This window comes from Salmo salar, chromosome ssa23, assembly GCF_905237065.1.
Source record: "Salmo salar chromosome ssa23, Ssal_v3.1, whole genome shotgun sequence".
Lineage (NCBI taxonomy): Eukaryota > Metazoa > Chordata > Actinopteri > Salmoniformes > Salmonidae > Salmo > Salmo salar.
The window spans coordinates 12,754,406-13,038,758 of NC_059464.1; the positions used below are offsets into that span (position 1 = coordinate 12,754,406).

The 284,353-nt window shown below is 42.9% G+C and overlaps 5 protein-coding genes and 68 non-coding genes across 83 annotated transcripts in view; 71 read left to right on the plus strand and 2 right to left on the minus strand.

Annotated features, from left to right (window-relative positions):
* Positions 1–12,030: 12,030 nt before the first annotated feature.
* On the plus strand, positions 12,031–49,643 carry LOC106584074 (solute carrier family 22 member 23). Of its 2 annotated transcripts, none has more exons than XM_014168914.2 (10): positions 12,031–13,096; positions 15,337–15,440; positions 16,070–16,224; positions 28,920–29,106; positions 38,207–38,334; positions 40,625–40,727; positions 43,269–43,495; positions 45,668–45,700; positions 45,988–46,111; positions 46,935–49,643. In XM_014168914.2, exons 1-10 carry the CDS (start codon positions 12,659–12,661, stop codon positions 47,377–47,379), a joined length of 1,944 nt encoding a protein of 647 aa, XP_014024389.1. In that variant the 5' UTR covers positions 12,031–12,658; the 3' UTR covers positions 47,380–49,643. The 2 variants fall into 2 exon arrangements, with proteins under 2 accessions (XP_014024389.1, XP_014024390.1); XM_014168915.2 differs by having other exon boundaries at positions 43,308–43,495.
* A 140-nt stretch (positions 49,644–49,783) lies between these two features.
* Positions 49,784–53,560, minus strand: psmg4 (proteasome (prosome, macropain) assembly chaperone 4). Its single transcript, XM_045706433.1, has 3 exons — positions 53,261–53,560; positions 52,992–53,067; positions 49,784–49,972 (listed from the first exon to the last, which is right to left on the minus strand). The coding sequence occupies exons 1-3, from the start codon at positions 53,507–53,509 to the stop codon at positions 49,851–49,853; spliced, it is 447 nt and encodes a 148-aa protein (XP_045562389.1). The 5' UTR covers positions 53,510–53,560; the 3' UTR covers positions 49,784–49,850.
* Positions 53,561–82,128: 28,568 nt separating this feature from the next.
* LOC106584075 (dual specificity protein phosphatase 22-B) lies at positions 82,129–92,157 on the plus strand. The gene is made up of 7 exons (XM_014168916.2): positions 82,129–82,474; positions 82,693–82,726; positions 84,631–84,713; positions 90,447–90,496; positions 90,676–90,750; positions 90,839–91,010; positions 91,226–92,157. The coding sequence occupies exons 1-7, from the start codon at positions 82,454–82,456 to the stop codon at positions 91,376–91,378; spliced, it is 588 nt and encodes a 195-aa protein (XP_014024391.1). The 5' UTR covers positions 82,129–82,453; the 3' UTR covers positions 91,379–92,157.
* A 204-nt stretch (positions 92,158–92,361) lies between these two features.
* Positions 92,362–98,108, plus strand: irf4l (interferon regulatory factor 4 like). Of its 3 annotated transcripts, none has more exons than XM_014168713.2 (9): positions 92,362–92,685; positions 92,919–93,121; positions 94,003–94,189; positions 94,685–94,782; positions 95,129–95,273; positions 95,546–95,647; positions 95,844–96,224; positions 96,821–96,930; positions 97,209–98,108. In XM_014168713.2, the coding sequence occupies exons 2-9, from the start codon at positions 92,921–92,923 to the stop codon at positions 97,389–97,391; spliced, it is 1,407 nt and encodes a 468-aa protein (XP_014024188.1). In that variant the 5' UTR covers positions 92,362–92,685; positions 92,919–92,920; the 3' UTR covers positions 97,392–98,108.
* Positions 98,109–101,396: 3,288 nt separating this feature from the next.
* On the minus strand, positions 101,397–201,905 carry LOC100380722 (exocyst complex component 2). Of its 8 annotated transcripts, none has more exons than XM_045705928.1 (31): positions 201,828–201,905; positions 175,748–175,923; positions 167,285–167,461; positions 166,847–166,973; positions 159,495–159,608; positions 157,107–157,231; positions 156,638–156,667; positions 147,735–147,815; positions 146,467–146,612; positions 145,651–145,732; positions 145,446–145,548; positions 143,617–143,735; positions 135,905–135,937; positions 134,649–134,768; positions 134,288–134,412; positions 134,130–134,198; positions 133,797–133,954; positions 130,261–130,382; positions 129,576–129,637; positions 124,618–124,698; positions 123,999–124,052; positions 123,409–123,450; positions 123,137–123,198; positions 122,983–123,049; positions 115,164–115,280; positions 112,914–113,055; positions 103,922–103,977; positions 103,251–103,373; positions 102,572–102,633; positions 102,136–102,195; positions 101,397–101,943 (listed from the first exon to the last, which is right to left on the minus strand). In XM_045705928.1, exons 2-31 carry the CDS (start codon positions 175,863–175,865, stop codon positions 101,850–101,852), a joined length of 2,871 nt encoding a protein of 956 aa, XP_045561884.1. In that variant the 5' UTR covers positions 175,866–175,923; positions 201,828–201,905; the 3' UTR covers positions 101,397–101,849. The 8 variants fall into 8 exon arrangements, with proteins under 8 accessions (XP_045561884.1, XP_045561883.1, XP_045561885.1 ...); XM_045705927.1 differs by having other exon boundaries at positions 201,795–201,873; XM_045705929.1 differs by having other exon boundaries at positions 201,785–201,867.
* Positions 201,906–256,710: 54,805 nt separating this feature from the next.
* On the plus strand, positions 256,711–256,782 carry trnad-guc (transfer RNA aspartic acid (anticodon GUC)). Its single transcript has one exon. It is a non-coding gene; the product is annotated as a tRNA-Asp (tRNA).
* A 741-nt stretch (positions 256,783–257,523) lies between these two features.
* Positions 257,524–257,595, plus strand: trnad-guc (transfer RNA aspartic acid (anticodon GUC)). The gene has a single exon. It is a non-coding gene; the product is annotated as a tRNA-Asp (tRNA).
* A 117-nt stretch (positions 257,596–257,712) lies between these two features.
* Positions 257,713–257,783, plus strand: trnag-gcc (transfer RNA glycine (anticodon GCC)). Its single transcript has one exon. It is a non-coding gene; the product is annotated as a tRNA-Gly (tRNA).
* A 552-nt stretch (positions 257,784–258,335) lies between these two features.
* trnad-guc (transfer RNA aspartic acid (anticodon GUC)) lies at positions 258,336–258,407 on the plus strand. The gene has a single exon. It is a non-coding gene; the product is annotated as a tRNA-Asp (tRNA).
* A 118-nt stretch (positions 258,408–258,525) lies between these two features.
* Positions 258,526–258,596, plus strand: trnag-gcc (transfer RNA glycine (anticodon GCC)). Its single transcript has one exon. It is a non-coding gene; the product is annotated as a tRNA-Gly (tRNA).
* Positions 258,597–259,148: 552 nt separating this feature from the next.
* Positions 259,149–259,220, plus strand: trnad-guc (transfer RNA aspartic acid (anticodon GUC)). Its single transcript has one exon. It is a non-coding gene; the product is annotated as a tRNA-Asp (tRNA).
* Positions 259,221–259,338: 118 nt separating this feature from the next.
* On the plus strand, positions 259,339–259,409 carry trnag-gcc (transfer RNA glycine (anticodon GCC)). Its single transcript has one exon. It is a non-coding gene; the product is annotated as a tRNA-Gly (tRNA).
* Positions 259,410–259,961: 552 nt separating this feature from the next.
* On the plus strand, positions 259,962–260,033 carry trnad-guc (transfer RNA aspartic acid (anticodon GUC)). Its single transcript has one exon. It is a non-coding gene; the product is annotated as a tRNA-Asp (tRNA).
* A 118-nt stretch (positions 260,034–260,151) lies between these two features.
* On the plus strand, positions 260,152–260,222 carry trnag-gcc (transfer RNA glycine (anticodon GCC)). The gene has a single exon. It is a non-coding gene; the product is annotated as a tRNA-Gly (tRNA).
* A 552-nt stretch (positions 260,223–260,774) lies between these two features.
* On the plus strand, positions 260,775–260,846 carry trnad-guc (transfer RNA aspartic acid (anticodon GUC)). Its single transcript has one exon. It is a non-coding gene; the product is annotated as a tRNA-Asp (tRNA).
* A 117-nt stretch (positions 260,847–260,963) lies between these two features.
* On the plus strand, positions 260,964–261,034 carry trnag-gcc (transfer RNA glycine (anticodon GCC)). Its single transcript has one exon. It is a non-coding gene; the product is annotated as a tRNA-Gly (tRNA).
* A 552-nt stretch (positions 261,035–261,586) lies between these two features.
* Positions 261,587–261,658, plus strand: trnad-guc (transfer RNA aspartic acid (anticodon GUC)). The gene has a single exon. It is a non-coding gene; the product is annotated as a tRNA-Asp (tRNA).
* Positions 261,659–261,776: 118 nt separating this feature from the next.
* trnag-gcc (transfer RNA glycine (anticodon GCC)) lies at positions 261,777–261,847 on the plus strand. Its single transcript has one exon. It is a non-coding gene; the product is annotated as a tRNA-Gly (tRNA).
* Positions 261,848–262,400: 553 nt separating this feature from the next.
* trnad-guc (transfer RNA aspartic acid (anticodon GUC)) lies at positions 262,401–262,472 on the plus strand. Its single transcript has one exon. It is a non-coding gene; the product is annotated as a tRNA-Asp (tRNA).
* Positions 262,473–262,589: 117 nt separating this feature from the next.
* On the plus strand, positions 262,590–262,660 carry trnag-gcc (transfer RNA glycine (anticodon GCC)). Its single transcript has one exon. It is a non-coding gene; the product is annotated as a tRNA-Gly (tRNA).
* A 552-nt stretch (positions 262,661–263,212) lies between these two features.
* On the plus strand, positions 263,213–263,284 carry trnad-guc (transfer RNA aspartic acid (anticodon GUC)). Its single transcript has one exon. It is a non-coding gene; the product is annotated as a tRNA-Asp (tRNA).
* Positions 263,285–263,401: 117 nt separating this feature from the next.
* trnag-gcc (transfer RNA glycine (anticodon GCC)) lies at positions 263,402–263,472 on the plus strand. Its single transcript has one exon. It is a non-coding gene; the product is annotated as a tRNA-Gly (tRNA).
* Positions 263,473–264,024: 552 nt separating this feature from the next.
* Positions 264,025–264,096, plus strand: trnad-guc (transfer RNA aspartic acid (anticodon GUC)). The gene has a single exon. It is a non-coding gene; the product is annotated as a tRNA-Asp (tRNA).
* Positions 264,097–264,214: 118 nt separating this feature from the next.
* On the plus strand, positions 264,215–264,285 carry trnag-gcc (transfer RNA glycine (anticodon GCC)). Its single transcript has one exon. It is a non-coding gene; the product is annotated as a tRNA-Gly (tRNA).
* Positions 264,286–264,838: 553 nt separating this feature from the next.
* trnad-guc (transfer RNA aspartic acid (anticodon GUC)) lies at positions 264,839–264,910 on the plus strand. Its single transcript has one exon. It is a non-coding gene; the product is annotated as a tRNA-Asp (tRNA).
* Positions 264,911–265,028: 118 nt separating this feature from the next.
* On the plus strand, positions 265,029–265,099 carry trnag-gcc (transfer RNA glycine (anticodon GCC)). The gene has a single exon. It is a non-coding gene; the product is annotated as a tRNA-Gly (tRNA).
* A 552-nt stretch (positions 265,100–265,651) lies between these two features.
* trnad-guc (transfer RNA aspartic acid (anticodon GUC)) lies at positions 265,652–265,723 on the plus strand. Its single transcript has one exon. It is a non-coding gene; the product is annotated as a tRNA-Asp (tRNA).
* Positions 265,724–265,841: 118 nt separating this feature from the next.
* trnag-gcc (transfer RNA glycine (anticodon GCC)) lies at positions 265,842–265,912 on the plus strand. Its single transcript has one exon. It is a non-coding gene; the product is annotated as a tRNA-Gly (tRNA).
* Positions 265,913–266,463: 551 nt separating this feature from the next.
* On the plus strand, positions 266,464–266,535 carry trnad-guc (transfer RNA aspartic acid (anticodon GUC)). The gene has a single exon. It is a non-coding gene; the product is annotated as a tRNA-Asp (tRNA).
* A 117-nt stretch (positions 266,536–266,652) lies between these two features.
* trnag-gcc (transfer RNA glycine (anticodon GCC)) lies at positions 266,653–266,723 on the plus strand. The gene has a single exon. It is a non-coding gene; the product is annotated as a tRNA-Gly (tRNA).
* Positions 266,724–267,275: 552 nt separating this feature from the next.
* Positions 267,276–267,347, plus strand: trnad-guc (transfer RNA aspartic acid (anticodon GUC)). Its single transcript has one exon. It is a non-coding gene; the product is annotated as a tRNA-Asp (tRNA).
* A 117-nt stretch (positions 267,348–267,464) lies between these two features.
* On the plus strand, positions 267,465–267,535 carry trnag-gcc (transfer RNA glycine (anticodon GCC)). Its single transcript has one exon. It is a non-coding gene; the product is annotated as a tRNA-Gly (tRNA).
* A 552-nt stretch (positions 267,536–268,087) lies between these two features.
* On the plus strand, positions 268,088–268,159 carry trnad-guc (transfer RNA aspartic acid (anticodon GUC)). The gene has a single exon. It is a non-coding gene; the product is annotated as a tRNA-Asp (tRNA).
* Positions 268,160–268,277: 118 nt separating this feature from the next.
* Positions 268,278–268,348, plus strand: trnag-gcc (transfer RNA glycine (anticodon GCC)). The gene has a single exon. It is a non-coding gene; the product is annotated as a tRNA-Gly (tRNA).
* A 553-nt stretch (positions 268,349–268,901) lies between these two features.
* Positions 268,902–268,973, plus strand: trnad-guc (transfer RNA aspartic acid (anticodon GUC)). Its single transcript has one exon. It is a non-coding gene; the product is annotated as a tRNA-Asp (tRNA).
* Positions 268,974–269,092: 119 nt separating this feature from the next.
* Positions 269,093–269,163, plus strand: trnag-gcc (transfer RNA glycine (anticodon GCC)). The gene has a single exon. It is a non-coding gene; the product is annotated as a tRNA-Gly (tRNA).
* Positions 269,164–269,715: 552 nt separating this feature from the next.
* On the plus strand, positions 269,716–269,787 carry trnad-guc (transfer RNA aspartic acid (anticodon GUC)). The gene has a single exon. It is a non-coding gene; the product is annotated as a tRNA-Asp (tRNA).
* A 117-nt stretch (positions 269,788–269,904) lies between these two features.
* trnag-gcc (transfer RNA glycine (anticodon GCC)) lies at positions 269,905–269,975 on the plus strand. The gene has a single exon. It is a non-coding gene; the product is annotated as a tRNA-Gly (tRNA).
* Positions 269,976–270,527: 552 nt separating this feature from the next.
* trnad-guc (transfer RNA aspartic acid (anticodon GUC)) lies at positions 270,528–270,599 on the plus strand. The gene has a single exon. It is a non-coding gene; the product is annotated as a tRNA-Asp (tRNA).
* A 118-nt stretch (positions 270,600–270,717) lies between these two features.
* trnag-gcc (transfer RNA glycine (anticodon GCC)) lies at positions 270,718–270,788 on the plus strand. The gene has a single exon. It is a non-coding gene; the product is annotated as a tRNA-Gly (tRNA).
* Positions 270,789–271,340: 552 nt separating this feature from the next.
* Positions 271,341–271,412, plus strand: trnad-guc (transfer RNA aspartic acid (anticodon GUC)). Its single transcript has one exon. It is a non-coding gene; the product is annotated as a tRNA-Asp (tRNA).
* Positions 271,413–271,530: 118 nt separating this feature from the next.
* trnag-gcc (transfer RNA glycine (anticodon GCC)) lies at positions 271,531–271,601 on the plus strand. Its single transcript has one exon. It is a non-coding gene; the product is annotated as a tRNA-Gly (tRNA).
* A 552-nt stretch (positions 271,602–272,153) lies between these two features.
* On the plus strand, positions 272,154–272,225 carry trnad-guc (transfer RNA aspartic acid (anticodon GUC)). The gene has a single exon. It is a non-coding gene; the product is annotated as a tRNA-Asp (tRNA).
* Positions 272,226–272,342: 117 nt separating this feature from the next.
* trnag-gcc (transfer RNA glycine (anticodon GCC)) lies at positions 272,343–272,413 on the plus strand. Its single transcript has one exon. It is a non-coding gene; the product is annotated as a tRNA-Gly (tRNA).
* A 552-nt stretch (positions 272,414–272,965) lies between these two features.
* trnad-guc (transfer RNA aspartic acid (anticodon GUC)) lies at positions 272,966–273,037 on the plus strand. Its single transcript has one exon. It is a non-coding gene; the product is annotated as a tRNA-Asp (tRNA).
* Positions 273,038–273,154: 117 nt separating this feature from the next.
* On the plus strand, positions 273,155–273,225 carry trnag-gcc (transfer RNA glycine (anticodon GCC)). The gene has a single exon. It is a non-coding gene; the product is annotated as a tRNA-Gly (tRNA).
* Positions 273,226–273,778: 553 nt separating this feature from the next.
* trnad-guc (transfer RNA aspartic acid (anticodon GUC)) lies at positions 273,779–273,850 on the plus strand. Its single transcript has one exon. It is a non-coding gene; the product is annotated as a tRNA-Asp (tRNA).
* Positions 273,851–273,968: 118 nt separating this feature from the next.
* trnag-gcc (transfer RNA glycine (anticodon GCC)) lies at positions 273,969–274,039 on the plus strand. The gene has a single exon. It is a non-coding gene; the product is annotated as a tRNA-Gly (tRNA).
* A 552-nt stretch (positions 274,040–274,591) lies between these two features.
* trnad-guc (transfer RNA aspartic acid (anticodon GUC)) lies at positions 274,592–274,663 on the plus strand. The gene has a single exon. It is a non-coding gene; the product is annotated as a tRNA-Asp (tRNA).
* A 117-nt stretch (positions 274,664–274,780) lies between these two features.
* trnag-gcc (transfer RNA glycine (anticodon GCC)) lies at positions 274,781–274,851 on the plus strand. Its single transcript has one exon. It is a non-coding gene; the product is annotated as a tRNA-Gly (tRNA).
* Positions 274,852–275,403: 552 nt separating this feature from the next.
* Positions 275,404–275,475, plus strand: trnad-guc (transfer RNA aspartic acid (anticodon GUC)). The gene has a single exon. It is a non-coding gene; the product is annotated as a tRNA-Asp (tRNA).
* A 120-nt stretch (positions 275,476–275,595) lies between these two features.
* trnag-gcc (transfer RNA glycine (anticodon GCC)) lies at positions 275,596–275,666 on the plus strand. The gene has a single exon. It is a non-coding gene; the product is annotated as a tRNA-Gly (tRNA).
* Positions 275,667–276,218: 552 nt separating this feature from the next.
* trnad-guc (transfer RNA aspartic acid (anticodon GUC)) lies at positions 276,219–276,290 on the plus strand. The gene has a single exon. It is a non-coding gene; the product is annotated as a tRNA-Asp (tRNA).
* Positions 276,291–276,408: 118 nt separating this feature from the next.
* trnag-gcc (transfer RNA glycine (anticodon GCC)) lies at positions 276,409–276,479 on the plus strand. Its single transcript has one exon. It is a non-coding gene; the product is annotated as a tRNA-Gly (tRNA).
* Positions 276,480–277,032: 553 nt separating this feature from the next.
* Positions 277,033–277,104, plus strand: trnad-guc (transfer RNA aspartic acid (anticodon GUC)). Its single transcript has one exon. It is a non-coding gene; the product is annotated as a tRNA-Asp (tRNA).
* A 117-nt stretch (positions 277,105–277,221) lies between these two features.
* On the plus strand, positions 277,222–277,292 carry trnag-gcc (transfer RNA glycine (anticodon GCC)). Its single transcript has one exon. It is a non-coding gene; the product is annotated as a tRNA-Gly (tRNA).
* A 553-nt stretch (positions 277,293–277,845) lies between these two features.
* trnad-guc (transfer RNA aspartic acid (anticodon GUC)) lies at positions 277,846–277,917 on the plus strand. Its single transcript has one exon. It is a non-coding gene; the product is annotated as a tRNA-Asp (tRNA).
* Positions 277,918–278,034: 117 nt separating this feature from the next.
* trnag-gcc (transfer RNA glycine (anticodon GCC)) lies at positions 278,035–278,105 on the plus strand. The gene has a single exon. It is a non-coding gene; the product is annotated as a tRNA-Gly (tRNA).
* A 552-nt stretch (positions 278,106–278,657) lies between these two features.
* Positions 278,658–278,729, plus strand: trnad-guc (transfer RNA aspartic acid (anticodon GUC)). Its single transcript has one exon. It is a non-coding gene; the product is annotated as a tRNA-Asp (tRNA).
* A 119-nt stretch (positions 278,730–278,848) lies between these two features.
* Positions 278,849–278,919, plus strand: trnag-gcc (transfer RNA glycine (anticodon GCC)). The gene has a single exon. It is a non-coding gene; the product is annotated as a tRNA-Gly (tRNA).
* Positions 278,920–279,471: 552 nt separating this feature from the next.
* On the plus strand, positions 279,472–279,543 carry trnad-guc (transfer RNA aspartic acid (anticodon GUC)). Its single transcript has one exon. It is a non-coding gene; the product is annotated as a tRNA-Asp (tRNA).
* Positions 279,544–279,661: 118 nt separating this feature from the next.
* On the plus strand, positions 279,662–279,732 carry trnag-gcc (transfer RNA glycine (anticodon GCC)). Its single transcript has one exon. It is a non-coding gene; the product is annotated as a tRNA-Gly (tRNA).
* A 552-nt stretch (positions 279,733–280,284) lies between these two features.
* On the plus strand, positions 280,285–280,356 carry trnad-guc (transfer RNA aspartic acid (anticodon GUC)). Its single transcript has one exon. It is a non-coding gene; the product is annotated as a tRNA-Asp (tRNA).
* Positions 280,357–280,475: 119 nt separating this feature from the next.
* Positions 280,476–280,546, plus strand: trnag-gcc (transfer RNA glycine (anticodon GCC)). The gene has a single exon. It is a non-coding gene; the product is annotated as a tRNA-Gly (tRNA).
* A 552-nt stretch (positions 280,547–281,098) lies between these two features.
* On the plus strand, positions 281,099–281,170 carry trnad-guc (transfer RNA aspartic acid (anticodon GUC)). The gene has a single exon. It is a non-coding gene; the product is annotated as a tRNA-Asp (tRNA).
* A 119-nt stretch (positions 281,171–281,289) lies between these two features.
* On the plus strand, positions 281,290–281,360 carry trnag-gcc (transfer RNA glycine (anticodon GCC)). The gene has a single exon. It is a non-coding gene; the product is annotated as a tRNA-Gly (tRNA).
* Positions 281,361–281,912: 552 nt separating this feature from the next.
* trnad-guc (transfer RNA aspartic acid (anticodon GUC)) lies at positions 281,913–281,984 on the plus strand. Its single transcript has one exon. It is a non-coding gene; the product is annotated as a tRNA-Asp (tRNA).
* A 118-nt stretch (positions 281,985–282,102) lies between these two features.
* trnag-gcc (transfer RNA glycine (anticodon GCC)) lies at positions 282,103–282,173 on the plus strand. Its single transcript has one exon. It is a non-coding gene; the product is annotated as a tRNA-Gly (tRNA).
* A 552-nt stretch (positions 282,174–282,725) lies between these two features.
* On the plus strand, positions 282,726–282,797 carry trnad-guc (transfer RNA aspartic acid (anticodon GUC)). Its single transcript has one exon. It is a non-coding gene; the product is annotated as a tRNA-Asp (tRNA).
* A 118-nt stretch (positions 282,798–282,915) lies between these two features.
* On the plus strand, positions 282,916–282,986 carry trnag-gcc (transfer RNA glycine (anticodon GCC)). The gene has a single exon. It is a non-coding gene; the product is annotated as a tRNA-Gly (tRNA).
* Positions 282,987–283,538: 552 nt separating this feature from the next.
* trnad-guc (transfer RNA aspartic acid (anticodon GUC)) lies at positions 283,539–283,610 on the plus strand. Its single transcript has one exon. It is a non-coding gene; the product is annotated as a tRNA-Asp (tRNA).
* A 118-nt stretch (positions 283,611–283,728) lies between these two features.
* Positions 283,729–283,799, plus strand: trnag-gcc (transfer RNA glycine (anticodon GCC)). The gene has a single exon. It is a non-coding gene; the product is annotated as a tRNA-Gly (tRNA).
* A 552-nt stretch (positions 283,800–284,351) lies between these two features.
* Positions 284,352–284,353, plus strand: part of trnad-guc (transfer RNA aspartic acid (anticodon GUC)) — a 72-nt gene continuing 70 nt past the window's right edge. Inside the window, exon 1 of the tRNA in view lies at positions 284,352–284,353. This exon is cut by the window's right edge and continues 70 nt beyond it. This is a non-coding gene — a tRNA (tRNA-Asp).

Below are 284,353 nucleotides of genomic sequence, written 5' to 3' on the forward strand. Positions count from 1 at the left end.
TCTTGGCTATTAGAAACCCAGTAAGCAGAATCACATTGAAAATATGTATTTTCCAGACATTGACATCACTTGCATTTCATGTGCTGAATGAAAGGTTAGAAGACATTGAAAATACTTATTTTCCGGACTTTGAAAATACGTCTTATACGGACGTCAAAAAGACGTCTTAAATGTATGTTGAAAAGAGACGTCTTCAAGAACATAGACATTGAAAAGGTGTATTATACTTTTATAAACCATGGTGTTTCATATCCTATGCTTTATAACTCGCTCACCGTAATGATAACGTTTAAAATATTTTGTTTATGTGGTGCTTCTCTCTTCAGTTTTTAGTCGGCTCTCTCATTCAACAACTCAATGACTAGGAAGGCTAGAGCGAAAGCCACTGTAGAGTGAGAGTAGATGCGGGGTTAGATGCTGACTACACCGCTTGCATCGCGTGCACTTGCAAAATAAATGTAAACATACATGTTCTTCAATTATTGCACCCACATTGCTCGCTAAAATAGAAGTCAGTTCTATTTGTGACGCTGAACACGGTGCAAGTCCTATCTCTCCCATCTCCCCAAGTCCAACCTCTCCCATTACAGAAGCAGATACCCACGTGCCATTGCCTCATTGGTTATACCCACGTGGGTGATTAAAAGATGAACTTGTTCGGTCGGTCGTCGTAGTAACTATGAAAGTTAGATGCGAATCGCCATATAAAGTCCAAAGAAGAAAAAGCCTGGAAGGAGGAGAGATGACTAGAAACAATTTGGTTGACCATTTTATGTGTGGATTAATTGTTCGGAGTAGATGTCATTGTGCATTTCAGGTAAAATAACAACTCAACGTTTATATCCCACGACAAATAAGCTAGCAACAGCAAGCTAGCTAAATATGACAAATTAGCTAGCAACTGCAAGCTAGCTAGCTAAATTGCCATAAATCTTTAATGCTTTCGACCTGTCCCCAAATTAATATAATTGGTTCAGAGTTTGTTTTGATATTTCAACCTGTGTGTCGTGATCGCGTTTGGTGTGGGGGGGACAAAATCAATTTGCACATGATGGCGCACGCGCAGCCGGTTTGGGCATGGTGTTAGTTGAAAAGAATCTTTGAGAGTGCGTGATGCAACCACTAGAGCGAGCAGCTCCCTCTGCGGGCCAATATAAGCACAACACCCCATGACTATAAATACCGTAAATGATTACTAAATGCCAAAGATTAGGCTACATAATCTCACTTTCTCCCACATTTCAGGTTGGCAACACAGGGAAACCAAACATAAGGGAAAAAAACGGTACTATTAATAGAGAAAGTATTATCCTTTTTCATAGGAACTATTTCAATTTTTCTTTGATGTTACAGACAAACTAGGACCAACAATAGTATCCTGCCTCTGACTTGATCAAAAACTTGCCCATACTGATATATAAATTCATCAATATAATACCAACCAACCTCTTTAGACCTTGGGGAGTTTATTTATTTAATGCATTATACTGCCATTGTACTATGGTAAAGCGCAATTAATAAAGATGGTACCATATGATAGTTTTTGGTACCATTTATCATAATTGTGTGTTACCATGGTAGAATGTATAATGCCTTGGTACAGCATGGTACACTTCCATGATTCAGATCTATACCATGGTATAAATGATGCCATACCATGGTAATATTTAGGTACAATGGCAGTACCATGGTAGTACCATAATACTTCAAGGCTAAAACAATGGTACATTTCCATGATGAAGACTATACCATGGTACAAGTGAAAGTACCATGGTATCAATGAAAGTACCATAGTAGTACATTTTTGTAAGCATATGCCATACCTGTCAGGTGGATGGATTATCGTGGGAAAGGAGAAATGCCCACTAACAGGGTTGTGCTTTTGTGTGTATGGAACATTTCTGGGATGTTTTATTTCAGCTCATGAAACATAGGACAAACACTTTAGATGTTGTGTTTATATTTTTGTTCAGTGTAGTTTTAACTTGTTCTTGATATCCTGTCTTGTTTTCAGGTGTTTCGACGGATGTCATGTTTATGCTAATATGGCTAATATTTGCTAGCCAACAACTATAAATATGTATTTGAGAGAGAACAAATGCTCATTGTGCACATTTATTTATGTTTGCAATAAACATTGTAGACTAATTTAGGCCTACATGTTGTCAATAATCTAAGCCAACCCAGTATGTTTTGCACCATAGTTGTGCACGCATCGGTTTTGTTGCTAAACAACAAACAGTCTATGTTACACCTTAACATTTTTGCTGTTGTTGCAGAAACCTAGAATGTTGAATAGAAATGATGTGGTTGAAGTGTTTCCATTATCCTATTAGGCAAATTGTGCATTAATAAAGTGGCGACAGCCTGTATGCCATGCCCACCTATCTTTAATGTATTTTATTTATTTAACCTTTTATTTAACTAGGCAAGTCAGTTGAGAACAAATTCTTAATTACAATGACGGCCTACCAAAAGGCAAAAGGCCTCCTGTGGGGACGGGGGCTGATATTAAAAATAAAAATATAAATATAGGACAAAACACTGTCACGGTTGTCGTCTGGAATGGAGGACCAAAACGCAGCAGGAATGTGGATGCTCATCTTGATTTATTTATAAAATAAAGTGAACACCAAAATAATAAACAATGAAGAACTCACAAACAACAAACAGTCTTGTAAGGCTTACACAGGCAAAACAAAAAACAATCTCCCACAAACACTAAACCAAACACATACCCATATATAGGACTCTCAATCAGAGGCAACGAGAAAGCACCTGCCTCCAATAGAGAGTCCAACCCCCCATTAACCTAAACATAGAAATACATTAACAAGGAACAGTGCCCAAAAACCCCGGAATACATAAATCAAATACCCTTCTACAAAAACACCACCCCAAACCACATAAAACAAGTACCCTCTGCCACATCCTGACCAAACTACAATAACAAATAACCCTTATACTGGTCAGGATGTGACAAACACGCATCACGACAAGAGAGACAACACAACACTACATAAAGAGAGACCTAAGACAACAACATAGCAACACATGACAACCCAGCATGGTAGCAACACAACATGACAACAACATGGTAGAAACACAAAACATGGTACAAACATTATTGGGCACAGACAACAGCACAAAGGGCAAGAAGGTAGAGACAACAATACATCACGCAAAGCAGCCACAACTGTCAGTAAGAGTGTCCATGATTGAGTCTTTGAATGAAGAGATTGAGATAAAACTGTCCTGTTTGAGTATTTGTTGCAGCTCGTTCCAGTCGCTAGCTGCAGTGAACTGAAAGACGAGCGACCCAGTGAGTTGTGCTTTGGGGAGCTTTAACAGAATGTGACTGACAGAACGGTTGTTGTATGTGGAGGATGAGGGATGCAGTAGATATCTCAGATGGGGGCAATGAGGCCTAAGAGAGTTTTAAAAATAATCATCAACCAGTGGGTCTTGCGATGGGTATACAGAGATGACCAGTTACAGAGTATATAGTGCAGTGATGTGTCCTATAAGGAGCATTGGCGGCAAATCTGATGGCCAAATGGTTAAGAACATCTAGCCGCTCGAGAGCACCCTTACCTGCCGATCTATAAATTATGTCTCCATAACCTAGCATGGGTAGGATGGTCATCTGAATCAGGATTAGTTTGGCAGCTGGGGTGAAAGAGGAGCGATTACGATAGAGAAAACCAAGTCTAGGTTTAAATTTAGCCTGCAGCTTTGATATGTGCTGAGAGAAGGACAGTGTACCGTCTAGCAATACTCCCAAGTACTTATATGAGGTGACTACCTCAAGCTCTAAACCCTCAGAGGTAGTAATCACACCTGTGGGGAGAGGGGCATTCTTCTTACCAAACCACATGACCTTTGTTTTGGAGGTGTTCAGAACAAGGTTAAGGGTAGAGAAAGCTTGTTGGATACTAAGAAATCTTTGTTGTAGAGCATTTAACACAAAATCCGAGGAGGGGCCAGCTGAGTATAAAACTGTATCATCTGCATATAAATGGATGAGAGAGCTTCCTACTGCCTGAGCTATGTTGTTGATGTAAATTGAGAAGAGCGTGGGGCCTAGGATCGAGCCTTGGGGTACTCCCTTGGTGCTAGGCAGTGGCTGAGGCAGCAGATTTTCTGACGTTATACACCGCACTCTTTGAGAGAGGTAGTTAGCAAACCAGGCCAAAGACCCCTCCGAGACACCAATACTCCTTAGCCGGCCCACAAGAATGGAATGGTCTACCGTGTCAAAAGCTTTGGCCAAGTCAATAAAAAAAGCAGCACAACATTGCTTAGAATCAAGGGCAATGGTGACATTATTGAGGACATTTAAGGTTGCAGTGACACATCCATAACTTGAGTGGAAACCAGATTGCATACCAGAGAGAATACTATAGACATCAAGAAATCCAGTCAGTTGAGTATTGACAAGTTTTTCCAACACTTTTGATTAACAGGGCAAAATAGAAATAGGCCTATCAGTTAAAGAGCTCAGCCATGTGCCTCGTCAGTAACAACCACATCATTAACTTATTTCTCAAAACCAATGTATCAGGTATCCCGCAAAAGCCAATATGGATAGAATGCAAGAATTGCCAAATATTTGCCATATTCTAATAATTCTCATGTGCCTACTTATCGCAATGGTCCGTGCAATGGTGAAACTTGCACTTAAGCCGGCCTAGATGATCTGAAACAATTTGATGTTGAAACTTCAAATTTCAGTGTGAAGCAATTCAGATTCTTGAAAGTCAAGACAATCCGTGTTCTGCAAAGAAACATTTTTTTTTATTATTGAATAAATGGATTTTGCAGGAATTAGGCATTTAGAATAACATTTGGAGTGGAGCTTTATAGTTGATAACAGCATGTGTACCTTCAAAATGATTTCACAATTTCAAAAAACAGTTTCCATCATCATTTGTCGCAATAAAGAAAGTTAGACAAAACTGTCATATCTTCAATAGACAAACATAGGAGGACACAGGATGCAATCTTTACATATAATTTATTAGGAACTGATTTACACCACTATCTATCATGGAGAACAATACTCAACTAACTACAGTATCTCTATTGCTCACAGAACAGTTACCAACCTAGGACCGGTGATAGCGGTCTATTGGTTAGATGAGCCAGAATCATTTATCACTCTATAACACTCCTCCCCCCATAAATCTGAACTAACTCTTGGTTAGTTTAACATTTTCAGATTTAACACCCACTGTATGAGTATTCCACAAACAATAACATTAACCATTCTCATTGTAACTGGTAAGTAATCTCTTCACTTAGCATCAATAACATAAGGTTACAGTGTGTTTCTTATATCAACTGAATAACTGATTCAATGTTTGCATTGTCATTTCAATTTTGTTTATTGGAAGCAAGGGTAGACTACCTTACTTCCTAAAGGAGATAAAGGTGCATTCTAGTCAATGAGAAACAAATATCTCCTTTACTTTCCAAACTCTCCAAAATGAGCTAGAGGTTTCCTAACTATTTGAGAGCATCACTTTTCTCCTCTAGGTGAATCTTTGTTGTTTTTCTTAATAAGTGCATTGTCCGTTGGTGGCCGTGGAGTACCTGTGTCCTGTGGTAACTCCTCACTTGCTGGACTGAGCTCTGTGCTGCATGTCACTGGCTCTGCGTAGTCCTGTTCCTGTCTGCTGTCCTCATCTCTGTTGTCTGTCACTGGCTCTGCATAATCTGTTTCCTGTCTGCTGAACAGCAGATCAATGTTCCTACGTACTCCTCTACCATCCCCCACTAGCACAGTGTATGACACAGGCCCTGTGATTTCTTGAACCAGCCCAGGTATCTATTTAGGTCCATACCCAAGTTCTTGGTATAAGAGGTGTGGACTCGAGTCACATGACTTGGACTCGAGTCAGACTCGAGTCACAAATATTATGACTTGCAACTCGACTTTGACTTTAACACCAATGACTCGTGACTTAACTTGGACTTCAGCCTTTTGACTCGACCTGACTTGATACCCTCCCCAAGCCCAAATATAAAAATTATGCTATTTAAAAAAGTGTGCAGCGCATCAACTCTTCATTTAATGGATTACAGTTTGAATTGGACAGCAGCCAATCAAATTGGGCCAGCTGAGAAAAGTTGTGCGTGGCAGTGCAGAGGAACGTTGGCGGGTGAATTCAGATGGAGCGCTTGGAAAGATGATACCTCAAATTATTATTTTCGGATATAAAGACTACACTGTATCAACAAAAAACAGATTGCAACTTGCAAAACATGCAGGAAGAAAATGACAGAGGGAGGTGCAACATCTTCCAACTTTGTTCGACATTTGAAGCTGCACAAAGAACGGTAAGTCGTGGCTAATATAGCCGACAGCTATATCATTCATAACTTTGCTAGTGTAGCATGTTGGCTAACGTAACGTTAAATCAATGAGCCTCCACACAGTCAGTCAGTGTGGGAACGTGATCATTGCACCCAAGATTGAGCTACAACTGGCTAGGCAGTTGGTAGCCTAAATCCTGCCAGATGTTACTGCTGTTCCTAAAGCCATTGACATATGTTAGCCTACTGTAACCACACACACAGTGTGTGTGTGTGTGAAGGTTGGGAGATTGTGTACAAGCCTACATCGCCCGATTGCGAGGCATAGCGATAGTCAATCACTATTGGGGGGGGGGTTAGTCTGTCTTATGGCTCCCCATGTATTTCCATGGAAATATAAAGTTGGTTTTGGAAAGTAATACAAATATTTTTAAAAGCATTCATGATTTGCGTAAATGTAATATACTATTACTCTTGTTAAAGATATGAATTTGGTGAAGAGCACATTATGACTTGTTTAGGACTCGAAACTCAAAGTTTATGACTTGAGACTTGACTTAAGACTTGTTGGTCTTGACTTGAGACTTGACTCGGACTTGCCTGTCTTGACTTGGGACTTGAGTGCTAAAACTTGAGACTTACTTGTGACTTGTAAAAACAATGACTTGGTCCCACCTCTGCTTGGTATAAACTGAGTCACCGACTACAAAACTGCGAGCTTTTGCATGTTTGTCATGGGTAAGTTTTCTGTCCTGCTTGCTTAGCCTGCACCTTACTCTTTAGGTATGGATGTATCAAGTCTAACGTGCACCTCAACTTCCTCCCCATCATCATCTCAGCCGGTGAAAGGCCATCGTTGACTGTGGCGTGACACGATAGCTAAACAACGCTCTACTCAGTTTTGTCCCCCACGAGTTGCCTGCACTCTTTTTTATGATCTCTTTGATCGTCTGAACGGCTCTCTCTGCCAAACCATTCGGCGCAGGATGGTGTGGTGCCGAAGTGACGTGTGATTCAAATCTTTGCCATGAACTCCTTACTGTTCTCACACACAAAACACTGAGCGTTGTCTGAAACAATCATCTCTGGAATGCCATGAATACTGAAACTGTTCCTGAGGCACTCCACGGTAGCAGCAGATGTAGCTGAGCTCACTGGATATACATCCATCCATTTTGAGTGAGCATCTACAATAACCAAAAACATCTTCCCCATGAAAGGAACTGCATAGTCTATGTGTAGCCTTCTCCAGGGTTTACTGGGCCACTCCCATGGATGGAATGGTGCAGTAGCAGGTGCTTTCCTTTGCTCTTCACATGTGGTGCATGACTCTACCTTCCTTTCAATGTCAGAGTCCATATTAGCTCTCCACATATAGCTCCTGGCCAAACCTTTCATTCTGGTCATGCCGGGATGACTCTGATGTAGCTGCTCCATCATCGCTGTGTCCTCTCTCTGGAACAATGACATGGGCTCCCCACAGCACACAGCCGTCCTGGACACTGAGCTCGTGCTGTCTCTGTTTGTATGGTGCAAACTCGGGTCCCACATTGTCACCTGGCCACCTCAGTGTGTACTCACGGACCCTCGACAGGACTGGATCTTTCGCTGTCCAGCTCTGGATTTGCTGGGAGGTCATCAGTGAGATGTTCTCCTGGTCCAACATCAGCACTCGTTCCTCCGGTGGCGGACTGCTTGGACACTCTGGGAGAGGGATGCACCTGAGAGCATCTGCATTACCATTGTCCTTGCCTGCTCTGTAAGTAATAACATACTCATATGCTCGTAGTGTTACTGACCATCTCATTATTCTAGGAGAAGCCATCTGTGGCACTGCTTTCATTTCATTCAACAGACTGATAAGATGCTTATGGTCTGTACAGATTTCAATCGTTCTCCCATATAGATACTTATGAAACTTCTGCACCCCGAATATGATAGCTAACTCCTCCTTATCAAGTTGTGAATAGTTATTCTCTGCAGGTGAGAGAGTGTGTGATACAAACCCTATTGGCTTCTCCCCCCAATCTGGCATGCGATGAGACAAAACAGGCATCACAGGAAAGTATCAGTTATTTTCCTTCATCATAATGCACTAACACTCTGCTTGACTGCAACAGTTCTTTTGACAGTTTAAAGGCCTTTTGTTGTTCTGATCCCTAACACCATGGCTCGTCCTTCCTCAGCAGCTTGTGCATAGGAGCCAATAGTGTCAACAGATTCGGTAGGAAACTCTTATAGTAGTTTCATAGGCCCAGATACGATTTCAGTTCTGTGACTGTGGTAGGCATTGGTGCATCCTGCACCGCCTTTACTTTCTCTGGCACTGGATGCCGTCCAGTAGCGTCCACCCTGTGTCCTAGGAATGTCACTTCCTTCTCCATGAAGCTGCACTTACTCCGTTTCAAGCGTAGCCCAGCCTCCTCCAGTTGCTGTACCACTCTGTCCAGTGTTCGGATGTGGTCCTGATAATTTCTTCCTGTCAGGAGAATATCATCAAGATACACTGCACACCGTAGAATCTCCTCCATGGTGCGCTGGAAGATAGCGGGACTGGAGCTGACGCCGAAGGGAACCTGGCATAGGTGAACAGTCCCTATGTGACATATATTTCTTTGAATCTTCATCTAGCACAGTCTGCTGGTAAGCATGACTCATGTCTAGTTGGCTGAATTTTTGTCCTCCAGCTAAGGACATGAACATGTCCTCCATTTTAGGAATGGGGTACTGTTCGATTGATGACACTCTGTTTACCGTTACTTTATAATCACCACACACTCAGACTGGGTGCTGCCCAGTCTGAGAACTTCACTGGTTCCATGATTTTGTTGTCCTGGCAACGATCTAACTCAGCCTCTATCTTAGTTTTCATTGCAAACGCTGCTGACCTTGGTTTGAAGAAACAGGGTGTGGCATCACTTGATACATGTATCTTTGCTGTGAATCCTTTCAACGTGCCCAACTCATCCTTGAACACTTCCTCATTTTTCTTTAACACTTCCTGTAGAGCATCTTTGCTGTCATGCATCTTATTCATGGTATGCCAGTCCACATCCAACATGGTGATCCACCCTCGCCCCAGCATGTTTGGTCCTGACCCTGCTACAACTACAACTGGTAGCTCTTTGACTATTCCTTTGTATTCAACTTTCACATAAGCTGATCCTACCATGTCCACTTTCTGTCCGGTATATGTTTTCAGACTGATAAAACATGTACCTAGCTCTGGAACCTTTGCTTTTCTTCCCTAGCCTAGCATACTCTGACTGTGACATTATTGTTACGCTACAGACAGTATCTATCTCATATTTCACTTCGCATCCCTGTACAGTTAAATACTGTAAAAGCAGAGGTACCTTAGTAATGGTAGTGTCCATATTGTGAATAGTAAACACATCCTCACTACACTCTTCCTCTTCCTGTATGAAATGTGCCCTTTTCGAATGTCTCCCCCCCTCCCCTTGAGTCGTTTTATGAGCCTGCGTGCTCGTTTTGTCTGCGACTGCAATTCTGCAGGCTCTCTTTATGTGCCCCATCTTACCCCAGTTCTGACACTTTTCTCCCTTGAACCTGCACTAATTTGTCCAGTGGTTGCGTTCGCCACATCTGTAGCATTTTCCCTCCTGCTGCTTCTTCACGCGCTCGTCCATTTTGTAAACTGTCCCTGTCGCCGGTCGCCCCCCTTCGCTCAGGCAGTTCAAATCCTTCATGTTCTTGTCGGCGGCTTCAATGGCCTGCACTTTCCTTACAGCTCAGTAAACTGTCCCTGTCGCCCCCCCTTCGCCCTTCGCTCAGGCAGTTTAAATCCTTCATGTTCTTGTCGGCTGCTTCAATGGCCTGCACTTTCCTTAGCGCTGTGTCAAATGTCAAAATCTCCTCAGTTAAAAGGCTTTGCTGTATATTTAATAACACTTTCCTCTGGATTGACATTTGTATTCAGTAGACTCACCAAGTCCTCAAATGATTTCTCTCCTGGCTTTGCCGGGCTCAGTAAATTCCTCATCAAGGTATAGGTTTGTACGCTCACACAGCTCAGTAGAATGGCCCTTTTCTTTGCCGCGTTGGCGATCTCATTTGCAACAAAATAATGGTTGAGAACTTCGCAATATTCTTCTCACAACTGTGTCTTGTTGTCAAATGGTACCACCAATCCTACTGTGCCTGCCATCCTTTCTGTCGTCCAGTCACTGCTTCCAAAAAGAAGGCGAAGTATTTGCTAGCTTCCCCATGTCGATAGCTCTCACTCGCTTAGCCTTTTCTAGCTAACTAGCATGCTAATATTCAGTCACAGTAGTTTCACCGTTCATAACTCATAAAACTCTGTAGTCTCACCGAAAACTTCTTCCGATTTAGTCTCGTCGCCAAATGTAGTATATTGAATAGACTAACATATAATTGGAGTACACAGGATGTCATCTTTACTTGTCATTTATTAGGAACTGATTTACACCACTATCTATCATGGAGAACAATACTCAACTAACTCTATTGTTCACAGAACAGTTACCAACCTTGGACCGGTGATAGCGCCACCTATTGGTTAGATGAGACAGCATAATTTTTCACTCTATAACAAAAACAAAAATCCACCCTTGTTGAACTGATAAAAATGTAATTGATCTTTAGAAAATGTCTTCAACTATATCTGCAGATTTTTGTCAGTGCAGCGTTTAAGGTGATATGAGCTGTAGCTGTTGTGAAGGAAGTTGTCAAGTGAGACCTCCCGCCACCTCCTACCAGTCATGTCAATGTGGAGCTATACTGCGCAATATGGAGCCCTCCGCATTGTTACAAATTTGGGAGGCGCACAGCGATGTTGTACGGAGCTCAATTTGGCCTCTGCATGCCAACAGGAGCTCCGCCATTGCGTCACACCCTCCATAGGCGCCTGCGACCACATTTCCAATCAAGCAAAAATTGGCTTTAAACGTGGGTCAATGGAACCTGCCTACTGTCATACATTGGGTAATGCATTACACCAGAGAGGAAGAGGCGAAACGAGAGGTTTCACTCTTGCCAAAATATGTCAAACATAAGCCCAATTCGGTTTCTAGCGGCTTATTTTGGACCTAAACGTTTCGCCTACCTTCCCGTAGAAAAACGACTCCCATTGTTAGGGCGGAGACATGAGTATCTCGTTATTATGTACTGATCTCTGATTGCACTCGCCCTTAGTTTGTGATCATTTGGTGCCCTCTGGCGTCATACTATCCACACATCACCTTGCAGAGGCGACAATGTGATAATTGTACAATAGGCTACAACTGCAACCCATCTGTGTGACAGGCTATTGTCATCTCCAGAAATGCAAACGTTATTATCTATTTATGAGTCAGACATTCTGACATGGATATTATAATCAACTGAGATATATGGGGGGCTCGGTAGACTGTGATTGTGAGCCCCTCGCTCGCTTTAGTTGACACAAATCATTATAGCTTCCAACACAAAATCTTCAGCTAATCTACCCTCATCGACAATAAACACTAATTGTAGTATTTCGCATAAACTCGTCTTATTCTTTTGTGGGAAATGGGGCATGGGCTAAACAAAGGAGATCTTTGTTGCCGTTTGGTAGGCCTGGGTTACGGCACCGATGCCCAATTGCGCGTGGAGTAGTGCAATCGCCCCGTAAACACGGACCAATCACAACGCGGTGCACGACCAGGGCGGGCGGGGCTTGATTCTTTCTCAGACACTGGGTGTGTGATCGAATTGTTCAGGACTGGAGACCCAGGCGAATAGAGAAATAGGCTACCTGTTCATGGAAATCAAACGGTGATCTCTTATTGTTTGAGAGCCGGACAAGATGTAGGATAACGGTTGGTTTTGTCTGTTAACTGGAGCAATGACCACCACCACCACAATACCTGCGAGGGGTCAAGGATTGGACAGGTGTGTTACCTGTGGAGCGCGTGGAGGGGCTAGCAGATGTGCAGCCTCGAGTTTAGACTGATCGGTCACCCACACCTCTTTGCCTGTGTGTTAGCCCCACATGGATGCTATACCTGGTTGGAACACAAAGCACATGGTAAGCATGCCTTCCTCTCCGAGCCAACACCTTGTCTGTGTCCTCACCTCGGCTTCCCCCTGAGCCCCAGGCTCCACCTGAAACCGTTATTCTGTCGGCCCATTCTAACCGGAGCACCATGGTGAGATGACCAGCCGCTCGGGAATCTGCCAGAGGACCCCATTCTGTGCGTCTTTGTTGGACACACAAGATCTGTCTGCCTGCGCTCTGGGTTTCCTTTGTAACAAAGGGTTTACGCAGAGCGGAGTGGACAGGGCAGCAGAGCGCCCGGAGTTTGACTGTGGGGTTTGGCAGCTCTTTGTTGCATAGATGGCAGCGGGACCAGAGCGGCCGGTGGCAGAGGCGCAGCGGCAGGACCGGGAACAACCGCCACCGGAGAACGGCTTCATGCCGCTGGAGCAGACACAGGCACCTAGGCTCCTGCCGCACGTCGACGTCTCGGTACTACCGTCTCTCGGGGGATTTGGGAAACACCAAAAACAGCTCGTTGTTCTGACGTGGATACCGGCTTTATTTATCGGATTTAGCCAGTTTTCGGATTATTTCCTTTTGGCGCAACCAAAAGGCACGTGCGTGCAGCCTCTTGTTAACGGAAGTAATTGGACCGTTGGTTCTTTAAAGTTACCGGTGACCGCCACTAACGGAGACATTGGTAAGCCCGTGCCTTACAGCGGCGGCATGGAATGCGAGTGCAAGGAGTGGAAGCTCGAGCTGCAGACGGGACTCAGTCAGAACGTGGTTACCAAGGTAACGTGTGCTCCATATACCATACCTTCCTTCTGATGATTTCTGCGTCTGAAAATACATAATAGGCCTAATCATCAGAATCACCAACACTGCATCCTATGCAACTACAAGCTAATTCTCAAAGAAATGTAGCCTACCCAGCACCATGGACAGCGCATGCACTCTGTCCAGTGTTCCATTCTGTGCCATAGGCCTACTGTAAAACAGATCACAGTTTGCTCTCAGAGCACACAGTAGCTTATTTTCAAACCACTTTCATTTCTCTTTTGACCTGAATTGGCATGATCAAAAACACACTGCACTCTGGAGTATAATTATCCATGCAAGCTAATTTAGTTATTCAGTGTTTAATGTGATATATGTGGCAGTGTAGCCCCTGTGGTGCTGAGGAGAGCAGGGAATGTGATTATTCTACGATCCATCATAGAAGAAGAGTAGGTGTAGCTGTCTCTTGTTACCCCAACACATGAACCAGCATATGAGCAGGTTTGACAAACAATCTATTGAATCTTAAACTTCTATGAGATAAGGTTTCAGTGTGTGTGTTGGGTTAAAATAGCCATTAGATACACCTATTACAGACTGTCTTTCTTTATCTCACACTGCCCAGGCCACTGCAGACTTATCACTCATACCCAATGATCCTCTTCCTCTTTCCCTCTTATCCTCTTCCTCTCTTTCCCTCTCTCTCTCCTTCCCTCCCACTCTCTCCTCTCTTTTTCTCTCTCTTCCCTCTATCTCCATCTCTCTCTTTCTCTCTCAATCCCTCTATCGCTCTTTATCATCCCTATCTCTGCTCCCTCTCCCTCTGCCCATCCTGCTCTCTCACTCTCTCTTCCTTTTCTCCCTCCAACTCTCTATCACTCTCTTCTCTCTCTCCGTCCCTCCATCCCTCTATCTTTTCCTCCATTCCTCTCCCCCTCCTCTTCTCTCACGCCCTCTGCTCTGGAACAAAGCTGGGGGCTCAGCAGGGTGTGAGTCACTGTTAAACAGCCATACTCTTTCTGCTTGACATCACACACACACGAATGCACACATTGAATGTAAGCACAGACCCACACACACACACACACACACACACGCACACATGCATACACACACATACACACGCATACACACACACCTTCACAGGCCTCTGTTCCCAAAAGCTGTTTTAAATGAACTACACCATTGTGTGCATTCACACAAAACATAGATTTTCTTATTATCTGATACTCATGAACACAGACAGGCTATACACACTAAAGCTCTCTCACTCTCAATCTCACTGTCAATCTATCATTTTCTATTTCACTCTCACACACATGCACGCACACACACACACACACACACACACACACACACACACACACACACACACACACACACACACACACACACACACACACACACACACACACACACACACACACAGTATCTTTGGTTCCCTTGTGGTGTATGTTTGAATGGTACACATGAGATTACGACATGTTTGCACACTCAAACTCCATATCGACCTTCATGAATAATCAACACATTCAGAGCATAGCAGAGGGAGAGAAAGAAAGAGAGAGAGGGGTGAAGAGTGCGAGAGGGAGAGAGAGCAAGAGACAGAAAGAGATAGAGAAAGAGTGTGTGAGAGACAAAGGGAGAATTAGAGAGAGAGAGATAGAGCAACAGGAGAGTGAGTCAGAGGAAGAAAGAGACAGACAGACAGACAGACAGACAGACAGACAGACAGACAGACAGACAGACAGACAGACAGACAGACAGACAGACAGACAGACAGACAGACAGACAGACAGACAGACAGACAGACAGACAGACAGACAGACAGACAGACAGACAGACAGACAGACAGTGTTGATAAATCACATCACTCTGTGCTGTCAGTGCCTTCCATCTGCACACAGGTTCTCAGGGTAAAAAACTCCAACCAAATTGTGCATAGGGATCTTTTAGTTTTGTCTCTATTCTCTAACGAATGACTCATTACTCTTTCTGTTGTGGTGTTTGCTGTGGGATATAATGTTTTTGATAGATATATGGTGTATGTTTGTCCCTCTCTTTCTTTCACCACCAAATAAAAAAAATCATACCATGAAATTTCAATTTTGGTTGCATTAGGAACTAGTGTAATTATAAGAGGGGTGGGGGGAAAAGGTAATACAAAAGACTCACAACCAATAAGGATGTTTGAGGTATTATTTCCTATTGTTAACAATATATTTAATTTCCTCTCTCTCTCTCTCTCTCTGCAGTGGAACTTGGTGTGTGATTCAGCCTGGAAGGTTCACATCGCTAAGTTCTCTTTCCTAGTGGGATCTATCTTCGGCTACCTGGTGATGGGAGTCGTAGCCGACTGGTACACTACCCTGCACTGTCCACTTCTTCCATTTCACATCTGTGGCTGCATCCCAATTCTCCACATTTCACCCAATGTATGCACTTGCACACTCCCTGTCATGGATTCAAAAGCATCAGATTGGTGTAAGCATTAGTTGGAGGGAGTTTTCAAAATGTTTACTGTAGATCCATGACAGAGAGTTTGCAAGTGTACACTTCTGGAAAAGGATGGAGAATCTGAACACAGACTCTGTGTGTCAGTTTCAGACACATCTGTGTCTGTTTCCCACTCTGTGTCTGTATCCCCTTCTCCCATACATCTCAGAATAGAGCATCGTCTTGTGCTAAAACACCCTCTGCTCTCCGTGTTGAGGTTGTCTGTAGGATGAGCTGTAGCTATAGCAACAGAGGCTATAGAATAACTGGTTCACAACTCTCTGACCCAATGACCTGCTGACAACTGAACCAGGTTGTCAGGGGAAACAGACTGCAGAGGATCGGAATGTTCTCTTCCAGACCAAAAGACTAATTTCTTCCTCTCCACTTCCATTTCACGCCATTTCTCTCACTTTCGCTCTGTTTCTCTATGTCTGCCCCCCTCTCTCTCTATGTCTGCCCCCCTCTCTCTCTCCCCCCCCTCTCTCTCAGGTTTGGTCGTCAACCGGTTCTGATCGTCTCGGTGCTGTTCATGTTGGTGTTTGGTTTGAGCGTAGCGTTCTCCTTCAACGTGACTATGTTCAGCACACTGCGTTTCTTTGAGGGTTTCTGTCTAGCTGGCCTCACTCTCTCCCTCTACGTACTGAGTAAGTACTGTACCTCCACTTCCTGTTATCTATTTCCTACTCTATATGTTCTGCTTCCTGTTTCCTACCTGTATCAGATTGATAGATGTGCTTTGGTAAATTAGAGCTTGGTTGGTCCCTTGTTCAAGAAGGTCCTCATAGACTGGGGGGTGTTAATTCGTTTTAAACCTCAATGGTCTCTGAGAAGGCATCAACAATGTCTAATTCGATTAGATACACAGCATGAATAAGATGATTAGCATGAACTATCACTTAATGGTCTTTGATGGTCTTTGATGGGGGGACCTTGACAAAGTCTGGCATACTGACACCCTACCCCTGGATGGGGACATCCGTGTTGTCTCGCTTGTCCTTTATCTACAGCTATGCCTGGGATTCCATCCTACTACCCCCTACACCATATACCACCTAACCTCCAACCCCCCACTCATCTCCCTTGCCCCCTTTTATCACCAGAGAGATTAGTCAGTCAGTTTGAGGTTGGGGGTGGGGGGGGGGGGGTTCTATGAAAGTGGTCTTGGGAAGATGGTTTTGAGGCTAAAATGTGATGAATATAGGATTTCTAGTTTAAATAGTTTTGTGGTGTACTATGCATGTGTTTGTGAATGTGTAGCCTCACATTTGCAAAGTGGATGCTGTCTTTAGATTGGTGTTGTTTGGGTGTTTATCTCAGAAGGCATCAAACAAAGGACTGTCTACAACCTCTAAGTCGTGTTTTCTGTGTGTGTGTGTGTGTGTGTGTGTGTGTGTGTGTGTGTGTGTGTGTGTGTGTGTTTGTGTGAGGTCATTGTTACCAGGCCCTACTAGAAGGGACGCTGACAAAGCGTTTTTTTCCACATCATTGCTTCTGCTAAAAAGTCTGCCATTACATTTTTTCACCTGATCATGTTCTTTCTCTAATATCAGCATTTCTTAACCTGTTAAACTATTGTTTGGGCCCTGTACAGGGCCCTGCAAGAATATAGAAAGTTACATATAATTTGAAAGCTACAGCCCTTGTCTTTTTGGACAGATTATTCAAATCTTAGTGCTAGCAACTTCTCTCAACTTCTCAACATCATGTGATCTAGTGATATCTAGTGGAGAAACTGTGAATTGGACAGGGGATATATTTACATCAAGGAGAGAAAAAAATTAAGGCATGGCAAGTTGCAAAAAGGTAAAAGATCAAACTTTTTTTGGAACAGCAAAATGGGGTTAAAAAAAGAAGTACATTTCAGGTTTCTTTGGACTGGCTATATCTCAGACTCTATCATCAGTCCCACAGTTCTTACGCTTCTAACAGTACTAAGCATGTGTTTGTAGGACCTACTGGGGGAAAGTATTCAGACACATTGACTTTTTCCACATTTAGTTACGTTACAGCCTTATTCTAAAATGTATTTAAAAAATGTTCCCCTCATCAATGTACACACAATACCCCATAAGGACAAAGCAAAAATTGTTTTTAGAAATCTTTGCAAAAACAGAAATATCACATTTATATAAGTATTCAGACCCTCTACTCAGTACTTTGTTGAAGCACCTTTGGCAGCGATTACAGCAGAGTAAAAATAATAATAAAAATCATCAGTAATCTACACACAATACACCATAATGACATAGCAAAAACAGTTATATTGAAATTTTAGCAAATGTATTACAGAAAATGAACAGAAATACCTTAGTTAAAAAAGTATTCAGGCCCTTTGCGATGAGACTCAAAATTGAGCTTATGCGCATCCTGTTTCCATTGATCATCTTTTAGATGTTTCTGCAACTTGGAGTTCACCTGTGGTAAATTCATTTGATTGGACATGATTTGGAAAGGCACACACACAAATGTAATAGTCATTTTATTACTTGTTCGGCAGAGAAAACAGTCTATGACTTGGGTGACTGGAGTCTCTGACAATTTTATGGGCTTTCCTCTGACACCGCCTATTATATAGGTCCTGGATTGCGGGAAGCGTGGCCCCAGTGATGTACTGGGCCGTACACACTACCCTCTGTAGCGCCTTATGGTCAGATGCCAAGCAGTTGCCATACCAGGCAGTGATGGAACCAGTCAGGATGCTCTCGATGGTGCCGCTGTAGAACTTTTTGAGGATCTGGGGATCCATGCCAAATCTTTTCAGTCTCCTGAGGGGGAAAAGGTTTTGTCGTGCCCTTTTCATGAATGTCTTGGTGTGTTTGGACCATGATAGTTCGTTGGTGATGTGGACACCAAGGAACTTGAAAACTCTTGACCCGCTCCACTACAGCCCCATTGATGTTAATGGGGGCCTGTTCTGCCCGCCTTTTCCTGTAGTCCACGATCAGCTCTTTTGTCTTGCTCACATTGAGGGAGAGGTTGTTGTCCTGGCACCACACTGACAGTTCTCTGACTTCCTCACTATAGGCTGTCCCATCGTTGCCGGTGATCACTGTTGTGTCATCAGCAAACTTAATGATGGTGTTGGAGTCGTGTTTGGCCACACAGTCGTGGGTGAACAGGGAGTACAGGAAGGGACTAAGTAGACACCCCTGAGGGGCCCCAGTGTTGAGAATCAGCGTGGCAGACGTGTTGTTGCCTACCCTTACCACCTTGGGGTGGCCCGTCAGGATGTCCAGGATCCAGTTGCAGAGGGAGGTGTTTAGTCCCAGGGTCCTTAGCTTAGTGATGAGCTTCGTGGGCACTATGGTATTGTACGCTGAGCTGTAGTCAATGAACAGCATTCTCACATACGTGTTCCTTTTGTCCAGGTGAGAAAGGGCAGTGTGGAGTGCGATTGAGATTGCGTCATCTGTGGATCTGTTGGGGTGGTATGCAAATTGCAGTGGGTCTAGGGTATCTGGGAGGATGCTGTTGATGTGAGCCATGACCAGCCTTTCAAATCCCTTCATGGCTACCGACGTGAGTGCTACAGGAATGTAATCATTTAGACAGGTTACCTTCGCTTCATTGGGCACAGGGACTATGGTGGTCTGCTTGAAACATGTAGGTATTACAGACTCAGTCAGGGAGAGGTTGAAAATGTCAGTGAAGACACTTGCCAGTTGGTCCACGCATGCTTTGAGTACACATCCTGATTATCCATCTGGCCCCGCGGCTTTGTGAATGTTGACCTGTTTTAAGATCTAGCTCACATCTGCTAACGAGAGCGTTATCACACACTTATCCAGAACAGCTGGTGCTCTCATGCATACTTCAGTGTTGTTTGCCTCGAAGCGAGCATAAAAAGGCACTTAGATCGTCTGGTAGGCTCGAGTCACTGGGCAGCTTGCGTCTGGATTTCCCTTTGAAGTCTGTAATAGTTTTCAAGCCCTGCCATTCTAATTGCTAACCACTTGCTAGCCTGCCATTTCGTCCTAGCTAGCTATTTTTAGCTTGTTAGCTGTCCATCGGTTTTTATTACATGTAATGCACAGGCCTGAAATGGATTTTAATGTATTTGAAAATGTGTGAATGTGTTTCCTGTTGGAATTAATGTAAACCGATTATTTTCTACAAAGAGATGATTTTGAATTGAACAGTCATGATTGAGGCATACATTTTTTTCCATTTAGCATACGCTTTTTTTGTTTTTTTAGCATACACTCTTATCCAGAGCGAATTACAGGAGGAATTAGGGTTGCTCAACTGATTTTGGGATGTTGTCAGCTCTGGAATTCTAACCAGCAACCTTTTGGATACTGGTCCAGTGCGCTTAACTGCTTGTCTACCTTGAGAGAAATTGATAATAAATATATATTGGAAAAGAAACAGTGAAACAAAGCTCCTTATTTATCCTGTTTACCATTAAAATGTGAAAATGTACATGTGAAAGTGTAACGGAGATGAGTCGGACATGGTTGCTCATGGTGACGTGATAAGGTATATAGACTTGAAAAAAAAAATTCACACGTGATTTGTTCATATTTTTTGTAAGGGTAGCCACAATCACACAATTTTTCTCTTTTCTCTCTCTTGCTCTATCAATCAAATTCAAAGGGCTTTATTGGCATGGGAAACAGATTTTTACATTGCCAAAGCAAGTGGAATAGACAAACAAAAGGGAAATGAACAAGGGAAATAAACAATTAGAAATTAACAGTAAACATTACACTCACAAAAGGTTTTAAAGAATATAGACATTTCAAATGTTATATTATTGGCTATGTACAATAGAGTGTTGTAACAATGTGCAAATAGTTTAAGTATGAAAGGGAAAATAGATAAATAGATAAACAGATTGTATTTACAGTGTTGTTTGTGCTCGATTGGTTGCCCTATTCTCAAGGCAATGGGCCACAAATCTTGCTGCTGTGATTGCACACTGCGGTATTTCGCCCAACAGAAATGGGAGTTTATCAATGCTTAATTTGTTTTTAAATTCTTTGTGGGTCAGTTTGATCTATGGGAAATATGTATCTTTAATGTGGTCATACATTTGGCAGGAGCTTAGGAAGTGTTTCCACCTCATTTCATGGGCCGTGGGCACATAGCCTGTCTTCTCTCAATAGCAAGGCTATGCCCACTTAGTCTGTACATAGTCAAGGATGTTCTTAATTTGGGGTCAGTCACAGTGGTCAGGTATTCTGCCACTCTATACTCTGTTTAGGGCCAGATAGCATTCCAATTTGCCTTGTTATTTTGGTTGAATCTTTCCAGTGTGTCAAATAGTTATCTTTTTGCTTTCTCATAATTTGGTTGGGTCTAAATGTGTTTCTCTCCTGAGACTCTGTGGGGTCTGTTTGTGTTTGTAAACCAAGCACCAGAACCAGCTGGCTGAGGAGACTCTTCTCTAGGTTAATCTGCCTGTAGGTTAGGGATTTGTGGTGGAATGTGTTGGCATCACTTCCTTTTAGGTGGTTGTAGAATTTAACAACTCTTTTCTAGGTTTTGATAAACAGCAGGTATAGTCCTAATTCTGCTCTGCATGCATTGTTTGGGGTTTTGCGTTGTACACAAAATATATTTTACCAGAATTCGGCATGCAGAGTCTTATTTGGGTGTTTGTCCCATTTTGTGAATTCTTGGTTGGTGCGTGGACCCCAGACCTCACAACCATAGAGGCCAATGGGTTCGATAACTGATTGAAGTATTTTTAGCCAGATCCTAATTAGGATGTTGAGATTTATGTTCCTTTTGATAGCATAGAAGGCCCTTCTTGCCTTGTATCTTACATCATTCACAGCCTTGTGGAAGTTACCTGTGGTGTTGATATTTAGGCCCGAGATAGGTATAATTCTTTGTGCTGCTGTAGGCCCTCGGTTCAGGACAGAAGCACCACGTCATCTGCAAACAGTAGACATTTGATTTCTGAGTAAGGTGAGACCAGGTACTGCAGACTGTTCTAGTGCCCTCGCCAATTCATTAATATTTATGTTGAAGGTGGTGGGGCTCAAGCTGCATCCCTGTCTCATCCCACGCCCCTGAGGAAAGAAATATGTGTCTTTATTGCAAATTCTTCCTGCACACTTGTTGTTTGTGTACATTGATTTTATAATGTCATATGCTTTCCCCCCAATAACGCTTTCCATCAATTTGTATAGCAGACCCTCATGCCAAATTCAGTCAAAAGCTTTTTTGAAATCAACAAAGCATGAGAAGACTTTGCTTTTGTTTTCTTTGTTTGTTTGTTTGTTTGTCAATAAGGGTGTGCAGGGTGTATACGTGGTTTGTCGTACGGCATTTTGGGAAGAAGCCAATTTGACATTTGTTCAGGACATTGTTTTCACTGAGGAAATGTTGGAGTCGTCTGTTGATGATATTGTAGAGGATTTTTCTGAAATTGCTGCTGACGCATATTCCGCGGTAATTATTTGGGTCAAATTTCAAATCAAATCGTATTCGCCACATGCACTGAATACAACAGACCTTACCGTGAAATGCTTACTTACGAGCCCTTAACCAACAATGCAGTTGGCAGAAAATAAGAGTTAAGAAAATATTTATGAAATAAAAAAATACAATTTTAAAAGTAGCACAATAGAATAGGCTATATACCGGGGGTACCGGTACCGAGTCAATGTGCGGGGGCACAGGTTATTCGAGGTAATTGAGGTAATATGTACATGTAGGTAGGGGTAAAGTGACTATGCATAGATAATAAACAGTGAATATCAGCAGTGTAAAAAAGGGGGTGGGGGGGGGTTCAATGCAAATAGTCTGGATAGCCATTTGATTAATTGTTCAGCAGTCTTATGGCTTGGGGTAGAAGCTGTTAAGGAGCCTTTTGGTCCTAGACTTGGTGCTGTCACGTCTGCTCCCGCTCTTCCCTCCCCCTGGCACTTGAGGGCGCCAGATTACCCTGCATCACACGTTCCTGCCATCCATCACTCACACTTGCCCTCCCTCGTCACTCGCATCAGCGTTATTGGACTCACCTGGACTCACTTATCACATGTTCTTTTCCTCCCCTATATTTGTCTGTTCCCTTGCTCTGTTCCCCGCTGCTGCATTGATTGTTTTTGTCTTTAGTTTTAGTTCTTGACGCTGTTCCTGTCGTGTGTTATTTCAGTTATTTATTAAATGTTTACTCCCCGTACCTGCTTCGTCTCTGCAGCATCATTCCGCGTGACAGAATGCAGCAGCCAACATACGAAGCATCAGGGAGTACTGGCATTCCGGTTGGTATGGTGGCAGCGGCTCTGGGTCGCCACCGATGGAACCGGGGTGCCTAGCCAGCTCGTCGGGCTTCCACGCCCTAGCTGGCTCAAGAGGTTTCCTTGCCCCGGTTGGCTCGGATGGCGCCCATCCCACGTTGGGCCTCAGCCGGATCGTCAGTTCTTGTTCGCCGAGCTGGTCCAGGAGTTTTTTGTTTTGTTGGTGACGTCGGGGTGGATCCCACCGCCGATGGAACCGGGGGTGCCTAAGCCTGCCCGTCGGGCTTCCACGCCCTGGCTGGTTCGAGAGGTTTTCCTGGCTCGGCGGCTTTTCCATCCCACGTCACATGTCACTGGATCATCCGGCTCCCCTTCTTCAGCGCGATCGACAGGCGTCTTGCCTCAGCCGGATCGTCAGGCTCCCATGTCTGAGCTGGCTCACCAGACTCTCATGCTGCTGCCGGTTCATCGGGCTTTCATGCCCCAACCGGCTTGCCCTGCGCCCATATCTCGGCCGGTTCGCCTAGGTGGGACACCGGGTGGCGTCCCAAGAGGGAGGGGTACTGTCACGTCTGCTCCCGGTCTTCCCTCTCCCTGGCGCTTGATGGCGCCAGATTACCCTGCATCACACGTTCCTGCCATCCATCACTCACACCTGCCGTCCCTCATCACTCGCATCAGCGTTATTGGACTCACCTGGACTCACTTATCACATGTTCTTTTCCTCCCCTATATTTGTCTGTTCCCTTGCTCTGTTGCCCACTGCTGCATTGATTGTTTTTGTCTGTAGTTGTAGTTCTTGACGCTGTTCCTGTTTTGTGTAATTTCAGTTATTTATTAAATTTATTAAACCTGCTTCGTCTCTCCAGCGTCAATACATGTGACAGGTGCTCTGGTACCGTTTGCTGTGCGGTAGCAGAGAGAACAGTCTATGACTTGGGTGGCTGGAGTCTTTGACAATTTTTTCCCCCTTTGATGCTGCCTAGTATTGAAGTCCTGGATGGCAGGAAGCTTGGCCCCAGTGATGTACTGGACCGTACACACTACCCTCTGGTGCGCCTTATGGTCAGATGCTGAGCAGTTGCCGTACGAGGCGGTGATGCAACCAGTCAGGATGCTCTCGATGGTGCAGCTGTAGGATTTTTTGAGGATCTGGGGACCCATGCCAAATCTTTTCAGTCTCCTGAGGAGGAATAGGTGTTGTCATGCCCTCTTCACTATCTTGGTGTGTGATGTCCTGGCACCACACTGCCAGGTCTCTGACATCCTCCCTATAGTCTGTTTCATCATTGTCAGGCCTTCCACCGTGGTGTCATGGGCAAACGTAATGATTGTATTGGAGTCATGCTTGGCCACGCAGTCGTGGATGAACAGGAAGTACAGGAGGGGACTAAGCACGAACCTGAGGGGCCCCCGTGTTGAGGATCAGTGTGTCAGATTTGTTGTTGCCTACCCTTACCACCTGGGGGCAGCCTGTCAGGAAGTACAAGATCCAGTTGCAGAGGGAGGTGTTTAGTCCCAAGGTCTTTAGCTTAGTGATGAGCTATGATGTTGAAAACAGAGCTGTAGTTAATGAACAGCATTCTTACATAGGTGTTCTTTTTGTCCAGGTGGGAAAGGGCAGTGTGGGCCACAATTGAGATTGCATCATCTGTGGATCTGTTGGGGCGGTATGTGAATTGGAGTGGGTCTAGGGTTTCTGGGATGATGGTGTTGATGTGAGCCATGACCAGCCTTTTAAAGCATTTCATGGCTACAGATGTGAGTGCTACTGGTGGTAGTCATTTAGGCAGGTTACCTTGGTGTTCTTGGGTACAGGGACAATGGTGGTCTGCTTGAAGCATGTAGGTATTACAACCTCGGTTCAGGGAGAGGTTGAAAATGTCAGTGAAGACACTTATCAGCTGGTCAGCGCATGATCTGAGTACACGTCCTGGTAATCCGTCTGGCCCTGCGACCTTGTGAATGTTGACCTGTTTAAAGGTCTTACTCACATAGGCTACATGAGCACACAGTCGTCCGGAACAGCTGGTGCTCTCATGCATGCTTCAGTGTTGCTTACCTCGAAGCGAGCATAGAAGGCATTTAGCTCGTCTGGTAGGCTTGCGTCACAGGGCAGCTCATGGCTGTGTTTCCCTTTGTAATCCCTAATAGTTTGCAAGCCCTGCCACATCCGACGAGCGTCAGAGCCGGTGTAGTAGGACTCCTTGAAAGCGACAGCTCCAGCTTTTATCTCAATGCGAATGTTGACAGTAATCCATGGCTTTTGGTTAGGATATGTACGTACGGTCACTGTGGGGACGACGTCATCGATGCACTTATTGATGAAGCTGGTAACTGATGTGATATACTCCTCAATGCCATCGGATGAATCCTGGAACATATTCCAGTCTGTGCTAGCAAAACAGTCCTGTAGCTTAGCATCTGTGTCATCTGACCACTTCCGTATTGAGCGAGTCACTGGTAATTCCTGCTTTAGTTTTTGCTTGTAAGCAGGAATCAGGATATAATTATGGTCAGATTTGCCAAATGGAGGGCTAGGCAGAGCTTTGTATGCATTTCTGTGTGGAGTTAAGGTGGTCTAGAGTTTTCCTGCATTAAATTCCCTGGCCACAAGGAGTGGCGCTTCTGGATGAGCATTTTCTTCTTTGCTTATGGCCTTATACAGCTCGTTGAGTGCGGTCTTAGTGCCAGCATCGGTTTGTGGTGGTAAATAGACAGCTACGAAAAATATAGATGAAAACTTTCTTGGTAGATAGTGTGGTCTACAGCTTATCATGAAGTACTCTACCTCGGGTGAGCAAAACCTCAAGACTTCCTTAATATTAGAGATTGTGCACCAGCTGTTATTGACAAATAAACACACCACCATCCCTCGCCTTACCGGAGGTAGCTGTTCTGTCTTGTCGATGCACAGAAAACCCAGCGAACTGAATATTATCATGTCGTCATTCAACCACAACTAGGTGAAACATAAGATATTAGTTTTTAATGTCCCGTTGGTAGGATAGTCTCAAACGGCGCTCATCCAGTTTATTCTCCAGTGATTGCACGTTGGCCAATAGGACAGATGGTAGAGGCAAGTTACCCACTCGCCAACAAATTCTCAAAAGATACCCGGATCTGCTGGGATTTAGGCCTGGTCCGCGAGCAGCAGTAAATTCTTAGCGTCAGACTTAATGAAAAAATCTTTGTCCAGTTTGAGGTGAGTAATCGCTGTTCTGATATCCAGAAGCTCTTTTTGGTCATAAGAGACAGTAGCAGAAACATTATTTACTAAATAAGTCATTAATTTTAAAGTTTTTGCTTTAATTAAGATGTTTGGTGCAGTATTTTTCAATAAAACAAATGTGCATGAAAACAAGTTGTCTATCAACAAAGACTTTATTGAAGAATCCCTACTATTGACCTATTACCGCCGAAGGGGCGTACACTTCGGCTCTGAACTTCGGCTTGCCTCCAGAAACATTTTTGTGTACCTGAACAGCCCAATAAAACCTCACCAGAGTCTAAAACGAACAAAATGTCGTCATAATATATGCACTGTTTCGGCTGGGAAGCATGCAGATGCCTTTAGGGCCTAGGCGAAGGTGAACACTGCTGCTTTGTAGAGGCGGACCTGGTCATAAAGGCTGTGCAAGTCCAGGGTTGAGTGGTGGGCCAGGTAGACGTTGGGTTTTTGAGGCACAGTCATGGGAATGCTTGCATTTACCCGCTGTATGGTAGCAGGGTGGAAGTCTTTTCATAGGTCTATCTCTCTCTCTCTCTTCTCTCTGCAGGTGATCACTTTCAGGCTTAGTCAGAAGATTGCCTCTTTTAAGGAGAAGGAGGGGAACAAGGCCAGGGGGTGGGGGAAGAGGACAGGGCGGGGGTGGGAGCTTTTGAGGGTAGAGCCACTTCAGCTGAGGAGAGAGCAGTGGGGGAGGGAGGAGAGAGAGGGATCAGCCTTGGGAAGAGCAGAGGAGGGGAGGGAGAGCAGAGGAGATTAGGAGAGGAGGGGAGGAGAGGAAGGAGAGAAGGGGGTTCAGTGAGGTAATCAACACAAGAGGAGTCTTTCTCCCTTTAAGCTGGAACAAAAGTTCCCTGCCTGACTCAACGTACTGTGTTTTTGTTTGTGTGTGTGTGCCAAATCAAATTGTATTTGTCACATGCTTCGTGAAAAACAGTGAAATGCTTACTTGCGGGTCCTTTTCCAACAATAAACAGTTAAAGATAAAGATTAAAACAATACAAATTGAAATAATGAAACCTCCCTAAGGGGTTACATTTTTGGGGGAGGCAGCAGGGGTTACTGCTATATTTAGCAAGTAATTATATACCAGGCTCTTCTAGAGACATCTTTATTGTGAGCAGTACATGAAACTAGTGTCATACAGACTGCTACAGTATCTGTCTAATGAGGAGGTGGTTTGGACTTGGACTCGGGCTCTGGGTCTGATTCTTTTTGGTTTGAACAGAGGGGGCTGTGCTGAGTGGGCAGACTTTCATCACACACACACACAGAGAAAGAGAGAGCGCGAGAGAGAGCGAGAGCGCGCGCGAGAGAGAGAGAGAACTGTGTGTTTGGGCTCCAGGGGAGAGGAGCGGGTGTTCTCAATCTTCAGGTATCAGCTGACTCCTAGCTCTCCTCCCTAGTGTAGTTAGAGAGACGAAAGGACATGAGGGGGGAGGAGGAAGGGGAGATATTCCCCTGCTGCAATACACTTCTCCCCCTTTTTCAGTCTCTATTGCGTTTTCTCAATTAAACTCCTGGGTCTACTCTCGCCTCCTTTTGAAAAGGTCAAAGGTAATCGATGAGAGTTCGACGAGGAGAGTGAACATGGACAAAAATGCTCTTGTATGAAATGAGAAGCTCCTTCTCCACTTTACACCGGTGGATCCCAAAATAAATGTTTGAAGTGCTAAAAAAATAGGTAGCATTTCGTTTTTAAATGTGAGCATACATTTCTTCTCTGACAATACAACAGCTGGTTCAAAGAGGGTTTGGATCAAAACACTTCCACGGTAGGATACACTTGTGCTTCCTTGCCAAAAGGAGACTATCGAGGAGGGGAGAACCATCTTCCGTTTGCCTACTAACGAATTGACACATACCTCAACCACTTATCGGTTTCCGGGTCACGGAGGAGAGAGGACAGACTTTTGCCCAAATGGGAATAGGCCTAACCAATTTCTCTCTCTCTCTCTCTCTCGCTCTCTCTCAGGAAGGTTTATTATTATTCAACCAGTGATTGAGCTGATGAATGGAGGGAGTTCTCCTCTCCTCTTAGGAGAGGGACTTACTTGTGTTCTGCAACCTCTGCTTTCTTTCCTTTCTCCCTCCTCTCTGTCATCTCTGCTATGGGAAGTGACATTACATGAGCCCTGGTTAGAAACATACAGCATAGAGGCCCCCCCCAAACCCCCCTACTGGTCACATTTAAATAGACCTTGCCATCTGGAGTGGACCATCTGGTCTGTACCACAGGGTAGCCGGTAGGGGGGTGCGATGACAGCCCAATCAGGGAAGAAATGGGCGGTGACTGTGAAATGGCTCACTGACTGAACTGACTGAACCCTTGAGAATGGCCATAGTGTGGATTTCTGACAGTAAGGTGAGCTCATGGTTCACTGGTTGTTAACTGGTTGTTAACTGTTGGTTAACTGCAGGCTTCTGAGGGAATGTTGTGACACAGAGAGGTATTACATTATTAATTGAGGGAATGAGCTGTAGGTAACATAGTTTAGGCATTTGAACACCTAAGCTACATCAGAGAGCTACAGCACTATACCTCAGTAATGTATGCCATTATACCCTACCCTTTTCACACTATCGTGGCTACCTGAACCAAACTGTTATTTTTCCCCACATTGTCCTTTTCAGCACTGTTTCAGCAACAGTGGTGGATTTGTAACCAGGCCAGCTCAGTACAGTTTGAATTGGGCTCAGCTAGGTTCGTCTCAGTAGGATGAAAAGCCCTTAATAGCATAAACATACAAAAAGCTCTGACTGAACTTAATGAACCCGCCCAATTTCTCTGGCTGTAACTTCTGTCCCTCACCCTCTTTGGAGATTGAGCTGTGCCTGCCAAGCTGGCATTTCTCCATGGACATGGTGGCTATATATCTAACCTCTCTCCCCTCTCTCCCCACCCCCTCCCCCATAGGGATTGAGCTGTGCCTGCCAGGCTGGCGTTTTTCCATGACCATGGTGGCCAGTTTCCTCATGGTGGGCGGGCAGCTTGTGATGCCCGGGGTGGCGGCTCTGTGTCGTGATTGGCCGGTCCAGGATGACTGGCAGGTCCTGCAGATCATGATCATCTGCCCCTTCATCCTGATGCTGCCCTACGTCTGGTAAAGAGCCCAGCCCAAATGTCTTCCATGTTACCACCATTCTGTTGAGACAATCATCCTAGAGTTAGAGGTTGAAATTAGATGTACCATGGAGTCCTGCCCACTGAGGGGAAAGCCACACCCACTTAGGGAGTGGCCCCTCCCACTCATGAAGTAGCTCAGCACACTGAGGGTCTTTTATCAATTAGATTTGCTTACCTCCTGGGTCCTCTCTCCTCAGTCCCCTCTCGCCTCCTTTTGGAAAAAAAATCTAAGTTAACCGAGGAGAGTGAATGTGGATGGAAATGCGCTTGCTTGAAATGAGACTGTTCTACTCCACTCTCGCGTCATTAAGCAAATTACCTAAAATAAATGTGTAAAGTGCTTAAAATATTTTTTGTTAGTAGTGCAAGACAGTTTATAGATAAATCAATAAGTAGCATATTGTTTTTAAATGTGTGCATGTTTTTCTCCTTTGACAAAACAAAAGCTGATTCAGGGGTGTGGCAGATTTCAAAACTATTACGCGGTATGATACACATGAGTAGTCTATCCAAGATGAAAGGTGGCTATCGAGGAGGGGAGGACCCTCTTCCGTTTGCCTACTAATAAATTGACACTCTCCTCGACCACTCAGAAGAGAGAAGAGAGGACGGAGCAAAGAGGACGGAGGACAGACTTTTGCTCAAACGAGAAAATCCCAGGGATTCCACCATGCTGTGGGGTTAGAGGTTAATAGGCTAGTGGCCAGTCCTCAAAAAGGATAGCACTACCCGAGGTAGAACAAAACACAACCATGTTTTCACATCTCTTATGTCTCCATTTATGAAATGGATGGTTGTGTACATTTCTTTGACTGCAAAAGTGGTTAAATTGATAGATATTGTGACACACCCCTTAAACTCAAATGGCCACATAAACTCATGTAACCCAATATTGCAAGCTCTGATATTGCTCAAATGTGAAATTCAATACACTACACAGACAAAAAAACAGCATTAGGATATCTTAATGCGTCTTGGAAATATAGACCTGTAAACACAGAGATACAATAGGCGTAAATATTTATCTATGAATATTTATGATGAATACAAGCTTTACTTTTTGGTAGCAGATTAATAGGCAACATTCCAAGTCAAAGTTGCTCTCATTCACTGTTGTATGGTCCTGACAAAAATACATACATTTACGTTTATTTAATGTTGTGGCTATTGTGATCACATTTTTTAAATGTTTTATTTAACCTTTATTTAACTAGGCAAGTCAGTTAAGAACAAATTCTTATTTACAATGACAGCCTACCGAAAGGCAAAAGGCTTCCTGCGGGAGTTTGTGGTCACTTAGAAATGTCCTTGTTTTCCATGAAAACGTACATGAAATGAGTTGCAAAATATAATCAAGACATTGACAAGATTTTAAATAATGATTTTTAATTGAAATAATAATTGTGTCCTTCAAACTTTCCTTTCATCAAAGAATCCTCCATTTGCAGCAATTACAGCCTTGCAGACCTTTGGCATTCTAGTTGTCAATTTGTTGAGGTAATCTGAAGAGATTTACCACCATGCTTCCTGAAGCACCTCCCACAAGTTGGATTGGCTTGATGGGCACTTCTTACGTACCATACGGTCAAGCTGCTCCCACAACAGCTCAATAGGGTTGAGATCCGGTGACTGTGCTGGCCACTCCATTATAGACAGAATACCAGCTGACTGCTTCTTCCCTAAATAGTTCTTGCATAGTTTGGAGCTGTGCTTTGGGTCATTGTCCTGTTGTAGGAGGAAATTGGCTCCAATTAAGTGCCGTCCACAGGGTATGGCATGGCGTTGCAAAATGGAGTGATAGCCTTCCTTCTTCAACATCCCTTTTACTCTGTACAAATCTCCCACTCCCACTCCCACCAAAGCACCCCCAGACCATCCCATCAAGCACTCCTCTAGCATCTTTTCGTTTTTTCTGCGCCTCACAAATGTTCTTCTTTGTGATCTGAACACCTCAAACTTAGATTAGTCTGCCCATAACACTTTCTTCCAATCTTTCTCTGTCCAGTGTCTGTGTTCTTTTGCCCATCTTAATCTTTTCTTTTTATTGGCCAGTCTGAGATATGGCTTTTTCTTTGCAACTCTGCCTAGAAGGCCAGCATCCCGAAGTCGCCTCTTCACTGTTGATGTTGATACTGGTGTTTTGCTGGTACTATTTAATGAAGCTGCCAGTTGAGGACTTGTGAGGCGTCTGTTTCTCAAACTAGACACTCTAATGTACTTGTCCTCTTGCTCAGTTGTGCACCGGGGCCTCCCACTCCTTTTTCTATTCCGGCTAGAGCCAGTTTGCGGTGTTCTGTGAAGGGAGTAGTCAAATCAAATCAAATCGAATTTTATTTGTCACATACACATGGTTAGCAGATGTTAATGCGAGTGTAGCGAAATGCTTGTGCTTCTAGTTCCGACAATGCAGTAATATCTAACAAGTAATCTAACAATTTCACAACTACCTTATACACACAAGTGTAAAGGAATGAATAAGAATATGTACATAAAGATTAATGAATGAGCGATGACCGAACGGCATAGGCAAGATGCAGTAGATGGTATAGAGTACAGTAAATACATATGAGATGAGTAATGTAGGGTATGTAAACATTATATAAAGTGGCATTGTTTAAAGTGGCTAGTGATACATTTATTACATCAATTATTCATTATTAAAGTGGCTAGAGATGAGTCAGTATGTTGGCAGCAGCCACTCAAAGTTAGTGATGGCTGTTTAACAGTCTGATGGCCTTGAGATAGAAGCTGTTTTTCAGTCTCTCGGTCCCCGCTTTGATGCACCTGTACTGACCTCGCCTTCTGGATGATAGCGGGGTGAACAGGCAGTGGCTCGGGTGGTTGTTGTCCTTGATGATCTTTTTGGCCTTCCTGTGACATTGGGTGGTGTAGGTGTCATGGAGGGCAGGTCGTTTGCCCCAGGTGATGCGTTGTGCAGACCTCACTACCCTCTGGAGAGCCTTGTGGGTGGAGCAGTTGCCATACCAGGCGGTGATACAGCCCGATAGGATGCTCTCGATTGTGCATCTGTAAAAGTTTGTGAGAGTTTTTGGTGACAAGCCAAATTTCTTCAGCCTCCTGAGGTTGAAGAGGTGCTGCTGTGCCTTCTTCACCACGATGTCTGTGTGGGTGGACAATTTCAGTTTGTCTGTGATGTGTACGCCGAGGAACTTGAAGCTTTCCACCTTCTCTACTACTGTCCCGTCGCTATGGATAGGGGGCTGCTCCCTCTGCTGTTTCCTGAAATCCACGATCATCTTCTTTGTTTTGTTGACATTGAGTGTGAGGTTATTTTCCTGACACCACACTCCGAGGGCCCTCACCTCCTCCCTGTAGGCCGTCTCGTCGTTGTTGGTAATCAAGCCTACCACTGTAGTGTCATCTGCAAACTTGATGATTGAGTTGGCCACGCAGTCATGGGTGAACAGGGAGTACAGGAGAGGGCTGAGAACGCACCATTGTGGGGCCCCAGTGTTGAGGATCAGTGGGGTGGAGATGTTGTTTCCTACCCTCACCACCTGGGGGAGGCCTGTCAGGAAGTCCAGCCATTTTCCAAGCAAGGAGAGGCATCACAAAAACCAGAAATACAGCTAAAATTAATCACTAACCTTTGACGATCTTCATCAGATGACACTCCCATGACTCAATGTTACACAATACATGTATGTTTTGTTCGATAAAGTTCATATTTATATCCAAAAACCCCATTTTACATTGGCGCGTGATGTTCAGAAAATGTATTGCCTCCAAAACTTCCTGTGAATGAGCACATCAATTTACAAAAATACTCATCATAAACGTTGATAAACTTTACAACAGTTATTGAAAGAATTCTAGATACACTACTCCTTAATTCAACCGCTGTGTCAGATTTCAAAATAGCTTTACTGCGAAAGCACATTGTTCAATTTTCTGAGTACAGAGCTCAGCCATCAAAGCAAGCTATACAGTTACCCACCAAGTTCTGGAGTCAACAAAACTCAGAAATAGTATTATAAATCTTCACTTACTTTTGCTGATCTCCGTCGGAATGCACTCCCAGGACTTCCAATGTTTGTTTTGTTCAATAAACTCTATATTTATGTCCAAATACCTCCTTTTGTTCGCACGTTCAGATCACTATCCAAAGGCAAAATATGCGAGTGCAAAACCAGAGACGAAAAGTCAAAATGTTCCATTACCGTTCGTAGAAACATGTCAAACGATGTTTACAATCAATCCTTAGGGTCTTTTTATCATAAATATTTGATAATGTTCCAACCGGACAATAGCGTATTCATTACAGAGGAAAAAGAAGGAACGGTGTGCCTGCGTGCCCACGCAGTAAACAAGTCATTGTCCTCAGGCAGTCCACTGATTGAATGGTCTCTTATTCTCTCCCCAGTAACAGTAGAAGCATGAAACAAGGTTCTGAAGACTGTTGACATCTATTGGAAGCCTTAGGAAGTGCAAAATGACCCCACAGACACTGTAGTTTGGATAGGCAATCACTTAAAAACTACAACCCTCAGATTTCTCACTTCCTGGTTTGATTTTTGTCAGGTTTTTGCCTGCCATATGAGTTCTGTTATACTCACAGACATCATTTAAGCAGTTTTAGAAACTTCAGAGTGTTTTCTATCCAAATCTACTAATAATATGTAAATATTTTACTCTGGGCCCGAGTAGCAGGCAGTTTACTCTGGGCACACTTTTCATCCGAACGTGAAAATACTGCCCCCTATCCCTAACAGGTTTTAATAGATACTGTGGGTACAACATCACTGATGCACTTGCTAATAAACTCGCTCACAGAATCAGCGTATTCATCAATGTTATTGTCCGACGCTATGCGGAACATATCCCAGTCCACGTGATCGAAGCGATCTTGAAGCGTGGAATCCGATTGGTCGGACCAGCATTGAACAGACCTGAGCACGGGCGCTTCCTGGTTTAGTTTCTGTCTCTAGGCTGGGAGCAACAAAATGGAGTCATGGTCAGATTTTCCCGAAAGGATGGCGGGGAAGGGCTTTGTATGCGTCGCGGAAGTTAGAATAACAATGATCCAGGGTTTTGCCAGCCCGGGTCGTGCATTCGATATGCTGATCAAATTTAGGGAGACTTGTTTTCAGATCAGCCTTGTTAAAATCCCCATCTACAATAAATGCAGCCTCAGGATATGTGGTTTCCAGTTTACATAGAGTCAAATGAAGTTCTTTCAGGGCCATCGGGGATATACACGACTGTGATTATGATCGAAGATAATTATTTTGGTAGATAATGCGGTCGGCATTTGATTGTAAGGAATTCTAGGTCAGGTGAACAAAAGGACTTGAGTTCCTGTATGTTGTTATGATCACACCGCGTCTCGTTAATCATAAGGCATACATCCCCGCCCTTCTTCTTACCAGAGAGATGTTTGTTTCTGTTGGCGCGATGCGTGAAGAAACCAGGTGGCTGTACCAACTCTGAGTGAGCCATGTTTCCGTGAAACAAAGAACGTTACAATCTCTGATGTCTCTCTGGAAGGCAACCCTTGCTCGGATTTAGTCTACCTTGTTGTCAAGAGACTGGACATTGGCGAGTAGTATGCTTGGGAGTGGTGCGCGATGTGCCCGTCTATGGAGCCTGACCAGAAGACCGCTCCGTCTGCCCCTTTTGCGGTGCCGTTGTTTTTGGTCGCCTGCTGGGATTCGATCCATTGTCCTGGGTGGTGGACCAAACAGAAGATCCGCTTCGGGAAAGTCGTTTTCCTGGTCATAATGTTGGTGAGTTGACGTTGCTCTTATATCCAATAGTTCCTCCCCGACTGTATATAATAAAACTTAAGATTTCTAGCCTAGTACACAGCGTCGTATGAGATCTTCCGTTTCTTGGCAATTTCTCGCATGGAATAGCCTTCATTTCTCAGAACAAGAATAGACTGATGAGTTTCAGAAGAAAGGTCTCTGTTTCTGGACATTTTGAGCCTGTAATTGAACCCCAAAATGCTGATTCTCCATATACTCAACTAGTAAAAAAAAATGCCAAAAAACCCCAACAGTTTTCAGCTGTGTTAACATAATTGCAAACGGGTTTTCTAATGATCAATTAGCCTTTTAAAATGATAAACTTGGATTAGCTAGCACAACGTGTCATTGGAACACCCGAGTGATGGTTGCTGATAATGGGCCTCTGTAAACCTATGTTTATTCCATTAAAAATCAACTGTTTCCAGCTACAATAGTCATTTACAACATTAATAAATCTTCTTAAGGATCGGTGTCCCGCTAGCGGGACAACTTCTTGTGAAACTGGAGGGCGCGTAATTCAAATAAATTCTAATAGTTATTATGGATTTTAAACATTTAGGTACATATGAGTGTCTTATATTGTCTGAAAGCTTAAATTCTTGTTAATCTAACTGCCCTGTCCGTTTTACAGTAACTATTACAGCAGCAACATGCCATGCGATTGTTTGAGGACGGCGCCCCATATCAAAATATTTTTACACCGGCACAGATTTCATACATTCACATATAAAGATGAAATATTCAATTACTTTTTGAAAATCTTCCTCTGATTTGTCATCCAAAGGGTCCCAGCAATAACATGTAGTGTCGTTTGTTAAATAAAATCCTTTTTTATATCCCAAAAAGTCTGTTTAGTTGGCGCCATCGATTTGAGTTATCTACTCGTTCAACTTGCAGAGAAAGGAATCCAAAAATCTACCCCTAAACTTTGTTTCAACAAGTCAAAATACATTTCTATTTACTCCTCAGACACCCTAAAATGTAATCAAACTATAATATTTCTTTCGGAAAGAAGTATGTTCAATAGGAAAATGATTTTAGCAGGTGCGCAACTTCGTCATGGCGTGCAAAAACACGGATTTCCAAGACTGTGTCCTCATACAAAAACGGTTATTTCTTATTCGTTTTTGAAGTTACAAGCCTGAAACCTTGAACATAGACTGCTGACACCCTGTGGAAGCCATAGGAATTGCATCCAGGGAGCTATTTTACAATATGACCTTTCTCTTGCAATTCCGGTTGGTTTTTCTTTGGATTTTCTCCTACCATATCTTTTGTGTTATATTCTCCTACATTATTTTAACATTTCTACAAACTTCAAAGTGTTTTTTTTCCAATGGTACAAATTATATGCATATCCTGGCTTCAGGCCCTGAGCTACAGGCAGTTTACTTTGGCACGTCATTCAGGCGGAAATGGAGGAAAAAGGGTCCAAGCCCTAAGAAGTTTTAACAATGTCTACACTGTATTTTATGTTAATCAATTTTATGTTAATTTAATTGATATTTTAGAGTTACCTTTTATTGTCCCCAGCACAAGTAATGATCAGCTTCTTGATATGCCACACCTGTCAGGTGGATGGATTATCTTGGCAAAGGAGAAATACTCACTAACAGGGATGTAAAATGTGTGCACAAAATTTTAGAGAAATAAGCTTTTTGTGTGTATAGAACATTTCTTCGATCTTTTATTTCAGCTCATGAAACATGGGACCAACACTTTACATATTGCGTTTATATTTTTGTTCAGTGTAGAAAAGGCAACAGACTGCTTGGCATGGCAACATTAACTTTTCCAAGTTACAAGCCTCTTTGAGGATCAATGAGGCAACTCGGAGGCTCCAGCGTAAGGAAAGCAAATCCAACCCTGGACTCTTCACACCCTCTCCCTAATTTTACATCTTTCCCCCACTGTAGTATAACTTGTGCCTCCAGGATTGAGTTCTTAATTAAGTCACCTCCTTATCATTTAGAAGGGAGCTTTGATTCACGACTAGTCCATTACGGCTTCCTGAATCAAACATGACTTTCCGCTGGCTCACTGCATTAGTGGTCCACATTAGATTGTTCCGGTGCACTCTTATGCTATTCAGGTTGAGCTGGCACATAGCTTTTTCCAGAAAACTATGTCCCCCATCCTGTCTGTCTGCCATGGAGGTGCTGTATATTAACTAGGTGACATTATGGAGTAGGTGTAGAATGCAACCACACATGATGACAAGCACGTAAGGCAGGTGTTCACTACAATGAACCAACACAACCTGACACTCATTGACAAGAAATGCCATCAACTTACTAGGCCTTCACATAATATAGTAGGAATTGCACCTCTCCAATGTCAATGCCTATCCGGAATCTCCCAGAACTGTTCTCGATAGGCCCACTCCACAATAATTCCTCCCCTCTGGCAGTTACTAATGACAGGGAAACCATGGAACTGGACTGCCAAAGGTCAGGAGGCCATTCGACCCTGACTAAATTACAAGAGTAGGGCCTTAAATAACAAAATCCTTCAACTCACTGGGCACACACTTGTTGAATCATTGTTGTTTCCACATCATTTCAATGAAATGATGTTGAACCAACATGGAATACACGTTGAATTGACGTCTATGCCCAGTGGGAAGGAACCTTGAATCCCCCAAAATCTAATTCCGATGTCTGAACCCACTTGTTTTCCATAGAGCAGATTACCGTAGCCACAACATCAAAAAGCATGTGTAACTGTATGTATTCTTGTCAGGCAGGACCATACAGCAGTGAATGAGAGCAAATCTGACTTGGAAAGTTGTCTATTAACCAGCTATCAAAAAGTAAAGCTTACATTCATCTTAAATATTCATAGTTGACATTTCCACCTGTTGTGTCTGTGGGGCGACAGGTCTATGCATTAAGATACCCTAATGCTGTTTGTTTGTGTATGTAGGTTACATTAGCTTTTGGTGTCCATCCCCCCTCCAGCCAGGCATTATTCTGCACTTTTTGAATGTAGGGGTTGTGGACAATATCTATCAATTTAACCACTTATGCAGTAAAATATTTTTACACAACCATCCATTTCATAAATGGGAGACATTAGGGATGTGAAAAAACATGGTTGTGTTTTGTTCTACTTTGGGTAGGGGTATCTAAAAAAAAATTGGACCTTGCCACTAGACTATAAAGACTTGCTCATCAGGACCATGTTTTGGCTTGAACAGTACACTGCACAGTGCAGTCTCAGACAATACGATCTTTCTCTCACTTTCCTTCTGTCATTCTCTCTCTCATTCTCGTGTTTACTCCCTCCCTCCTCTTCTCTCTGTAGGATCTTCCCAGAGTCCCTACGTTGGCTCCTGGCCACCCAGCACTACCGCTGCTCTAAAGCCATGATGCTCCGCATCGCCAGGAAGAACCAGGTTGACATGACAACTGAACCCAGCGGTATTCTAGCAGGTGAGGAAGATGGAGAGACAGGGAGACGTAGAGAGACATCAAAAAAGAAGAGAGATGGAGAGGGGATAGATGGAGAGAATGAGACGTGGTAGGTGGTGATACACAGATGGGAGAGGTGGAGAGAAAGGGGATATGGAGAAGTAGAGAGAAATAGGAGATATGGAGAGGCAGGAGAAACCCTAAGTTAAACAGAACCACACTTATTCCATCAGTGTCTACGCACACCTCTGGTTTGTAGCTGGCCATGCAGAATATACAGTCGGAGTCGGAAGTTTACATACACTTAGGTTTGAGGCATTAAAACTCATTTTTCAACCACTCCACAAATTTCTTGTTAACAAACTATAGTTTTGGCAAGTCGGTTAGGACATCTACTTTATGCATGACACAAGTCATTTTTCCAACAATTGTTTACAGACAGGTTATTGCACTTATAATTCACTGTATCACAATTCCAGTGGGTCAGAAGTTAACATACACTAAGTTGACTGTGCCTTTAAACAGCTTGGAAAATTCCAGAAAATGATGTCGTGGCTTTAGAAGCTTCTGATGGGCTAATTGACATCATTTGAATCAATTGGAGGTGTACCTGTGGATGTATTTAAAGGCCTACCTTCAAACTCAGTGCCTCTTTGCTTGACATCATGGGAAAATCAAAAGAAATCAGCCAAGACCTCAGAAAAAACGCCTGAAGGTACCATGTTCATCAGTACAAACAATAGTACGCTCAGGAAGGAGACGCGTTCTGTTTCCATGAATGTACTTTGGTGCAAAAAGTGCAAATCAATCCCAGAACAACAGCAAAGGACATGTGAAGATGATGGAGGAAACAGGTACAAAAGTATCTATATCCACAGTAAAACGAGTCCTATATTGACATAACCTGAAAGGCCGCTCAGCAAGGAAGAAGCCACTGCTCCAAAACCGCCATAAAAAAGCCAGACTATGGTTTGCAACTGCACATGGGGACAAAGATCGTACTTTTTGGAGAAATGTCCTCTGGTCTGATGAAACAAAAATAGAACTGTTTGGCCATAATGACCATCATTATGTTTGCAGGGAAAAGGGGGAGGCTTGCAAGCCGAAGAACACCATCCCAACCGTGAAGCGTGGGGGTGGCAGCATCATGCTGTGGGGGTGCTTTGCTGCAGGAGGGACTGGTGCACTTCACAAAATAGATGGCATCACGAGGCAGGAAAATTATGTGGATATATTGAAGCAACATCTCAAGACATCAGTCAGGAAGTTAAAGCTTGGTCACAAATGGATCTTCCAAATGGACAATGACCCCAAGCATACTTCCAAAGTTGTGGCAAAATGGCTTAAGGACAACAAAGTCAAGGTATTGGAGTGGCCATCACAAAACATTTGTGGGCAGAACTGAAAAAGCGTGTGCGAGCAAGGAGGCCTACAAACCTGACTCAGTTACACCAGCTCTATCAGGAGGAATGGGCCAAAATTCACCCAACTTATTGTGGGAAACTTGTGGAAGGCTACCTGAAACATTTCACCCAAGTTAAACAATTTTAAGGCAATGCTACCAAATACTAATTGAGTGTATGTAAACTTCTGACCCACTGGGAATGTGATGAAAGAAATAAAAGCTGAAATAAATCATTCTCTACTATTATTTTGACATTTCACATTCTTAAAATAAAGGGGTGATCCTAACTGACCTAAGACAAGGTATTTTTACTAGTATTAAATGTCAGGAATTGTGAAAAACGGAGTTTAAATGTATTTGGCTAAGGTGTATGTAAACTTCTGACTTCAACCGTATGTATGGGATGTCACACGTAGACTCACAACAACACATTGTCAATTGCATTTGCACAGATTGTATTGTTGTTATACACGACATGTAGCTGCAGGTCTCTGATTTCAGTGATGAAATGTGTATGCAATGGATTGTCAGTCAGACACAGTGACACACACGGACTATGCACGTACACGTTCATTTTCACATGTGCAACTTCAGGACTCTCGTTTAATTTGATGAAATATCTGCACAGCTTAATCCCAGATACACACACACACACAAATATAAAATATGAGAAAATATTTTAAAGATGTCAGCAGATTAATAGGTACTGGATCAATGAAATAAAGTGTTTTATTTCAGATCTCATACACACACATCCACCCACAGAAGAACATTACTGTAGAGTCTGTGTGGTGTGGATTTCCCGAGGTGCTGGTGCGTGGGTCTGTCTGTCTGTCTGTGTGTGTGTGTGTGTGTTGTTTCCCTGCCAGTGGGAAGGTCTTACAGTGTGTTGTGTCTCACCACCAGAACTGGAAAATGAGCTGCATAAGAAGCCAAAGAGGACCTGCATCATCAAGATGACTAGCACCAGAAACTTTTGGAAGAACATCGTGGTGCTCTGTGTCAACTCGTAAGTCTCTCTCTCTCTCTCTGTGTGCAGCTGAGTGAAATCAAGTCAAGTCTTGTTTTTCTTGGCAAACAATTGGTGTAGACCAGGTATTCCCAAACTGCCATCGGGGGTACGCCAAATAAAATACAAAAAAGTGTACATTTCTTTTCAGTCCATTAATATTTTCCAACAGGGCTTTACATTTGAGTGAATTTTTTCCCCTCGTTTCACTGCCAAAAATAAAATTAAACCATCTAGTGTTCAGCGAAATAACAACACAATGTCAAATACAGATAGCCTAGTCAAATAATTAACATCCAATCACATTAACCGTTACTCTCTCGCGGGAATTCCACTAACGGTCCGTATGTAGCCAAATGTAGCTAATGCTCATGTTGGTATCTGTACTGATGGAGCAAAAGCCATGACAGGGAGTCATAGTGGAGTGGTAACGAGAGTGCAAGCAGTTGCTCCCAACGTACACTGCAGCATCCACGAGAGGCTCTTGCTGCCAAGGGAATGCCTGACAGCTTGAAAAACATTTTGGACACTACAGTGAAAATGGTTAACTTTGTTAAAGCAAGGCCCCTGAACTCTTGTGTATTTTCTGTACTATGCAATGATATGGGCAGCGACCATGTAACACTTTTACAACATACAGAAGTGCGCTGGTTATCAAGGGGCAAAGTATTGACATGTTTTTTTGAATTGAGAGACGAGCTTAAAGTTTTCTTTACTGACCATAATTTTCAGTTGTCTGACCGCTTGCATGATGACGAGTTTCTCACACGACTGGCCTATCTGGGTGATGTTTTTTCTTGCTTGAATGATCTGAATCTTGGATTACACGGACTCTCCGCAACAATATTCTATGTGCGGGACTTAATTGAGGCTATGATTAAGAAGTTGGAGCTCTTCTTTGTCTGCATTAAAAAAACTTCTTAGGGATAGCCCCCTTTTTTTAAATGTTCACCTAAATGACATACCCAAATCTATCTGCCTGTAGCTCAGGCCCTGAAGCAAGGATATGCATATTATTGGTACCATTTGAAAGGAAACACTTTGAAGTTTGTGGAAATGTGAATTGAATGTAGGAGAATATAACACAATAGATCTGGTAGAAGAAAATACAAATAAAAAAACAACCAGTGTTTTTTTACCACCATATTTGAAATGCAAGAGAAAGGTCACTGTTAAAGCCATCACTCTAGTTGTAATTCTGATAATGTCTACAACATGGCAGCAGTGTATGTGCAAAGTTTCAGATGGATAACTTGGAGTATGACTGATCCTCAAGACTTTTAGTGTGAAGTCCCCACGTACATTTGGGCAAATCATGAAGGAGACGTTCGCATTCATATTCCATTTTATAAGTTCAACATCTGCAAAACAACCAGTTTTCATAACTTCATAACTCTGAATATCCTTATAATTGTTGTCGAAAATGAAAAGGTGTGCTACATTTTACGACATATATATGGTTTCCGGATACTCCTGTAAAGACCAGCTCATTGGCTATCTAGCTAGCTTTGTTTGACCTCGATTGGTGCTTATTTGACAAAGACACAGTTGTTCAAGGCGATGGCCGCCCGCGTCATCAGGGTGCCATGAAGGTGTCGCTCTCTGACCAAATATGGTGTCCTATAGGATATACTACACCCCTAATGAAATAGTGAAGTCTTGTTACCTTCTAGGGTCTCTGCAGAATAGATACAAACATGATTTGACTCATTCACACAACGTTTAGGGTGAGATTTTCACAGATTCCTTTCTTTGCAAATTGAGCAAGTGGAAATACAAAATCGATCGTGCGTGCTATATGGACCTTTTTAGGACATGAAAAAGGATTTTATCTAACAAAACGACAGTTATCTCTGGGACCCTTTGGATGAAAAATCAGAGCAAGATTTCAGAATGTAAGTATACATTTCACCTTCAGAGGTGAATTTATCAAACCTATTGCATTGAAAAAAGTGTTTTGTTGTTAGGAGCTCTCCTCAAATAATAGCACGGCATTTTTTTCGCAGTAATAGCTACTGTAAATTGGACAGTGCAGTTATATTAACAAGAATTTAAGCTAAAATCTGCGATCTTGATATAACGCGCTGCATGATTTACAACTGTCCCGTTGACGGAACGCCGATCCTTAGATAAAAAATTATAAAAACAGTGATGAGGAATAAATACACAGTAAATTATGAATAACAATAACGAGTAAAAATTGTATTAAAAGGCAGAGGGCAATGTGCCAAACAGAACATGAATTACACATGAGCTAGGTTCCCCATGAAGACAAGGCTCCATACCAGCGTCTTGCTTCTAGTACTGATGGTGTGTGTGTGTGTGTGTGTAACTGGTAGGATCTGAACCCGGGTCTCCCACTTGGAAAACCAATGTCGGAACCCTTAGACCAAGAGGAGGGTGACACTGATTTTAAGTTACTTCATCACACTAGCATCAATCCCCCTCACCTCCGCTACATGTGTCTCTCTCTCTGCTGGTTGACAGGGTACGGTATCCACCACTGTTTTGCTCTTACCAATAATGTGTTTGTATCTGTAGATTGACGGGGTACGGTATCCACCACTGTTTTGCCCGCAGTATGATGGACCCAGAGGCTCCGGTGTCGGCCATGTTCAATGCCGACTACTACACCATGGCCGGCATCGCCGTAGCAACCTGCCTGGCGCTGTGCCCGGCCGTGGCGTTCATGGGACGTCGGGGCGGACTCCTCACCTTCATGATCATCACTGCCCTGGCATCACTGCTGCAGCTGGGCCTGCTCAACTGTGAGTAGAGTACAGACACGTGTTATGCATTTAACACACACACACACCGACACACACACACACACACCGACACACACCCACACACACACACACACACACACACACACACACACACACACACACACACACACACACACACACACACACACACACACACACACACACACACACACACACACACACAGAAATTCAATGTCCAATAAATAAACCTTTAGGTCAACCATCGGCCTTTGAAAGCCCACATTTTGTCAGATGTTTTAATGAGTGAGCAATGTGGGCATCCCCCTCATAGTCATCATCCACAAATAGTTATTTACATGTAAATTACAAAGCAATAACATCTCATTATATCCTGAACCTGTTATACACAAACGACATACTCCGATAATGGAGTTATTACAGTGATTCAGAGGAGTCACTACTAGAATGCCCTTTTCTAGATCATTACCTCTGTTATCGTTACATCAGATCTGTATCGGTCATTAAAATAATGAGATTTTCTAATGGCTATACAGTGAGGGAAAAAAGTATTTGATCCCCTGCTGATTTTGTACGTTTGCCCACTGACAAAGAAATGATCCGTCTATAATTTTAATGGTAGGTTTATTTGAACAGTGAGAGACAGAATAACAACAAAAAAATCCTGAAAAACGCATGTCAAAAATGTTATAAAATGATTTGCATTTTAATGAGGGAAATAAATATTTGACCCCTCTGCAAAACATGACTTAGTACTTGGTGGCAAGACCCTTGTTGGCAATCACAGAGGTCAGACATTTCTTGTAGTTGGCCACCAGGTTTGCACACATCTCAGGAGGGATTTTGTCCCACTCCTCTTTGCAGATCTTCTCCAAATCATTAAGGTCTCGAGGCTGATGTTTGGCAACTCGAACCTTCAGCTCCCTCCACAGATTTTCTATGGGATTAAGGTCTGGAGACTGGCTAGGCCACTCCAGGACCTTAATGTGCTTCTTCTTGAGCCACTCCTTTGTTGCCTTGGCCGTGTGTTTTGGGTCATTGTCATGCTGGAATACCCATCCACGACCCATTTTCAATGCCCTGGCTGAGGGAAGGAGGTTCTCACCCAAGCTTTGACGGTACATGGCCCCATCCATTGTCCCTTTGATGCGGTGAAGTTGTCCTGTCCCCTTAGCAGAAAAACACCCCCAAAGCACAATGTTTCCACCTCCATGTTTGACAGTGGGGATGGTGTTCTTGGGGTCATAGGCAGCATTCCTCCTCCTCCAAACACGGCGAGTTGAGTTGATGCCAAAGAGCTCCATTTTGGTCTCATCTGACCACAACACTTTCACCCAGTTGTCCTCTGAATCATTCAGATGTTCATTGGCAAACTTTTTGACGGGCATGTGTATGTGCTTTCTTGAGCAGGGAGACCTTGCGGGCGCCTCAGGATTTCAGTCCTTCACGGCGTAGTGTGTTACCAATTGTTTTCTTGGTGACTATGGTCCCAGCTGCCTTGAGATCATTGACAAGATCCTCCCGTGTAGTTCTGGGCTGATTCCTCACCGTTCTCATGATCATTGCAACTCCACGAGGTGAGATCTTGCATGGAGCCCCAGGCCGAGAGAGATTGACAGTTCTTTTGTGTTTCTTCCATTTGCGAATAATCGCACCAACTGTTGTCACCTTCTCACCAAGCTGCTTGGCGATGGTCTTGTAGCCCATTCCAGCCTTGTGTAGGTCTACAATCTTGTCCCTGACATCCTTGGAGAGCTCTTTGGTCTTGGCCATGGTGGAGAGTTTGGAATCTGATTGATGGATTGCTTCTGTGGACAGGTGTCTTTTATACAGATAACAAACTGAGATTAGGAGCACTCCCTTTAAGAGTGTGCTCCTAATCTCAGTTTGTTACCTGTATAAAAGACACCTGGGAGCCAGAAATCTTTATGATTGAGAGGGGGTCAAATACTTATTTCCCTCATTAAAATGCAAATCAATTTATAACATTTTTGACATGCGTTTTTCTGGATTTTTTTGTTGTTATTCTGTCTCTCACTGTTCAAATAATCCTACCATTAAAATTATAGACTGATTATTTCTTTGTCAGTGGACAAACGTACAAAATCAGCAGGGAATCAAATACTTTTTTCCCTCACTGTACTCATTTTCACAATTTTTCTTCCCCCACCCATGACCTTTCCTTGAATGCAGTGATTGGGAAGTACAGCCTTCGCCATGACACAGGTACAATTTGACTTTATAAAATTCACTCAGACCGATTGAAAAAATATGTCAATCAGGTGCTCTGGGTTGCAGCTCTACAGGCCAGGCTCATGTGCCATCTGTTGATTTTGTGTTGTAGAATCAACAAAACAGTTGTTTAAAAAAATGAAAGGCTGGCCAGTACACCAACTGTTTTCCGTGATCAGTTCTCTATTATGACCAGACCCAGTAAGTGACATTTTTATAGTTATGATGTACAGTATGTGTCTCACCTCCTCTCATGTTTCTCATCCTTCTTGTCTGGTTAGTTCTGAGGGACACACTAAACAGGAAGTTCTCGGTGGCGTTCTCCATCATCGGAATGTTCTCCTCTCACGCCGTCAGCACCCTCAGCATCTTCTTCTGCGCTGAGATCACTCCCACCATCATTAGGTAACATACACACACACACACACACTATGTATGGACTGACCGCACCCACACCAACAGTTATTGGATTCCTGTAACACACTTGTTTGGTAAAATGATGTCCCGCCAAGTACGTTTGTGTTAGAATGGCTTACTAGGTCCATCTTGTGGTGTAGTCTGTATGTGTCATATAAATGCAATTTGACAGACTATTGTTCAAGAATATCAGCCTGGTCTCATTGACTAGACGTAACATAGTAAACATAAGTCCGAGACACTCAAATGAGTATGATATGTTACGTTTGCTATGGTTACATAAGACAGAAGGTTACTTAAGGCAAAAACGATGGTAGAGTGGTTGCATGTTCAAATCTCATCACGGACAACTTTGGCATTTTAGCTAATTAGCAACTTTATAAGTACTTACTACTTTTTAGCTACTTTGCAACTACTTAGCATGTTAGCTAACCCTTCCCCTAACCTTAACCCCTAGCCTAGCTAACTTTAGCCACAACAAATTGAAATTCGTAAAACATATATGTTTTGTAAATTCGTAACAAATTGGAATTCGTAACATATCATATGAATTATACTTCTTAACATATCATAGGAAAAACGGATGATGGATATCCACAAATTAATACATACCATACGAAACTTAACATATCATACTAATTGGAGTGTGCCGATTTGCTATTACAATGTTACGTGTACCCGATTCCAGGTTGATAATCTAGATAGTGTCTGCTTGTGTCTGAGTCTGATCTTTTTTATGCAGCCTGGTTTCAGTGTTTGGCTAGTCGTTCCTGAAACCTGACTCTCCCTCTTTGTCTCCCTCTCTCCTCAGGGGTGGTGGTCTGGGTCTGGTTCTAGCCAGTGCTGGTTTCGGCATGCTGACGGCCCCTATCATGGAGCTCCACAACCAGAAGGGCTACTTCCTGCACCACATGATCTTCGCCGCCTGCACACTACTGTGTATCATCTGCCTGCTACTGCTGCCCGAGCCGCGCAACCAACCCCTACCAGAGAGCCTCGTGGACGGGGAGATCTACACCCGCCAGCCCCTGCTCACCCACCGGCCTGGAGAACAGCACCTCCTTCTCACCAAGCCTGGGGATAGGGACTTATACTCCCGCGTCCATGATACGCCGCTGCGTCTTACGGCCACCGGGGGCGCCACAGCAGCAGCGGCTACTGCTCTTGCAGCAGTGCCTACATCTTATGCGTACGCTACCGGAGGAGAGGTGATCAGTAATAGTATGGTGGTAAATGGCGTGGGAGGGTCATTGTAGCAGCAGACACACACTCCCCCCTGACACACAGACAGAGGATAGAACAAGACTGTGCTGTGGGGATAGCTTGAACTGTCCCACTCCTGGTCACCATCATGACTGGTCTGATTCATTCAGTCCTGCTTGTAAGATTCTTCCATGAGGAACTCTTTCATTTTTAAAACTTTAAAAACCTTCCGTTTGGTTTAATCAAGAAATGATTACCCTCTCATTAGTCTTGTGACACAAACCTTCCACGTCTCGTTTGTGAGAAAGGCTGAAATTGAGGTCATGGACATCCAAGATTTGGACAAAACCCAAAAATGAAAAATAAGGCATTACTGTTCAGACACCCCAAGAAGACATATTTACCGGGAGGTTTAATGGGTGGTAATGTAATGTGGTGATGGATTAGCAGTTCGCCTGTAGAGTAGCGACTATGTCTACGTTCTAAATTCCACCATATTCCCTACGTAGTGCACTACTTTTGACCAGGGTCTGCATATAGTGCACTATATATAGGGAATAGGGTACTATTTCAGACACTCAATATGATTTATGAAGTATTTGAGGGCCTGCAATAGAACAGGATATTCTTGAAACAAACGATGGAGTTTTTCACACACCTGTGTATGTCTTTGCAATTAACAGAAACTCATTACAATGACTTACATGTATTAGTGCCCATAGGGTAGTTGTTGCCACGGGTTGGCAGTGTGTCTAATGGGTAACATGGTCCCAGCATGGTTCCATGCTGGGGAAGGATGTCATGGTGTCTGTTGTAAGTTATAAGCAGAGTGGTGTACTCTAAACACATAGAGAGACATGTATAGAGCAGCAGAGCAGACATGGTATTCTAAATTTCATTTGAAATGTCTTTCAACAGTGATGTGTGCTCTATGCATTTTAAATTCTATTAGCGTAACTTTTTTGCACTAAAAATTCAAAGTTCAATCAAATGTAATCAAATTTTTGTCGTTTGTGGCACAGGTTTTGGGTGAAACTGCTGCACTCTAAATTGAATAAAAGGAGAACAACCTATATAAAGAAGCCTACTTGGGGGTGGGAGGCAGAAATGAACCCATCCTGTCAAAAGTCCAAGTTGGCACTTTATCCTTAGTAGTAGTATAATCAATGTAAATACTTAAGAAAACTGAGTACTGCAGCCCCCATTAAATGTTGGTGAATGACAGCCGGAAACCTAAAGAAACTGTGATGGCTTTGGAAATGAGTTTGGACTTTGAATCTTTTTATTGTATTTTTATTTCCATATTCTATGGAAAAATCAAAGGCACCGAGTGTTGAGTTGACAGTACTAATGTCCAGTTAGTTACTAGTATGTATGTATCCCAAATAGCATTCTATTCCTTACATAGTTCACTACTTTTGACCAGAGCGCTATGGGCCCTTGTCAAAAGCAGTGCACTACATAGGGAATAGAGTGCCATTTGGGATGCAGATGTCTGCTACTACTACTATGAAACATCTCAGTTTCTGAATGGCTTTATCACAATGGTTGTTCAGTTTTAAAAATCCTCTGATTTCAACTGGACAGGTGACTGAAAATAATCTATCAGTAATTCAGTATTTATTTTTTGTCATGTTTCCAAGGGGATTCTTGTTGCTTGACATACCTCTAGTTTAGCTCATTTTCACCTGGTAAATAATGTTAGTTGTATATTGCTGTTTTTAGTACTTGTTTAAACCTCTCTCTAGCACGGTTAAATAATGTCTGGCCATGCCATGAATCACAATGTCTATAGGGGTTTTGAAATGGTTAGTGTCTAGAATAGATTAAGTTATAATGCAATAGAATGATCTAGTTAGAATAGCTGTGGCTGACAGAGTGTTTGTATACAAACTTTATACTCTTACAAATGATTGAATACCAAATGTAAGGTATGTATTAATGTGCCATCCATTGATAATGCATGGACTATCATACGTTTTATGTACTATGCATATCAAATAGTTTTCATAGAACATTGTCACACGATACGTATAGATGACCTTAAAGGCCAAGTATACTCTATACATTTCTACCATGAACTATATTTGAAGCAAATGGCACATATTTTGACACCTTGTATTGTTTGTTTGTAAATGTTTTCAGCGATAAAATGTTGTGGTAAAATAAATGAATTTCCATGAGTGATCGATTGTCAACCACTAATATTTTCTAAGTGTTTATTTTTTATACATGATGCATTTGCAATAGTAAAGCCATAAATGTTGTTTTGATAATAAACTTGTTGATTATGTCAATAAATGAACTATTGAGGCGATACATGTCTGTAGACTGAGTTTGTGGGCAGTGGGCACAGAAAATATAGTGTGTCTGCAGCCTCTACACAGAGACGTCTCTGGTTAGATCTCACTCATGAGTGCTAAAAAAGACAATCAACAGAACATTCCAGACAGGTAATGTTTTTCTTTCAAATTGTTTTATTTTGGTACAAAACAATTAAATTAGTAAAAAAAAGGGGAAAAGGTTAAAACTTGTCAGGGTGAACTTCCATCTCTTTCTTTATCCTGTTCTCTACAAGCAGAGACAGGTTGGAGTCAGTCATGGGCAGGCAGTAGCTCACATACACCTGTTTCTTCGTCCTTTTAGCTGAAACACAAAGGAGACGGAGGACAGCTGGGTTAGTGATGTTTCAGATGGTGAAAACTGATACCAACAATAGAGCATAATACTGGTTAGTAGTTTAAGCATCTAACTTTCGATTGTTGTTCTGAATAACATTAAGCTATCAACGAAATCACTATATAATTGATGGTTAGACAGATTTGACTATAAAAACAACATTGTGGCAGCCTAAAATTGCCATCAGATCATTTTGATGTTAGTAGCTTCGTGTTGGGTAACAATAGACGCACGCGTCAGGGATCAAATATCTAGCTTCCCATTCTTTACTTGGATGAGTTTGAACAAACTAACTCAGCAAATAGCAAAATCTAGAAATTCATGACATACACAGACTGTGATTGTGTGTATTTATGTGTGAGTGTATATGAATAGGTGGTTTGTTGTCCCCCCACAATGAAATCGAGGGGGACTATCAATCTGTCTGTCTGTTTGTACATCTGTTAGTATGCACACGTTAGTACATATGTAAGTAACACGCAATCTCAGACACCATGAGCCTGATATTGACAAAATGTGGGTGAATGATGCGTCTTGCCATAGAGATGCGGCATTTACAAAATAACACCCAAGGGGGGCGCTATAGTAATCAACTGAAAACTTAGAACAAGCATATCTTGTCGCATTTGACCTACAGACATGAAATCTTGTACATACTGATGCAGCAAAATATATTGACAGCCTTGCACTTTTCGTAAATAATTCCCTACTTTAATTGAAATAAATTGAATTTTCAACATTGAAAAACCAATTGTATTTTTGTAAATGTAAAAGGATACTTCGAGATTTGGAGTGGTTTATGTGGAGTGGTTGAAAAATGAGTTTTAGTGACCCCAACCTAAGTGTATGTAAACTTCTGACTTCAACTGTACACACACACACGTGTACATACAGATAGATATATACACACACACACACACACACACACATACAGATATTTATATATATACACACACACACATACATATATACACACACACACACACATATATATATATACACACTGCTCAAAAAAATAAAGGGAACACTTAAACAACACAATGTAACTCCAAGTCAATCACACTTCTGTGAAATCAAACTGTCCACTTAGGAAGCAACACTGATTGACAATAAATTTCACATACTGTTGTGCAAATGGAATAGACAACAGGTGGAAATTATAGGCAATTAGCAAGACACCCCCAATAAAGGAGTGGTTCTGCAGGTGGGGACCACAGACCACTTCTCAGTTCCTATACTTCCTGGCTGATGTTTTGGTCACTTTTGAATGCTGGCGGTGCTTTCACTCTAGTGGTAGCATGAGACGGAGTCTACAACCCACACAAGTGGCTCAGGTAGTGCAGCTCATCCAGGATGGCACATCAATGCGAGCTGTGGCAAGAAGGTTTGCTGTGTCTGTCAGCGTAGTGTCCAGAGCATGGAGGCGCTACCAGGAGACAGGCCAGTACATCAGGAGACATGGAGGAGGCCGTAGGAGGGCAACAACCCAGCAGCAGGACCGCTACCTCCGCCTTTGTGCAAGGAGGAGCAGGAGGAGCACTGCCAGAGCCCTGCAAAATGACCTCCAGCAGGCCACAAATGTGCATGTGTCTGCTCAAACGGTCAGAAACAGACTCCATGAGGGTGGTATGAGGGCCCGACGTCCACAGGTGGGGGTTGTGCTTACAGCCCAACACCGTGCAGGACGTTTGGCATTTGCCAGGGAACACCAAGATTGGCAAATTCGCCACTGGCGCCCAGTGCTCTTCACAGATGAAAGCAGGTTCACACAGAGCACATGTGACAGATGTGACAGTCTGGAGACGCCGTGGAGAACGTTCTGCTGCCTGCAACATCCTCCAGCATGACCGGTTTGGCGGTGGGTCAGTCATGGTGTGGGGTGGCATTTCTTTGGGGGGCTGTGCTCGCCAGAGTTAGCCTGACTGCCATTAGGTACCGAGATGAGATCCTCAGACCCCTTGTGAGACCATATGCTGGTGCGGTTGGCCCTGGGTTCCTCCTAATGCAAGACAATGCTAGACCTGATGTGGCTGGAGTGTGTCAGAAGTTCCTGCAAGAGGAAGGCATTGATGCTATGGACTGGCCCGCCCGTTCCCCAGACATGAATCCAATTGAGCACATCTGGGACATCATGTCTCGCTCCATCCACCAACGCCACGTTGCACCACAGACTGTCCAGGAGTTGGCGGATGCTTTAGTCCCGGTCTGGGAGGAGATCCCTCAGGAGACCACCCGCCACCTCATCAGGAGCATGCCCAGGCGTTGTAGGGAGGTCATACAGGCACGTGGAGGCCACACACACGACTGAGCCTCATTTTGACTTGTTTTAAGGACATTACATCAAAGTTGGATCAGCCTGTAGTGTGGTTTTCCACTTTAATTTTGAGTGTGACTCCAAATCCAGACCTCCATGGGTTGATAAATTGGATTTCCATAGATTATTTTTGTGTGATTTTGTTGTCAGCACATTCAACTATGTAAAGAAAAAAGTATTTAATAAGATTACTTCATTCATTCAGATCTAGGATGTGTTATTTTAGTGTTCCCTTTATTTTTTTGAGCAGATATATATATATATATATATATATATATATATACATACATATATACACACACATACACACACACACACACACACACACACAGACAGATTAATCGGTATCTGCTTTTTTTGGTCCTCCAATAATCGGTATCTGCATTGAAAAATCATAATTGGTTGACCTCTAGTTAAATTGCCAAAATGCCACGTGCGTCCACTTAAATCAGTAGATTCATATCAACCTAACCATTACGAACATTTTATTTGATACAATAAGCCTCACCTAGCAAAATAGCTATTACATTTTTTGTTGACCAAATTCGACACACATTGACCTCCACACAAAAATTCGTGGCCAGATTTGGGGCAGAGTAAAACCTCTTGCTCTCCGATACAGCCAATACTCATGCGAGAGATATGATATTGACAGGATTAAAGGGTGCTTACTCAATCTCTGCGCCAGTGAATTTGGAGTGGTGTCCGATGGGTCCCCCAGGACTAACGTTGACAGCGGCATCGAATCCTGAATATATATAAATAAATAAACACAGATACTTAGGTTAGCTAAATTACAAATAGGACATAGCGCCATCAGCCGATAGAATGACGTTATAGTAGCGTAGCTAGGTAACAACATTGCACGGTGAAGCTAGCTAACAACCCATCTCTGTTTGCTAGTCTGCTTTGAAACAATATATTTACAGTAGACTACTCACAAATTTACTTTCCATTGAAACAGCCAAGTTGGACAAGACAGGGTTCGAGCCCACCCAAAGGAAAAATCCTCCATTCAGTTTTATGACGTGAAAGTGAACCGTTTGCTCCAGAATCTTCTCGGAGAAATCGTGCACTGTAATGGCATCGCCTACTGGTCCACTTTCTGCTATGTTCATATTGAATAGATGTTTGTATGAAGACAAGTACAACGAAACCAGACCATTATTCAAGCATTTCAACCAACTCATGTACGTCCGGAAAGAACAAGTCACTTCCTTTTTTTCTTCGTCGTTGGTATTCTTCTCATGTTGAGTTTATCGGTGGTTGGCATCCAACGTTATGGTGCAATACCGCCACCTACTGTAGTGGAGTGTGGGCCAGAGACAGGGAGAAACTAAATAACAAAATATTTGAGACTATATCTAATGATGTTCTACTCAATATACTCTTTAAACTAATTTCCTGTATCCCCTTCTCCCTCATACTAGATCTCTTTCCCTCTGATACTGCCCACACTGTAGCAATACATGCTCCACGGTCTCTGTTTCCTAGCAATGATCACACTTTCCTGTTGGAAGCTTTTCTATCACATTTAAGGACTTATTCAACTGGTTGTGTTCCACACTTAATATTGTAAAAACAGCCTCCTCTCTTATCTCTCTTCCTGCCGTCCACCCCATCCCCGACTTTCCTCTGTACTTGAAATAAATGCCTGCTCTTAGTATCTCTATTCCACTGCTCCTGCCATCTCTGCACCATCACTGTCCATATCAGGGTTTTGCCCATGCCTTGCTCATTGAAACTAAAACATTAACATCCACACTTCTACGTGCTTGTTTAGCCAGTACATCAACTGCCTCGTTCCCCTCCATCTCCACATGGGCTGGGACCCAAGTGAATCTTATCTGTATACCCATCTGTCTAATCCTGCCATGGGTTTGTAGCACCTCATAAAGCAGGTCTTGTTTGCTACGTAACCTAAAGGACTGGAGACTCATTAACACTGCACATGAATCAGAGCAAATACCTACTCTGTCTGGCTTGACTTCCTCCACCCACTGCAAGGCCAAAAGTAATCTGCAATGGCATATCCCCCATATCCACCTGTAGTGCAGCCACTGGTGACGCCCAAAACGACCCACTACATATTCTAAGTCCTTGCCCCTGTATGACATTTAGCCTTTCCAATGATGTCCGGGCTGCCGAACCATACCCTACACTGCCATCGTCTATTACAGATCAGATCAATGCAATGTACATTGTCCTCAATGAGGAACGGCCAGCCCCCAACTCCTTCCCCATCAGACAGTGCATCACATTTAGCACCTTCTTACACTTTCCCACAACTCTCTCAATGTGTTCTGCCCAGGTCAGTCTAGTGTCAAAGTATACCCCAAGGAACATGAAGGCCCCCACCCTCTCCAAGTTTTTCCCATATAACACCAAGCATACCTCATCTACCACCTTCCTCCAGGTAAAGAACACTGTCTGAGTATTCCCTACAGAGAACCTGAATCCCCCACATTAATGCCCACCTCTCTAACTCATCAATTGCTTCCTGTACCTTCCTGACTATGTATGGCACATTTCTTCCCCTCTTCCATAAGGCCCCATCATCTGCAAATAACAACCTCCCAATATCCGGCTGTACCTGAGAGTAAACATCATTGACCATGATTGAGAACAACAGAGGACTAATCACGCTCCCCTGTGGTGTACCATTATCCACTTCCTTTGGTATCGTAGCATCGCACATTTTGTTTGTGCATGCCGCCACCCTACTGTGCGGTAGTGTGTGATCGATCACGTTACATTTGCGATTCAAAAATAAAAAGTGAGAAAATAATATATCTAATAATTGCACCACCAACCAACCCTACACCGATATACCACTATTTCATAAAAATCTGAAAACTCTTCTGCAGTAAAATCTCATACACCCAGGTACTTCTCTGCAGCTGGCACCTACACTCAATAAAATCCCACTACCCCATTCCACTACTACTTTCGCCCTATCTGCTCCTGCACCATACCAATGGCCTGCCTGGGACACCACCACTCAACACACCCTGTAACTCTTAACTCAATTCTCGTATACCCAAATACGTCTCTGCAGCTGCCACCACAACATCTATTTAATGTGATTTACGATACATTTCTGTGGTACAGTTGATAACCATTGCTATCAGTGGTGCCTGCTGAGGGGAGGATGGCTCAAAATAATGTCTGGAATGGAGTAAAATGGATGGACCGGAGTGAATGGAATGGTATCAAACACATGAAATCTATGTTTTCGATACCATTCCATTCACTCCATTCCAGCCATTGTTATGAGCCGTTCTCCCCTCAGCAGCTTCCACTGACTGCTATGAACGCTAAGAAACCAACCTTACTGAAGCATATGTAACAGGTAAGAAATAGTTTTTTTTGGAGGGTTTTCTCTGATCAGCCTTGGGAGGTTGAGCAACAAACAGAGATGTGTCTCTGTTGGCCAACACATTTAACCTCACCACAGTACTTAGTAGTAGTGGCACCTTTCCTAATAGTATATGGTGAAAAGTTACAAATAACTCACTATATGTAGCCCCTCACTATAGCTTGAACACAACCAATGAAACCATAGCAAAGAATTTAGCATTCTTACAGCATTTATATCATCCCAATAACAAACAAACAAATAAAAATAAAGAATGACACCCATTACTGTGTTCATGGAGTCTGTATGAGGGCTGGAAGGGACTAAAATAATAGAAGTAGTCTGCGGTAATATTATTCTCCTTTGAATGGCTAATTAGGCCTAAGTGTTCATTATTAATTAACAGAGTCTATTCTTATGTCAAACAACTGAAAAGTTCACAACTTTAGATGTCCTCTTCTTTCAGGACATAAACAGAAAGTTAAATTACTTCCACGGGAATCTTTTATAACTAAATCACTTCAACTCACGGCTCTCTTCTGGTTTCGGTAACAGGTCTTTGATGTCAAGTCGCTAGCGGACTAATGCAATATGACACTGGTTACACAAGATGGAGATTTAAAGAGAGAGAGAAAGAGAAATAACACTTGGATACATTTCTAACTAAGCTTAGTTTACACCTAATAACTTGCCCTGAATTGCCGCTATTATGGGTAAGAAGTAATGCATGCATTTACATGTTGAAGGTCTTCATCGGATATCTCTGTTGGGCTCAGACCTTTGTGGGCCGGGTTACGCTTGGTGATAAGGGTTCGAAGGAGGCCTTGTTCTTTAGATGGCCCTAGATGGCTCCAGGAAGCTTAGAATTGACACAGGTAGACCTCACAGTGGCCTGATGGATTGTCATCGAAGACAGGTTCATAAGGTATTCATAACCCACATAGGCTTCAGGTTGAATTTAGGGGAATAGGCAATGTATTCCTATGGGGAGATAAGTAATTGCAAACTGTTTGATGTAAACACCTTCTTTTCACTGTTAAGGGTTAATGCCACACGGTCAAGGTTAGGCTTGCACAGATCGGGAGGACCTCAGGAACGTTCCTGAGGTCGAATTGTGCTTCTAACCCTAACGGTTCTCTTGCTGTCACCCAAAAGCACTTGAAATGTAGGTCCAGGCTTCGTTTTGGGCCTACTTTTTTTCACGTTCGCTGTGCTCAGACCAAGCGAGCTACGGTCAAGCGGAGCATCTCGTTGAACTCGGCACAGCCTAGAGATAATGGTAATGCCATTGCAGGCTCTGTGTGTCTTTAAGCACCGCACTGTGTCACTCCATCCTTGCTGTGTGTGTGTGTGTGTGTGTGTGTGTGTGTGTGTGTGTGTGTGTGTGTGTGTGTGTGTGTGTGTGTGTGTGTGTGTGTGTGTGTGTGTGTATGTGTGTGTGTGTGTGTGTGTGTGTGTGTGTGTGTGTGTGTGTGTGTGTGTGTGTGTGTGTGTAATAGCTTTTCGGTGAAAGCACATTTTGCAATATTCTGAGTAGATAGCCCGGCATCACAGGGCTAGCTATTTAGACACCCAGCAAGTTTAGCACTCACCAAAGTCAGATTTACTATAAGAAAAATGTTATTACCTTTGGTGTTCTTCGTCAGAATGCACTCCCAGGACTTCTACTTCAATAACAAATGTTGGTTTGGTCCCAAATAATCCATAGTTATATCCAAATAGCGGCGTTTTGTTCGTGCGTTCAAGACACTATCCGAAAGGGTAAATAAGGGTTACGCGCACTACGCATTTCGTGACAAAAAAATCTAAATATTCCATTACCGTACTTTCGAAGCATGTCAACCGCTGTTTAAAATCAATTTTTATGCCATTTTTCTCGTAAAAAGCGATAATATTCCGACCGGGAGCGGTGGTTTTCGTTCAAAGATAAAACATGGAGTCCACTCGTGCACGCGCCTGAGTCTCACAGTACTGTGACCAGCCACTATCCAAACACGCTACTTTTTTTCCAGCTAGAGCCTGCAAAGCCACGATTCAGCTTTTTGCCGCCTTCTGAGAGCCCATGGGAGCCGTAGGAAGTGTCACGTAACAGCAGAGATTCCCTGTAATGGATAGAGATAATCAAGAAGGACAGGGCACTTCCTGCATGGAATCTTCTCAGGTTTTGGCCTGCCAAATGAGTTCTGTTATACTCACAGACACCATTCAAACAGTTTTAGAAACTTTGGAGTGTTTTCTATCCAAAGCTAATAATTATATGCATATTCTAGTTTCTGGGCAGGAGTAATAATCAGATTAAATCGGGTATGTTTTTTATCCGGCCGTGAAAATACTGCCCCCTAGCCATAACAGGTTAAAATGGTGTAAAATAGTCATATGTTTGAGAAATGTAAGTTTTCGGATTTTCGAGGAGTTTGTATTTCGCGCCACGCCCTATCATTGAATATTGGAGCGGTGTTCCGCTAGCGGAACGTCTAGATGTAAGAGGTTAAAGTAAACACATCCTAATTGGGGTAGGCTTTTACAGAATCCTGAGCTTTAAGTCTTTATGTTAAGAACTGACTGATTTACACAGGGTTGAATGCAGTGATTTTCTCAAACTGCAGGTTTGGTACATCATAACACCTTTAGGGTGAATTTAACCACTTCCGGTTGCTCCAGGAAGCTTAGAATCAACACAACACCTCATAGTGGCCTGATGAATTGTCATCAAAGACAGGTTCATAAGACATTCATAACCCACATAGGCTTCAGGTTGAATTTAGGGGAGCAGGCAATGTATTCCTATGGGGAGAGAAGTCATTGCAAACTGTTTGATGTAAACACCTTCTTTTCACTGTTAAGGGTTAATGCCACATGGTCAAGGTTAGGCTTGCACAGATCGGGAGGACCTCAGGAACATTCCTGAGGCGGAATTGTGCTTCTATCCCTAACGGTTCTCTCGCTGTCACCCAAAAGCATGTGACATTTAGGGCCAGGATTCATTATGGGCCTACTTTTTTCACGTTCGCTGTGCTCAGACCGAGCGAGCCACGGTCAAGCGGGGCATCTCGTTGAACTCGGCACTGCCTAGAGATTATGGTAATGTCATTGCTGGCTCTGTGTGTCTTTAAGCCCCGCACTGTGTCACTCCATCCTTTATGTGTGTGTGTGTGTGTGTGTGTGTGTGTGTGTGTGTGTGTGTGTGTGTGTGTGAGAGAGAGAGAGTTTTTTCTTTGACATCTGTTGGGAGAGATGACTGATTTACAGTTCATGAGTGTTGCCTAATCACACATATGAAGTTGTGGAAAGATCTGACCTTTTTAAGCCTTCGAAACAACCCCTATGACAACATTTTAAGGCACTTCTGGTTGACACAGGAAGCTGAAAGTGAACACATATCCTCCTTGGGTTAGGCTCTTATAGAATATTGAGTTTTAAGTCTGCTGTTTTCAACTCTCTAGAGACAGCTGGTGCGGTAGAGATGCTCTGAATGATCGGCTACGAAAAGCAAACTGACATTTATTTCTGAGGTGCTGACTTGTTGCACCCTCGACAACTACTGTGATTATTATTATTTGACCCTGCTGGTCATCTATGAACATTTGAACATCTTGGCCATGTTCTGTTATAATCTCCACCCGGCACAGCCAGAAGAGGACTGGCCACCCGTCATAGCCTTGTTCCTCTCTAGGTTTCTTCCTAGGTTCCGGCCTTTCTAGGGAGCTTTTCCTAGCCACTGTGCTTCTACACCTGCATTGCTTGCTGTTTGGGGATTTAGGCTGGGTTTCTGTACAGCACTTTGTGACATCAGCTGATGTAAGAAGGGCTTAATAAATACATTTTATTTTATTTGTTCGAGAAAGAGAAAACCAACTGGTGTTTGTCACAAGGGTCAACTGTCATGGTCCAGAAACCATTCGCCACGTCAACGGTGGAGCAGTACTTGGCGTTTGCCACCTTTGGCAACTCTTGGTCGAGCTGTGCCATTGGCCAACGAGACAACGGAACCAGTTTGTTGAGTTGTCTATAGTCAATGGTAAGATGCCATTTACCCGTTGGTTTCAAAACGGGCCACACGGGAGCACTGTACGTAATGTTGCATTCCTTGATTATCTGTGTACCTAATAGGGAGTCGATAATCTCTTGTACTGCTGTGTACGCTGCAAGATGAATTTTGTGTCATCACACAAATGTAGGAGCTCAATACGCACCACATGAATACCCGTAACACAGCAATCCAGCAAGTCTGGACCAGATCTCACTGTGTTTGTTAAACAATTCCCGCAACTGATTTTGTTTTTATTGTCATTGACAAGTACGTCTGCCTCCAACATAAGTTTTACTACCTGTGCATGGAAACCAGGATATGGTTCGGCGATATTGTGCAGGTTTTCATCAGGTGGTGATGGCCTGTCAATGGTTGGGGAATGATCGGCTGTTTCCTCATCAGTGTGTATCTCACATGCAGAAGGAGATGCGGTATCATCCTCTGTGATGATGGAGTATATCAACAGCTCTTTGTCAGAATCGACATCCAGCCTGCACGTCGATATGTCGTCAAGTGGCAATATGGGAGTTATTGCTATTGCCTTAAAAGGACAAGTAAAAAGTGTTCCTCGCTCGCCACATAGGTCTAGGGAGGATGGAAAAGGCCCAATCACAGGAACAACAAGTTCAAAATCATGGAAGGAGTAATCAATCAATGTTCCTAGCTGAGTGTGCCGAGGAATGGAAATATCCGCTTGAGTCAGAATCTGTAACAAGAAGTGAGTGGATCTTGCGTTTAGTTACAACAACGGGTTACCATTGACAGTTAGCCCCAAGTCGAATAGTCGCGGAGAGGGTAGCCCGGCGCCAGTTTCAGTCTTATAGAAACCTCTGTGGTTCTTGTCAGTATCACAATGACAGACTCAGTTATCACTTTGCAAGCTTCAGGAATAGTCTGCCCGGATGCCATTCGCACATGGTCGAAAGACAAGGCGTGTTAGGCTGGCTGCGCCAAAGACCAAAGACCTTGGTGTATGGTATCAAGGTGAACACCCAGTCTTACCAAAATGTCTGCTCCCACATAGATTGTATGTGGGAGGTTCGCGACGGCCAGTAGGTAGTGAGATACTTCCTTCGTTCCAATGTAGAGTGATATCGCACACACATCTTAAGGCGGTGAGTGTCATCTGGGGAGTCGTTGCCAGTGGGAATCTGAACATTTTCGGAACAAGGGGGTGGTAGTTTGCTGCTTTTGAAATGTTGTTGAACATTTCCAAACTGATTGGAGATTTTTTGGGCCAGGTTGCCAGTATGGTGAACCACCCAAGCCACACAGTAAAACCTCATGTTTGATTAATTTCAGAGTTGAACTTGTCACCCTGTCAGTTGCCACCAATAGCGGACTCATGACCAAGTTCACCGGGGGTATGTCAGTAGATGACATTGAACCCTCGTCTTTGCACAATGTATGGCATGTAGCCTTTGAAGAATGTGGTGAAGTCAACGGAGTTGGCATAGTTATTTGTGACCAGACTTGGCTGGTTTCCAATCCATTAGGGGTACCAAACTGTCAATTAAATCTATCCCAATCAGCATCTGTTCAGTGTCAGTACTAGTCACGTACACAGGGTGGCTAAGTGACACACATTTGAAGTTCAGTTTTAGTAGGAGACGCTTGGTTAGAGGTGAGGTAGCCTGAGTGAAACCTCGAAGTGTAGTGCCGCAACGTTCCGTTTTCAATCAAAGTTTTGCTGGGTCCACTGCTCTTTTGAGTTCATCCAGCAAAGTCTGCAATATGAGGGAAATAGTTGAACCCGAATCTATCAAAGCTTCACTAGTCAAACAGTCCTCTAAGATGGCTTTAAGGTAAGGCCGGTTCAAGTTGGTTTTTCTCTTCATATCCCCCACAAAGTGGAGTGGGTTGGAAGAACAGAGCGGTTGGTTATCTGCGTCGGTTTTCAAGACAGATAACCCACCTTCGTGACCCAGTGGGTCCACTAATGGAATGGGAAAGGAGTCAGCTGTATCAACGCTGCTTATTTTGTGCGTCTCCACATCTCTATCAGAGTCTGTAGAGAAAACTAGTGTGCTTGTGTCTAGATCAAGTGTTCCCTGGACAGGGATTTGAGTGATGGCGGGGGTAATGTGAATGTTGACGTCCTCACGAATGGTGTAAATTTCGGCAGACTCGTCTTCCGTCAATTTTACGCCTAATCATGGTGACTTATCCTTGTCCTCTTTCTCAAATTTCTTGAAGTCTTGAAGGAGTTCCCACATATGCTGAGCACTTTTTGGCTGCTTTTCCTTCACTCTGCGGTCCAACTCATCCCAAACCCTCTGAATTGGGTTGCGGCTGGGTGATTGTGGAGGCCAGGTCATCTGATTCAGCACCCCATCACTCTCCTTCTTGGTCAAATAGCCCTTACATAGCTTGGAGGTGTGTTGGTTCATTGTCCTGTTGAAAAACAAAGGATAGTCCCACTAAGCGCAAACCAGATGGGATGGCCTGTTGCTGCAGAATGCTGTGGTAGTCATGCTGGTAAGGTGTGCCTTGAATTCTAAATAAATCACAGACAGTGTCACCAGCAAAGCACACCCATACCCTCACACCTCCTCCTCCATGCTTCATGGTGGGAACCACACATGCGGAGATCATCCATTCACCTACTCTGCGTCTGACAAAGACACATTGGCTGGAACCAAAAATCTCACATTTGATCTCATCAGACCAAAGGACAGATTTCCACCGGTCTAATGTCCATTGCTCGTGTTTCTTGGCCCAACAAGTCTCTTTTTGTTATTGGTGTCCTTTAGTAGTGGTTTCTTTGCATCAATTTGACCATGAAGGCCTGATTCACACAGTCTCCTCTGAACAGTTGATGTTGAGAAGTGTCTGTTACTTGAACTCTGTGAAGCATTTATTTGTTCTACAATTTCTGAGGCTGGTAATTCTAATGAACTTATCCTGTGCAGCAGAGTAACTCTGGGTCATCCTTTCCTGTGGTGGTCCTCATGAGAGCCAGTTTCATCATAGCACTTGATGGTTTTTGCGACTGCACTTGACGAAACTTTAAGAGTTCTTGAAATGTTCCATAATGACTGACCCTCATGTCTTAGAGTAATGATGGACTGTCATTTCTCTTTGCTTATTTAAAATTGGGCTATATTCTGTACACCAGCCCTACCTTGTCACAACACAACTGATTGTCTGAAATGCATTAAGAAGGAAAGAAATTTCACAAATTATGTTACGTTCGTCGTAAGAAGGAGACCAAGGTGCAGCGTGGTAAGTGTACATATTTCTTTTATTAGATGAACACTGACAAAACAAAGAAATTACAACACGAACGTAAAGTTCTGCAGGCTTCACAGCAGCTATACAAAAACAAGATCCCACAATCACAGGTGGGAAAAAGGGCTGCCTAAGTATGATCCCCAATCAGAGACAACGATAAACAGCTGCCTCTGATTGGGAACCATACTAGGCTAACAAAGAAATAGAAACATAGATATGCCCACCCAAGTCAAACCCTGACCTAACAAAATAGAGAATAAAATAGGCTCTCTAAGGTCAGGGCGTATCATTACCCCCCCCAAAGATGCGGACTCCGGCCGCAAACCTTAACCTATAGGGGAGGGTCTGGGTTGGCATCTCCTCTCAGTGGAGGCTCTGGTGCGGGACACAGACCCCGCTCCGCTTGAGGCTCCCCCACTTCCGTGGAACCGGACCGTAGATCGTCGCTGGAGGCTCTGAACTGGGAACCTCCGCTGGAGGCTCTGAACTGTCGACCGTCGCTGGAGGTTCTGGACTGCCGACTGTCGCTGGAGGCTCTGGACTGCCGACCGTCGCTGGAGGCTCTATGAAAAATGGATCAGTGATGGCTAGAAGACCGGTGACGTCGACCGCCGAGCACCACTTGAACAAGGAGGGGCATCGACTTCGTGACATCAGGGTTGGTATCTGGTTACCTTCTTTCCTGTGGAGCCATAAACTGTAAGGAGGAGGAGTGTCTTAAGTAGGATGCATATAAACTGTGATGTCTGAAATGTTTTGCTGTCTGATTTCAGCTGTACTGAACCTTTGGGAAAGATTAAACTTGGTTAAAGCTTCTCTAGTGTCCGTGAGTTATTTACTCTGAAAAATAAGAACCTAACAAGGGTCACAGTGGGAGAGCAAAATACTTCCATTGAAATGAAGCGTTCAGAACCATGAGAGCCATAAATCATATTCCCACTGAGATTTCCAGAAGTTGATGTCGGTAGAAATTGAATGAGACTCTTGAAAAAAACATAAATCTGTTTTAAGCTGTTTGACAAATAAAAATAAGGCTTTCTTAAGCCCCTAGCATTGAGTGAATCTATAGACAACAAAGTGGAATATAGAACAGAAAGTACTACGAGCTAAACAACAATCGCAAATCGAGTAAAAATGAAAAGAGACCAGAGCTGCACACCATATAGATTTAAATGATTGAGTGAGAATAGTTTAAGCATAACAAAGATAACTGCCAGACAAGAAACAACAAAGAGCTTGCTCCCTGCCTATACTGCAGGTAAAAATAGCAAAAGTGAGAGAAAAAAAATCCATTAGTCCAGTAATCCTGTGCAGTTAGAATGAAAGTTAAATCACCTTAGACCCAGGAGTAAGATCTGCTCACATCAGAGGTAACTATCTGGGTAGCCTATGTTGACCATCAGGCACAGTCTATGACAGTCCTCAAGGAGGAAGGCTGATTTCGGATCCGTTGATGAAAGCGCGACCTCCAATGAAGTAAGCCGCTTTCCCCTCTTTTTGTGCTTTTTCCACAGCTGGTCACAGTTTCTCTCCCCTTTCTCTGTCTGCTTTCGAGAAGTCTTCAGCAAACCGCAGGTTGTTGCATAGGAAGGTAGATTGCTTTGCTACTTTCCAAGTGGCATCCCTGTAGATCCGTGATGTGAACTGGAGGGAGTCACCCTGCCTTCTCGTGCCGACGCAATGTACAGTGTCGACAACATATGCCAGCTTAGCCTTCTCCTCAGGTAGGACAGCTTGGCAGACTTTGATGGTCTCTTGCTACACGTTCTACCCATTTGCCTCGGGAACTCCATACAGTCTCAGATTCCACCGTCTGGAGTAGCTACAGTTCCTTGAATCTTCTTTGGCACAAGTCCATCTTTCCCTCCTCTTTTTTGACACGCTTTTCGATGTGGGCGACCTTCTTCTTAACATCCTTGATTTCCATGAATGCAATGTCAACTGTTTTTTTTGAAGACCTCGAATTTCATTGCATTGTCACCGACCATTTTCTCAATGGCTTCGGACCTTGTATTGATGAGCCTGGAAAGAGTGGCAATAACATCATTTTTTGCAGCGGCATCAGGGCCCAGTTCAAACATGCCTTTCTTGGAAGCTGGAGGTTTGCTTGGGGTATAGGCAAAAAAGGAACATCCTTGTCTGGCACCGTAAGTGTCATAGAGTCACTATAGTTGGCCAGTATAGTTGTGGCAGTTGTCAATCAAAGCATTTGCCTCCTGCATAAAGACATTGGATGACGCCTAAATATTGCTAGCTGAGGAGCTAGCCATAAGATGTCTCTTTCTGTCAGCGCGCTGTGACATTTTGAAAAATACAATCTTAAATCATCAATGATCTGGTGTTTTTAGCAAGCAAAGAATTAATTTGGTAGTTCAAAATAGTACAATTTTCACTCTATTTCAAAAGTTGGTATGCAGAGCTCAGTAGGAAGCGTGTGCTCAAGCTGACATCTTAGAGCCTCTAGTCGAAAATCTTTGCAAGTTTGGCGAGGTAAATGTGGTCATCACTACTTACCATAGCAACAAAGTCATAAACCCCACCTATTTCTACAATTTATCTTCTTAATATTTGATTTTAAGACTAACCCTAACCTTAACCACACTGCTAACCATATGCCCAACCCTAACCTTAAACCAAAAAGCACATTTTGTTTTTCATGAATTTTTACGATATAGTACATTTTTACTTTGTGTCTGTGGTAACTAGTGGAAACCAGAAAATGATAGCAATGGTTAGAAGTTGACGAGTATCTTTAGGGTTAATCTAAGGTTCAATACTTGTAAGCTTTTGAATGTGTTTATCACCGAGCGATTAAAATCAGCGGCAGTTGATATATTCAGGATAGTGAAAAGGATTATAGCAGAGTACCTGGAAGAGATCTCCAGTTTAAAGGAGGAGAACTGTCAACTACGGAGACTTCTTCTACATTTGGAATCAGGTTTGTGATCAATAAACAATATGCTAATAAATAAACCGACTGAATCACATGTTGCAGTCATTGCATTCGTGTCAGCCTTGGTCGGTAACAGTCTGTTTGTGCCTTCCACTCCTTGTCATGCCAAACATTCCAAGGAGTTGATGGAGCACAAATACATCAGGCACCAGACTAGGAGTATGCATCCTGACAGCTAGAGCCTGTTTTGTGCTGACATTCCACTCCTTGTACTGTGTCATTGCCAACATGTTTGAGTGTAATTTTAGCACAAACCGACTGGATTTCTCCAGGCTAAGGAGCAGTGCATAGGCCTAAATAGGCCCAATTTGTATTGATGTGAATTGTGTTTTACTTATTTCTTGAATGTGTAGAACATTACTTATTTCCCATCCTTCTCCCCAGACCCCCAGCAGCTAACTGGGGGGAGATTCCCCCTAAACAGCAACAGCAACCACACTGTGAGCAGGAGTGGAGCTCAAGTCTGGTGAGGGAGGACCCAGAGGACACACCGATTAGAGAGCAACAGGAGGAATTCAAGATCAGTCAGGATACCACAGAGGTGACACAGTTCATATTTTCTCCTCCTCCCTTGGTGGAAAGTGACTGTAATCAGGACAGTGAGAGGGACCCTCGATCCACCAACAACGCTGTCGAAATCAAAACAGAACCTGAATGATGGAGATGACAACGGAGTATCAGAACCAAGCATTGACTCTTAGCCCCTGTCTGCACAAGACCTACATCCAGACTCTCAAGTCTACACTGAGGCCAATACAACAAGTGAGCTGAAAGCACCATTGAGGGCTCACACAGAGAGTTTACACATGCGTACTGTGAGCAGGAAAATCTTCAGATGCGAAACCTAAAGCAGCTTTTTTTAAATTTTATTTAAAACAAATATTTCACCTTTATTTAACCAGGTAAGCTAGTTGAGAACAAGTTCTCATTTACAACTGCGACCTGGCCAAGATAAAGCAAAGCAGTGCGACACAAACAACAACACAGAGATACACATGGAATAAGCAAGCGTACAGTCAATAACACAATAGAAAAAAAGAAAGTATATACATAGTGTGTGAAAATGGCGTGAGGAGGTAAGGCAATAAATAGGCCATAGTAGCGAAGTAATTACAATTTAGCAGATTAACACTGGAGTGATAGATGAGCAGATGATGAGGTGCAAGTAGTGATACTGGTGTGCAAAAGAGCAGAAAAGTAAATAAAAAGAATATGGGGATGAGGTAGGTAGATTGGGTGGGCTATTTACAGATGGACTATGTACAGCTGCAGCGATCGGTTACCTGCTCAGATAGCTGATGTTTAAAATTAGTGAGGGAAATATAAGTCTCCAGCTTCAGCAATTTTTGTAATTCGTTCCAGTCACTGGCAGCAGAGAACTGGAAGGAAAGGCGGCCAACGGAGGTGTTGGCTTTGGGGATGACCAGTGAGATATACCTACTGGAGCGCGTGTTACGGGTGGGTGTTGTAATCGTGACCAGTGAGCTGAGATAAGGCGGAGCTTTATCTAGCATAGACTTATAGATGACCTGGAGCCAGTGGGTCTGGTGACGAATATGTAGCAAGGGCCAGCAGACTAGAGCATACAGGTCGCAGTGGTGGGTGGTATAAGGGGCTTTGGTAACAAAACGGACGGCACTGTGATAGACTGCATCCAGTTTGCTGAGTAGAGTATTGGAAGCTATTTTGTAGATGACGTCGCCGAAGTCGAGGATCGGTAGGATAGTCAGTTTTACTAGGGTAAGTTTGGCGGCGTGAGCGAAGGAGGCTTTGTTGCGAAATAGAAAGCCGATTCTAGATCTGATTTTAGATTGGAGATGTTTGATATCAAATCAAATCAAATGTATTTATATAGCCCTTCTTACATCAGCTGATATCTCAAAGTGCTGTACAGAAACCCAGCCTAAAACCCCAAACAGCAAGCAATGCAGGTGTAGAAGCACGGTGGCTAGGAAAAACTTCCTAGAAAGGCCAAAACCTAGGAAGAAACCTAGAGAAGAACCAGGCTATGAGGGGTGGCCAGTCCTCTTCTGGCTGTGCCGGGTGAAGATTATAACAGCACATGGCCAAGATGTTCAAATGTTCATAAATGACCAGGATGGTCAAATAATAATAATCATAGTAGTTGTCGAGGGTGCAACAAGTCAGTAACACAAGAGTAAGTGTCAGTTGGCTTTTTCATAGCCGATCTTTGAGAGTATCTCTACCGCTCCTGCTGTCTCTAGAGAGTTGAAAACAGCAGTTCTGGGACAGGTAGCACGTCCGGAGAACAGGTCAAGGTTCCAGCAGGTCTGGGACAGCAACTCTGGGACAGGTAGCACGTCCAGTCAGGGTTCCATAGCTGCAGGCAGAACAGTTGGAACTGGAGCAGCAGCACGACCAGGTGAACTGGGGACAGCAAGGAGTCATCAAGCCAGGTAGTCCTGCGGCATGGTCCTAGGGCTCAGGTCCTCCTCCGATAGAAAGAGAGAATTAGAGAGAGCATATTTAAATTCACACAGGACACCGGAAAAGACAAGAGAAATACCCCAGATGTGACAGACTGACCCTAGCCCCCCGACACATAAACTACTGCAGCATAAATACTGGAGGCTGAGACAGGAGGGGTCAGGAGACACTGCGGCCCAATCCGATGAAACCCCCGGACAGGACCAAACAGGTAGGATATAACCCAACCCACTTTGCCAAAGCACAGCCCCCACACCACTGGAGGGATATCTCGAACCACCAACATACCATCCCGGGACAAGGCCGAGTATAGCCCACAAAGATCTCTGCCACGGCACAACCCAAGGGGGGGCGCCATCCCAGACAGGAAGACCACGTCAGTGACTCAACCCACTCAAGTGACGCACCCCTCCCAGGGACGGCATGGAAGAACACCAGTAAGCCAGTGACTCAGCCCCTGTAATAGGGGTAGAGGCAGAGAATCCCAGTGGAAAGAGGGGAAACCGGCCAGGCAGAGACAGCAAGGGCGGTTCGTTGCTCCAGCCTTTCCGTTCACCTTCATACCCCTGGGCCAGACTACACTTAATCATAGGACCTACTGAAGAGATGATATGAGTCTGGAAGGAGAGTTTACAGTCTAACCAGACACCTAGGTATTTGTAGTTGTCCACATATTCTAGGTCAGAACCGTCCAGAATAGTGATGCTAGTCGGGCAGGCAGGTGCGGGCAGCGAACGGTTGAAAAGCATGCATATGGTTTTACTAGCGTTTAAGAGCAGTTGGACGCCATGGAAAGAGTGTTGTATGGCATTGAAGCTCGTTTGGAGGTTAGTAACCTCTTACATCTAGATGTTCTGCTAGCGGAACACCGCTCCAATATCCAATGATAGTGCGTGGCGCGAATTACAAACACCTCAGAAATCCAAAACTTCAATTTTTCAAACATATGACTATTTTACACCAATTTAAAGACAAGACTCTAACCACATTGTCCGATTTCAAAAAGGCTTTACAACGAAAGCAAAACATTAGATTATGTCAGGAGAGTACCCAGCCAGAAATAATCAGACACCCATTTTTCAAGCTAGCATATAATGTCACAAAAACCAAAACCACAGCTAAATGCAGCACTAACCTTTGATGATCTTTATCAGATGACACTCCTAGGACATTATGTTACACAATACATGCATGTTTTGTTCAATCAAGTTCATATTTATATCAAAAACCAGCTTTTTACATTAGCATGTGACGTTCAGAACTAGCATACCCACCGAAACTTCTGGTGAATTTACTAAATTACTCACGATAAACGTTCACAAAAAACATAACAATTATTATTTTAAGAATTATAGATACAGAACTCCTTTATGCAATCGCGGTGTCAGATTTTAAAATAGCTTTTCGGTGAAAGCACATTTTGCAATTTTCTGAGTAGATAGCCCGGCCATCATGGCTAGCTATTTTGACACCCACCAAGTTTGGCACTCACCAAACTCAGATTTACTATAAGAAAAATTGGATTACCTTTGCTGTTCTTCGTCAGAATGCACTCCCAGGACTTCTAGTTTACACCCAATGTTGTTTTGGTTCCAAATAATCCATAGTTATATCCAAATAGCGGCGTTTTGTTATTGCGTTCAAGACACTATCCGAAGGGTGACGCGCCGGCGCGTACCGTGACAAAACAATTCAAAATATTCCATTACCGTACTTCGAAGCATGTCAAACGCTGTTTAAAATCAATTTTTATGCAATTTTTCTCATAAAATAGCGATAATATTCCGACCGGGAGACGTCGTTTTCGTTCAAAGACTGAAAATGTAAAATCGACTCTTCACGTGCACGCGCGCACCCGTTTCATTGTTCTCAGATCGACCACTATCCAAATGCGCTACTGTTTTTCAGCCAGGGACTGCAGAGTCATCATTCCCCGTTCTGGCGCCTTCTGAGAGCCTATAGGAGCCCTAGAAAGTGTCACGTTACAGCAGAGATCCTCTATTTTCCATAAAGAGGCTATAGAAGGACAAGAAATGGTCAGAGAGTGCACTTCCTGTATGCAATCTTCTCAGGTTTTGGCCTGCCATATGAGTTCTGTTATACTCACAGACACCATTCAAACAGTTTTAGAAACTTTAGGGTGTTTTCTATCCAAATCAAACAATTATATGCATATTCTAGTTTCTGGGCAGGAGTAATAACCAGATTAAATCGGGTACGTTTTTTATCCGTACGTGAAAATACTGCCCCTTTCTCCTAAACAGGTTAACTCAGTGTCCAAAGAAGGGCCAGATGTATACAGAATGGTGTCGTCTGCGAAGAGGTGGATCAGGGAATCACCCGCAGCAAGAGCGACATCGTTGATATATACAGAGAAAAGAGTCGGCCAGAGAATTGAAACCTGTGGTACCCCCATAGAGACTGCCAGAGGTGCGGACAACAGGCCCTCCGATTTGACACACTGAACTCTGTCTGCGAAGTAGTTGGTGAACCAGGCGAGGCAGTCCTTTGAGAAACCAAGGCTATTGAGTCTCCCGATAAGAATACGGTGATTGACAGAGTCGAAAGCCTTGGCCAGGTTGATGAAGACGGCTGCACAGTACTGTCTTTTATCGATGGCGGTTATGATATCGTTTAGGACCTTGAGCGTGGCTGAGGTGCACCCGTGACCAGCTCGGAAACCGGATTGCACAGCGGAGAAGGTACGGTGGGATTCGAAATGGTCAGTGATCTGTTTATTAACCTGTTGAGGAAAGACGTTCCGCTAGCGGAACCCCGTTCCACCTGCGGAACCCCTAGCCAACAGCCAATGGCATCGTACGGCGCGAAATACAAAACAAACTAAAATACCACAATTACATTTTCTCAAATAATCAACTATTTTACACCATTTTAATCTAACCACATTGTCCGATTTCAAAAAGGCTTTACAGCGAAAGCAAAACATTAGATTATGTTAGGAGAGTACATAGACACAAATAATCACACAGACGTTTTCCAAGCAAGCATATATGTCACATAAACCCAATCCACAGCTAAATGCAGCACTAACCTTTGATGATCTTCATCAGATGACACTCCTAGGACATTATGTTATACAATACATGCATGTTTTGTTCAATCAAGTTCATATTTATATAATAGCTAATAGGTTTCAACCTTGCAAAAACAAGGGGCCCTGGCAGAAATATCATCTGACATCGTACCATCATCACCGTCCCAGGACAACGTGGTGGCAACATAACAATGTGTGCGGCTATTAGTCAAAATGGCATCCTTACCATCATGCAATCCTCGGCCCATACGACACTGCACACATTATCACATTTCTGGACACCCTCCACAACAGACTAATTCCTAAAGACCACGGGCCAGAGCAGCCCAGGTACGTTATCATCTGGGACAATGTTAGTTTCCACTGGGCTGCTGTGGTCCGCAATTGGTTCATTGGTCACCCACTTTTCATCGCACTCAATCCCCCCATATTCTCTGTTCTTGTATCCTATTGAAGAATTATTCTCTGCATGGCATTGGAAGGTGGATGATCGCCAGCCCCACCAACGCATACCCCTTCTACAGGCAATGGAGGAGGCTTGTGGAGACATTGATCAAGGGTCATGCCAGGCCTGGCTCAGGCACTCCAGGCGATACTTTCCACGCTGCCTAGCTCAAGACAATATCGCATGTGATGTGGATGAAGTCTTATGGCCAGACCCACAAAGAAGGCGAGATGTAGCCTCATTTTATTCTGTTCTTTTTTTCTAGCACAAATGTTTTTGTTTTCTTCTACTGCACTTTTGTTGTTTGAGGAGTGTTAGAACATTTTGAGAAAAAACTTCTCCCCCTTATTTGTATTGATAGTGTGTTATGTTCGGAATACACATCCATACTTTACACATTTGGATACCTGTGTGTTTGCGTGTTTACCTCATGTATGACAAAACTTTATTGCAAACTGCTATGCCCTACACACAGAAAAAGCTAAAGACACAAGTGTTTTTCATTTATTCAAATGATGGTTTGTGTGTACTGTATTGATGCAAAAACTCAATTTTCTAAAAGAGTTTGAAGAGTTTTGAAAGAATTGTTTGCTTTTGCAAGAGATGTATAATGTTTTTCTGGTTTGGTGTGAGGGTTTCTGGTTTGTGTGTAGAGTTTTGCAAAAATAGCCTATAGTTTCAGACAGTGCCTAAGCAATCAGAAAAAACTGTGACAGTCTTCAGCTGCGGCCCAAAGTAAGTCTGAGCACTTCCTGTGATAAGAACACACACAGCTTAACAGAACATTTAACCCACACAACACCGGTAACAAACATTAAAGGTTTCTATTCTAGTGTTGAGGGCCCAAAAAACAGTGTTTTTATGAAGTTGTTTAAACTGTAGGCTAGTAGGTTTGAGGTCCTCTCAACATTAGTCACCTCTCAACATCAAAGTCACTATAAATATTGTTGATGCTCTGATGGGCAGATGCCTTAATCAGTAGTGCGACATTCATGATTTAGGCTTCTTTACATTTGAAAGAGCTCACCATCTACAACTTTAGACAGTTAATGGACAAAGTTGGGCGAAGTAACAGGTCATAGTGTTGTGAACCAGACACTTATAGCCTGGGGACCATGTTACTAGTGTTGTTACCTACCCAGAGCTCCAAGCAGTAGTAAAACAGCATGCTTTCCTGTTCCAGCCTGCTGGTAGAATAGATCCACTCCATTCACACACTGCCTGATACCGCTGAGGTACAGTGGGGGGGAAAAAACGAAACAATTAGGCAGATATCTACTTGATGAATAATACTGACAATTCGTATGTATTTTCTGTGGAAATATATCACATATAGAAGTATCACAAATTAAATTGTTATTACTTGTCACACACCACAACTGAAGCCTGAGATGAGTGATGATGTCCCTAAATGAAACTGCACTGATAGCCAGACAACAAGCATGACAGCTGTGTTGGTGCCATAGACTATTCTAGGTATTGAACTGCTAACCACAAACGTAGAACACTGCAATATTTGCAAATAGTTAGCTAGCTAGCTACTGTAGAATGGACGTCATATTTACTGACGCTAACACTGCATTTTAATTACCAGTAGAGCTGGACCATGCACAGCTTTTTTGCTAACCTTCCCTGTGGCTCAGTTGGTAGACCATGGTGTTTGCAACGCCAGCATGGTTGTGGGTTCGATTCCCATGGGGGGCCAGTACAAAAAAAAAATGCATGAAATGAAAATGAAATGTATGTATTCACCACTGTAAGTCACTCTGGATAAGAGCGTCTGCTAAATGACTAAAATGTAAAATGTCTAACTGTAGTGCAAAGTCCTCTCCCCCACAATAACAAGCAATTTCGTTGACAGAAACTTTCTAAATCACTTTGAACGGTTTTCATTTTACTCAAAATGATCATCAGCTTAACGTGTAAAGTAAAGTTTGTTTTGTTGAATCAATAGCTTGAAGTTCCTGCCGACACCTTCGACACAAGTGTGCGTTTTGTTGAAAGTACGGAGGCAAATCTTTCACTAGCTCAAATTAGCCAACATGTAATTACAATATGATTGACTTCTACTGCAATTGAGCAAATAAACTATGTTAATAAAATAACATTTTATTTTGAAAAATTATTTTGAAATAACATGAAAATATGTAAAAGATTTTTTTTTTTAAATACATGAAAAATCAAATAGTTTTGAATTAACTTTACCATTACTGGTAAATGTTAGTCAAAGCTCCACAAATTATTGTCAAATGCATCTTCAATATTTGGCCTTCATACTATGGAGGATCAAACCTGCCATAATTACAAATAAATAAATAAATGCACACATTAATAGATAAATGCATGAATAAATAAATAAATGCCCATATAAATAGAGTAATTATTCCCACTTTCATTCATTTTATTTATTTATATTATTTATTTATTTGTTTATTTTTTCTTTGCTTCATCCAAAATGACAATGAGGGGTTGTCAAGAAAACGTATGTGGGTGATATCTAACACACAATTGCTTGAACAATGTCACGGCGCTCTGCTGAATTTGGATTTGCCTGGGGTGCGTTCAGTAGGACAGAACGGTGTTCAATGTTTAATTACACGGAAACGGTACTGTACTGAATGACCAGTTGAAAAACGGTAGGATTATGATTGCCCAAAGGGTGATTATCTATGATGTTCTGCACCAGGACACTCTGTTATCACTTGCAGCCGTACGACCTGCCAGAAGAACTGAGCTACTGTAGCTACAGTGATCTCCAAAAGTATTGTAACATCTGCTGATGTAAAAAGGGCTATATAAATACATTTGATTTGATTTGATTTGTTGTGTAGTTCAATTGTTTACTTTTAGGAGAAACCAACCAATGGTGTGTTAGATACCACCCACAGACGTTTGATGGTCACCCCCTTATTATCAAATTGTAGGAAGAAATACAGAAATAAATTAATTCATAAATATATAAATTAAATAATAAGATAGTAGATCAATCATTTAATACAAATATATACTGTATGTAGAGAAAATTGATGCATCTTGGTCAGTAGTTTTGTATTTCCTTGCTCATTTACTTATTTTAGTGTGCATTTATTTATTAATTAATTTCTAATTATGGCAGGTTTGATCTTCCATACGAGTAGCCTATAGGCCTGTTGTACAGTCCTCTCTCACATGCTTTTCTGTAGCCTACATTTTTTTTAAGGTTTATTTATTGAAACACACTCCTAGGTGGGAAATTTACCTCTGTTCTCCATTCCCCTCTAACTCTTAGAGAAAATACCCCCTCTTCCTTGTTTCAGAATCATTTCCTCAAATCTTATGAACCCACTACCCTCTTCTGCCTCCTCACACTGTACAAGTGGGATGTGGGATGGTGCTGTTGTTCATCTGAAGTGCATTTACTGATATGGAAAATCGAATATTGTGCTTCGGTTTGTTGAACCTATTCTATTAAGTTTGTCTGAAATTAAATAAGGAATTTGCCATATCAATTTGATTTAAAAAAATGTTTAATAAAAGCTTCTAAATTGCTTTCAACACCTCATGCACAAGTGTATTGAACAGAGGTGGGGGCAATGTAGCAGTGGCAGTCTATCAGAATAGTTGGAGGCGTGGCTTATTAGAGGCCTGGCTTCCCAATTTTTTTTCTTCTCCCACCCGTGAAAATTAATGTAATTCTAGTTAATGTGGTCTGTTGTATTTGATATCCACTGACATCTTTACACTTTAAGCATCTATTGTAATACTTGCATAATTGCATGTGAAGATAATGAGCCTGATAGGGTTTCTGTGTTAAAACCTGTTTGGGACAGGGGGCAGTATTTTCACGTTCTGATGAAAAGCGTACCCAGAGTCAAATATTTGCATATTATTCGTAGATTTGGATAGAAACCACTCTGAAGTTTCTAAAACTGTTTGAATGATGTCTGTGAGTATAACAGAACTCATATGGCAGGCAAACACCAGAGAAAAATCCAACCAGGAAGTGGGAAATCTGCTGTTTGTAGTTTTTCAACTGATTGCCTATCCAAACTACAGTGTCTGTGGGGTCATTTTGCACTTCCTAAGGCTTCCACTAGATGTCAAAAGTCTTTAGAACCTTGTTTCATGCTTCTACTGTGACTGGGGAGAGAATAAGAGGGGATTCAACAAGTGGACTAGGCTGAGGCCAATGAGTTGTTTACTGCGCAGTCTGCAGGCGCGCCGTTCCTTATTTTTCCTCTGTAATGAATACGCTATTGTCCGGTTGGAATATTATCAAAGATGTATGATAAAAAGACCCTAAGGATTGATTGCAAACATCGTTTGACATGTTTCTACGAACGGTAATGGAACTTTTTGACTTTTCGTCTAGGGTTTTGCGCTCGCGCATTGTAACTTTGGAATAGTGATCTGAACGCGCGAACAAAACAGAGGTATTTGTACATAAATGATGGACTTTATCAAACAAACAAACATTTCTTGTGGAAGTGGGAGTCCTGGGAGTACATTCCGACGGGTAACTGTATAGCTCTGTACTCAGAATATTGAACAATGTGCTTTCGCCGTAAAGCTGTTTTGAAATCTGACACAGCGGTTGCATTAAGGAGAAGTGTATCTATAAATCTTTCAACAACTGTTGTAAATTTTATCAAAGTTTATGATGAGTATTTTTGTAAGTTGATGTGCTCATTCACAGGAAGTTTTGGAGGCAAAACATTTTCTGATCACGCGCCAATGTAAAATGGGGTTTTTGGATATAAATATGAACTTTATCGAACAAAACATACATGTATTGTGTAACATTGAGTCCTGGCAGTGTCATCTGATGAAGATCGTCAAAGGTTAGTGATTAATTTTAGCTGTATTTCTGGTTTTTGTGACGCCACTCCTTGCGTGGAAAATGGCTCTGTGGTTTTTCTTGTCAAGGTGCTGTCCTAACATAATCTAATGCTATGCTTTCGCCGTAAAGCCTTTTTGAAATCGGACAATGTGGTTGGATTAACGAGAAGTTTATCTTTAAAATGGTGTAAAATAGTTGATTGTTTGAGAAATTTGAATTATGAGATTTTTGTTGTTTTGTATTTCGCGCCCTGCTATTCCATTGGCTGTTGGCGAGGGGTCCTGCTGGTGGAACGGGGTTCCGATAGCGGAACGTCTGTCCTCAACAGGTTTTAAGATAGTTGTTGCTTATTTATGGTGTTATGGTTGCTTAATGTAAAGGTGAAGAGTAAGTTTGGAAACAAAATTTCACATAGAACAAAAGGTATTTCTCATTGTGCAAGGAATGTACAATACAGGTCAAAAGTTAAAGAACACTCACTTATTCAAGAGTTTTTCTTTATTTTTACTATTTTCTACATTGTAGAATAATAGTGAAGACATCAAAACTATGAAATAAGATATATGGAATCATGTACTAACCAAAAAAGTGTTTAACAAATCAAAATATATTTTATATTTGAGATTCTTCAAATAGCCACCCATTGCCTTGATGACAGCTTTGCACACTCTTGGCATTCTCTCAACCAGCTTCATGATGTAGTCACCTGGAATGCATTTCATTAACAGGTGTGCCTTCTTAAAAGTTAATTTGTGGAATTTCTTTCCTTAATGTGTTTGAGCCAATCAGTTTTGTTGTGACAAGGTAGGGGGGTATACAGAAGATAGCCTTATTTGGTAAAAGACCAAGTCCATATTATGTCAAGAACAGCTCAAATAAGCAAAGAGAAAGAGTGTGCAAAGCTGTCATCAAGGCAAAGGGTGGCTATTTGAAGAATCTCAAATATAAAATATATTAGAATTTGTTTAACAGTTTTTTGGTTACTGCATGATTCCAAATGTGTTATTTCATAGTTTTGATGTCTTCACTATTATTCTACATTGTAGAAAATGGTAAAAATAAAGAAAAACCCTTGAATGAGTGGGTGTTCTAAAACCTTTGACCGCTAGTGTTTATAATTACTTCTTACTGAATTGAGGAAATTTAGATAGGTCATTCCATAGTAAAAAGTTATCTTAAAACAAGATTAGTTGTATTTAAATGAAATATTAGTTTGTATTTGTCAATCGTTGCTAGGAGTGGTGGTAGGAGTCAGGCGCAGAGAGCAGAGTTAAGGAACTGTGTGTTTATTAAATAAAACACAACACGAACGACGCCAACACAACCGGCGTGGAAAAATGCAAAGTGCCCTGAACAGGCGCACAGCATGCATAAAATATAACAATTGTAGATCGCCAGCACTTCCAAATACAAAACACAACCTGACGCTAAATAATCCCGCACAAACCTGGGCGGGCTACCCAGGCTTAAATAACCAAAATCAAAAGACCCAAATGAGGAACAGGTGCAAACAATAAGACATACCAAACGAAAAGGAAAAAGGGATCAGCGGCGGCTAGTAGGCCGGTGACAACGACCGCCGAGCGCCGCCCGAGCAGGCAGGGGAGCCACCTTCGGTGGGATTCGTGACAGTATTTGTAATTTATTAGATTTAACCAAAGGGGAAAAGTAAGTTGAGTGTTGAAAGAAATAGGTTGCAAATTGAAGTATAAGTTTCTAAATAATCAAATAACAGTTTGCATTGAATCATATGTTTGGTTTCAACAAATTTAGTTTTTGTTCAATTGAGAGAACCTAACTCATTTACTTGTAACCAGTTGAAGATATATTTTTTTAGGTTGATTCGAACAGTCACCTCCATGACCTCCCTCATTACTATCTCCACCCCCCTCTCCCCCCCCTTATTTTCACCAGTGTAGGTATACATACTTCTGCACTGTGCATGGGTTCTTCACCCCCAAGTACCATTGTACCATACACCCACACATCCGTCATATCTCTATGAACGTTTCTCTTCATGAAACTTCTCTTTTATTGTAAACGCCTCTCCTCTCAGCTGTGTGCTATCTCATGCTGTACACACAAACCACACACATGAACACACTAGACACAAAGCTCTGCTAAAAATGCATCACAGAACAGTGGAGGTGAAACAATATTAACGTCGAAGGTTACTGTAATTGACATGAATAAAAGCATTTAATAGAATAATCTACCACAATGACAACAGCAGCAGAAGAATATAGAATAGAACAGAATATAATGAATTAATACTTTATGGTCCATTTCTTGTGAGAAACAGAATTGTGCCGAAACCATGGGGCCTACTGGATGTCCAAAAATGTTTTTCTTTCTTCAATTTATAGACCTGGTGCGGTTGTACACCTGTTGCAAATGCATGTATCTGCACAGCAATTTGGCCTGTGTTACCTAGCGTGGATTTTTTTGTGTCAGTGTTGATTTAGGATTTAAATTAACTATCTAACAGTGGAATTAACAATCAGTTGTGTAAAATAACCCCAGTGTTGATGTTAATAATCAGTGTTGAGTGTGAGGGTGTGATTGGGTCAGTTTTACTCTGTGGACCATGAAAACCACATTGTTTCACCATCATTATCATAATTCCCAGCATGCTCTACTGCAGCTAGATTTTTTTAGGACTGTTTTTAATATTTGTGTTTTTGCATGTACATTGATTGATTGATTAATCTTATGTCACACAAAGATAAATAACATACATTTTTCTAAACTAATTCAATCAGTTAGTTAGATTTATTGCACCTGTTACTGAAATGGTTGTTCTAGTTTAAATGGTTTAGGTAGTCTTCTTTATCAATGTTCCTAATGATAGACATTCAGAATGCAGGTTGTGGGTGTCCTAACTTTGGCTGGATTCCAATAGGAATTACACATCATGTTGCAAGCCAGCATAATCAGACTTGCTGGCCTGATGTGGCATGTAAACCAGGAGGTTCCTAACACCACCAAAGTAAAGCCTCATGATATATGTAATGTATTGTCATAATCAGTTTACTTGTAATGATAACATTCAACAACAGTAAGAACTTATTTGGTGAAGTCCACAGGACAGAAAATTAACGAATTCAACAAAGTGCCTAGTCACTTTACCCCTATCGATGTATTACCTCAATTACCTTCACTAACCTGCATCCCTGCACATTGACTCGGTACTGGTACCCCCTGTATATAGCCTCATTATTGTTATTTTATTGTTACTCAATAATTGTTTTACTTTAGTTAATTTTGTAAATATTTCTCAACGCTTATTTTTCTTAAAAATGCATTGTTGGTTAAGGGCTTGTAAGTAAGAATTTCACATTAAGGTCTACACCTGTTATATTCAGCGCATGTTACAAACAAAATGTGATTTTAATCGATTTGTCTCTGTCACTAACAAACACAGTCATGGGTGGTAACGCTACAATTCACTTAAAAAGGCAAGTCACACTGGGAAATGATATTGGAGTCATGGCTTAGTCGGGGTGTGGCTTTGAATTTGTTATTTTTGGCCACCTGTGAGTGAAAGTGTTATACCAGTTCAATTGGTCTAGGGTTATGTTAATCAATGTTTGAACATATTGGCTACCACTTCAGATGTCTTTGTAAATGTGACATAGATGCATGTGTCAATAAAGACTTGTAAGAAAGTACTATTATGTATTTAACCCAGCACTGAGTGACCAAGTCAAGAGATCTGGAGCTCTTGGTGTAATGGTTAAAAATAATATATGAGGTGCTGGTACAAACTATGTACACTTCCTAGTGTTAAATGTACCAAATTAGCTGTTATTGCAATGTCGTGGAAATTCTTACACAGGGACACTTGAAGTCAATCTTAAATGAATCATTGTTTATTTGTCAGCACGCTGGAGTGGTTCCAACAAACTTAATGCACCACAGTGAATGTCTGTCAGAAGCTCTGCCTGGGCAGTCCCAGCAGTTGTCTTATATACGGCTATACACAGACAAGTTATATTTGCATGAATTATTGCAAAGTGTGCTGGATATTGGCGGGAACTGGAACACGTCGTTGATCCAGAGCATCCCAAACATGCTCAATGGGTGAAATGTCTGGTGAGTATGGAGGCCATGAAAGAAGTGGGATATTTTCAGCTTCCAGAATTGTGTACAGATCCTTGCGACATGGGGCCGTGCATTATCATGCTGAAACATGAGGTGATGGCGGCAGATGAATGGCACGACAATAGGCTTCCGAATGTTGTCATGATATCTCTGTGCATTCAAATTGCCATTGATAAAAGCAATTGTGTTCATTGTCTATAGCTTATGCCTGCCCATACCATAACCCCACCACAACCGTCGAGCACTCTGTTCATAATGTTGACATCAGCAAACCGCTCGCCTACACAACGCCATACACACTGTCTGCCATCTCCCTGGTTCATTTGAAACCGGGATTCATCCGTGAAGAGCACACTTCTCCAGCATGCCGGTGGCCATCGAAGTTGAGCATTTGCCCATTGAAGTCGGTTACAACGCCGAATTGCAGTAAGGTCAAGACCTGACGTGGTTACACGTGGTCTTAAAATGACATTGGAGGCGGCTTATGGTAGAGAAATTAACATTACATTCTCTGTCAACAGTTTTGGTGGACATTCTTGCAATCAGCATGCCAATTGCTTGCTCCCAGCATGCCAACTGCACATTTTAGAGTGGCCTTTTATTGTCCCCAGTACAAGATGCACCTGTGTAATGATCATCATGTTTAATCAGCTTCTTGATATGTCACACCTGTCAGATGGATGGATTATCTTGCCAAAGGAGAAATACTCACTGTAGTATCGGTGATCTACACTACATGGCCTCCCTTGAATGAGTAGGTGTTCTAAAACTTTTGAATGGTAGTGTATATCTGTTTATATTAGTTACTATGCTGTTACTAAGCGGTAATGTATTACGGCAGTGTTATGTTACGACACCTAATCGGTAATGCACATGCGCACGATTGGGGTGGGCTGTAGAGCACGAGAGGTTTTTTCTAAACTAAACTGTACTCCTGTATCCAGCCTGGTCATTTTCTCCACAACACAAATATTAACACTCAAAAGTGTTGACCTGTATAGACACTGGCCAAGTGTCAAATTGAAAATTGTCTGTGTTGATTTAGCACTGGAGAATTTGCTTTGTGGTGAGTAGACGGTTAAAAGTTCAGAGCAACTGAGAGATGGATTATTGGGGCTCTGTTGGAGCTCTGTGGGTTATGTAGGCTATTGTAGGTATGGGCTATGGGCTTGCCTCATCTGCCCCTGGCCCTCCCTTATAGCCCCAGACCTGTCAGGGAGGATCTCTCTGTCTATCTCAACTCCACTCCACTGAGACATATATTTAGCCCCAGAGAGCAGTGGCCACGGGATGGCCACATACCAAAACACTCACATAGCAGGTTTAAGGTCACATTACGTCATTATTAATGACCAACAGTTAGATTTATCGACTGTCTGCAGCCATAACCACAACGGGCAAACCCGGTGCAACGCACACTGTATCAGAACTTCAAAGGTCTCGTTAAATAGATAATGAATTAGGAACTGGAGAAGATCGAATGACCTGAAAACTACACGAAAGGAAAGACTACTATCTGCCTGTTGAGAGGGCTTGTCACCAGCTACCTGCTTTTGGGAGATAAATTATCCCGAAAATATTGGCTACATTTCAAACAGGCTGTTCAGGCTATTAGGCTATTTATTTTGAATAAGACATTTAAGCATTAGATTGAAGCATCTGGCAGAGGGATATTTTCTTCCCAGGACATGGGGAATGGAATAAACAAGGTAGCGGTAATAATTATGTCAATTGGAGCACGTGTGTGTCCGAAGCTTTCTCGGAATGACATCATCTGCTTTTGATTGAGAGAAAGGTTAAGCTATAGACATTCAGTTAAATACAATGGCTCAAAGATAGACTGCAGTAAATAGGCCACAATTAGCGGGCTCTTCTTTTATAAGCTATACGGAATAATTTGAGAATAAACATGTATTTCACAATGTAGGTGCTGCCAGATCTCTATCTGGGAAACTTCAAAGGTAAAGTAATTCCCTCACAGTGTGTGTGTGTGTGTGTGTGTGTGTGTGTGTGTGTGTGTGTGTGTGTGTGTGTGTGTGTGTGTGTGTGTGTGTGTGTGTGTGTGTGTGTGCGCGTGTGTGTGTGTAAGGCATGTGTGTAGCAGTGGGTGTCCCACACATGCTGTTCAGTTCTCCAGATCTTAACACAGATCCGCTAAAGCACAGTTGTGAGGGTGTCTTTATTTAATAAGAACGTGTGCTTGTGTAATAAGCATATACAGTGGGGTCCGGGATTGTTGACACCCTTGATAAAGATGAAAAAGGCGTTTGCAGTTCATTTTGTTTGTGTTTTACATTATTTTTGATATAAATAAATGGTAAATTATGTATTGTGAAATGTTCAGTCACTTTTATTGTAAATAAGAATAGAATATGTTCCTAAACACTTCTACATTAGTGTGGATGCTACCATGATTACAGATAATCCTGAATGAATCGTTAATAATGATGAGTGAGAGAGGGTCAAAGATCATACCCCCAAGACATGCTAGCCTCCCCTGTTGGTAATGGTGAGAGGGAGAGGTTATATTATGTCTTGGGGCTATGAACTTTAACCCTGTGTAACTTTCTCACTCTGCATTATTCACGATTAATTGAGGATTATCCTTAACCGTGGTAGCATCCACATTAATGTAGAAGTATATGTAAAAGTATAATGTAGAAACAAATTATATTCTTATTTAGAATAAAAGTGACTCCAAAATGACACAATACATTATTTACCATTAATTTCTATTGGGAACAAAATAATCTGAAACACAACCTAAATGAACCACAAATGCATCCAACAAGTTTGGAGATTCGCAAGCTTGATGTAGTCATTGTGTGCAAGGAATATGGGACCAAATACTTCACTTCTGACTACCTTATTTATAAGAATCTTTAGGGTGTCAATACTTTTTACCCCTACCTTTTTGAAAAAAAAGTATTACTTGTTAAACAAAATCTCTTTCTCTAAGCAATTGTATTAGTATAAAATAACATAATTTCCCTTTTTTTAGCATACAATACAGCTCAGTATTTGAATTATTTATTTTATACATTCATTATTGCTCATTTTTATCAAGGGTGTCAATACATTTCGGACCCCACTGTATGTGTGTGTGTGTGTGTGTGTGTGTGTGTGTGTGTGTGTGTGTGTGTGTGTGTGTGTGTGTGTGTGTGTGTGTGTGTGTGTGTGTGTGTGTGTGTGTGTGTGTGTGTGTGTGTGGTATTTTGCTCAAAATAATTTATTTGATGATCGTTATTATATAATAGATTACACCAGCCAAAATCAATTTACTGACTCCTACACTGGGCATGATTTGGGTTGGACTTCATTTCATAATCAGGCTTGGGCCTAATTTCCTCAGAGTCCTTTCTAGTCCATATGTATATCACCTCACCATTCAATAAACCAACCCAGCGTGAGAAAACATGCCCTTGGCACATCTGACCTAAGTAGAGAACCTTTAGCTTCCTTTTAAAGACTGAATTTCATTAGAAGATTTACTGTTTCTTGCTTTTGTGCTCTTTTAGAAACACCGGTTTTCCGGTTTTTCTTTCAGTTCAAATTAAGAAAAACCTGTGTGTGAGAGGTTATTTTCTTGGAGATCCTTGGGGAGTTGGTTGCTGTTGTTGAGCAGAAAACTCTTTATTTAGGACAGGGCTACATAGGGTCTTTGTAATTTGAGGACAGGGCCTACGTGATTTTTATCAGCTGGCAAGTGTGTGGCACTAGCAACTCCAGGGTCGTGGGTTCGATTCCTGCAGAGATCATGTACATACAGTACACTTAAAATGTTAGCACTCACTGTACTGTAAATCGGTTTGGATAAAAGCATATCTTAAATGACATATTATATTATTATGTTTTCTATCCTCAGATGCGCGGGACAGGGAGTTGTTGGCGAAACACAATATCACCCACATCCTTTCCATCCATGACACCGCTGCCCCCATTTTAGAGGTGAGACTATGCCTTGCCTACCCCTGACACAGATTAAGCCTAGTCCTGGATTGGAGATGGAGATTCTCCATTGAAATTGTATATTAGTCCAGAACCATGCTTTATCTGTGTCCAGGGAACCAGCCCTTAGAGTTACGACCTGTGTGATATTGGGCTCAACAGTATAACCTGACCAATCAGTCTACTGCCTGCCTTGTTATATTAGTATGGAATGATATCTGGTTGCAGTAGTTGAATGGAATGATAAGTGTAGATCATTTTTGATCCTACTCTACTTATATCATAACCTTGGGAGGCTATGCTTGATCTTGAACAACTAACACCCACTTAATCCCACTTGATCACAGTCATATCGCCAATAGCAATATAAGGGCTGAACTTGATATAATCATTACATTGTGACAGTTGTAAAGTGTTCTGTTCTTTCTATATTAGGCTGTGTGTTTTGTAAACAGTGTATTCTTGTCAAAGGTTCTACGCCTCAATGCCTGTATAATAATGGTTCTCAGATAGTTGTGGAAGAAAAAAAATACCCATAAGTAATTGTTGCTGTGTACTGAGTCAAATACTCATTCAATGTTCATTATGTCACCAATTCACACTTCTCTGTTACGACTCCTGAAATAGAAAACTGAAGTTGTATTGAAAGTCAAACTTTCCTATCCCCATTTTCAATTGTTATATGGAAAGTATTAGACTTCTGGTATCACTCACAAGACAATGGGGTTCTTCACTCAGAAAAAAAGGGTTCCAAAAGTGTTATTTGGCTGTCCCCTTAGGAGAAGCCTTTTTTGTTCCAGGTAGAACCCTTTTGGGTTCCAGGTAGAATCCTTTTGGGCTCCATGTAGAACCCTGTGGAAAGTGTTCTACCTGGAACCAAAACGGGTTCTTCAAAGGGTTATCCTATGGGGACAGCCAAAGAGCCCTTTTAGGTTCTAGATAGCACGCTTTTTTTAAAGAGTGTACCTCATGTCATGCAACTCAAGGTGGAGTTGCATAAATGTTTATTTGATACTGGATGTTGGTGAGTTTAAATTATTCTACACTTTTTTTATCAAAATGTAGGCATGCATCATTTTGCAGCTGAATATGTTTACTAGATTTCTGCCTTTTGTGATGACATTATTGAAACCTTATATTCCTACAAGCTTTAACAGCCTCACGTCAGAATTAGACGTTCATCCATGTTTCGGAAACGTCAGATTTCGAAGTTGTTCCAAATGTCAAATTTCAAAGTGTTTAAGGTTAAGTTTAGGCATAATCTAGAAGAAAATGAAACGCACACCTATTTAGGCAAGGTGCTGACTAGCGGAGTAGAAAACTTTAAAATAAAGGAGAGCTCAGATGCAAAAATGTAATGTCCAACGTTTCGACAGGCAAGCTGTCTTCGTCAGGGTGAGTTTAAGTTAGGCATTAACTCAGAATGATTCATGTAAGGCTTAAGGTTTGGGATAGGCTTAAAACAAAAATATCAAAAACAACTTTCTCTTAATTTATTTAAACATGCAACCTTTGGAATCAGAGGAAGATGCTTACACTTAGTGATGGGAAACCAAGGCTTTCTATAGGCTTCAGGCTTTCACCAAATTGTGCCTAAAAACGGTAAATTATTCAAAGCTTCATTATCTGGTCATAATGCACATTAGTGACATCTGCTGGTCAGCAATAAATAGTATTATGGGATTGTCAGATAGAGGCATTTTTTTCTCTGTTGTGTTCATTATAACACCTTGGCGCAGCAGTGAACTGTTGGATTTAGTAGCCTGTAATCAGTTGGAATAGAAGGTTTGCATCTTACACCATGCTTCCTTTTTGTTATAGTTTGGACACTATATAATTAATTCCTACTGAATAGGTGGTGGACTTAACTGCAGTATAGTATTATTACTATTCATGGGAGCATGGATATTGGTGTTGACCGTGACCTTTACCCTCCTGTGATGTCATCACCCAGAGTTGGCACAGTATTAACGGGACACTACCTCATGTTGAGTTGGGTGTATCGCTCTCATTTTACATTTTAGTCATTTAGCAGACGCTCTTATCCAGAGCAACTTACAGTAGTGAATGCATACATTTCATACATTTTTTTTTCTGTGCTGGCCCCCCGTGGGAATCAAACCCACAACCCTGGCGTTGCAAACACCATGCTCTACCAACTGAGCTACAGGGAAGGCTCTCCTGTTTTCAACATTTGTTACATGGCTGTACCCCTTTATTTTGTAGTTTGCAAGTAAAGGCAATGAACATTGAAACGCGTGTGGATAATCCTTGTCAAGTTACCACACTTATTTTGCTTTCAAGTTCACTTTTTAAAAAAACGGAATCTAAGGCATTATTTAGGATGCTTAAGACAGAAGCCTATACTACACTAAATAAAACAAATAACTTGAACAACAGTGCAGAAATAACCATTTTCAAAATAGTGTGCCTTTAACAGGATTCAAACTCATATCCTCACGAATATTTCTTAGTTCCCTCCTCTATGTACCTGCTAAACTACCAGTTAGGTGAAATGTTTTGTACAAAATCCGAACTATATTTGTAAGTACGGTGTCCACTAGAGGTCGATGTTTGAAAGCAGCTTGGAATTTAAAAAAAATCATTGGAACCACAGCAAAATCTGTGGGAGCTTGCATTTTGCAACACATGATTTGAAAAAGCACGTGATCAAACGAAGCTTCGAACGTCATTTTACTTTTTACCTTTATTTAACTCTTATTTTCAATGACGGACTAGGAACAGTAGGTTATCTGCCTTGTTCAGGGGCAAAACGACAGATTTTTTCCTTGTAAGCTCGGGGATTCGATCTTGCAACCTTTCGGTCCAAGTCCAACGCTCTAACCACTAGGCCTACCTACCACCCCAGATGACGTACTTCTGAAAAAGTGATACACGCATTGGCACCCTGCTTCAAAGTTAGCTGCTTAGCAATTTTGACGCATGCCTCGGAGCTCCGGTATAAAACTACTTACGCCCATCCACAACGCCCTAGCAAAACCGAAACCTACTTGAAGGTGACAGTGCTCACTGTTGCCCCCTAGTGGCCAGTTTCCATGTCATCTCCCGACGTCATCAGACATGGATGGACATTGAATACTGACTTCTATCATGGGTGACCTGCCTGCATATTCATAATTACATGAAAGTGCAACTCTATCAAATCAAACCAAACTTTATTTGTCACGTGCGCTGAATACAACAGGTGTAGACCTTACAGTGAAATACTTACTTACAGGCTCTAACCAATAGTGCAATTTTAAAGTAAAAACAACAGTAATAAAGACAGAGAAAAATAACAGTAGTGAGGCTATATACAGGCACCGGTTAGTCGGGCTGATTGAGATAGTATGTACATGTAGGTATGGTTAAAGTGACTATGCATATATGATAAACAGAGAGTAGCAGTAGCGTAAACGAGGGGTTGGAGGGTGGTGGTTGGCGGGACACAATGCAGATAGTCCGGGTAGCCAATGTGCGGGGGCACCGGTTAGTCGGGCTAATTTAGGTAGTGTGTACATAATGAATAATTAAAGTGACTATGCCTATATGATAAACAGCAGCGTAAAAGAGGGGTTGGGGGGAGGGTCACACAATGCAAATAGTCCGGGTAGCCATTTGATTACCTGTTCAGGAGTCTTATGGCTTGGGGGTAAAAACTGTTGAGAAGCCTTTTGGTCCTAGACTTACCGCTTGTCATTTGGTAGTAGAGAGAACAGTCTATGATTGGGGTGGCTGGGGTGTTTGACAATTTTTAGGGCCTTCCTCTGATACCGCCTGGTGTAGAGGTCCTGGATGGCAGGCAGCTTAGCCCCAGTGATGTACTGGGCCGTACGCACTACCCTCTGTAGTGCCTTTCGGTCAGAGGCCGAGCAGTTGCCGTACCAGGCAGTGATGCAACCAGTCAGGATGCTCTCAATGTTGCAGCTCTTTTGAGGATCTGAGGATCCATGCCAAATCTTTTTAGTTTCCTGAGGGGGAATAGGCTTTGTCGTGCCCTCTTCACAACTGTATTAAAAGTTTATCTGAGTTTTCAGATAGGGCTTCATACGGAAGTTCAAATATGTTTCTATATGAGAGAGTGGGAAAGGTGTGTTTGTGTGAGATAAGTACAGATGGGGAGAGGACAAATCTCAAACTGAGAATGCTAAAATGAGCTGTGCGGTTAGCAACTAGTTTTCCTTCAGTGCTGTTGACTGCAGCTGTTTCAGTTGCACTGAAAAGCAATAAAATACAAAATACACCATATATGTGTACAAACACACACACACACACAACTATTGTCTCTGAACTTTAATATTTTCTCATTGAAAGTCAGCCTGAAAACCATGTATTAATCTCTTCCCACTTTATCAATCTGTGACAGCATCTCAGTTAGTTGTTGTGTGTACAGTAGTGTGCTTTCACTATTATTATGCTGAAGAGAGAATGGCAACTTCTAATACAGTATTAAGATAGACAATAGTAGATTTTGGTAGACAGAAGATGCTCTTTGGTAAAAGGGGTAAATTGGTTATCAAAAAGAAAGGACGACCATGGCACTCTTCATATAATTAATTAAAATGCCTTTATTTGTACGGCATGTTCAATGGAAACAAAGTTTCAGGGAGGCCAGGGAGTACTGCCTGTCGAAGGCCATGCAGCTGAAACGCATCGGCGAGTCGTCACACTACTAGAGAATGCGTTATCATTCTACCTGTAAATCAACTGATCAACTGGTTAGCAAGCTTCTATGACTCAGCTCTTTGCAGACTAATGGCAAGCCAGATGGAGGGTCAATTTGCATACCCAACAGTCAGCTTGTATGGTTTTACTGATTGATTTCTGCAAAGATGGCTCTGTGGTTTTGGAGAGGGAAGAGGTTAGTTAACAACCTGGTGAAGTTGACATGGGCAATTTTAGCAGAAATTGGTAATGCTTCTCAGGATTAATATTCTATGTATTAATTGCGGTGTATTTTTCTAAATCTAATTTGTTGCACACAGTTTTGGTTAGAGTTGTGTGGTAAATTGTGGTCATGACAAATTCCTATGGTGATTGTTGGTCTTGACAGTGTTGTCTTGTGGGTAGCTATGCTGATTGTGATGACTCATTATTTGGATGACCAGTTGAGATGAGCTTATTAGAAAATATCAAGACGAAATGAGATTTCAAACTGCTCCTACCTGTGTTCTACTGTCTATCGGTGGTGCGTGCGGCTGTCTGTCTGACCTGTCCAGTTGGAGGACTACCGTGACTCTCTGTATCGCAGAGTTTTTTTTTTTGCAGAGGCGCAGTCATAACAGGATGGTTCGTTTCTGCCCGCTGAGGCCATGGTTCACCATCAGCTGTCAGGTGCACATTCACCACACACACACACACACACACACACACACACACACACACACACACACACACACACACACACACACACACACACACACACACACACACACACACACACACGTACGCACATAGAAAGAGAGTAAACCTGTATTGTCATGATGCGCTACTGCATGGGGTTTGTCCCTTGTTAGGACCTGAAAGAGGAAGAGAGCAGAAGACCCCAACACCACAGAGTTCAAACTGAAGTGATAAAGAGCCTCATCACTAGATATAGTATGTTGGCATACTGTATTATGTATGACACAATGTTTATAGACCCAAATGCATAACGTAAAATGTCCAGTTGGGTATGTCAATGTTTTATATGTTGTTGACTTGTTGTTCAGCTCCAGTTGTTCTCTTCCACAGGAGATGAAATACCTCTGCATCCCTGCTGCTGATTCCTCCAAACAAAACCTGTAAGTGTCTGTACTTGTGTGTACGTGCGATGTGTGGGTACGCGCCAGGTGCGCTGGTGTGTGTGCATGTGTGTGTGGTTAATTAACAAATGATGAATGTTACGTGACTTTATATCCCCTAAATGTTGGTTTTCTAGCTCAAACTGCAGTCCTAGTCCAAGCTTTATATCTGTCTTCAGGACCCCGTTTTTTAAGGACAGCATCATATTCATCCACGAGTCCAGACTCAAAGGGAAAGGCTGCCTGGTCCATTGGTGAGATTTTTTTTCTTCATGTATTGATATTTGATTGAATGTATTGATGACGTTCTAATTGATGTAATTGATTGACATGTGTTCCCAGTGTGGCAGGTGTGTCCCGTAGTGTTACGTTGGTGGTGGTGTACATCATGACAGTTACTGGGCGGGGCTGGGTGGAGTCGTTAGCTGCGGTGAGGGTGGTACGGCCATGTGCTGGACCTAACGTGGGGTTCTTAAGGCAGCTAGAGGATTTTGAGAATCTAGAGGTGGCACAGGTCAGTGACAGTCTTCTTTGTCTCTCTTTTCTCAACCCACTGAGTCTTGCCTCTCTCTCTCTCTCGCTCCTCCTCTTATCTATTGATCTTTCTCTCACAATCGCTATCACACAAGTTCTCTGCTCCCTCTCATCTTTCCCTCTCTTATGACTCTCTCATCCTCTCAACTCCCCCACTCTTCTGACACTCTCTCCGGTCTCCTTCTCTGTCCTCAGTATAGGGAATGGTTTAAGGACAGGTATAAGGAGAACCATTTTAATGATGAAGAGGAGATCGGAGCCCTTCTGTGGCAGAAGTCTCAGGCCATCAGTGAGTCCATAGCAACGGCCACGGCAACGGCAGCTCAGCTAGCCACCAGCAACACATGACCCCATGTCTCCTGTCTGCTCAGCCCACGCCAGACAGCTGTCACTCACCCAATGCGCAGCTAATCACTGTTTCTGACTTCAATATATATTGGTGGGACTGAGTTTCTTATTCAGTTCAACCAACTGTAGGTTAGACCAACTGGAAAATGTTGATTACAAAAAATTTACAGGTTGTCATGAGGGGATTTCTCAGTGGTCCCTGTGTGCGACTGGGTTCTTGCTCTCCTCTTTCCCCTACCAGTCACAGCAACATGCAAGAGCAGTCAATCTTAACGCCCAGGAAAGATACATTACAAGCCTACATTACACACACACACACACACACACACACACACACACACACACACACACACACACACACAGAGAGTAAACCTCTAACTTCTATCATCTCCCCCACTCCTGTCCATACACACTCCCTCCCCCTCTGTGAGTGTGACGTGTGTGTGTTTGTGTGTGTGCTTTGTGTTTAGCCTAATACAAGGAATACATCTCTGTATATTCATAGGCCTAAACGTTATGTGAAACGCAGCACTGTATCTTTGTAGACCAACAGAGATTTTGATTGATTATTCTTGACCATGACATAAAAAAGTACTTAAAATGTGTCTACTGTTTCCATGCATATAGAGGTGGCTAAAGTTAGCCTATATCACCAAGCACAGCCACATTTTCATTTTATCCCCACTAAGCAATCTGCTTTATCACAATGATAATTAGCCTATGACTTTAGGAATTATAATGATTACATAGGCTACTTATAAAAAAAATTGTTCACTGATTAAGTTTGTTGGGTCTTTATTTGACAGCTGGATTTCGATTGACAGACTTTTATTCATTTATAGCCTACATTTATAGCCTACTGGAGACATATTTTATCATGAAAATAAAATAGGCTTAGGTTTTCCGTGACAGGATGTAGAATTAGCCTATATCATTGGTTTATATAATTTCAAAGAATTGCTTTGCTCTCGACTGGTGAACAGATTGTCCCACTTTCCAGCGTTGCGGGTGACTTTTTCTGCGACTGACGTTCGCGAGGGTTTCCCCTGCTGTTTACGGGAGGCGTGCGCAGCATGAAGGTTCACAGACGCGAACTGCCCAGCATCCCCGCTCCACTTCATTTCGCCCCGCCCCCATCTACAACTGATTTAAGTTGAGTTGTCACGCTGCATTATGATCTTTCGAGACTGATTGATTTCAAAACTCAAAGGGGTTTCGAGTTTCAGCGGTAAGTCAAGGATATTTGCTCTGCTCCCGCTCAAATCTATAGGCTACCTGCAGCAAAAAAAAAACACGTGTACATGCAAGTAAGTGTTCAAAAGTGAATGTAGCCTATTCTTAAATTATTTGAATTCAATTTACATAATTGGTATGCAGGTTTAGTATACGCAAGCAATTTGACACAAAAAAAAACATTTTCGCAGATATTTTTAGGCAAATTCATATGTTATGGATAATTTGTAGTCTAAATATCTTAGTCCCTGTAATATTTACCAATATAGCCTATACTGTCCTGACCATGCACCTTTCTCTTGGCTAGAGATGAACCCTGAATCGGACTACGGGATGTCTACGGTGAGCTGTGGGAACGGAAAGCTCCGCTCGTGGCTAATCGAACAGGTGGATACCGGGAAGTACCCGGGCCTGGTGTGGGAGAACGAAGAAAAGAGCATCTTCAGGATACCATGGAAGCACGCGGGCAAGCAGGACTACAACCGGGACGAGGATGCCGCTCTCTTCAAGGTAGGCTACTGTATGGTACGGGGCCTCAAAGGAATGTTTCCAACATTCTGCATTTACGCATTGGATGTGCGAGAGATGTGTAGGCTATTACATCTTTAGCAGACACTCTTCTTCAGAGCTACTTACAGTAGTGAGTGCATACATTTGAGCCACACAAGGAGCCACACACAGTACAATTAGACTAGTGATGAGTTCAGTAGGTGCCTTTTTATTTATTTGAAATTGTGCAGGATAAAATAACTTGAATCGAATCAAATGTTATTTGTAACATGCTTCGTAAACAACAGGTGTAGATTAACAGTGAAATGCTTACTTATGGGTCATTTCCCAACAACACAGAGTTAAAAAATAAAGATATAAAAAATAGAAATAGTGACACGAGGCATAAATGCACAGTGAATAACGAATAACAATAACGAGTAAAAATAACATGCCTATATACAGGAAGTACCAGTACCGAGTCGATGTGCAGAGGTACGAGGTAATTGAGGTAGCTATGTACATATAAGTAGGGGTAAAGTGACTAGGCAACAGGTTAGATAACAGACTTAGATGTAGCGGCAGCATCTCGTTTTCAAGTGTTCAAATATAAATATATTTTTTTAAATACTTAGTAACAAGAATAATATAGCAACTACTGTCTTGTAATAATAATACGAAACAAAAACTTTCATTAACAGCATAAAAAGGTTGTTTTACAACTGCTAGGCCTACAACTAATAAAAGCTACTGCTACAACTACTAACTACAACTAACCGTTGGGTAGGTTGAGGTGCCAAATCCATTACGCATAGGATTTAGGATTTACCAACTCATGCACAACTGCACCGGTGATTTGTTACCCGTGTCTGACGACTCCGTTTTCTGTGACTTTTCTGCAGGCTTGGGCGCTGTTTAAAGGCAAGTTTCGGGAGGGCATCGACAAACCGGACCCGCCAACGTGGAAGACGCGCCTCCGGTGCGCGCTCAACAAAAGTAACGACTTCGAGGAGCTCGTGCAGCGAAGTCAGCTGGACATCTCAGACCCTTACAAAGTCTACCGGATCATCCCGGAGTGCGCCAAGAAGCGTCAGTTTCATTTATTTTGCATTTACTTCAAATATAGTGGCCTAGGATTCATGCTGTAATTTTACGTTGCAGTTTATAATTAAATCAAATGATGAAATTTGTGGAAAAACCTATAGAAAGTTATTTAATCAGCTTTCATATATACATGTTTTTATTATATGCACCACTATTAGAAGGAAACACAGATGGCACCCACACACTGAATGCCCCAGCAGGTTTTGATAGGGGCCAGTGACTTATGTGCAAATAATAGAAACAATAGAAACATTTCAGTATACTGGAAAATCAGGCTGCCAAACCACAAGACTGTAGTTTCATCCATTTGCTCTCTCTGTCTGATATTTCATATTCGTTATGAACTTTCATGATAAAGTCTTGATTATTCATGTGTAATTACGAACTACTATCTACCCTCTCATAATTTAAGAGTGCGTTGAATGTCTGTGTGTGTTTACTCATGTGGTGTGTGTTTAAATTATGACTCCTGTGTAACAGATTTCTTGCTATCAGGATCCAAACAGGAGGATGGTGGCAGCCCCCTGAGTCCTCTGAGTTACCCCATGCTGCCCTCATACCCCGCCCTGCAGACACAGGTAATTATGGTCGTCTGTAAACTCTCACCTCTGAGAGGTTTTGTTTGTGGCGTGTGTTTACGTGTGTGTGCGTGTGTCTGTATGTGTGTTAGTGAGCGAGAGAGTGAAGAGAACAGCTGCGTGGATCGGCGAGTGTGTCATCAACATCACATGACGAGGGACTCAGAACCCACCCTTTCGGGCATGAACGCACACAGACACACTAGTACGCACCTTCAGTGATTCGCGCACAATATCACATGAGCCCAGTCTTAGTGATACTTCCTCTTCCATTCATATTATGAATCGTAGTTGGTCCCGTGTGTAGAGGTGATTGTTTGACTGACAGGTATCTCTTTCTCTATAGATGTCTGGGTACATGCCCACTACAGAGAGAGGCTGGATGAAGGACTATCTTCCAGAGCAGGCCTCTCTTCCTGAGCTGCCCTATGCCCAGTGCCCCTACCCCTCACGCAGCCTATCCTGGGCCCAGGGGCCCAGCATGGACAACGGTAGGCCTAATACCACAGCATATATTTTTAATTGCGTGAGAGAATCTAATGTAGTCTGTGCAGCTGTTATGTATCTGTAGTTATGCAAAGGGCTCTCATGGGCCTAAACCATAACTTGACATGTGCTCAAATAACTCACTTTTTTTTTTGCGTAAGTCTTCCATTGACCTCAATGTGTGAATCGTCAATTCAGGCTCATGATGTTTGCGTGTATGCTTTTCTGGTGTGTTGGAATACGTGCCTTCATTGAGGTCCTGTCTCTGCGTTTGCAGGGTACCAGATCACAGGGTCCTTCTACACCTACAGCGCTACTGACGCCCAGCCATCCCCCTTCACACTGGACACCAGCATGAGGTCAGCAGAGGCACTCTCAGGTACAGTATACACACACACATACACAAGCACGCACGTGCTTATTTACTTCAAATTTGACTTGCAAATAATATTTCGATTTTAGTCCACGTACTTGCGCATTATATTTAAGGCAAATTGATACTGTATTCCAAGAGTTAGCTGAATACTCAGATTTTTATGCTGTTTCTCTTATCTGTACTCCTTCCTCCACCCCAGATATGCGGTTACATGTGTCAGTGTTTTACCGGGACTCTCTGTGGAGGGAGGTGACCACCTCCAGTCCAGAGGGCTGTCGCATCGCTCCCTGCTCCCCAGACGACAAGCTTTATTCCCCCACTGTGGGTCCAGACCTGGTACCCCTACCCCTGGACAGCCTCCAAGCCCTGGGGAGGGGGGAGGAGTGTCCTCCCAGCCCCCCTGGTTGTACCCTGGAGAGGGGCGTGCTACTGTGGATGGCCCCAGATGGCCTCTATGCCCGGCGGCTGTGCCAGGAGAGAGTGTTCTGGGAAGGAGGGTTATCATCCTATGCAGACAAACCCAACAAGCTGGAGAGAGAACACACCTGTAAACTACTGCACACACAGGACTACCTCACAGGTAAGTTAACTTAAACTGCAGGCAGGCGCACACGCATCTCATTCACTGGCAAACTAAACCACACTCTGTTGTCATGCTGTTTCCTGGTCGTGGACAGGAAGCAGACACATCCTCCTTTCCTGTAAATATTATGTTGAGATTGCCTCCATACTTCCCCCCCCACACACTTTTAAGAATAGGACATTACACACAGTCATGTGACCTCATCCCCGCCCACCTTGCCCTAACAGATGTGTTCAGCCTGATTGGTCTAATTTGCATATAGACACAGGACTTTCCACCCAGTCACATGACTTCTAAAGTCACCACCACAACAGTTCATAGGAATTTGCTTTAGCCAAAATTAATTAACCCTTTATCGACCCAATGTCCCCTCCTTGCGAACTTCTCTACCCAACCCAATCCTCTAGATTGAATCCCTCTCTACTTCTGTCTCTCAGAGCTACAATCAATTTTCTCTACCACCCCTCACTCTCTCCTCGCTATCTCAGAGCTGCAGGGTTATTCCCTCCACAGTCGCCCCTCTCCATGCCGCTCCTCTGTACCTAACCTGACCATCTAGACCCTATTAACCTCTATTTCTCTCCGTCTACCAGAGTTGCAGGGCTATGCCCTCCACTGTCGGCCCCCTCCACGTCTCCAGGTGCTGCTGAGCTTCGGAGACGAGTGTCTGGATCCCCAGAGACAGAGGACCCTCACTGTACAGGTATATAACCATCCCCTAACATCAACATGACCTCTACCGGTCTTCAATGCCCCTCTCTACTTTACTCACACCCCATCACCTAATCCTGGCCCTCTATATACCCCTAACCTCCATCTATCTCTCACAAAATAGCAGTTTGATTCCTTGTAACACCCACACTCATACATAGCACTTACAGTACAGTCCCCCTTCTATCTCACCACCTAACCCCCTTACCACCACCACCACCTCTCAGTGACACTAGTACTAATCCCTGCTGTTGCCCTCCACTCCTGCAGGTGGAACCCATGTTTGCCAGGCAGCTCCTGTACTACACCCAGCACCAGCAGACCAGCGGACACTACTACCGCAGCTACGACATCCCTCTCCCTGGGGTCACGGAACACAGCATGACCCCTTCCGTAACTGAGGACTACCAGAGGGTCATCACACATCACCATAGCAACACCCTGCAGGACTGACTAATCTGACCATCTCTGATCACAGTCAGACTGCGGTGCAGGACATGGGGAGAGGGAGAGACAGGAAAGCCTGGAGAGCCAAGGAGAGAGTCGTCACACTGTACTCTGGATCACACATTTCCATCAAAGCTGAAGCAGAACTATGCCAATCCAAGCCAAACTGAACTTAACCAGGCCATGGAGGAACGTACACTGGGACCATTGAAGAGACTAACAGATAGTTAGTTGTATGCTGTAGATGTGTGTTGTAAGGGAGTCAACACCCCAAATTCTTATGGATCAAACTGTATTTCAACTACTCTCAGGGAGCCATCCTTTGGCCTTAAAGACTCAAACTTGACCGCCGTTTTGCAACGTCCTCTTTGTGACAACAGAACTGACAGCTGTAGTGATTGTATCGACACGCTCTAGAGTCGTGTGTGTGTGTGTGTGTGTGTGTGTGTGTGTGTATCTGCATTTTATTGTATGATTGTGTGTAGTATGGCCATACTGATGTTGACATGCTTTCTTCTGTAAATACATTTGACCTGTTACTTCTAGTGTATAGCGTCACATTTTCTCAATCATAAATACTGCAGTTCAGAGATGACCAAAGACTACCACTGAGATTTGACCACACTGAAACACGTACTAGCATGCCGAACCTTTGGATTGGCTCACTGTGTCATACATTGGGAATGTTTTGTAATCGAATAATTAAAATGTTTTAAGCAAAAACCTTGCATGTTTTGAGACATACATCAAATGAAGAGAAAGAGGGCTCATGTTAGATAAGTGATTTGTGAGAAGTGACATCCTTTGTGTGTGTGTGTGTGTGTGTGTGTACAGGAAGCCTGATTCAGATGCAGGATGATGCTGGTTAATCAAACACACTCGCAGGAGAACGCGGTCATAAACATTCGGTGATGACATCACCAGGGGAGGAGGAAGAGGTCGGCCACTCTTTCCGCCCCAGAGAGGCATTAGAACTGAAGAGGGTTTAGAACTGTTTCCTGGGGTGCCTTTAACATGCCAAACAACATTAACTTCCATGGAAGAATAGTGAAAACCCCAGAATGAGTGACACATCTGTGTGGTTACTTATCCACGGTCTGATAAGGTAAACAAGGCTGATGATGCCACTTGATACCACATTGTAATCAGGGGCGAAAATCTGATATCAACTTTGGAGGGGACAATTACATTACATTTTCTCAAGAACAATTCCTGAGGGGACACCAAAAGTAGTGCTGTAACACATAGCCTACGTTTAATATGGTAAATGTATATTGAGGAACCAAAGAAATAAGTTGTTTGCCGTACTCCTATCTACCGGTACCCAAAACTACACAACTAATCACAACAGCAATACCATTGCCTTTAACAAATCTTAGTTCAGTCACCAGTTTAAGTTGAGAGTGGGGGTATCCATGGCATTTTCCAATTATGTTCCTATTTTACAAGTTAAAAAAATGGAGAACCTTTCATAATGTTGCCAAACAAAGACTCAACAAACTTACCTGAGACTCCCTGTCTCTGCCAGTCCGTCCCTGCATATCTGTCCCCAACTCTGCTGTCTGTGTGCCATCTGTTGCCTGCTCTGCCTAATGACATCATTGTGAAACATTTCCATTAGAATTTAATTTCTTTCTTATGAACATTTTATCAACTAGTCTTTGAGATATTAGGCTACTAGGGTTCTTACTTTGCGTTTTGGTGTACTGAAAAATACTCTGATGTCCGTCTTTTTTCTGCTATTTTTCTGCCATTTTTCTACCTGGTTGGCTACACACACACAGTATGTAGGTTATTTACAGTAGGAGATGGGCTTCTATCATCTTATCTTCTATCATTCTATATGGGCTTCGATCTAAAAGGTAGCTAGCAAATGTGAAACGGATTGCAGTGACAAGAGTTGACAGCTGTATGAGTTCCCCATTTACACAACATATGCTGCAACCTTTTGTAATTTTAATTGTTTGTTTCATATTGGCTGGCTTCTAACAATAGCTGAATTTGCAAAGCTAGCGAGCACCAATTCAGTGGTGTTTGCTATAATCTTTGCTACCCGGGTTAAATAAAGGTGAAATAAAATATATAAATAAAAGTTCCCCTGCGACAATTTAGCTTTTGCAACGAGACCATTAAATATATTTAAAACAATGGTAGAACAGAGTGTAGTTCTGTTCAGTTTATCGCTAACCTTATCACAGGGACTTTGAAACACTAACTTACAAGCATGCTGATCTTGGAATAAATTGACGATAGCAAAGATTCCATCTTTGACGACGCCACATAAATGGAATAGGTACTAGCTAGCTTAATAGTTAATATTTGCGCGCTAGCTCTGCATATTCAGCTAGTGTGTGTGCGCGATTGACTGGATTAACCTCACGTCAGTTACGTGCATTGAGTGCCTTTCAGACAGTAGATACAACCTCTACGTTACCTCGCAAGCTAAGGAACTGGCAGTGGATCAAACCATTGTGAGGCAAAGGGTGGGGGGGTTGCAATCTTTTGAAACTTAAAAACGAGCTATTAAGTGTCTATAATCAGCACAATTGCTTTCATTGCGTATTATTAATATTATTTAAATTACATAGTTATGTTTCAGTGATATATTGGGGGGGACAAATCACATTTTTCCCAGGATGGGGGGGTCGTGTCCCCCCCGTCCCCCCCGGGATTTCCGCCCCTGATTGTAATACCTTATGGAGGAGAAATGGCTGTCAATGTAATCACACAGAAATATGTGCATACATGCAGCCAACTTAAATAAATGAGAAAACATACAATGGCAAAAGAACAGATTTTTGATAATAATCAACAGATAACCAACTGGTTTGCCTGACACTTTCCACTCCACCATCTACCTACAAAAATCCCGCTACCTACTGCCAGTGTCAATAACACCTATTTCAGAGAATGAGATCAACGTAAACATGTTTTGATTGATAGGCCTGTTCCTGTCGACCTGCGGCGTCCCGAATGGAACAGAAGTGCGGTGTAAAACTCCCCTCCTCACCTCTCTGTTGCTGTAAACAGTCAACCGGTGGAAGAAGGATGAGACCTGAGGGCTTTGAACCTACTGCTGTTGTGAATGAATCTGTGGGTGGTCACCACTGAGACAGAGCTAAGTTTAGAACAGACAATCAAAACACCCTGTCTAAATGACTTTCCCCCTGCCTGGCCTTAGAAAAAAATGGGCTGCTGCTGCTGATAATGTAGCCTGCATTAAGAAATTTGAGGTTTGACTTATCTGAAACAGTCGATAGTGGCAATAAGAACATTTACTTATTCAAAATTTAGCAGGACGAAATCTCTTTTTCAAGTTTCCCCAAAACCGACCACCACCCAAAAAACAATATTTAGTAACAAGAATAATATGGAAAATTGTCTAATAATAAAAAACTAAAACTTACATGCTGTTGTAAAACATTTCAATCTCATGATCTTTTATTACCATTTTTGGTTAGAGGTAGTTGATTTCTGGTAGGTTATTCAAGTCCCCATCATGTTTTCTGTTGAATTGTCTCGTAATGAGTGATGTTTTCACAATCAGTCATGAACGTGTGTAAAATGTTACAATATTTTGTGATAAAATCCCACAGTGCCGGTTCTAGGGACGCGCCCTGTGATAATCCCACGAGTCATGGGTGTGGCAGCCTTCGTCTACTACTACGTCTGACATACGACCACACATCAAAACCGCAACCATCCATCGCAGTTCAGTTATTGCTAACTCCACACACCTACAACCGAATCTCTGCGCAACATTTTTATAGCCAGTAACTAAGGAGTTAACATAGACCACTCCCCACCCCGCCCTACCAATACCCTAACCGGCCCTACCCCAGACACTAGTGTGCCAGACATAGCGTGAGCTGTCAGTACAACAATTGCCTGAGGTGACTGTTTTGGCTATTAACGTACTGTTGTATGGCTGAGGCCTTACCGTCTATGGGCAGAGATGACTATATGCGCTCTCTTTCACTGTCACAAATGTGGCGGTTACAAGAACAGAAATAATGTAAATGTGTCTTTATTTGGCAATTGAGACGGTAATAAGAGGACAGAGCATAATAATGACCATGTGCAGTTTCTTTATGAACATACAGAAATCAGGGACCACATATGTTAACTGGTGTCACGAACACCAGGCTAGCATGACCTAGCTTGCCTACAAGGGACTGGATGCTGATTTCTAGATGAGTGGCCATCTAACAATAGCATAATTAGCATGATTCCACAGTAGAGGGGCTGCCCAGATTAACTGTGAGATTAACTCAGAAAATGAGTGTACATATCTAAGATTAATGAGATTAGCGTGAAAAAGACTAGTGTGCAAATTTCCATTCTAGATCTTATAACAATTTAACAAAAAGCCAGGAGAGTGCAAGTAAATAGGCATTGCACATTTTTGATAGATAGAGATACTATCGTGCCATTATATTAATGTTGAAGAGACATTGTACAGACTCATCTCTTGACAGGCTGGACATTAGAGGGCTGGAAACAGGTGAGCTGGAGCTGCATACTGCTCTTAAACTTATTCAGCAGCTCCTCCAGTAACCTAGAGAGAGAGAGAGAGAGAGGAGAGAGAGGAGAGAGAGGAGAGAGAGGAGAGAGAGGAGAGAGAGAGAGAGAGAGGACAACAAGAGACAGAGGGAAAATAATAGGTAGAATCATCCCCACTGTACTGTGCAGGTTAGCATTTTCCATCATGAATCTTGTTCTAGTGGCAGCTTGAACCTTGATGACTTACTTTTTGTCTGCTCCGTTGTGTAGCTGGGGAAGGACCTCCAGAGCCTGCTTGAAGCTGGCGCTGAAACAAGATATACACAGTTAACACTACACCACACATACCAACAAACTATACTACACACAGAAGGAGAAAGAGACATACCATAACACAAAGACTCATTTTAAGTCACAGAACCTGATTAAACTAGTTGGATTGCTGGTAAAGTTCTGCTTTCGCTTCCTTTTCCATATACCACCAGGTAATGATGACTAGAGGTGTGGGGAAGATGAATGTGATTTACAGGAATGAAAGTGAGAGTAATGTATAATCTCTGTAATTCATGTACATTTGTATAGTATGCACAGTGTATGGAAGTGTAGTGTATGTGTACGTGTGGTAAACAGGTGTGTAGTGGTGTACTACAGTACAGTGTCAGTGAGGGTTCTATGGGCCTTACTGGCTCTCAGATGACAGGTAGGAGGCTACAGCATCTCTCAGAGAATCTATCTCCAAACGGGCCTGCAGAGAGAGAAAGAGAGGGATGAAAGAGGATAAAGAGAAAGAAAGGAATGGATAAATGCATATACGGATATACTTAGGGTACTTAAAGTATCAACATTTAAGGCTGTAGAGTGAGCAGTATATAGTAGTTTCACGAGTCAGGATATGACCCAGATGCAGACACAGGAGGTGAATAGTTCGACACTCCGAACATTTATTATACAAAGGGGCAGGCAAAGGGCAGGTCGAGGGCAGGCAGTAGTTCGTAATTCAAGGCAGGGTCAAACAGGGACAGAATGGCAGGCAGGCTCAGGGTCAGGACAGGCAGAAAGGTCAGATCCGGGAAGAAAACACACTGGTAAGACCTGACAAGACAAGACATACTGGCAACAGACAAACATAAAACGCAGGTATGAATACACAGGGGATAATGGAGGAAAAATAGGAGACACCTGGTGGGGGGTGGAGACAAGCACAAGACAGGTGAAACAGATCAGGGTGTGACAAGTAGGTAGTACAGCTGGTTTGGAAGAGGTAGTTGGGGGTTACTGTGGTCAGTAAAAGAGGGTAAATCCCCGCACAATTGGCCCATTTAACTTACCCGAGAGAGTGGCAAACTGAAAGTGTGTGTGTACCTGTATGGCTCCGTTCTTGCTGAAGGAGGAGACACACTGCATCAGGCGACTCATCTCTTCCGCCACACCCTCAATGATTCTAGTCAAAACCCTGGGAACTAGGTCCTTAGACACTGTAAAGACCTAAAAGAGAGAGAGAGGAGTAGATTGGAGGTGTCCACTGATTCAATGAATTATGCAGTCTACTGATTTAACGTAAGTAACGGTGAGAGGTTCTAGTCAATGTACAGAAAAGCAGTGGTCTAAGGCACTGCATCGTAGTGCTAGAGGCGTTACTACAGACCCGAGTTCATTCCCGGGCTGTGCTACAACCAGCCGTGGCTGGGAGTCCCATAGGACAGTGAACAATTGGCCCATCATCGTTTTACTTGGCTCATCTCTCCCTAGCGACTCCTTGTGGCGGGCTGGGTGCCTGCAGGCTGACCCTGGTCGCCGGTTGAACTGTGTTTCCGCCGACACATTGGTGCGGCTGGCTTCCGGGTTAAGCTGGCGGGTGTTAAGGAGTGCAGTTAGGCGGGTCATGTTTCGGAGGACACATGACTCCACCTTCGCCTCTCCCGAGCCCGTTGGGGAGTTGCAGTGATGAGACAAGAACGAAATATGGGGAGAAAAGTAAAATACAAAAAATAAAATACATTTTAGTCATGCATGTCTTCGAGTACAAGAATTACCTCTGCATGGACAGTGATGATGTTCACCAAGGCTTCTTTCAGGTAGTTCCTCACACCTGTAGGAGAGTAGTTTCACAATGACATCAAAACCCAGTCCAACACCCAAACCTGATCAAATGAAAATGATCCCAGACCAAACATTGACACGTTTTCTTTCACTATAAGACCAGAGTAAAATGGAGTGGGCGTGGAACAAAAGTTGTGTCAAGCTTGGAGTTCTATTTTTGTCTGGCGTTAAGGCGGCACTAGTGTCAAACACACATTCATTTGCAATTTCAACCTACTAAAGCCAGCACTCTGCTACTTTCTGTTGAGCAAGGATTGGTCATTTACCGGTCTTATACCAGCATTGTGACTTTTTTTATCCTGGCAATTTTATGATATCATTAAAATGTACATGTATTTATTGTTGTTGTTGTTTAAAACAAAACAACAGATTGCTTTTTTTGTAAACATTTTTTTTTATACTTAACTTATTAGAATGATTCACTGTCCTGGCTTTATTGTGAGATCGTCCGTGGTGCGCATGCAATGCAACTTCTGGAGAAGTGTGAATGTCCTCTGATTTGTTAGATGGTTATGATTATGTTTATAAAATTAGATTTGGCAGCAGTATAACATTGAGTGGGCATTCTACTTTTTTCTTTATATTGGTTCTTTGTGCAGCTACTGTGAAAAGTTTGGATGTGTGTAACACCCTCCATAGTCTGCATTGTTTTAATATTATATGCACACAGTGAGAAATGATGGTGCCTGTTAGTGTATTTAGACAGAGCCTATTTGAAACAAATGGTTTCAATTGTTTAGAATTTGATTAGAATTATTCGCTCTCGGGGCCTCCCGCTTGAGGCGTCACTACAGACCATGGTTCAATCCCAGCTGGCCGTGACTGGGAGACCCATGAGATGGCCCACAATTGACCCAGTGTCGTCTGGGTTAGGGAAGGGTTTGGCCAGCCGGGATTTCCTTGTCCCATCGTGCTCTAGTGACTCGTGGTGGGCCAGGCGCCTGCAAGCTGACTTCGATCACCAGCTGAACGGTGTTTCTTCCGACACATTGGTGCGGCTGGCTTACGGGTTAAGTGAGCAGTGTGTCAAGAAGCAGTAGGGCTTGGCTGGGTCGTGTTTCGGAGGACGCATGGCTCCAGACCTTCGCCTCTCCCAAGTCAGTAGGGGAGTTATAGCGATAGGACAAGACTAACTACCAATTGGATATCACGACAAAGGGGTAAAAGTACAAAAAAATATACATAGTTGAAGTCGGAAGCTTTCATACACTTAGGTTGGAGTCAATAAAACTCGTTTTTCAACCACTCCATACATTTTTTGTAAACAAACTCTAGTTTTGGCAAGTCGGTTAGGACATGTACTTTGTGCATGACAAGTCATTTTTCCAACAATTGCTTACAGACAGATTATTTCACTCTATCACAATTCCAGTGGGTCAGAAGTTTTCATACGCTAAGTTGACTGTGCCTTTAAACAGCTTGGAAAAATCCAGAAAATTATGTCATGGCTTCAGAAGCTTCTGATAGGCTAATTGACATCATTTGAGTCAATTGGAGAGTACCTGTGGATGTATTTCAAGGCCTACCTTCAAACTCAGTGCCTCTTTGCTTGACATCATGGCAAAATCAAAAGAAATCAGCCAAGACCTCAGGAAAAAATTGTAGACCTCCACAAGTCTGGTTCATCCTTGGGAGCAATTTCCAAACGCCTGAAGATACCACGTTCATCTGTACAAACCATAGTACGCAAGTATAAACACCCTGGGACCACACAGCCGTCAAACTGCTCAGGAAGAAGACGCGTTCTGTCTCCTAGAGATGAACGCACTTTGGTGCGAAAAGTAAAAATCAATCCCAGAACAACAGCAAAGGACCTTGTGAAGATGCTGGAGGAATAAAGTACAAAAGTATCTATATCCACAGTAAAACGAGTCCTATATCAACATAACCTGAAAGGCCGCTCAGCAAGGAAGAAGCCACTGCTCCCAAAACTGCCATAAAAAAGCCAGACTACGGTTTGCAACTGCACATGGGTACAAAGATCGTACTTTTTGGAGAAATGTCCTCTGGTCTGAAGAAACAAAAATAGAACTGTTTGGCCATAATGACCATCATTATGTTTGGAGGAAAAAGGGGGATGCTTGCAAGCTGAAGAACACCATCCCAACCGTGAAGCACGCGGGTCAGCAGCATCATGTTGTGGGGATGCTTGGTTGCAGGAGGGACTGGTGGACTTCACAAAATAGATGGCATCATGAGGGAGGAAAATTATGTGGATATATTGAAGCAACATCTCAAGACATCAGTCAGGAAGTTAAAGCTTGGTCGCAAATGCATCTTCCAAGTGGACAATGACCCCAGGCATACTTCCAAAGTTGTGGCAAAATGGCTTAAGGACAACAAAGTCAAGGTATTGGAGTGGCCATCACAAAGCCCTGACCTCAATCCTATAGAAAATTTGTGGGCAGAACTGAGAAAGCGTGTGCGAGCAAGGAGGCCTACAAACCTGCCTCAGTTACACCAGCTCTGACAGGAGGAATGGGCCAAAATTCACCCAACTTATTGTGGGAAGCTTGTGGAAGGCTACCCGAAACGGTTTGACCCAAGTTAAACAATTTGAAGGCAACACTTCCAAATACTAATTGAGTGTATGTAAACTTCTGACCCACTGGGAGTGTGATGAAGTAAATAAATAATTCTCTCTACTATTATCCTGACATTTCACATTCTTAAAATAAAGTGGTGACCCTCACTGACCTAAGACCTGCCATTTTTACTAGGATTTTGGCTAAGGCACATGTAAACTTCCGACTTGAACTGTGTGTGTATGTATATATATATATATATATATATATATATATATATATATATATATATATATATATATATATATATATATATATATACACACAAGCTCAGCAAAAAAAGAAACGTCCTCTCACTGTGAAGTGCGTTTATTTTCAGCAAACTTAACATGTGTAAATATTTGGATGAAAATAGAAAGATTCAACAACTGAGACATTAACTGAACAAGTTCCACAGACATGTGCCTAACAGAAATGGAATAATGTGTCCCTGAACAAAGGAGGGGTCAAAATCAAAAGTAACAGTCAGTATCTGGTGTGGCCACCAGCTGCATTAAGTACGGCAGTGCATATCCTTCTCATGGACTGCACCAGATTCGCCAGTTCTTGCTGAGATGTTACCCCACACTTCCACCAAGGCACCTGTGAGTTCCCGGACATTTCTGGGGGGAATGGCCCTAGCACACACCCTCCGATCCAACAGGTCCCAGACGTGCTCAATGGGATTGAGATGCGGGCTTTTCGCTGGCCATGGCAGAACACTGACATTCCTGTCTTGCAGGAAATCACACACAGAACGAGCAGTATGGCTGGTGGCATTGTCATGCTGGAGGGTCATGTCAGGATGAGCCAGCAGGAAGGGTACCACATGAGGGAGGAGGATGTCTTCCCTGTAACACACAGCGTTGAGATTGCCTGCAATGACAACAAGCTCAGTCCAATGATGCTGTGACACACTGCCCCAGACCATGACAGACCCTACACCTCCAAATTGATCCCGCTCCAGAGTATAGGCCTCGGTGTAACGCTCATTCCTTCGACGATAAACGCGAATCTGACCATCACCCCTGGTGAGACAAAACCGCGACTCGTCAGTGAAGAGCACTTTTTGCCAGTCCTGTCTGGTACAGCGACGGTGGGTTTGTGCCCATAGGCGACGTTGTTGCCGGTGATGTCTGGTGAGGACCTGCCTTACAACAGGCCTACAAGTCCTCAGTCCAGCATTTCTCAGCTTATTGCGGACAGTCTGAGCACTGATGGAGGGATTGTGCGTTCCTGGTGTAACTCAGGCAGTTGTTGTTGCCATCCTGTACATGTCCCACAGGTGTTTAATGCGGAAGTACCAATCCTGTGCAGGTGTTGTTACACGTGTTCTGCCACTGCGAGGACGATCAGCTGTCCGTCCGGTCTCCCTGTAGCGCTGTCTTAGGCGTCTCACAGTACGAGCATTTCAATTTATTGCCCTAGCCACATCTGCAGTCCGCATGCCTCTTTGCAGCATGCCTAAAGGCACGTTCACGCAGATGAGCACGGACCCTGGGCATCTTTCTTTTAGTGTTTTTCAGAGTCAGTTGAAAGGCCTCTTTAGTGTCCTAAGTTTTCATAACTGTGACCTTAATTGCCTACCGTCTGTAAGCTGTTAGTGTCTTAACGACTGTTCCACAGGCGCATGTTCATTAATTGTTTATGGTTCATTGAACAAGCATGGGAAACACTGTTTAAACCCTTTACAATGAAGATCTGTGAAGTTATTTGGATTTTTTCTAATTTTGAAAGACAGGGTCCTGAAAAAGGGACGTTTCTTGTTTTGCTGAGTTTATATACACACACTACCGTTCACAAGTTTGGGGTCACTTAGAAATGTCCTTGTTTTTGAAAGAAAAGCAATTTTTTTGTCCATTAAAATAACATTAAGTTGATCAGAAATACAGTGTAGACATTAATGTTGTAAATGACTATTGTAGCTGGAAACAGTTGATTTAAAAAAAATTGAATATCTACATAGGCGTATAGAGGCCCATTATCAGCAACCATCACTCGGTGTTCCAATGGCACGTTGTGTTAGCTAATCCAAGTTTATCATTTTAGAAGGCTAATTGATCATTAGAAAACCCTTTTGCAATTATGTTAGCACAGCTGAAAACTGTTGTTCTAATTAAAGAAGCAATAAAACTGGCCTTCAGAAACAAAAAACTTTATTCTGAAACTCGTCAGTCTATTCTTGTTCTGAGAAATGAAGGCTATTCCTTGCGAGAAATTGCCGAGAGGACAAGTACATTAGTGTCTAGTTTTAGAAACAGACGCCTCACAAGTCCTCAACTGGCAGTTTCATTAAATAGTACCCACAAAACATCAGTTTCAACATCAAGAGTGAATTCCTCTGTCCAGTGTCTGTGTTCTTTTGCCCATCTTAATCTTTTCTTTTTATCAGCCAGTCTGAGATATGGCTTTTTCTTTGCAAATCTGCTGAGAAGGCCAGCATCCCGGAGTCACCTCTCCACTGTTGACGTTGAGACTGGTGTTTTGCGGGTACTATTTAATGAAGCTGCCAGTTGAGGACTTGTGAGGTGTCTGTTTCTCAAACTAGACACTCTAATGTACTTGTCCTCTTGCTCAGTTGTGCACCGGGGCCTCCTACTTCTCTTTCTCTTCTGACTGGAGCCAATTTGCGCTGTTCTGTGAAGGGAGTAGTACACAGCGTTCTATGAGATCTTCAGTTTCTTGGCAATTTCTCGCATGGAATAGCCTATATTTCTCAGAACAAGAATAGACTGGCGAGTTTCAGAAGAAAGTTATTTGTTTCTGGCCATTTTGAGCCTGTAATCGAACCCACAAATGCTGATGCTCCAGATACTCAACTCGTCTAAAGAAGGCCAGTTTATTGCTTAATCAGAACAAGAGTTTTCAGCTAACATATTTGCAAAATGGTTTTCTAAAGATATATTAGCCTTTTAAAATGCTAAACTTGGATTAGCTAACACAACGTGCCATTGGAACACAGGAGTGATGGTTGCTGATAATGGGCCTCTGTACACCTACGTAGGTATTCCATCAAAAATCAACTTTTTCCATCTACAATAGTCATTTACAACATTAACAATGTCTACAATTGTTAATGATCATAAGCCATGCAATTACTTAGAACAATGTGGACTGCAAACAGGTTCAAGTTAACGTATTTAGCAAAGATGGGATAAGTCTACATGTTGTTATGTTGTTTCTGTAAGCTATTTTACAAACTATAACGGACTAACATTGGAATTGGAATTGATGAAAATGCAATACATAAAATACACAACTTGAAGCAACCACGTATTTAGCTATGGAGCACATTCTCATTGGCCAGTGAGGGGCCAAGTTTCGACACACCTATAACTGGTTTATTCATCAAAACCCAGCCCTTTGGCGCCACAGCCAGCAACGTCGGCCATAATTCTGGATGTGAAAATAGCAAAAATAGTTCTGACACAGCCCTGAACCTATTGCGCTACCGTCAGCACTTAGATTTAACATTTTGTTAGATCTGTCCAAAAAATGCCCCTGGTCTTGGTCTTTCTAATGAGAAAGTGGTTTAAAGACCCACATTCACTCTGGGGAATGGTGGATGAATCTATAAATATAGTCACCACTAACAAGCCATGTTGAAAACACAATAGAAGAGTTGTAGCTGGTGTCTGGCACTTTAGGTTAGGTTAATACTTCCAAGGGGCGCTGTGAGAGTAATACCACGAGAAAACAAAATACCAAAACCAGTGAAAGTCTTGCTCTGTTTCCGCGGGTAATGGTTTGCAGTATGCCCACACTAATCACACACACATATAGGCTAGGCCTACACACGCTAAGCCAGTGAAAGTATCATATCCTATTCCTTATAGTTGTGGTTATTAAGCCCAAATGTTCCTGTTTCACTATTAGCAGAACACAGACACACACTTTCACTCCTTGGAGCATTTTGGAGGTGGGGGAGTGGGGTTATGTCAAACACACACACCGATTAACTTCCTGTTCCGTAAGGTACGTAAACCACCAAGTTTCACCTGGTCTCACTGCACATCCGTGTGCTTGTGTGTTTGTGTGTGCATGGACTTTTGCACACACACCCAAAACCACAGACCATAATGATATATTGTCCATGTCACTACTTATATCAGATCAATTTAGATTGTGTGTGTACGGAACGAAGATTCACTGAGAATTCAATGTTTGACATTTCCTGCACTGTGCAGATGACACACACAAGGAGCTCCCCCACCCACAAAAACAAACAACTTCTTAAGAGAGAATAGACAGAGAAAATGAGAGAGAGAGAGAAAATGAGAGAGAGAGAAAATGAGAGAGAGAGAGAAAATGAGAGAGAGAGAGAGAGAGAGAGAGAGAGAGAGAGAGAGAGAGAGAGAGAGAGAGAGAGAGAGAGAGAGAGAGAGAGAGAGAGAGAGAGAGAAAAAACATACAAAGGGTAGACATCAAGCCCATCGAGTAGACTCATATTTGAACCCCTGGCTAAGTGCATCCAAGCACTGTTTACAGTAACACTTCAAACAGGCACACAGAGACATTACAGTATGTACTCCACATATGACATACATATAAACCACAAAACACACACAGGGCTGCTCAGACAGTCCCCTGAATTCCCCTGACAGTGGTCAGGTTTAGTATATTTGGAGGTAAGCCAAAAGACTACATACAGTGCCTTCGAAAAGTATTCAGACCACTTGATGAAATAATTTGTTCCCCTCAATCTACACAGAATTCCCCATAATGACAAACCAAAAACAGGTTTTTATAAATTTCTGCTAATTTATAAATTTTTTTAAACAGAAATATTCCATTTACATAAGTATTCAGACCCTTTCCTTAGTACTTTGCTGAAGCACCTTTGTCAGCGATTACCACTGAGTCTTCTTGGGTATGATGGTACAAGCTTGGCACACCTGTATTTGGGGAGTTTCTCCCATTCTTCTCTACAGATCCTCTGAAGGTCTGTCAGGATGGATGGGGAGCGCTGCTGCACAGCCATTTTTAGGTCTCTCCAGAGATGTTCGATCGGGTTCAAGTCCGGGCTTTTCATTAAAGGACAATCAGAGACTTGTTCCGAAGCCACTCCTGCGTTGTCTTGGCTGTGTGCTTAGGGTCGTTGTCCTGTTGGAAGGTGAACCCTCGCCAAGTCTGAGGTACTGAGTGCTCGCTTCATCTTCCCTCAATCCTGACTTGTCTCCCAGTCACTACCTCCAAAAAACATCCCCACAGCATGATGCTGCCACCACCATGCTTCACTGTAGGGATGGTGCCAGGTTGAATCCAGATGTGACACTTGGCATTCAGGCCTAAGAGTTCAATCTTGGTTTCATCAGACCAGAGAATCATGGTCTGAGAGTCTTTAGGTGCCTTTTGGCAAACTCCAAGCGGGCTGTCATGGGCCTTTTACTGAAGAGTGGCTTCCGTCTGGCCACTCTACCATAAAGGCCTGACTGGTGGAGTGCTGCAGAGATGGTTGTCTTTCTGGAAGGTTCTCCCATCTCCACTGAGGAACTCTAGAGCTCTGTCAGAGTGACCATCAGGTTCTTGGTCACCTCCCTGACCAAGGCCCTTCTCCCCCGATTGCTCAGTTTGGCCGGGCAGCCAACTCTAGGAAGAGTCTTGGTGGTTCCAAACTTCTTCCATTTCAGAATGATGGAGGCCACTGTGTTGTTGGGGACCTTCAATGCTGCAGAAATGTTTTGGTACCCTTCCCCAGATATGTGCCTCCACACAATCCTGTCTCGGTGCTCTACGGACAATTCCTTCGACCTCATGGCTTGGTTTTTGCTCTGACATGCACTGTCAACTGTGGGACCTTATATAGACAGGTGTGTGCCTTTCCAAATCATGTCCAATCAATTGAATTTACCACAAGTGGACTCCAAATCAAGATGTAGAAACATCTCACAGGATCCACCTGAACTCAATTTAGAGTCTCATAGCAAAGGGGCTGAATACTTATGTAAATAAGGTATTTATGTTTTTCAATTTTGCAAAAACATTTTTTTTTTCACTTTGTCATTATGGGGTATTCTGTGTAGATGTGTAGATTTTTTTATTTAATCAATTTTAGAATAAGGCTATAATGTAACAAAATGTGGAAAAAGTCAAGGGGTCTGAATATTTTCCGAAGGCACTTTAGGTCAGGGGTTATTATGGGTAAACCCCCCTCTCTCTGTCACACCTGTGGCTTAGCGCAGGAACTCAACATTGCGAAGGCTGAAAACATTTGGGAAATTGCATTTTAAAAGTCTATCACAGTGCAGAGGCCGTTAATTTGTGTTTGTTTGAATCCTGGCCATAGTGCATAATGTCCTGCGATTAAGGTGTGCAGTCCCTCCAATTGAAGTAGACAGCATAGATCTGTGTGTGTGTATACCTGTGGGTGTACTGCAGTCCCTCCAGTCGAAGTGTCCAGCATAGATGCCTGGTTCCAGGGATCCTACGATGGGATCAGACTTCCTCTCGATATAGGCATCAAACAAACTCTCATCCAGCTCCTTCACCGCATGTACAGTCACCTGGAAACAGAGGTAGAGACAAACCTAATTAACACAGCTACACAGACACTAACCCGGGAGCAGATAAAAAAAAAAACATGTATTTAGAAATCCCTTCTAACATCAGCAGTTGTCACAAAGTGCTTTGACAGTAACTTTATTGATGGTCTTATAGTCACAATATACACTGCTCAAAAAAATAAAGGGAACACTTAAACAACACAATGTAACTCCAAGTCAATCACACTTCTCTGAAATCAAACTGTCCACTTAGGAAGCAACACTGATTGACAATAAATTTCACATGCTGTTGTGCAAATGGAATAGACAACAGGTGGAAATTATAGGCAATTAGCAAGACACCCCCAATAAAGGAGTGGTTCTGCAGGTGGGGACCACAGACCACTTCTCATTTCCTATGCTTCCTGGCTGATGTTTTGGTCACTTTTGAATGCTGGCGGTGCTTTCACTCTAGTGGTAGCATGAGACGGAGTCTACAACCCACACAAGTGGCTCAGGTAGTGCAGCTCACCCAGGATGGCACATCAATGCGAGCTGTGGCAAGAAGGTTTGCTGTGTCTGTCAGCGTAGTGTCCAGAGCATGGAGGCGCTACCAGGAGACAGGCCAGTACATCAGGAGACGTGGAGGAGGCCGTAGGAGGGCAACAACCCAGCAGCAGGACCGCTACCTCCGCCTTTGTGCAAGGAGGAGCAGGAGGAGCACTGCCAGCCGTGCAAAATGACCTCCAGCAGGCCACAAATGTGCATGTGTCTGCTCAAACTGTCAGAAACAGACTCCATGAGGGTGGTATGAGGGCCCGACGTCCACAGGTGGGGGTTGTGCTTACAGCCCAACACCGTGCAGGACGTTTGGCATTTGCCAGAGAACACCAAGATCGGCAAATTCGCCACTGGCGCCCTGTGCTCTTCACAGATGAAAGCAGGTTCACACTGAGCACGTGACAGACGTGACAGAGTCTGGAGACGCCGTGGAGAACGTTCTGCTACCTGCAACATCCTCCAGCATGACCGGTTTGGCGGTGGGTCAGTCATGGTGTGGGGTGGCATTTCTTTGGGGGGCCGCACAGCCCTCCATGTGCTCGCCAGAGGTAGCCTGACTGCCATTAGGTACCGAGATGAGATCCTCAGACCCCTTGTGAGACCATATGCTGGTGCGGTTGGCCCTGGGTTCCTCCTAATGCAAAACAATGCTAGACCTCATGTGGCTGGAGTGTGCCAGCAGTTCCTCCAAGAGGAAGGCATTGATGCTATGGACTGGCACGCCTGTTCCCCAGACCTGAATCCAATTGAGCACATCTGGGACATCATGTCTCGCTCCATCCACCAACGCCACGTTGCACCATAGACTGTCCAGGAGTTGGCGGATGCTTTAGTCCAGGTCTGGGAGGAGATCCCTCAGGAGACCATCCGCCACCTCATCAGGAGCATGCCCAGGCGTTGTAGGGAGGTCATACAGGCACGTGGAGGCCACACACACTACTGAGCCTCATTTTGACTTGTTTTAAGGACATTACATCAAAGTTGGATCAGCCTGTAGTGTGGTTTTCCACTTTAAGTTTGAGTGTGACTCCAAATCCAGACCTCCATGTGTTGATAAACTGGATTTCCATTGATTATTTTTGTGTGATTTTGTTGTCAGCACATTCAACTATGTAAAGAAAAAAGTATTTAATAAGATTATTTCTTTCATTCAGATCTAGGATGTGTTATTTTAGTGTTCCCTTTATTTTTTTGAGCAGTGTAGTTCCCTAGGCAAAAACAAGGTTTTAAAAACCCAATAAACTGCCCTGAGAGGCTTTGAACCAACTGCTACAGGCCGCTCAGCTGTTTTTACGGGAAGATCCAACCAATATGTGAGAGAGAGAGAGAAAGAGACTGACTCAGAGATCTGACATTTAAGTGTTTAAAGAGAAAGTGAGAGTAATTGCTCTGCCCTAAAACATAAACTTCTTTCTCATCATATCTTTGGTGACAAACATTCTTCTTCACAGAAGAAAACTAAAACACCAAAATATCTAAGGGGCCAGTTAACTGTTTGTTGTTTCTGGCACACAGAAGGCTAAAGTTGCAGCTTCCCAAGGTTGTGTGTGTGAGTCCTCTCTACTCACCCGTGTGATCTTCTCAGTCCCGGTGAATCCGTGTTTCTCAAAGTGTTCAGCCAGATTAAGGAAGGTGTGTTTCTCCAGGTACTGACAGTTACTGAGGATGATCAGCAGACGCTGCTCCTACACACACGCGCAAGTACACATACAAACACACACAAACACACAGAATTTTAAGGTCAGAACATTGGATTTGTCATATTGAGTGTTCTCTGAACATCTATCTGCCAGTAATCTCATCACCAACTCTAACCCTGTTTTACTGGAATTGACTGATATCCTGTTTTACTGCATACTACACACTCCAGGTTTCCCTCTGATACAAGTTAAATGATAACAGCTACTGACATGATTAGCGTAACAGGTAGGGTTCACTCTTAACACTAGAACCGCCATAGGCCAACGGCCACTGACCTTTGATTTTGTACATTTAAAAAAACAGCCCCTTCCTAAAAAACCTGTCCTGCTCCTTCCCTGACTTTTCCTAAATGTTTGTATTTTACACTGCTCATTTGTCAGAATTTTGAAATCACAAACAGAAAAGTATTTCTAGCCTTTTTACCATTTGTTCCCACACCTATTCCCAACTTAACCCGCCAAGACAATGTGCTGTAGGACGTTGGTACCCAGTCAGGTGCTAATGAGTCTCTCTCTCCTCACTGAATAAATGACAAAATGGGTGAATGGGCGATGATTGTGCACCTTACTTCACAATTTAATTTAAATTAGGCCTAACTGAACGATAAGGAAGGTGAAGAGGTTGATTTAATTTAGAAAGACAATAGTGTAATGATGAGTGTAATGAGGAGTTTGTGTTATGCCTATTTAAATCGGCAGCCAATAATTTGACAATAACCTCAAGGAGTGGGGGTGAGGCCAAGTGTACTAATCTGGAGGAAGTGTTTGGAGTCTAAATAAAATATCGTTGGGTCCCAGGTGGAGTAAAATGAGTTGGTTGACCCTCGAATGGTATACTTATTTTTTTCTAATTTTAGTAAGAGCATCAAATCTTTGAGCCAAAGAAAAGCTAAGGGTGGATTTATAGATTTACAATCCAATAAACTCCTTCTGCGGGTCAACAGAGAGGCAAAGGCAATAGCATCTAGCTGTCTTTTGGTCAGGGAAGGATTGTTGTTTGGTACTCCAAAAATAGCAATTTTTGTACTAGGCTGCAACTCTATATCAAATGCTTCAGAAAGGGTTTTAAATATAGTGGACCAATAGCCTACCAGACGGGGACAGGACCTGAACATGTGAGTCAAGTCCGCCAAGGAGCTTTTACACCGGTCACATGTACCACGTTTGGGTAGAATTTGTAAATCTGGCCTTACTGAAATGGATACAGTGAAGTACCTTAAACTGTATAAGGCTGATTAAAAGGAGCTTCCATTTACCCTAAGTAAGGCACTATTCCAGACTTTGTCAGAGATCTCTCCACCAAGTTCTTTTCCCCACTCAGATCAGATTTTATTAAGTGACGGGTTATCAAGGGACATGAACGATTATCTAAAAAATATGGAAGATGAGTCACTTTAGTTGAAAAGGTGTTTTCAAAAAAGGGCATCCAAACTCGATCCGGGTGATAGAATTGGAAAGGCGGGGCTTTGAGTGCACATAAACTGGCGGATTTGGAAATACTTAAATAAACTTGAATGGGGTAGATTCAATTAGATAGAAAGGTCATCGAAATTAGCAAAGGTGCCATCAATATAAAGGTAATTAAACTTAGTAAGGCCATTCCACTGCCACAGTCTAAAAGCTGAATTTGCCTGGAAAGAAGAGTTGATTATTACATATATGACCTTGAATAGAGAAATCACAGAATTTAAAACGTTGACGGAATTCAGTAAAACATTTTTGAGTATTGACGACAATTGGATTGGATATGTAGTGCGAAGCTAAAATAGAAAGATTGGAGGTAACTACAGCTGACAAAGAGGAAGAGAAACAGGAGTTGCTTCTGTTTGACACCAGTCAGTTTCTATGGTGCGAAGCCAGTAAACAATATTTTCTATATTTCGCTGCCTAGTAATAATACATAAAGTTATGAAGGGCTAGTCCTCCATGTGTAACATCTCTCTGGAGGAATGCTTTTTGTATTCTTGGATTCAGACTGCCCCATTAAAAAAAATATTTAAAACAGACATTGGAACAAATACTGAAACTTGGGCAATACATTCCTCTTAATACAATTCACTTTACCAGCTAAAGTAAAATGGAGAATACTCCATCTCTGAAAGCCCAGTTAAAGTGTGCTAATCAGGGGGATAAAGTTCTCATCATGGAGGGAAGACGAGGTACGGGTGATATTGATCCCTAAATATTTAAAGTCAGACTTGGACATACAAAATGGAATAGTGTCTCGTGGAATGTGTAAAGCTAATTCATTAATAGGAAAACATATATTTTTTGAAAAACTCAATTTATAACCTGAAAACACACCAAACCTACACAGTAGGTCCACTATATCAGGGACACACTCTTCGGGGTCTGAGATATATAAAAGCAAGTCATCTGCATACAAGGAACCTTTGTGTTCCAGTCCCCATCTGTAGATACCATGTATTAAGGGTGTGGCCTTTAGCATAATAGAAAGGGGTTCTATTGCCAGGGCAAGTAACAGAGGGGACAATGGATATCCTTGGCGTATGGCCCTTGATAATGGGAAATACTGTGAACAAAGTTTGTTTGTAGGTACTGATGCCTTGGGTGAGGAGTACAATAGTCGGACCCAGGAAATGAGGTTCGCACCAAAGCCACATTTTCCCAGTACAGAGAATAAATAATCCCATTCTACCCTGACAAATGCCTGTTGAATGTTAGAAAAGGGATGGTAACCGTTAATAAACCCTGTCTGATCCGTTGATATGACGTCTGTCATAGTGGACTTTATTCGAGAGGCGAGCAATTTCGCTAATATTTTAACATCTGCATTTAAAAGTGAGATCGGTCTGTATGAACCACACTTAGATGAACCTTTGCCGGGTTTTAACAAAAGTGTGATCGACGCCTCTGTCAGGGTTTGGGGTAAAACACCATGGTCCAGGGTGTTTTCCAACATTTCCAGCAGGAGAGGCGCCAGGTTGGCAGAAAACTTGCAGAATTCGATTGGCTAGCCATCTGGGCCTGGGGATTTCCCACTTTGCATGGCTGTAATGGAATGAATAATCTCATCTAACTGCAAAAGCTGATCAATTTCCTCCCTCTTCTCTGTACTACTCTGGTAGGAGTTTCCAAATTGTCAAGAAAACCATTCAGAATTTAATTGTCTTCAGGTGATTCTGATGTTTAAAGATATGAATAAAATGTTTTTGAAAGTGTTATTGATTTCAGTGGGACTAACTGTTAAAACACCCGAGGAATTTGAGGGATCAGCTGTGAGGCAGATTTCAACTTGAGTTGATAAGCTAGAAGTCGACCAGCCCTTTCTCCATGCTCGTAAACAAAACCGCGTGCGTGAAGTAGCGGCTGCTCAGCCTTATCAGTGGATAATAAATTGTACTGAGTTTGAAGAATCAGCCTTTCTTTATGAAGTTCTGGTGATGGAAATGTGGAGTATTGTTCGTCTAATTCCAGAATGGCGTCGATCAGCTGCAGTTGTTTAATTTTCCGTGGTTTATTGAGAAGAGAGGAATAGGACATTATTTATCCTCTAAGAACAACTTCAAGTGTTTCCCAAAGTGTAGATGGAGAGATCGAATCTGTTTTATTTGTCTCAATAAAGACATCAATTGCATTCGATAGAATGGTGCAGAATGAATTCTTTGAAAGTAAAGATAAGTCTCCATGGGTTCAATGAGAATGAGAGGTCGAGCGACAGAGGAGCATGGTCACTAACAACAATGGCAGAGTATTCTACTTTCTTTACAGATGGGAGAAGGGCTTTATCTATGAAAAAGTAGTCCATTGTAGAATTGGAGTGATGCAAATGTGAAAAGACAACTCCTTGTTAATGGAAAAAAGGAATCTCCATGGATCTACACATCCTGCAAGTCTCATAAATGTAGACAAAGCGCTGGACATTTTTGAGAGAGAAAATGCTCTAGGGTTTGAACGACTTGAATTGGATCACACAGTTCTAGTCGCCTCCAAATATTAAATAGTGTGAGAGTTGAGATTGGGCAGCAAAGAAATAAGTTTGTAAAAAAAATAAAAATAAATCAACATCATCCCAATTGGGAGCATAAACATTTACAAGCAAAACAAAAAGGTGTGAAAGAGAGAACCAGATACCATAACAAAACGCCCGTGGGTCCGATATTATGTCAGGAGCGGTAAATTGTACTTTCTTTGAATAAGTATTGCTGTTCCCCTTGCCTTAGCATTGCATTTTGAATGCAAGTGTGTCAAATATAAGGGTCTCTACCTCGTAAAAGACACGAAAAGTCGAGGAGCTGAAACTTGACCCCTTCTTGTTGAGACAGGTTTTGATGTCCTTGAATTCATCTTCATGAGGTTGGCACACAGGTCCAGGTAGAATCAGCACATTGCACGTTCCTAATCTTGGTAAAGATGAAAGTGGGCTATGATTGCCCTAGGCCGCTCCCCTGAGCTGGGTTTGGGGGCGAGGGATCTGTGTGTTCGGTCAAGCTCCGGCGGCTTGTCAAAGACACCATTTCCCATCACTTCTACCAGCATGTCGGAGACAAATTTCAGAGGGTTGACTCTAGTCTCAACGATCCGGATATTTTCCATTCTGGTATAATTCTCCAACGAATCTACCTAGGAAAGTAGAGATGTGTTGGCTGTTTTCATATGTGAGACAGCTGCCTCTAGCTCGGCAATATGCTTGGTGTTGTCAGTGGAGAAACCTTCTAGTGTAGTGAGGCGTTGCCCAAAAGTGTTGAATGTTTCTCAAAAGGCATCAACGGAAGTTTGGAGAGGTGCCAGTGAAGTGCTGATGACAGAAGCCATATACTCTTTTAGGCTACTTATTTGTTCAGCTAGCTCAGCTACAAGCGTGGTCATAGACAAGGCCTCCAACTCTGCATCAGGGCTGGCCGTGGCAGCCACCTTCGGTGTTTGAGTAGTTGGTTCGGCCTTTGACGATGTATTGGTTGTAGCAGTTCTCTTCGGGTTGGTCTTGCTCATGGTACCATAAAAAGTGATTAAAAGAATATAACCAACCGATACATCAACAGAAAAACGAACAGCGGTGTCTAAAAACGTAAAAATACAAGTTTAATTGGGGACCTCTCTCAAACATGTCTTCTTACGTCGCCCGACCGGAAGTCCACCGCAAAACATTTCATTGACTCTATCCAAGTTGATGAGCGGGAAACAAACAATGCCTGCACAGCCGGCCCATTGAAACTACACCTAAACTATACCAAAACTAATTTCACACATAATAAGAGTTAGCCTATAGACAAGATAACATTTACAATAATCTGATGAGTGACAATATTAGGCCTATCAGTTGACAAATTGTACATGATGAGATGGGCGCATCTTGTAATTGACAGATAGAGGAAAAGGTGTATCACTTTGTCAAATCCTCCATCAGAGTCACATGCAGGTAAAACATTTTGATTTCTATATAATATCAGACAGAGCAGCTTCTATGACGCGTACGTTTGTCAAATAACTCTCAAATTCAAGAGGTGCAGCTCTATTTACAAATTTCACTTTTCCCAAGAATATCCGTGCTGTCCATGCATTCAGCACATGACCACTCGTGTGGCAGCATTGCTGTGGCTACTAAGCAAATACTAGTAACCTAATAACATTTAAATATGCTATTCTGTCATCAATGGATGAAAGGGCGATAGAAACCAAATAGAAACTGATAATGGTGCATGTGACTTCAATGAACTGAATGATGAAGAGGGTGATTAAACTAGATTAATCTGAATAATGAGGGTGAAGAGGATAATTGAATTTAGAACAAATGTGTAATGATGATGAATTGTGGGCTGTCTAATTATTTTATTATGAAAGGCTGGAAATTGTATATAATTTCCCATCGGAGAGTCAAATCAGACACTGATTGTAACATAGAAGGTGTGTAGTTCAGAATGGCAAGCCGAACCAAACGAATGGACGCACTGACAGACTATATGAATTGGAGTCGGATAGAGGAACGGATATTGAGCTTGAAAATCGACATAGCTGATGAAGAGTCTTCATCCGACTCTGATGTTGAATTCGAGCCTCCGCCTCCGATGCCTGAGCCTAACCGCGGAAAGACCAGAACAGAGCCAACTTAGACGGTGATCCCAACTGCCACCATGAGACAGGAGTCTGGGAGGGATGGCACGGTTTGGGTAGAAAAGAGTGACAAGTTTATGTGGCATGCAGATGTAGTAGCACATCAGAGATTGTACTGTTGCTCATGCGCACAGAAAAAGAAACAGTACGTGGGACATGTCTATGGATGAGCTCAAAGCATTTATTGCACTCTTGTATGTCCATGGGGCATTTTGGTCTGATACGTATAGGGTGGACTTTTTCAGAGAGATCATGCCATGCAACCGCTTCCGAGAGATTATGCGACACCTGCGGCAGATGCACACAAAACAAGGCCCATGAAAACTTTGTGCAGTGCAACCAATTTATTTCCGGGGCTTTGTGTGAGCAAAGCGTTGAGACTGAACACCAGTCTCAACGTCAACAGTGAAGAGGCGACTCCGGGATGCTAGCGTTCTAGGCAGAGTTCCTCTGTCCAGTGTCTGTGGACAATAAAAGGCTACTCTAACATGTGCAGGTTTGTCACACAACACAATGCCACAGAGTGCAATTGGCATGCTGACTGTAGGAATGTCCATCAGAGTTTGGTAATTTCTCCATCATAAGCTGCCTCCAACATCATTTTAGAGAATTTGGCAGTACGCCCAACCGGCCTCACAACCACAGACCACGTGTAACTACGGCCGGCTCAGGACCTCCACATCCGGTTTCTGAGGAGTATTTTGAAACTGAGGAGGATTTTGGACTGTAATAAAGCCCTTTTGAGGGGAAAAACCCATTCTGATTGGCTGGGCCTGGCTCCCCAGTGGGTTGGCCTAGGCACACCCATGGCTGCGCCCCTGCTCAGTCATGTGAAATCCATAGATTAGGGGCTAATAAATGAATTTCAATTGACTGATTCACTTATATGAACTGTAACTCAGTAAAATCGTTGAAACTGTTGGGCCAGTAACTGAAAGGTTGCTGAATCGAATCCCCGAGCTGAACAAGGCAGTTAACCCACTGTTCCCCAGTAGGCCGTCATTGTAAATAAGAATTTGTTCTTAACTGACTTGCCTAGTTAAATAAAAGGTTAAATAAAAAAATGTTTATAAAGTATATTACCATGAATATTTCTTCATGCAATTAATCATTTACAATGGTTTATGCACTATTCATCAAGCGTTGGTGCTCATAAATAAACTCTGGGCATCTGCTCTGAATATTGCCTGGCTGTCAGTCTCACCCCTGCTAGAGATTAGGGGAAACCCTGTCTGCCCCCTGCTCTATTTACCAGAAACACCCGACACACACACACACTCCTCTTTGTCATCACACCCCCCACCACAACACCCATGCCATTCACTCTCATCTCAACATATAGTATTTACAGGAAATAAGGTTGGGCCTGCTTCCTGTCCACAACCAGGAAACAGCATCATAACACAGAGTGGTTTGGTTTGCTAGTGAAGGAGATACATATGCGTGTGTGTGTTTGTTTGTTTGTTTGTTTGTGTGTGTGTGTAGTGGGGTGAGATTGTAAGAGAGATAGAGAGCGAGAAAGAACCCTCATTGAGAACACTTACTGACATTGGTAATCCTGTAGAGTGAGATTGAGGTCTATAGTCTCAGAATGAGAAAAATAAGATTTTCGTACCAGTGTTGGACAGAAGTCCTCCTGAATGCCACTGAACAAGTTTGGAGAGGCCAGGTCCACAGACATACTGAGAACACACACACAGAAGAGTTTAAAACACACTAATGCAGACACACAAAAGGACACTGGAAGTAAAGTCCCTGCCTGTACTCACTGTGAGGTGTCGATGTCTCTGTCTGTTTTAGTGCTCAGCTGCTCCAGGCAGTTGATGAACACCTGGAATAGGTGTTACAGGTCAGTCACATATACAGATCAGTTACTCAGACACACCTAGACAACACTAACAGTGTTCTATATTCTAAATGTCTACTGAATGGGGTGAATGGATTGCACTGTAAACCTACAGTAAAACTACCTAGAATCTGTAGTGATTCCTTTGGTGTAATACGAGTGTAATCCTAGTCTCCTATCTACTCTGTACCATACCTTATTGATGTCCTTCCAGAGCTTTTCCACCTGCTCTCGAACCTGCTCGGAAAGTAACATCATCTACATGTCTAATGAATTTTAACTGAATTTGTGCACTGAAGACCTACAGTAAACTACTAGATTCTGTTGGTATTTCTATGGTGAAATATGATGTAATCCTTGACTCCACTTTGTACCGTACCTTCATGATCCTCTCACAGAGCTTCCTGGCCCCTTCATGCTACAAAGGTAAAAAGTCTACAATAATCTAAGGGTCAGTTTCACGAACATAGATAGACTAATCTCAGTGGAGATTCTCCATTGAAAGTCCAGAACTAGTTTTAATCCGTGTCCTGGAAACTGTCCCTAAATGCCTACCGGACTTCTGCATTGTAGCCTATAGACGACCTGTGTGAGTCCCTTCAGTGTAGACAGAGTGAAATATACAATAAACGTATTCTCTAGTGACATTCATACCATACCTTCATGCTAAACTACCAGTAAATTGAAGGGATTCCTATGTTGAACTATACTGTAATATGAATCTCTACTTCGTATTATTGTAGTAAAATATACTGTAAACCTAGTCTGTAGTGACTGTACAGTACCTTTATGATGTCCACACAGAGCTCTGAGGCCTGGTCCTGATCCAACTGGAGGATCTGAAGACAGGAGAGGAGAGCAAGGTGAGACAGGACACTCAGCCGCATAAATCAACTATCACACTGTAACGTGGTCCAATACAACAACATATCCAGGTAACTACCAAAATAAAGGAAATACTTGAGTCAATGAGGGATACAATGTATATTGAAAGCAGGTGCATCCACACAGGTGTGGTTTGTCAATTAATTAAGCAATTAATATCCCATCATGCTTAGGGGTCATGTATACAAATGTCCAGTTGCCCATTATTTTGGCTACTATGGCTAGAAGAAATCTCAGTGACTTTGAAAGAGGGGTCTCAAAGGAGCATAGGGGGTTTAAAGGGTGTGTGTGTGTGTGTCTCATTCACCAAATCTCAACCGAATTGAACACTTAAAGGAGATTATGGAGCGAAGCCTGAGAATCTATGCCAAGGTGCAGTGAAGCTGATCTGGTGGCTCATGTTGGACCAACACCCCATTGAGACACTTTATGTTGGTGTTTCCCTAATTTTGGCAGTTACCTGTAGTTCACATAGATGAATGAGATTCTGGGATAGTGTAATATGTGGGTGTTCCTTACATTGACCTCCCCAGGTTTGGTCTCCATGGGTTCTTTGAGTGACTGAAGCATCTGCACCATGCACTGCTCAAACTGGGCCGGCTGCTCACAACACACAGATCGAATACATACAGTGTATTCAGAAAGTATTCAGAACCCTTGACATTTTCCACATTTTGTTACATTACAGCCTTATTCTAAAACTGATACAATTATAATTTGTTCTCATCAATCTACACACAATACCCCATAATGACAAAGCAAAACTGTTTTTTTTAGAAATGTTTGCAAATGTATTAAAACATTTTTTTTTTTTTAAATACCTTATTTACATAAGTATTCAGACACTGCTATGAGACGCGAAATTGAGCTCAGGTGCATCCTGTTCCATTGATCATCCTTGAGATGTTTCTACAACGTAAATGGAGTCTGTGGTAAATTCAATTGATTGGACATGATTTGGAAAGGCACACACCTGTATATATAAGGTCCTACACTTGAAAGTGCATGTCAGTTAACCCACTGTTCCCTGGGCGCAGAAGGCGTGGATGTTGATAAAGGCAGCCCCCCGCACCTCTCTGGTTCAGAGGGGTTGGGTTAAATGCAGAAGACACATTTCAGTTGAAGGCATTCAGTTGTACAACTGACTAGGTAACCCCCTTTCCCTTTCCTTTCAGAGCAAAAACCAAGCCAAGAGGTCGAAGAAATTGTCTGTAGCGCTCCAAGACAGGATTGAGTGGAGGCAAAGATCTGGGGAAGGGTACCAAAACATTTCTGCAGCATTGAAGGTCCCCAAGAACACAGTGACCTCCATCATTCTTAAGTGGAAGAAGTTTGGAACCACCAAGACTCTTCCTAGAGCAGCTCTTCCCGATGGTCACTCTTACAGAGCTCTAAAGTTTCTTTGTGGAGATGGGAGAATCTTTCAGAACAACCATCTCTGCAGCACTCTACCAATCAGGCCTTTATGGTAGAGTGGCCAGACGGAAGCCACCCCTCAGTAAAAGGCACATGACAGCCCGATTGGAGTTTGCCAAAAGGCACCTAAAAGACTCTCAGACCATGAGAAACAAGATTCTCTGGTCTGATGAAACCAAGATTGAACTCTTTGGCCTGAATGCCAAGCCTCACGTCTGGAGGAAACCTGGCACCATCCCTACGGTGAAGCATGGTGGTGGCAGCATCACGCAGTGGGGATGTTTTTCAGCGGCAAGGACTGGGAGACCAGTCAGGATCAAGGGAATGATGAACGGAGCAAAGTACAGGTAGATCCTTGATGAAAACCTGCTACAGAGCGCTGAGGTCCTCAGACTGGGGCGAAGGTTCACCTTCCAACAGGACAACAACCCTAAGCACACAGCTAAGACAACATAGAAGTGGCTTCGGGACAAGTCTATGAATGTCTTTGAGAGGCCCCGCCAGAGACCGAACTTGAACTCGATTGAACATCTCTGGATAAAGCTGAAAATAGCTGTGCAGCGATGCTCCCCATCCAACCTGACAGAGCTTGAGAGGATCTGGTGAGAAGAATGGGAGAAACTCCCCAAATACAGGTGTGACAAGCTTGTAGCGTCATACCTAAGAAGAATCAAGGCTGTATTCACTGCCAAAGGTGCTTCAACAATGTACTGAGTAAAGGGTATGAATACTTATGTTTTTTTATCTATAAAACATTTGCAAAAATTTCCAAAAAACGAGATGCTTTGTCATTATGGGGTATTGTGTGCAGATTGATGAGAAAAATATATATACATACACACATACACTACCATTCAAAAGTTTGAGTTCACTTAGAAATGTTTTCATGAAAACATACATGAAATGAGTTGCAAAATGAATAGGAAATATAGTCAAGATGTTGACAAGGTTATAAATAATGATTTTAATTGAAATAATAATTGTGTCCTTCAAACTCTGCTTTCGTCAAAGAATCCTCCATTTGCAGCAATTACAGCCTTGCAGACCTTTGGCATTCTAGTTGTCAATTTGTTGAGGTAATCTGAAGAGATTTCACCCCATGCTTCCTGAAGCACCTCCCACAAGTTGGATTGGCTTGATGGGCACTTCTTACGTACCATACGGTCAAGCTGCTCCTACAACAGCTCAATAGGGTTGAGATCCGGTGACTGTGCTGGCCACTCCATTATAGAGTGTCATGACGTTGGCCTCTTTTGGTACAGGGAGGACAGTTGACCCCTCCCTTTTGCACCACCACCCAACCTACCTTCCCCCCCAATCCACCCTGTGTGTAAAGGGTTGTAAAAACTCTAAAATTCCAGGAGAGTCTCTGGCCACATGGCCCATAGAGAGACACAGGAAATTCTTCCAACTCATAGAATTGGAGAGCCAAGCGACATTTTGTGTTCTGGAGAAGGTATGGAAGATTGGTGAAGAATCCAGCTACGAACTGATCCGCTTGGTACAATTTTGTGATACTCAGAAGAGACAATATAGCCATATTACCATAAAACTGTTTATATAATAGCATCAGCTTGAGACTTGCAACTTAATGGTTGTATAGAATGTATTAATAAGGATAAACCTTTTATAATACACATGAGATGCTATTGTACTGATGTAATGTGATAGAATTGTATTTCTGTAACCAAATCTAACTCAGTCATAGGCACGCCCCCAGGGACCCATACAGGTCCAGGCGTCATTTGACAAGCCTGTTCTATGGGCACTATAAAACACCCCCTGATTTACATTTCTTCAGACCAGGCCTCCACTCCATTGCGAGAAGTGGGCTAATAGGTTGACCATCCAAGTACTCTACTGAAAGTGAACTATACCACGTGGTTAACTTTTAGACTATTGATACCGACAGAATAAAAACAAGTCTTTGATATTAATTATTAGTCTGCAGCTAAGTAAATTATATCATTGAACGCGAAGACCAACGAAACAACCATTCGATGACGACATTAATGAATGTCGCTCTGAAAGATCCATTCTAACCAAGAGAGAGAGAGAGAGAGAACGCGGACAAAACTCCCCAACAGAATAGAACTCTCGAACAAGGATCACGACGACACATGAGCGTAAATATGTATTGATTGCAATTGTTCCCGAATGAGTGAGCCTTCAATTGTCAATTGTTAATATTAATGAACTCTGTGTAACTTCTCAGCTGACCGTTTATGACCCATTGTCTAACAGACCAGCCATGCTTGTTAGCCATTAGGGCACATTACTATACCAATCCTTTGTGACAATAATTACTGCTTGTATGTTTTCTGTTAATTACTTAGTGTAGTAAATAAATGATTTTAAGACAATTGATGTATGGATGATTTTAGTAAAGACTGGGTTCGTGCAGATACAACAATTTACGACGTTTGGAATGAGACTGGACTAGAGGTAAAATACACCATTTAAACCAGAAGATAATCGGCCTATATAATAATATAGGAAAGTTATGTTAGGAAAATTATAACTTTGTAATCTGAATATTCTCCTTGGTGCCCCGATCTCCTAGTTAATTACAATTAAACGATTAATCAGTTTAATCGCGTGATAATAATTACAGGGAGTTAATTGATAAACATGTCTTCCGTTTAATGGTACCCAAAGACACGACAACAGAATACCAGCTGACTGCTTCTTCCCTAAATAGTTCTTGCATAGTTTGGAGCTGTGCTTTAGGTCATTGTCCTGTTGTAGGAGGAAATTGGCTCCAATTAAGCGCTGTCCACAGGGTATGACAAGGCATTGCAAAATGGAGTGATATCCTGCTTTCTTCAAGATCCCTTTTACCCTGTACAAATCTCCCACGTTACCACCACCAAAGCACTCCCAGACCATCACATTAACTCCACCATGCTTGACAGATGGCGTCAAGCACTCCTCCAGCATCTTTTCATTTTTTCAGCATCTCACGAATATTCTTCTTTGTGATTTAAACACCTCAACTTAGATTTGTCTGTCCATAACACTTTCTTCCAATCTTCCTCTGTCCAGTGTCTGTGTTCTTTGCCCATCTTAATCTTTTATTTTTATTGGCCAGTCTGAGATACGGCTTTTTTTTTGCAACTCTGCCTAGAAGGCCAGCATCCCAGAGTCGCCTCTTCACTGTTGACATTGAGACTGGTGTTTTGCGGGTACTATTTAATGAAGGTGCCAGATGAGGACTTGTGAGGCGTCTGTTTCTCAAACTAGACACTCTACTGTACTTGTCCTCTTGCTCAGTTGTGCACCGGGGACTCCCACTCCTCTTTCTATTCCGACTATAGCCAGTTTGCGCTGTTCTGTGAAGGGAGTAGTACACAGCGTCGTACGAGATCTTCAGTTTGTTGGGAATTTCTCACATGGAATAGCCTTCATTTCTCAGAACAAGAATAGACTGACGAGTTTCAGAAGAAAGTTATTTGTTTCTGGCCATTTTGAGCATGTAATCGAAACCACAAATGCTGATGCTCCAGATACACAACTAGTCTAAAGAAGGCCAGTTTTATTGCTTCTTTAATCAGAACAACATTTCTCAGCTGTGCTAACCTAATTGCGAAACGTTTTTCTAACGAGCAATTTGCTTTTTCAAATTATAAACTTGGATTAGCTAACACAACGTGCCATTGGAACACAGGAGTGATGGTTGCTGATAATGGGCCTCTGTACGACCATGTAGATATTTCATTAAAAATCATGCGTGTCGAGCTACAATAGTCATTTACAACATTGACAATGACTACACTGTATTTCTGATCAATTTGATGTTATTTTAAATGGACCATTTTTCTTTGCCTTTCTTTCAAAAACAAGGACATTTCTAAGTGACCCCAAACTTTTGAACGGTAGTCTATATATTTTAGAATAAGGCTGTAACGTAACAAAATGTTGAAAAAGTCAAGGGGGACTGAATACTTTCCGAATGCACTGTAGATTACACCACGTCATATTTTATATCATACTGTATCTTACCATAATAAATCATGATATATCACTAAGTGGAGTGGATATTATAGTAACTATAGCTTTACCAGGCTGGTGATTCCTTCATTGTCTACGACCCAGTCCTCTTTCTCTGCAACCCTTTTGACATCTGACAAAGCACATACAAAAACATGAATGATTGTAGAGGCTACAAATGTGGGCACTCTTTACATTATTTATGATCTACTAGGTAGTAGATGGCTAACAACTGAATGTTCATGACCAGTTCACATTACATTTTAAATAGGACTGTGAGAGTTGTTTGGAGGAAGACTGCAGTAGAAAGTGAACTGACCCTCTAAACTAGTGTATAACTACCTTCAAAACCACCTTTAGTTGTTACCATCAACCCAGATGTTCTATAGAACTAGGACCACTGTCAGAATAACCAAACTTGTTAACCACAAACCACCTTTAACTGAACACAAACACTTTCTCTAACCTCACATAACTCACCCCTTCCATTTCTCCTCTCCCCTATCCCCCAACCTCGCTACATCTCTATCCTTCCTCCTCCCCCTCTCTCCAGGATGCAGAGGGCAGGATGACCTGTAGAATTTGATGTCTCAGCTCCTACAGTAGATCCCCTCCTCAGTCCCTCCCTCCCACTCTGTGGTGTGGTGCAGGGTGACCAGTCAACAGTGGTGTCTCAGCTCCAACAGTAGATCCCCTCCTCATTCGCTCTCTTCCCTCCCTCTTCCCCTCCCACATCTGCATCCTCCCTTTCCTCACCATCTGCGGTGTGGTGCAGGGTGACCAGTAGACAGTGGTGTCTCAGCTCCAACAATAGATCCTGGATCACCTGCAGTAGATCATTGGGGATCTCGAGAGCTACCAGAGCCTCAAAAATTACTCTGAAGACGTGGGAGAAAAAGAGAGAGAGAGAGAGAGAGAGAGAGAGAGGAGGGATTGGGGGTCAGGAATATGGGGTATACCTTCATTGACACACACACCCATACATACACACACACACACACACACACACACACACACACACACACACACACACACACACACACACACACACACACACACACACACACACACACACACACACACACACACACACACACACACACACACATTGACACCCACCCACACACTACATCACGGATCATCAATTAGATTCAGCCGCGGGGCGATTTTATCTTGAGCGGACGGTCGGGGGGGTGAAACATAATTACTAATCATTTGTAGACTGCAAACTGCAAATTGACCGCAAGAATGCAAAACAGATATAATATTTGACTAAAACATAATAAATTCAAACCTTGCTTTCATTTGTATAAACAGTTGAAGTTGGAAGTTTACATACACTTAGGTTGGAGTCATTAAAACTCGTTTTTCAACCACTCCACAAATTTCTTGTTATCAAACTATAGTTTTGGCAAGTTGGTTAGGACATCTACTTCATGCATGACACAAGGAATTTTTCCAACAACTCTTTGCTTGACATCATGGGAAAATCAAAAGAAATCAGCCAAGATCTCAGAAAAGAAATTGTAGACCTCCACAAGTCTGGTTCATCCTTGGGAGCAATTTCCAAACACCTGAAGGTACCACGTTCATCTGTACAAACAATAGTACGCAAGTATAAACACCATGGGACCACGCAGGCGTCATACCGCTCTGGAAGGAGACACGTTCTGTCTCCTAGAGATGAACGTACTTTGCTGCGAAAAGTGCAAATCAATCCCAGAACAACAGCAAAGGAGCTTGTGAAAATGCTGGAGGAAACAGGTACAAAAGTATCTATATCCACAGTAAAACAAGTCATATATCGACATAACCTGAAAGGCCGCTCAGCAAGGAAGAAGCCACTGCCCCCAAACCGCCATAAAAAAGCCAGCCTTCACATGGGGACAAAGATCGTACTTTTTGGAGAAATGTCCTCTGGTCTGATGAAACAAAAATAGAACTGTTTGGCCATAATGACCATCGTTATGTTCGGAGGAAAAAGGGGGAGGCTTGCAAGCCGAAGAACACCATCCCAACCGTGAAACACAGGGGTGGCAGCATCATGTTGTGGGGGTGCTTTGCTGCAGGAGGGACTGGTGCACTTCAGAAAATAGATGGCATCATGAGGCAGGAAAATTATGTGGATATATTGAAGCAACATCTCAAGACATCAGTCAGGAAAATAAAGCTTGGTTGCAAATGGATCTTCCAAATGGACAATGACCCCAAGCATTCTTCCAAAGTTGTGGCAAAATGACTTAAGGACAACAAAGTCAATGTGTTGGAGTGACCATCACAAAGCCCTGACCTCAATCCTATAGAAAATTTATGGGCAGAACTGAAAAAGCGTGTGCGAGCAAGGAGGCCTACAAACCTGACTCACCAGCTCTGGCAGGAGGAATGGGCCAAAATTCACCCAACTTATTGTGGGAAGCTTGTGGAAGGCTACCTGAAACGTTTGACCCAAGTTAAACAATTTAACCTGTTGGGGATAGGTGGCAGTATTTGCACAGCTGGATAAAAAACGTACCCGATTTAATCTGGTTACTACTCCTGCCCAGTAACTAGAATATGCATATAATTATTGGCTTTGGATAGAAAACACCCTAAAGTTTCTAAAACTGTTTGAATGGTGTCTGTGAGTATAACAGAACTCCTATGGCAGGCCAAAACCTGAGAAGATTTCAAGCAGGAAGTGGCCTGTCTGAGAAGTAGTGTTTCATCTTGGCTCTTTTTATTGAAGACTCAGGATCTGTGCAATAACGTGACACTTCCTACGTCTTCCATAGGGTCTCAGAGCCCGGGAAAACGTTGAACGATATCGAGGCAGGCTCTGGCTGAAACACTTTATCGCTTTTGGCAAGTGGCCACCAGAGTACTATGGGCTTAGGCGCGTGCCCGCTTCGACCGAATGGTTTCTTTTCCTTTGTCTGTTTATCTAAACGCAGATTCCCGGTCGGAATATTATCGCTTTTTTATGAGAAAAATGGCATAAAAATTGATTTTAAACAGTGGTTGACATGCTTCAAAGTACGGTAATGGAATATTTAGAATTCTTTTGTCACGAATTGCGCCATGCTCGTCACCCTTATTTAGCCTTTAGGATAGTGTCTAGAACGCACGAACAAAACGCGGCTGTTTGGATATAACGATGGATTATTTTGGACCAAACCAACATTTGTTATTGAAGTAGAAGTCCTGGGAGTGCATTCTGACGAAGACAACAAAGGTAAGAACATTTTTCTTATAGTAAATCTGACTTTGATGAGTGCTAAACCTGCTGGGTGTCTAAATAGCTAGCCCTGTGATGCCGGGCTATCTACTGAGAATATTGCAAAATGTGCTTCCACCGAAAAGCTATTTTAAAATCGGACATATCGAGTGCATAGAGGAGTTCTGTATCTATAATTCTTAAAATAATTGTTATGCTTTTTGTGAACGTTTATCGTGAGTAATTTAGTAAATTCACCGGCAGTGTTCGGTGGGAATGCTAGTCACATGCTAATGTAAAAAGCTGGTTTTTGATATAAATATGAACTTGATTGAACAAAACATGCATGTATTGTATAACATAATGTCCTAGGGTTGTCATCTGATGAAGATCATCAAAGGTTAGTGCTACATTTAGCTGTGGTTTGGGTTTATGTGACATTATATGCTAGCTTGAAAAATGGGTGTCTGATTATTTCTGTCTGGGCACTCTGCTGACATAATCTAATGTTTTGCTTTCGTTGGAAAGCCTTTTTGAAATCGGACAGTGTGGTTAGATTAACGAGAGTCTTATCTTTAAAATGGTGTAAAATAATCATATTTTTGAAAAATTGAAGTAATAGCATATCTAAGGATTTGAATAACGCGCCACAGGATTCAACTGGCTGTTGAGTAGGTAGCCCATAGAGGTTAAAGGCAATGCTACCAAATACTAATTGAGTGTATGTAAACTTCTGACCCACTGGGAATGTGATGAAAGAAATAAAAGGTGAAATAAATCATTCTCTCAACTATTATTCTGACATTTCACATAAATGTAAGGAATTGTGAAAAACTGAGTTTAAATGTATTTGGCTAAGGTGTATGTACACTTCTGACTTCAACTGTGTTTCTCTAATATGCGTGGGAATACTCCGGAACAGATTTCCAAAATTAAAATCACTTGGAGCTCATTTCCTGGTGTTTTTAGAGTTTTATGTCCAACAATAAAAATAATAATTCTCAGAGAATTTGTGGGGCCAAATAAAACCATCCACGAGACAAATTCAGTGCGCGGGCCGCCAGTTGGGGAACCCTGCACTACAGTGACATGTCCATACCTGACGGTGTGTATGACCTGAGTGAGCCAGGGTCCAGTGAGCTCAGTCTTATTCTCCCAGCCACCGTACAATCTCAGCTCCAGCTCTGTCAGGGTGGAGGGGAGCAGAGCACCTCTCACCAGCTTCACCAAGCGATGAGTCACCTCCTCTATCATTTTCTATACAGACACACAGAAACAGACTAGAGTCCAATAACAATACAACAGTACCACTTTGGACCCATTACAAGGCACTGCCCATTTTGCTTTAGCTCTGAAAACTGTAGACACTGATGAGAGGGCATTCTTATGGTTATAAAAAGTGTATCTAAAAGTACATCCAACACAAACCTACCTTAAAGTCGTTCTGTCTCTGCCTGGCATTCTTCTTTGACTTTTCAACCTGGCCAGATTTCTCTCCAGTCTGATAAAAGCACACGTTTGACAACAGTGAAAATATGCTGTGTTGGATCATTACATTCATGACGCCCAATCACTGTCTGTTTTATATACCTCGCTGAAGAGGCTGCCGTTGACGTAGGAGATCCAGAGCTTCCAGAAGTTGGGCAGCTGGCCAATCACCACGTCCGACAGCTTCTCCACAAACTGCACCTGCTGGGGTGTCTCATAATGCCAGGCTGCAACACACACAGACAGGAGACAGAACGGTTATAGACAGACAAGCGAAAGTAGCTGAGTAATATAGTGTTGTACATAAAAACACAGAATAGTTCACAATTAAACTTTACAAATGTACACAGTGCTGATGTTATTTTGGGAAACATGTCCACAACCCTTTCAAAACGCCCAGGTTGAAAATGTCTGGTAGAGTGTATATTGTTATACTGTACTATAATATAGTAGGGTTACTCACTGCTGTGGCGAGGGGTATGCAAGATGCCCCCCTTACTCAGAGGAGCTGTGTCCCTGATCCTACTGAAAGCCGATGGGCGAGGGTCCCCCTCTAGATCCAGGGCTATGGCCCCCAAGCCCACTGAGATGGAGCGATAGAAGGAGAGGGGGAGAGAGAAAAGAGAGGAATAAACCCACAGGAACACATACTTGAGAGATTAAATAAACCTTTTTCATAATAACTCCCCATTCCTCAATAATCTCAGCAGGCTTTCACACCAAACAATCCCTCCCTCGCTCCTCTCCGCCATTCTTTATTTGTCTTCTGATCCACCTCTCCCCTGGCCAGTAACAGATAGAATGCCCCGTTGTTTCAGGGTGAGAGAGAAAAGTAAAGGGGGAGGATGAGGAGAGGAGAAGCGAGCAAAGGGGAGCTGAAGAGAGGGCAGTGGGTTTGTACAGGGCAGAGGTGAACTGGGTTTAGCCGGGCCACACTGGGCACAGTGATGTCTGTGCGGCTCTGGGTCAGATTACTCTGGCCTGATCAGGCCGCTCACTGCTCTCCACTAGATGGTAATAGAGAGCTACAGTGGTACTGCAGCCAGAGGGTGACTGGCTGACTGGCACTCTTATGCTGATGGCACGGTTATCTTGCACCCTTGCTTCCAGTGCACTTGGCTTAGTGCACTCCTGTGGGTCACTGGGAGAGGTTTGGTAAAGAAAACCTGGACGGGGTGAAAGGTCAGCCCCGTGACCTTTGGTCGTTGACATGAAAATGAAACCTGCACTGATAAGACGATGATAGAAACTCAGGGTAATGCACTAATACAACAACACCACTAGAGCTTAAATAGCACGCCTACAGATTGTTATTGTAAAAGCATTGAGAAAAATAACAGGACTAATTTCCAGAACATATGACACACACACTCTCATACACAGTGAGTCACAAACTCGTTCTCTTGTGTATGTTGTGGTCTATGAGCTTTGGTGAAAACCCCAGACTGCTTGGGCAGCAGGCTTACAGTACAGCAGATCAAACCCTTCCATCTCCAAATGTGAGGAAAGTCTACAAGGTGAGTCAGACAGACCAGACACGGTTTTTCAAACACATGCATATATAGACGCACAGTAAGTAGAAACGCATATGTTTGGAAGTACACACACACACACACACACACACACACACACACACACACACACACACACACACACACACACACACACACACACACACACACACACACAGGACACCATGGGAAAGGGTTCACCCGACACCTGGATCAACAGCAGCAGCTCTCATCCCTCTCTCTATAAAAAGAAAGATAGGAAAACATGGACAAGAATGAGAGAGAGAAAGCAGCTCCATATGTGCAGTGTGTGTGTCTGTGTGCCCATTTTGTGTGTGTGTGTGTTTATAGGGTATGGCCATACACTGTTTGAGTGTGTTACAAAGTATCTTGTGTTTTGTGTGTTTAATGTGTAAGATTAGAAAGTTAATTCCTTCTGTGAGTGTGTGTATGCATGTCTGTGTGTGTGAGTGTGTGTATGCGTGTCTGTGTGTGTGTGTGTGTGTGTGTGTGTGTGTGTGTTGAAGACCCTGTGTGTCTTCTGTCAGCGCGGTGCAGCTCACTTCCTTCTCTACCCTGCAGGTCGCACGACTTCCTGTTCCCCACGGGGTCGCAACCCCGACCACACACACACACTGCTTTCTGTCTAAACACCACTCACTCACACACACACACTCCCCCTTTCTCTATTGCACTCACTCTCTACCACACATACACGTGCAGAAGATACATATCCAGTGATCCTGTAAAGGACTAACACATTCTACATACACACACAAAAGTATGTGTACCCCTTCAAATTAGTGGATTCGGCCATTTCAGCCCGTTGCTGACAGGTGTATAAAATCGAGCATACAGCCATGCAATCCTCATAGTCAAACATTGGAAGTAGAATGGCCTTATTGAAAAGCTCATTGACTTTCAAAGTGGCACCGTCATAGGATGCCACCGTCCAACAAGTCAGTTTGTCAAATTTCTGCCCTGCTAGAGCTGCCCCGGTCAACTGTAAGTGCTGTTATTGTGAAGTGGAAAAGCTGAGGAGCAACAACGGCTCAGCTGCGAAGTGGTAGGCCACACAAGCTCACCGAACGGGACTGCCGAGTGCTGAAGCACGTAGCACGTAAAAATCATCTGTCCTCGGTTGCCACTCATTACCGAGATCTAAAGTCCAGCAGCACACAAGCCTAAGACCACCATGCACAATGCCAAGTGACGTTGGAATGGTGTAAAGCTCGCCGCCATTCGTCTCTGGAGCAGTGGAAATGCGTTCTCTGGAGTGATGAATCACGCTTCAGATTGGTGTGGAAGAACTTGACTGGCCTGCACAGAGCCCTGACCTCAACCCCATCGAACACCTTTGGGATGAATTGGAACGACGACTGCAAGCCAGGCCTAATCGTCCAACATCAGTACCCGACCTCACTAATGCTTGTGGCTAAATGGAAGCAAGTCCCAGCAGCAATGGTCCAACATCTAGTGGAAAGCCATCCCGGAAGAGTGGAGGCTGTTATAACAGCAAAGGGGGACAAACTCCATATTAATACCCATGATTTTAGAATGAGATGTTCAACGAGCAGGTGTCCACATACTTTAGTATATGGAGCTGCTTTCTCTCTCTCATTCTTGTCCATGTTTTCATATCTTTTATTTACATTGAGCTGTTCAAATGACAGAATTACCAGGCTGTTGATATGAATACAGAGATTCAGCCGAGTTTGAAATTGCCCCTTCATGTTTTTTCTTAATACCCTAACACTGCCTAATAAATACCCTAACACTGCCTAATAAATACCCTAAGACTGCACAGTGAAGATCTGCACCAGTCAGTGTGTCCTGTCCTTCTAATCATTCACCGATTGACAACGTTATTTTCCTATAAACACAATTGCTGCTAATTGTATTTCTCGTTGGCAGGGTGTGTATTGTTCAGGAACTAAAAGCAACACAGTTTGTAATTGAATTTGGACAGATCGATTGAGATAACAAATAAAATGGGAGCTTTTAGAAATACAAAAGCAACTGACTGCTAGCGCTGCCCTGCTCGCTGCTACGTTACAAACCAACCAACCACACACAAAAATGTGATTAATTGGGTTTCAAACAAAAGGAAAATACATTTTAGGGTATTTTCACAGGTAATTATTAGAGTCATAACACACTAGAATGAGCTTCCGAACCTTCACGTTCTGGAACATTCCGCTATACCAGACATGAGAGGAAAACTACAACAGTTACCAATAAATCGAAGAGCTATAGGCTTGCACTGTCACGCGTGACTCTGACAATAGGTCTCAAGGTCCATTCTGCTAGCTACAAGACTGGATAATAATTTGTGTGTGTGTGTGTGTGTGTGTGTGTGCGCACGTTTGATGATTAAAAATGTTTTAAAATAAAAATATTTAACCTTTATTTAATGACGATGATTGATGTGAGGAGTGAGAGTGGGGCCGGTGGAGGAAAGGTTTGAGAGATACTGGCCTCAGGTGTAGCTAGGTGGATGTGGTCTTGGTGGGGTTGGGGCAGTGGGTGCTGCTGTTGAGGGATGCTTTTGGCAAGCACTGGTTTTGGGTTTGGTGTGGGGGGGAGCTGAGGGAAGCGGGGATGTGGTCTAGGAGTGTAAATGGCTGCCAGGTGCGTAGAGTGGCTGATCTCACAAGACAGGGGACAGGAGACAGCTGCTGCTGCTGCTGCTGCTGAGTGTGTGCTTTTGATATTCAATGATTCCTTTAAATAATGCCATAAGTGTATCTGAGTGACTGGTGTCATCCATGTACTGAATTACAGACTCACCTTACATACAGTAGGCCTATGCACTCCGAGGCCCTAACTAAATTCACAGACAGACACTTGACTTCCTGTCTCCGTATAGGCTAACAGCTGTCTGACAGCTGTGTCCAAGTGTCCATGTCTGTAGCGATGTGTAACTAACTCGATCCCAGAGATGAGTGATGCAGCTCTGTAGCTCAAGGTGACGAGCATTAGAGAGCACAATAACACCCCCATACTCACGGAGCCCCGGAAACCACTGTTACCCTTAGCATTAGCCCTGTTTATACTCCGACTCCACTACATACAACAGCCACCACCCACGCAGTGTTCTGTCTGCAAGCCTAAGATCACCATGAGCAATGTCAAGCGTCGGCCGGAGTGGTGTAAAGCTCGCCGCCATTGTACTCTGGAGCAGTGGAAACGCATTCTCTGGAGTGATGATTCACACTTCACCATCTGGCAGTCCGACTGACGAATCTGGGTTTGGCGGATGCCAGGAGAACGTTACCTGCCCCAATGCATTGTCATGACTGTCCTGATCAGGTCAGGGTACAGGAGACCACCACCCTACAGATTATCTCCCAAACCCCCAACAGAGGAGGAGAGATCTACGGGCTCTGAAGATGTGGGGGTTTTATGACCCCTCACGCCCATATTAGGCCACAGAGAAATTCCTTTGTCCTCACAATGGAGAACTGGCCTCAGAACATTAAACATGCAATAAAGGGACTTTGGAACAATGGTTTCCGTCAGCCACAATGGTGGTCATGACGAGAGGTGGAATATGAAAATGTATGTAACTTTTGTATTGTTATTAAAGGTTAAGAGATGACGTTATTATGAAAACATTGTACCTTTAAGAGTTTTCCCAGTATATGCCTGATGTTTATACATTGTACGTTGTGTGGAAAATATCCAAATCAAAGAGAATATTTTGGTAAGGATGAAATGTGAAGTTAGTGTCTAAAATTGGATTTTAGTCAAATCTAGTCCTTGTCCCTTAACTTGGTACGCCCAGAGAATTGCCCTAAAGGCGGTTACGCCCACTTCTGACCAGAGGGTATAAGACAGGAGAGTGAAGAATTAACATATCAGACTAAGTGACCCCAAGCTGCAGCGAAGGTCTAACAAAGTCAACGAACCCCAATACGAAACACAAGGTTGAAGACAAAGAAATCTTTTTCTACACGAGCTACGGACGAGTAGCTGTGTCTAAGCGGGTGAATTCAAGCCGAACCACCCAGCCTCCACTCTCCATTGAATCGTGGTATCTACACCGTTCGAGTCCTAAGCTGTGAGCTCTGAGCTACAGAGCTGTCTGTCCTCAGAAGACCCCTTTCAGATCAAGGGCGAGGGATCAGACCACTAAGCCAAGAAGGACACTGACATCGTGAGGACAACCAGAGAGTTGCGCCGGAGAAGTGCGTCATTGAGAAGCCTAAACGACCCACGCGGAGCTTCCCACCTGAGACCTCCAACACGTAATTACATCATTATATTCTGACCCATAAGAGCGGCAGTTCGGGGCAAGGCTAGGTTTAAATAAGCATAGCTGACAAATGAACCCGAATGTATATTTCTCTTGTGTACTTTCTTTGTTTCTCTCTCTTTTAAATCCCCATTTTGGGTAACACGTGCCATAGTGTGTTGACCCGTTATACTAAGTCCTAATCAATAGCCTAGACTGTGTTTTGTGTATGTGTATTTTTATCATCATTTTAGCTTGCTAGTAAATAAATAATCAACTAAGATTGGTGTGGTAAACTCATTGGTGTAGCCCGGGTTCGTGCAGATTCCCGGATTATGCGACGTTCAGACATGAGACTAGAGGTTGATTAATTTAGCGACTGTTGTAAAATCGATATTCTGATATCCTTTGAGTTAATTTGGGAAATAGAAACTCAATCAAACTAATTTTCCCATGGTGCCCCAGGTTAATGAGTTAATAATTGCTTGATTCATTGCTTAATTCATTTAATCACGCAATTATAAACCGTTAATCATTCGATGAGCAACAGTCGTCACATTAACTAATAAAACGTCACGACAGCATAGTGCCAACTGTAAAGTTTGGTGAAGGAGGAATAATGGTCTTGGGCTGTTTTTCGTGGTTCGAGCTAGGCCCCTTAGTTCCAGTGAATGGAAATCTTAATGCTACACCATACAATGACATTCTAAACAATTCTGTGCTTCCAACTTTGTGGCAATAGTTTCAGGATGGCAATGCCCCTGTGCACAAAGCGAGGTCCATACAGACATGGTTGTCGAGATCAGTGTGGAAGAACTGGATTGGCCTGCACAGAGCCCTGACCTCAACCCCACCAAACATCTTTGGATGAATTGGAACTCTGACTGCGAGCCAGGCCTAATCGCCCAACATCAGTGCCCGACCTCACTAATGCTCGTGGCTGAATGGAAGCAAGTCCCCGCAGAAATGGTCCACCAACATCAAATGGAAAGCCTTCCCAGAAGATTGGAGGCTGTTATAGCAGCAAAGGGGGGGACCAACTCCATATGAATGGCCATGATTTTGTAATGAGATGTTTGACGAGCAGGTGTCCACATACTTTTATACACAAAATAGTATGTAATGTTAATATTCAGAAGTATTCAACTCCTTGAGTCAATACATGTGAGAATCACCTGTGACAGTGATTATAGCTGTGAGTCTTTCTGGGTAAGTCTCAAAGAGCTTTGTACAAACTTTGCCCATTATTATTTTTTTTTATTCTTCAAGTTCTGTCAAGTTGGTTGTTGATCATTGCTTGACAGCCATTTGAAAGTCTTGCCATAGATTTCCAAGCTGATTTAAGTCAAAACTGTAACTAGGCCACCCAGTGTATACTTGGCCTTGTGTTTTAGGCAACTGTCCTGCTCAAAGGTGAATTTGTCTCCCATTGTCTGTTGGAAAGCAGACTGAACCAGGTTTTCCTCTAGGATTTTGCCTGTGCTTAATTCTATTCTGTTTCCAATTATCCTAAAAAACCTCTGTGGTCCATAGCCGATGACAAGCATACCCATAACATGATGCAGCCACCACCATGCTTGAAAATATGTGGTACTCAGTGATGTGTTTTGTTGTATTCAGGACAGAAGTTAATTTCTTTGCCATATTTGATGCAGTATTACTTTAGTGCCGTATTGCGAAACGTATGCATGTTTGGGAATATTTTTATTCCGTGTAGGCTTCCTTCTTTTCACTCTGTCATTTATGTTAGTATTGTGGAGTAACTACAATGTTGTTGATCCATCTTCAGGTATCTCCTATCACAGCCATTAAACTCTAACTGTTTTAAGATCACCATTGGTCTCATGGTAAAATCCCTGAGCGGCTTCCTTCCTCTCCGGCAACTGAGTTAGGAAGGGTGCCTGTATCTTTGTAGTGACTGGGTGTATTGATACACCATCCAAAGTGTAATTTATAACTGCACCATGTTCAGAGGGATATTCAATGTCAGCTTTTAATTAAAAAAAATTAATAATTATCTACCAATATGTGTCCTTATTTGCGAGGCATTGGAAAACCTCCCTGGTCTTTGTGGTTGAATCTGTGCTTGAAATGTACTGCTCGACTGAGGGACTACAGCTAAGTGTACATGTGGGGTACAGAGATGAGGCAGTCATTTAAAAATCATGTTCCACACTATTGTTGCACACACAGCGAGTCCATGCAACTTATTATGTGACTTGTTAAGCAACTGTTTACTTCTAAACTTATTTAGGCTTGCCATAACAAAAGGGTTGAACACTTACTGACTCATCACATTTCAGCTTTTCGTATCTGTAGATCAGTGACACAAAATCTCAATTGAATCAATATTAAATTCAGGCTGTAACACAACAAAATGTGGGAAAAGTCAAGAGGTGTGAATACTTTCTGAAGGTACTGTACATCAAAGCTGTGATCGAGAGACGGAAAAACAGCTTCTATCTCTATCAAACTGTTAAACGGTCATCATTAGTCGGCCTCTAACCGGTACCCTGCCCTGAACCTTAGAGACTGCTGCCCTATGTACATACAGTCATTGAACACTGGTCACTTTTAAAATGTTTACATACCCTTTTACCCACTTTATATGTATATACTGTATTCTAGTCATGGCTCATCCAATATAACTAGAACAATAATGTCCATATTGTCTATGCACACCCTTATTTAGACACTGAGTGTACAAAACATTAAGAACACCTTCCTAATATTGAGTTGCTGCCCCATGTCGACTCCAATGCTTCCCACAGTTGTGTCAAGTTGGCTGGATGTCCTTTGGGTGCTGGACAATTCTTGATACACAAAACTTTTCAGCGTTAAAAACCCAGCAGCATTGCAGTTCTTGACACAAACCGGTGCGTCTAGCACCTGCTACCATACCCCATTCAAAGGCACTTAAATATTGTGTCTTGCCCGTCCACACTCTGAATGGCACACAAACACAATCATGTCTCAATTGTCTCAAGGCTTAAGTGTCCTTCTTTAACCTGTCTCCTCCCCTTCATCTACATTGGATTTGGAAGTGGATTTACCAAGTGACATCACTTAGGGATCCTAGCTTTCACCTGGATTCAACTGGTCAGTCTGTCATGGAAAGAGCAGGTGTTCTTAATAACAGGGGTCGCTAGCATTTTTTTTGGGGGGAGGGGGCGATATGTACATTTGTGTGTGCGTGTCTGTGCATATGTGTGAGCATGGGTCTGTACTGTTCATCCTGAGCAGATGGTGTCGCATTCACATTATTCCTGGTACTGATTTAACAGAGAAACAGCTTCATTGGGGTTAATTGTTCCAATCCATCTGTGCAGCCTAGTGTGTGTGTGTGTGTGTGTGTGTGTGTGTGTGTGTGTGTGTGCGTGCGTGCGTGCGCGTACTGTAACATGTCGGGCCCTGAAACCCAAGTCCAACGCCAAGAGAGAGAGATGACAGGAGGGAGCGTGTTGACATATGGCAACCTAACCAGTCTGACTGAAATTGCAAAACGGGGGGGCTTTTCTTTCTATCTTCCGTGCGTGTGTGTGAATCTGTGTGTGTGTCTGGGTGTGTGTGTGTGCATGTATACCTAGGTATAACGTGTGTGTGTGTGTGTGTGTGTGTGTGTGTGTGTGTGTGTGTGTGTGTGTGTGTGTGTGTGTGTGTGTGTGTGTGTGTGTTTAACTCACCTCTCTGGTAATTGATAAACTCCTCCTTGCAGTTCTGCATGAGTCCGAGGATCCACTTGTGCTGGGCGGAGATACACTGCCAGGCAGGGTCCCCTGATGCATGCAGGTCAGACAGGTACCTGGAAGGAACACACACAGGTAAGGGTGAAACTGTGGGCACAGCACTTCACAGGTGATACTGACACACTCAGGTGAGAAATGGGTGTAAACAGCACTTCAATATGACACCCGTTAAAATCTAAACCCTGTGCCCTCGATTTCCCTCAGCCTTTGCCTTAACCTAACTTCCTCCCCAAAATCATCATCCCATACCCCCAGTCCTCTTCCCCAGTACATTCCCTGTACAGCTGCACTCGGTACTCTGTGGGATCATCACAAATGAGTCAGAGTCACTGACTGTGGCTCTGGGCTGGCTTCATCACATAGCAGGCAGACCAGACTAATTTGTTCCTCATTACAGGAGATCCCTCTGAACCCCTAGCCAGCCAGCCTCTACAGTATGCCCCCACAAGACCTGGGTTCAAGCAGTATTTCTAAATACTTTGGACATTTCATTGCCTAGAGTACCAGATGGGCGGGTTTTGGTATGCACTTTGGGGAATATTCTATCAGTTAAATTTGACCAGGCAAGTTCAATCAAGCACAGTATTTAAAAGAACATAAATTGAACCATTTTACTGTGATATGTGGTTTGTCTCTGTAGACATTGTACCAATGCGCCAGCTTAACACGTCTGTAGAAGTTCCCGTGTCAGTTGGGACAGAGAGGACGAGTCAAAAAATTGGAAGCGCGTCACCGGTAACGCCACAGCTAAATTACTAAAATGTAAATGTTATGTAAAACCCAGGTCTGGTTTAGCCTACCCTCCACATCCCCCCAGCCAGCCAACCAGCTAGTTCACCCCCAACACAGCCTGCTAGTCCCCTTAATGTGTGTAAGGTAAACTGGGGGTACGGTGGGCGTTTAAAGCTAGCTAGCTATAATGTAATGTAGGAGGATGAAAGATGGCTGCTGTGGTCTAGAGCTGCACTCTCTCGTTCTGACGAGTCAGTCTGAGCAATAATAAACCAGCCAAGACCACAACTATGCAGGATGTAGGGAAAGGGGGAGAAAGAGGGAGAGAATGAGAACGAGACCAAGGGGAAAAGAGGAACAAGGATAGAGAGAGACAGATATTTAAGAGAGACAGGGAAGAGAGACAGGGAAGTGAGCGAGAAAGAGAAAGTGAGAGAGAGGAGAAAGAACAAGACATGAAGAAAGATTTATTTTAAAAGTACATTTTCAGCCAAATGACCGCGGTCACCGTAGAGTTACGGGGGAAAACCGCCAGGAAAAAAAAAATAACCGTCATAACGTTAAAAAAAAACCTAAATAAAATGAAGACTTGTTTGCTACAACCCCTTGCTGAAACAATAAGCAACCATGTTTCATCGCGCTGTAAAGAGTCCATGTTGCCACGGAAATGGACTCAACCACACGTCGGCTGCAGCCGTCTTCAGTCCGCTGTTTGCTCCACAACACAAGATTTTTAAACTGTCTAGAGAGGTCGCAGTTTTAGGGTTTTGTGTTGTGGAACAAACAGCTCACTGAAGATGGCTGCAGCCGATGTGCGATTGAGTCCGTATCCATGGTAAGACGGTCCGTTACACAATTATAAAATTAACGTGCCAGCCCTAAAGATGAGGCAAATGAGCCAGAGACAGAAAGTAAGAAGAGAGAACAGAACGAATATGGGAAATGTAATACACTAAAACCATAAAGACATGACTAATTTTGCACTGCGTGATATCTAACCCTCTACAGTGCAGTATGTATATACATAGTGAGACCTTATGTATCTCTTCTGGTCATGCAGGGTTGAAGGAGTCTCCAGTAGCTTGTCCAGGAGCAGACTCCTCAGAGCCCCGATCCTCGTCTCCACCTCGGCATACACTACACACAGACAGGAGAGACAGAAGAGAACATTGTCATTACTCTTGTTTACAGCACAGTAAACTGGACATCACCCCTTCCAAGAAGCTCAGTTCACCCTACCTTTTTTAAAGACCGAGACCTCCGTGTTGCTGAACAGAGACTTGGCTTTCTCATAGTCATTGATCACCACGTCATAATCTCCCTGAAGGAGAACACATACAATTCTCAAGACAACTCATAAACAACAATATCACAATGGTTCATAAAATAAAAATAAAAATATATATTTTATTTGACAGGGGTTTATTTCATACGTGGAGACACTTGTGTGTACAGTGCACTGGACATGAACACGACACTTTGACATTCTAGCTTCTCTAGCACCACCTTCTGGATGCCGGGCTGGAGTTTGAGCAACAGGTTGAGGTGTGCATGCTGTGCGTGTGTTCCATGACATAGACTGACCAGGCGAATCCAGGTGAAAGCCATGGTTCCTTATTAATGTCACTTGTTAAATCCACTTCCATCAGTGTAGATGAAGGGGAGGAGAGGTTAAAGAAGGATTTTTAAGCCTTGAGACAACTGAGACGTGGATTGGGTATGTGTGCAATTCAGAGGGTGCCTTTGAACAGGGTATGGTAGTAGGTGCCAGGCGCACTGTTTTGAGTGTTTCAAGAACTGCAATGCTGCAGGGTTTTTCACGCTCAACAGTTTCCCCTGTGTATCAAGAATGGTCCACCACCCAAAGGACATCCAGCCAACTTGGCAAAATTGTGGGAAGCATTGGAGTCAACATGGGCCAGCATCCCTGTGGAATGCTTACGAAACCTTGTAGAGTCCATGCCCTGATGAATTGAGACTGTTCTGAGGCCAAAAGGGGGGGTGCAACTCAACATCAGGAAAGTGTTCTTAATGTTTTGTACACTCAGTGTATACCTTCTGTATGTTGCGTTCGATGTTGAGCGGCAGGTTGAAGAGGAACTTGAAGCGCTGCAGGACGTTGAGGGCATTCCGCGTTGAGTCAGCTTTATCCTTCCGCCCCAACACCTCCTGGAACAGAGTGTCTGCTGTATCACTGGCTCCTGGGGTGAAGGGAGTGGGGAATAAAAGGGAGAAGATAGAGGGGAGAAGGGATAGAGAGAGAGAGAAAGAGCGAGCGTGAGAGAGAGAGGGTGAGTACTACAGACATCAAGAAAAAGTAAAAAAATTAAATGTATCCTTTTATTTCACTATTAATACATATGTCTCTGACATTAAGAACCTGGTTTTCCTCTGTGGTGATGGCATATGTGTGTTATATTATCTGAACTTAGAGGGGTGGAAAAAGAGTCAAGGAGTGTGACAGCTATCTCTTACTCTAGTCCCTCTTTTTCTCTCTGGGCCATTAGTACTCTCCGGCTCCTTGGGTGGCCTCGGAAGTGGAGGCAAAAAAAGAAAAAACAAGGACTCGCTAAAATGTATTTAAATCAGAAAAAAAAGACTCCTCACCTGCTCCCGCCAACCCCACCAAATCTCGAAAGGAAAAACATTGAGATTTAAAACACTTCGCTCCCAACTCTATGCTCCGACTGACGAGATATCATGTGTTTGATACTTCGAGGGGCTGTTTGTGATTAGCTGATGAGTTGAGGGTTTGATGGGTGGGTGGTGGGCGGGCGGGGTGGAGGTTAAGGGGTTGTATGGGAAGAAGACAGGGGTCTTGGGTTGAGGCGCTGTGGGGATGAAAGCAGCGTCCGGCTGAGAGGTTTATTAACCTTCAACCCGGAGGAAAGGACCTTTCCATTTATTGACCCTCCATGATAGGTAGGAGACACATTATCATGTATGAGATGAGAGGGGCGGACAGAGGATCCGGCTGGAAGAGCTACTCTCCAGACAGGGAAGAACGAACACACGCGGTGTGTGTGTGAGCTTGTAAAGAAACGTCCTAGTAATTGAACTTCCAATAAAAGACAGAAGTGGAAAGAGGATATTAACCAATGGCACCTGGGATGATGTCTGTGCTCAGCTCACACTACATGATAATAGCAAGAAGAAAAAAGATAGAGAAATGCAGATGGATGATGGATTGGTCGATGGATGGGTTGATCGATGATCATTCGTACATGGATAGAAGGATGGATGGATGGATGGATAGATACATGGATGGATGGAAATTTGGATGAATGAACAGATAGCTGTATAGATGGATGAAAGACGCTTACTGTTGAGAACATTCTCCAGGCGTTGTGTCATGGAGCCCTCCACCCTTTCTGTCCCGTCTGACTCCAACCTCTGGTGTATAGCTGCAACAGAACAATACAGTTTTATTCAATTATGTGAAAGATTGTGATGATAACAGCTCAGTTCAATCAAAGTAGTCTGGCCCTCTTAGAAATCTCGTAAATCGATGCATTGCGCTCTCTTTTTTTATAAAGCCCTGCATGCATTAACTTCCATCGTACCTTACGTCATTGTTAACTTATAGACTTAGGAGATACCAGACCCGGTCTCAGGGATGGTGAACTCTGGAGATCTCCGAGTTAGGTAAATCTGCTTTTCATTTCTTTGCATCTTACTTATGGAATAGGGGTGGCAGGGTAGCCTAGCGGTTAAGAGCGTTGGGCCAGACACACACACACACACACACACACACACACACACACACACACACACACACACACACACACACACACACACACACACACACACACACACACACACACACACACATAAAGCTTTAGGCATTCTAAATAAGTGTTCTCCCAATTTCTAATTGGAGGAAAAAAAAGAACTGTCTCTATGGCTACAAAGAACAAACAGCTTTTAAACCTGTCCAACAATGTCATGAATTCCACAGATTTGCCAGGTTTGAGTTCATGTTAAATAGCATACAGCTATTAGATCGAGCCTAGGCTACTTATCCATGTTCAACGTGCACTAGTCACAAACTGTTAATACTGGAATAGATACATACGCGATGCGTGCCTTAACGTGACCACACCCCCGAGTAGGGTACTCCCGTTGCTCCCATGTAATTAGCCTAACTTTGGCATCATCCTAAACAAATTACTGACACTTTTTTTTAATAGTTTCAATAAACTTTTTCAGCAGCATCACTTGTCATTATTAAAATACTTGGCTGTCACAACAAATTACTTGTATGATACTTACTCTGCCACTAATTTATTACCCGATCTGCTAACACTTATTCTTGCGGCACTGTTTCCCCATAGCTTTTTCGCCGGTTAGCTGATGTTAGCGAGATAAATGAATCTCAATCTAATTCGCTTGTCTGAGATATGTCGCGTAACTACTTCCAGTCTTTGCCTACTCTTGAACGGTCTAGAGTTGTTTGGCCTATATGTCCTTTCAACTTTCCGGAGACACAACCCTACCAAATGGACCAAAACAAAGTAGACTATGGTGATATCTAAACCTAATTGGTGGAATCTCCAGGTTTGCATAAATATCCAAATGCAGAAGAATATTATAGCTGTTATTTGGACAGATACAGCTCACTAGTCATTACTACAAGCTAACTAGCAAGCTTTATACAAAGCGATTTACCGCGGATTAAGTGTTTGAACACACATAAATGTAGAGTAACCGGAGACCACAGCTTTACATCATCATCGAGCATGAAACAGTGAGGTCCGCCTAACTTGGTACTTGGGCAGTTGATGAAACTGAATTTGGTGGTCTTTTCTCATACCATTGTTGAAACAAAACGGTACGCAACAGCTTTTCGGCATCTTAAAAGCAGGGTTAGTTAGCTAATTGAAGAAAGTCAGTTGGGATCGGCTCTTTGGCTGATAATCGTGACTAATAATGCGACAGTCATGCTAACATTGTTCATGCTAACATTTTTACGTTTAGAATTAAAGTGTTTTTAGGTATGATGTAGTTTGTTGATTAAGTTAGTTGAATGAAGACGAATTTCAGCCATGGCATTGTTTGGGTTAGCTAGCTAGCTAACATTAGCATAACTAGCTAGCTAATGATGTGCTAATTCAGTTTTTTTCCTGTTATCTATCAAAACGCCTAGGAATGTCTTTATGGTTGAACTTTCTGTAAGTTTTCCTTCAAAATCGTTGGTCAAAGTTGAGTGCATAGTGGATGTTTAAGCACCACAAGAGACAGACAGCGCTACCATGACTGAGTGCACACAGCAAAGAGCGTGTTGTTTGTTGCACTTCAAAGGGTCTGTGTGGTGAAGGAACAGGGATGCGAATAACGGCTTAAAAAAATGTCACGCATTGACGCATTATTAACGCGTTAACTTTGACAGGCCTGGTATTGATGTGTATGCAGGGCTCATCTGAGAAAGAGACCTTGGTATCAGCATGACTCCCACTCGAAACAAAGGTTAAATTAAAAATATATTTAAAAAATGAACACGGAAAAATTGCTGAATTAAAGGCACATAATCGGGGTAGAGAAATACGCAACAAGAAAAAGACAGAAATACAGAGAAAGAGTTATTTTAAGATCTCTGTGTGTTCAATAATAACAAATCAGACAGAGTGCCTCTGCTGCTCAATCTAACATGCTTAATTCTGAGATTCTGGAACATTTTCAATTTAAGGAACCAAAGGTAAAACAATAAACAGCCTCTCTACCCCAGCGGTAGATGAGAGGTAACCTGCGTGACCCTCCATCTACAGACACTTCTGTCAGACTCTGACCACACCTCCCTCTCAAGCTTTCCCACGCCAACCACTGACCTGACCCGGTCACCACAATAACTGTACCGCATCAATACACCTGACCTGGCTTGACCGAATCAGCAGTACCACCCAAAATCCACTCCAAATTAGTATTTTCCCTACTATCAAAGTTGTTTTGGGGACCCTGACTGGAAACTAATCTATTCTAGGGGAAAGACGGTTCCAAATGGAGCATAGACAGTACACACTCTGCACCCAAAGACAGAGTTCGGAGGAAATTTGCAAATTCAAATGTTTTATCAGTTGGAGGAATAATATTTGGGTGAGGATAGCTGAAAGACAGGAGAGCAGTATTTCTACTGCTGAGGGGTTGCTGCTAGTGTCAGGTTGACTATACAAGACTAATAAAGGAAAGATCTGTAGGGTGCACATTCCAATATCAACACTGAGCAGGACATAGTGTTGGTGAGGTAAGGCAAGGCAAGGAGAAGTAGATTAAAGGCATGTAAAAGGTGAGAAGATGAGAGGAAATGGAGATGGAGGAGAGGAGGTCAGAATAGATCTGAACATGTGGACCAGAAAGAGATTCATGTCAGAGAGGGAGAGAGTAGGGTAGGCAGAGAGAGAAATAAGTGAGGGGGACAGAGAGAGAAGAGAGCGCGCGTCAGGGCTGCTCACATGAACAAATCAATTGTGGCTGTAGTTAGGCAGCTGGGTGCTGAGAGGGGCAGTGTGGGTTTATTGATAGAACAGAGGGGGAGAGGAGGGATAGAGGACGGAACAGGGGGAGAGAGGGTCAAAAGGGGGAGGGCGAGCGGACGAGATGAGAGAAATTGACAAGGGAAAGAGAAGGAGGGGGGAAGGAAAAAGAGGGAAGGAAAAAGAGGAGGAGAGACAGTTCTGTAAATAAATGTGGGTATGTTCCTTCTGACAGACGGGAGGCTGGAGAGGAGAGGCTGAGGTATTCCTGAACCTCACTTATAGTGCCTTTGGAAAGTATTCAGACCCCTTGACCTTTTCCACATTTTGTAACATTACAGTCTTATTCTAAAATGTATTAAATACATTTTTGCCCCTCATCAATCTACATACAATACCCCATAATGACAACGCAAAAACCGTTTTTTAGAAATGTTTGCAAATGTATTACAAATAAAAAACAGAAATACATGATTTACATAAGTATTCAGACCCTTTGCTATGAGCCTCAAAATTGAGCTCAGGTGCATCCTGCTTTTATTGATCATCCTTGAGATGTTTCTACAATTTGATAGGAGTCCACCTCTGGTAATGATTTGGAAAGCCACACACCTGTCTATATAAGGTCCCACAGTTGACAGTGCATGTCAGAGCAAAAACCAAGCCATGAGATTGAAGGAATTGTCTGTAGAGCTCTGAGACAGGATTGTGTCGAGGCTCAGATCTGGGGAATGGTACCAAAAAATGTCTGCAGCATCTAAGGTCCCCAAGAACATAGTGGCCTCCATCATTCTTAAATGGAAGAAGTTGGGAACCACCAAGACTGAGGACAGACGCTAGGAGACGAGAAGCAAGTACAGCGAGTGAATATTTCATAAATAACGGACATGAAACAAAACAAGGACAGCGTCTGGACAAAAGGAACAAAAGACATTAACGCAGACAAGGGGAAGCCGGCTGAGGCATGACGTGGGATGGGAGCCTGCCGAGCCAACCGAGGCAAGAAAATATCTGGAGCCAGCTAAGGCATGGAAGCCCGACGAGCCAGCTGAGGCACCCCCGGTTCCTTCGGCAGCGGCACCCGGACCCGACGTCACCAACCCCAACGAAAAACCAAAAAACTCCCCGATGCTTCCAATATTGGAGTCTGCATTCTGTGAGGACAGACGCTGGGAGACGAGAAGCAAGTACAGGGAGTGAATATTTAATAAATAATGGACATGAAACAAAACAAGGATAGCGTCTGGACAAGGGGAACAAAACAACATTAATGTAGACACGGGGAAGAAACTGGAAGTGACAGATATAGGGGAGGCAATCAAAGTAATAGAGTCCAGGTGAGTGCCATGAAGCGCTGATGCGTGTAACGATGGTGACAGGTGTGCGTCATGATGGTCCCTCGAGCGCCAGAGAGGGGGAGCGGGAGCAGGCGTGACAAAGACTCTTCCTAGAGCTAGCCTCCCAGCCAAACTGAGCAATAGGGGGGAGAAGGGCCTTGGTCAGGGAGTTGACCAAGAACCCAATGGTCACTCTGACAGAGCTCTAGAGTTCGTCTGAGGAGATGGGAGAACCTTCCAGAAAAACAACCATCTCTGCAGCACTCCACCAATCAGGCTTTATGGTAGAGTGGCCAGACTGAAGCCACTCCTCAGTAAATGGCAAATGACAGTCCGCTTGGAGTTTGCCAAAAGGCACTTAAAGGACTCTGATCATGAGAAACGATATTCTCTGGTTTGATGAAACCAAGATTGAACTCTTTGGTCTGAATGCCAAGCGTCACATCTGGAGGAAACCTGACACCATCGCTACCGTGAAGCATGGTGGTGGCAGAATCACGCTGTGGGGATGTTTTTCAGCGGCCAGGACTGGGAGACTAGTCAGGATCGAGGGAAAGATGAACAGAGCAAAGTACAGAGATTCTTGATGAAAACCCGCTCATCAGAATGGGTCGAAAGTTCACCTTCCAACAGGACGACGACTCTAAGCACACAGCCAAGACAAAGCAGGAGTGGCTTCGGGACAAGTCTCTGAATGTGCATGAGTGGCCCCGCCAGAGCCTGGACTTGAACCCAATCGAACATCTCTGGAGAGACCTAAAAATAGCTGTACAGCAACGCTCCCCATCCAACCTGACAGAGTTTGAGAGGATCTGTAGAGAAGAATTGGAGAAACTCCCCAAATACAGGTGTGCCAAGCTTGTAGCGTCATACCCAAGAAGACTCGAGGCTGTAATCGCTTCCAAAGGTGCTTCAACAAAGTACTGAGTAAAGGGTCTCAATACTTAAAATATATATTTGCACAAATTTCTTAAAAACTGTTTTTGCTTTGTCATTATGGGGTATTGATGAGGGGGGAAAAATGTAATTCATTTTAGAATAAGGCTGTAACACAACAAAAAATGTCAAGGGGTCTGAATACTTTCCGAATGCACTATATCAAACATGCCATCATATCATGGCTGCCTAATCGGCACAACCATCACTGGACCACCACAGCAAGCATAATGGCTAGAACACCAGCCCCATGGTCTGGTAGAGGACATTCAGAGAACCAAGGCAGGAACCATAGACTTAGCCTATAAGCAGAAACAGGGAAACCAGAGGTTTTATGGAAGAAGAATGCCATCTGCCTCTGCTCTGAAAAGGATAGAGTAGAGAAGTCTACAATAAGTCTTTGTTCGGTCTAAACAACACAGTTATAAAGGATTGGCCTGATTCTGTAGACATATCTATAGGGGGACAGGACTGGTGTGTGAGTACGCACATGCATTGGGTTCTGGTTCTTGTCTCCGCAGAGAACCCTGTGCCCCCTTGCCAGCTGTGTGTCCTCTCCATCTGTCACGCACTCTCGCTGCCGTGGCTATGACGTCACGGCTAACCTAAACACCCCGTCAGGCTCCGGATAAAACAAACACGCACACGAACACACACAGAGCAGCGGAGGAAGAGACGCAGGCAGCCCCACTCAGCTTCCTGGAACCCACTGATTCTAAAGCTGGAGATGTTTTGACTCCCGACTGCTGTAGCGGAGTCGGAGGTTCGGAGCGTTGGGAATACGGCCCTGGGAAATCTTGGATTTTGGAACACGGTAGCGGTGGTCTGTTTCCTGTATTGCAGGGCCACTTCCTTTTCACACAACAATAAAAAACTTAAAATGTGTACATTTTTCAGAGCCCCCCCCCCCCCCAAAAAAAAAAACCTGCCTCTCTGTCAGTCTGTTAGCCAGGTAGTCAGTCAGCCAGGTCTCAGAAGACCCCTGTGAAACATGGCTCAATTTGTCAGGGGATCAGCCTAACCAAACAGCCCCCTAGCATGACTATGAACCCCCATGCCTTTCACCAATCTTTCTGGGTCACAAAAAGTTTAGAGAACTGTTCCTTCACTTTCTTTTTTACCCAGCTCCTGGCCCACTGGATGGGTGACCCCAGACATCAAGGTAATTTGACCTCTGCGACCTCATGTAAACCCTCAATGCAGACATGTACCCTGCAGGTACAAGCTTCAGTCTAGCAGTGAAGGGGAACAGTGTAATAAGGGTGTTATGAGGTTGTAATATAAATGTGCTTTGGGATGAGGGAGGAGTTAGCCATTTAGCGGCTAGTGCTAAACTGTGTTTAAGGCCAGCAGGGGAAACACAAAGGCCATTATTACTGAGAGACATCAGTGGTCACACACACACATGCACAGACGCACGCGCACCCACACGTCTCCATTTCTGTTGGAGGTGACGAATGAGGTGAGAGTGAGGACCGGAGAGGGCGGGACAAAAGAGAAAAAGCCAAGAAAGAGAACAGGAGAAAGAGAAGAAACCCATGGATTCTCAAAACACACTTGTTTGAACCATTTTGTTGTTGAACAGAACTCATTTAAAATTTCCAGATTTGGCCCACGCAGAGACATTCCTTCCTTATTTCCACACTGCGATCCTAAGTCCCCTACTCGCTCTTATTAATAAAACATCAGGCTTTTACGATAGCCATCAATAAAATTCTCACATGCAGGCAGAAGAGAAAATAAACTGAGGAGGAGACAAAAAGTAAAGGCATTAAAACGGTGATTGAGTGAGCTGGAAGCACCACAGGCTAAACAGCAATTAGTACTGTGCTACTTTTAATGCAATACATTCTGACCACAGAGCACACACACACACGGATGCATGCAAACACACAAGTCGTTATTAATTTCCTTTCAATTTGCACAGAAACAACTGAGGTGTAGCTAATTTGGAATGACTCCAACTGAGCGAGCGAGAGCGAGAGAGAGAAAGGATTCACAGTTTCACAGACAGCTGTGCTAACTGGGCCTGGCAATGAGCGACTGCTGGAGCCGCCTAGAGCCGTCTGGCACGTTACTAAAGCTTACCCTTACCATATGCTGGGCTAGCACTCAGACGTTCTTTATAACCAAGCAAAACAGGGCCTCTGAGAAGCATCATTCTAAAAAAACAGGTCATAATCAGAGGACTAAATACTGTAATGAGTCAGAATATACTCTCAAACCTGTACAGCGACGTACATCCTAATGTCAAAGGTCAATTGACTTTCATCTTACGGCCCATTGCTTTCTGACTCACAGGTCATTGGAGTCCATCAACGAGCACTACTTCCTGGGTCACTGAGGACTTGTGCTTCCCATTGGGTTCATATTGGGCATGCTTAGTATAGTGAACGTGAGAAAGGGTCTGCATTGTTCCCCTCGGTCACGTTAGGGCCGTTATCATCCCTGCTACTCTTGCTTGCATTGTGTGGCCCTGCTCCATTTATTTAGATTCAGTTGCTAACAATGAAAACATTGCCTCGGACCCCTCCCCACTCCTACCGGGCACAAACATTACATTAGGAAAGCAATAATAATAATGACAGAGGCATATAAATAGTAAGGGGAAGTAACTGAGTGGCTATGAGGGGAAATAAGAGTAAACAGACAGAAATATGAATGATACAGTTGAACAATTGATTTCACCGAACTAACTGGCAGAGCGACAGCAGTCACAATGTTACCTCAGAGTTTTCAGAGAGTGGATCATAAAGGCTGTGTGTGTGTGTGTGTGTGTGTGTGTGTGTGGGGGGGGTTGGTATACATTTGCATCAGTAAACGTGTCTGTACAGTATGTAGACATTCTGAACGTGTCCGTGTGGATAGTGAGAGACAAATGTAAGTGTGTATGTATAAATCACAATTTGTGTAATGCAATCAGCACACTCCACTCTAAGGTTCTTTTTTTTTTACATTTATTTATTTAACCTTTATTTAACCAGGCAAGTCAGTTAAGAACAAATTCTTATTTACAATGATGGCCTAGGAACAGTGGGTTAACTGCCTTGTTCAGGGGCAGAACGACAGATTATTACCTTGTCAGCTCGGGAAATCGATCTAGCAACCTTTTGGTTACTGGCCCAACACTCTAACCACTAGGCTACCTGCTGTCTATAAGGACACAGCAGAGCAGCAGTACAGATTGCCTCGTGGCCCTGCCTTTGCCTGCTACCGTGCAAGTAGTGTGATTGACAGTTGAGAGCTGACGTGGTTATAATGAAAGTGAATTAGGCGTGTTGTGGTTGACTAGCCGTACTGCAGTACACTACAGTGGTGCTCTTTGGAGCAGTGCTTTAATCAACCCATGCATGTCCACACACAGACACAGACACACACACACACACACACACACACACACACGTTCTGAGAAATGGTTGGGTGTTAACTCAAAGTCATTAGATTACATGCCCACTGCAATACACCCAGAGCCTGTCAAACTCTTACCTGCATCAAGAGAGCCAAGTTCCGTCAACCCTGTAACAATTTTACATTCAATGTCTTAACAGTGTTAACATCTCTCTCGGTGTAATAACACACGTACAATGTGTACCACACACTCTCTGTGTGGTATTGGAGTTCTGTGTACCACACACTCTCTGTGTAGTATTGGAGTTCTGTGTGCCACACACTCTCTGTGTACTATTGGCGTACTGTGTACCACGCACTCTCTGTGTACTATTGGCGTACTGTGTACCACGCACTCTCTGTGTACTATTGGCGTACTGTGTACCACGCACTCTCTGTGTAGTATTAGCGTACTGTGTACCACGCACTCTCTGTGTAGTATTGGCGTTCTGTGTACCACGCAATCTCTGTGTACTATTGGCGTACTGTGTACCACGCACTCTCTGTGTAGTATTAGCGTACTGTGTACCACGCACTCTCTGTGTAGTATTAGCGTACTGTGTCTTACCTGCGAGAGCATCCTGAGCCTCGAAGAAGGTGCTGAGGCCTCCCTTCACATAGGCCAGACTGCCCTCGTTCTTTTTAGTGGCCTGCTTCTTCAGGTTACTGGCTGCCATACGCAACTGGTCGAAACTGAGAGGGGGGAGAGAGGGGGGTCCCCATCAGTCAGAGGAGTTGTGTGCGTGTATTATTTTGTGTGTGTAACAGAGTGCATGTGTGCCGTGCTTGAGTGAGTGTGAGCTTGCGTGTCCGCAGGAGGGTGTGTGTGTGTGTGTGTCCCCTGGGAGTGAATGGAGGTTTCCTCTGGAGGAAGAAACACATGCCCTGTCAACCCAAAACAACCCAACCCAATGGACCCTGAAGTTCTGCAGTAGCTAGTCAGGACTCAGCAGGATCCAACCGTTAGACTGGGGTTAGTTGGAGGGGAACCATGACAGATAACGGAAAGGAAACCAGGAGAGACTAATAATAACCTGACAGACAGGCTGACAAACACTGTCCTAATATGACAAAGACCAGGGGTTAGAGGTCAACAAGAGAAAGGACACTTCCTTCACATGTCCAACGTTTTCTTGTTGGGTCAAAGATCAAGAAGGAATGGAGGTAGATTGTATTTGTTTACAGACTAAATCTGTCTCTGGGTTAGTGGATAGATAGGAAGGGCTGAGAACCATGTAAAAGAAAAAAGGTTTTCTTGTCTCAAGTCACAGCAATAGTTTCAATAGTTGAACTATGCTGCTGACAAAGAAAACATCTAGGATTCATGTGTATGTTTGTGACTAGTAGTTTGGTTGTTTGGGCTGACGTTCATAAAGAAGTTACAGTGCCTTCAGAAAGTATTCACACCCCTGGACTTTTTTCACATTTTGTTGTGTTACATTTACATTTTGTGTCCCTGGTGTACACAGAATACCCCACAATGTCAAAGTGGAATTACAATTTTAGAAATCTTTACGAATAATAAAACATTTAAAGCTGAAATGTCTTGAGTCAATAAGTATTCAACTTCTTTGTTATGGCAAGCCTAAACATATTCAGGAGTAAAGATTTGCTTAACAAGTCACATAATAAGTTGCATGGACCTAATGCGCAATATTAGTGGTTAACAAAATTTTTGAATGATTACACCATCTCTGTACCCCACACATACAATTATCTGTAAAGACCCTCAGTCGAGTAGTGAATTTCAAGCACAAATTCAACCAGAAAGATAAGGGAGGTTTTCCAATGCCTCGCAATGAAGGGCACCTATTGGTTGATGGGTAAAAATAAAAAAAAGCAGACACTGAATATCCCTTTGAGCATGGTGAAGTTATTAATTACGCTTTGGTTGGTGCATCAATACACCCAGTCATCCTTCCTAACTCAGTTGCCAGAGAGGAATAAAACCGTTCCGAGCAATGGTGATTTTAAAACCGTTCCAGAGTTTAATGGCTGTGATAGGAGAAAACTGAGGCTGAATCAAAAACATTGTAGCTACTCCACAATACTAACCTAAATGACAAAAATTGAAGTCTGTACAGAATAAAAATATTCCAAAACATGCAATAAGGCACTAAAGTAATACTGCAAAAAATGTGGCAAAGAAATGAACTTCCTGTCCTGAATACAAAGCATTATGTTTGGGGTAAAAACAACACATCACTGACTACCACTCTTCGTGTTATGGATATGCTCGTCATCGGCAAAAGGATTAGAGAGTTTTTTTTAGGACAAAAAGAAACAGAACAGAATTAAGCACAGGCAAAATCCTAGAGGAAAACCTGGTTCAGTCTGCTTTCCAACAGACCCTGGGAGACAAATTCACCTTTCAGCAGGACAATAACCTAAAACTCACAGCCAAATATTTCACTAGAATTGCTAACCAAGACGACATTGAATGTTCCGGAGTGGTCTAGTTGCAGTTTTGACTTAAATCAGCTTGGAAATCTATGGCAAGACTTGAAAATGGCTGTCCAGCAATGATCAACAACCAACTTGACAGAGATCGAAGAGTTTAAAAAAATATTAATGGCCAAATATTTTACAATCCAGGTGTGCAAAGCTCATAGAGACTTACCCAAAGGCGATTATTGACTCAGGGTGTTGAATACTTACTGTATCTAATCAAGATAGTGTTTTATTTGTCATGAATCGTATAAAAAAAAAAAAAAAATCCACTTTGACATTTGAGTATTTAGCGTAGATCGATAAAAGAAAATTCAATCCACTTTTATCCCAATTTGTAACACAACAAAAATGTAGAAAAAGTCAAGGGGTGTGAATACTTTCCGAAGGCACTGTAGTTGTGAAGGAGTGCTGTCTGATTGGCCGGTACAGGAGAAAGATGGTTGTGATTGTCTGTGTCTCTTAGACCCAGAGGCCGAATAAAAAAAAGTAGGTTGGTCTGACCTACCTGGTGACAGAGTGGTTCTCGATAAGGTACCAAGTAGCTGAGAAGTTCTCGCTGGTGAACTCTCCACTCACACCTGGAAACAATGCCTCCAGATCTTTCAGAGGGACCTTACCCCTGGGGGAGAAAACACACACATACAAGAGATTACTAAGGAAACCCTATTAAAATGTATGTTTTATGTCTCCTATGTATGATCATGCTGTGGTCCCTGTATGGCTCAGTTGGTAGAGCATGGTGCTTGCAATGCCAGGATTGTGGGGTTTGAATCCCGGGGCCACCAATATGTAAAATGGATGCATGCATGACTGTAAGTCACTTTCAGTTAAGTGTGTGCTAAAAGGCATATATTATTATGCTGCAAAACCCATTTCCCTCTATGACAATAAGGTTGGAGCATGAACAATCTACACCAACACTGAATTAAAGGGAATGCTTACAACTGTAAATAGTTACTCAAATAAGAAAGAACATTTACCAGTTACATTATACAAAATAACAAGAACTTCATTCTATAATATAATAAGGTGAAAGGTAAGTTGGCGTGTTGGTATAAAGTCCTCCAACGGGGTCAGCGTGAGGCCGTGCCCAAAGAGGAAGGCCTGGGCATGGGAAGAGCAGTGTGTGACGCCTGGGCGCCCCTGGAGGACCCAGAAGTTGTTAGGAAGGTTTGATCTGTGGTAATGACCCGTGGGCTACACAAACTAAACTCTAAAAGGAAACCCACCACCCACCCAGCCTCTACTGTACTGGAACACGCTGAGCCCTGAGGGGATAAATACACACATGCACACAACACAAGCACACACACACACACAGAGCAGAATTATCTCAGTGCCGATCGGTAAAGATGGGTTGTCATGGGAAAGAAGTGGGAGAAAGAGAGGGAGGGTGAAACTGCAAGTTTCATCACCATGAAAGGTTAACGTCAATTAACCTCTCAAACCCCTTTCGTCTCAAAGTGCTCGTGCTGCTTCTTGTAACGGTGTGGCTGAGTTGGTAAGAGTGTTTCGCTAGCAATGTACAGGTTGCGGACTGAATTCCTAGACCATGTACACACATAATAAAAATTTACTCACCGCACTGTTAGTTGCATTACAAAGCGTCTGATTCGTGGCATATTACATGTATACAGTTGAAGTCGGAAGCTTACATATACTTAGGTTGGAGTCATTAAAACTTGTTTTTCAAACACTCCACAAATTTCTTGTTAACAAACTATAGTTTTGGCAAGTCGGTTAGGACATCTACTTTATGCATGACACAAGGAATTTTTCAAACAATTGTTTACAGACTGTATCACAATTCCAGTGGGTCAGAAGTTTTCATATGCTAAGTTGACTGTGCCTTTAAACAGCTTGGAAAATTCCAGAAAATTATGTCATGGCTTTAGAAGCTTCTGATAGGCTAATTGACATCATTTGAGTCAATTGGAGGTGTACCTGTGGATGTATTTCAAGACCTACCTTCAAATTCAGTGCCTCTTTGCTTGACATCATGGGAAAATCAAAAGAAATCAGCCAAGAAAACTGTAGACCTCCACAAGTCCGGTTCATCCTTGGGAGCAATTTCTAAACGCCTGAAGGTACCACGTTCATCTGTACAAACAATAGTACGCAAGTATAAACACCATGGGACCATGCAGCCATCATAACGCTCAGGAAGGAGGCGCGTTCTGTCTCCTAGAGATGAACGTACTGTGGTGTGAAAAGGGCAAATCAATCCCAGAACAACAGCAAAGGACCTTGTGAAGATGCTGGAGGAAAACAGGTACAAAATTATCTATATCCACAGTAAAACGAGTCCTATATTGACATAACCTGAAAGGCCGCTCAGCAAGGAAGAAGCCACTGCTCCAAAACTGCCATAAAACAGCCAGACTACGGTTTGCAACTGCACATGGGGACAAAGATCATACTTTTTGGAGAAATGTCCTCTGGTCTGATGAAACAAAAATAGAACTGTTTGGCCATAATGACCATCGTTATGTTTGGAGGAAAAAGGGGGAGGCTTGCAAGCTGAAGAACATCATCCCAACCGTGAAGCACGGGGGTGGCAGCATCATGTTGTGGGAGTGCTTTGCTGCAGGAGGGACTGGTGCACTTCACAAAATAGATGGCATAATGAGGGAGGAAAATCACATGGATATATTGAAGCAACATCTCAAGACATCAGTCAGGAAGTTAAAGCTTAGTTGCAAATGAGTCTTCCAAATGGACAATGACCCCAAGCATACTTCCAAAGTTGTGGCAAAATGGCTTAAGGACAACAAAGTCAATGTGTTGGAGTGGCCATCACAAAGCCATCCTCAATCCTATAGAACATTTGTGGGCAGAAGTGAAAAAGTGTGTGCGAGCAAGGAGGCCTACAAACCTGACTCAGTTACACCAGCTCTGGCAGGAGGAATGGGCCAAAATTCACCCAACGTATTGTGGGAAGCTTGTGGAAGGCTACCTGAAACGTTTGACCCAAGTTAAACAATTTAAAGGCAATGCTACCAAATACTAATTGAGTGTATGCAAACTTCTGACCCACTGGGAATGTGATAAAATAAAAAACAAAAAAGCTGAAATAAATCATTCCCTCTACTATTATTCTGACATTTCACATTCTTAAAATAAAGTGGTGATCCTAACTGACCTAAGACAGGGAATTTTTACTAGGATTAAATGTCAGGAATTGTGAAAAACTGAGTTTAAATGTATTTGGCTAAGGTGTATGAAAACTTCCGACTTCAACTGTACATATGCATCTCGAAAGAGAGCGAGAGAGAAACAGAGAGAGATATTGAGAGAGTGTAAAAGAGAACTCTCTCAGTCTGTTCAGTTATTCCCTCACCTCCAAACCTGGCAAAGTATCAAAGCCTGCTTTAACATGTATCGGCTCTGCTGCTCTGCTCTACACAGACGGACAGGAAGCACATACGTATACGCTGAGAGAAACCCTGCTCAAGTTCAGTAGGCTAACTCAAAATAAGCAGTTACAGTCCTGACTCCGGAAATGATCACTCGGGCATCGCGGCTTGGACGGGGCTTGTTACTCTGTAAGCATGCGGACCAAAATAAAAAGGAACACGTTGATGATGACATCACCAGGAAGTGTTTCGCAGACCAACAAGAGGACTTCATTTTTTAAATTAAATATATATATTTGTAATACTTTTTCAAACAATATAATCATATAGACAAAAGAAAAAAAGACAGACCCAAAAATCAACGATATCAAAGCTGCCCAGACACACGTTCCTACTGCATCTATCTCCAGTGATTGTAAGACTATGCCATATGGCCTCAAATTGAGCTATTCTGATTTTCCTCTGTCACCCACACCTTTTCAATATTGAAATAATAATGCATTTGATTCTTCCACTGTCTTAACGATGGAGGATCATTTGATTTCCAGTTATTAAGTAAACATTTTTCAAAATGATTGACAACAAAAGTATGGTCCAACCCATTTGGCATCTCAACACACTCCCATATGCCGTCTTGAAGAATGCAGATAGACAGACTAAAAGTTCATTTACATTGTAAAAAGTCCACCTATAACATTTTGACTTTATAGCACACCCAGAAGGCATGACTTATTGAATCACACTTAACACGACTCCGCAGTTGTACTGTAAAATTTGTGAATTTTGTCTCTTGTATAATAAATATACATTTGTTTATAATGGAATAAGCGTACATTTTAGTTAACTGTAATTTCCTTAGTTATGTTCCAGCACACCCTCCATCATGTTCCAGCACACCCTCCATCATGTGCCAATATCAGTTCCTTTTAAGTCTTGGTTCCAATAGTTCATATTTTTTTCTTAGAGATTGTCAGTTGGATAGGCTCTCTGCAAGGATTTGTATATCTTACTTATCATAGTTATATCCTTTTCTGACTCAAATAGGATTCCCTCAACATTGCTCTGATGTCTAAGACTTAAAATCAACATTTTGTGATATAAAACTTTTAATTTGCATGTATTTGAAAACGTCTACATAAGTCAGTCCAAAATGGCTTTTTTATTTTGTAATGGAAATAATGGTATTTCCTATTACCAAGCCATTTACAGTTTCTATGCCTTGAGTTTTACATGTGGGCCAATTTATCGGTGAAATCTGAAAAGCTTTCCAAGGATTGTTCCATAGGGGGTTGTTTTTAAGGTGTGATATTGGTTCTTGTAGAATGCGTTTAATTTTCTTCCATATTGTTATAGTGTTCTTAACTATGAAGTTGTTCATGTTCTTATCTTTATCCTTTGAAAATAGACACATGAAAAGATTCTGGGGAAGGGCATGCACATCTTCAATATGCACCCACTGTTCCACTTTAGTGCATTTAACAATATTTGAATTTACTTTTTTTTTTTTTTTTAACTAGGCAAGTCAGTTAAGAACAAATTCTTATTTACAATGATGGCCTAGGAACAGTGGGTTAGCTGCCTTGTTCAGGGGCAGAACGACAGATTTTTACCTTGTCAGCTCGGAGAATCGATCTAGCAACCTTTCTGTTACTGGCCCAACACTCTAACCACTAGGCTACATGCTGTCCCAAATATGTCGCAAGTAAAAGCCTTGGGTGGCGAGTTGATACAATTCCAGGTCTGGAAGTTTTAAACCACCCTCAGACTTAGGGAGATGAACACTAACTTGCATATACACCACCGTTCAAAAGTTTGGGGTCACTTAGAAATGTCCTTGTTTTTGAAAGAATAACTAATTTTATGTCCATTAAAATAAGATAAAATTGATCAGAAATACAGTGTAGACATTGCTAATGTTGTAAATTACTATTGTAGCTGTAAACGGACGATTTTTTATGGAATATCTACATAGGCGTACAGAGGCCCATTATCAGCAACCATCCCTCCTGTGTACCAATGGCATGTTGTGTTAGCTAATCCAAGTTTATAATTTTAAAAGGCTAATTGACCATTAGAAAACCATTTTGCAAAAACTGTTGTCCTGATTAAAGAAGCAATAAAACTGGCCTTCTTTAGACTAGTTGAGTATCTGGAGCATCAGCATTTGTGGGTTCGATTACAGGCTCAAAATGGCCAGAAACAAATAACTTTCTTTTGAAACTCGTCAGTCTATTGTTGTTCTGAGAAACGAAGGCCATTCCATGCAAGAAACTGTCAAGAAACTGAAGATCTCATACAACGCTGTGTCCTATTCCCTTCACAGAACAGCGCAAACTGGCTCTAACCAGAATAGAAAGAGGAGTGGGAGGCCCCGGTGCACAACTGAGCAAGAGGACAAGTACATTAGAGTGTCTAGTTTGAGAAACAGACGTCTCACAAGTCCTCAACTGGCAGCTTCATTAAATAGTACCCGCAAAATACCAGTTTCAACGTCAACAGTGAAGAGGCGACTCCGGGATGCTGGCCTTCTAGGCAGAGTTCCTCTGTCCAGTGTTCTTTTGCCCATCTTAATATTTTTATTGGCCAGTCTGAGATATGGCTTTTTCTTTGCAACTTTGCATAGAAGGCAAGCATTCCCGGAATCGCCTCTTCACCAAAAATGTGAGATTTTTGGTTTCAACCGCCGAGTCTTTGTGAGACGCAAAGTAGGTGAACAGATGATCTCTGCATGTATGGTTCCCACCGTGAAGCATGGAGGAGGTGGTGTGATGGTGCTTCACTGGTGACACTGTCAGTGATTCATTTAGAATTCAAGGCACTCTTAACCAGCATGGCTACCACAGCATTTTGCAGTGATACACCATCCCATCTGGTCTGTGCTTAGTGAGACTATCATTTGTTTTTCAACAGGACAATGACCCAACACACCTCCAGGCTGTGTAAGGGCTATTTGACCAAGAAGGAGAGTGATGGAGTGCTGCATCAGATGACCTGGCCTCCACAATCACCCAACCTCAACTCAATTGAGATGGTTTGGGATGAGTTGGTCAGCAGAGTGAAGGGAAAGAAGCCAACAAGTGCTCAGCATATGTGGGAACTCCTTCAAGACTGTTGGAAAAGCATTCCAGGTGAAGCTGGTTGAGAGAATGCCAAGAGTGTGCAAAGCTGTCATCAAGGCAAACGGTAGCTACTTTGACGAATCTCAAATATAAAATATGTTGATTTGTTTAACAGTTTTTTGGTTACTACATGATTCCATGTGTGTTATTTCATAGTTTTTAACGTATTCACTGTTATTCTACAATGTAGAAAATAGTAAAAACAACAAAAAAAAACCTTGAATGAGTAGGTGTGTCCAAATATTTTACTGGTACTGTACATGACTAACATTGAAAAGTCAATGCCCCCCTTGTTAAAAATATTTTCAGAATACTCTAAAATCTCAAGATATAAAAATAAAGTGGAAAAAAACAGAAATAATGGCCAAAATAAAAAAATAACTCATGCTCTACAGCAATTATTTAAGTGTACCACGACAAGATGACTTCCTGTTTGACCTCTCTGTTAGTATAACCAACCAGTGACATCACCACCAGACAAACCTGTTTAAATTGGTTCAAGACATCATAATTATAATCATGATGGGTTTAAACGTATTTAATTACTATAACTAAAAAGGTTGTCCGACTTCGTCCGCTTCAATTCTCCTGGTCAGCTATTTCTAGTTTGAACAGCTAGCCATCGTCTCTATAGTAAACAAAATTGGCTACATTCATTAATGTGATGTGTTTGTGTATTGTACACTGTGTATGTGTATGTCTGCGTGTGACCATTTTCAAGTGTGTTTACTGTACTATGTGGTTATAACATGAAGAGAAGACCGTACGGTTTCTTAGTTAGAGCTAACTGACTGTGATGTAAGGGTTGTAGTAGCCTACCAGTAGGCCAGGGAAAGTGACCCTGGACATGGAGGGTTTGCAGCCCAGTTAGGGGCTCTCCTCCCTGTCCACGAGCGATCACTTGCCCCCTGGATCCCCTGGCCCCTCTAAACAAAACAAACATCAGAGGGCCTAGAGCACAGATATACCAGAACTAAACTATACAAACTAAACATTACATTACAGACTGTGCATTTCCTGCCAGTCGTGTGGGAGGCAGAAGCCACACCATACGACCTGCCTGCTATGGCCATGTGTGGTGGCTTGCAATCTTTCTATACCACTTTTTCCTCTCTTCTTTCTCCTTCCTTTCAGGCCATGTGTAGTGGGTTGCAATCTTTCTTTTCAACTCATTCCTCTCTTCTTTCTTTCTTTCCCTCTCTTTTAAACACAATTATGGTGTTTCCAGTGCCTTTGTGCAGCGGTTAAAGCCAGTTGTAGCCATTGCTGTGTTGGCATAACATTTCAAACATCTCCACATGGGGATTGTTTGTTTGTTAGACTCAATGACTTAAGCCTGTGTGTGTGTGTGTGTGTGTATGTATGTGTGTGTGTGTCCCTACTTGTCAAAGTCGATGCCTAACGGATTGCTGGGTCGTAGGGAGAGGGGGGAGATGCCTTTGTAGCGGTCGGTTCTCATGTCGTAATAGTTCATCTCATCCACCCACACAGCAGACTGGTCCAGGATACCTACAGCACAGACACACAGGAAACACATCATCGCTGAGAGGACAGCCCAGATCACACACACTCAATTATAGTACCTGACAGAGCTACTATACAGTTTGTAAAGCAACACAGGACAATCGAGTATGGGTTTGTGGTGTGTTTCCATACTCTATTTCCTAGTTGCCGGAGCTTGGATAAACTGAGGAAGATTGTCTGTTCTTGTGCAACGGAGTAGTCGTTCTAGAGTTCCTCTGATGATTGACAAAGAGAGATGTGTTTGTAGATTTATATTAGAACTGCCGTGTTCGCCGAGGGCAGAAGGAGTATCTTACCGATCTTCTCAGCCTTGAGCAGTTTGAAGGAGACGGTGGAGGTGCCGTGGCCTCCTGACTTGGTGGTGACGATGATCTCTCCCTTATCGTCTTTGGCTGGGCCCACACGACACACTATCTTACTGGCTGACATCCACTCAGCCGTCAGCAAGCAGTTGTGACCACATATGGACAGACCTGAGAGAGAGACAGAAAGAAAGAGAGAGAAGTGAGGCTAATCAAATATATAGGCGAGCTAACAGCAACAGGACAAACAACCAAGTAATAACATAAGAGACACATTGACACAAACAGCAGTTTAATAAACCTGTCATTAGGGGTCAAAGTTCAGGCCAGGTCCAGTCAGTCCTGTTGGTGGCCCTGACATGAGTCTCTCACAGCTTCCTCATTCTGTCCACACAGTGTGCCACTTCAATGCTAAGCGGCTCAATAAATATCTATTTCCTGTACTTTTACACTCTCTCTATCTGACCCTTCTCCTTGTGAACACTGAGAGAGAGAGAGAGAGAGAGAGAGAGAGCAAAACCCCTTCCTCTGATTTAACTGACTAGATGGAACTCGACAGTGTCAGACATGTGTAATCAATCATCATAAAAGCATGTGAGAGATACAAAAATAACCCTTGAAACAAACTGTGAATAATAATATGGCCATTAAATTAAAGCACATTTCCTGCCTCTGTACTGGTCATAGCAAAAAATATAGTGTTTTGTGCATATCTAACATATACAGTAAAAGGCTAATTCTAGGCTCTGGGGACATTAGTGGTCAGAAATAGATCCAAATGATTGGCCAGGACTCTGCCTGCCAAGTCCACAGCAGTATGTGTGAGGCCATGTCTTTCATTCGCGGGCATCTTGATTTTAATTCTTGAAAATAACACACTGAAATTCTAGGCGTATTCTAATTGGTGACATTTTGACAATATAAAAAAGTTAGATATTTATATTAAAATGTATATTAAAATACATTATGTTCATAAAATGCAGCAACAAGAAATGCGGATAGTGGAGTGTTTTGTTTCACTAGCGCTACTCTTTTGCAAAGTAAAAAAATTGTGGCCACAGATGTTTAGCTTTTAAAAAAATGTATTGTGTTTTTAAAGTTCTGTTAAAAAAAAAAAAATTCCTTGAAACAAATGTATTAATTATAAAACATCTTACTCTTTTTGGCAATTCAATTCAGATTACATTTAAACAAAATGACATGCAGGATTTTGATAAAACGATTAACATAAGTATTTTAACCAACAATCTGTTCGACTTAAAAACATATTAAACAAATCATGTTCACTTATGTTCCTATATTTTTTAGAACATTTGAAAGGCCCCCATATGTTGGTGGTGTATAGTTTCTTTTTCTAGCATTTTTTCTTGCAATTCAGATATGTTCTCCATGGAGCTAAGATACATTTTAAGGCTAATTTACTGCAATTCTACACATTTTACCATAGAGCTGAGACAACATTTTGCAGTTTTAAGGCAAATTTTATGCAATTCTATGCATTTTGCCATGGCTAAATCTGTGTTCTTACGCTCAAACATAACAAAATCAATACTGCTAAATTCATTGCTTTGGAATTTTCAATACTCCCTTGCTTTTATTTTGGTGATTGTTAGTTCTCAAAGATTATAAAGAAATGTATAGGTCTATTATCTTTCCTATATACTTTATATCTGTTTTAGTTGTTTAAGTTTTTCCATACCGAAAATGTAATTAAAACAATATTATTCTATTTTTACATGCTTAGGCAGCCTGCCCAAGGATTACAATGGCAGAAAAATCTATGCCAAAGGCATCCAATTCAATATGATTCAGATATCTAATAATTTTCTTTAGCATATAAAATCACATTTTAAAATGTACACATTTAGTTAAAATGTTCTAAAATGCTATAGTATTTATTTTTTCACTTAACCAACATTGATTAAAACTCATTATCTTGGGTGTTTTAAATTCATTCAGTTAAACAAAACAAAAAGGTAATTTAATCTAGATTCATAAAAATGTGTTTTCCACCTCATAAAGTCATGAAAAGCATTCATTTGATAAACAGCAACAAACAGTCCATGTAATGTAAGCAGAGCCTGACCACCGCTGACTGGTCCAGTGAGTTCTGTGGTAGACTGTAGGCTAGTAAGGCTCTAGCCAGGCTCTGGGTAAATTAGTTACTCAGTCCAACCGCGGACGGGTCATAACGGCATGAACTCTACTGCACACAGACCTACTTACACATTCTCTATCATACACTCTGTCTAACACACTCTCACACACACAAACAAATATCGTCAGTGCCAGTGAAAACATTCACATAAACAAAACAGAATAATTGTATGCATCAAAAACAACCGCACCAATGAATTCACACACTGGCTAATTTTGAGATTACCATTACATAAAAGTGGGAGACAAAACATTCCAGGAAGTGATTTGACTGTTGGAAGTCAAATCTAAATAACAGTGTGCGTGTGTTAGTGCTGTGATGGTCATGGAATTTCAGGTGTTATGGTTGGCGTGTCATATGTGCACAGTTATCAGCACAACATTAGCAGATATGGGCCTAACTGTCTTGCTCTTGAATAATGAATTAATTGTCAGACACACAGACACCCAACCTTTTTTTGAGACATTTATTTAACATAAATCAATTAAAACCTGCATTGTATTATAGAAAGTCTACAGAAACTTTTTTGTCTACTAAAGTGCCATAGGCTAGCGCTTCTACGATAAATTACCACTAACAACAAATATTAACAGTATATCTATAGGGCCATAATAAAACCAAAATTATTGAAATAAATATAGAATAAAATGTTTTGCTATTTTATAGCAAAAGGCGACAGCTTGTAAAATGCAAACTATGCATATTGACTTTGTCCGGCTTGAGGCACAAGCGAACAGGGTTAACAATATATCCCCACAGTGCTGAACATTCACTCTGATGTGGTGCTCCTGGCGCAAATACACATGCATCTGCGCGCCAGCCTCGACATCAATGGATAGCGAGTCTGGTTGTCTCACCACCAGGTCAGGAGATTATCTGTTGGGTCAGGCTGTTCCTGCAGGTAGATAGTAGGTGCGGTGTCTGCACGGACTCTGAGGGGTACATGGGCCCTTCGCTTCTGGAGGAGATCACCTAAATTCCTTTTCTTGGCAGACGGTGGCGCACTCGCACCATCATTCGAGTCATCATCTTCCTCAGTTGCAATAGCAGCAGTAGCACCACCACCACCCCCGGCTCCATCGCCCCCTCCTTCCACAATCTCTTTGAAGAGTGCATCTCTCATCTCGTTCAAATCATCCCCTTTGTATCTTGGGTCGAGGAGGGAAGACGAGGATAAAAGCCATTTTATTTCCGGTAGGCTGTACTTGTCCTCGAGGACATCTTCTGGACATCTTCCTTTTGAGGCTTTGTGTTAGGCCGGTGTCGTTGGAGAGGCCGGCTTGAGCAGATCTCCCCTCAGTAACTGGAACACAGGCTCCACTGACGAGACGGGACGTAACTCTCAACCGAGAGAACATCAGTGAAGTCAGCGACAGGTTTCAGTGCTGCTTGGACAGATGGCAAGATGTCTTTATCCTGCCATTTTAGGATGAGGTGATTATGTTTACGATCCGTGACCAGGACTCGTTCAATGGCTGGTGCTTGCTCCAAAACCCGCTCAACCATTTTTGGTTTGGTTCCCCACCTAGTTAAACAATGCCTTGGAAGAAAATGTTTGATTGGCAGAATTAAACAGGCTAATTTCGTTATTAAAAAACAATGGGCCTACGGTAATGCAACATTGAATGATTCAGCCAATTGTATTTTCACAATGAAATTAGCTTATGTTTGGAGAATTTTTTTATTTTTATTCAATGCATCTGAATAACATAATTCTACGTGAACAATAATTTAACATAGCATAGCTCAGGTATGGGCAACTTTGCTGGGGTGGGGGACACAAAATCTGAACTCATCATGAGGGGCCACAGATGCTGGTGCGTCTGCGTACTCACATGGCAAACCCCCCCATCACATTGTGAGCAAAACATTTTAGCAGCCCCCTTCTTGACAGCGCAGACATTTTTTTTTAAATGTAGCAGTTTAAAGCAGGTTTGCTGCAATTCTACACATTTTGCCATGTGGCAGAAAGAAGAGTTTGCAATTTCTTAACTAATTTCATGCAATTCTACTCATTTTGCCATTGGACGGGGAGTAACATTTGCTGGTTGCAGATTTTAATATAAGCGTGAGACTGACTACCATTCAAATTATAGACTGATCATTTCTTTGTCAGTGGGCAAATGTACAAAATCAGCAGGGTATCAAAAACTTTTTCCCCTCACTGTACTTTGGCTGCCTTTCCTCTCAGTTCTCTGCTGCCAATGACTGGAACGAATTGCAAAAATCGCTGAAGTTGGAGACTCATATCTCTATCACTAACTTTACACATCAGCTATTTGAGAAGCTAACTGATCACTGCAGCTGTACACAGCCCATCTGTAAATAGACCATCCAATCTACCTACCTCATCCCCATATTGTTTTTATTTACTTTTCTGCTCTTTTGCACGCCAGTATTTCCACTTGCACATCATCATCTGCACATCTATCACTCCAGTGTTAATTTGCTAAATTGTAATTACTTCGCTACTATGGCCTATTTATTGCCTTACCTCCTCACGCCATTTTTACACACTGTATATAGATATTATTTTTTCTATTGTGTTATTGACTGTACGTTTGTTTATTCCATGTGTAACTCTGTGATGTTGTTTGTGTCGCACTGCTTTGCTTTATCTTGGCCAGGTCGCAGTTGTAAATGAAAACTTGTCCTCAACTAGCTTACCTGGTTAAATAAAGGTGAAAAAAATAAAAAATTAATAAACACACACACACACACACACATACATACATATATGTGTGTGTGTGTATGTGTGTGTATGTATATGTATATATACACACATACATATGTATATACATACACACACATATATATATATTTGTTTGTTTGTGTATATATATGTATGTGTGTGTGTGTGTGTGTGTGTGTGTGTATATATATACATACACACACACACACAAACATATATACACATATACACATATATATACACACATATATACATATACATATATATATACACACATATATATACACATATATATATATATATATATATATACATACATATACATATACATACATATATACATACATATACAATACATACATATATATATATATATATATACACACATACATACATACATACACACACACACACGAAGTCAGAAGTTTACATACACTTAGGTTGGAATCATTAAAACTCGTTTTTCAACCACTCCACAAATTTCTTGTTAACAAACCATATTTTTGCCAAGTCGGTTAGAACATCTACTTTGTGCGTGACACAAGTAATTTTTCCAACAATTGTTTAGACAGATTATTTCACTGAATCACAATTACAGGGGTCAGAAGTTTTCATATGCTAAGTTGACTGTGCCTTTAAACAGCTTGGAAAATTCCAGAAAATGATGTCATGGCTTTAGAAGCTTCTGATAGGCTAATTGACATCTTTTGAGTAAATTGGAGGTGTACCTGTGGATGTATTAAGGCCTACCTTCAAACTCAGTGCCTCTTTGCTTGCCATCATGGGAAAATCAAAAGAAACCAGCCAAGACTTCAGAACAAAAATTGTAGACCTCCACAAGTCTGGCTCATCCTTGGGAGCAATTTACAAATGCCTGAAGGTACCACGTTCATCTGTACAAACAATAGTACGCAAGTATAAACACCATGGGACCACACAGCCGTCATACCGCTCAGAAAGGAGACGCGTTCCTTCTCCTAGAGATTAACGTACTTTTGTGCAAAAAGTGCAAATCAATCCCAGAACAACAGCAAAGGACCTTGTGAAGATGCTGGAGGAAACAGGTACAAAAGTATCTACATCCACAGTAAAACAAGTCCTATATCGAAATAACCTGAAAAGGCCGCTCAGCAAGGAAGAAGCCACTGCTCCAAAACCACCATTAAAAAAAACAGACTATGGTTTGCAACTGCACATGTGGGAAAAGATTGTACTTTTTGGAGAAATGTCCTCTGGTCTGATGAAGCAAAAAAATAGAACTGTTTAGCCATAATGACCATTGTTATGTTTGGAGGAAAAATGGGGAAGCAAGCCGAAGAACACCATCCCAACCGTGAAGCACAAGGGTGGCAGCATCATGTTGTGGGGGTGCTTTGCTGCAGGAGGGACTGGTGCACTTCACAAAATAGATGGCTTCATGAGGAAAGAAAATTATGTGGATATATTGAAGCAACATCTCAAGACATCAGTCAGGAAGTTAAAGCTTGGTTGCAAATGGGTCTTCCAAATGGACAATGACTCCAAGCATTCTTCCAAAGTTGTGGCAAAATGGCTTAAGGACAACAAAGTCAAGGTATTGGAGTGGCCATCACAAAGCCCTGACCTCAATCCTATAGAAAATTTGTGGGCAGAAATGAAAAAGTGTGTGCGAGCAAGGAGGTCTACAAAACCTGACTCAGTTACACCAGATCTGTCAGGAGGAATGGGCCAAAATTCACCCAACTTATTGTGGGAAGCTTGTGGAAGGCTACCTGAAATGCTTGACCCAAGTTAAACAATTTAAAGGCAATGCTACCAAATACTAATTGAGTGCATGTAAACTTCTGACCCACTGGGAATGTGATGAAAGAAATAAAAGCTTAAATAAATAATTCTCTACTATTATTCTGACATTTCACATACTTAAAATAAAGTGGTGATCCTCTCTGACCTAAGACAGGGAATTTTTACTAGGATTAAATGATAGGAATTGTGAAAAACTGAGTTTAAATGTATTTGGCTAAGGTGCATGTAAACTTCAGAGTTTAACTGTATATATATATATATTGTGTGTGTGTTCCTTGGGCCTTCAAAAGTAGGACCCGCCAGTTGCCCATCCCTGGCATAGCTTATTCTTTAAACATCGAATAGGCTAATTTCTCACCACAATGAGGATGTGATTTGGGAGGTTCAGCTCCGTTTCAGCCTTCAGTAGGGCCCTCTTTTTTTGCAGATCTGGCAACAACAAAAAAAAGTACCCACCAGGGTTCTACATAGGCCTAGAGCCCGGCCTGTGCGTGCGCTTTCGCTGTTCACGCCGTTGGTGACGTTGAGATGGAGATTGTGGCCAAAGCAATTTAGCCAAGGCCAGTTTAGTTGCCTCACTGCAGCCACAATGATGTCCCCGTTGTCTGTGGTGATATAAGACAGTTTATTTTCATCAAGGTCCCAGTCTAGCCATCCCAAACGCAGGGCTTTGGCCAGGTTGTCGGCTGTGTGGGATTCCGGCATGTAGGTTGTTTCTTATCAGCGGGATTTCGGTGTCCAGTTTCACTGTCAGGCACATGTAAAGACTCATATTTAAATTTGACCAATGTTCCCTCTAAGCTGTGTGCTTTAGCCCGAGACTGCCATGCAGCGTACCTGTTAGTTAACACTATCAACGTTACCCTTTACTATGGCAATTGTGATGGAATCAACGCAATATTAGCCACTTTCAATGCAACATACAGAAACAAAACAAACTATGCAAGAGATTTTGTTGTAGGCAGAACGCATCGGAGTAGGATTCTATTGCACAAGACTCAACCCGTACTCTACACAGACCAGTGTGGCATAACCAATCAGAGCTGCAGTAGGCTTATATTCAAATAGATCATTGCCATATATGGATTTGTGCCATTTACTTTGAACTGGACTGTGTTTACAGCTGTGGTCGTGAGCAGATGCGCTTGTTTTGAGATCAAAGCAAGCGCTGCATGTAGCCACGTGTGCACATTTTGTTCATATCCTTTGCTAGTTAGTGAGTTATTAGCCCAGTTATAGATCATTTGTAGTCAGCAATAGGGGACTGACTGCTTCCTACAAGAGCACAAAACATGTACATTTCCTTGAAATTGCTTTGAAAAGCAAGTCAGGTAAAGAGCTTTTTTTTTTGTCTTAAAGGGGCAGTGTTGTATTTTGATACATTTATTGGTGTCTGCAAACAGGTTAGTCCAAGTCATCTGGTTCTCCATCGTCGTTAAGTTTGAAACCAAAATGTACCCAAATATGGGATGTTACTTTTTGTGTTTGCTACGAGAGCTAAAACATTTTCATCTCACTCCTCCGATCTACTGTAGCAATATTAAGGCCAGAAGTGAAGTGGACACACAAACCCTATAGACTATAGGTACTAACTATAGTTACCCCTGGTCTCACTTCTCACCCCACCCCCTCCCTTCTTCAATGAACTGAATAGACCTTCAAAGATTTTCTCCTATCCGCACCCAACCCCTGCGCATATAGCGGATTTGCTGATTGTGGCGCATCAAAAGATAGTTGGAAAGAGGAGGAAACATATACAGCTTGATAGACACACTAAGTGTCTGTGCAAGTTTGTGCTTTCATGTATACGTGTGTGTCGTACCAACGAGGTCAGCGGGACCCGTGCCCAGGTTCTCTCCTCGGATGGTGACCTTGGTCCATGAGGTGCCCTCATTGGGCGAGATGCCCGTGACCAGGGGGGGCTGGCGGACACGAGACATGGTAGGTCACGCTGATCGTCACGCGTGTGCAGGAACACAGGAAGAATCAGTCAGCAACCTGTGAACATGCCAAGGAGAGGACACACAATAATGGTTATTAACACGGAGACGAGGAGAGAGAGACAGTTGTAATGTACAGTTACAATGCATTATTACTTTTTATAAACATATATGTCTTTATAATTGTATTATTATAAGACATTTAATACATCTAAAAAAAGGTTTCTAAGAGTTTAAGTAGGAAGGCTACAACTTCTACACACACAGGAGGACATGAAGGTGCTGGTAGGAGCTCCGAGTCTGAGACCAGACAGAGAGAGAGAGAGAAAAAGGGGGAGGAAAGGAAGAATGTAAACCTCGGAGAGAAGGATAAATAAACGTGCTCCCCCTCATCGATTCCACATAACCTACTCAATGTGTGTATGAGACTGTATAGCTAGGCATAGCCTAATACCTAGAGGATACCTAATACCTAGTGCATGTAATGACGAGGGAGAACACAGACAGTAAAACGCCAATCACCTGTGTAGTTGATATGCCAATGTGGAAGAGAAATGACACAGAGCAGATAAAATTCTGAAAGAAATGTGCAACTATTATCCTCAGCCTATCAAAAGGAGGAAAACAGGATAGATGTGTATCTAAAAAGCCAGTATGAGGAGAGTTTTACATTTTTCGCTAACACATGTGTGGCAATAAATTGCTGCCAGGTCCAGTTGAAAAACCTAACCGCTTTGCAAACACTAAATCCAAAACACGTTCCCTACAAACAAGGCAGGAATTCACACGGAACAGAGCAGACAAGCAACCAGGGAACCATGGGTGACGCAGCAGATTTGTTGCAACATCATCTCAGAGCATACGTGTAGGCTTGTTGAACAAATCTTTCTACACACTTTATACAAGTTTAGTTAAGAGCTTGTTGCGTAAAGAGACGGAGGTCTATTAACTCAAAAAAATATATAATAATATTTGTCACATGCTTCGTAAAAAACAGGTGTAGACAAATAGTGAAATGCTTACATTTTTTTGGATGACTGGCTGCGAATGTTTGAGTTGTTTTATTTTCTGCCTTTCCTATTCCAGACATTCTGAAATTCACTAAAGCATCCCATGTATGTAGCTTTAGTCTTTCACTTTTCAATTAACTCCAGATACTTGTACTTTTCCAACAATGCATAGTTTTTTTTTATATAAATAGTGGCAAGGAATAAATATACAGTGAATACGAATAACAATAATGAGTAAGAATAACATGGCTGTATACAGGAAGTACCAGTACCAAGTCGATGTGCAGGGGACCGAGGTAATTGAAGTTCCTTCAGAAAGTTAATGTAGTGGATCACATATCTGTGTCCCCATGTTAAAGCTTTTTGGGTACAAAAAAATAGCATAAATCTAAGTAGCCAATCCTTCTGAGCATTTAATTGATTATTGACCGACGAGGTTGAGGTTAGGGAGTGAACTAAGACAGAGCAATACTCTAAAACCCCTCTGAAAAGCAGTGTCCTTCCAAGACAGTCTTATACAATGCCTTCAGAAAGTATTCATACCCCTTGACTTATTCCACATGTTGCTGTTTTAAAGCCAGAATTTCTTTCTCACCCATCTACACACGTTACCCCATAATGCAGCGTTTCCCAAACGCGGTCCTCGGGACCCCAAGGGGTGCACATTTAAGTTTTTGCCCTAACACTACACAGCTGATTCAAATGATCAAAGCCTGATGATTAGTTGATTATTTGAATCATTGTGTAGTGATAGGGCAAAAAAAAAAATATGCAAAAAAAGTGCACCCCTTGTGGTCCAGAGGACCGAGTTTGGGAAACCCTGCCATAACAACTAAGTGAAAACATGTTTTTAGAAATTGTAGCAAATTTATTGAAAATGAAATACAGAAATCTCTCATTTATTGTACAGTACATAAGTACTCACACCCCTGAGTCAATACACATTAGAATCACTTTTGGCAGCTGCGAGTCTTTCTGGTTAAGTCTCTAAGAGCTTTGCACACCTGGATTGTAAAAAAATATTCAAGCTCTGTCAACCCACTCAACTACGGCCCCATCGATGTAGTCCACAATCATCTCCTTTGTCTTGCTGACGTTGAGGGAGATGCTGTTGCCCTGGTCCACACTGCCAGGTCTCTGACCTTGCTATAGGCTGCCTCATCGTAGTCCGTGATCAGTCCTACCACCGTCTTGTCGTCAGAAAACTTGATGATGGTGTTGGAGTCATGCGCGGCCACGAGGAGGGGACTAAGCACACACCCTTGACTCAAAGGGGATGTAACTCATGTAGCATAACCTCTGCTGTCTTGTGCTTGTCAGAGGAATTCTAGGGGCAGGGGCATCTGACATGGAGAAGATAAGAAGTTAACAGGCCTTAAACAATCTGTCATTCATCTAGCCCATATGTTTAGGGTGGGAGTTGGAGTGGAGGGGGAATATAAGGGTGAGTCTGTCTTCTGCTTAAAATGTCAACGACTTGTGTTACCTCAACAGGAGTGTTTCTATCCCTGTCTTGGAAATACATGTGAAGAGACACACACACACACACACACAGGGCAGAATGACAGCTCTGCTCGGTTGCGTGCGAGGGGCCGAGCTGGCGCTGTCTGGTCTGTGTGTATGTGAGAGAGCATGTGGAGGGATCTGTGCTGCGGAGCGGTCTGGGTAGTGTGTGTATGTGTGTGTGTGTGTATATATATATATATATATATATATATATATATATATATATATATATATATGTGTGTGTGTGTGTGTGTGTGTGTGGTCTGGGTGTGTGGTCTCTGGCTCGGGCCCGGGGAGAGCCTGTTGACGGCTGGGATGAGAAAAGAGCTGCTGTGTTTACTTTACTCTGGGGGCCATGCATGGACATGGGAACACAGCCCAAACCCCTCCACTCTGTAACACACACACACAGGAAGTAAAGGGGTCTAGTCCGAACAATGAAAAACATCCCCAGACCATTATTCCTCCTCCACCAAACTTTACATATGGCACTTTGTATTTGGGCAGGAAGTGTTCTCCTGGCATCTGCCAAATCCAGATTTGTCCGTCGGACTGCCAGATGGTGAAGCGTGATTCATCACTCCAGAGAACGTGTTTCCACTGCTTCAGAGTTCAATGGCGGCGAGCTTTACACCACTCCATCCGACGCCTGGTATTGCACATGGTGATCTTAGGCTTGTGTTCGGCTGCTTGGCCATGGAAACCCATTTACTGAAGCTCCAGAGGAACAGTTATTGTGCTGACGTTGCTTCCAGAGGCAGTTTGGAACTCGGTAGGGAGTGTTGCAACCGAGAACAGACGATTTCTACATGCTACGAGCTTCAGCACTGGGCAGTCCCGTTCTGTGAGCTTGAATGGCCTACCATTTCGCGGCTGAGCCGTTGTTGCTCTTAGACGTTTCCACTTCACAATAGCAGCACTTACAGTTGACCGGGGCAGCTCTAGCAGGGAAGTAATTTGACAAACTGACTTGCTGGAAAGGTGACATCCTATGACGGCACCATGTTGAAAGTCACTGAGCTCTTCAGTAAGGCCATTCTACTGCCAAAGCTAGTCTATTGAAAATGCATGGCTGTGTGCTCGATTTTATACACCTGTCAGCAACGAGTGTGGCTGAAATAGCTGAATCCACTAATTTGAAGGGGTGTTCACTAGTGGTCGGCCGATTAATCGGAATGGCCGATTAATTTGGGCCGATTTCAAGTTTTCAAAACAAATTGGTAATCAGCATTTTTGGACACCGATCATGGTCGATTACATTGCACTCCACGAGGAGACTGCGTGGCAGGCTGACTACCTGTCATGCGAGTGCAGCAAGGAGCCAGCTAGCATTAAACATATCTTATAAAAAACAATCAATCTTAACAATCACAAGTTAACTACACATGGTTGATGATATTACTAGTTGATCTAGCTTGTCCTGCGTTGGATATAATCGATGAGGTGCTTGTTAATTTATCATTGAATCATAGCCTACTTCGCCAAACGGGTGATTTAACAAGCGCAATCGCGAAAAAAAGCACTGTCGTTGCACCAATGTGTACCTAACCATAAACATCAACGCCTTTCTTAAAAATCAATACACAAGTATATATTTTTAAACCTGCATATTTAGTTAATATTGCCTGCGAACATGAATTTATTTTAACTAGGGAAATTGTGTCACTTCTCTTGCATTCTGTGCAACAGAGTCAGTGTATATGCAGCAGTTTGGGCCGCCTGGCTCGTTGCGAACTGTGTGAAGACTATTTCTTCCTAACAAAGACAGCCAACTTCGCCAAACGGGGGATGATTTAACAAAAGCGCATTTGTGAAAAAAGCACAATCGTTGCATGAATGCACCTAACCATAAACCTCAATGCCTTTCTTAAAATCAATACAGAGTAGTATATTTTTTTTAACCTGCATATTTAGTTAAAAGTAATTCAGGTTAGCAGGCATTTTTAAACCAGGGAAATTGTGTCACTTCTCTTGCGTTCATTGCACGCAGAGTCAGGGTATATGCAACAGTTTGGGCCGCCTGGCTCGTTGCAAACTAATTTGCCAGAATTCTACGTAATTATGACATAACATTGAAGATTGTGCAATGTAACAGCAATATTTAGACTTATGGATGCCACCCATTAGATAAATTACGGAACAGTTCCGTATTTCACTGAAAGAAAAAACGTTTTGTTTTCGAAATGATAGTTTCTGGATTTGACCATATTAATGACATATAAATTACTTAATGACAAATTACTTAATGACTTATAATTAAGTCTATGATTTGATAGAGCAGTCTGACTGAGCGGTGGTAGGCAGCAGAAGGCTCGTAAGCATTCATTCAAATAGCACTTTACTGCATTCGCCAGCAGCTCTTCGCAATGCTTCAAGCATTGTGCTGTTTATGACTTCAAGCCTATAAACTCCCGAAATTAGGCTGGCAATACTAAAGTACCTATTAGAACAACCAATAGTCAAAGGTATATGAAATACTAATGGTATAGAGAGAAATAGTCCTATAATAACTACAACATAAAACTTCTTACCTGGGAATATTGAAGACTCATGTTAAAAGGAACTACCAGCTTTCATATGTTCTCATGTTCTGAGCAAGTAACTTAAACGTTAGCTTTTTTACATGGCACATATTGTACTTTTACTTTCTTCTCCAACACTTTGTTTTTGCATTATTTAAACCAAATTGATTTTATTGATGTATTATATTAAGTTAAAAGTATTGAGGACCAAAAAAAGCCGAAAAATTGGCATCGGCTTTTTTTGGTCCTCCAATAATCGGTATCGGCGTTGAAAAATCATAAAAATCGGTCGACCTCTAGTGACCACATACTTTTGTATATATAGTGAAATTACATGACTGGACTGGAGAAGATTTTACAGCAGTGTGTTTGTTTATTTATCTGACAAAAATGCTCTAGGGGGCATTACAGGACCCTATTTTGATTCGTAGCAGCAGCCTACAATGAGAATCCCCTAGAACCGAAGGTAGGCTTCCCAAGTAGACAGCACAGTTATAACAGTTCACTTAAAATCACATACAGTACCAGTCCAAAGTTTGGACACACCTACTCATGCAACGGTATTTCTTTACTTTTTACTAGACATCAAAACTATGAAATAACACATATGGAATCATGTAGTAACCAAAACAAAGTGTTAAACAACTCAAAATATATTTTATATTTGTCAAAGTAGCCACACTTGGCCTTTATGACAGCTTTGCACACTCTTGGCATTCTCTCAACCAGCTTCATGACGTAGTCACCTGGAATGCATTTCAATTAACAGGTGTGCCTTGCTTAAAGTTAATTTGTGGAACTTCTTTCCTTCTTAACACATTTGAGCCAATCAGTTGTTTTGTGGCAAGGTAGGGGTGGTATACAGCAGATAGCCCTATCTATTTTGTAAAAGACCATGTCCATATTTTGGCAAGAACAGCTCAAATAAGCAAAGAGAAACGACAGTCCATCATTACTTTAAGACATGAAGGTCAGTCAATGTGGAAAATCTCAAGAAATTTGAACGCTTCTTCAAGTGCAGTCGCAAAAACCATCAAGAGCTATGATGAAACTGGCTCTCATGAGGACCGCCACAGGAAAGGAATACGCAGAGTTACCTCTGCTGCAGAGGATACATTCATTAGAGTTAACTGCAATTCGGATTGCAGCCCAAATAAAATGCTTCAAAAACTTCAAATAACAGACATCTCAACATCAACAGCTCAAAAGAGACTGCGTGAATCAGGCTTCATGGTCAAATTGCTGCAAATAAACTACTACTAAAGGACAGCAATAAGAAGAGGCTTGCTTGGGCCAAGACACACGAGCAATGGACATTAGACCAGTGGAAATATGTCCTTCGGTCTGATAACTCCAAATTTGAGATTTCTGCTTCCAACCGCCGAGTCTTTGTGAGACGCAGAGTAGGTGAACGGATGATCTCCGCATGTGTGGTTCCCACCGTGAAGCATGGAGGTGGTGTGATGGTTTGGCGGTGCTTTGCTGGTGACTCGGTCTGTGATTTATTTAGAATTCAAGGCACACTTTACCAGCATGGCTACCACAGCTTTCTGCAGTGATACACCATCACATCTGGTTTGTGCTTAGTGGGACTATCAATTGTTTTTCTAACAGGACAATGACCCAACACACCTCCAGGTGGTGTAAGGGCTATTTGAGTGCTGCATTAGATCACCTGGCCTCCACAATCACCCGACCTCAACCCAATTGAGTTGGTTTGGGATAAGTTGGACCGCAGATTGAAGGAAAAGCAGCCAACAGGTGCTCAGCATATGTGGGAACTCCTTCAAGACTGTTGGAAAAGCATTCCAGGTGACGCTGGTTGAGAGAATGCTAAGCGTGTGCAAAGCTGTCAAGGCAAAAGGGTGGCTACTTTGAAGAATATAAAATATATTTTGATTTGTTTAACACTTTTTTGGTTACTACATGATTCTATATGTGTTATTTCAAAGTGTTGATGTCTTCACAATTATTCTACAATGTAGACAATGGTAAAAATAAAGAAAAACCCTTGAATGAGTAGGTGTGTCCAAACTTTTGACTGGTACTGTAAATGGCACTCTCTATCGTTCACTGTCAGTTTCTTCTGATCATTCTTGTTGTTAAAGCTTGTGTTGTTTATCAAACATCTGCCTACTCATTGGCCACATGACTAGTGCTTAAGCATTCTCTCCCTCGCTTCCTCCCTTCCTGCTTACGTTCTAATTGGGCTAAAATGGCAGGTTTATTTTACTTGGAGAGGGACTTATAAACAAAAGTGACTGCCCCTCCTCTATTTGGTAACTCTGTCACCCCAGAGCCTAGGACTGAGCAATAGGACCAGAGCTAACAAGCTCAGGGAGAAAGGAGCTCTCTGGCTAGGCAAGACTGTAGCCTTGCGTTCCAAATGGCACCCTATTCCTAATATATTTTGACCAGAGCCCTAAAGTTGTTCACTAGCCTATAGGGAGTTGGGTGCCATTTTAAACACAGCTGTAGAATGGGCTGAATATGAGGAATGGCTTGCTTCATAGAAAGTATACTGTATATTTATACTATAACAGATGAAAATCATATAAGCCTAGGCTCTAGGACATTTACTACAGCACACTTTAAACAATATGTACCCCACACTCACGATGCCAGGACACTGTTCTGTTTCAGAAAGAGGTATATGGAAGCTACCCATATAGCACATAATGTTCCTTTATTAGAATTTCAGTATTTAAGCATAACATTTCCTACAGGTTTCCTCAAGGTTCTATTTAAAGTAATGTTCTCAAATTGTTCTGAGAACATTAAGAAACAACATTCTTCTGTGGGAATTTCTATTTAAAGTCATGTTTTTAGAACATTAAGAAAACTTTCCATAAAAACCACAAGAAAAAAATGAGTAACGTTCGAAGAACGTTCTAAGAATGTTATTTAAAAATATACATTCCGTTCTCAGCGTCAACAAAACTCTCTCCATCTTCCATCTTTCTAAGTGTGCTCAGGTGTGTTGGCCGCACCCACTAATTGGCCACACTTGATCTTAATGATTGCTTGATTCCGTTCTCAAAATGTTAATAACGCCTCCCTGGAAAACTTTCAGGGAATCCCAGTAAACCGTTCTCAGAACCTCCCTGCAACCCAAAAAAAATGTAGGCTCCCAGAACAGGCAAATTTTAATTTCCGTTGTCATAACGTTTAAAGAACATTCAGTTTTACCGGTCAGGAAACTTATGGCTTCATTCCCAGAACCAAAGGGAAACCAAAAACGTATGTTCCCACAACTTCCAAGGCAGTGCGACTGATAATCAGTCTGTCATATTAGCCCCCCTCTGAGAGCCTGCAGGGTGCAGTGTGGGTTTTAGGGGTTTGGCTGATTTTCCCCTGCTGTTTAGGCTAATGCACTGGATAGGGGGGGTGGTATTCACACGAAAAGGGGGTGACTGTACTTACTGCTCCCAAATGTAGCCCTAAAGTTGTTTATTTAGGTCATCTATTCCTAAACCTTCGGACTTACAACTTCCAGCATGAGTCCCCCCTCCTGCTACAGAAGGAATGAGTCACTGTGAGAAGGACCTGTGGCGTAGAGGGGGGTTAAGGAGGGTGGAGGAGGGTCAGAGAGGCACCCCCTTGGCTATCAGCGGGATATCCCTGCTGGAGACAGTACTGGGCTGTTTACAAACAAATCCTCAAAATAAATCCTGATACTCGCTCACGTTACACACATAACTGTCCTGCTCATTCTGAGCCAGATAATGGGTAGTGTAGAGGTCGCCTTTGCTCTGGTCTGAGCTCTATGCTGGTTCTCTTCTTCTCAGCTCCCCATGTGGGAGTGATTGACAGGTGAGAGGGGGTTAGGTTGAGTGTGTGTGTGTGTGTTATGTGTTATGGTCTGGGCTAGGGGCACAAAGGGACCCTTTCAGACATATCCGTCTGCCCCCCACACTGCCACCCCTGCCTCCCCATCAGTGCTGCTACCACTAAGCCTCTCCCAGTACCCCACGCTAACACTCCAGTCAGCCCCCAACATTAAACAAACACCAGATTCCATCAAAGAGCACCCTCAGTCTGAATACACAGAGCTGGCCAAACATCATGGCCCTGGTATGACTGGCCCTGATCTCTGATCTGACAGACCAGCGATTTAAGAAACCATTCCTCACTCCAAACTCACACCAGAACTCATACAGACTGCTTTGAACTGACTCTCAGTTGCAGACTGGCAGGGAACAGAGAGAATGCTGCCAATAGTTTAACAGAGAGCATCAGTTAGGCTACACTCTGTCGGATCTGTGCATTAAAAGAAAAGTAAATGTGATCAATTCAAGTTCAGAAGACTGAACTAGGCTAATACATTGGCACATTTGTGACTCGTTTCAGGAAACTAGGTGTATGTCGCTCGTCACTACTTCACAGGAGAGGCATTTGAATGTTTTTTTTTTGGCAGAAATGCCTTCTGGAACATGTGAACTTTCAGGTGCCTTAATAACAAACTTGTATGCCATCTGTAAATACACATTTTAAAATTACGAACCTAGTTAGTTTAGCCACAGAAAAAGAAAGGAACCTTCCCGCTATCCATGATTGGCTGAGATAATGGATGGGCTGGACATGCTGAGAGATGAGTTCGGATTGGTCTGCCATGTAGCACACTTCTGTCTACAACATAAGCTGCTCAGTATCTGTAGATAATCATTTCTAACGCATTTTTCTTTTTAAAGATGCTCTCCACTTTCTGGAGTTCTGAAATCAGTGGAATGTCTTGTGGAAGCAGAGTATGACAGCTAAGGAGAAAAATCTGGCATTTGATTGCAAATATGTGGAGGAAGTCAAAAAGAGACCACACAAAAGGCTGTTGCATAAAACACCTGTATCTGGGTTACATCTTCAAACTAAGGTCAACCATGGCATCCATGACAGAGAGGAAGAAGTGTTCATCTATGTATTCAGGTAAGAGATTCTAGCTAGCTACATTTTCAGATATTATACATTTCTAATTTTGTCAACAAGTCGTTTTTATTGCAAGTTAAAGCGTACTGTTAGCTAGCTAGCTAAAGTTACGTGTATGATCTGTGTAGGAATATTATTCGTATCTCAGAGCTATTTGCATTGCTAGTTATAGCCTAATGCTTGCTAGCTAGCTAGTTAGTTAGCTAGCTAGCTAACATTGAACCTAGTTGGTTAGTTTTAGCTACCAGCAGATTCATGCATGGTAGTAACATTATGAGTTGGGATTATGGTTCATTGTTTAGCTAGCTACATGTCTAAACAAAAGACTCTACTATGCAAGTAACCATTTCACTGTACCATTTACACCTTCTGTATCCTGTGCACGTGACAAAGTTCTAAAATTCTGCGGTAGAGTGCCCTGCTTTCATCACACACAACCATAAGCTATTTTCTGTAATTAGCTCGTCATTAACTTGTAAATAATAATATTGTGAGTTTACTTTTCTGTAATAATGAATACAAATTAGCTAAAGGTCCAGCAGTGTCAGCTTATGACATGGTCATTATTTGAACTGGCTAGTCAGCTAGCTATCTAACAAGCTAGAAACAAACCAAAACATTATTTAGAAAGTAACTTTTAGTTGCCTGGTTTGCTGGATTGACATATACTAAATTCATTTTTAAACGGATGGGTTTATTGGTGTTAAAATACACCCGTTATGCTATTCTGGAGCACCATGCTGCTGATGTCATGTAGCCTGTCGTTTTTGTGTTTATACTTTTTCATAACGACAAGTTTGATGTCGGATGACAATAGAATGTTCATGATGTCACCACGAAAACTGTCTACAGATATGTCAATAGACGAAGTATAAGTCAGGCTTTAGTCTTGAAATCTTTGGTTGTTTAGTACAATACCGTACTCATTTTGTTTAGCACCTGGCCTCACATGTGAATCCTTAAAGAAATGGGTGTGGCTAAGGCTTAAGAGGTGGTGAAGGATGCTGAATGGGTGTAGACAAAGAAGAGCTCTCCAGTAGGTGTACCAAAACATTCAAGGGCCATTTTTCAAAAGAGCGGTTACAAGTTAATCAACTTTCAATACCGAATTACTTTCCCATTGTTCCTCAACTGTAGTGAATGATATACCATTTTCTAGCTCTGAGTCTCTACTTTTATCCAATATAAAAAACACAATTTCAAATGTTGCTCATAAGACCAAATTGAGCCGGTCGGTCACATTTTATTTACACTGAACAAAAATATAAAGTCAACATGTAAAGTGTTGGTCCCATGTTTTAATTTTGTATTTAACCTTCATTTAACTAAGCCAGCCATGCTTTATCTACTCATTTGCTGGGTGCGGAGTTCAACAGAGTTCAAGTCAAGGTCAAGCAAATCATAGAGAAAGCAGACTGTATTGAAATCGTCTCTGATGGGTGGTCGAATGTTCGTGGGCAAGGAATAATTAACTACATCATCTCCACCCCTCAACCAGTATTCTACAAGAGCACAGACATAAGGGACAACAGACACACCGGTCTCTACATTGCAGTTAAGCTGAAGGCAGTCATCAATGACCTTGGACCATAGAAGGTATTTGCATTGGGGAGAGACAATGCTGCGAACATGAAGGCTGCTTGGTCTAACGTGGAGGAGCCCTACCCTCACATCACACCCATTGGCTGTGCTGCTCATGCATTGAATCTGCTCCTCAAGGACATCATGGCACTGGTAACAATGGATACACTCTACAAGAGAGCCAAGGAAATCGTTAGATATGTGAAGGGTCATCAAGTTATAGCAGAAATCTACCTCACCAAGCAAAGTGAGAAGAAGAGCACCACATTGAAGCTGCCCAGCAACACCAAGGGCTGGTGTTGTCATCATGTTTGACAGTCTCCTGGAGGGGAAGGAGTCCATCCAAGAAATGGCCATGTCACAGTCTGCCGATATGGACAGCCCCGTCAAGAGGATCCTCCTGGATGATGTATTTTGGGAGAGAGCGGTAAGCATATAGCAGTAGCCATTGCACGGATTGAGGGAGACAGCGCCATCCTGTCTGATGTTCAGACTCCGCTTGCAGAAATCCGTACTGCCCTGCTCACTTCACTGTTGCTCCAAGCAGAGGAAACTGCAGTTCTGAAATACATCAAAAAGCGTGAAGACTTCTGCCTGAAGCCCATACACGCCGCAGCGTACATGTTGGACCCCAAGTATGCTGGCAAGTGCATCCTGTCTGGTGCAAAGATCAACAAGGCCTATGGTGTCATCACTACCGTCTCGCCACCTTGGACTGGTTGAGGGCACGGTTCTTGGCAGTCTGGCGAAGTACACTTCCAAGCACGGCTTTGGGATGGAGATGTAAAGTCGTACCAACATATCTCATCAGCCACCTGGTGGAAGGGACTTTGTGGATCTGAGGCTCTTTCCCCTGTCGCCTCCAACATCCTCCAAATCCCACCAACATCAGCCGCCTCAGAGTGCAACTGGTCCTTGTTTGGGAACACAGAAACCAAAGCACGCAACAGGCTGACCAATACAAAAATTGGTGGCCATCCGGGCAAATTTGAGTTTTTTTGAGCCGTACAACAAGCCATCCTCAACAAGGTTGGAAAGTGACAGTGAAGATGAGGCCTCAGAGTCTCATGTTCAAGAGGTGGACATTAAATAGGTCCACGGAGAAGACATGGAAGCCTGAGAGGAAGACAACCAAAGCTTTAGTTTCTAGACTATCATTTCACAGATGTATGTTGAAAACGTTTTTGGGAGATGCAATGGATCATTGGGGATCATTTAATATTGCCTTTATTTTGTTCAGTGAAATCATCCCATGTGAAGAGTCAACTCATTTAATTAAAGTTAAATTCGTAACTAATCCTTTGCAATTATGTCTACTTATGATCAGGTAAAATGTTTATGTTTCAGTCTCCATATGATATGGTAGATATATATCCAATGCAAAAAATTATTAGTTGTCAAATCCGTTGGCCAGTCAGCACTTCTCAGCCAACTCTAATACAGGACAGTAAGAGAGTAACCAATCCCAACACAGTACAGTGAAAAGGTCCAGGAGAGGTCCAGAATGGAGAAATAAGGGGTCCGGCATCCGGGTTTAGTTCTCTCTATCCCCTCTGTCTCACTCTCTTCTCCCGTTTGTTGTCCTTTGGCCGGTTCTCTGTTTGTTGGTCTCAAATTGGACTTTTAAGATCTAACTTCTCCTCTCAGAATCCTGGCTAAATAAACCGAATTTCAAATGTGGGCGCATGAATGCAGGCTGATGTTTATAGAGGGCTTAGGATGTGGAGACAGACAGCCATAGAATGAGATTCCACGGGGAGTCAGGGTTTAAACCTTGGTAATGCCGTGTCACAAGTACAGTAACTAATATTTACATACAAAAACATGGCTCATGATGAGCGTGAGAACTGGGAACAAGGACTAGGGACCGATTACCAGGACGTGTACTCAGAGCAAGCGTGGACCAACTGGCAAGTGTCTTCAATTACATTTTCAACCTCTCCCAGACCGAGTCTGTAATACCTACGTTTCAATCAGACCACCATAGTTCCTGTGCCCAAGAAAGCGAAGGTAACCTGCCTAAATGACTACCGTCGGTAGCCACCATGAAGTGCTTGAAAAAGCTGGTCATGGCTCACATCAACACCATCATCCCGGAAACCCTAGACCCACTCCAATTCATGGGTCCTCAGATCCTCAAAAAGTTATACAGCTGCATCATCGAGAGCATCCTGACTGGTTGCATCACTGCCTGGTATGGCAACTGCTCGGCCTCCGACCGCAAGGAACTACAGAGGGTAGTGCGTACGGCCCAGTACATCACATAGGCCAAGCTTCCTGCCATCCAGGACCTCTATACCAGGCAGTGTCAGAGAAAGGCCCAAAAAATTGTCAAAGACTCCAGTCACCCAAGTCATAGACTGTTCTCTCTGCTAGCACAAGCGGTACCAGAGTGGCAAGCGGTACCAGAGCACCAAGTCTTGGTCCAAAAGGCTCCTTAACAGCTTCTACCACCAAGCCATAAGACTGTTGAACAACTGATCAAATGGCCACCCGGACTACTTACATTGACACCCCCCACCCCTTTGTTTTTAAACTGCTGCTACTTGCTGTTTATCATCTATGCATAGTCACTTTACCCCTACCTACATGTACAAATTACCTTGACTAACCTGTACCCCCGCACATTGACTCGGTATCGGTATCCTCTGTATATTGCCTCATTATTGTTATATTATTGTGTTACTTTTTACTTGAGTTTATTTAGTAAATATTTTCTTAACTCTATTTCTTGAACTGCATTGTAAGTAAGCATTTCACGGTAAGGTTATATTCGGCGCATGTGACAAATAACATTTGATTTGAGCCGAGAAGTGCTTTAAAATAGATAGACTTCTAGTCATTCAGCCAATGACTAGAAGTCTATGGGAACAGCTACCGCAGCATGTCATTGCTCTAACACTAGACGCTGTTGTAAAAAATACTGTACTAAAATAAAACTGTGGTACATACTATAGTAATTAATGTTGAATGTTCTTGCGGATTGTAGTGTACTGTAATATTTACTCTAGTATACTGCAGTATATTTACTGTAGTCTTTTTCAGACATGACTGTAGTATTTACCATAGTGTTTCTGTTCTATTATATTTGACAGAGAATTGGAGGCTTTTTCCTTCTGGAAACCTACTGGAGAAATACCAAAATAACACATTTTCCATAATCTGTAGGTAGGACTGGGGTATCATCTATAACCTGTAGGGAGCACAATATATGGGCTATACTTAGAATGTATGGTTTCTCACTTATGGGTGGCAGAAATTGCGATATGGGGGAGGAAAATGGGCAGGGTATACGCACATGTTTTATTTAACCAGGCAAGTCAGTTAATAAGAACAAATTCTTATTTACAATGACTGCCTACCCCGGCCAAACCCAGACGACGCGGGGCCGACTGTGCGCCGCCCTATGGGACTCCCAATCACGGCCGGGTGTGACACAGCCTGGATTCGAACCAGGGACTAGAGTGACAGTGCCTTAGACCACTGTGCCCCTCGGGCAGTGTGTAGTATAGTATTCTACAGTATCCTACAGTTTACTAAAGGATTCTTTAGTAAGTACTCACTGTGGGAAAGGCGGGACGACAGGGGTGAGAGAGAAGTGCCACTCCAAAAACATTGCCCGCATCAACCTTTCAACCCCGCTGTGACCGATCTGGTTCAATCCACCCTAGCCTAACCCTATAGCAGGGTTTCCCAATGTCGGTCCTGGGGCACCCCCTGGGTGCACATTTTGGTTTTTGCCCTAGCACTACATAGCTGATTCAAATAATCCAATCTTGATGATGAGTTGGTTATTTTAAATCAGCTGTGTAGTGCTAGGACAAAAAACAAAAACGTGCACCTTTGGGGGGGCAGGACCGAGTTTGGGAAACCCTTCCTTAATTAAAGCAGAAACCACTGATGAGAAAGTGCCACAAAAATATAACCCGCCACTGCATTCCACCAAAACAAACAAGCAGGGGCCGGGCGGGCCACCCAACATTTTCAATTAGAGCCAGAGAGAGGGCAGGAAACAGCCCTGTGTCCCCCGCAGGGAGATGGGTGGAAGTCAGGGGTGAGGCAAGGGGTCTTCAAGGCTCCAACCAGAGAGAGGCTCAGCGACAGCTTAGCACTAATTTCCTGTGATATGCTGTGTGTCAATCACACAATGATCATACACACATGGTGGAAAAAGCTGCAGAAAATGTTCAATAATCACTAATAAAGAAATACATTTTTTTAAGTAATTTAAAGAATCCCTCAAAAATAATACAGTAGGCCTTATTGATATAGGCTTGCACACCCACACTGTAAAATATTTCCTGTAAAATGTACAGCAACTTACTGGCAGCAATTGGCCAGTTAGTTACTGAAATGTATTTCACGGTACAGCTACTGTAATCCATTTTAGGATAATATATTTTACAGTACCAAAAATCTAATTTATAGTACATTACTGGAATTACCCATTCCTGCGGCATATTACCCAGCGTTCTTTGCAAGTTTTGGTCATTCATGGTCATTTAGTAGGCGCTCTTGTCCTTAGCAACTTACAGTCAGTGCAATCAACCAAGGTTGATAAAAAAATAAAAACATTACAGTCACAGCCAGTGTTTTCCCTTAAAGCCGGCTGTCGGCTAATCAGGAGGTTACTGACTCATTTTAAGTCAGCTACATTTTCTACTTCACTACTTTTCCTTTAAAAAGTTTCAAATTGCTAGTCCGTCGAGCCTTCTCCTGCTAGAATGAATAATATGCATCTTCTATTGATCTATTGACGGAATAGGCGCCTGTCAGTCAAAGTGAGTGATGACAGTGAGCGAATTACAGCAAAAATCCAAAATAAGCCCAACGCGTTTCTATGGGCTTATTTTTGGATTTAAACCTGTCAACTGCCTTCCCGCCTTTTGTGACAACGACTCCCATTGTTAGGACAGAGACATTAGCATGTTGTCATTATATACAGATCTCTCGTCGCTGTCAATTGTTTTTTTACACAGAGGGAGAGAGCATGATGCTTGTGAATTTGCACATCCCATTTAATGTAGGCCTAAGTGGTAACGATGAGTCGAAATCCACAATTTAGCCTAATTATTGTTTTCTGACACATTCATTTATTTCCTTTTGCGTGTTTCACATAGCCAGCCACGCAGCGTCGTGTCGCATAGCAGGCTATTTACTCTGCGTTGGTTGACAATCATGTGATTATTCCATAAGGGCATACACAAAATGCAAGAATAACAGATCCTTTAATAAAGCACGGAGAGGGGAAACAGTGAGTAGTACCTATATTACTGTTAGTCAAAATTTTCCACTTGTTGTTTAACATACTGTATTCCTAGGCGTGATAACAGCAGAGGGCTTAAGTTTCATTAAGTGTGTGATACCTTAAGCCGTAGAGAAGAAAGGTTCAAAGCTGCCTGTTCAGCCACTCTCTCTCTTTGCCCACTGCTCCATCTGAAACAGCACACCAGTGTGCAGTATTTGAGGACACACACACAAACATCTATGCTCTGACCTTTCACCTCTGAGGGTAACACAGTAGGGGTAATGTTCCTCTACCAATAACATGACCCCCTCAACACTGACCTGACACGAAAATGTATAAATTAAGACAGCGCTTGCCTATCTGCAACACTTAGGCCTACATCATGTTGATGATATCTAAGATTAAAAATCATAGAAGAAGCTTACACAAAATGTAGGCTATTGCAAAGTCTCATTTAGATCAAAAGCCTGATAAAGCAATTCAAAAAAATGTATCCAAGGAGACTTAAGCACTAAGGTAACAATGATCTGTATAGTTTCAAGACACTGACCTATATGCAACATGCTGCTGTAGTGCAATTCCATGGTAACAAAATGATGCTTAGACTCAGTTCACTATAAAATGTATGCCAAACAAAAACCATTGATTTAAAAAAAACATAAAACTGTATGAACAAAGACAAATTTGAACAATTTCCACAGAAAATGTTACAAAAACAAATTTAGTGGAAGAACTGTACAGATGCAAATAATTTGAGTGGCCATTTGAGTAATTGTTCAGCAGTTTTATGGCTTGGGGGTAGAAGCTGTTAAGGAGCCTTTTGGACCTAGACTTTGCACTCCAGTACTGCTTCCCGTGCGCTAGCAGAGAGAACAGTCTATGACTTGGGTGACTGGAGTTTGGCAATTTGTTGTGCCTTCCTCTGACATCGCCTAGTATATAGGTCCTGGATGGCAGGAAGCTTGGCCCCAGTGATGCACTACCCTCTGTAGCGTCTTAGGTCGGAAAACGAGCAGTTGCCGTAGCAAGCGCAGATGAAACCGGTCAGGATGCTCTTGATGGTGCAGCTGTAGAACTTTGAGGATCTGGGGACCAATGCCAAACCATTTCAGTCTCCTTAGGGGGAAAAGGCGTACAGGAAGGGACTAAGCATGCACCTGAGGGGCCCCCGTGTTGAGGATCAGCGTGGCAGACGTGTTGTTGCCTACCCTTACCACCTGGGGGCGGCCCGCAAGGAAGTCCAGGATCCAGTTGCAGAGGGACGTGTTTAGTCCCAGGATCCTTAGCCTAGTGACGACCTTTGTGGGCACTATGGTGTTGAATGCTAAGCTGTAGTCCATGAACAGCATTCTCATATAGGTGTTCCTTTTGCCCAGGTGGGAAAGGGCAGGGTGGAATGCGATTGTGTCATCTGTGCATCTGTTGGGGCGGTATGCGAAGTGGAGTGGGTCTAGGGTTTCCGGGATGATGGTGTTGATGTGAGCCATGACCAGCCTTTCAAAGCACTTCATGGCTACCGACGTGAGTGCTACGGTGCGGTAGTCATTTAGGCAGGTTACCTTCGCTTTCTTGGGCACAGGGACTATGGTGGTGGTCTGTTTGAAACGTAGGTATTAGAGACTGAAAATGTCAGTGAAGACACTTGCATTTAGCCTGTCTGGTAGGCTCGCGTCACTGGACAGCTCGCGGCTGGGTTTCACTTTGTAGTCCGTAATAGTTTGCAAGCCCTGCCACATCTGACCAGCATCAGAGCCTGTGTAGTAGGATTCAATCTTAGTCCTGTATTGGCGCTTTGTCTGTTTGATGGTTCGTCTGAGGGCATAGCGGGATTTCTTATAAGCGTCTGGATTAGTTTCCTGCTCCTTGAAAGTAGCAGCTCTAGGCTTTAGCTCGGTGCGGATGTTGCCTTTTAATCCATGGCTTCTGGTTGGAATATGTATGGTCACTCTGGGGACGACATCGTCGATGCACTTATTGATGAAGCTCCTCAATGCCATTGGATGAATCACTGAACATATTCCAGTCTGTGCAAGAAAAATAGTCCGGTAGCGTAGCATCTGACCACTTCCGTATTGAGCGAGTCACTGGTACTTCCTGCTTTAGTTTTTGCTTGTAAGCAGGAAGATAGAATTATGGTCAGATTTGCCAAATGGAGGTTGAGGGAGAGCTTTGTATGCATCTCTGTGTGTGGAGTAAAGGTGGTCTAGAGTTTTTTTCCCTCTGGTTGCACATGTGACATACTGGTAGAAATGAGGTCAAACGGATTTAAGTTTGCTTGCATTAAAGTCCTCGGCCACTAGGAGCACCGCTTCTGAATGAGAATTTTCTTGTTCGCTTATGGCCTTATACAGCTCGTTGAGTGCGGTCGGTCTTAGTGCCAGAATCGGTTTGTGGTGGTAAATAGACGGCTAAGAAAAATATAACTGAAAACTCTTGGTAGATAGAGTAAGATAAGCTGTAGACCACACTACCTCAGGTGAGCAATACCTCGAGACTACCTTAATATTAGACATTACACAACAGATATTATTGACAAATAGACATAAACCCCCACCCTCATCTTACTGGACGTAGCTGTTCTGTCCTGACAATGCACGGAAAACCCAACCAACTGTATATTATCAGTGTCGTTTTTCAGCCACAACTCGGTGAAACATAAGATATTACAGTTTTTAATGTCCCATTGGTAGGATAGTCTCGAACGGAAGTCATCCAGTTTATTCTCCAGCAATTGCACGGTGGCCAATAGAACGGATGGTAGAGGCGGGTTACCCACTCGCCGACAAATTCTCACAAGGCACACTGATCTGCGCCCCCTGTATCTCCTTCTTTTCTTCATGCGAATGAAGGGGATTTGGGCCTTGTCCGGGAGCAACATTATATCCTTCAGGTCAAGGCTCATTAAAGAAAAAATCTTTGTCCAGTTCGAGGTGAGAAATCGCTGTTCTGCCATCCAGAATCTATTTTCGGTCATAAGAGATGGTAGCATCAACATTATGTACAAAATAAGTTACAAACAATGAGAAAAAAAAAAAAAAAAAATAGCACAACTGGTTAGGAACCCGTAAAACGGCAGTCATCCCCTCCGGTGCCATTCTCTCTTTGATGGGGCGTAATCCTGCAGTAACTGGCCATAATAAAAGACCAATGGCCTTGTGCATTGTGGGCTCAGCCTATCAATATTCTGATACAGGCAAACATTTTCATGATGATCATTTCACATTCTCAACATTCTTCTGTAGTTGTCATACAGGTAGGGGTGGAGGCTTGGGGAACACACAGAAACACACACACACAGTTAGACTGAGAAATGGAGCATTAGCAGTTTACTAAGGATACAGCAGTGATCGAGACCAGCACCCATTGTCAGAGGTGTTGTGCTTCCAGAGCGCGGAGGAACAGCGCTCCCTCACTTTTTCCAATTTGAGAATACTATTTCTGGAAAATGTATTCTGATAAATTCTAAATAAATGATATGTTATTACCACAAGAATTACATGAAATACAACAGAATGACAAACCAAATAAATATGTATAGATGCCTAGAGGCAGGTAAGTTGTTGTTTCTTCCGTCTTCTCTCTGTCGGTAGCGAGAATGATGAAGAACTATAGGCTACATCTGTGCACTGCATAGTGGAATCCAGAACCCATGTGTGACCACTTGGTTAAGGCGACACCGTTCTGCCGAGGACACCCAAACCAGAGTGGCCACCGCAAAGCCCAAGGAGCCTAACCCTCTCTGGAAGTGGCTGTAGCCTTGCTTGGGATATTTAGCTTACATTGGCTATTGGTTGAGACCAGTGGCGAACCGTGACTATTGGAGCTTGGCCCTCAGTTGCGGAGAAAGATCTGGCGTCATACATATAGATAGAGAACTCGGAAGCCTGTGTATACAGAGCATGACTTGAGACCCTTCTTTTGCAGACCTACGTAGGAGTAGCAATTCTTTGATAGAGTCAAAACGGTCCTTAGCCACGGCTCAGCTGCGGTTCACAGAAGCAGCACACGTACACAATGGTTGCAAATATCAATAGCAGGAACCACGTTAGAAGACGATACGGTTTCGTCGTTTCAAAGAAACATTTGCAGAAACAGTCACTCAAATAGTGGCGGAATAAATTCAACCACACAACTACTCACATTGTTTCAAGACCACGGACGGTATATGCTGTCAGAGAGAAAAAGTTGTGCTGTATTCGATGATCTATCTCCAGCATGCAACAATAAAAAAAATGCACAACACAAAATGTCATGTACCCAGTACTTCCAATTGCAACGTCACTACCTTTGTTTTTACCACACAACCAGTGATCTAAAGTTTAAATAATATTTTACACATTCTATTCAAAATGATATGAACGAGATAGCAACAAAAAGCAAGCTGTAGATGAAAACAAAAAGTCCACTCCCCATTATGATTATCAGTTGAAAACGAAGTCCATTGTCCTGTTCTTCTTAAGAAATGGCCAATGGCAGGTTCAGATCGCTTGTCTTTTGATTTTAAATTCGAAATAAGTTATTTTTCGATTGAGATCAAAGCCAGGGCTGACAGGTAAGCAGATACAATTGGTGCATACTATCAATTAGTCTCTTCTGCTGGAGAAAGTGGAGCAGACGAGCCGGCCTCTTACCTTCGAAGTAAGACATCGAGTACACAACGGTGAGTTTTTTTAAGCAGCGGCAAATCAAAATCAGGGCCATAAATTTCCTCGAGACTTGAGAATGCAGCGTTTGGAAAGTTTGGCGTTTCCCTATATACTGGGAACTTTTGTGGGTCCAAGAGGACAAGGAACATGAGCCTTTCATGGTCATTGAACCTGTTTCTTTGCTGAGTGACAATGTTGTCGATGATCACACTGTGTAGCTGTTGGTACTGCCCGCGAACGTCTCCTTGCATATGTGTCCTGTGCCCCCTTGGAACTCCGGTTTCACTCACAGTGTCCTCGTAGATGGAACCGTATTTTCATTTTTCCCTCTCTATGGTGTTGCAGAAGTCATCCACCCTGGACAAGCAGAACTGCAAGTCAAACTGCCTGTTCCACAATTTTCCAAACAGCACGTCGGAGTATGCAAATATAGAGTAGAACATGGACAGCAGGAAGCAGAACTCGAAGCTTGTCAGGTGCGTCATGTATCCATCTGCGCTGTGAACGCCGTCTTCATCAGAGTCATCGTGATGGTCCACTATGTATTCAAAGAGTTCCGCCTTTTTTTCATACACAGTGCAAACTAAGCGTGAGAAGTTCCATCGTGTTGGCGCCACTGGCATATTTCATCCAGTAGTTTTGTTCGTTTGACAGATCTTGAGAAAAAACGCTGCTAGGCCACCAAGATGAGAAAAATAAAGTATTGCATTCTTTTAGTTTACCAGCACCTTGTGACATCACCAGATTAAGAGTGTGCGCATAGCGATGAATGAACAGAGCTTGCGGGATAGTTTCTTTCACCTTGGCTTGTACTCCATTTACACCAGAGGCCATCCTAACACCGTGCCACAATTTTGGCCGTACATTCATACTAGAGGTCGACCGATTAATCGGAATGGCCGATTAATTAGGGCCGATTTCAAGTTTTCATAACAATCGGTAATCGGCATTTTTGGACACCAATTATGGCCGATTACATTGCACGTGGCAGGCTGACTACCTGTTATGTGAGTGCAGCATGGAGCCAAGGTAAGGTGCTAGCTAGCATTAAACTTATCTTATAAAAAAACAATCAATCTTAACATAATCACTAGTTAACTACACATGGTTGATGATATTACTAGTTTATCTAGCTTGTCCTGCGTTGTATATAATCGATGCGGTGCCTGTTAATTTATCATTGAATCACAGCCTACTTCGCCAAACGGGTGATTTAACAAGCGCATTCGCAAAAAAAGCACTGTCGTTGCACCAAATCAGGCAGTGCAGGAGTTGGTCTCCCGGCCTATACAAGATTTAACTTTTCATTAAAAGTTAGTCTTGACAGTGCTAGCTGTGCCACCAGAGATTCTGAGTTCGAGCCCAGGCTCTGCCGCAGCCGGCCACGACCGGGAGGCTCATGGGGCGATGCACAATTGGCCCAGCGTCATCCGGGTTAGGGAGGGTTTGGCCGGCAGGGATATCTTTGTCTCATCGCGCACTAGCGACTCCTGTGGCGGGCCGGGTGCAGTGCACGCTGACCAGGTCGCTAGGTGTACGGTGTTTCCTCCGACACATTGGTGCGGCTGGCTTCCGGGTTGGATGTGCGTTGTGTCAAGAAGCAGTGCGGCTTGGTTGGGTTGTGTTTCGGAGGACACATGGCCTTTGCCTCTCACGAGTCCGTACGGGAGTTGCAGCGATGAGACAAGACAGTAACTACTACCAATTGGATACCACGAAATTGGGGAGAAAAAATAAATAAAAATAGTTAGTCTTGAAAAGGGCAATGCTAACAATTTAGCCACCACATCGTCCTCGATTACTCTCTCTGCAGTTGCCATCGCCACATACACTCATTGCTAGGCTCAAGCGTGAGAAAACAAGATAAGGCTCACCATTGGCTCCGAATTAGTGACGTATACTTAGGCCCACTAGAGGACCTTGAGGCGTCATACAACTGTCCCACCTTTTAGAAGACAATTTGTGATTGGTTGATTCTACGGTCATTCCAAAATGCTGCTCTAATTGAAGTCAATGTCAATAATGTTGGCTGGTGCCTTCTATTCAAAGTCTGAGGGCCTAGCCAATGAGCATTGAGCACAGCTTGATTACTTCTACCAAGAGACTACCAAAGAAAAATTCTGATTGGATATTTTTTTCTCTTGGATATTAACCCTTATTTTTCCAACACAAACTGAAGAAATCCAATAGGAAGATCATTACAATTAAGACAAAAAAAGATTAAATCAATGAAAACAAAATGACAAATTATAATATATAAAAACATATACAGATTTGCATCTACCCTTAGGCCCTCTTTGAGGGCGTAGAGGGCCCTGACGGTTCCCCACTGGTTGAGGCGTAGAGGGCCCTGACGGTTCCCCACTGGTTGAGACGCAGGGCCCATTCTAGCTTGGCGTGTCAGGATGGGCAATTGTAAAATTGTTATTTGGGCCAAGTTGGCGATATTAATGCATTTAGGTTATAGTGTATTGAGATGCATGAATACACCAAAACAAAAGCTTGATTTAATGTATGTTTTAAAACTAATTTCCTGCTATTCTACGTAGTAATTATTATTTATGTTCAATACTTGGTAAATTGATTTAATAGCATGTTTAATCTATGCAAATAAATTATATGAATGAATAGTTCACCTCTGTTTTCTTTTAATATGTAATAGGGTATATTGTAACCATGTGTTCAAGCTAATCAAATTAACGTTTATTTATGATAAAGCATGTAAGCTACACAATACAATGACATGCCTACTCAAAGTAAAAATTATATTAAGCTACTGTATATGTATTTGTATTAGCCTATAACCTACAAATAGCTATACCACATAGTCGTAGGCCTATTAGCCTAAAGACCTACTGAATATTATTGGTTTGGGTTCCTGAACTGGCCAAATGGCCAAATGGATAGCTTGAACTATACTTCAGCACCACATGTTGGTTCAACTTCTTTAACATCATTGCGCGATCCTGGCACTGTCCTTTCAGCACCATGAAGGGCATGCCAATAGCTTAAAATTACATCTCATCAAGATCTGTTGCCTACGCCTAATAGTCATATTCACCACTTATTACAAATAGATTATCACTTCTCACAATGGTGATGTTTAGTAAAGTTATATCAGAGCTGAATCAATGCAAGAACACAATTAATTTGCATTCCTCAAAACATAACCGAATATTAGTGTAATAGGCCTATAAGTTTACTGTTACACCAAAAACACCTCATTTCTAAGGAGATTTTAGGATGGCTAGCTGAAGCTGATTAGTCCCAAAAAAACGATCATGCGTCAAAACTTAACAGAGCGCACAACCAGGCAGGATTTACGCTTTGATTAAAACAATATACAAGAAAGGCTAATAGTTTGTTAACAGCATATGTGCTTATTCAAGAAGATCTAAATGCATATTACCATGAAAGTGATTGAGATAAATCAAGTGATTGGCATGGAGATGCAGCTTGGACGTTTCACCGATAAAACGTGAAGAATTATCATTCACAACTGACTGTGATGATGGCCTATTTTGAAATAAGGTAACCCGATGCCTACCTTGGTGTTTGAGGGTATTAGAAATATAACATTTTCTTTAGACAATATGGCATAGGCAGACATCGCAATTGGTGGATGCATTCTATGCATATCCTATAATAATAGGCTGGCTATTCAGTTGGCTAAATATGTTGGTAGAAACTTTGATATCATTTTTTAAAATTATTATTACGATCCCTCACCTACAAAAATAGCACTACACCACTGCCCATTGTGGTGTTGAGTTTAGTCGGCTACCATCAATCAAACAAAACAAAAGAGGCAAAGGCTATTAGTTTGACAGGCCATTGTTTCCATTGTATCCTACAGAACTCCTCTACATCTGCCTCTGCGTAGTCAAATTTACACATATAAACACCGCATATATTTAATGAGACTGGCCTTACACAGGCCTAGCCCTGCGCTACAGTACAGTAGTACCCAATAAACCAAGGAAAGCAGTAAGCAAAACCACATCGTTTTTAAATGTGTAATTCTCTTTGGCAAGACTGTCCCAGATAGGAATGTAGATTCTGCGTGGTCAATGACCCTTTGATGCGATACTTGTGCGCATGTCAAGAAAGGTGAGCAAGCGAGGTTGTTTTTTGGGGACATGTCAATTGACACAGACAGCGCTAGCTGTAGTTAGCTAGCGCAACTAATAGTAAAAACATTTCTCAAGTGCGTTCGCTGCCAGACCAATATAATTACTCTATACACATACTTAGACCATCAGACAAACATACATAGCAACGATATGAACAGTAAATTGGAAACTGTGTTAGCTGACTAACGTTAGTAGCATGCAAGTCAGCAGGCTAGCTTTGATAACGGAAATGTAAACAATCATCGGAGATCTCTGCAAAGTGAGACGAACTAAGACCGTGACTCCAATCCAATGGTAAAATAACGCTTTCATATTTGAATCACAATATTTTGTGAAATAAATAGATAACATACGGTAACTTACAATGCAGCTGTTGAATGAAAAATTCCAGCTAACCTTTTCAGAAATCAACTTTGTTTGCCACTTCCTGCAACGCCCAGTCGGTGATGATGTCATCACGCACTCTACTTTGCATCCCCCTCGGAGCATCAGAGCCATCAGCTCAGGAGCTGGGTTGAGTGAGCACAATTTGGTATGGTGTTGATAGTTACTCAAAACACTGTAGCTAAAATGCATTGTACTACTGAGCGTACAAAACATTAGAAACACCTGCTCTATCCATGATGTAGACTGACCAGGTGAATGCTATGATCCCTAATTGATGTCACCTGTTAAATCAACTTCAATCAGAGTAGATGAATGGGAGAAGACAGGTTAAAGAGGATTTTTAAGCCTTCAGACATGGATTGTGTATGTGTGCCATTCAGAGGGTGAATGGGCAAGACAAAATATTTGTGTCTTTGAACAGGGGATGGTAGTAGGTGCCAGGCGCACCAGTTTGAGTGTGTCAAGATCTGCAACACTGCTGGGTTTTTCACGCTCAACATTTTCCCCTGTGTTTCAAGAACTTAACACAACTGTGGGAAGCATTGGAGTCAACTTAGTCTAGCATCCCTGTGGAAAGCTTTTGACACCTTCTACAACCATGCCCTGACGAATTGAGGCTGTTCTGAGGGAAAAAGGGGATGCAAATCAAAATTAGTAAGGTGTTCCTAATATTTTGTGCACTGTGTGTGTGTGTGTGTGTGTGTGTGTGTGTGTGTGTGTGTGTGTGTGTGTGTGTGTACTGAACAAAAATATAAACGCAACAACTTCAAATATTTTACGGAGTTACAGTTCCTATAAGGGAATCAGTCCAATATCAATAAATTCATTATGCCCTAATCGATGGATTTCACATGACTGGACATGGGTGCAGCCATGGGTGAGCCTGGGAGGGTATAAGCCCACGGTCCACTTGGGAGCCAGGCCCACCCACTGGGGAGCCGGACCCAGCCAATCAGAATGTGTTTTTCCCCAAAAAAGGGCTATATTACAGACAGAAATACGTCTCAGCATCCCCTCAGACGGTCCCACAGGTGAAGAAGCTGGATGTGGAGTTCCTGGGCTGTAGTGGTTATACATGGTCTGCAGTTGTGAGGCCGGTTGGAGCTACTGCCAAATTCTCTAAAATGACGTTGTGGCTTCTTATGGTAGAGAAACAAACATAAAATGTTCTGGCAACAGCTCTGGTGGACATTCCTGCAGTCAGCAGGCAATTGTATGCGCCCTCAAAACTTGAGACATCTGTGGGATTGTGTTGTGTGACAAAACTGCACATTTTAGAGTGGCCTTTTATTGTCCCCAGCACAAGGCACACCTGTGTAATGATCATGCTGTCGAATCAGCTCTTTGATATGCCACACGTGTCAGGTGTATGGTTTATCTTGGAAAATTATAAATTCTTACTAACAGGGATGTAAACAAATTTGTGCTCAACATTTTAGAGGAATAAGCTTTTGTACGTATGGACATTTTCTGGGATCTTTTATTTCAGCACATGAAACAATGGGACCAACACTTTACATGTTGCAATTATATTTTTGTTCAGTATATACAGTACCAGTCAAAAGTTTGGACACCTACTGATTCAAGGGTTTTTCTTTATTTTTACTATTTTCTACATTGTTGAATAATAGTGAAGACAAACTATGAAATAACACATATGAAATCATGTGGTAAGCAAAAAAGTGTTAAACGAATCAAAATATATTTTATATTTGAGATTCTTCAAAGTAGCCACCCTTTGCCTTGATGACAGCTTTGCACACGCTTGGCATTCTCTCAACCAGCTTCACCTAGAATGTTTTTCCAACAGTCTTGGAGTTCCCACATATGCTGAGCACTTGTTGGCTGCTTTTCCTTCACTCTGCGGTCCAACTCATCCCAAACCATCTCAATTGGGTTGAGGTTGGGTGATTGTGGAGGCCAGGTCATCTGATGCAGCACTCCATCACTCTCCTTCTTGGTCAAATAGCTCTTACACAGCCTGGAGGTGTGTTGGGTCATTGTCCTGTTGAAAAACAAATGATAGTCCCACTAAGCGCAAATCAGATGGGATGGCGTATCGCTGCAGAATGCTTTGGTAGCAATACTGGTTAAGTGTGCCTTGAATTCTAAATAAATAACTGACAGTGTCACCAGCAAATCATCCCCACACCATCACACCTCCTCCTCCATGCTTCACGGCCGGAACCAAACATGCAGAGATCATCCGTTCACCTACTCTGCATCTCAGAAAGACACAGAGGTTGGATCCAAAAATCTCACATTTGGATTCCAGACCAAAGGACAGATTTCCACCGGTATAATATCCATTGCTCGTGTTTCTCGGCCAAAGCAAATCTCTTCTTATTATTGGTGTCCTTTAGTAGTGGTTTCTTTGCAGTAATTCGACCATGAAGGACTGATTCACACAGTCTCCTCTTAACAGTTGATGTTGATGTGTCTGTTACTTGATCTCTGTGAAGAATGTTTTTGGGCTGCTATTTCTGAGGCTGGTAACTCTAATGAACTTATCCTCTGCAGCAGAAGTAACTCTGGGTCTTCCTTTTCTGTGGCGGTCCTCATGAGAGCCAGTTTCATCATAGTGCTTGATGGTTTTTGCGACTGCACTTGACGAAACTTTCGAAGTTCTTGACTGACCTTCATGTCTTAAAGTAACGATGGACTGTCGTTTCTCTTTGCTTATTTGAGCTGTTCTTGCCATAATATGGACTTGCATTCCAGGTGACTACCTCATGAAGCAGGTTGAGAGAATGCCAAGCGTGTGCAAAGCTGTCATCAAGGCAAATGGTGGCAACTTTTTTGGTTTCTACATGATTCCATATGTGTTATTTCATAGTTTTGATGTCTTCACTATTATTCTACAATGTATAAAATAGTAAAAATGAAGAAAAACACTTGAATGAGAAGGTGTGTCCAAACCTTTGACTGGTACTAATATATAGTGCATTTGGAAAGTGTTCAGACCTCTTTAACTTTTTCCATATATATTTATGTTACAATCTTATTCTAAATTGGATTAAATCTATCTACACACAATACACCCCATTTGAAATTGAGCTCAGGTGCATCCTGTTTCCATTGATCATCCTTCAGATGTTGAGTGCACCTGTGTTAAATTCAATTGATTGGACATGATTTGTCTACATAAGCTGTCACACCTGTCTACATAAGGTCCTACCTTTGACAGTGCATGTCAGAGCAAAAACCAAGCCATGAGGTCGAAGGAATTGTCCATATAGATCTGAGACAGGATTGTGTCGAGGCACAAATCTGGGGAAGGGTACTCAAAAATGTCTGCAGCATTGAAGGTCCCCAAAAACACAGTGGCCTTCAACATTCTTAAATGGATGAAGTTTGGAACCACCGAACTGAGCAATCCGTGGAGAAGGACCTTGGTCAGGGAGGTGACCAAGAACCCGATGGTAACTCTGACAGAGCTCTAGAGTTCCTCTGTGGAGATGGGAGAAACTTCCAGAAGGACAACCATCTCTGCAACACTCCACCAATCAGGCCTTTATGGTAGAATAGCCAGACGGATGCTACTCCTCAGTAAAAGGCACATGATAGCCTGCTTAGAGTTTGCCAAAAGGCACCTAAAGACTCTCAGACATGAGAAACGAGATTCTCTGGTCAGATGAAACCAACATTGAACTCTTTGGCCTGAATGCCAAGCGTCACGTCTGGAAGAAACCTGGCACCATCCCTATGGTGAATCATGGTGGTGTCAGGATCATGCTGTGGGGATGTTGGTCAGCGGCAGAGACTGGGAGACTGGTCAGGATCGAGGCAAAGTTGAACGGAGCAAAGTACAGAGAGATCCTTGATGAAAACATTCTCCAGAGTGCTCGGGACGTCAGACTGGGGGCGAAGGTTCACCTTCCAACAGGACAACAATGACCCTAAGCACACAGCCAAGACAACGCAGGAGTGGCTTCAGGACAAGTGTCTGAATGTCCTTGAGTGGCCCAGCCAGAGCCCGGACTTGAACCCGATCGAACATCTCTGGAGAGACCTGAAATTATCTGTGCAGCGACACTCCCCATCCAACCTGACAGAGCTTGGAAGGATCTGCAGAGAAGAATAGGGAGAAACTCCCCAAATACAGGTGTGCCGAGCTTGTAGCATCATACCCAAGAAGACTTGAGTCTGTAATCTCTGCCAAAGGACCTTCAACAATGTACTGAGTAAAGGGTCTGAATACTCTTGTAAATGTGATATTTCATTTTTTTATAATTTTTTTATTAGGATAAACATCTAAACTGTTTTAGCTTTGTCATTATGGGGTATTGTGTGTAGATTGATGAGGGGGAAAAAACGATGTAATACATTTTAAAATAAATAATATATATAAAGTGCTTTCGGAAAAGTATTCAGACCCCTTGACTTTTTCCACATTTTGTTATGTTACAGTCTTATTCTAAAATGGGTTAAATAAAACATTTTCATCAGCAATCTACACACAATACCCCAGAATGACAAAGCCAAAACAGGTTTTTAGAATTTATTTCAGATGTATTAAAAACAAAAAAAATACCTTATTTACATTAGTATTCAGAACCCTTTGCTATGAGACTCAAAATTCAGCTCAGGTGCATCCTGTTTCCATTGATCATCATTGAGATGTTTCTACAATTTTATTGGAGTCCACCTGTGGTAAATTCAATTGATTGGACATGATTTGGAAAGGCACATGCCTGTCTACATTGCCCTCTGCTAATATTGGCACCCTTGGTAAATATGAGCAAAACAGGTTGTGAAATTTTTTTATTTGCTGTTTATCCTCTTCATCTTTCATTCAAAATATTCACAAAAATCTGACGTTTTAAATGAAGCAAAATGATGGAAAGAAATACATGTTAATTAAATATTTTTTCCGAAACATGTGTGCAACAATTATTGGCACCCCTAGAAATTCTTATGAAAAAATCTAACTGAAGTATATTCCCATTCATATTTTACGTCTTTAAGTTCACCTGAGTGATTAGGAACACTTAAGTGTTAAGCCATGACTTCCTGTTTCACTGGGGTATAAATATGAGGTGACACACAGGCGAAGTTCCCATAGTCATCCATCACTATGGGAAAGACCTGAGACTACAGTAAGGATGTGTGACAAAAGGTTGTTGAGCTGTTCAAATCAGGAAATGGCTATAAGAAAATAAATAGCTCAATGGTTGAAAATGCACATTTTCCACTATCAGGGCAACTGGAGATGTTAAAAATCAGCCTGCAAGAGGACATGTCTATATATTTATTTTTTTAAATTTCACCTTTATTTAACCAGGTAGGCAAGTTGAGAACAACTTCTCATTTACAATTGTGACCTGGCCAAGATAAAGCAAGCAGTTTGACACATACAAAAACACAGAGTTACACATGGAGTAAAACAAACATACAGTCGATAATATAGCAGAAAAATAAGTCTATATACAAAGTGAACAAATGAGGTGAGATAAGGGAGATAAAGGAAAAAAAGGCCATGGTGGCGAAGTAAATACAATATAGCAAGTAAAACACTGGAATGGTAGATTTGCAGTGGAAGAAAATGCAAAGTAGAAATAGAAATAATGGGGTGCAAAGGAGCTAAATAAATAAATACAGTAGGGGAAGTGGTAGTTGTTTGGGCTAAATTATAGATGGGCTATGTACAGGTGCAGTAATCTGTGAGCTGCTCTGACAGCTGGAGCTTAAAGCTAGTGAGGGAGATAAGTGTTTCCAGTTTTAGAGATTTTTGTAGTTCGTTCCAGTCATAGGCAGCAGAGAACTGGAAGGAGAGGCGGCCGAAGGAGGAATTGGCTTTGGGGGTGTCACGACTCCTACCGTAGGTAGCTCCCCCTCCTGTTCGGGTGGTGCTCGGCGGTCGTCGTCGCCGGCCTACTAGCTGCCACTGATTCCCTTTTCCCCCTTTTCGTTTATTGTGTGCACCTGTTTTTGGTTTGGGCTGATTAGCTGGGCTATTTTAGCCAGGAGGCCCGCCTGCTCTGTGTGCGGGATTATTTGTTTGCTGTATTGCTTGTGTATGCACGCTCATTTGTATTTTGAGGTGCGAGTGCGTATGTTGCGCCGACCTGTTTTGTCCCATGTGTTTGGGCACTTTGTTTTTTTGTGTGCGCTCTAGTTCGCTGTTGGGGCGGCTTGTGTTTTGCCGTTGTGTGTTGAATAAATAACACTACCCTGCATTCTCTGCCTCCTGCTCCTGACTCTGCACCCACTACGCCCTAGCGTTACAGGGGGTGACAAGAGAGATATACCTGCTGGAGCGCGTGCTATAGGTGGGTGCTGCTATGGTCACCAGCGAGCTGAGATAAGGGGGAACTTTACCTAGCAGAGTCTTGTAGATGACCTGGAGCCAGTGGGTTTGGTGACGAGTATGAAGCGAGTGCCAGCCAACGAGAGCGTACAGGTCGCAGTGGTGGGTAGTATATGGGGCTTTGGTGACAAAACGGATGGCACTGTGATAGACTGCATCCAATATTGTCCCCACGCACAGTGAGGAGGATGGTTAGAGTGGCCGAAAAGGATCACAGCTGGAGAATTGCAGACGATAGTTGGGTCTTGGTGTCAGAACGTCTCCAAAACTACAATCAGATGCCACCTACATAACCACAAGTTGTTTGGCAGAGATGCCATAAAAAAAGTATTTGTTGTCATCAAACAACAAACTCAAGCGCCCACCAGAGGTGGGTTTGGCGTAGACAGAAAGATAGCCATGCAGAATAGTAACTCATCCCCACAGTGAAGTATGGTGGTGGATCTTTGATGTTGTGGGCTGTTTTTCTTCCAAAGGCCCGGGACAACTTGCATGGTATCATGGACTCCATCAAGTATCAGCAGGTATTAAATCAAAACCTGACTGCCTCTGCTAGGAAGCTTAAGCTGGGCCGTGTTTGGATCTTCCAGCAGGACAATGATCCAAAGCACACCTCAAAATCAACCCAAAAATAGTTCACTGACCACAGAATCAAGGTTTTCCCATGGCCATCCCAGTCCCCTGATCTAAACCCCATAGAAAACATGTGGGGTGAGCCAAGCTCGGTATATGAAGGATCTGGAGAGATTCTGTATGGAGGAATGGTCTCAGATCCCTTGCCATGTGTTCTCTAACCTCATTACGCATTATATGAGAAGACTCTTGGCAAAGGGAGGTTGCACAAAGTATTGAATGAAGGGGTGGCAATAATTGTGGCACACATATATTTGAGAAGAATATTAGTTAATTGATTTATTAAAACAATTTTTTTTTTACTTTAATTAAAAGTTAGATTTAATCACCTTTAAGACTGTTGGAAAAGCATTCCTCATGAAGCTGGTTGAGAGAATGCCAAAAGTGTCATCAAGGCAAATGGTGGCTACTTTGAAGAATCTCAAATATAAAATATATTTTGATTTGTTTAACACTTTTTTGGTTACTACATGATTCCATATGTATTATTTCATATTTTGGATGTCTTCACTATTTTTATACAATGTAGAAAATAGTAAAATAAAGAAAAACACTGGAATGAGTAGGTGTGTCCAAATGTTTGACTGGTACTGTGTGTGTGTGTGTGTGTGTGTGTGTGTGTGTGTGTGTGTGTGTGTGTGTGTGTGTGTGTGTGTGTGTGTGTGTGTGTGTGTGTGTGTGTGTATATGTGTGTGTATATATAAACTCAGCAAAAAAATAAATGTCCTCTCACTGTCAACTGCGTTTATTTTCAGCAAACTTACCATGTGTAAATATTTGTATGAACATAAGATTCAACAACTGAGACATAAACTGAACAAGTTCCACAGACATGTGACTAACAGAAATTGAATAATGTGTCCCTGTACAAAGGGGGGGAGGGGGGCAAAATCAAAAGTAACAGTATCTGGTGTGGCAACCAGCTGCATTAAGTACTGCAGTGCATCTCCTCCTCATGGACTGCACCAGATTTGCAAGTTCTTGCTGTGAGATGCTACCCCACTTTTACACCAAGGCACCAGCAAGTTCCCTGACATTTCTGGGGGAATGGCCTTAGCCCTCACCCTCCGATCCAACAGGTCCCAGACGTGCTCAATGGGATTGAGATCCGGGCTCTTCGCTGGCCATGGCAGAACACTGACATTCCTTTCTTGCAGGAAATCATGCACTGAACAAGCAGTATTGCAGGTGGTATTGTCATGCTGGAGGGTCATGTCAGGATGAGCCTGCAGGAAGGATACCACATGAGGGAGGAGGATGTCTTCCCTGTAACGCACAGCGTTGAGATTGCCTGCAATGACAACAAGCTCAGTCCGATGATGCTGTGACACACTGCCCCAGACCATGACGGACCCTCCACCTCCAAATCGATCCCGCTCCATAGTCCAGGCCTTCAACGATAAACGCGAATCCGACCATCACCCCTGGTGAGACAAAACCGCGACTCGTCAGTTAAGAGCAATTTTTGCCAGTCCTGTCTGGTCCAGCGACGGTGGGTGTGTGCCCATAGGCGACGTTGTTGTATGTGTATATATATATATATATGTATGTATGTATGTATGTATGTATGTATGTGTGTGTGTGTGTGTGTGTGTGTGTGTGTGTGTGTGTGTGTGTGTGTGTGTATGTATATATATATGTGTGTGTGTGTGTAAGTTTGGGGTCACTTAGAAATGTCCTTGTTTTTGAAAGAAAAGCACGTTTTTTGACAATTAAAATAAAATCAAATTGATCAGAAATACAGTGTAGACATTGTTAATGTTGTAAATGACTATTGTAGCTGGAAACGGCAGATTTTTAAATGGAATATCTACATAGGTGTACAGGGGCCCATTATCAGCAACCATTACTCCTGTGTTCCAATGGCATGTTGTCTTAGCTAATCCAAGTTTATAATTTTAAAAGGCTAATTGGTCATTAGAAAATAGTTTTGCAATTTTGTTAGCAGAGCTGAAAACTGTTGTCCTGATTAAAGAAGCAATAAAACTGGCCTTCTTTAGACTAGTTGAGTATCTGGAGCATCAGCATTTGTGGGTTCGATTACAGGCTCAAAATGGCCAGAAACAAATAACTTTCTTCTGAAACTCGTCAGTCTATTGTTGTTCTGAGAAATTAAGGCTATTCCATGCAAGAATTTGCCAAGAAACTGAAGATCTCATACAACGCTGTGTACTACTTCCTTCGCAGAACAGCGCAAACTGTCTCTAACCATAATAGAAAGAGGAGTGGGAGGCCCCGGTGCACAACTGAGCAAGAGGACAAGTACATTAGTGTGTCTAGTTTGAGAAACAGACGCCTCACAAGTCCTCAACTGAACAGTACCCGCAAAACACCAGTCTCAAAGTCAACAGTGAAGAGGTGACTCCGGGATGCTGGCCTTCTAGGCAGAGTTCCCAGTGTCTGTTCTTTTGCCCATCTTAATCTTTTATTTTTATTGGCCAGTCTGAGAAATAGCTTTTTCTTTTCAACTCTGCCTAGAGTGCCAACATCCCGGAGTCGCCTCTTGACCGTTGACGTTGAGACTGGTGTGCCCACACTAATAACCTACTTTATTTAACGTAGAATATTCTACAACCTGAAATATCTTTGAACCATTCTGTATTCATCTCTCACAAGATGCTTTATTTTAATCATAGCCATAGACAGAACGTGGGTCTACCGAGCTATGTGTTTTATACATTTTTCACAATTGTTAATTGTTTCTTTGAGAATAGTATCCCTATCGTCTTGATTGAACTGTAAATTATTGACAGTAAAACAGGCTTTCTGCTGCTAATATTTCCATATTAGAGTTCTGTGCCTGCCAAGCAAACTGCAAGAGTGTGCCTGTCTTTTTCCTTCTAAAGCCATTGTTTCTTATTAGTTCATTCTTGACTCGCTGGATCTCAAAACAAAGAGCCCAAACCAAATTTTGGGATGGCAACCTTTTCTTTTCCTTGTAGGAAGGGATGTAAGTGATATAAAACTCAAACATCTACTTGTGCTGGCTAGTTCACACAGACTTGCCCAGGAACCTACTGCACAGCAAACATCCTACCATTACGCAACACTTCCAGGGAGACCGGCTGAGATTGACACGTCTGGACTGTTTGGACATGGTTGGTTTTCTGATGTGGAAAAAATAACTCAACCACTTACAGTATAGAGACAGCTATTGATTCTGTCTGTGTTTGCTATGTGTATTGGCTTAGTAAAGCAATATAAGATCATTTGAAATTAGAAAAACACATTTAAGAACTAGGCTATGCTTTGTTTTGCGGGAATTGTAGAGTATTATATGAAGTACAGTAAATGTATATCCATTTGTGAGTGTTGTTCACCGTAGGAATATTGGCTGTTTCTTTTTGCATTATTTACTCTGGAGTTTGCATTTTTGGGATTATTCCATTGTACCTAGTTACCCAAATCAAGCTCAGTTACTGTTTTAAAATCTTCCACATGGTTCTCTTGGAAATGTTCCATGCTCTATATTACTGTGTACTAGAATGTTAAATGTGTCTATGTGTCTATGAATATTTATGTGTAGTTGAATGTTTTTGTGTAATATAATTGTTCATGCTGAATGTTTCTGTTTATTATAATTGTTCATGGTGAATGTTTCTGTGTAGTAGAAAAGTTCTCAGGGTCGTGCCTGGGGTCTGGGAAAACAGGAGCTGGATGGTGTGTCTACTGTAAGTGGTCATGAAACCCAATGGCGTGTGAAATGGACAACTGGGACTTGGTGTTGGATTTATCCTAGAATCCTCAGCCGCCGGGCAGCCACGCCTTGCATGTGAATCCCTCAGAACTCTAACTTGTTAGAAAAAATAACCCATTATGACTCCCTCTGGACAAAGCACCAAAACCCCTCATCAAGTTCAGGAAGGAGCACCAGTCCAGTCAGTATGCGTGATATGTCACCGTTATTTTCTCTTCTTGGCAAAGGGCTACATTAGCTTACCCCTGGGGGCTGAGTGCCCACATCCTCCAGAGTCATTACCCTAAGTTAGATGTTTACCTAGACAAATATCCCCTGCAGAGCCCAGAGCCAGATCTCAAAGTATCCACTAACACTCACTGCAACTTGCTGTGCCTGGACCTGGGCCAAAGCAACAGAGAGATGGCGTAGTCACTTAACCACCCGCCCAAATCTCAGTTTGATCCTCCATTATCACATTAACCCTGGCTAATTGGAAAATACGGGTTCCCCAGAGGAAGAGAGGGTATTTGAACTCCTTTAGGAACAAATCTCAACCTTTTTATCTGACAGTGTAATGCAATGACCTGAAACTCATGGTTTACAGGCCACATCAGGCCTGTAAGTCATATTATGTTGGCTTGCAAGGTGATGTGTAAATCCGAATAAACACTGCCGTGCCTTGGACAATTTGGTGAGATAAATATGTTAGTACTATCAGCGCTCCAGTGTGCCTTAGTGGTGGAAAAAAGTACCCAATTGTCATACTTGAGTAAAAGTAAAGATTCCTTAATAGAAAATGACTCAAGTAAAATTGAAAGTCCCCAGTAAAATCCTACTTGAGTCTAAAAAGTATTTTATTTTAAATATAATTAAGTATCAAAAGTTAATTTAATTGCAGAAATATAAATCATTTCCAATTCCTTATATTAAGCAAACCAGACGGCACCATTTTCTTGTTTTTTAAATTTAGCCAGGGGCACACTCCAACACTCAGACATAATTTTGCCAGGGGCACACTCCCACACTCAGACATAATTTACAAACGAAGCATGTGTTTAGTGAGTCCGCCAGATCAGAGGCAGTAGGGATGACCAGGGATGTTCTCTTGATCAATGTGTGATCATTTTCTTTAGGAATATAGTGAAGAAAAAGTAAATGTTGTCAAACATATAAATAGTAAAGTAAAGTAGAATTACCCAAAAAAACGACTTTTACTTAAGTACTTTACACCACTGTGCCGTAGTGCTGACTGCTGACTGCCTGTCGTAGCTCTAATGTCGCTGCCTGTGCCTTTCCCAGAACAAGTGGAAATGCCACAGTGATACACCGTGAAGAGAGAGGAGGTCAGACTCCCAGCTGGCATTTATACACAGCAAATTCTCCCCCACATTGTTTTACAGAGAGTGTTAACACTGAAAGTGTGGAGTCTGTGGACCTATATACACACCGGAACAGTGTTAAATTAACACTGCTTAGTATAAAGTCTTATTCAAATATTTCCTGGGGTGCCTTGCCTTTCGAGGAAATTGTAGAGTTTCCACCATGACTGTATTTGATAGTGACAGTGACATGGTTGTTGTTGAAGGAAACCAGCTTAAAGTATGATGACCAAAGTATGAAAAATGACATACTTCTATATTGATTTAGTTTGATCATAAAGTTACTGTTCCCCTTCCCCATGTCAAACACTTGGATTCATTATTAAGGGGACAAGGTGACATAACTGTAGCTCTCTTTTTTTAATACACCAATGGTAAAACGCTATTCTCTTACCTAATTTAAATAAGTACCGCCTTGTAACAAACATTGGAGAAGGCGTGTTTGCAGAGGGGCATGGTTTATATAGCTAGATAGCTACCAGTCGTGGTCAGTGCCGTTTAAGATGAGGGAGAACGATGATAATTTTTTATAAGCATGGCCTTATTTTTATTACAGCGTATTGGATGACTGCCATTTATATTCCATTCACCCAATTCAATGTTACATCAATAGGTTTAGGCTACTACATGATACTCACATTTTCCCTATACCCATCATGAGGTTGCTTCAACCTATGAACAAATGTTTATAATGTAGGTCCACAGGTTGAGAGAAATTTGAGTAATCAAGGTGATAGACAGTGACACATTCAATACCGCATTGCCCACTCTTGCCTGCATCTAGCTGATCTTGGGGTTGCAAACAATAATTTTTATTGTTAAAATTCAGCTATGCTTATCCAAGTTTCGTTCCATTTGCTTCTGTTTTTCAACAGAATCGGCGGGATGAATACACCCCTGATCACACACAAACACAGTTCACTTTCATAGCAGCCACATACAAAAAGCATGATCACTTTGATCGTTGTAGCTATTGTTCCTTCTCGCTTCTACGCGCTCTCCTCCTTTCACCTTTTCCCTTCGCTTGTGGACTTGAGTGAACAGTACATCAGCTGTCTGACCAGGCAAAAAAAGCCAAACCTTCCTATTATAACCGCTAACCGCTACACACAGCCTACATCGCTGTCACCATTATTGGCTAACATCATAGTCAACATAGCTACTAGAACGAATGCATTAGTAAACCCACTTCAATCATGCAGTACAGTGTAAAGTCAGCAAGCAGTTCAGCAGTTACACCAGCGGGCCCCGGTGGCAATAAATTAATAAAACCAAAAGCTTACCTTGACTTAGAAGAGTTCCAGTGTTGGATAGCCATAGCCAGTTAGCTAACATAGCATCCCTCTCTGTTTGAGCCGAGTGTTTGAGTTGGCTAAACTAGCTAGCTGCATTCGCTAGCTAAGGAAGTGAAAGAAAAAATATATATACATAGCTAGTTCTCTCTCGTGATTCTCCTTCATTTTTTAAGAAATTAATTTGTTTAAAACTGTTCAATTATTTTCTTTCTCTCTCGTTGTGTCAACTACTCACCACATTTTATGCACTGCAGTGTTAGCTAGCTGTAGCTTATGCTTTCAGTACTAGATTCATTCTCTGATTCTTTGATTGGGAGGACAACATGACAGTTCATGCTGCAATAGCTCTGATCAGTTGGAGTACATCCTCCGGAAGTTGTCATAACTACTGTGTAAGTCTATGGGAGGGGGTGAGAACCATGTGCCTCCTAGATTTTGTATTGAAGTCAATGTACCCAGAGGAGGATGGAAACTAGCTGGCCTTAGGCTACACCATGATGCCACCCCACAGAGTGCTGTTAAGGCTACTGTAGACATCCTTTATTGCTAAACAGTGTGTTTTAATAAATTATTTGGTGATGTTAATATATTTAGTATAGTTTTATCTTAAAAGGGTAAAGTTTTTTAATGTTTCACTATTTGTACTTCTATGAAATTCACTGAGGAGGATGGTCATCCCCTTCCTCTTCTGAGGAGCCTCCACTGAAAGCTACTCTACTCGTGCCAAAATTTGACTGTAGGCTGTCAGCAAATATAATTAAAACCTGACCCTATTCACTAATGGCAAAGATAATTTAATATTTCCACTTTCAACTGTGTCTGGTGTTGGCTAGTTACTGGCTAGCTATGTCTTCAGCCAGTTGCATGAGCCTCAGGCCCCTGTATTATGCTAAGGTCATTGCTATCCGGGATCCTTAGGACGTCCCTACCCTAAACCATAACACCTATTTTAAATGTCAACTTCAATAGGGTAGGGACGTCCCAAGAACCCCTGATAGCACAGACCATTTAGCTAGAACTAGGCTCTCATAATAAGGCCCTATGAAATACAAATGGTATTGTGTTGAAAAATATATATCTTTAATGTTTTAACATTCACTTAGGATCTCACTAGGTGAAGTCCATAGACCTGAAAATGGATGAATGCAACAACCATGTCACTAACAAATACAGTCATGGGTCGTAATTCTACAATTTCATAGTAAGGCAAGGCACTCTGGGAAATATTTGAATAAGGCTTTACACTAAGCAGTGTGTTAATTTAACAATGTTCTGGTGTGTATATGGCTCCACAGACTCCACACTTTCAGTGTTGATTTATTAACACTGTTATTTTTTTATTTAATTAACACTGGAGAATTTGCTGTGTAGCATTCCCAGAATGTTACCTTTGATGTTGAGTATCGTTGACACTTCAGAAAGTTGCTGGCAGACCTAGGTCAAATACATATGTCACATACTTTCAAATACTTGTGCAGTGCTGGATTTGGGTTTACACGGTACAATTGAGCCAATGGAATAGTCTCAAAAGTGCACATTTCTGCTTAAAATAACCCACTTAGGCATATTTATTTTCCAGGTGTGCACTAGAGAGGGCCAGTGAAGTTATCCTGACCCCCCCCCCAATAAAACCAGGAATAGAGAACCCCACCCCTCCAGTCAAATCCTCCCTCTCTCCCATGGCACATGCTGTGTTGGCACCGTAGCTCAAACCCCAAAACCCTCTATTGTTCATTCTTTGTCTTTCATATTTTTTTCCCATGGGCCCCTTGCCAGCGAGAGGAAGAGCTCATTGTAAATATTACTCTCCTCCTCAGCCTGTAGTTCAGATCCAAGGGTCTGCATCAAATGAGAGAGAATCGATCAATGTCAGAGAGCACTCCTATGAGACTGTACTGTTTCGTTGTCATTACCAGTACTAATACCTGGGTCTGGGCTGTGTGGATGGATTGTTGACTCTATATACAGTACCAGTCAAAGATTTGGACACACCTACTCATTCCAGGGTTTTTCTTTATTTTTCCAATTTAATAGTTAAGACATCAAAACTATTAAACAACACATACAGAATCATGTAGTAACCAAAAAACTGTTGAACAAATCAAAGTATATATTTCATATAAAAGTTGTCATCAAGTCAAAGGGTGGCTACTTTGAAGAATCTCAAATATAAAATATATTTTGATTTAACACTTTTTTGCTTACTGTATGATTCCATATGTGTTATTTAATAGTTTTGATGTCTTCATTATAATTCTACAATGTAGAAAAAAGTCAAAAATAAAGAAAAACCCTTGAAAGAGTAGGTGTGTCCAAACCTTTGACTTGTACTGTCGATTGAACAACATATAGACATCAATTAAATGTGTTGAAATAATGGAATCAACATTGCTAAAACAAGGCTAATGATTGTTCACGAAGAGTCTAGCTCAAAGGACAGGGAATGGTTTTGGTGAAATGCTAGGGGGTCGGGGACTGTGCCCTATAACAGAGTGTTGTTAAGGCCATATTGCTCATTTTACCATCCAAGGTCAATCTTTTAGAGGTGTTTGAGACCCCATATGACACTGCATGTAGTGTTGCTGTGCCTGTAACGGGCCAAGAGACCAGAAGTGGCAGAACAGAGTGCATGGCCTGAAGGTAGGGAGGGGCAGATCCTCTTGCTGCTCCGGAGGCAAGCACCATGGTCTTTTATTTGTATTTTATTTAAGCTTTATATAACTAGGCAAGTCGGTGAAGAACAAATTCTTATTTACAATGATGGCCTACCAAAAGGAAAAAGGCCTCCTGCGGGGATGGGATCAAAACATTTAATAAAATATAGGAAAAAACACACATCACAACAAGAGAGATACACCCACACTACATAAAGACAGACCTAAGATGACAACATAGCATGGCAGCAACACATGACAACACAGCATGGTAGCAACACAACATGACAACAACATGGTACTGTAGCAAAACAACATGGCAGCAGCCCAACATGGTAGCAGCACAAAACATGGTACAAACATAATTGGGCACAGACAACAGCACAAAGGGCAAGGAGGTAGAGACAACAAAACATCACGTGAAGAAGCCACAACTGTCCGTAAGAGTCTTGTAGTGTAGGGTCTCCATACTCGGTCCTACTACCCTGTTGTAGTGAATGCGCACTTCGACTGGAATCCAGTGGAGTGTGCAGAGGAGTGGGAGAACTTGGGAAGGGTGAAAGCCAGATGGGCTGCAGCATTCTGGATAAATTGCAGGGGAGCCCAGCCAACAGCGAGTTGCAGTAGTCCAGACGGGAGATGACAATTGCTTGGATTAGGACCTGCACCGCTTCCTGTGTGAGGTAGGGTCTCACTCAATGGATGTTATAGAGCATGAACGAGTCACTGCTTTGATGTTTGCAGAGAACGACAGGGTGTTGTCCTGGGTCACGCCAATGTGCTTTGCACTCTGGGAGGGCGACACTGTGGAGTTGTCAACCGTGATGGAAAGGTCTTTGAGCGGGCAGGCCTTCCTAGGGAGGAAGAGCAGCGCCGTATTGTTGAGCTTGAAGTGGTGGGCTGACATCCAAGCTGAGATATCTGCCAGGCACACAGAGATCCGTGTTGCCACTTGGGTGTCAGAAGGGGGGAAGGAGAAAAGTAGTTGTGTGTCATCCACATAGCAATGATCGGAGAGACCATGTCAGGATATGATGAACCGAGTGACTTGGTGTATAGAGAGATGAGAAGAATTCCTAGAACCGAGCCCTGGGGGACACCAGTAGTGAGAGTACGTGGTGCAGACACAGATCCTCTCCACGTCACCTGGTATGAGTGGCCTGCAAGGTAGGATGCAATCCAAGAGTTTGCAGAGCCTGAAACGCCCAGCCCTGAGAGGAGGATCTGATAGTTCACGGTGTCAAAGATAGATCTAGGAGGATGAAAACAGAGGAGAGAGTGAGTCAGTTTGGCAGTGCGGAGAGCCTCCATGACACAGAGAACACCCGCCACATGAGTCGCTAGTGCACGATGGAACAAGAACAAACCCTCCCCTAACCCAGACAACACTGGGCCAATTGTGCGCCGCCTGGCTGCGACAGAGCCTGGACTCAAACCCAGAAACCTTAGTGGCAGTGCTAGCACTGCGATGCAGAGCCTTAGACCACTGCACCACTCGGGAACGCCTCGATGTAATGATTTAATCTGTTCTTAATTAACCTACTTGCTCTTTTGAGAACAACTGTTTACTCTATAATGTTCATTGATTGCATTTTTGACCATATAGAGTGAAAGAAAACACTTTGTAGTGGCTTGTAAGACCAGGTTAGAGTATAGTTGTAGTGTACTGTTGACTAAAAGACTGTAGTGGAGGGATTGGATGTTAACTGCATATTTGGCTCAGGTCAGCGAGTGAGGTGTAGACGCCAATGAACATTCAACCATTTATTTTAGCACCAAAAACCGTACCAGCACAGAGAGCAAACACCTGAATGAGAACTGTATTTACTGTATGAGTATTGTTTCTGTGAACAGACAGAATAAGTATTAAGGTAACTGAAATATTCACATAAAGATTACACAATAGTAAGACAATACACAAAGCTGTAGGCTACAGTTAACACACTATAAATGGGTCCTATGGCTTTAGATAGGCAGATAAACATCAAATGCAAGTGTACTTCTCTCTTTAACATAAAGGGCCATGAACGTCATAAGTAACATAAAGTAGAACATTAACATATGAATACATGCCACATTGGCCTAACAATAAATACTTGGGTCAATACAGACCTGAATTAAGTTCTACTAGCAAAAGAACATCCTAAATACTAATAGACCATATAACTTAAGTGCTAATAAATGCTAATGACTAGAGTTCAAACACACCAAACACATCAAAGGTATAAGTTGAACTTATAGCTAAACGTTGAAATAGCACATCGATAATTCATAATGGCGCCGGAGGGATTGGCTGCCGTTTTACGGGCTCCTAACCAAATGTGCCATTTTGTGTGTGTTTTCACATATTTTGTAACTTATTTTGAACATAATCTTGCTGCTACCGTCTCTTATGACCGAAAAGAGCTTCTGGATATCAGAACAGCATTTATTTTCTTTAATGAGTCCGAAGCGAAGGATATACTGCTTCTCTGAGATCAGGCACAAATCCCTGTCATTCGTGTGAGAAAAAAAGAAAAGACGAAAATACAGTGGGCGGAGATCGGAGTGCCTTGTGAGAAGTCTTCGGCGAGTGGGTAACACACCTCTACCATCCGTTCTATTGGCCAACGTGAGAATACTGGAGAATAAACTGGACGATCTACATTCAAGACTATCCTACCAATGGGACATTAAATATTGTAATATCTGAATGTATGTTTCACCGAGTCTTAGCTGAACGACGACACGGATAATATACAGTTGGCTGGGTTTCCCATGCATCGACAGGACAGAACAGCTATGTCTGGTAAGATGAGGGTTGGGGGTGTGTCTATTTGTCAATAACAGCTGGTGCTCCCCTGAGGTAGAGTACCTCATGATAAGCTGAAGACCACACTATCTACCAAAAGAGTTTTATACTTTCTGTAGCCGTCTATTTACCACCACAAACCGATGCTGGCACCAAGACCGCACTCAATCAGCTGTATAAGGCCATAAGCGAACAAGACAATTCTCATCCAGAAGTGGTGCTCCTAGTGGCTGGGAACTTTAATGCAGGTAAACTTAAATCCGTTTGACCTCATTTCTACCAGTATGTCACATGTGCAACCAGAGGAAAAAAAACTCTAGACCACCTTTACTCCACACACAGAGATGCATACAAAGCTCTCTCTCACTCTCAATTTGGCAAATCTGACCATAATTCTATCCCCCTGATTCCTGCTTACAAGCAAAAACTAAAGCAGGAAGTACCAGTGACTCGCTCAATACAGAAGTGGTCAGACGATGTGAATACTACGCTACAGGACTGTTTTGCTAGCACAGACTGGAAAATGTTCCGGGACTAATTGCAAGTGTCTTCACTGACATTTTCAACCTCTCCCTGACTGAGTCTGTAATACCTACATGTTTCAAGCAGACCACCATAGTCCCTGTGCCCAAGGAAAAGAAGGTAACCTGCCTAAATTATTACCGCCCTGTAGCACTCACGTCGGTAGCCATGAAGTGTTTTGAAAGGCTGGTCATGGCTCACATCAACAGCATCCTCCCGGATACCAAATTTGCATACCGCCCCAACAGATCCACAGATGACGCAATCTCAATCGCACTCCACACTGCCCTTTCCCACCTGGACAAAAGGAACACCTATGTGAGAATGCTGATCATTGACTACAGCTCAGCGTTCAACACCATAGTGCCCACGAACCTCATCACTAAGCTAAGGACCTCTGGGACTAAACACCTCCCTCTGCAACTGTATCCTGGACTACCTGACGGGCCACCCCCAGGTGGTAAAGGTAGGCAACAACACATCTGCCACGATGATCCTCAACACGGGGGCCCCTCAGAGGTGTGTACTCTCTGTTCACCCATGACTGCGTGGCCAAACATGACTCCAACATCATCATTAAGTTTGCTGACAACACAACAGTGGTAGGCCTGATCACCAACAACGATGAGACATCCTATAGGGATGTATGGCAACTGCTCAGCATCCGACCGTAAGGTGCTGCAGAGGGTAGTGCGTAGAGCCCAATACATCACTGGGGCCAAGCTTCCTGCCATCCAGGACCTGTATACTAGTCGGTTTCAGACGAAGGCCCAAAAAATGGTCAAAGACTCCAGTCACCTAAGTCATAGACTGTTCTCTCTGCTACCACACGGAAAGCGGTACCGGAGCGTCAAGTCAAGGACCAAAAGGCTGCTTAACAGCTTCTACCCCCAAGCCATAAGACTGCTGAACAATTCATCAAATGGCCAACCGGACTATTTACATTGACCCTCCCTCTTTGTTTTTACACTTCTGCTGCTTGCTGTTTATTATCTATGCATAGTCACTTTACCCCTACTTACATGTACAAATTACCTTGTCTAGCCTGTAATCCCGCACATTGAGTCGCACATAACGGAACCCCTTGTATATAGCCTCGTCATTGTTATTTTACTGTGTTACTTTTTATAAAAAAATGTACTTTAGTGTATTTAGTAAATATTTTCTTAACTGTATTTCTTGAACAGCATTGTTGGTTAGGGGCTTGTAAGTAAGCATTTCATGTTAAGGTCTATACTTGTTGTATTTGGCGAATGTGACAAATAAAATTGGATTTGATCAATAGTACAGAATTAACACTCACTTTCATCATGAAAGGATACTGAATGAGAGTCCTTTGATGGCTGCAAAACCAAATAATGTTTGGTCAGAGACGGAAGAGGAAGTGAAACACTCCACTCGCTGTTTTTTTATGGGGTGTTTTTCTGGTTCATTGAAAGTCAATGAATTAAGTAGACCAGACCCAGCTGCTATTGCATGGGTGTCTATGGGAGACAGATACAGTTAAGCAGACTGGAACTGACCATTGCTTTTCAATGGTAAATGGCCAGAGTAAACTACAGTATCTTAATTTATTCACCATCTTTGGTTTGGTGTGCTTGGCAGCCATCTTGGTCATTTGATTGTCACCTGAGAGGTCCCCTGACTTGGAGGTCATCTTGATTCAGAAAGTTGACATTATCTGGCCAAACAGTTCTGAACATTGGTATTTTTTATGGGAGCATTATAGGAACTTTATCTTAGCAGATCAGCTTACATTGAAGAATTGGGAACACATAGGCCTACTAAAACATAGGACCATTAGGTATTATTGTAAATAGCTCAAACAGCGGTGTAAGTAATCAATATATTTTGCAGGAGGTAAATGAAGATATCACATAAAGTCAACAGAAAGTAGTTTTGTCTCAGCTTGTGACCAAGGAAAAATATTAGAACATTCATCATGTAAATGTCAAGATCATTGTTCACAGGTCCACATCTCCAAAGTAACTTCTAAATGCAATACTCATATTTGTAATAAAAAGCAAGATGCCTAATAATTCAGTAATAATAATTTCTGTCCAATCCCTGCTGTCAACATGTAAAACATACAAAGCCTTGGATTCCATGGGAAATGAAGAGAGGCTTAAGAACTCCTGCCCCATGTGTGGCTAATCGCTAGCGCTAGCGTGTAGCACTGATGTTAATATAAGACACAGAGATTGAAATAGCCCCCTGATATTTGGGTTTGTTTTCCTTTTGAGTTGCGCTCCAACACCCCTCCTGCTACCCAGCTCCCTTTCCCGGAGAAGCTAGTCCCTTTCCTTGGGCTCAGAGTCGGTGTTTGGGCTCTGGAAATCCAGGCCTGTGCCAGACTTAGGTTGGAAACGCACTGGGATAGTCACAATGGGGTAGGAAGAGACAGGGAGAGCTGGGAGGAACCAAGACCCATTCAGTCAGCCTGTATGCTGACAATACTAGGTGGAGGACAGGTCAGAGAGGTTAAGGGAGAGATGTAGGAAGAGAGAAGATGGAAAGGAAAATTGTGATGATGATGTACCTATGTAACACTGTTGCTTGTGTTGCATTCTTCTCTGATGCTTTACCTGAAGCGACCTTTGAGGCTGATACATCACACTTGAGATTGAAAGATGATGTTTATACCGCTCAAGGGAGTTATACATCTAGCCAGACCTGCGAACACACAGGGTGGTGTTAGTGCTGTCAAATAACTGAAGTGTTCTGGCTCACACACACTGATAATATAACTCACACATTAGCCATTTAGCAAGCACAGGATCTGCAAGCATAGCAAGGCAGGATCATACCAATTGAAATTGTAAATTTGACCTCTATTTAACTAGGCAGATCAGTTAAGAACAAATTCTTATTTTCAATGACAGCCTAGGAACAGTGGGTTAACTGCCTTGTTCAGGGGCAGAACAACAGATTTATACCTTGTCAGCTCAGGGATTTGAACTTGCCACCTTATGATTACTAATCCAATGCTCTAACCACCAGGCTACCCTACAAAGAGCTAGGAAAAGAGGGCAACCAAGGTTACCATAACAGGACAGCTTCTCCCCTGCCCTCCCAAGTCACTCTCCCCTCTTAACCTACACAACCTAGAGAACACGCTACTGTGTCTCCCTAAACGAGCGGGATAATATGTAAGTCTATGGTCTGAATCTGGAAAAGCTGTCTCCATAGATAGCTTGGTCATTACAATACATGATAGGAGAGAGAGGAAGGAGGAAGGCACACTTATCAACCAGTGTTCCCATTAGAGCTAGTGAATACATAGTAGGAGAAATGAATACATCGCTATGGACCTATTTCCCAACATGGCCGCCTGCCTTCCACTGTACAGTTCAGGCCCATCAGCCAGTAGCCCTCTGATAGATAGTGACAGCTCAGAGTGTGTGAATACTGTTTGTTGTTTGTCAACAGGTGGAGCTTGTTACGGACTGATGTTTGGTTACCGGATGGCTCGATGCCAGGATGAAGAATGGACCCGGACTGCCGTGTTGGGAGTGAGGTCACTGGACTGACTGAGGTAACGTGGCGCTGATACACTATAGTGGAGGTGAGTGGAAGAGGACACATTATGGGGTCAAAGATAATCAGAAATGATTCACACTATTGCCATTGCTATCTGTATCTACCACTCTGTAAAATCCTTACTCCCATCATATGCAATAACTGTGACGTAAAATGTAAACGTCACAGTGATGTAGTAATGCATCATTGTAGGCACACAACGCTATGAAGACATGAAACCCGAGTGCCTCATGCTTTCATCTTTCCAGAAGAAAAGTATAGTGATAACAGGGAATGGATGCCTGCTGCTTGAGTGTGTTTGATATGTAGGCTGAGGTGTTATGATACCAGAAGGGGGCGCCTAAGAACATAATTTGCCAACCACCACAGTGGTTACAGTTGTATACATGACCTCTTTCAGGGGAAGAGGAGAGTATGAAAGGTAGAGAGAGGGGGGTGTTATAATGACTATAAAGTCAAGAAAAGAATAAGCCTTTGGACCTTGTTGTGGTCATCTTCAATGAGTATGTGTTGTCTCCAGCTGGAGAGAGTAATGGAGAGTCTCTGTCCCAACACTTTCTCACTCCCTCAGTCACTGCATTATCCTGTTTACCTTGTTTACTCAATGTTTACAGGAGGACACAACTTTATGAATACGTTGACACAGACACAGACATGTAACAGAATGGCCTGGAAGACCAGCCCAGGGTTTGGGCCCCATGTATGGCATCAGGACCATATCATATGGACTGGCTTACATAATGTATATGTTGATCTTGATCCTCTGACCTATGAATCTCAGGTAAACAATGGACAAGACATTGTGTCTCAGAATCTGGTGTATGGTGGTTGGAGCATCATGGTTTGGGGCTACTTTGCTGCCTCAGGGCCGGGACAGCTTGCTGTCATCGATGGGAAAATTAATTCCTAAGTTTATCAAGACATTTTGCAGGAGAATGTTAGGCTAGCTGTCCACCAATTGAAGCTCAACAGAAGTTGGGAGATGCAACAGGACAACGACCCAAAACACAGAAGTAAATCAACAACAGAATTGCCCGATTGAGATGCTGTGGCATGACCTCAAGAGAGCAGTTCACACCAGACATCCCAAGAATATTGCTGAACTGAAACAGTTTTGTAAAGAGGAATGGTCCAAAATTCCTCCTGACCATTGTTCAAGTCTGATCCACAACTACAGAAAACGTTTGGTTGAGGTTATTGCTGCCAAAGGAGGATCAACCAGTTTTTAAATCCAACGGTTCACATACTTAATGTTTACACGGTGTGTTCAATAAAGACATGAAAACTATTAATTGTTTGTGTTTTATTAGTTTAAGCAGACTGTGTTTGTCTATTGTTGTGACCTAGATGAAGATCAGATCAAACTTTATGACCAATTTATGCAGAAATCCATGTATTTCCAAAGGGTTCACATACTTTTTCTCCACTTTTGCGGGACGAGTGGGCCGAGATGTATTAGTTTATTTGTGTGTGTGTGTATGTGTAGTAATGGATCTCTATAGGTTCTCAGAGGATAAGGACCTGCACCTGCACTGAAAGGCAAGACTGGGAGATGAGTTAGTGTGTCATACAGGAAGGGACTGTGTGTGTGAGAGAGTGACTCACAGTGGTACAAATTGAGGTCAGTTTCAGCAAGTAGCCTCAAGCTTTGATCCTTAAACTGGGCTAGATGAAAGACATCCTGCTTCCCGAGAGAGAGAGAGAGAGAGAGAGAGAGAGAGAGAGAGAGAGAGAGAGAGAGAGAGAGAGAGAGAGAGAGAGAGAGAGAGAGAGAGAGAGAGAGAGAGAGAGAGAGAGAGAGAGAGAGAGAGAGAGAGAGAGAGAGAGAGAGAGAGAGAGAGAGAGAGAGAGAGAGAGAGAGAGAGAGAGAGAGAGAGAGAGAGAGAGAGATTTGTTTTCAGGGGTAGGGCCTTTCCTGTGTTTGACATTTTGTGCCCTTTGGCTGCAGGTGTGTGTGCATGTTTGCGTGCATGGGCCCGCGAATGTGTGCCGGTGGGCTTGCGTGTGTGTGTGCGTGGCAGGTGCCAACAGCCTTAGACTAGAAATCTGATCAGAACACACTATTAGAAACAGTGGGAGAATGCAAATTATGTCTTTGTAATATCAAATGGTCCAACGGACAAATCAGTTAACCTGGGGCTGATCTCCCATCCTGGGAATAACTGAGCCAATCTAACACACAGTCAACTCTCTCTTGAACACACACACACACACACACACACACACACACACACACACACACACACACACACACACACACACACACACACACACACACACACACACACACACACACACACACACACTGAAGATGGCGGCGTACTGTATGGCTGCCATCTTGCGAGTTCTGACCCAACTTTGCTATTTTGTGACTCTTTTCGCGATTATCTATCCAAGAACTTTAGAACATCAGATCGGCAGTTACTAACCTCAATTCCAGAAAATAAGGGAAAGCCGCACACTCTAACACACAGGTGTTTGTAATCATGGCCAAGTGTGGCCTAATATCATTGGTTAACTCAAATATTTAAAAAAATGGCATACAAAGAACATACAAAAAGACAAACAAATGGATAGCATACGATCATAGCATTTGTATATTGGCATCGAACATGTCACCCTCCCGAGGAGAGGGGGTGACCTTGATAATTCATTGTTAAAACGAGAGGCTGCCTGGATCTTTAATTTAAAGACCCTTGCTCCCTATGGTCTCAACATAGACTTTGATCTGAAACCATTCTTGTGATTATTGTGATTTTGCCATTGTAATTGTTTGTTAGATACATTTTAGACTACAAATGCTATGATCGTATGCTATCCATTTGTTTGTCTTTTTGTATGTTCTTTGTATGTCATTTTTTTAAATATTTGAGTTAACCAATGATATTAGGCCACACTTGGCCATGATTACAAACACCTGTGTGTTTCTTGACACTATATAAATGACTCATCTCGCAGTGTTTGTGATGATACCCTGATGAAGACAGCTTTGGTTATTACATTTTTGCATCTGAACTCTTAGAGTGTGCGGCTTTCCCTTATTTTCTAGTTTTCTACTCCGCTAGCCAGCACCTCGCCTTTATAGGTGTGCGTTTCTTTTTTCTAGACTAATCTCAATTCCAACATCGACTCATCTGCACATGGCTCTTTGTGTAGTTCCGACCCCATTTTCGGGCTACCCAAGAGGAAATGCAAAAAAGAGGCAGGAGAGGGGGAGTTCTGGCGAGATTAAGGTAATGGAAAACCGGCCACTTCTTCCCTACATTCTACATTCTAAGTCACTGGATAATAAGATGGATGACCTCCGATTGCGGGACTCTCGTAACTTCAATATTCTCTGCTTTTCTGAAACATGGCTTTCAGACAGGATAACCCCCATGGCTATCCAACTCGATGGATTCTCCATTCACCGAGCGGACAGGTCATTGGATTCAGGGAAATCAAGAGGGGAGGGGTAAGTCGCTCTGGATAAGAGCGTCTGCTAAATGACGTAAATGTAAATGGGTATGCCTCTTCATCAACAGCAAATGGTATGCTGACTCTAGCGCAATGGAAGTCTCGACCCATTGTTCTCCTGTCTTGGAATACCTGATGGTCAAATGCCAGCCTTTCTACCTCCTGGGAGAAGTTTCTGCTGTTATCGTGACTGCTGTATATATACCATCTCAGTACAAGAAAGACAACAAGTTGGCACTTAACGAACTGCATGAGGCTATAAAGAAGCAGGAAACTATGCATCCAGAGGCTGCTTTTCTGGGATTTTAATTCCACGATAAAGTCCTTGACTATTGTTACTCTATAGCACATCAGATCATGACTCTATACTCCTGCTTCCTGTCTACAAGCAGAACCTCAAACAGGAAGTACCCGTGACACTCTCCATAGAGAAATGGTCCTCTGAATCAAAGGCTATGCTACAAGACTGCTTTGCTTACGCTGACTGGAATATATATATATATTTTTTCACCTTTATTTAACCAGGAAGGCTAGTTAAGAACAAATTCTCATTTGCAACTGCGACCTGGCCAAGATAAAGCATAGCACTTAGACACATACAACACAGAGTTACACATGGAATGAACAAAACATACAGTCAATAATACAGTCGAAAAAAATAAAACAAAAAGTCTATATACAGTGAGTGCAAATTAGGTAAAATAAGGGAATTAAGGCAATAAATAGGCCATGGTGGCAAAGTAATTACAATATGGCAATTAAACACTGGAATGGTAGATGTGCAAAAGATGGATGTGCAAGTAGAGATACTGGGGTGCAAAAGAAGCAGAATAAATAAATAAATAAATAAATAAATAAATACAATATGGGGATGAGGTAGATAGATGGGCTGTATACAGATGGGCTATGAACAGGTGCAGTGATCTGTGAGCTGCTCTGACAGCTGGTGCTTAAAGCTAGTGAGGGAGATGGGAATCTCCAGCTTCAGAGATTTTTGCAGTTCATTCCCGTCATTGGCAGCAGAGAACTGGAAGGAAAGGCGACCAAAGGAGGAATTGGCTTTGGGGGTGACCAGTGAGATATACCTGCTGGAGTGCGTGCTATGAGTGGGTGCTGCTATGGTGACCAGCGAGCTGAGATAAGGCGGGGCTTTACCTAGCAGAGACTTGTAGATAACCTGTAGCCAGTGGGTTTGGCGACGAGTATGAAGTGAGGGCCAGCCAACGAGAGCGTATAGGTCGCAATGGTGGGTAGTGTATGGGGCTTAGGTGACAAAACGGATGGCACTGTGATAGACTGCTTCCAGTTTGTTGAGTAGAGTGTTGGAGGCTATTTTATAGATGACATCACCGAAGTCGAGGATCGGTAGGATGGTCAGTTTTACGAGGGTATGTTTGGCAGCATGAGTGAAGGATGCTTTGTTGCGAAATCGGAAGCCGATTCTAGATTTAATTTTGGATTGGAGATGCGCAATGTGAGTCTGGAAGGAGAGTTTACAGTCTAACCAGACACCCAGGTATTTGTAGTTATCCACGTATTCTAAGTCAGAGCCGTCCAGAGTAGTGATGCTGGATGGGCGGGCAGGTGCGGGCAATGATCGGTTGAATAGCATGCATTTAGTTTTATTTGCATTTAAGAGCAGTTGGAGGCCACGGAAGGAGAGTTCTATGACATTGAAGCTCGTCTGGAGGTTAGTTAACCTGTTGGGGCTAGGGGGCAGTATTTTCACGGCTGGATAAAAAAACTTACCCGATTTAATCTGGTTACTAATCCTACCAAGTAACTAGAATATGCATATACTTATTATATATGGATAGAAAACACCCTAAAGTTTCTAAAACTGTTTGAATGGTGTCTGTGAGTATAACAGAACTCATTTGGCAGGCAAAACCCTGAGACATTTTCTGACAGGAAGTGGATACCTGATGTGTTGAATGACCTTTAAGCCTATGCCATTGAAACACACAGGGGTTGATTAATGTTTTGGCACTTCCTATTGCTTCCACTAGATGTCACCAGCCTTTACAAAGTGTTTTGAGTCTTTTACTGTGAGATCTGACCGAACAAGAGCCATGGAACGGTGATGGCCGATTAGACTCTGGCGCGCTACTTCATGTTGGGTACCCTCGTTCCAATACGTTATAAAAGAGAATGCATTCGTCCACCTTGAATATTATTCATGTTCTGGTTAAAAAAGGCACTAATGATTTATGCTATACAACGTTTGACATGTTTGAACGAACGTAAATATATTTTTTCCCCTCGTTCATGATGAGAAGTCCAGCTGGCTTAGATCATGTGCTAACAACACGGAGCTTTTTGGATATAAATGATGAGCTTTTTTGAACAAAACTACATTCGTTATGGACCTGGGATTCCTGGAAGTGACATCTGATGAAGAGAATCAAAGGTAATGGATTATTTACATAGTATTTTCGATTTTAGATCTCTCCAACATGGCCGTTTGTCTGTATAGCAAAGCATATTTTTCTGGGCGCAGTGCTCAGATTATTGCAAAGTGTGATTTCCCAGTAAGGTTATTTTTAAATCTGGCAAGTTGATTGCGTTCAAGAGATGTAAATCTATAATTCTTTAAATGACAATATAATATTTTACCAATGTTTTCTAATTTTAATTATTTAATTTGTGGTGCTGACTTGACTGCCGGTTATTGGAGGGAAACGATTTCCTCAACATCAATGCCATAGTAAAACGCTGTTTTTGGATATAAATATGAACTTGATAGAACTAAAAATGCATGCATTATCTAACATAATGTCCTAGGAGTGTCATCTGATGGAGATTGTAAAAGGTTAGTGCATCATTTTAGCTGGTTTTATGGTTTGGTGATGCCTGTCTTTGAATTGACAAAACATTACACACAGCTATTGTCAATGTACTCTCCTAACATAATCTAACTTTATGCTTTTGCCGTAAAACCTTTTTGAAATCGGACAACGTGGTTAGATTAAGGAGATGTTTATCTTTCAAAGGGTGTAAGATAGTTGTATGTTTGAAAAATTTGAATTTTGACATTTATTTGGTTTCAAATTTGCCGCTCTTGAAATGCACCTGCTGTTGATAGGGTGCACCACGGGTGGCACGCTAGCGTCCCACATAGCCCCAAGAAGTTAACACAGTGTCTAAAGAAGGGCCAGAAATATACAGAATGGTGTCGTCTGCGTAGAGGTGGATCAGAGAATCACCAGCAGCAAGAGCGACATCATTGATGTATACAGAGAAGAGAGTCGGCCCAAGAATTGAACCCTGTGGCACCCCCATAGAGACTGCCAGAGGTCCGGACAACAGGCCCTTCGATTTGACACACTGAACTCTATCAGAGAAGTAGTTGGTGAACCAGGCGAGGCAATCATTTGAGAAACCAAGGCTGTTGAGTCTGCCAATAAGAATGTGCTGATTGACAGAGTCGGAAGCCTTGGCCAGGTCAATGAATACAGCTGCACAGTAATGTCTCTTATCGATGGCGGTTATGATATCGTTAAGGACCTTGAGTGTGGCTGAGGTGCACCCATGACCAGCTCTGAAACCAGATTGCAAAGCGGAGATGGTACGGTGTGATTCAAAATGGTCGGTAATCTGTTTGTTGACTTGGCTTTCGAAGACCTTAGAGATGCAGGGTAGGATAGATATAGGTCTGTAGCAGATTGGGTCTAGAGTGTCACCCCCTTTGAAGAGGGGGATGACCGCGCCAGCTTTCCAATCTTTGGGAATCTCAGACGATACGAAAGAGAGGTTGAACAGGCTAGTAATAGGGGTTGCAACAATTTCGGCAGATAATTTTAGAAAGAGAGGGTCCAGATTGTCTAGCCCGGCTGATTTGTAGGGTTTCTGATTTTGCAGCTCTTTCAGAACATCAGCTATCTGGATATGGGTGAAGGAGAAATGGTGGGGGCTTGGGCGGGTTGCTGTGGAGGGTGCCGGGCAGTTGACCGGGGTAGGGGTAGCCAGGTGGAAAGCATGGCCAGCCGTAGAGAAATGCTTATTGAAATTCTCAATTATAGTGGATTTATCGGTTGTAACATTGTTTCCTAGCCTCAGAGCAGTGGGTAGCTGGGAGGAGGTGCTCTTATTCTCCATGGACTTTACAGTGTCCCAGAACTTTTTTGAGTTTGTACTGCAGGATGCAAATTTCAGTTTAAAAAAGCTTGCCTTAGCTTTCCTAACTGCCTGTGTATATTGGTTCCTAACTTCCCTGTAAAGTTCCATATCACGGGGGCTATTCGATGCTAATGCAGAACGCCACAGGATGTTTTTGTGCTGGTCAAGGGCAGACAGGTCTGGAGTCAACCAAGGGCTATATCTATTCCTGGTTCTACATTTTTTGAATGGGGCATGCTTATTTAAGATGGTGAGGAAGGCACTTTTAAAGAACAACCAGGCATCCTCTACTGTCGGAATGAGGTCGATGTCATTCCAGGATACCCCGGCCAGGTCGATTAGAAAGGCCTGCTCGCAGAATTGTTTTAGGGAGTGTTTGACAGTGATGAGGGGTGGTCGTTTGATCGCAGACCAATTACGGATGCAGGCAATGAAGCAGTGATCGCTGAGATCTTGGTTGAAAACAGCAGAGGTGTATTTGGAGGGCGAGTTAGTTAGGATGATATCTATGAGGGTGCCCGTGTTTACGGATTTGGGGTTATATCTGGTAGGTTCATTGATAAGTTGTGTGAGGTTGAGGGCATCAAGCTTAGATTGTAAGATGGCCGGGGTGTTAAGCATGTCCCAGTTTATGTCACCTAGCAGCACGATAGATGGGGGGAAATCAAATCACATATGGTGTCAAGGGCACAGCTGGGGGCAGAGGGTGGTCTATAGCAAGCGGCAACGGTGAGAGACTTGTTTCTGGAAAGGTACATTTTTAGAAGTAGGAGCTCGAATTGTTTGGATACAGACCTGGATAGTAAGACAGAACTCTGCAGGTTATCTTTGCAGTAGATTGCAACACTGCCCCCTTTGGCAGTTCTATCTTGTCGGAAAATGTTATAGTTAGGGATGGAAATGTCAAGGTTTTTGGTGGTCTTCCTAAACCAGGATTCAGACACGGCTAGGACATCTGGATTGGTGGAGTGTGCTAGGGCAGTGAATAAAACAAACTTAGGGAGGAGGCTTCCAATGTTAACATGCATGAAACCAAGACTTTTACGGTTGCAGAAGTCAACAAATGAGAGAGCCTGGGGGATGGGAGTGGAGCTAGACACTGCAGGGCCTGGATTAACCTCAACATCACCAGAGGACCATATGAGGCGTAGGATAAGGGTACGGTTAAAGGCTAACAGAACTGGACGTCTAGCACGTTCAGAACATAGAGTAAAAGGAGCAGATTTCTGGGCACGGTAGAATATATTCAAGGCATAATGTACAGACAAAGGTATAGTAGGATGTGAATACAGTGGGGGTAAACCTGTGCATATACAGTGGGGAGAACAAGTATTTGATACATCATGATTTTGCAGGTTTTCCTACTTACAAAGCATGTAGAGTTCTGTAATTTTTATCATAGGTACACTTCAACAAAAATCCAGAAAATCACATTGTATGATTTTTAAGTAATTAATTTGCATTTTATTGCATGACATAGGTATTTGATCACCTACCAACCAGTAAGAATTCCGGCTCTCACAGACCTGTTCGTTTTTCTTTAAGAAGCCCTCCTGTTCTCCACTCATTACCTGTATTAACTGCACCTGTTTGAACTCGTTACCTGTATAAAAGACACCTGTCCACACACTCAATCAAACAGACTCCAACCTCTCCACAATGGCCAAGACCAGAGAGCTGTGTAAGGACATCAGGGATAAAATTGTAGACCTGCACAAGGCTGGGATGGGCTACAGGACAATAGGCAAGCAGCTTGGTGAGAAGGCAACAACTGTTGGCACAATTATTAGAAAATGGAAGAAGTTCAAGATGACGGTCAATCACCCTCGGTCTGGGGCTCCATGCAAGATCTCACCTCGTGGGCCATCAATGATCATGAGGAAGGTGAGGGATCAGCCCAGAACTACACGGCAGGACCTGGTCAATGACCTGAAGAGAGCTGGGACCACAGTCTCAAAGAAAACCATTAGTAAGACACTACGCCGTCATGGATTAAAATCCTGCAGCGTACGCAAGGTCCCCCTGCTCAAGCCAGCGCATGTCCAGGCCCGTCTGAAGTTTGCCAATGACCATCTGGATGATCCAGAGGAGGAATGGGAGAAGGTCATGTGGTGTGATGAGACAAAAATAGAGCTTTTTGGTCTAAACTCCACTCGCCGTGTTTGGAGGAAGAAGAAGGATGAGTACAACCCCAAGAACACCATCCCAACTGTGAAGCATGGAGGTGGAAACATCATTCTTTGGGGATGCTTTTCTGCAAAGAGGACAGGACGACTGCACCGTATTGAGGGGAGGATGGATGGGGCCATGTATCGCGAGATCTTGGCCAACAACCTCCTTCCGTCAGTAAGAGCATTGAAGATGGGTCGTGGCTGGATCTTCCAGCATGACAACGACCCGAAACACACAGCCAGGGCAACTAAGGAGTGGCTCCGTAAGAAGCATCTCAAGGTCCTGGAGTGGCCTAGCCAGTCTCCAGACCTGAACCCAATAGAAAATCTTTGGAGGGAGCTGAAAGTCCGTATTGCCCAGCGACAGCCCCGAAACCTGAAGGATCTGGAGAAGGTCTGTATGGAGGAGTGGGCCAAAATCCCTGCTGCAGTGTGTGCAAACCTGGTCAAGAACTACAGGAAACGTATGATCTCTGTATTTACAAACAAAGGTTTCTGTACCAAATATTAAGTTCTGCTTTTCTGATGTATCAAATGCTTATTTCATGCAATATAATACAAATGAATTACTTAAAAATCATACAATGTGATTTTCTGGATTTTTGTTTTAGATTCCGTCTCTCACAGTTGAAGTGTACCTATGATGAATGCTTTGTAAGTAGGAAAACCTGCAAAATCGGCAGTGTATCAAATACTTGTTCTCCCCACTGTAGTGATAATGAAAGAGATATTGTCTCTAGAAATGGCATTTAAACCAGGTGATGTCACTGCGTGTGTGGGAGGTGGAACTAAATTGTTAGCCGAGGCATTTTGAGCAGTGCTAGAGGCTCTACAGTGAAATAAAACAATAGTTTCAAACCAAAACAGCAATGGACAAGGCATGGTGACGTTAGCGAGAGGCATGCGTAGCCGGGTGATTATAAGAGTCCAGTGCGTGGCTTCAGGCAGCTAGCGGCGGGCTAGCAGGCTCCTCGCACTAGCCCTGCGGTGCGTGTTACTAGGCTGGCGCCTCCAAAGCCAGTCCCACGCACCAGGCCTTTAGTGCGCCTGCCCAGTCCAGTACGTCCTGTTGCTACTCCTCGCACTAGCCATGTGGTGCATGTTACGGTTCTGGCGCCTCCAAAGCCAGGCCCACGCACCAGGCCTTTAGTGCGCCTGCCCAGTCCAGTACGTCCTGTTCATGCTCCTCGCACTAGCCCTGTGGTGCGTGTCACTAGTCTGGCGCCTCCAAAGCCAGTCCCACGCATCAGGCCTTCAGTGCGCAGTCCCCGTCTAGAGCTTCCGGCGACAGTGCCCCGTCTAGAGCTTCTGGCGACAGTGCCCCGTCTAGAGCTTCCGGCGACAGTGCCCCGTCTAGAGCTTCCGGCGACAGTGCCCCGTCTAGAGCTTCCGGCGACAGTTCCCCGTCCAGTGCTTCCGGTGACGGCCCACAGTCCGGAACCGACAGAGACGGCCCACAGTCCGGAATCGACAGAGACGGCCCGCCAGTCCGGAACAGCCAGAGTCGCCCGCCAGTCCGGCGCAGCCAGAGTCGCCCGCCAGTCCGGGGGTCGCCCGCCAGTCTGGCGCAGCCAGAGTCGCCCGCCAGTCCGGCGCAGCGAGAGTCTCCCCTCAGCCCAGAGCCTCCCCTCAGCCCAGAGCCTTCAGCGGTGGGCTACAGCCCTGAGCCTTCAGCAGGGGTGGACAGGTTAGAGTGGGGATTAAGCCCGGAGCCAGAGCCACCTCCGTGGGGGGAGGTTTGGGAAGGGGGGGTGTAGCACAGGAACGGTGGCCACCCTCCCTTCCCTCCCTTTATTTGGGGTTTATTTTTGTGTTTTTTGTTTGAGGTGCATACGGGGTCTGCACCTTTGGGGAGGGGGGGGTACTGTCACGTCCTGACCAGAAAAGGGGGTTATTTGTTATTATAGTTTGGTCAGGGCATGGCATGGGGTGTTTGTTTTATGTGTTTCGGGGTTTTTGGTTTATGTTCTATGTTAGTGTTTTTCTATGTTTATTCTAGTGTGTCTATTTCTATTTTTAAGTTTCTTGACCTTTAATTGGAGGCAGCTGTTCCTCGTTGCCTCTAATTGAAGGTCCTATTTAGTAGAGGTGTTTTTTCCTGTGTTTTGTGGGTGGTTGTTTCCTGTTTTGTGTATGTTGCACCTGACGGGACTGTTTACGGTCGTTTTGTTGTTTGTTTGATTTTTGAGTTAAATAAAAGTAAATATGAGCACGTCACATGCCACGTCTTGGTCCCCATTAGACGACAGTCGTTACAGGACAGGGATAGCGCACACAGTACTATCGCAGCCAACCCCCGAGGCTACGGCTGAGGACATGAACAAGTACAAGAAGTCCTACTACAACCTCCTCAGTGCCATCAAACAAGCAAAAGGACAATATGTTCGGTCTTATGCAGCAACATTTTATATGGTGTTTTTTTACATTGGATAAAAGTGCAGACCCAGAGCTAGAAAATGGTATGTCATACACTACAGTTGAGGAACAATGGGAAAGTAATTATTTGATAAACTTGAAACCTCACTTTTGAGAAAATGTTCTTTGAATGTTTTGGTACCTACTGGAGAGCTCTTCTTTGTCTACACCCATTCAGCATCATTCACACCCTCTTAAGCTTTAGTCACACCCATCTCTTTAAGGTTTGATCCAAGCGTTTTGAACTAGCAACAGCAGTCAAGTACCCAAGCTAACTGGCTAACTTTGGATAGCTTGCTAGCTACTTCCAGACACAAATCTCACTGACCATTTTACTCGCCCTAGCAGAGCTGATTAGGCTGTTTTCATGTTATCCAAAGCGTTGGTGACTGCAACTGTGCTGCCGGCAACAATTTACGCTTTTTTGCCAACGTTTACTGACACCGGGCACATTCAATCGGTGTTGAGTGTTCGTAAATTTAGCAGTTATTCTGCTCTGGCTCACTCAGATGAGAGCGCTCTGAAATCGGAGTAGATAGCCAGAGCGAATTTACCAGCTACGTCTATCAACAGTTGTCGCATCAGCATTCTATGAAATGGTTACTTGCATAGTGGAGTATTTTGTTAAGACATGTAGCTAGCTAGGTAAAAAATGAACCATAATCCCAACTCATGACATTACTAGCTAACCAAACAGGTTCAATGTTAGCTAGCTAACATTAAGCTATAACTAGCAATGCAAATGAGATAAGAATAATATTACAACACAGATCATAAATGTAACGTTAACTAGCTGACCTAACAACTGGCTAACGTTGGCTAGCTTGCTAGCTACTTCCAGACACAAAAGACCCTGCATGAATCTGCAGTTAGCAAACCAACCAGGTTCAGTGTTAGCTAGCTAACATTAGACTATAACTAGCAAAGCAAATGGCTCTGAGATAAAATTATATTACTACTGTTGACTAACCCCATTCCGTACAAATTTGCGCAACCGCGGCATTCAAACGAGGCTGCAATGAAAACTAATCTGACTGTAGCGACTGTGTTGGCATCAACATCTGGGGTGTGAACTACGTTTCTATTCAAGCGTTGATTGACATGGTAATGGACCGATAGTGTCGGAGAAAAGCTGAAAAAACTGACCCCTTCGATGCTTTACGCTAAATTGTGACGTGTCATGACATAACGTACAGCACGCATAAAGCAACTCATTCTGTGTCGTACAGCCTCTCTCCACCAGGTGTAGCACTTCTCTCACAGTTTAAAAATAAGAAAGGGACAGGGACAGGGTGAGGGGGGATACCTAGCCAATTGTACAACTGAATGCATTAATTTTTGCGTCATCACCGCAAGCCATCGTGTCTCTCAAAAGCCACGACAGCCGCTGCTTACTTCTGAAGATATCTTTAGTGCCGCCCTAAAAACCCGATTCAAATTCAAAACAAACCTTCAAATAGGTATGTAATGACACATTATATAAACTTTTTATAGTGTTTTATTTACATTTTAGCTGTGACAAGTTGGACAGATTGGGTGAAAAGCCATTTCCCCACACGGCTTATCTCCCCCTTTCCCTGTCACGCGGTAGGTTTCGTTTCCCCACCATCATTTTTAAAAAGACCCGACGGAGCCCATTGCATTCTTCAGTCATACAGAGACGGGCAGCATGAAGGTCTCATCATTGATTTTGCTGGAAAGGGGAGAAATTGTGCTTTGGCCAGCTCGTTAGCTAGTGAGCCAGCCAGCTAACGTTAGCTAGCTAACTAACACTTCACTTTAAATTGAAATGAAAACGACTTTCTGTCAAAATTAGAAATGTGTAATATCTGAAAATGTAGCTGGCTAGACTATCTTACCTGTATACATGGAGGGACGCTTCTCCCTGTCACGGATGCCATGGTTGCCCGTAGTTTGAAGATGTAATCCGGAGACAGGTGTTTTCAACAGCTATCATACTCTAATTCCACTGATTTCAAAACAGTCCTCCAGAAAGTGGAGAGCAACACCTACACTATGGGTCAAAAGCTTTAGAACACCGACTCATTCAAGGGTTTTTCTTTATTCTCACTCTTTTCTACATTGTAGAATAATAGTTAAGACATCAAAACTATGAAATAACACATATGAAATCATGTAGTAATCAAAAAAGTGTTAAACAAATCAAAATGTATTTTATATTTGAGATTTTTCAAATAGCCACCCTTTGCCTTGATGACAGCTTTGCACACTCTTGGCGTTCTCTCAACCAGCTTCATGAGGTAGTCACCTGGAATCCATTTCAATTAACAGGTGTGCCTTGTTAAAAGTTAATTTGTGTAATTTCTTTCCTTCTTAATGCGTTTGAGCAAATCAGTTGTGTTGTGACAAGGTTGGGGGGTATACAGAAGATAGCCCTATTTGGTAAAAGACCAAGTCCATATTATGGTATTGTGGCAAGAATAGCTCAAATAAGCAAAGAGAAATGACTTTCCATCACTACGTTAAGAAATGAACGTCAGTCAATATGGAACATTCCAAGAACTTTGAAAGTTTCTTCAAGTGCAGTCGCAAAAACCATCAAGCGCTATGATGAAACTGGCTCTCATGAGGACCGCCACAGGAATGGAAGACCCAGAGTTACCTTTCATTAGAGTTACCAGCCTCAGAAATTGCAGCCCAAATAAATGCTTCACATACAGTAGTTCAAGTAACAGACACATCTCAACATGAACTGTTCAGAGGAGACTGTGTGAATCAGGCCTTCATGGTCGAATTGCTGCAAATAAACCACTACTAGACCGTTGCGGTCTAAGGCACTGCATCTCAGCGCTAGAGGCGTCACTACAGACCCTGGTTCGATTCCAGGCGGTATCACAACTGGCCGTGATTGGGAGTCCCATAGGGCGGCGCACAATTGGCCCAGCTTCGTCTGGGTTAGGGTTTGGCTGGGGTAAGCCGTCATTGTAAATAAGAATTTGTTCTTAACTGACTTGCTTAGTTAAATAAAGGTAAAAAAATAGGCAAGATGCGTGTTTCAAATCACCCTTAGAAATGCTTAAAGTAATATGCTACAGTACTGTAAATTACAGTAGATGACACAGTTTTCACATTAGGCAATAAACTTATATTACCCAACAAAATTGACAGAAAATCTATAATCCCCGTAATATCTATCCATGTGTAATCAAATCAAATTGTATTTGTCACATGCGCCAAATACAGCAGGTGTAGACCTTCCCGTGAAATGCTTACATATAAGCCCTTCAACAACAATGCAGTTTTAAGAAAAATAAGAGTTAGAAAACATTTACTAAATAAACTAAAGTTAAAAAATAAAAGAGTAACAATAAAATAATAACGAGGCTATATACAGGGGGTAACAGTTCAGAGTCAATTTGTGGGGGTGCAGGTTAGTCAAGGTGATTGAAGTAATATGTAATATGTAATACATGTGTAGGTAGGGGTACAGTGACTATGTATAGATAACAAACAGCAGGTAGCAGCAGCGTAAAAAAGGGGTGGGGGGGTCAATGCAAATAGTCTTGGTAGCCATTTGATTTTTTATTAGCTGTTCATCAGTCTTATGGCTTAGGGGTAGAAGCTGTTAAGAAGCCTTTTGAACCTAGATCTGGCTTTCCGGTACCGTTTGCCGTGTGGTAGCAGAGAGAACAGTCTATGGCTAGGGTGGCTGGAGTCTTTGGCTATTTTTAGGGCCTTTCTCTGACACCGCCTGGATGGCAGAAAGCTTGATGTACTGGGCCATACGCACTACCCTCTGTAGCGATGTGATCAAAGGTGTGATCAACGAAGACATCCTTTACAATCATTTATGCAACAAATAAAAAATAATCAGATAATGTATAATTGCAACATAGATGTACTGTCTGAAACCAAATGTAACAAATTAAATTCATGAAAATAATTTAATTGAGAAACACAATGAGGTGTGCAGCGTTGTGGGATCCATGTAACGGGCCTACGTCCTACCACACCATCTTCAGAGATAGCTGCGCACATGGAGATGTTTCCCCCACGTTGTTCAGGCACTTGTACGGTCGCCCGTTGGCCGATGAGGTTCCTTCCATGGCGACGGATTATGGCCAGGTTGAAGCCTGCTTCATCAACAAAGATATATTTGTGATGGGTCACAGCAGCATCAAGCACCATCACCCTCTAAAATATATATTTTGGTTAGTTATGGTATGACAACTCCACCGCCACGGACCGCAAGGCTCTTTCGAGGGTGATACGTGCAGCCGAACGCACCATTGGGTGCACACTGCCTGTCCTACAGGACAACTACAACACTGTTGCAATTGTTAATATGTATATTATTACTTTGGGGTTTTTATGCTACTGCTCCCCCTATGGTCATTCCACCCTACATTCTTTACTCTGCCTCCACCCCCAATGGATAGGTATTTATTCATCACTGCCACAGTTATTTTGTATATAGTGCTATTTCTATTTGCATTGTTTTCATGACCATCTTCATTCTTTTATTTCACGAGTCATTCGTGTTGGAGCTCGAAGCCTAAGATTTTCACTGTACCCTGCAACCCTGTACATGTAACTATTAAACCATCTGGATCCGAGTCAGTGTCAGTATAGTTCCAGTATGATATTGTGAATTAGCATGTGCGTCAAACAGTAACAGTAACACCGTATATAGTGCTGTACCTAAACACGTTCGACCCGCAGTTGTTTCACCCTGTTGTTGTTTCTTTCAAAATATACCATAGATAAACAAGAATGGCGCCGGAGGAGATGGTCGACGTTTTACGGTCTCCTAACCAATTGTGCTATTATGTGTTTTTTTTTCTCGTGATATTTGTAAATTACTTTGTACATAATGTTTCTGCAACCATATCTTACGGCAGAAAAGAGCTTCTGGATATCAGGACAGCGATCACTCACCTCGGATTAGACAAATATTTTTTCAACAGCAATAACAAGCAGGACTCACACGATATTCTCCAAACACCCCACAGGGCAGACATCCCAATTATTCGCAGAAGGAAGTGACGCAGAGGACGAAGACCTGGATGCCTCGTCCGGACCCGTAGAAGGTGAGTAGGAAAGCTGCCGTTACCGTCAATATTACTCGCCAACGTGCAATCATTGGACAATAAACTAGACGAGGTACGATCACGAATATCCTACCAACTGAACATCAAAAACTGTAATGTCCTATGTTTCACGGAATCGTGGCTGAATGACGACATGGATATTCCGCTAGCGGGATATACGCTGCACCGGCAGGATAGAACAGCACACTCCGGTAAGACGAGAGGGGGGGCGGTCTGTGCATATTTGTAAACAACAGCTGGAGTATATTGTGATACATTTCAGGCCACACTACTTGCCTAGAGAGTTCTCAGCTATACTTTTCGTGGCTGTTTATTTACCACCACAAACAGATGCTGGCACTAAGACCGCACTCAGTCAGCTGTATAAGGAAATAAGCAAACAGGAAACCACTCACCCAGAGGCGGTGCTCCTAGTGGCCGGAGACTTTATTGCAGGGAAACTTAAATCAGTTCTACCAAATCTCTATCAACATGTTAAATGTGCAACCAGAGGGAAAAAAATTCTAGATCACCTGTACTCCACACACAGAGACACGTACAAAGCCCTCCTTCGCCCTACATTTGGTAAATCCGACCACAACTCTATCCTCCTGATTCCTGCTTACAAGCAAAAATTTAAGCAGGAAGCACCAAAAAAATTGTCAGATGAAGCAGATGCTAAACTACAGGACTGTTTTGCTTTCACAGACATTGAGGAATACATCACATCAGTCACTGGCTTTATCAATAAGTGCATTGAGGACGTCGTCCCCACAGTGACTGTACGTACATACCTCAACCAGAAGCCATGGATTACAGGCAACATTCGCACTGAGCTAAAGGGTAGAGCTGCCGCTTTCAAGGTGCTGGACTCTAACCCGGAAGCATACAAGAAATTCTGCTATGCCCTGCGACGAACCATCAAACAGGCAAAGCGTCAATACAGGGCTAAGATTGAATCATACTACACCGGCTCCAACATTCGTCGGATGTGGCAGGGCTTGCAAACTATTACAGACTACAAAGGGAAGCACAGCCACGAGCTGCCCAGTGACACGAGCCTACCAGACGAGCTAAATCACTTCTATGCTCGCATCGAGGCAAGCAACACTGAGGCATGCATGAGAGCATCAGCTGTTCCGGAAGATCACGCTGTGTGATCACGGAAGATCACGGAAGATCACGCTGTGTGATCACGCTCTCCGTAGCCGACGTGCGCAAGACCTTTAAACAGGTCAACATACACAAGGCTGCGGGGCCAGACGGATTACCAGGACGTGTGCTCCGGGCATGTGCTGACCAACTGGCAGGTGTCTTCACTGACATTTTCAACATGTCCCTGATTGAGTCTGTAATACCAACATGCTTCAAGCAGACCACCATAGTCCCTGTGCCCAAGAACACAAAGGCAACCTGCCTAAATGACTACAGACCCGTAGCACTCACGTCAATAGCCATGAAGTGCTTTGAAAGGCTGATAATGGCTCACATCAACACCATTATCTCAGAAACCCTAGACCCACTCCAATTTGCATACCACCCAAACAGATCCACAGATGATGCAATCTCTTTTGCACTCCACACTGCCCTTTCCCACCTGGACAAAATGAACACCTATGTGAGAATGCTATTCATTGACTACAGCTCAGCGTTCAGCACCATAGTACCCTCAAAGGTAATCACTAAGCTAAGGAACCTGGGACTTAACACCTCCCTCTGCAACTGGATCCTGGACTTCCTGACGGGCCGCCCCCAGGTGGTGAGGGTAGGTAGCAACACATCTGCCACGCTGATCCTCAACACTGGAGCTCCCCAGGGGTGCGTGCTCAGTCCCCTCCTGTACTGCCTGTTCACCCACGACTGCATGGCCAGGCACAACTCCAACACCATCATTATGTTTGCAGACGACACAACAGCCTGATCACCAACAACGATGAGACAGCCTATAGGGAGGAGGTCAGAGACCTGGCCGGGTGGTGCCAGAATAACAACCTATCCCTCAACGTAACCAATACTAAGTAGATGATTGTGGACTACAGGAAAAGGAGCACCAAGCACGTCCCCATTCTCATCGACAGGGCTGTAGTGGAGCAGGTTGAGAGCTTCAAATTCCTTGGTGTCCACATCAACAACAAACTAGAATGGTCCAAACACACCAAGACAGTCGTGAAGAGGGCACGACAAAGCCTATTCCCCCTCAGGAAACTGAAAAGATTTGGCATGGGTCCTGAGATCCTCATAAGTTTCTACAGTTGCAACATCGAGTGTATCCTGACTGGTTGCATCACTGCCTGGTATGGCAATTGCTCGGCCTCCGACCGCAAGGCACTTCAGAGGGTAGTGCGTATGGCTCAGTACATCACTGGGGCAAAGCTGCCTGCCATCCAGGACCTCTACACCAGGCGGTGTCAAAGGAAGGCCCTAAAAATTGTCAAAGACCCCAGCCACCCCAGTCATAGACTGTTCTCTCTACTACCGCATGGCAAGCGGTACCAGAGTGCCAAGTCTTGGACAAAAAGGCTTCTCAACAGTTTTTACCCCCAAGCCATAAGACTCCTGAACAGGTAACCAAATGGTTACCAGGACTGTTTGCATTGTGTGCCCCCCCAACCCCTCTTTTACGCTGCTGCTACTCTCTATTTACCTTATATGCATAGTCACTTTAACTATACCCACATGTACATACTATCTCAATAAGCCTGACTAACCGGTGTCTGTATATAGCCTTGCTACTCTTATTTTCATGTCTTTTTACTGTTGTTTTATTTATTTACTTACACACACACACACACACACACACACACACACACACACACACACACACACACACACACACACACACACACACACACACACACACATATACCTTTTTTTCGCACTATTGGTTAGAGCCTGTAAGTAAGCATTTCTCTGTAAGGTCTACACCTGTTGTATTCGGCGCACGTGACAAATACACTTTGATTTGATTTGATTTGAAATGTGTTTCATAGAAACCTGGTACCTCTTCAAAAGGTGGGCATATTGTGGTAGGCTGATGGATGCCGCATTGGCAAAGGTGTCATCGTTCTCTTCAATGGCCTGCTTTCGGACAGCCGTACGTCATTCCTGGCCCTCACCATTTTCACCACTGCCCATTCCCGCTGGTCGGTCAGCACACGGCCACCATCAAGGGGGCTTCTGTCAATTCTGAGGGTAGAACAGAGTATAGTGTCAATAGATTATACTGTAAGAATACTGTAACGTGTTTTGTGACCTCTTTGACGAGGCCCATGCCCACCTCTTTGACCTCTTTTATGGGGCCCATGCCCACTTCTTTGACCTCTTTGACGGGGCCCATGCCCACCTCTTTGACCTCTTTGACGGGGCCCATGCCCGCTTCTTTGACCTCTTTGACGGGGCCCATGCCCACGTCTCTGACGGGCCCCTTGTCCACAAGCTTTTTGATTTCTTCCTCTCCCTTGCTGTCTGTCCTGCTCCATGTTGAAAGAAATGGCAAGTGTTCACACACACCCTTTTATATGGTGATCAATTTTGTCTTGTTTAGGAGACGTGATCATTCTGTTTATTGGGCTATAATAGATGTGTGGTGGATGTGTTTATGTGAGTATTTGTTTACCTTAACAACTGAATTTTGATTTCATGTTTATAAACGGTCTTGTTCTCTGTCCTGGTCTCTCTCCTATCTCTTTCCTCTATTTTCAAGTCGGAGACCTCAAGTTAGCACACAGTTAACAGGTTAGTAGGGTCATTCAGCCCATTTAGTATCTTTTGGGTAATCAAGCAATCAGTCAAATGTTATTTGTCACATGCTTCGTAAACAACAGAGGGGTATTCAAGAAAGATGGTTTAACAAATTCAGGATTTCCTGAACATATCCGGCTTGTCTTAACCAGATGAGGGAGTCCAGGATTTCTTGGTTCCAGAACGGCTGCATCTAGTTTAAGTTATTAGCCTTAGCGAAGTGCAGATTGGTTGATCTGACAATTGGCTTGTGCACAAAACATTTAAAAGGCACTCATGTCGATGACTGAAAAAACGATAGATATGGAGTCAAAAGGCAGAGCCCAGTAGTCTAGACCAAGAAACAATTGTAAGAACATAGTGCATTCGGAAAGTATTCAGACCCCTTGACTTTTAAAGCCTTGTTTTAAAATGGATTAAATCGTTTTTTCTCCCCTCATCAATCTACACACAATACCCCATAATGACAAAGCAAAATATTGTCTTTAGAAGTTTTAGCAAGTGTATTAACAAAAATGAAAGTGAAATATCACATTTACATAAGTATTCTGACCTTTTTACTCAATACTTTGTTGAAGCACCTTTGGCAGTGATTACAGCCTCAAGTCTTCTTGGGAAAGATGCTACAAGCTTGGCACACCAGTATTTGGGGAGTTTCTCCCATTCTTCTCTGTAGTTCCTCTCAAGCTCTGTCAGGTTGGAGAGCGTCGCTGCACAGCTATTTTCAGGCCTCTCCAGAGATGTTCGATCGGGTTCAAGTCTAGGCTCTGGCTGGGCCACTCAAGGACATTCAGAGACTTGTCCCGAAGCCACTCCTGCGTTGTGTTGGCTGTGTGCTTAGGACATTGTCCTGTTGGAATGTAAACTTTCGCCCCAGTGTGAGGTCCTGAGCGCTCTGGAGCAGGTTTTCATCAAGGATCTCTCTGTATTTTGCGCCATTCATCTTTCCCTTGATCCTGACTAGTCTCCCACTCCCTGCCACTGAAAAACATTCCCACAGCATGACGCTGCCATCACCATGCTTCACTGTAGGGATGGTGCCATGTTTCCTCCAGATGTGACGCTTGGCATTCAGGCCAAAGAGATCAATCTTGGTTTCATCAGACCAGAACATCTTGTTTCTCATGGTCTGAGAGTCCTTAACAGCATGTACCTTTTGCCAAACTCCAAGCGGGCTGTCATGTGCCTTTTACTGAGGAGTGGCTTCTGTCTGGCCACTCTAATATAATAATACTTGTAGGAAATGTTTTCATCTTTAGCTCACAATCTGTGGATACTATACGATTAAAAAGGTAAAAAATTATGTAAACATCACAGCACAATTTAAACATATATGGCACATGGAAACCAAACGAGGGTGGTCTATGGTAAGAGGTGGGATGGACTTCGAGTAGCTGAGGGTTGGGATTGAAGAGCTTATAATTTGGTAATGTATTATCATTGTGTGACTGCTTTATATAAAAGTACCATGTATGTATAATGTGTATGCAAAATGTGTATGTAAAATGTATACGTAGCAGAAAGGCTGTAAAAAAACAAAAATATATTTGTCCTCCGAAGAGAGGTGGAAGAGAATTTTTTTACAATAAAAAAATACTTTCTCAGCAAAAGCATCAAAATGAATGACAGATTTATCGAATCATTAGTTTAACTGGCTATGTTGTTGATACGGCGTCTAAAGAGGGACAGTAATATTGCCGCTTTTTTTCGTTTTTCAAGAGAAGGTCTTTTATTAAGGGAGTATGCGAGTTCTCCTAGGAGCAAACCCAACCTAGTATGCGGGTGCCTTAACTTAACTTAGAACAGCCATCAAGCCCCTTGTGACAGGGGGAATGGAAGCTTGTTGTGTGCAAGGGGAAGGGAGAAATGAATGCAAGCTTTAAAAAATGTATATATACAGTTGAAGTGGGAAGTTTACATACACTTAGGTTGGAGCCATTAAAACTCGTTTTTCAACCACTCCACAAATTTCTTGTTAACAAACTATAGTTTTGGCAAGTCGGTTAGAATATCTACTTCGTGCATGACACAAGTAATTTTTCCAACAATTGTTTACAGTCAGATTATTTCACTTATAATTCACTGTATCACAATTCCAGTGGGTCAGAAGTTTACATACACTAAGTTGACTGTGTCTTTAAACAGCTTGAAAAATTCCCGAAAATTATGTCATGGCTTTAGAAGCTTCTGATAGGCTAATTGACATCATTTGAGTAAATTGGAGGTGCACCTGTGGATGTATTTCAAGCCCTACCTTCAAACTCAGTGCCTCTTCGCTTGCCATCATGGGAAAATCAAAAGAAATCAGCCAAGACCTCAGGAAAAATGGGAGTTATACACAAGTCTGGTTCATTTTCCAAACGCCTGAAGGAACCACTTTCATCTGTACAAACAATAGTACGCAAGTATAAACACCATGGGACTACGCAGCCGTCATACCGCTCAGGAAGGAGACACGTTCTGTCTCCTAGAGATGAACATACTTTGGCGCGAAAAGTGCAAATCAATCCCAGAACAACAGCAAAGGACCTTGTGAAGATGCTGGAGGAAACATGTACAAAGTATCTATATCCACAGAAAAACCAGTCCTATATCGACATAACCTGAAAGGCCGCTCAGCAAGGAAGAAGTCACTGCTCCAAAACCACCATAAAAAAGCCAGACTATGGTTTGCAAGTGCACATGGGGACAAAGATTGTACTTTTTGGAGAAATGTCCTCTGGTCTGATGAAACAAAAATAGAACTGTTTGGCCATAATGAGCATCGTTATGTTTTGAGTAAAAAGGGGGAGGCTTGCAAGCCGAAGAACACCATCCAACCGTGAAGCACGGTGGTAGCAGCATCATGTTGTGGGGTGCTTTGCTGCTGGAAGGACTTGTGCACTTCACAAAATAGATGGCATCATGTGGGAGGAAAATTATGTGGACATATTGAAGCAACTTCTCCAGACATCAGTCAGGAAGTTAAATTTCCGTCGCAAATGGGTCTTCCAAATGGACAATGACCCCAAGCATACTTCCAAAGTTGTGGCAAAATGACTTAAGGACAACAAAGTCAAAGTATTGGAGTGGCCATCACAAAGCCCTGACCTCAATCCAATATACACATTTGTTGGCAGATCTAAAAAAGTGTGTGCGAGCAAGGAGGCCTACAAACCTGACTCAGTTACACCAGCTCTGTCCGGAGAAATGGGCCAAAATTCACCCAACCTATGGTGGGATGCTTGTGGAAGGCTACCTGAAGCATTTGACCCAAGTTAAACAATTTAAAGGCAATGCTACCAAATACTAATTGAGTGTATGTAAACTTCTGACCCACTGGGAATGTGATGAAAGAAATAAAAGCTGAAATAAATCATTCTCTCTATTATTATTTTGACATTTCACATTCTTAAAATAAAGTGGTGATCCTTACTGACTTAAGACAGGGACTTTTTATTAGGATTAAATGTCAGGAATTGTGAAAAAACGTGTTTAATGTATTTGGCTAAGGTGTATGTAAACTTCCGACTTCAACTGTATTGCCTGTGCACCTATGGGGTGTTATGCTCGACCCACTCAGTTTTCCTACACATAAAATACCAGAAAATGGCCAAAAAGAGTACAATCAGCTCACCATCATTTGACTATTAGATCAGTTTAAAAATATATATATTTAGAAAGGAATAATTTCACAATATTAAAATGAGAGTTTAGTTCACATACCAGGGTTGACATTAAAATGAGGGACAGTCGTAAATTAATCACTAATCACATTAAATAAATAATTATCTTCAAAATATCTTGGGCTTTATAATGATTTTTTATAAACATTTTGGAGTTAAGTGAATTGAAATCTTCCTAGACATCACAGAGGGACATGTCTCTATTTATATATACAAAATCAGAGTTATTGAATTTTCCATGTGGTCTATATTAAATGGATCTGAATATATACGAGGCTTTTAAAATTCAATATTGGTGCGTCATTTCTAAATAAATCGTCAAATGATCACAAAAGGCACTGTTTTTGTGGAACGATCCAATAAACTGTCCTGATCTCTCTCTGTCTCCTCTTCACCTCAGGTAGGTGATGTGATAGCATGGCCTGATCCTCCCACAACCTCCAGGCCAGGACAGTAGCAGAACAGTATCAGTCCCAGAGGTTTTATTTGAGTTGGAAGTTGGAGCAAAGAAAGAACTCTTCTCTGGTGTGGCTGTCCCTGGCATGGACGTTTAGAGCATAGGTGAATCTAGGGGAATCAATCCTTTCCTACTATAGTTGCATTCCGTTCCCTCCTCACCACCATGCTGATGAGCAGGAAATGGAATTTGAGGCATTAGCATTATTTAAAAATGTTTCATAAACACAACAATAAGAACATCATTACAGAGTAACGATTTCCTCCACCCACATCCATCATGGAAAGAGCATGCACACTAACACACATACACATGCTGAGTATACACACACACACACTTTCACGCATGCATGCACACAAATAAACACCAGAAAAAACACACAGGCAGGTAGCCACACGCAACCCCCCCTCCGCTCAACCACACACACACACCAAACATTGCAATGATGTGCAGAGACAAAGCTCAGAGTACAGGGTAATGAACACACAACTATATGCTATAGAAAAGCACACAAACAAGCATTGGATCCCTTCAACCTGGTACTGTATATAAAACTCTTTCAACACCTTAATGTAACAGTTTAGCTTCCGTCCCTCTCCTCGCCCCTACCTGGGCTCGAACCAGGGACCCTCTGCACACATCGACAACAGCCACCCTCGAAGCATCGTTGCCCATCGCTTCACAAAAGCCGCGGCCCTTGCTGAGCAAGGGGAACAACTACTTCAAGGTCTCAGAGCGAGTGACGTCACCGATTGAAACGCTATTAGCGCGCACCCCGCTAACTAGCTAACCATTTCACATCGGTTACATTAACAAACAGACATAAACACACACAAAATACAGTATATTATTACGTCAATAATACACAGACACAAAATCACAGCAGACACATACACAACTGTTTTGATACACACACACACACACACACACACACACACACACACACACACACACACACACACTGATAGAAGTGCTGTGCTTTGGATCATTTTATTTTCTCTCAGTAATGAACACAGTGAGACGAGCTATAGGAGGACGGGCTCATTGTAATGGCTGGAAGGGAATACATGGAACGGTACACAGTGTTAACATCTCGGTGTTATGTCCAGGGGTTGGAACTGGTTCAGGGAACAGAACCAAAAACTGGAAAATAATGACAATTTTCAATGAATGGAATCAGAACCAGGAACGAAAGTGATCTATACTGTTCCAGAACATAACTGTTATTTTAAAAGCATGGGAACTGGTTAATAATGTTATTTTACGTTCCGGCATTTTTTTCCAGTCCCTACAAAGAAATGCAACAAAGTACATATGCAAAGCCCTCCCTATGTCAACCAAACTTCTTCCAGTGTCTGCCTACCAGCTGAAAATCAGTGTGTGTGCCTGTAGGCTACCTGCCTTTCCCCCTCCGAAGCATAGCTGTAGCCTACTGACATTACAAGCATGATTCAGAAGATGGTGAGAGAGATTTTTAATTAGAGAAGAATGGATTCACTTTTTCAATACTAGATAGGGGTATTATAGTCATCACATTTTACATTGGATTTAATAACTACAAAAAGGTAAGACGTGTTTTTAATTCTGGTGCCACTCTCCACACACAAGCTTGTTAGCTAGCTAGCTTCTCTGGTCCAACGTTGATCCAACTCTGAAATTCAAAGACATTCAAAGATCCTCCATAGAATCCGCTCCACCGTAGGTATAATTCTATGGGCCTAATTCAGATAATGCATGTCATCACAAGATGCCCAGTGCTTCAAGCCAAGCCTCCTCCTCCACCCCCTCTCTCTCTCTCCCCACCCGCAAAATCTTAGTTGCATCTCACGCCCTACACTTGTCTTTACATCACGCATGTAAGCAACTCACTGAGCTACAGCTTTCCCGCTCCATAGCAAACTGATCTATCCACACTGCATGAATAGTGAAGTAATTTAATGTTGAGCTAAATGTTAAAAAAAAGGATTTCAGAGGTTTATAAGGGAAAAGAAAGGAACCATTTTGGGTTCAAACTGATTCAGAACTTTATTTTTCTGGTCGGAACAGTGGAACGGAACGGAAAAAATTATAGCTACGTTCAGAACAAAACAATGGGAAAATATTTTTGGTTCCATCCCCTGGTTATATCTGAGTATTGATTATAGTAGGTTTAACACCAGTGAGATTGTAATTGAACTACATGCGGTGATGCTGTTGTTACTCGGCTGTGTTGAGTTCATTTCTGTTAAATCTGTCAGCATAAATGGGGCTGTACTATCATATTTCCCAGCATGCTTTGTTGCAGGTTGGTTTTTTGAATAGTTTGCTTTAATATCTACTCTATATTTCTGCATGCACATTGATTAATTGCTCTTATACTATACAAATATAAATAACAAACATTTTAATAACAATCCAATCTGTAAGGGGTTGGACTTATTGTACCCGTTACTGAGATGGTTGTTTCAGTTTATATATTTTAGGTCAGAGCTTCCAGGTTGTAGGTTTTTGCTCCAACCCTAATTTACTCTGGTTTTGCTTCATTATGCCCAACCTTGGTGGTGAAGATTTTCTCTACTCTTGCTAGCATCTCTATGCTACTCTCTCTTCTATAATTTTCTTTGGATGGACCTGGAGGCGGTAACAGTGGATTGACCGTGGCTGGCGCTGCCTTACTGGTTGAGCTGAAAATGCCGGGAAGGACTGGGGAAGATGGAAGGGTAACAGTGGCTTGATCACGGCCCGAGCTGACTCCCCAGTCTACGGACCCCCCAGCATCTGGAACCAGCACAAGGAGACAACAAACTGCAAGCCTTGAGGCAAGTAAAGTGTTGCCGAGGCAAGGCATGCAGCCCTCCTCCCCTGCCTTTATTTTTTTCCGCACCATCTTCCCTTCTCTGGCCACTAACGACCAGCAGACCACCAATCACCTGGAGCAGACCAGACAGCATTACCGAACCAGAGGCGCAGAGGAAGTACCAAAGACACCAACCTACGCCTGGAGTGAGCAGACCACAGGGGAGTGCCTCCATTGATATATGGGTCACGGGCTTCCAGGCGTGCCTGCCCGCTCTGAGGTTTATCCTTCCTCCACCTGCAGAACAGGAGCAGACCCAATAATCACCAAGACCCACCTGAACAAGATGACTGGGATGAACCCAGGAGCGATGCACCGCTACAACGTGGTGAGGCTGATGCTAATTCCTAAAAAGAAGGCTGTCGAGGATAAAGCCGCCAATTGCTGGGGAGCTGCAGGAGCAGCAACAACAACCACCAGACCAGAAACAATGACCCGCCTAGAATCCCGCCTGGTGAAGCCCCCAGGGCCACAGAAATCATTTGAAGATAGTTTCAAGATCTCCCAGGTACAACATTTTTTGAAAGTGCAAAGATTCAGCCCTGTTTAACAAACTCCGAGCATACCCCCTTTCCGACATAGAATCCAAGGTATTTACAGTACAGTTTCAAAATGAATGCATCCAGGACTATGACTTACAAGTTCGGTTGTGCAGGTTCGCAACCCTCAAGTAAGCAGCTAGAAGACAACTTCTGGACAGGGACATGAAAATGACTGGTGCTGTTAAGACCGGACACAACCGGAGAGGGCAGGGTCCAACACCTCCAAAGGATCATCACCCTGGGAAACAACAGAGGCTCTATCCACTACTACAGCATGCCTGAACTGTGCAGGAACTGCAGCCAACTGGACCATCTGGCCACAGCCATCATCTGCAAGATCTGTAATGACAACCACTTTTTTCCTATCTTCCTCTGTCCAGTGTCTGTGTTCTTTTGCCCATCTTAATCTTTTATTTTTATTGGCCAGTCTGAGAAATGACTTTTTCTTTGCAACTCTGCCTAGAAGGCCAGCATCCCGGAGTCACCTCTTCACTGTTGACTTTGAGACTGGTGTTTTGCGGGTGCTATTTAATGAAGCTGCCAGTTGAGGACTGTCTGTTTCTCAAACTAGATACTCTAATGTACTTGTCCTCTTGCTCAGTTGTGCAATCGGGGCCTCCCACTTCTCTTTATATTATGGTTAGAGCCAGGTTGCACTGTTCTGTGAAGGGAGTAGTACACAGTAGTTGTACAAGATCTTCAGTTTCTTGGCAATGGATAGCTTTCATTTCTCAGAACAAGAATAGACTGACAAGTTTCAGAAGAAAGTTATTTGTTTCTGGCCATTTTGAGCCTGTAATCAAATCCACAAATGCTGATGCTCCAGATACTCAACTAGTCTAAAGAAGGCCAGTTTTATTGCTTCTTTAATCAGCACAACAGTTTTCAGCTGTGCTAACATGATTGCAAAATGATTTTCTAATGACCAATTAGCCTTTTGGTGTGACAAAATATGATAAGAATAAGGCATAGTAACAATAATTGGCTTTTACAACTTCAATTTCTTCTGTACATACTAGGCCTAAAGCCTAATAGTCCTATAGTTTAATATCTTCCACTAGGCCTAAAGCCTAATAGTCATATAGCTTAATATCTTCCACTAGGCCTAAAGCCTAATAGTCCTATAGCTTAATATCTTCCACTAGGCCTATAGCCTAATACACAAGGCCTATAGCCTTGTATCTTCTACTAGGCCTACAGTATAACCTCATACACAAGGCCTATAGCCTAATACATTTTACTTAGCCTACAGCCTAATACAGAAGGCCTATAACCTAATACATTCTACTAGGCCTACAGTATAGCGTAATACACTGGTCCTATAGCCTAATACACAGAGTCAGAATGGAAACAAATTATAGTCATGCAAGGGAGGAGGAATGACCATTGCCAATCTGACTTTTCAAACCCAAAAAACTATGTGATGATGTTGAATCAATGTGGAAAACTGATTTTATTTGCAAAAAGCACAAGTGATATGTCTACAGCGTCATCCTCCTCACAAAGGTCTGAGAGCTGACAGTCTACCAATGTCAGAGAGAAAGAGAGGAGGCAGAGAGGGGGGCGAGAGAGAGAGAGAATTAAAAAAACATAGACCTAATTTAAAGTATATATGGGCCTAATAGTACATAACAATAGGCCTAATACATAATTGACAGTTACCCGCTAGACCAGGATGATTTAGTTTCCAAGCTGACTACAAGCCTGAGATTCAAAAGTCATAGCTAGCTATCTTCTTAAGAGTTAAGCTTCAAGCTTAGGCTTGCGATTATCATCTTGGTGACAGGGGGCAGTATTCAGAAATTCAGATGAATAATGTTCCCAAATGAAACTGCCTGCTACTCGGGCCCAGAAGGTAGGATATGCATATTATTAGTATATTTGGATAGAAAACACTCTGAAGTTTCTAAAACTGTTTGCATGATGTCTGTGAGTATAACAGAACTCATATGGCAGGCAAAAGCCTGAGAAAAAATCCGACCAGGAAGTGGTTTGTAGTTTTTCAAGTGATTGCATATCCAAACTACAGTGTCTGTGGGGTCATTTTGCACTTCCTAAGGCTTCCACTAGATGTCAACAGTCTTTAGAACCTTGTTTCATGCTTCTACTGTTACTGGGGAGAGAATAAGAGCTGACTCAAGCCCGAGACCTATGAGTTGTTTACTGCGCGGAGGTATTTGGACATAAATATGGAGTTTATCGAACAAAGCGAACATTTCTTGTGGAAGTGGGAGTCTTGAGAGTGCATTTTGACGAAGATCAGCAAAGTGAAGATTTATAATACTATTTCTGAGTTTTGTTGACTCCAGAACTTGGCGGGTAACTGTATAGCTTGATTTGATGGCTGAGCTCTGTACTCAGAATATTGAACAATGTGCTTTCGCCGTAAAGCTATTTTGAAATCTGACACAGCGGTTGCATTAAGGAGAAGTGTATCTATAATTCTTTCAATAACTGTTGTAAATTTTATCAACGTTTATGATGAGTATTTTTGTAAATTGATGTCCTCATTCACCGGAAGTTTTGGGAGGCAAAACATTTCTGAATATCACGCGCCAATCTAAAATGGGGTTTATGGATATAAATATGAACTTTATCGAACAAAACATACATGTATTGTGTAACATTGAGTCCTGGGAGTGTCATCTGATGAAGATGTAGTAGAAAGTTTAATTTGGGCACGACATTCATCCGAATTTCCGAATACTGCCCCCTGTCACTAAAAAGTTAATTTTAGCTGTATTTCTGGTTTTTGTGACATCTCCTTGCTTGGAAAATGGCTGTGTGGTTTTTCTTGTTTAGGCGCTGTCCTAACATAATCTAATGTTATGCTTTCGCCGTAAAGCATTTTTGAAATCGGACAATGTGGTTGGATTAACGAGAAGTGTATCTTTAAAGTAGGATATAATAGTTGTATGTTTGAGAAAATTGAATTACACAAAGCGGGAAATATGCTTAGAGTTAAAGATTTTTATACGATATCTAGCCGTGGGGTATATTTCAGTATCGCAAGGCATTGGTTGTTCAGTGGCAGAATTCTCGCCTGCCACGCGGGAGGCCCGGGTTCGATTCCCGGCCAATGCAGGAACTTTTGAACAAGTCATTTTGACAAGTATGCAAACCACTGAGGAAGAAATCTCTTTTGAGATTGCCAGGTCGACAGCAATCTCTGGTCATGGTAGAATTCTCAACTGACTCTTGAAAAGTCTGAGTTTGCGTTCACTTACCATTTGGACATTTATGCATTCTCAGTAGACTTTTGTGAATCCATTGTAGATTTCCAGTGTGTGAGGTGATTTACTTTGTGCAAGGCTTTAGTTGTTAAATGGGAAACGAATATCCAACATGTCAGTGACAACTGTCTTGAGTTTGGCCTTTGTGACTATGTCCTGGGATTTTCCACACACACCTCACCTTCTAACTACTATTGTGTGGCTTGTGAGCGGTATAGAGCAACACCGACTACATGTACGTGTCCGTGAGGGTCTCAGCTTTCCATAGATGTGTCATAGTAGTCTCTAGCTCTAACCATTCAGTCTCTACAGATGTTTTTGTTGGAAGGGTTAACACCCAACTCTCCAAATTTAGGGATAGTATCCAATGCTCCACATTTTGTCAAAGAACCACCCCACCTGCTCCTCGTTAGTATAGTGGTGAGTATCCCCGCCTGTCACGCGGGAGACCGGGGTTCAATTCCCCGACGGGGAGGAAAGACTGATTTTATTAGGGTGTACAATGTCACTGAGCCCACAAAGCGGGAAATATGCTTAGAATTAAAGATTTTTTATACGATATCTAGCCGTGGGGTATATTTCAGCATCGCAAGGCATTGGTTGTTCAGTGGCAGAATTCTCGCCTGCCACGCGGGAGGCCCGGGTTCGATTCCCGGCCAATGCAGGAACTTTTGAACAAGTCATTTTGACAAGTATGCAAACCACTGAGGAAGAAATCTCTTTTGAGATTGCCAGGTCGACAGCAATCTCTGGTCATGGTAGAATTCTCAACTGACTCTTGAAAAGTCTGAGTTTGCGTTCACTTACCATTTGGACATTTATGCATTCTCAGTAGACTTTTGTGAATCCATTGTAGATTTCCAGTGTGTGAGGTGATTTACTTTGTGCAAGGCTTTAGTTGTTAAATGGGAAACGAATATCCAACATGTCAGTGACAACTGTCTTGAGTTTGGCCTTTGTGACTATGTCCTGGGATTTTCCACACACACCTCACCTTCTAACTACTATTGTGTGGCTTGTGAGCGGTATAGAGCAACACCGACTACATGTACGTGTCCGTGAGGGTCTCAGCTTTCCATAGATGTGTCATAGTAGTCTCTAGCTCTAACCATTCAGTCTCTACAGATGTTTTTGTTGGAAGGGTTAACACCCAACTCTCCAAATTTAGGGATAGTATCCAATGCTCCACATTTTGTCAAAGAACCACCCCACCTGCTCCTCGTTAGTATAGTGGTGAGTATCCCCGCCTGTCACGCGGGAGACCGGGGTTCAATTCCCCGACGGGGAGGAAAGACTGATTTTATTAGGGTGTACAATGTCACTGAGCCCACAAAGCGGGAAATATGCTTAGAATTAAAGATTTTTATACGATATCTAGCCGTGGGGTATATTTCAGCATCGCAAGGCATTGGTTGTTCAGTGGCAGAATTCTCGCCTGCCACGCGGGAGGCCCGGGTTCGATTCCCGGCCAATGCAGGAACTTTTGAACAAGTCATTTTGACAAGTATGCAAACCACTGAGGAAGAAATCTCTTTTGAGATTGCCAGGTCGACAGCAATCTCTGGTCATGGTAGAATTCTCAACTGACTCTTGAAAAGTCTGAGTTTGCGTTCACTTACCATTTGGACATTTATGCATTCTCAGTAGACTTTTGTGAATCCATTGTAGATTTCCAGTGTGTGAGGTGATTTACTTTGTGCAAGGCTTTAGTTGTTAAATGGGAAACGAATATCCAACATGTCAGTGACAACTGTCTTGAGTTTGGCCTTTGTGACTATGTCCTGGGATTTTCCACACACACCTCACCTTCTAACTACTATTGTGTGGCTTGTGAGCGGTATAGAGCAACACCGACTACATGTACGTGTCCGTGAGGGTCTCAGCTTTCCATAGATGTGTCATAGTAGTCTCTAGCTCTAACCATTCAGTCTCTACAGATGTTTTTGTTGGAAGGGTTAACACCCAACTCTCCAAATTTAGGGATAGTATCCAATGCTCCACATTTTGTCAAAGAACCAACCCACCTGCTCCTCGTTAGTATAGTGGTGAGTATCCCCGCCTGTCACGCGGGAGACCGGGGTTCAATTCCCCGACGGGGAGGAAAGACTGATTTTATTAGGGTGTACAATGTCACTGAGCCCACAAAGCGGGAAATATGCTTAGAATTAAAGATTTTTTATACGATATCTAGCCGTGGGGTATATTTCAGCATCGCAAGGCATTGGTTGTTCAGTGGCAGAATTCTCGCCTGCCACGCGGGAGGCCCGGGTTCGATTCCCGGCCAATGCAGGAACTTTTGAACAAGTCATTTTGACAAGTATGCAAACCACTGAGGAAGAAATCTCTTTTGAGATTGCCAGGTCGACAGCAATCTCTGGTCATGGTAGAATTCTCAACTGACTCTTGAAAAGTCTGAGTTTGCGTTCACTTACCATTTGGACATTTATGCATTCTCAGTAGACTTTTGTGAATCCATTGTAGATTTCCAGTGTGTGAGGTGATTTACTTTGTGCAAGGCTTTAGTTGTTAAATGGGAAACGAATATCCAACATGTCAGTGACAACTGTCTTGAGTTTGGCCTTTGTGACTATGTCCTGGGATTTTCCACACACACCTCACCTTCTAACTACTATTGTGTGGCTTGTGAGCGGTATAGAGCAACACCGACTACATGTACGTGTCCGTGAGGGTCTCAGCTTTCCATAGATGTGTCATAGTAGTCTCTAGCTCTAACCATTCAGTCTCTACAGATGTTTTTGTTGGAAGGGTTAACACCCAACTCTCCAAATTTAGGGATAGTATCCAATGCTCCACATTTTGTCAAAGAACCACCCCACCTGCTCCTCGTTAGTATAGTGGTGAGTATCCCCGCCTGTCACGCGGGAGACCGGGGTTCAATTCCCCGACGGGGAGGAAAGACTGATTTTATTAGGGTGTACAATGTCACTGAGCCCACAAAGCGGGAAATATGCTTAGAATTAAAGATTTTTTATACGATATCTAGCCGTGGGGTATATTTCAGCATCGCAAGGCATTGGTTGTTCAGTGGCAGAATTCTCGCCTGCCACGCGGGAGGCCCGGGTTCGATTCCCGGCCAATGCAGGAACTTTTGAACAAGTCATTTTGACAAGTATGCAAACCACTGAGGAAGAAATCTCTTTTGAGATTGCCAGGTCGACAGCAATCTCTGGTCATGGTAGAATTCTCAACTGACTCTTGAAAAGTCTGAGTTTGCGTTCACTTACCATTTGGACATTTATGCATTCTCAGTAGACTTTTGTGAATCCATTGTAGATTTCCAGTGTGTGAGGTGATTTACTTTGTGCAAGGCTTTAGTTGTTAAATGGGAAACGAATATCCAACATGTCAGTGACAACTGTCTTGAGTTTGGCCTTTGTGACTATGTCCTGGGATTTTCCACACACACCTCACCTTCTAACTACTATTGTGTGGCTTGTGAGCGGTATAGAGCAAAACCGACTACATGTACGTGTCCGTGAGGGTCTCAGCTTTCCATAGATGTGTCATAGTAGTCTCTAGCTCTAACCATTCAGTCTCTACAGATGTTTTTGTTGGAAGGGTTAACACCCAACTCTCCAAATTTAGGGATAGTATCCAATGCTCCACATTTTGTCAAAGAACCAACCCACCTGCTCCTCGTTAGTATAGTGGTGAGTATCCCCGCCTGTCACGCGGGAGACCGGGGTTCAATTCCCCGACGGGGAGGAAAGACTGATTTTATTAGGGTGTACAATGTCACTGAGCCCACAAAGCGGGAAATATGCTTAGAATTAAAGATTTTTTATACGATATCTAGCCGTGGGGTATATTTCAGCATCGCAAGGCATTGGTTGTTCAGTGGCAGAATTCTCGCCTGCCACGCGGGAGGCCCGGGTTCGATTCCCGGCCAATGCAGGAACTTTTGAACAAGTCATTTTGACAAGTATGCAAACCACTGAGGAAGAAATCTCTTTTGAGATTGCCAGGTCGACAGCAATCTCTGGTCATGGTAGAATTCTCAACTGACTCTTGAAAAGTCTGAGTTTGCGTTCACTTACCATTTGGACATTTATGCATTCTCAGTAGACTTTTGTGAATCCATTGTAGATTTCCAGTGTGTGAGGTGATTTACTTTGTGCAAGGCTTTAGTTGTTAAATGGGAAACGAATATCCAACAAGTCAGTGACAACTGTCTTGAGTTTGGCCTTTGTGACTATGTCCTGGGATTTTCCACACACACCTCTCCTTCTAACTACTATTGTGTGGCTTGTGAGCGGTATAGAGCAACATCGACTACATGTACGTGTCCGTGAGGGTCTCAGCTTTCCATAGATGTGTCATAGTAGTCTCTAGCTCTAACCATTCAGTCTCTACAGATGTTTTTGTTGGAAGGGTTAACACCCAACTCTCCAAATTTAGGGATAGTATCCAATGCTCCACATTTTGTCAAAGAACCAACCCACCTGCTCCTCGTTAGTATAGTGGTGAGTATCCCCGCCTGTCACGCGGGAGACCGGGGTTCAATTCCCCGACGGGGAGGAAAGACTGATTTTATTAGGGTGTACAATGTCACTGAGCCCACAAAGCGGGAAATATGCTTAGAATTAAAGATTTTTATACGATATCTAGCCGTGGGGTATATTTCAGCATCGCAAGGCATTGGTTGTTCAGTGGCAGAATTCTCGCCTGCCACGCGGGAGGCCCGGGTTCGATTCCCGGCCAATGCAGGAACTTTTGAACAAGTCATTTTGACAAGTATGCAAACCACTGAGGAAGAAATCTCTTTTGAGATTGCCAGGTCGACAGCAATCTCTGGTCATGGTAGAATTCTCAACTGACTCTTGAAAAGTCTGAGTTTGCGTTCACTTACCATTTGGACATTTATGCATTCTCAGTAGACTTTTGTGAATCCATTGTAGATTTCCAGTGTGTGAGGTGATTTACTTTGTGCAAGGCTTTAGTTGTTAAATGGGAAACGAATATCCAACAAGTCAGTGACAACTGTCTTGAGTTTGGCCTTTGTGACTATGTCCTGGGATTTTCCACACACACCTCACCTTCTAACTACTATTGTGTGGCTTGTGAGCGGTATAGAGCAACACCGACTACATGTACGTGTCCGTGAGGGTCTCAGCTTTCCATAGATGTGTCATAGTAGTCTCTAGCTCTAACCATTCAGTCTCTACAGATGTTTTTGTTGGAAGGGTTAACACCCAACTCTCCAAATTTAGGGATAGTATCCAATGCTCCACATTTTGTCAAAGAACCAACCCACCTGCTCCTCGTTAGTATAGTGGTGAGTATCCCCGCCTGTCACGCGGGAGACCGGGGTTCAATTCCCCGACGGGGAGGAAAGACTGATTTTATTAGGGTGTACAATGTCACTGAGCCCACAAAGCGGGAAATATGCTTAGAATTAAAGATTTTTTATACGATATCTAGCCGTGGGGTATATTTCAGCATCGCAAGGCATTGGTTGTTCAGTGGCAGAATTCTCGCCTGCCACGCGGGAGGCCCGGGTTCGATTCCCGGCCAATGCAGGAACTTTTGAACAAGTCATTTTGACAAGTATGCAAACCACTGAGGAAGAAATCTCTTTTGAGATTGCCAGGTCGACAGCAATCTCTGGTCATGGTAGAATTCTCAACTGACTCTTGAAAAGTCTGAGTTTGCGTTCACTTACCGTTTGGACATTTATGCATTCTCAGTAGACTTTTGTGAATCCATTGTAGATTTCCAGTGTGTGAGGTGATTTACTTTGTGCAAGGCTTTAGTTGTTAAATGGGAAACGAATATCCAACAAGTCAGTGACAACTGTCTTGAGTTTGGCCTTTGTGACTATGTCCTGGGATTTTCCACACACACCTCTCCTTCTAACTACTATTGTGTGGCTTGTGAGCGGTATAGAGCAACATCGACTACATGTACGTGTCCGTGAGGGTCTCAGCTTTCCATAGATGTGTCATAGTAGTCTCTAGCTCTAACCATTCAGTCTCTACAGATGTTTTTGTTGGAAGGGTTAACACCCAACTCTCCAAATTTAGGGATAGTATCCAATGCTCCACATTTTGTCAAAGAACCAACCCCACCTGCTCCTCGTTAGTATAGTGGTGAGTATCCCCGCCTGTCACGCGGGAGACCGGGGTTCAATTCCCCGACGGGGAGGAAAGACTGATTTTATTAGGGTGTACAATGTCACTGAGCCCACAAAGCGGGAAATATGCTTAGAATTAAAGATTTTTATACGATATCTAGCCGTGGGTTATATTTCAGCATCGCAAGGCATTGGTTGTTCAGTGGCAGAATTCTCGCCTGCCACGCGGGAGGCCCGGGTTCGATTCCCGGCCAATGCAGGAACTTTTGAACAAGTCATTTTGACAAGTATGCAAACCACTGAGGAAGAAATCTCTTTTGAGATTGCCAGGTCGACAGCAATCTCTGGTCATGGTAGAATTCTCAACTGACTCTTGAAAAGTCTGAGTTTGCGTTCACTTACCGTTTGGACATTTATGCATTCTCAGTAGACTTTTGTGAATCCATTGTAGATTTCCAGTGTGTGAGGTGATTTACTTTGTGCAAGGCTTTAGTTGTTAAATGGGAAACGAATATCCAACAAGTCAGTGACAACTGTCTTGAGTTTGGCCTTTGTGACTATGTCCTGGGATTTTCCACACACACCTCTCCTTCTAACTACTATTGTGTGGCTTGTGAGCGGTATAGAGCAACATCGACTACATGTACGTGTCCGTGAGGGTCTCAGCTTTCCATAGATGTGTCATAGTAGTCTCTAGCTCTAACCATTCAGTCTCTACAGATGTTTTTGTTGGAAGGGTTAACACCCAACTCTCCAAATTTAGGGATAGTATCCAATGCTCCACATTTTGTCAAAGAACCACCCCACCTGCTCCTCGTTAGTATAGTGGTGAGTATCCCCGCCTGTCACGCGGGAGACCGGGGTTCAATTCCCCGACGGGGAGGAAAGACTGATTTTATTAGGGTGTACAATGTCACTGAGCCCACAAAGCGGGAAATATGCTTAGAATTAAAGATTTTTATACGATATCTAGCCGTGGGGTATATTTCAGCATCGCAAGGCATTGGTTGTTCAGTGGCAGAATTCTCGCCTGCCACGCGGGAGGCCCGGGTTCGATTCCCGGCCAATGCAGGAACTTTTGAACAAGTCATTTTGACAAGTATGCAAACCCCTGAGGAAGAAATCTCTTTTGAGATTGCCAGGTCGACAGCAATCTCTGGTCATGGTAGAATTCTCAACTGACTCTTGAAAAGTCTGAGTTTGGGTTCACTTACCGTTTGGACATTTATGCATTCTCAGTAGACTTTTGTGAATCCATTGTAGATTTCCAGTGTGTGAGGTGATTTACTTTGTGCAAGGCTTTAGTTGTTAAATGGGAAACGAATATCCAACAAGTCAGTGACAACTGTCTTGAGTTTGGCCTTTGTGACTATGTCCTGGGATTTTCCACACACACCTCTCCTTCTAACTACTATTGTGTGGCTTGTGAGCGGTATAGAGCAAAATCGACTACATGTACGTGTCCGTGAGGGTCTCAGCTTTCCATAGATGTGTCATAGTAGTCTCTAGCTCTAACCATTCAGTCTCTACAGATGTTTTTGTTGGAAGGGTTAACACCCAACTCTCCAAATTTAGGGATAGTATCCAATGCTCCACATTTTTTCAAAGAACCAATCCACCTGCTCCTCGTTAGTATAGTGGTGAGTATCCCCGCCTGTCACGCGGGAGACCGGGGTTCAATTCCCCGACGGGGAGGAAAGACTGATTTTATTAGGGTGTACAATGTCACTGAGCCCACAAAGCGGGAAATATGCTTAGAATTAAAGATTTTTTATACGATATCTAGCCGTGGGGTATATTTCAGCATCGCAAGGCATTGGTTGTTCAGTGGTAGAATTCTCGCCTGCCATGCGGGAGGCCCGGGTTCGATTCCCGGCCAATGCAGGAACTTTTGAACAAGTCATTTTGACAAGTATGCAAACCACTGAGGAAGAAATCTCTTTTGAGATTGCCAGGTCGACAGCAATCTCTGGTCATGGTAGAATTCTCAACTGACTCTTGAAAAGTCTGAGTTTGGGTTCACTTACCGTTTGGACATTTATGCATTCTCAGTAGACTTTTGTGAATCCATTGTAGATTTCCAGTGTGTGAGGTGATTTACTTTGTGCAAGGCTTTAGTTGTTAAATGGGAAACGAATATCCAACAAGTCAGTGACAACTGTCTTGAGTTTGGCCTTTGTGACTATGTCCTGGGATTTTCCACACACACCTCTCCTTCTAACTACTATTGTGTGGCTTGTGAGCGGTATAGAGCAAACATCGACTACATGTACGTGTCCGTGAGGGTCTCAGCTTTCCATAGATGTGTCATAGTAGTCTCTAGCTCTAACCATTCAGTCTCTACAGATGTTTTTGTTGGAAGGGTTAACACCCAACTCTCCAAATTTAGGGATAGTATCCAATGCTCCACATTTTTTCAAAGAACCAATCCACCTGCTCCTCGTTAGTATAGTGGTGAGTATCCCCGCCTGTCACGCGGGAGACCGGGGTTCAATTCCCCGACGGGGAGGAAAGACTGATTTTATTAGGGTGTACAATGTCACTGAGCCCACAAAGCGGGAAATATGCTTAGAATTAAAGATTTTTTATACGATATCTAGCCGTGGGGTATATTTCAGCATCGCAAGGCATTGGTTGTTCAGTGGCAGAATTCTCGCCTGCCACGCGGGAGGCCCGGGTTCGATTCCCGGCCAATGCAGGAACTTTTGAACAAGTCATTTTGACAAGTATGCAAACCACTGAGGAAGAAATCTCTTTTGAGATTGCCAGGTCGACAGCAATCTCTGGTCATGGTAGAATTCTCAACTGACTCTTGAAAAGTCTGAGTTTGGGTTCACTTACCGTTTGGACATTTATGCATTCTCAGTAGACTTTTGTGAATCCATTGTAGATTTCCAGAGTGTGAGGTGATTTACTTTGTGCAAGGCTTTAGTTGTTAAATGGGAAACGAATATCCAACAAGTCAGTGACAACTGTCTTGAGTTTGGCCTTTGTGACTATGTCCTGGGATTTTCCACACACACCTCTCCTTCTAACTACTATTGTGTGGCTTGTGAGCGGTATAGAGCAAAATCGACTACATGTACGTGTCCGTGAGGGTCTCAGCTTTCCATAGATGTGTCATAGTAGTCTCTAGCTCTAACCATTCAGTCTCTACAGATGTTTTTGTTGGAAGGGTTAACACCCAACTCTCCAAATTTAGGGATAGTATCCAATGCTCCACATTTTGTCAAAGAACCAATCCACCTGCTCCTCGTTAGTATAGTGGTGAGTATCCCCGCCTGTCACGCGGGAGACCGGGGTTCAATTCCCCGACGGGGAGGAAAGACTGATTTTATTAGGGTGTACAATGTCACTGAGCCCACAAAGCGGGAAATATGCTTAGAATTAAAGATTTTTTATACGATATCTAGCCGTGGGGTATATTTCAGCATCGCAAGGCATTGGTTGTTCAGTGGCAGAATTCTCGCCTGCCACGCGGGAGGCCCGGGTTCGATTCCCGGCCAATGCAGGAACTTTTGAACAAGTCATTTTGACAAGTATGCAAACCACTGAGGAAGAAATCTCTTTTGAGATTGCCAGGTCGACAGCAATCTCTGGTCATGGTAGAATTCTCAACTGACTCTTGAAAAGTCTGAGTTTGGGTTCACTTACCGTTTGGACATTTATGCATTCTCAGTAGACTTTTGTGAATCCATTGTAGATTTCCAGTGTGTGAGGTGATTTACTTTGTGCAAGGCTTTAGTTGTTAAATGGGAAACGAATATCCAACAAGTCAGTGACAACTGTCTTGAGTTTGGCCTTTGTGACTATGTCCTGGGATTTTCCACACACACCTCACCTTCTAACTACTATTGTGTGGCTTGTGAGCGGTATAGAGCAAAATCGACTACATGTACGTGTCCGTGAGGGTCTCAGCTTTCCATAGATGTGTCATAGTAGTCTCTAGCTCTAACCATTCAGTCTCTACAGATGTTTTTGTTGGAAGGGTTAACACCCAACTCTCCAAATTTAGGGATAGTATCCAATGCTCCACATTTTTCAAAGAACCAATCCACCTGCTCCTCGTTAGTATAGTGGTGAGTATCCCCGCCTGTCACGCGGGAGACCGGGGTTCAATTCCCCGACGGGGAGGAAAGACTGATTTTATTAGGGTGTACAATGTCACTGAGCCCACAAAGCGGGAAATATGCTTAGAATTAAAGATTTTTATACGATATCTAGCCGTGGGGTATATTTCAGCATCGCAAGGCATTGGTTGTTCAGTGGCAGAATTCTCGCCTGCCACGCGGGAGGCCCGGGTTCGATTCCCGGCCAATGCAGGAACTTTTGAACAAGTCATTTTGACAAGTATGCAAACCACTGAGGAAGAAATCTCTTTTGAGATTGCCAGGTCGACAGCAATCTCTGGTCATGGTAGAATTCTCAACTGACTCTTGAAAAGTCTGAGTTTGGGTTCACTTACCGTTTGGACATTTATGCATTCTCAGTAGACTTTTGTGAATCCATTGTAGATTTCCAGTGTGTGAGGTGATTTACTTTGTGCAAGGCTTTAGTTGTTAAATGGGAAACGAATATCCAACAAGTCAGTGACAACTGTCTTGAGTTTGGCCTTTGTGACTATGTCCTGGGATTTTCCACACACACCTCTCCTTCTAACTACTATTGTGTGGCTTGTGAGCGGTATAGAGCAAAATCGACTACATGTACGTGTCCGTGAGGGTCTCAGCTTTCCATAGATGTGTCATAGTAGTCTCTAGCTCTAACCATTCAGTCTCTACAGATGTTTTTGTTGGAAGGGTTAACACCCAACTCTCCAAATTTAGGGATAGTATCCAATGCTCCACATTTTGTCAAAGAACCAATCCACCTGCTCCTCGTTAGTATAGTGGTGAGTATCCCCGCCTGTCACGCGGGAGACCGGGGTTCAATTCCCCGACGGGGAGGAAAGACTGATTTTATTAGGGTGTACAATGTCACTGAGCCCACAAAGCGGGAAATATGCTTAGAATTAAAGATTTTTATACGATATCTAGCCGTGGGGTATATTTCAGCATCGCAAGGCATTGGTTGTTCAGTGGTAGAATTCTCGCCTGCCACGCGGGAGGCCCGGGTTCGATTCCCGGCCAATGCAGGAACTTTTGAACAAGTCATTTTGACAAGTATGCAAACCACTGAGGAAGAAATCTCTTTTGAGATTGCCAGGTCGACAGCAATCTCTGGTCATGGTAGAATTCTCAACTGACTCTTGAAAAGTCTGAGTTTGGGTTCACTTACCGTTTGGACATTTATGCATTCTCAGTAGACTTTTGTGAATCCATTGTAGATTTCCAGTGTGTGAGGTGATTTACTTTGTGCAAGGCTTTAGTTGTTAAATGGGAAACGAATATCCAACAAGTCAGTGACAACTGTCTTGAGTTTGGCCTTTGTGACTATGTCCTGGGATTTTCCACACACACCTCTCCTTCTAACTACTATTGTGTGGCTTGTGAGCGGTATAGAGCAAAATCGACTACATGTACGTGTCCGTGAGGGTCTCAGCTTTCCATAGATGTGTCATAGTAGTCTCTAGCTCTAACCATTCAGTCTCTACAGATGTTTTTGTTGGAAGGGTTAACACCCAACTCTCCAAATTTAGGGATAGTATCCAATGCTCCACATTTTGTCAAAGAACCACTCCACCTGCTCCTCGTTAGTATAGTGGTGAGTATCCCCGCCTGTCACGCGGGAGACCGGGGTTCAATTCCCCGACGGGGAGGAAAGACTGATTTTATTAGGGTGTACAATGTCACTGAGCCCACAAAGCGGGAAATATGCTTAGAATTAAAGATTTTTTATACGATATCTAGCCGTGGGGTATATTTCAGCATCGCAAGGCATTGGTTGTTCAGTGGCAGAATTCTCGCCTGCCACGCGGGAGGCCCGGGTTCGATTCCCGGCCAATGCAGGAACTTTTGAACAAGTCATTTTGACAAGTATGCAAACCCACTGAGGAAGAAATCTCTTTTGAGATTGCCAGGTCGACAGCAATCTCTGGTCATGGTAGAATTCTCAACTGACTCTTGAAAAGTCTGAGTTTGGGTTCACTTACCGTTTGGACATTTATGCATTCTCAGTAGACTTTTGTGAATCCATTGTAGATTTCCAGTGTGTGAGGTGATTTACTTTGTGCAAGGCTTTAGTTGTTAAATGGGAAACGAATATCCAACAAGTCAGTGACAACTGTCTTGAGTTTGGCCTTTGTGACTATGTCCTGGGATTTTCCACACACACCTCACCTTCTAACTACTATTGTGTGGCTTGTGAGCGGTATAGAGCAAAATCGACTACATGTACGTGTCCGTGAGGGTCTCAGCTTTCCATAGATGTGTCATAGTAGTCTCTAGCTCTAACCATTCAGTCTCTACAGATGTTTTTGTTGGAAGGGTTAACACCCAACTCTCCAAATTTAGGGATAGTATCCAATGCTCCACATTTTGTCAAAGAACCAATCCACCTGCTCCTCGTTAGTATAGTGGTGAGTATCCCCGCCTGTCACGCGGGAGACCGGGGTTCAATTCCCCGACGGGGAGGAAAGACTGATTTTATTAGGGTGTACAATGTCACTGAGCCCACAAAGCGGGAAATATGCTTAGAATTAAAGATTTTTTGATACGATATCTAGCCGTGGGGTATATTTCAGCATCGCAAGGCATTGGTTGTTCAGTGGCAGAATTCTCGCCTGCCACGCGGGAGGCCCGGGTTCGATTCCCGGCCAATGCAGGAACTTTTGAACAAGTCATTTTGACAAGTATGCAAACCACTGAGGAAGAAATCTCTTTTGAGATTGCCAGGTCGACAGCAATCTCTGGTCATGGTAGAATTCTCAACTGACTCTTGAAAAGTCTGAGTTTGGGTTCACTTACCGTTTGGACATTTATGCATTCTCAGTAGACTTTTGTGAATCCATTGTAGATTTCCAGAGTGTGAGGTGATTTACTTTGTGCAAGGCTTTAGTTGTTAAATGGGAAACGAATATCCAACAAGTCAGTGACAACTGTCTTGAGTTTGGCCTTTGTGACTATGTCCTGGGATTTTCCACACACACCTCTCCTTCTAACTACTATTGTGTGGCTTGTGAGCGGTATAGAGCAACACCGACTACATGTACGTGTCCGTGAGGGTCTCAGCTTTCCATAGATGTGTCATAGTAGTCTCTAGCTCTAACCATTCAGTCTCTACAGATGTTTTTGTTGGAAGGGTTAACACCCAACTCTCCAAATTTAGGGATAGTATCCAATGCTCCACATTTTTTCAAAGAACCAATCCACCTGCTCCTCGTTAGTATAGTGGTGAGTATCCCCGCCTGTCACGCGGGAGACCGGGGTTCAATTCCCCGACGGGGAGGAAAGACTGATTTTATTAGGGTGTACAATGTCACTGAGCCCACAAAGCGGGAAATATGCTTAGAATTAAAGATTTTTATACGATATCTAGCCGTGGGGTATATTTCAGCATCGCAAGGCATTGGTTGTTCAGTGGCAGAATTCTCGCCTGCCACGCGGGAGGCCCGGGTTCGATTCCCGGCCAATGCAGGAACTTTTGAACAAGTCATTTTGACAAGTATGCAAACCACTGAGGAAGAAATCTCTTTTGAGATTGCCAGGTCGACAGCAATCTCTGGTCATGGTAGAATTCTCAACTGACTCTTGAAAAGTCTGAGTTTGGGTTCACTTACCGTTTGGACATTTATGCATTCTCAGTAGACTTTTGTGAATCCATTGTAGATTTCCAGAGTGTGAGGTGATTTACTTTGTGCAAGGCTTTAGTTGTTAAATGGGAAACGAATATCCAACAAGTCAGTGACAACTGTCTTGAGTTTGGCCTTTGTGACTATGTCCTGGGATTTTCCACACACACCTCTCCTTCTAACTACTATTGTGTGGCTTGTGAGCGGTATAGAGCAAAATCGACTACATGTACGTGTCCGTGAGGGTCTCAGCTTTCCATAGATGTGTCATAGTAGTCTCTAGCTCTAACCATTCAGTCTCTACAGATGTTTTTGTTGGAAGGGTTAACACCCAACTCTCCAAATTTAGGGATAGTATCCAATGCTCCACATTTTGTCAAAGAACCACTCCACCTGCTCCTCGTTAGTATAGTGGTGAGTATCCCCGCCTGTCACGCGGGAGACCGGGGTTCAATTCCCCGACGGGGAGGAAAGACTGATTTTATTAGGGTGTACAATGTCACTGAGCCCACAAAGCGGGAAATATGCTTAGAATTAAAGATTTTTTATACGATATCTAGCCGTGGGGTATATTTCAGCATCGCAAGGCATTGGTTGTTCAGTGGCAGAATTCTCGCCTGCCACGCGGGAGGCCCGGGTTCGATTCCCGGCCAATGCAGGAACTTTTGAACAAGTCATTTTGACAAGTATGCAAACCACTGAGGAAGAAATCTCTTTTGAGATTGCCAGGTCGACAGCAATCTCTGGTCATGGTAGAATTCTCAACTGACTCTTGAAAAGTCTGAGTTTGGGTTCACTTACCGTTTGGACATTTATGCATTCTCAGTAGACTTTTGTGAATCCATTGTAGATTTCCAGAGTGTGAGGTGATTTACTTTGTGCAAGGCTTTAGTTGTTAAATGGGAAACGAATATCCAACAAGTCAGTGACAACTGTCTTGAGTTTGGCCTTTGTGACTATGTCCTGGGATTTTCCACACACACCTCTCCTTCTAACTACTATTGTGTGGCTTGTGAGCGGTATAGAGCAAAATCGACTACATGTACGTGTCCGTGAGGGTCTCAGCTTTCCATAGATGTGTCATAGTAGTCTCTAGCTCTAACCATTCAGTCTCTACAGATGTTTTTGTTGGAAGGGTTAACACCCAACTCTCCAAATTTAGGGATAGTATCCAATGCTCCACATTTTTTCAAAGAACCAATCCACCTGCTCCTCGTTAGTATAGTGGTGAGTATCCCCGCCTGTCACGCGGGAGACCGGGGTTCAATTCCCCGACGGGGAGGAAAGACTGATTTTATTAGGGTGTACAATGTCACTGAGCCCACAAAGCGGGAAATATGCTTAGAATTAAAGATTTTTTATACGATATCTAGCCGTGGGGTATATTTCAGCATCGCAAGGCATTGGTTGTTCAGTGGCAGAATTCTCGCCTGCCACGCGGGAGGCCCGGGTTCGATTCCCGGCCAATGCAGGAACTTTTGAACAAGTCATTTTGACAAGTATGCAAACCACTGAGGAAGAAATCTCTTTTGAGATTGCCAGGTCGACAGCAATCTCTGGTCATGGTAGAATTCTCAACTGACTCTTGAAAAGTCTGAGTTTGGGTTCACTTACCGTTTGGACATTTATGCATTCTCAGTAGACTTTTGTGAATCCATTGTAGATTTCCAGAGTGTGAGGTGATTTACTTTGTGCAAGGCTTTAGTTGTTAAATGGGAAACGAATATCCAACAAGTCAGTGACAACTGTCTTGAGTTTGGCCTTTGTGACTATGTCCTGGGATTTTCCACACACACCTCACCTTCTAACTACTATTGTGTGGCTTGTGAGCGGTATAGAGCAAAATCGACTACATGTACGTGTCCGTGAGGGTCTCAGCTTTCCATAGATGTGTCATAGTAGTCTCTAGCTCTAACCATTCAGTCTCTACAGATGTTTTTGTTGGAAGGGTTAACACCCAACTCTCCAAATTTAGGGATAGTATCCAATGCTCCACATTTTTTCAAAGAACCAATCCACCTGCTCCTCGTTAGTATAGTGGTGAGTATCCCCGCCTGTCACGCGGGAGACCGGGGTTCAATTCCCCGACGGGGAGGAAAGACTGATTTTATTAGGGTGTACAATGTCACTGAGCCCACAAAGCGGGAAATATGCTTAGAATTAAAGATTTTTATACGATATCTAGCCGTGGGGTATATTTCAGCATCGCAAGGCATTGGTTGTTCAGTGGTAGAATTCTCGCCTGCCACGCGGGAGGCCCGGGTTCGATTCCCGGCCAATGCAGGAACTTTTGAACAAGTCATTTTGACAAGTATGCAAACCACTGAGGAAGAAATCTCTTTTGAGATTGCCAGGTCGACAGCAATCTCTGGTCATGGTAGAATTCTCAACTGACTCTTGAAAAGTCTGAGTTTGGGTTCACTTACCGTTTGGACATTTATGCATTCTCAGTAGACTTTTGTGAATCCATTGTAGATTTCCAGAGTGTGAGGTGATTTACTTTGTGCAAGGCTTTAGTTGTTAAATGGGAAACGAATATCCAACAAGTCAGTGACAACTGTCTTGAGTTTGGCCTTTGTGACTATGTCCTGGGATTTTCCACACACACCTCTCCTTCTAACTACTATTGTGTGGCTTGTGAGCGGTATAGAGCAAAATCGACTACATGTACGTGTCCGTGAGGGTCTCAGCTTTCCATAGATGTGTCATAGTAGTCTCTAGCTCTAACCATTCAGTCTCTACAGATGTTTTTGTTGGAAGGGTTAACACCCAACTCTCCAAATTTAGGGATAGTATCCAATGCTCCACATTTTTTCAAAGAACCAATCCACCTGCTCCTCGTTAGTATAGTGGTGAGTATCCCCGCCTGTCACGCGGGAGACCGGGGTTCAATTCCCCGACGGGGAGGAAAGACTGATTTTATTAGGGTGTACAATGTCACTGAGCCCACAAAGCGGGAAATATGCTTAGAATTAAAGATTTTTATACGATATCTAGCCGTGGGGTATATTTCAGCATCGCAAGGCATTGGTTGTTCAGTGGCAGAATTCTCGCCTGCCACGCGGGAGGCCCGGGTTCGATTCCCGGCCAATGCAGGAACTTTTGAACAAGTCATTTTGACAAGTATGCAAACCACTGAGGAAGAAATCTCTTTTGAGATTGCCAGGTCGACAGCAATCTCTGGTCATGGTAGAATTCTCAACTGACTCTTGAAAAGTCTGAGTTTGGGTTCACTTACCGTTTGGACATTTATGCATTCTCAGTAGACTTTTGTGAATCCATTGTAGATTTCCAGAGTGTGAGGTGATTTACTTTGTGCAAGGCTTTAGTTGTTAAATGGGAAACGAATATCCAACAAGTCAGTGACAACTGTCTTGAGTTTGGCCTTTGTGACTATGTCCTGGGATTTTCCACACACACCTCTCCTTCTAACTACTATTGTGTGGCTTGTGAGCGGTATAGAGCAAACATCGACTACATGTACGTGTCCGTGAGGGTCTCAGCTTTCCATAGATGTGTCATAGTAGTCTCTAGCTCTAACCATTCAGTCTCTACAGATGTTTTTGTTGGAAGGGTTAACACCCAACTCTCCAAATTTAGGGATAGTATCCAATGCTCCACATTTTTTCAAAGAACCAATCCACCTGCTCCTCGTTAGTATAGTGGTGAGTATCCCCGCCTGTCACGCGGGAGACCGGGGTTCAATTCCCCGACGGGGAGGAAAGACTGATTTTATTAGGGTGTACAATGTCACTGAGCCCACAAAGCGGGAAATATGCTTAGAATTAAAGATTTTTGATACGATATCTAGCCGTGGGGTATATTTCAGCATCGCAAGGCATTGGTTGTTCAGTGGTAGAATTCTCGCCTGCCACGCGGGAGGCCCGGGTTCGATTCCCGGCCAATGCAGGAACTTTTGAACAAGTCATTTTGACAAGTATGCAAACCACTGAGGAAGAAATCTCTTTTGAGATTGCCAGGTCGACAGCAATCTCTGGTCATGGTAGAATTCTCAACTGACTCTTGAAAAGTCTGAGTTTGGGTTCACTTACCGTTTGGACATTTATGCATTCTCAGTAGACTTTTGTGAATCCATTGTAGATTTCCAGAGTGTGAGGTGATTTACTTTGTGCAAGGCTTTAGTTGTTAAATGGGAAACGAATATCCAACAAGTCAGTGACAACTGTCTTGAGTTTGGCCTTTGTGACTATGTCCTGGGATTTTCCACACACACCTCACCTTCTAACTACTATTGTGTGGCTTGTGAGCGGTATAGAGCAAAATCGACTACATGTACGTGTCCGTGAGGGTCTCAGCTTTCCATAGATGTGTCATAGTAGTCTCTAGCTCTAACCATTCAGTCTCTACAGATGTTTTTGTTGGAAGGGTTAACACCCAACTCTCCAAATTTAGGGATAGTATCCAATGCTCCACATTTTGTCAAAGAACCAATCCACCTGCTCCTCGTTAGTATAGTGGTGAGTATCCCCGCCTGTCACGCGGGAGACCGGGGTTCAATTCCCCGACGGGGAGGAAAGACTGATTTTATTAGGGTGTACAATGTCACTGAGCCCACAAAGCGGGAAATATGCTTAGAATTAAAGATTTTTATACGATATCTAGCCGTGGGGTATATTTCAGCATCGCAAGGCATTGGTTGTTCAGTGGCAGAATTCTCGCCTGCCACGCGGGAGGCCCGGGTTCGATTCCCGGCCAATGCAGGAACTTTTGAACAAGTCATTTTGACAAGTATGCAAACCACTGAGGAAGAAATCTCTTTTGAGATTGCCAGGTCGACAGCAATCTCTGGTCATGGTAGAATTCTCAACTGACTCTTGAAAAGTCTGAGTTTGGGTTCACTTACCGTTTGGACATTTATGCATTCTCAGTAGACTTTTGTGAATCCATTGTAGATTTCCAGAGTGTGAGGTGATTTACTTTGTGCAAGGCTTTAGTTGTTAAATGGGAAACGAATATCCAACAAGTCAGTGACAACTGTCTTGAGTTTGGCCTTTGTGACTATGTCCTGGGATTTTCCACACACACCTCTCCTTCTAACTACTATTGTGTGGCTTGTGAGCGGTATAGAGCAAAATCGACTACATGTACGTGTCCGTGAGGGTCTCAGCTTTCCATAGATGTGTCATAGTAGTCTCTAGCTCTAACCATTCAGTCTCTACAGATGTTTTTGTTGGAAGGGTTAACACCCAACTCTCCAAATTTAGGGATAGTATCCAATGCTCCACATTTTGTCAAAGAACCACTCCACCTGCTCCTCGTTAGTATAGTGGTGAGTATCCCCGCCTGTCACGCGGGAGACCGGGGTTCAATTCCCCGACGGGGAGGAAAGACTGATTTTATTAGGGTGTACAATGTCACTGAGCCCACAAAGCGGGAAATATGCTTAGAATTAAAGATTTTTTTGATACGATATCTAGCCGTGGGGTATATTTCAGCATCGCAAGGCATTGGTTGTTCAGTGGTAGAATTCTCGCCTGCCACGCGGGAGGCCCGGGTTCGATTCCCGGCCAATGCAGGAACTTTTGAACAAGTCATTTTGACAAGTATGCAAACCACTGAGGAAGAAATCTCTTTTGAGATTGCCAGGTCGACAGCAATCTCTGGTCATGGTAGAATTCTCAACTGACTCTTGAAAAGTCTGAGTTTGGGTTCACTTACCGTTTGGACATTTATGCATTCTCAGTAGACTTTTGTGAATCCATTGTAGATTTCCAGTGTGTGAGGTGATTTACTTTGTGCAAGGCTTTAGTTGTTAAATGGGAAACGAATATCCAACAAGTCAGTGACAACTGTCTTGAGTTTGGCCTTTGTGACTATGTCCTGGGATTTTCCACACACACCTCACCTTCTAACTACTATTGTGTGGCTTGTGAGCGGTATAGAGCAAAATCGACTACATGTACGTGTCCGTGAGGGTCTCAGCTTTCCATAGATGTGTCATAGTAGTCTCTAGCTCTAACCATTCAGTCTCTACAGATGTTTTTGTTGGAAGGGTTAACACCCAACTCTCCAAATTTAGGGATAGTATCCAATGCTCCACATTTTGTCAAAGAACCACCCCACCTGCTCCTCGTTAGTATAGTGGTGAGTATCCCCGCCTGTCACGCGGGAGACCGGGGTTCAATTCCCCGACGGGGAGGAAAGACTGATTTTATTAGGGTGTACAATGTCACTGAGCCCACAAAGCGGGAAATATGCTTAGAATTAAAGATTTTTGATACGATATCTAGCCGTGGGGTATATTTCAGCATCGCAAGGCATTGGTTGTTCAGTGGCAGAATTCTCGCCTGCCACGCGGGAGGCCCGGGTTCGATTCCCGGCCAATGCAGGAACTTTTGAACAAGTCATTTTGACAAGTATGCAAACCACTGAGGAAGAAATCTCTTTTGAGATTGCCAGGTCGACAGCAATCTCTGGTCATGGTAGAATTCTCAACTGACTCTTGAAAAGTCTGAGTTTGGGTTCACTTACCGTTTGGACATTTATGCATTCTCAGTAGACTTTTGTGAATCCATTGTAGATTTCCAGTGTGTGAGGTGATTTACTTTGTGCAAGGCTTTAGTTGTTAAATGGGAAACGAATATCCAACAAGTCAGTGACAACTGTCTTGAGTTTGGCCTTTGTGACTATGTCCTGGGATTTTCCACACACACCTCACCTTCTAACTACTATTGTGTGGCTTGTGAGCGGTATAGAGCAAACATCGACTACATGTACGTGTCCGTGAGGGTCTCAGCTTTCCATAGATGTGTCATAGTAGTCTCTAGCTCTAACCATTCAGTCTCTACAGATGTTTTTGTTGGAAGGGTTAACACCCAACTCTCCAAATTTAGGGATAGTATCCAATGCTCCACATTTTGTCAAAGAACCACCCCACCTGCTCCTCGTTAGTATAGTGGTGAGTATCCCCGCCTGTCACGCGGGAGACCGGGGTTCAATTCCCCGACGGGGAGGAAAGACTGATTTTATTAGGGTGTACAATGTCACTGAGCCCACAAAGCGGGAAATATGCTTAGAATTAAAGATTTTTATACGATATCTAGCCGTGGGGTATATTTCAGCATCGCAAGGCATTGGTTGTTCAGTGGCAGAATTCTCGCCTGCCACGCGGGAGGCCCGGGTTCGATTCCCGGCCAATGCAGGAACTTTTGAACAAGTCATTTTGACAAGTATGCAAACCACTGAGGAAGAAATCTCTTTTGAGATTGCCAGGTCGACAGCAATCTCTGGTCATGGTAGAATTCTCAACTGACTCTTGAAAAGTCTGAGTTTGCGTTCACTTACCGTTTGGACATTTATGCATTCTCAGTAGACTTTTGTGAATCCATTGTAGATTTCCAGTGTGTGAGGTGATTTACTTTGTGCAAGGCTTTAGTTGTTAAATGGGAAACGAATATCCAACAAGTCAGTGACAACTGTCTTGAGTTTGGCCTTTGTGACTATGTCCTGGGATTTTCCACACACACCTCTCCTTCTAACTACTATTGTGTGGCTTGTGAGCGGTATAGAGCAACATCGACTACATGTACGTGTCCGTGAGGGTCTCAGCTTTCCATAGATGTGTCATAGTAGTCTCTAGCTCTAACCATTCAGTCTCTACAGATGTTTTTGTTGGAAGGGTTAACACCCAACTCTCCAAATTTAGGGATAGTATCCAATGCTCCACATTTTTGTCAAAGAACCACCCCACCTGCTCCTCGTTAGTATAGTGGTGAGTATCCCCGCCTGTCACGCGGGAGACCGGGGTTCAATTCCCCGACGGGGAGGAAAGACTGATTTTATTAGGGTGTACAATGTCACTGAGCCCACAAAGCGGGAAATATGCTTAGAATTAAAGATTTTTATACGATATCTAGCCGTGGGGTTTATTTCAGCATCGCAAGGCATTGGTTGTTCAGTGGTAGAATTCTCGCCTGCCACGCGGGAGGCCCGGGTTCGATTCCCGGCCAATGCAGGAACTTTTGAACAAGTCATTTTGACAAGTATGCAAACCACTGAGGAAGAAATCTCTTTTGAGATTGCCAGGTCGACAGCAATCTCTGGTCATGGTAGAATTCTCAACTGACTCTTGAAAAGTCTGAGTTTGCGTTCACTTACCATTTGGACATTTATGCATTCTCAGTAGACTTTTGTGAATCCATTGTAGATTTCCAGTGTGTGAGGTGATTTACTTTGTGCAAGGCTTTAGTTGTTAAATGGGAAACGAATATCCAACAAGTCAGTGACAACTGTCTTGAGTTTGGCCTTTGTGACTATGTCCTGGGATTTTCCACACACACCTCACCTTCTAACTACTATTGTGTGGCTTGTGAGCGGTATAGAGCAACACCGACTACATGTACGTGTCCGTGAGGGTCTCAGCTTTCCATAGATGTGTCATAGTAGTCTCTAGCTCTAACCATTCAGTCTCTACAGATGTTTTTGTTGGAAGGGTTAACACCCAACTCTCCAAATTTAGGGATAGTATCCAATGCTCCACATTTTGTCAAAGAACCACCCCACCTGCTCCTCGTTAGTATAGTGGTGAGTATCCCCGCCTGTCACGCGGGAGACCGGGGTTCAATTCCCCGACGGGGAGGAAAGACTGATTTTATTAGGGTGTACAATGTCACTGAGCCCACAAAGCGGGAAATATGCTTAGAATTAAAGATTTTTTGATACGATATCTAGCCGTGGGGTTTATTTCAGCATCGCAAGGCATTGGTTGTTCAGTGGCAGAATTCTCGCCTGCCACGCGGGAGGCCCGGGTTCGATTCCCGGCCAATGCAGGAACTTTTGAACAAGTCATTTTGACAAGTATGCAAACCACTGAGGAAGAAATCTCTTTTGAGATTGCCAGGTCGACAGCAATCTCTGGTCATGGTAGAATTCTCAACTGACTCTTGAAAAGTCTGAGTTTGCGTTCACTTACCATTTGGACATTTATGCATTCTCAGTAGACTTTTGTGAATCCATTGTAGATTTCCAGTGTGTGAGGTGATTTACTTTGTGCAAGGCTTTAGTTGTTAAATGGGAAACGAATATCCAACATGTCAGTGACAACTGTCTTGAGTTTGGCCTTTGTGACTATGTCCTGGGATTTTCCACACACACCTCACCTTCTAACTACTATTGTGTGGCTTGTGAGCGGTATAGAGCAACACCGACTACATGTACGTGTCCGTGAGGGTCTCAGCTTTCCATAGATGTGTCATAGTAGTCTCTAGCTCTAACCATTCAGTCTCTACAGATGTTTTTGTTGGAAGGGTTAACACCCAACTCTCCAAATTTAGGGATAGTATCCAATGCTCCACATTTTGTCAAAGAACCAACCCACCTGCTCCTCGTTAGTATAGTGGTGAGTATCCCCGCCTGTCACGCGGGAGACCGGGGTTCAATTCCCCGACGGGGAGGAAAGACTGATTTTATTAGGGTGTACAATGTCACTGAGCCCACAAAGCGGGAAATATGCTTAGAATTAAAGATTTTTGATACGATATCTAGCCGTGGGGTTTATTTCAGCATCGCAAGGCATTGGTTGTTCAGTGGTAGAATTCTCGCCTGCCACGCGGGAGGCCCGGGTTCGATTCCCGGCCAATGCAGGAACTTTTGAACAAGTCATTTTGACAAGTATGCAAACCACTGAGGAAGAAATCTCTTTTGAGATTGCCAGGTCGACAGCAATCTCTGGTCATGGTAGAATTCTCAACTGACTCTTGAAAAGTCTGAGTTTGCGTTCACTTACCATTTGGACATTTATGCATTCTCAGTAGACTTTTGTGAATCCATTGTAGATTTCCAGTGTGTGAGGTGATTTACTTTGTGCAAGGCTTTAGTTGTTAAATGGGAAACGAATATCCAACATGTCAGTGACAACTGTCTTGAGTTTGGCCTTTGTGACTATGTCCTGGGATTTTCCACACACACCTCACCTTCTAACTACTATTGTGTGGCTTGTGAGCGGTATAGAGCAACACCGACTACATGTACGTGTCCGTGAGGGTCTCAGCTTTCCATAGATGTGTCATAGTAGTCTCTAGCTCTAACCATTCAGTCTCTACAGATGTTTTTGTTGGAAGGGTTAACACCCAACTCTCCAAATTTAGGGATAGTATCCAATGCTCCACATTTTGTCAAAGAACCACCCCACCTGCTCCTCGTTAGTATAGTGGTGAGTATCCCCGCCTGTCACGCGGGAGACCGGGGTTCAATTCCCCGACGGGGAGGAAAGACTGATTTTATTAGGGTGTACAATGTCACTGAGCCCACAAAGCGGGAAATATGCTTAGAATTAAAGATTTTTTGATACGATATCTAGCCGTGGGGTTTATTTCAGCATCGCAAGGCATTGGTTGTTCAGTGGTAGAATTCTCGCCTGCCACGCGGGAGGCCCGGGTTCGATTCCCGGCCAATGCAGGAAATTTTGAACAAGTCATTTTGACAAGTATGCAAACCACTGAGGAAGAAATCTCTTTTGAGATTGCCAGGTCGACAGCAATCTCTGGTCATGGTAGAATTCTCAACTGACTCTTGAAAAGTCTGAGTTTGCGTTCACTTACCATTTGGACATTTATGCATTCTCAGTAGACTTTTGTGAATCCATTGTAGATTTCCAGTGTGTGAGGTGATTTACTTTGTGCAAGGCTTTAGTTGTTAAATGGGAAACGAATATCCAACATGTCAGTGACAACTGTCTTGAGTTTGGCCTTTGTGACTATGTCCTGGGATTTTCCACACACACCTCACCTTCTAACTACTATTGTGTGGCTTGTGAGCGGTATAGAGCAACACCGACTACATGTACGTGTCCGTGAGGGTCTCAGCTTTCCATAGATGTGTCATAGTAGTCTCTAGCTCTAACCATTCAGTCTCTACAGATGTTTTTGTTGGAAGGGTTAACACCCAACTCTCCAAATTTAGGGATAGTATCCAATGCTCCACATTTTGTCAAAGAACCACCCCACCTGCTCCTCGTTAGTATAGTGGTGAGTATCCCCGCCTGTCACGCGGGAGACCGGGGTTCAATTCCCCGACGGGGAGGAAAGACTGATTTTATTAGGGTGTACAATGTCACTGAGCCCACAAAGCGGGAAATATGCTTAGAATTAAAGATTTTTTGATACGATATCTAGCCGTGGGGTTTATTTCAGCATCGCAAGGCATTGGTTGTTCAGTGGTAGAATTCTCGCCTGCCACGCGGGAGGCCCGGGTTCGATTCCCGGCCAATGCAGGAACTTTTGAACAAGTCATTTTGACAAGTATGCAAACCACTGAGGAAGAAATCTCTTTTGAGATTGCCAGGTCGACAGCAATCTCTGGTCATGGTAGAATTCTCAACTGACTCTTGAAAAGTCTGAGTTTGCGTTCACTTACCATTTGGACATTTATGCATTCTCAGTAGACTTTTGTGAATCCATTGTAGATTTCCAGTGTGTGAGGTGATTTACTTTGTGCAAGGCTTTAGTTGTTAAATGGGAAACGAATATCCAACATGTCAGTGACAACTGTCTTGAGTTTGGCCTTTGTGACTATGTCCTGGGATTTTCCACACACACCTCACCTTCTAACTACTATTGTGTGGCTTGTGAGCGGTATAGAGCAACACCGACTACATGTACGTGTCCGTGAGGGTCTCAGCTTTCCATAGATGTGTCATAGTAGTCTCTAGCTCTAACCATTCAGTCTCTACAGATGTTTTTGTTGGAAGGGTTAACACCCAACTCTCCAAATTTAGGGATAGTATCCAATGCTCCACATTTTGTCAAAGAACCACCCCACCTGCTCCTCGTTAGTATAGTGGTGAGTATCCCCGCCTGTCACGCGGGAGACCGGGGTTCAATTCCCCGACGGGGAGGAAAGACTGATTTTATTAGGGTGTACAATGTCACTGAAACCACAAAGCGGGAAATATGCTTAGAATTAAAGATTTTTGATACGATTTCTAGCCGTGGGGTTTATTTCAGCATCGCAAGGCATTGGTTGTTCAGTGGCAGAATTCTCGCCTGCCACGCGGGAGGCCCGGGTTCGATTCCCGGCCAATGCAGGAAATTTTGAACAAGTCATTTTGACAAGTATGCAAACCACTGAGGAAGAAATCTCTTTTGAGATTGCCAGGTCGACAGCAATCTCTGGTCATGGTAGAATTCTCAACTGACTCTTGAAAAGTCTGAGTTTGCGTTCACTTACCATTTGGACATTTATGCATTCTCAGTAGACTTTTGTGAATCCATTGTAGATTTCCAGTGTGTGAGGTGATTTACTTTGTGCAAGGCTTTAGTTGTTAAATGGGAAACGAATATCCAACATGTCAGTGACAACTGTCTTGAGTTTGGCCTTTGTGACTATGTCCTGGGATTTTCCACACACACCTCACCTTCTAACTACTATTGTGTGGCTTGTGAGCGGTATAGAGCAACACCGACTACATGTACGTGTCCGTGAGGGTCTCAGCTTTCCATAGATGTGTCATAGTAGTCTCTAGCTCTAACCATTCAGTCTCTACAGATGTTTTTGTTGGAAGGGTTAACACCCAACTCTCCAAATTTAGGGATAGTATCCAATGCTCCACATTTTGTCAAAGAACCACCCCACCTGCTCCTCGTTAGTATAGTGGTGAGTATCCCCGCCTGTCACGCGGGAGACCGGGGTTCAATTCCCCGACGGGGAGGAAAGACTGATTTTATTAGGGTGTACAATGTCACTGAGCCCACAAAGCGGGAAATATGCTTAGAATTAAAGATTTTTGATACGATATCTAGCCGTGGGGTTTATTTCAGCATCGCAAGGCATTGGTTGTTCAGTGGTAGAATTCTCGCCTGCCACGCGGGAGGCCCGGGTTCGATTCCCGGCCAATGCAGGAACTTTTGAACAAGTCATTTTGACAAGTATGCAAACCACTGAGGAAGAAATCTCTTTTGAGATTGCCAGGTCGACAGCAATCTCTGGTCATGGTAGAATTCTCAACTGACTCTTGAAAAGTCTGAGTTTGCGTTCACTTACCATTTGGACATTTATGCATTCTCAGTAGACTTTTGTGAATCCATTGTAGATTTCCAGTGTGTGAGGTGATTTACTTTGTGCAAGGCTTTAGTTGTTAAATGGGAAACGAATATCCAACATGTCAGTGACAACTGTCTTGAGTTTGGCCTTTGTGACTATGTCCTGGGATTTTTCACACACACCTCACCTTCTAACTACTATTGTGTGGCTTGTGAGCGGTATAGAGCAACACCGACTACATGTACGTGTCCGTGAGGGTCTCAGCTTTCCATAGATGTGTCATAGTAGTCTCTAGCTCTAACCATTCAGTCTCTACAGATGTTTTTGTTGGAAGGGTTAACACCCAACTCTCCAAATTTAGGGATAGTATCCAATGCTCCACATTTTGTCAAAGAACCACCCCACCTGCTCCTCGTTAGTATAGTGGTGAGTATCCCCGCCTGTCACGCGGGAGACCGGGGTTCAATTCCCCGACGGGGAGGAAAGACTGATTTTATTAGGGTGTACAATGTCACTGAGCCCACAAAGCGGGAAATATGCTTAGAATTAAAGATTTTTTATACGATATCTAGCCGTGGGGTTTATTTCAGCATCGCAAGGCATTGGTTGTTCAGTGGTAGAATTCTCGCCTGCCACGCGGGAGGCCCGGGTTCGATTCCCGGCCAATGCAGGAAATTTTGAACAAGTCATTTTGACAAGTATGCAAACCACTGAGGAAGAAATCTCTTTTGAGATTGCCAGGTCGACAGCAATCTCTGGTCATGGTAGAATTCTCAACTGACTCTTGAAAAGTCTGAGTTTGCGTTCACTTACCATTTGGACATTTATGCATTCTCAGTAGACTTTTGTGAATCCATTGTAGATTTCCAGTGTGTGAGGTGATTTACTTTGTGCAAGGCTTTAGTTGTTAAATGGGAAACGAATATCCAACATGTCAGTGACAACTGTCTTGAGTTTGGCCTTTGTGACTATGTCCTGGGATTTTCCACACACACCTCACCTTCTAACTACTATTGTGTGGCTTGTGAGCGGTATAGAGCAACACCGACTACATGTACGTGTCCGTGAGGGTCTCAGCTTTCCATAGATGTGTCATAGTAGTCTCTAGCTCTAACCATTCAGTCTCTACAGATGTTTTTGTTGGAAGGGTTAACACCCAACTCTCCAAATTTAGGGATAGTATCCAATGCTCCACATTTTGTCAAAGAACCACCCCACCTGCTC

Bases quoted from the DNA above. Each gene is read 5' to 3' on its own strand.
- psmg4 (XM_045706433.1), bottom strand. From the start codon at position 53,509: ATGAGTTGGTTGAAATGCTTGAATAATGGTCTGGTTTCGTTGTACTTG. The intron at 53,068-53,260 runs GTGAGTAGTCTA...ATATATATTCAG, and splicing joins TTTCAATGGAAAGTAAATTT to GATTCGATGCCGCTGTCAAC. The intron at 49,973-52,991 runs GTAAGCACCCTT...TTTGTGTTTCAG, and splicing joins TTCACTGGCGCAGAGATTGA to CTAAAAGGACGAAGAAACAG.
- LOC100380722 (XM_045705928.1), bottom strand. From the start codon at position 175,865: ATGTCTCGTGTCCGCCAGCCCCCCCTGGTCACGGGCATCTCGCCCAAT. The intron at 103,978-112,913 runs GTATACACACAC...ACTCTCCTACAG, and splicing joins GGACTGCAGTACACCCACAG to GTGTGAGGAACTACCTGAAA. The intron at 101,944-102,135 runs GTAAGTCATCAA...CTCTCTCTCTAG, and splicing joins CACAACGGAGCAGACAAAAA to GTTACTGGAGGAGCTGCTGA.
- LOC106584075 (XM_014168916.2), top strand. From the start codon at position 82,454: ATGGGGAATGGAATAAACAAG. The intron at 82,475-82,692 runs GTAGCGGTAATA...TTCACAATGTAG, and splicing joins TGGGGAATGGAATAAACAAG to GTGCTGCCAGATCTCTATCT. The intron at 84,714-90,446 runs GTGAGACTATGC...TCTCTTCCACAG, and splicing joins CCGCTGCCCCCATTTTAGAG to GAGATGAAATACCTCTGCAT.
- irf4l (XM_014168713.2), top strand. From the start codon at position 92,921: ATGAACCCTGAATCGGACTACGGGATGTCTACGGTGAGCTGTGGGAAC. The intron at 96,225-96,820 runs GTAAGTTAACTT...TCCGTCTACCAG, and splicing joins CACACAGGACTACCTCACAG to AGTTGCAGGGCTATGCCCTC. The intron at 96,931-97,208 runs GTATATAACCAT...CCACTCCTGCAG, and splicing joins AGAGGACCCTCACTGTACAG to GTGGAACCCATGTTTGCCAG.
- LOC106584074 (XM_014168914.2), top strand. From the start codon at position 12,659: ATGGCAGCGGGACCAGAGCGGCCGGTGGCAGAGGCGCAGCGGCAGGAC. The intron at 40,728-43,268 runs GTAAGTCTCTCT...TTGTATCTGTAG, and splicing joins GTGGTGCTCTGTGTCAACTC to ATTGACGGGGTACGGTATCC. The intron at 46,112-46,934 runs GTAACATACACA...CTCTCTCCTCAG, and splicing joins ATCACTCCCACCATCATTAG to GGGTGGTGGTCTGGGTCTGG.